General features: G+C 46.0%; 1 protein-coding gene across 1 annotated transcript; it reads left to right on the top strand.

Annotated features, from left to right (window-relative positions):
* Positions 1 to 74,698: 74,698 nt before the first annotated feature.
* On the top strand, positions 74,699 to 212,937 carry GOT2 (glutamic-oxaloacetic transaminase 2). Its single transcript, XM_085638202.1, has 10 exons — positions 74,699 to 74,913; positions 132,762 to 132,918; positions 134,096 to 134,224; positions 138,700 to 138,759; positions 162,969 to 163,130; positions 163,303 to 163,407; positions 183,998 to 184,148; positions 193,610 to 193,775; positions 195,019 to 195,169; positions 211,783 to 212,937. The coding sequence occupies exons 1-10, from the start codon at positions 74,843 to 74,845 to the stop codon at positions 211,903 to 211,905; spliced, it is 1,275 nt and encodes a 424-aa protein (XP_085494328.1). The 5' UTR covers positions 74,699 to 74,842; the 3' UTR covers positions 211,906 to 212,937.
* The last annotated feature ends 75,421 nt before the right edge of the window (positions 212,938 to 288,358 follow it).

The raw sequence follows: 288,358 nt of genomic DNA, 5'->3' as shown, positions 1-288,358 counted from the left end.
AGCCCTGATGGGGTCCCTTTGGACCTCTTTAGGGGCCAGTTGGAACTTTGGGCCACACTGGTTACAAATGTTCTCCATGCAGCTAGCCACTCCTGTAAATTACCAGCTTGGTCACAATCAATCATTGTCCCCATTTTTAGAAAGGGGGACCAAGAGGATGTGAGCTGTTACCACCCGATCTCTCTCTTGGACTCGACAGTGAAGATCCTGGGTCACATTCTCCTATCATATATCGAGTCCTGGGCCGAGGCCACTAGAACACTCTCCGGAGTTCAGTAAGGTTTAGGGGGGGGTCAGGGCAGAGGACCAATGCCTTAACCTTTCACTCCTGCTGGACAAGTATACCATCGCTAAGCAGGGTTCCTTATTGTTGCTGTTTATGGACCTGTCCAGTGCCTTTGATTGTGTTTCGCACAGCAAACAATGGAATAATGGAACATCTTGGCATGACAGGTCCATAATTAACCCCATCAGAGATATATACCGGAATTTCAGTGCCTCAGCGAGGTTCGGCGTAGGAGGGGAATGCTCGGATCCCTTTTGTGTTCGTGAGGGTAAGGCAAGGCTACGGCCTTGCACCTTTCTTCGGCATTTTATACATCAACCACCTGGACAGGGATTTGGTTCAATCATGCAGAGACTTGCCCCAGATCAGACAGCATCCTATCTGGTATATGCAGATGACGCTGTTCTTATGAGGCGCACCCCCTCCAGCATTGAATCACCTAATTCTCAGCCTTCATGTAAGGGCTGGATCTCATAGTCAAAATCAGCAAGACCTTTGTTATGTCCTGCAGCCCTAAACGTGCAGCAAAAAAACAAGAGTTTTGCTTTACATTCTAAACATATCCAAACCGTGAAAGATTTCACCTATTTGGGTCTGGTTTTTAATAACTCTGGGTCTTGGAACCAGCAGCTGGAAACCAGAAATAGTGAATTTACACTGGGTATTAATGTACAATTTCTTTTTGCCACTACTTTAGGAAGGAGACCAGTTCATCATATGTTAGCAATCTATCTGGCAAAATGCCTTAGTGTGCCTACCTATGGGTCTGTGGCTTTGGCAAAGTTACTGGGCTTCAAAGAACTGAAAATAGATTTGCTCATCACCTGTACTCCCTTCCCAATGCTCTGTCACGTTTATTTGTTTTAATGAGCTGGGTGTATCATGTTGGAGGATAAAAAGAGAGATCATTTAGGCTGCTTGGCATTGGACCTGGGAGATGAGGGACCTGATTCTAGCTCTGTTAAGTCAAGAGAAGTTCAAAAATCCTTCATCCCCCTTCTCCCTCAGCAAAAGGTCATTAAGGAACTTGTGCTATGCAAAGTTCGGGGCAGTAAGGTGGGATAAAGTCGGAAACATGCCATCTGTTATATCCTATATCTCACTGGCCCCATCGGAGGGTAGGCAGCCATACTTGCTACTCAGTGCAGAGTAACACCAGAACTTCCTCTTGTCAAAATTCAGACTTAACTTGTTCCATTGGCTTGATGCCTTCCCTCACTGTAATAATTGGTATCATAATCTTGTTCACTGCTCTTGCGACTCAATTTCACCACAAAGCACCTTACACCTTACATTCGTCTGCAGATTTTATTCTAAATTAAGACCATTGACTACTAAAGCTCTCCTCAATAAGTTCTCTTTAAGACATTGCAGGCAGGCACTTCTTTTCCTCCAACATTTTGCTTCGGATTAAATCATAATGGCTATCTATACTTACCTTAGACTAGTAACAAAGATTAGGAGGTCCCATGGGATTAGCGGGGAAGTTACCCCAGGGTCACTTGTCGATCCACGATGTGATGAAGCTGCAGCTATGTGTTAGCACACTCCGTGGATTTTCCTCTCATTTTGTAACGTTTATAACATCTTGTCTCTGGGATGTTTTTTTTACACCGGGAGGGTTGGATCTTGACTATGTGCTTTATAAAAGTGATTTACCCCCCCAGATTTGTGTTTTGACAAAAGATTACAGCTTTTTAAGATGTATTTATTTACCTCTTTGCACCTAAGTCATTTTAACCCTTGACACCCCTCTTCCATCACAGATGTAGCATCCCCCCCAGCCTGGGCATCCGCAAGTGATTACTCCACATATGGAGCTTACTATTGCATGTATTTATTTGTCTGCATGTAACTGCAAACTCAGCATTCTAAACCAGACTTCATTGCATTCGGTTCTAACACTTATGTTACATTTCTATGGAGTCCATTCGGAGCTAAAAGGATTCCATCATTTCTAACTTGCAAGATACTATATCTCCCCCTCTGTTAAATAATAAATTACTTTTTTTTTTTACAAAATATATATAGACAGCCATATATACAATCAAATCTCTTCAGTCAATCTTTTTGATGCTTTAATTGTTGCCTGATGTTGTTCTGGCAAACTGGGAAGTGTCATCACCAATGTCCAGGATCTGCGTCAACGTTGTAGAGGCAAAAGCAGTTACTGATTTTTCAGTCCCAGTCTCTCCTTCAACAGTTAGATTAGGTAAGTCCCTAAGTCCCCAACATGAGAAGAGTCTCTAGTAATCAAATTTTGAGGGTGCTGTGCTGTCAACTTGTATTCCATAGTAGATACCACTTGAAAAGGTTCTGCATCAAAGGGAGCATCAGATTTTCTTCTCCGCAATTGTCGTGCGACAACTGGATCTTCTTTCTTAAAGACAATTGTTTTTTGCATGTTGTGTTTTGTCAGCATACGCTTTTGTCTTTTGTTTGTCATCCAAGTTCTTCTCATGAGTTGCTGTCTTATCTTTCCTTCTCTGATTGGTCCATTGAGATAACTTGGTGTTCATTGCTCTGACGAACATCAGTGTTGTAGGACTTTCACCTGTGGACGAATGGGATGTTGAATGTTAAGCTCTCAAGGTAGAATTCAACACAGTTTTCAAATCAAGCTTCTCAAGAGTAGCACTCTGCACTGCTTTCTTTAGCGTACTCATAAAATGCCAAACAAGTCTGTTAGCCTGCGGCCACTAAGGTGTGTTGTTCTGATGCTTCATATTCAAAGACTCCAAGAAATCTTTAAACTCTTGACTGTTGATAGGCGGGCTATTGTCAGACTCCGCTATGGCTGGAACACTCCTTGTTGCAAAGATGCCATCTAATTTTACAATGACTCATTCTTGACTAGTAGATGAAAGATCTTCAATTAATGGAAATCGTGAGTTTCATCGATAATCACCAGCAGGTGATGTACATCGTTCTGACATTTCAAGGTGTGGTGCGTACTTTTTTTTAGAAAGGCAGTTGCATAGACACGCCCAGTAACCCTGGAACAGTCGAGCGGTTAGCGCTCTAACAACACTCCACACAGGGCTATTTAGGCAGCGAGGAGGCCTGGCCATTTGCGGTAAGGGGAGGACAGTGGCAGTGTCTCCCGACCCCGCATGGTGTCAGGTAACGTTTCTCAGAGCGGAGCACTTTGAGCAGCTAGTATATGAAGTGTGTCATTGTGGATTAGAATCAAAGATTTTAAAGTCACCTGCGGCGTAATTTTTAATTTGCCTATTCAATTACAACCATCCTCATTGTGTGTTGTATTATATTATAATTGACTGCCTATCTGTTACACATTTACTGATAGCGCTTTGACGATCGTACCTGTACTGTAAGGGGCTTTGGGGGCCAGATTCTGTCTCGGCTCGGTGTTCCAGCCTACCCGCCCTGGTCCGACTCGGTATCCAATACCGTTGAGCGGAGGGCGGGTAGATAAGAGCAAGACACGCCCAGTAACCCCGGAACAGTCGAGCGGTTAGCGCTCTAACACTCCACACAGGGCTATTTAGGCAGCGAGGAGGCCTGGCCATTTGCGGTAAGGGGTGGACAGTGGCAGTGTCTCCCGACCCCGCTTGGTGTCAGGTAACGTTTCTCAGAGCGGAGCACTTTGAGTAGCTAGTATATGAAGTGTGTCATTGTGGATTAGAATCAAAGATTTTAAAGTCACCTGCGGCGTAATTTTTAATTTGCCTATTCAATTACAACCATCCTCATTGTGTGTTGTATTATATTATAATTGACTGCCTATCTGTTACACATTTACTGATAGCGCTTTGACGATCGTACCTGTACTGTAAGGGGCTTTGGGGGCCAGATTCTGTCTCGGCTCGGTTTTCCAGCCTACCCGCCCTGGTCCGACTCGGTATCCAATACCGTTGAGCGGAGGGCGGGTAGACAAGAGCAAGACACGCCCAGTAACCCCGGAACAGTTGAGCGGTTAGCGCTCTAACAACACTCCACACAGGGCTATTTAGGCAGCGAGGAGGCCTGGCCATTTGCGGTAAGGGGAGGACAGTGGCAGTGTCTCCCGACCCCGCTTGGTGTCAGGTAACGTTTCTCAGAGCGGAGCACTTTGAGTAGCTAGTATATGAAGTGTGTCATTGTGGATTAGAATCAAAGATTTTAAAGTCACCTGCGGCGTAATTTTTAATTTGCCTATTCAATTACAACCATCCTCATTGTGTGTTGTATTATATTATAATTGACTGCCTATCTGTTACACATTTACTGATAGCGCTTTGACGATCGTACCTGTACTGTAAGGGGCTTTGGGGGCCAGATTCTGTCTCGGCTCGGTGTTCCAGCCTACCCGCCCTGGTCTGACTCGGTATCCAATACTGTTGAGCGGAGGGCGGGTAGACAAGAGCAAGACACGCCCAGTAACCCCAGAACAGTCGAGCGGTTAGAGCTCTAACAACACTCCACACAGGGCTATTTAGCCCCTCGTCGGCCAAAGCGCACAGCGGTTGCGCGCAGAGGGGCGCCATTGACGGCGCCGAAGACAAGCCAAAGACCTGCCCGTCTGCGCCCGTCCGCGACAGGACGGGGCCAGGGGCTATGGGGGTAGTTACAACCGACACGAAAGGACCCCCACGTATGCGGTTCACCTACAATTCTCAGGTATTGTGGGGATGTAATCCGAAACCGTTAAAGGGCTGCAGGGGAGGTGAATACCCTGAGGTAGAAGGGCCTTTTTCTTGCCTATATTGTCATACTCAGTGCACTATATATACCCGGGATACGAACAGCATTGATTGCCCTATACTAATCAATCCCGCTACCAGTACAGTTCCCGGAAATAATCATACCCTATCAGGGAGGAAGAATATCTTGTGTAATATTAGGTCACTATCTAAACACAGTGCAGAAGTTTGGGACCTAATTTCTTCTAAACAACCCGATCTGTGTTACCTCACGGAAACGTGGTTAAAACCACATTCCACTCCTGCTATAACCTTGGGAGTCCCAAGTGACTACAAAATAGTTAGATTGGATCGCCCTACTAAATTGGGTGGTGGGATCGCTATTGTGTATAAACAAGAAATCAGCATATCGATATTAGAAGAAATAAGTACCCCAGAAATTGAATTATTAATTTTTAAAATAACGCTGTCCCCCAAAGAAAATCAAAAAGGCGCCCTAGTATACCGACCTCCTGGACCATGTAATAACTTTTCTAGTTTGCTGATGGAGCTACTTGCCCCACATGTCAACAATGATCGCGAGTTTATCTTAGTAGGAGATTTTAATGTACACAGCGATAAGCCGGACTGTAGTGAGGCTCAATCTTTACTACTTGACCTGGCCTCACTAGGCCTTATAAAACGTAACTCTGGGCCTACACATCAGGCAGGTCATACCCTTGACTTGATCCTTTCCAATTTTTCGTTGGTCTCCTGTCCTCCTGCAAGACAGGTTAATTGGACAGATCATTATATTGTTGAATTTTTCACTCCTTACCCTAAGTGCACTTCCTCACGTCCCATTTTATTACCGAGTATACGCAGACAGTGGCACAAAATGACCGACACCATTTTTAAAAACAATTTTTATTTTTCCCCTTTCTCTTCTCTAGAAAATATTGATACGGCTATCAAAAACTTTGAAAAAGCCACCAAGGAAGCTATAGACAAGATTGTCCCTCTCAAACAATTTAAACCTAGACCGGCCAAGAAACAAGAAATTTGGTTTTCTGATCATCTAAGGACACTAAAATTAAATGCCAGGAAATTAGAAAAGAGGTGGAGAACTTCTCATTTGGTAGAGGATAAGAATAAATATTGGGACTCACTATCCACATATCATAAAGCCATTCGCATTGCCCGTAAAACTCACATCGCAGCACAAATCACAGCTGCAGGGAACTCTCCAAGGGTCCTTTATCAAGTTTTACAAACTTTCATTAAACCGGTAGCATGTGAATCCTCCGAATTAGCCTCTCAACAGCTATGTGATGATATTTCATGCTTCTTTACCAACAAAATAGACACAATCTATGATAAAATAGTTTGCGCCAATAGAAGTTCGTCCACAGATACGGTATTCCTGAAGATCGATTCTGAATCCAAGCAGAACAAATATATGCTACACTCTTTTCCACCTATCTCCTTACAAGAAACATCTTCACTAATATCACAGATTAAAAGTGGCAGTCCAGATGATATCATCCCAGCTAGGATTATCCTGACTGAACAGCTCTGCCCCACGATCGAAAGGTTGGTGAATCTCTCTCTTAGCTCAGGTACTGTCCCAAGAGAGTGGAAACGAGCTCTTGTTAGACCTATTAGGAAAAATACTACCATCCCATTGAGGAAATATGAATTTTGTGATCAGTTATGTCCCCTATCGTAGACCCCAACGGCTCCATGTGCATGCTATAAGTACATGTATGTTCCCTCCTGCTCCAGTTTTGAAGACGCAAATATATGTGTGTCCACCGTCAACATGTCCTCTTTCAGATCAGCCATGAATGGGTCAGATATTCCATTCCTAAGTATGAAAGGCCACCGACTTTATATGGTTCACTTTCCCCATTTTACAGATTCAGGCGAGTAGGCCCGAATTCTGTCATCAAGCCTTTTCCTGCCTTCTGCCTCTGAAAGCTCCAGTCTGAGCCCGCATCTGTGACCATGAACTTTGTCTTACTCCCTGCGCGGCTAACGGTGCCTGATCCAGCCTGTCGCATGCCAAAAACTGTATTTCACCTTCGAGATTATCTCCTTCGCTCCTCATCCGATGCATTCCTGTCTAGTAGTTTAGGTAAACATTCTTCCAGCTCCCGTGCAAAGGGCCAGGCCTCGCTGCCCTCATGCAAATAACTCATAGCCCCGTTACCATGGAATATTCCTACCCCCTCGCATCTAGTGTAGACACTTAGACGCTTGTACACGCACTAACAGTCAGTATAGTCAGTATAGAATAAGATTCTATCCTAAGAGACCTTTCCTTTTGGATAACACAGTTCTTTAAACATAGGATATTAGATATGATTTGGAATTAGGTTGACATAACCCCAGACTTCTGTCTCCACATGTAGAGCTAAATGTCAAGTCCCCTTCACCCTCTAGTTGCACGTCAATCACACGTCATGCGGCTGCGTGCGCATCCTTGCCAAGCATTTCTGCTGACATTGCAGGATTCTTTTATGGATCCACCCACTTGTAACATCATGTTTAAATGACGTATTTTAGTTACACCCATGTTTGGTTACGTATGTACAGTTTATCTGAGTTATCAGCTATCACGCCTCTTGCATCTGTTTCACTGTAATGCATTTTTCTATAAAACCGCTTAACTGTCAATAATATATGTTCCTTCCTTCCTGAACTTTCGTGGTGATGGAATAGAAGGCCCACAATTCGAATTGTCTCCCTTTTTATAAGAATAAAGCCTTTTAAAAAAACCTCTAATACCACGGATTCTGCCTCTTATATTTACTGAGTTATTCTTGATAGATTTTACCGCATAAAAAATAGTACCGGTAACGAAATATTTACCACATAAATTGGCGCCCGAATAGGGACACTTTCTCATCTCACGCGCCGGCGGTGCGTTGCAGGCCCGGTCTCCTGCCACAGCTGAACGGACAACAAAAACGCGTATCTACAGGATCTCCTGTGTCTCCTTCCGGCCAAGCGGGGGCGACTGAGGCTGCGATCAACACCCAGACGAGGCGGTGAGAAGTGCGAAGTATCCCGACCAGAGCCTAGCTGAGAGAGCAAGATCCGAGGTATACAGAGACCCGCCAGGTTCCGAAGTTCCGAGTCCAGTCGAGTCGAATCCAGTCCGGTCCAGTTTCAAGTTCCGTTCCGAGGCCTTCCGTTCCGAGCTACCCGGTGAGTACCATTACCGGGGAGGCATTTAACGTGCACATAGTCTGTGCCGGTCAAGACGGGTTTGGGTACACAAATCCGGTCTGCACTGTTCTAGCAGTGTATCTGTACTGTTTAGCAGTATATATAGTAATATAGTATGTCTTGCATATAAATAAGTATTATCCAGTGTCAGTATAATGTCAGTAACCAGTTTTCTATTAGTTATCATTGTTCATAAAAACTGTTAAACGTTAAATGTTTTAAATACGTTTTATATATTGTGGTGTGAATGACTGTTCATTATTGTGTTTTTTTGTATAAAGTGTGTTCTAGTAATAAGATCTAAAAATGCCGCTCTTTTCGAAACTAAGACAAATCAAAACTAGAAAAAGTGTACTCGAAGAAGCTGTTCCCATCCCACCGAGGGACACTCCAGGGTACTTCATGTATCATAAGCATGGCCTAGATGCCGTATTATTTCTTGATTTATGGGTAGATTACACCAAAGAATTACCAGAGAGTCAGAGATGGCCCGCAGCGGGGACCTGGGATGCAGATTGCATCATGAGAGTAGAAGAAGAATTATGGAAAAAGAAAGCCAGACAGTCACAGAAAGATGCCATTGAATTATGGCGTAAAGAATCATATAGACGTACAGAAAAAGCACACCGACAGGAAGAGAAAGGTAAGGAGAATACAAATAAAGTCCGAGAAAATCTATTACTTGAGGAAGGTACTCGAGTAAAATCAGAACAAGTAGATAGACAAAGAAACGCTCTTATGAATGGTATGTATCCACTTCTGGCCGAAGGGTTACCTAAGGCTACTCCGGAAATACCAAAAGACTTGCCAACCCCATTGTTTCCGATAAAAGCACATCCCAAGGGACATCCCAGAACCGCAGAAGATGTTTTCCTCTCCCGCTATTTAGATGACGCAGCTCCCGAGTATGCTAATACCGCACCACATAGACCGCTTGCCGGTGATGCTCATCACCAAGATCTTTCGTCTGTACCTCCGCAACAACACGCTTCGACACACATTCCGACAAGCACATCTGTTTCTACAGCTTTTCCCACAACGACGGTTGCTGTCTCACCCTCAACAAATCCTTTCACGTCCAGCACCCCAGACGGTGCTACAGGAGGTACGACAGACATTTTTTCTACACCACCCAGAGGAAATAAATTTTCCCTTAGAGATTTAGCCCTCCAACGTACGCCCAAACTAGCCACTCCTGACATGCTTAAGGAACTTCTAGTAGATTGTAGATATGACCCTGTGCCCGGTAAACGGGACGAAATGCTGCTGTCATCATTACGTATCCGACGAGCTGCAATATATTTAACGAAGTTACCAGGAATGAATACACATTTAGAAAATATATATCACTTTGTCCAGTCAGGGCGAGGCCCTGAAAGTATTAGCAGAGCCATGGAGTACCAGAAAGCGGAGGTACAGGGACAACTGTTACGTTTTCTCATAAACTGTGTAATTAGAAATCAAGACCGGCCTGGGGTAAATCCGGAAGAAATGCAAACACTTGTCACTTGGGGTCGGAATATATCAGAAGGAAGACATGATAAACAGTTATGTATAGTAGCTATGTACCGAAAGATCCGCAAAGAGGTAGAACGAATACACGAAGAAAGATTAGAGGTAGACGCCGCTGATCTAAACAGAGAGGAGGAGGAGCAAGAATCAGAGCAAGTAGACACGATAGCTTATGTAGGTAAAGGAAGACCCCATAATAATAATAGAGGTTTTAACGACCCAATACGTCCAATACGTCCAGAATATAATAGACATTTTCCAAACATTATGCTAAATACAAAATCCCCTGAACACCTATTCCAAGCCGCTGATAAATTACTCCGAGATCGAAGGGGGTACCACGTGCTCGATTCCATGGACGAACAAGAATTAGTCAGGTCAGCAGTACAATGGGCTGACAGTCCCGGCGAATACAATGATGATGTACTTGCACACACGTTTCTGAATCTAGACCCATATGAACAGCGTTTGGCTAGTATATACATGATTCAACACCTCCTTATATTATATAAAAGCCAACACTCCGATCCAGGACCCTTACCTGACATATTGACAGAACTACTCACGAACATATGGAGAGGGTCAGGTACTGATTTGATTAAGGAAATACTAGAATCCCGAAACCAATATTTAAATTTCGTATGCCCAGAATACGTCTCAGTTCCCATAATGGGAAGAAAAATGTATCACATAGATAGACAGAACCCGTTACGCGAAGTGCACCCGATCAGAGGTGCTGACGATAATTTCACACGTGTGTTTGTGTACACGCCTATAACTAAACTGGAATTATTAGAAATGAAGAAAGTAGTACCCAGTCATGATAAAGATCCAGCAGGTTTCCACCGTGAGATAAAAGACATGTTACTCATGGGAGAGTATACCTACCCCGACATTATGAAAATATTAAAAGTCCTATTACCCGCAGGAGTTTATGAAAAACTCAAAGAAAAAGAATGGGAGGTAGGAGACCAAAAGATAGATTGGACAGCATTAGAAAACGAAGAAAAGGCCCGAGCTGCAGGAGCAGGGCTTGGGGATAAGACTACAGCACTAGCAGGATTACTAATACAGGTATTGCCACGTTTATTAACTATGAAAAAGGAAGACTGGGGTGCAATCTCAGCCTGTAAACAAAAACCAGATGAAGACACTAGTGATTTCTATTCCCGATTTGAAAAATGTTTCAGTATAAATAGTGGTATAAAAGCCAGTAGTGAGTCATATCCACATCTGTTTGTGACAAAATTAGTTGAAAATTCTCTGCTACAAGTCAAGAATAGAGTATTGAAATTCGAAAGTACCTGGCAAGGTAATACCCCATCACAGATGCTACAGATGTTACAATATCATCACAATAGAATTAGAGAAGAACAAGAACACGAACAAAGACGTATGAAAGATACGAAAATGAAAATGCTTGTTGCACAGTCAGTTCCAGCCGATAGTCATCAAAAGGGTGATTCCGCAGGCCCTGCGAAAGGGACATGCAACTATTGTAAACAACCAGGTCATTATATACACGATTGTCCAGTCCTGAAACATAATATTGCTACAGGTAGAACACATGAGAGACCACGTCCACCTAGACAGGATCAGAATCAACAACAGACGCCTCAGCAGGCACAACCTAGGTTAGCTCCGCAACAATTAGCTCCGCAACAGGCAGCTCCACAACAAATTGTAGTACCACCACAAGCGCAGCCTACTGCTGCAACTCAAGCAACAACACAACAAATGTATCAGTATGCACAAACAGATTATCCCGATTATCAGCGATACTCATGAGATAGCCTAGAGAGGGAAGTTGGCTTACCCCTTATTGAGGTTCCTGTAGACCAAGAGGGACCTTATGTATATAGTGAACTATTAGGGGAAGACAGAAAGTTTTTACTTGATACAGGGGCAAGCAGAACAACTATAAGACGTAGTGAAGTTCCAGGGGCACCCCTCTCAGGCTCACAGAATATTTCCCTTGGATTCTCAGGAAAACCTATAATTAATGACGTAACACAACCTCTTCCACTTACGATTGGTCCATTGACACGTACTACAGATTTCTTGCTTACTAAATCATGTCCAGAAAACTTGTTAGGCATAAAAACATTGAAAGCTCTAGGAGCTATAATATGTTGTTCTCCGGAAGGAGTACGACTATTTTTACGTGACTTTAAAGGTCACTACGTGTCCAGAGACATGGATCACCGACTGCAGAATTTACCTACACATTTATGGGCACAAGGCCCCACTGATGTTGGTTGCATGAACATTACACCATATCGAGTTACACTGAAATCAGGAATAGTACTACCACGAATACGATAATACAAGTTACCACCAGATGCTGTAGTGGCTTTACTGCAAATCATTGACGAGCTCATTGCACAAGGAGTGGTTGTCGAAACAGACTCCAATGTATGTAATTCTCCGATAATCAGGAGCCAAGATGGCGACCGGGACGGCAGCGTAGACTCCCGGCTCCGTGAACCTCCGCATCCCGCACGGATATCCTGCCTGAGATCCTCAACCTGTGCTACGTGGTCGTGTTTCTGAAGGAGGGGGGCTCCCGACTGTCTGACTCCGAAGTTGCTAGCTGCGGTATCGCCGGAGAAAATCGCATCTGAACTTTGCGGCCGACGCGGCCCTGGAGCCGGGACATCGAGTGGACGCCGTGGCCGGGTGGCAGTGCGACAACAGCGGCCAGTGGTGACTGGGTGGAGTCGGTCACCGGAGCGGTGCCGGACTCGGCCTACATTTCGACATGGTCACTTCTACTGTCCAGCGTAGCGGACCGAGTGCATGACCGGGGGTGCAAATTTTGGATCCTCCGGTGGCTGCCCCTGCCTTGCTGGTGAGCTGCCCGGCCGCCGTCCGTATCCTGCCCCGATCGCGGCGGGCCGCCCCCGGATTTCTGCGGGGGCTGGTCCGTGGTGGGGACGACGGTTGCCCGTGACCAAGGATAGTTTTTTGCTTGCCCCCGGAACCCGGCCACCCGCGACGTGGACACCGCGACGTTTGTCTCGGCCCCGGTGAGGGTCGGGCATACTTGGCGGCCATCTTTGGGCGATGAAGCCTACCATCCTGTCCGCTGGGTCGCGGCGGGCCTGTGAGCGTACGACTTCTGGGAGTATGGCGGCAAGAGCGCAGAGAGCTGAGCTGGGGTACGGCGACCTCCTCGAGGCTCTTGGTACTCTTCACTCCTCCTTTGTTCATGGTTTCGTGATCCTAGGGAATAGGCTCGATGGTGTTGCGTCGGAGTTGGGGCAGTGGCGGCCCGCCTGTTCACACGAACGCAGAGACTACCCACACTGCGCGCAGGAGGATGCTGTGGCGGCCGCCCCTGAGGTTAGTGCACGACTAGACGCCCCGGCCAGTATGCTACAGTGTGTTCGACCTTCTGAGGGCCTGATCTCTCCCGGAGGCGATGGACCTGTGTGTGCTGTGGTGGCCTCGTCCCGTACATGCCCTCCTACGACTCAGGGACAACTCCAGCAACTAATGTCTGCTTTGGCTGCTTCTGCCTCCCTGAACCCTGCATGCAGTACAGATCCTAGGGCAGCCCTGGGAAGCCAGTTTCTTCACGCGGCGGACTGTGTTCCTCAGAGACTTCCACCCCACCTGTGTGTGTCGCTTCTCTGTCGTTGTTGGACATTTCTCTGCCTGGGAACATTGGGTGTGATGCTGGGTCGAGGGGTTGGCGTGGGCAGAATTCCGAAGAGTGGTCAGGGATGAGGCTGCCCCCGCTGGGGTGGTCGCCTAGTGGACGGGCGGGCTTAGGGGTGGCGTGCTCTCCTGACGTGGCTACTGGCACAATAGGTGCATAATGCTCCCCATCGTGGTTTGAGAAGATTGTCTTGGTGCTGTTCCTTGTTCACTTTAGGGGAACCTTACCGTGCGGGAGGGAGAACGCCGGGGGTCTGTTATGAAGGCCCTCCTCCAAGTTTATAAATGCTTTCTCTACCCCCCCGCCCGGTGGGGGTCTTTTCCTACCTCTTTTTCCCTACTCTTCTATATTTCGGGTCTGGTTCCAGGGCGACAGGCACACTGCTGGGGGGGGGGGCCGTACTCATTTGCAGAGGTGCAGGGTGGGGGGTTGGGGGAGGGGATTCTGTATTCTTTCATCTCCTTTTCCATGGCCTCCTTTTTCTTCTCTGACTCTTTTTGTTTTTTCTTTTTCCGGGATCAGCGTGATACACTCCCTGTTGTTATGCCTCGTTGCCGTTCCATGCGTTCACAACTTCCGAGGTGTTCTTGGGGAGTTTTGGCGGGGGCCTGCGGGCGCAACTGTATATTATGTTCTTGCCCATCCTGATGTTCTTGTGTTTGCGCCATCGACCTAACAGATTGCTGTAAATCGCTAACATTCATTACTCTGCAGATCCGTGATTGTTGTTTTAAAATTGCTTGTCACCTGATCCTACTGCCTTGTCTCATTATAAAATGAAAACCTTTTCTCCTGGTGCCCTACTTACGCTGTTCACAGTAATAGTAGTACGATTTTGCTCCCCGAAGTGCTGCCTGTGTTTGTACTTGTCGTTATTGCCCTGATTGCTTAGCGGCCGGCCCTGGGGGGTTGTAGGCCCATACTTGTTCTTATTGAACTGTTCAATAAAGGTTTTCAAAAAAAAAAAAAAAAAAAAAAAAAAAAAAAAAAAAAAAATTCTCCGATAATTCCGATTCTTAAAAGAACAGATCCAAAAGCTCCACCAGTATATCGATTAGTTATTGATCTGCGCGAATTAAATAAATGTATTGTGCCACAATTCCCCGTGGTCCCAGATATCTCTTCATTACTCACAGCTATTGACTCAGAAGCAACGTTCTTCACTGTAATTGATCTCAAGAATGCTTTCTTTAGTGTCCCAATTGATCCGGAAAGTCAATATTTATTCGGATTTAGTTTAAATGGACGAAGTTTTAAATTCACACGCGCACCTCAAGGATTTACAGAAAGCCCCAGCATCTATAGCCAAGCACTGAAACGAGAACTTGACAGTATTCATATGCCAGTTAACACTGCCTTGCTTCAATATGTCGATGATCTGCTGATCACCGCCCGAAGCGAACCTGAATGTGAAAAAGCGTCACTGACGGTTTTAAAATTTTTGGCTGACAAGGGGCACAAGGTGTCCCCCTCTAAGCTGCAATTCTGTGTCCAGCGAGTTGTTTACCTTGGGCACTCGCTGTCCAAGGAGGGAAGGCAGCTTACATCCGACCGCATCCAGTTAATCGCTAACATGCCACCACCCAAGACACAAAAGGAGGTACGGGCTTTTATAGGCCTCACTTCATACTGTAGGCAGTGGATCCCTCAATATGCATTTCTAGCAAAACCACTCATCCAGTTGACAACACAGGAGGCAGCCACATCGACTGTCCTCCCTTGGACTCCAGAACATACACACGCCTTTGAAAGCTTAAAGAAAGCTTTATGCCAAGCACCAGTCCTAGCAACACCATGTTACAGTAAACAGTTTACACTCTTCGTTACAGAACGCGAAGGTACTGCTTTGTCAGTACTCACTCAGGAACAAGCAGGATCACATAAACCATGTGCTTATTTCTCTAGTACATTAGATCCAGTAGCTCAGGCACTTCCAGCGTGCCTGAAATCAGTGGCAGCAACAGCTTTAGCAACCAGACAAAGCGATGCCATAGTGTTAGGACATCAATTAACAGTACAAGTACCACACGCAGTAGAGGTTCTCTTGAACCGCACACAAACACAACACTTGACTATAGCGAGACTCACTGGTTACGAATTAACACTGTTTCAGCCACATATAGAAATCAGACGTTGTAATACGTTAAATCCTGCCACACTGTTACCAGTGGGCGGAACAGATCCATTGGCACATGATTGTGTCGAAGTCATTACTATCACGACGAAACCCAGACAAGACTTGACAGATATCCCTTTGACAGATCCAGACTTGACATTGTATGTAGATGGGTCATGTATGAGAACAAGTACAGGAGAGTTAGTGGCCGCTTACGCAGTCACAACAGACACTGAAGTCATTGAAACAAATTGTATTAACACTTTGTCAGCTCAAGCAGCAGAGCTCACCGCTCTGACACAAGCCTGTATTCAAGCCAAAAATAAAAAAGTCAACATATACACAGATTCACGTTATGCCTTTGGAGTTGTCCATGACTTCGGCGTACTGTGGCGAGAGAGAGGTTATTTAACTTCTCACGGTGCCCACATTCAACACGGACCCCTCATTCAAGCCCTATTAGACGCGATTCATCTACCTACTGCAATATCGATTATGAAATGCAAAGCCCACACAAAAGTTACCGATATCATTTCTCAGGGTAATGACCTAGCTGACAGAACAGCTAAACAGACTGCTCAGAATCAGACTCACACAACTGACATGACAAAGACAATAGTTCCGACACCAACCCATTGCATGACAGTTAAGGATCCCGCCCTTGATGTAATTGATATACAGACACACGCTACACCAGAAGAAATAAAGAAATGGACTGAATTAGGAGGGATCCAAACAGATCAGGGATGGATGACAAAGGAAAAATCTATATGGTTTCTTCCCGACTCAATGGTCCAAGTCATCATTAACACTATACATAGTCCAGCGCACCTAGGAGAAAAAGCTATGCTAGACAGCATTCAACACATTTGGTTCAACAAACATTTACGAGCCGCAGCTAAACAAAAAGTTCGTACCTGTATGATATGTTGTCAGTTTAATCCAGGTAAAAGCATCCCCGTAGAACAGGGTGGATTCCAAACTCCCGATCATGCTTTTGAAGTCCTCCAGATGGATTATATCCAGATGGAACGATGTCGAGGATTCAAATATGTTCTCGTAGTTGTCTGTGCTCTTTCCCGTTGGACAGAAGCATACCCGGTTTCAGATTACACTGCCCAGACTACTGCCAAACAGTTAGTTCGAGAATTCTTCCCACGGTACGGTTTACCATGTGTTGTCTATTCAGATAACGGCCAGCCGTTCTCATCCGAACTAATGAAACACGTTTCCCTTCTATTAGGGTATCAATGGAAATTTCACTGTGTCCGACATCCCGAGGCAGCAGGTCTCGTAGAACGCCATAATCAAACTTTGAAAATTAGATTGTCCAAAATATGTAGAGAAAAAGGAGTCGATTGGATAGTAGCCTTACCAGTTGCGCTCTTTTACATGAGAATGGTAGCACATTCTCGAACAGGGCTATCCCCGTATGAGGTGATCTTCGGTAGACCACCAAATATGTGGGGGACGCCTATACCTCGTAAAATCACTGACGTTGACTGTAATATGCTGACAGATTACCTGGCTTCCTTGATGTCTGCACTACAATCTTGTCGTTCACAGGTATCCGCAGCTTTTCCCGACAATACTGAGGTGAAGCCCCATGACGTGGTTCCTGGGGACTTGGTGCTGGTCAGGAACTTTGACCGGAAGACCCAACTGGATCCTAGGTGGAAGTCACCGAAGTTAGTTTTACTTACCACCAGGACAGCCGTGAAAATCGAGGGAAGAAAAGGATGGTTGCACTCAAGTCATATCAAGAAATTTTATGGACTACCATCCAATATAGAGACTAAACCCTGTATTTCCTCAAAGACAGACTCAAAGCTCCCCTTGGTTGAGCAATCGAACTCAGAAATCTATAAACTAAAATTGAGGTCTAATAAGTCAGACAATTTGATTGTTTAAGTCCTCTCCAAGGTGAATCGGTTGAATTTGTCTCTGACATGTATCCTCTAGACCGAACTAGAGAGAGAAATCAGCGAAAGCAGCTGAAAAAGCATGCGTATTGTAAATCACTTCGTAGTCACTGTACAGTAACATTATTAATTTTGTTTTTTCTAAGTCTTTTGATCATCATTGTCAGCATCCTATTGCACATGTATTACCCTATTCCTAAACATGCTTATAATATAACTGCAGAACATTCTTTTAGTGAATTACCTCCACATGAATTGTCTTATAGATTTGCGCTGCGCAACAACACATTCATTAGTATGTTACATCATTCCCATCAAACCAGCAATGCCACAAATTGTTGGATATGTGGCCGACTCCCTCCCTATCAGAACTATAAGGGAGTCTTGCCCCTCTTTCCCTATCCGTTCACACACAATGGCTCCTGTGGAGCATGGTTTAGTTTGATTAATTCCCTGGATTCAAATTCCGCAGTTTATCAAGACAACTGGGTATGGGGAAACCTGAACCTAGCTTTACTTAAAGTCTGCTACCGTAACAAGGAGGGACTTCCCAAAAGAACAGGAACTGATCTAGAAAATGAAGTATATGGATTAGGTAATTTTACACTTAACCTCATGATCCTGAACGTTGAATCTGAAGCTACACCAATCTTGCCCGCCATGTCAGTATTCCCAGTAAAAGGGGAATTATGTATAAGAAAGAATGGTTCCATACATATGGGCCATAGTAAATGCACCACTGTAATAAAATTCAGTGATCAAGGCAAGTCTACATTTAGAGCTTCCCATCATTCCTACTTCATATGTGGCCAGACCGCATATATATGTCTACCTTTAGATTGGGATGGTACCTGTTACATAGCATTCCTTCTGCCACCTGTTTTCCTAGCTCCTCCTGATTATCACAGAAATACCCATTTAGTACACAATAGACGGCAGAGAGATCTCCCAATTGTCGATTACACTGAAACAGCATGGGAGAAATACACAGATTTCAATAAAGGTTTCTTTCCCTATATAGGTACAGTCACTAATAGTAAGCTGATACGTAGATTAACCAGAACCCTTGAAGCAGTAGTGAACGAAACTATTTCCGCCTTAGGCAATTTAACAGAAGAGCAGTCTGCTATGCGGATTGTTGTGCTTCAAAACCGTCTTGTCCTTGACGTCATCCTGGCCGATAGGGGCGGAGCTTGTAGGATCATCGGATCAAGTTGTTGCATTTTCATACCAGAAAATTCACCGTCAGTATATAAAGCCATAACTCGCCTTCATAAGATTGTAAGCCAGATACACCAGAGTCCAGGCACCTGGACTTGGTCCGGTTGGTTCTGGGGCGTGTTGTCAGCCTGGGGATGGAGAATCCTATCCTTCCTAGGTATTGGCTTTCTCATACTATTCAGTTGCTGCTTATGTCTACAATGTGGGCCAGCGATTTGTGGTCTGTGTGCCACCTCGTGTATCCCACATCCAAGTTTTCGTTCGAGATCCCGGAAGAAGAAAGAAGAACAAATGATGCTATATGAACAGATCGATGGATTGATGAAGATCGATATCTCCTAAGGGTCCGAAGGGGACAAGGAGGGAATGAGGAAATATGAATTTTGTGATCAGTTATGTCCCCTATCGTAGACCCCAACGGCTCCATGTGCATGCTATAAGTACATGTATGTTCCCTCCTGCTCCAGTTTTGAAGACGCAAATATATGTGTGTCCACCGTCAACATGTCCTCTTTCAGATCAGCCATGAATGGGTCAGATATTCCATTCCTAAGTATGAAAGGCCACCGACTTTATATGGTTCACTTTCCCCATTTTACAGATTCAGGCGAGTAGGCCCGAATTCTGTCATCAAGCCTTTTCCTGCCTTCTGCCTCTGAAAGCTCCAGTCTGAGCCCGCATCTGTGACCATGAACTTTGTCTTACTCCCTGCGCGGCTAACGGTGCCTGATCCAGCCTGTCGCATGCCAAAAACTGTATTTCACCTTCGAGATTATCTCCTTCGCTCCTCATCCGATGCATTCCTGTCTAGTAGTTTAGGTAAACATTCTTCCAGCTCCCGTGCAAAGGACCAGGCCTCACTGCCCTCATGCAAATAACTCATAGCCCCGTTACCATGGAATATTCCTACCCCCTCGCATCTAGTGTAGACACTTAGACGCTTGTACACGCACTAACAGTCAGTATAGTCAGTATAGAATAAGATTCTATCCTAAGAGACCTTTCCTTTTGGATAACACAGTTCTTTAAACATAGGATATTAGATATGATTTGGAATTAGGTTGACATAACCCCAGACTTCTGTCTCCACATGTAGAGCTAAATGTCAAGTCCCCTTCACCCTCTAGTTGCACGTCAATCACACGTCATGCGGCTGCGTGCGCATCCTTGCCAAGCATTTCTGCTGACATTGCAGGATTCTTTTATGGATCCACCCACTTGTAACATCATGTTTAAATGACGTATTTTAGTTACACCCATGTTTAGTTACGTATGTACAGTTTATCTGAGTTATCAGCTATCACGCCTCTTGCATCTGTTTCACTGTAATGCATTTTTCTATAAAACCGCTTAACTGTCAATAATATATGTTCCTTCCTTCCTGAACTTTCGTGGTGATGGAATAGAAGGCCCACAATTCGAATTGTCTCCCTTTTTATAAGAATAAAGCCTTTTAAAAAAACCTCTAATACCACGGATTCTGCCTCTTATATTTACTGAGTTATTCTTGATAGATTTTACCGCATAAAAAATAGTACCGGTAACGAAATATTTACCACACCATGGTCCGAACTAGCCAATCTTAGGCCCATATCCCTATTACCATTTCTAGGGAAACTGATTGAAAAGCATGTGAATCGCCATCTGTCCAATTACATAGAACTTGCTGGTGGCCTGGACTACTCTCAGTCAGGGTTCAGGCCGAAACACAGCACTGAGTCCACCCTTCTGTCTGTCACAGATGATCTTCATATGTACCAGGACAAGGGCTTCTCAGTGATCCTGGTCCTTTTAGATCTATCAGCAGCGTTCGACACCGTGTCACATACCATTCTTATTGACCGGTTGTCGAACGCTGGCATCAAGGATAAAGCCATTGGCTGGCTAAAGAGCTTTTTATCCGATCGTTCCCAGAGAGTCATCATGGACACGTATCGCTCAGCGGAGGTTGAGATCTCAAAAGGGGTGCCACAGGGCTCTTGCTTAAGCCCAACACTTTTTAACATCTATGTGGCACCCCTGGCAAGAGTGATGCGTAGCTACGGTTTCATCCCAGTATCATATGCTGACGACACTCAGCTCCTCTTCCCTTTTAAGACTCTCTCCGCTGAAGAAAAAGGCTCTTTCTCTGCAGGCATGAAGGCGGTGGCACATTGGATGTCCTCCAATTATCTTCAGTGTAATGTCAGCAAAACTGAAGTAATGCTATTTGGAGAAGCCAAAATATCATGGACCCCTGATTGGTGGCCACCCGATCTGGGAGAAGTTCCTGAACCCAAACAGGTCGTGAAGAATTTAGGGATCCGCCTAGATCAGGATCTATTGTTTGGACAGCATGTCAACTATATTTCAGGAATATGTTTTCATACTATTGGCCTGTTACGCAAAGTTTTTCCTTTACTACCTGACTCCTTTAGGAGAACTCTGGTTCAAACTTTGGTTTTAAGCCGCATTGACTACTGTAATGGCCTGTTGCTTTCTGCCAACAAAGGCGTGCTGGCTAAGCTCCAGGTCATTCAGAATACGGCGGCTCGTCTTGTCCTTAACGCTCCGCCGAGAACTGCTTCCAAACCTCTTCTGGAGCAATTACACTGGCTTTCAATCCGCCAGAGATCAAAATTCAAGATATGCTGCTTGATTCATAAATGTCTCAATGGACAAGGGCCAATCTACCTTCAAAATAAATTTGTTCCCTATGTTCCAATTCGTCCGCTCAGGTCCAGCAATAGTCTTCTTTTGGTGATTCCCCGTGCAAAAAAATCTAGACATGGGAGTACAACACTATCAATCACGGGTCCTACACTGTGGAAGATACTTCCCCTCTCTCTGAGACAGTGTAAAGAACACTTCACTTTCAGGAAACTCCTGAAAACTGTACTGTTTAAAAATAAGATCTAGCTCCTTTTTATTCCTCTGTTTTACCGGCTCCTTAAAGCGCAGAGATACTCCATCCGGAGTTGATTCCAGCACTATACAAACCTGCAAATAAATAAAATAGATGACAGGCCTATAATTCCTTTACAGCCCTGCCATCAAGATAAGGAAACCAGGCTTGCTCTCAGAGAACTCGTTTTGTGGCAACGATTCCACAATGTCCTTCATGGGCCACATCAATTATTTTCTGTCGCAATTTGCGACCCTCATTATATAACTCCTTCCTGAGTTATAGACAATTCATGCTTGATATTTTTGTATTTTTAACATTCACCATCACTGGTGAGTGGTCGAGGATGTTGGTTCCATGACTGATGTGTAATTATATCCTTCAACTTTAATATGTCACAATCTGGGCTACCAAAATGACAGCTGGTGTGTTTGATTATACAGTCAAGTTGGCATCGTCCTCAGCCATTTTGGATTAAGTACTGAGTCCTTGTACAGGTACTCTGGAAAAGTAGTCAGCAGGGTTCTGATCCTTCCCTGGATGATGCACATTGGTATAATTATACTCTTGTAACCGTAGTCCCCATCATACAATGCATTTTGGCCTTTGAATTTCCAAAAACAATCAGTAAAGATTGTTGATCAGTTTACAAAGTAAAAGGTTTTCCTTACAGGAACACATGGAAATGTTCATAAGCCCATACCATGGCTAGGCTTTCTTTTTCGGATTGTGAATAAGCATGTTCTGTTTGGGACAAACTTCTACTTGCATATGCCACAATATGCCTTCAAGCATTTGTGTGTCCGCTGTACTGTGCAAGGATAGTGCCTAACCCGACTGGACAAGCATCAACAACAACCTCTGTATGAAGCTTCGGACTGAAATATGCCATTTCACTAGCATTCTCAATGACTCGTTTGATTTTTTTAAAAACTTTTTCCCACATTCATGTGACCAATGAAATGAAACATTTGTATTTGTCAAGTCTCTCAATGGAGCACATAAAGTGGCAAAGTCTTGTATGTATCTGGAACAGTAACTGCCATGCCAAGAAATTAATGTTACATAGAAACATCTTGAGGGGGATCAGCATTTGACAGTGTTTGTACTTTAGCAGGATCTGGTGTTATACATCCATCAGAAAAGATATGGCCAAAGAATTTTAGCTTTGTTTTATAGAACTCACACTTGTCTGCATTAAAAATCAAACCTGCTTCGGCAAATAAACAACTTACTTGTGTAAGAGCTATATCAAGTTATTTTTGTGTAGCTCCGAAAATCAATTTGTCATCGCTGTAATTGAACGCATTCATGACCGGCTGTATGATATGTCGAATGATATCTTGAAACAGTTCTGCAGGGGATGAAACACCAAATTGTGCCTTAACAGACTAACTCACATGTGTAGAAAAGGTTGTAATGTACCTGCATTCTTCTTTGAGTTCCAACTGATGATAACCTTTATTTAAATAAAGGCGAGAAAAGATCTTTGCACCATTCAGTTGCATTATCTTGTCAGCAAACTGTGAACCTGGATGTTGTTCTCCTTCAATTGCCTTGTTTGCCTGACGCATGTCAATGCATATGTGTACAGCTCCTTTACTGTCCTTTTTAGGCACTACTGCTATGGGAGAAACCTATGGCGTTGGACCAGTAGAACGCTCAAAAATATCATGCTTAAGTAACAATTCAAGTTCTTTCTCAAGAGCTTTTTGCAAATGAAAAGCAATTTGTCTATGTCTTAGAATAAGCAACAGGACAGACAACCTCATTAATTTGCAACTTTACTTTCATAGTCTCAAGCTTTCCCAAACCATGAAATAATGAAGAGAACTGACTCACTGTGTCGTGGTGAGCATTCATGTTGTAATTCATGGAAATCAGTCCCATATCAGCTGCTGTGCTGAACCTGAGTTGACAGACACTCGACACTGATGTTCTTCGCATCTTGATGCACTTACTTTTTCCTTCGCTTTGTGAACCTTTGCAAATGGTTCTCCTTCCCTCTGCCTTTACATATCTGTCCAAGAGGGGAATATTTACCTTCATGTGGAAAAAAAAATTCACATCTAAAACACAACTTTTTTTTACTTGTAGACATCACTTTGTGTCTTTCGGTCTTGTTTTGGCTTGTTTTTCACACTCATGATGGATTCATTCTGGGCACCTCCGGTCTTCATGTCAGCACCTTGTCTATCAGCACACTCTTCAGCTCTGGCAGCCATTAACACTTGCTCCAGACTAAGAATTTCTCTCAGCATTCGTCTTCTAAAGGAATCTGACAAGCATCTGTCAATAACTTTCATACACATAGCTTTATCATTAAATCTATTGAACTTACAATGTCTGATGAGTGTGTCGAGTCTCTCCACAAATTCATCAATGGTTTCACCAACTTTCTGGCGTTCTTGGTTGAAGATGTATAGTTGGTAATCAACATTTTGCATTGGATTAAACTTGATATTCAACACTTTTTTAATCTGACGATATGTGACTACATTAGTTTGCAACATTTTCTTTATGGCTTCTTTTACACCATCACCAACCAGATTTTTGAGATACTTGATAATCTTTTTGCTATCAGTATCTTCAAGTGCATCAATGAAATCATCAAATGTCTCTGTCCAAGCAGTCCATCTGTCCGCAATATTCAGCTTTTTGGAGGGATCAAATTGTGGTAGTGGTTTCAGGAAAGGGGCCATTTATAGATGTGGCAGACGTTGAGAGTGGAGCTCTCTCAGTCAAGGTCTGCTGTCCACTAGGACCTGCTTCATTCATACCATCTCTAAGGCCCTGTGCTGTTCTGGCCTGTAGGTCATCTTTGATGACTTTAGAAAAACGGCCTCTGTCTTTGCCTCCAGCAGAAATGCAACGTTTCACGATTCCAAAATATCTGCGACTGTTCCGATTGTCGCCCAATGCTATGTTCCTGTACTGACCGCCTTCAAGGACCTTCAGTCGGCCTGACAAGACTCACCAACAATGTAAACACAACTTCTGTGCTCTGCCTGGGTTGCGGCATCCGACGCTGAGGTTGTACTGGCTCACTTTACTCAGGTTCTGGTATGTAAATAACTGTTTTATCCTTTGACAGCTCTTTGCACGCTGTTTGTCTTTGCCACTTTCTAATTGTAACCAGTGCTTAAATTGCAAGAGGCGGGTCTCTCGTCAGGATGCCACTGCAGCTTGTACCACATATTCCCCCTGCCATGCTGCAATGGAAGTAACAACACATATACTACATTTTACACTACTACAAGTGTGATAGTGCGAACTATTTCAGCCCCCAAAGCTATAGAATGGCTTGGGCGGCAGGTAATATTCATTTTTAATATATATTGAGTTAATAAGTAATTGTTGTTGTGGTCATCTCTAAATTAGCCAGACAGCGACTGCCACAGGCCCCAGTGCTGACAATTAAGTGCTGGTGCGGAGCACCGGAAACCACTGGCTCAAATTAAGCACTGATTGTAAGGTTATCTTGCAATTTGTGATTGTCAATAGCTGCTCTTTGAAAACCTGGTTGTATCTGCTGTTAGCGTTAACGCCCCAGATTATGTAGGATTGTGTTGTGCGTATTAGCCTAGTACCTCCAGTTAGGGTCTGACCTGCAGGTTCTCGGTCACCGATATTTAGGTATCTTTGCAATGCTTTCATTGTATTCAATCAATCAGTCAATAAAATCTATATTCTATATCTTTAAAAACAGACCATAAAAGCACAATTTCATTAAGCGACCCATAGGCAATACAAATAATGTTATAAAAACATATAAAATCATTTGAAATCTTAGTGAGCTTTAAGTGTCTCTTAAACCAAAGTCACTTATTGTAAAAACATTGGAATCATGATTACAGTGATTTAAATCAGCAAGCCCCGCACCTTTCTCTTCCTCAAACACGCCCACAGAAAAGTTGCTACAGAAAAGCAAACAAAGGGGTCAGAAAGGGCCTTTGAGAAATACAGTGCGACCCTACATTGAGTGAAATTATGGCACCTTAAAATTGGTAGAATAAAAGCTTCTCTTTCAGTTTGATAGAATTTGCAGAACAGTACTAGATGTAAGTCCGACTGGGGCGAATGGTTGTCACAATGACATGAGATCAGGTCTGAGTATTTAACTTTCCTCTCTGGGAACCCTAACATCAAAGGAATAAGGTTCAGATGGAAACGCAATAGGATAACTCTATGCTGTGTAATGGTGGTGCAGGAGAGATATGAGTATCCTTCCCCTTGAAATGAGATCATATGCAAGGGACGCTTTTTGTCGCCGATTCTTTTTTCTGCGGGCAAGGTTAGCCCTCTACATATATAACTCAGTTATTTTATGTTTAGAGACCCTCCTACAAGAGGCAGGATCCCGAAAAAATTCTCTCAGACCAATTGCGCTCAGTTCTGCCTCTACATATCTGAGCCAACTAATATTGTGGTATTGTTCCAACTTCAGACAGTCTTGAGAGAGGGTTGATTTTGTATCATAGCGTGCCCCAGGCCTGTTCTGTCCACACCTGAGGTATGAGACCCTTGTCCTTGCCCTGCCAGCCTAATTTGTAGGCCATATTAAATTGACCAGAAGGTCCTGTGTTACTATATAACAAATACCCTGGGACATCCTTACCACTCAGCCAGCATAAAACACCTGTGTAGGCCCTTCTGTTCAATATGTAGGCCTTTTTGTTAAATTGACCATAGTTCTGCCATTTTCCTGTATAACAGGCTGAAGGCAAGTCTGATCCAAATCATATCTAGCTCCTCTTTCTGTGAGGCCTCCTGCTCCAAACTAAGAGCCCCCACCCTACTCGTGTGCTAAGTTCACTATCTCAAAGTTCAACATCCCCCTGTTCTTTCAACATACGGCAGACTGCATCCTGGGCTGGTACATACTTTTAGGGAAGTTGCCATCGCAGATGTGTCAAGCCGAGGCAGAATCCCTTTACAATCTGCTTGCCCATCCAATTTACAGCAAGCGCCTTGCCTGAGATATGAACTTTCACCTAGCTCACGTACCACAGTTACTGGAAAAGGCGTCACCATGTACGGTAAAATATTAGAACCTTACCGTAATCACGAGGTAGACGTGGCATGAGATGACGATACCATAGGCACTTCTGACCGCCATAAAGAGTATAAGAAGGGAGACCACAGAGACATCTTTGGACTACCCCACCAGTCTGTTAGTAGATGGCAGGCGGGTGTGGGTATTTCCCAAGAGCTCTTGTTTTTTGTTTTTAAGGTACAATTTAACTTGCCAATATATTTGCTGTATATGCTATGTATGCTATTTTGCCCCTAAATTGGTGTTTTCTTATTGAGCATTCCATACTTATATTACATTTGCAAAGTTGCTTTCTTTTAGGTTTTAGGTAGGTACGTGAGTATTCTCAGTATTTTAGATCAAGTGTGTTTTGCATTCTGAGAACATTTTCCTTGATTTAACTTACGTTTTTCATAATGCATTTATAAATGTGTCTTTGAGGTTTAGTCTTTCTCTCTCTCAGACAGTACAATTGTTGTAATACAGAAAGCCATCCTATCCATGTGACTATCTGGATTCTGGATTTTGTATTTTTATGCCTTTGTCTTGCAGTTTTTTAAGTTGTACCTTCTTATTTAAACTGCTAAAACTCTCAGTATCAGTTTCCTTGGCTCACATGTCTGTTTCCTTCATTTTTAGAGCAAGCGTTCCCAGACACCACGGCTCAAATTAAGGTGCCCCTTTTGTCCCTAACTCACTCCCCCGATCACTCCGTGAAGGCTCCAAGAGCTCTGTGCTCATCCCCCTGCCCTCTTGACCCTTAAATAAAGCTCCCGCCAACATTCTGGCACCGTGATTCGGATTGGCAGTACCAGCAAACAGCTGAGACAGCCGGGTCCGAGAGGACGCAGACTAAACACTCGGGACTCCTTTCTGACTGAACCTCAGAGACAGACACTCGGGTAAGTCTATGAGTGGTACCTTTTGGTAACAGTTTTTGAGAGGAGCGCTTGTGAGACCTCTGCGTTCCTTCTCCCTTTCAGTTTTTCTTCCCTGTCTGTCTGGTCTCGCTAAAGGACATTTTTAAGCTGAGGAAGCTTGTGTGCGAAATGGAATTCTGAGCCAGAGAGTAAAGTTAGGAAGTTAGGTGATTTATGTGTTTTTCTTGCTATAAATAGACATACGTTTTTATTGTGCCTCTCGTAGAGCTAAAGGAAAGACTGCGTGTGGCGTCTTTCAGTGGTGCTAATTTTTTTTATTATTGTTATAACGTGTTACTGTGCCTCTCCACATATAGCAAGGAGGGGGCCTCTGTCCAAGGAGGTCACAGGGACCACCTGACAGACAGGGAAGGGTTGCATTTACAATCTTTCAGTGATTATTTATGGGTTTTTTTCAGTGCTTCTCTGAATATTCAGAGGGAACCCCTAATTCAGTACCAATAGGGAAGAGGTTGATTATTCCGGCTTGCGTAGCTAACGGGCTTAGGGATATCTCCTGTTTAGAGTGGATTACAAGTGGTTTCCCCGGGATGATTTATTAGATATTATGTTTTCGCTAGCTTAAGCATTGTTTTTTTTTAGGGCTTACATTATGTTTTTTTTTTTACTATTATGGAGATATATTTTGTGTAACGGAGATAGAGTTTAGGCAAGGAGTTTGCATGATGCAAATCTCAGCTTTTTGCGGGCTCAGGAGCGGTTCCGAGTCCCGGATAAGATGTGCCACTCTACGTCTTGTGACTGGCACATGAGTATTTATGATAAGCAGTTATCAGACTTCCTCGGCTTTTGCGAGGGACTGTCAGTATATAATTATATTTTCAAAGACAGTCAACATGAGTATTGTGTGATTATGGTTTGTGAACAGAACACCTTCCAATGTGTTTTTCTGTTCTCTTCCTGTGTTAAAATGAAATGTAAAGACGTTTATTTTTTGCTTTGTTATTTTAAGACGTCCTTCTGTACGCATTTAGGCCAGCAGAGGAGAATGCGCAAATAGCGCTGTGGGTTTATATATATAGATAAACGTGTACATAATATGCTTCACATTTTGTATAATTGAAGTGCGAATATTTTAGGGTCAAATGTCTTTTTTTATGGACTTTTTTTAGCATGCATTGTGGTTGTCTTTTTAAGCATCTGTGCCTGGCGCACTGACCTTTCATGTATTTAGTAAGACCAATAATAACTAGGATTGTTTTTTATATCAAAGTTGTTGCCTTTTTTGTATAGGTAGTATTATATAGTTACCCCTTGCCCCCCCCCAGCCCCTGTCTGACCCATGTGGCGCAGCACCACATTTAATTAGCACAGGTCACTTTCAGATAACTGACCACATAGTGCACAACAATATATCTCGAATTGTTTAACTATTTCCTCACATTTATATTTTGAAGCATGTACTTGGTGACAGGAGGTTGTGTCTGGTGTCTCTCACTTTGTGCAACAAATACATGTTTATGCCATGTTTATGGGACTACGTCTGGCAGCTCACATTTGTTTTGAGTTTTGATTACTTATTTGGTGTAAAATGTATTGTTTGAACGTTTAATTCTGCAAGGAATGGGAGGCATCTTATCGCATTGAGTTTAACAGTATCTTTTTTTTTTCAACTGCGTGCTTCCAAAAGGGGAGCTACTATTCTTCATCACATTGCATTGCGGTTTCCTATCTTAGGCCTGGCAGTAGCCAACGCCTTTCGACTTCTCTATCCATATTGTAATGGGTGTCCTCTGTTCTTCTCCTTTTTCAGCTACATGCGGTGTACTTTAATAGATATAATGTCTGTCACCTTCTCTCGATTTGCAATTTAGCGTCTCTCCCTCTCTTACCTGGCTTATAGGCCTTTCTCCCTGAAGTGACGCAAATCCTGTTCAATAGATGCTCAATTTCATTATGATTCATGGTCAAGAATCCTGTGACCTTTGAGAACATTTTTGTAGCGTGGGTGGCACTTCTATTTTCATAAATATTTCCCAGAAGTGACCACAATGCGTCATGTCCTGTAGGTCATAGGCACTTGATAATGTTCTCCTTTTGTGGTCAATAGTTCATCATTAAAAGAGTATAAAAATCTGCTCCTTAATCCATTCGAAGGACTACCCCGCTGCAGTGACCCCTTGGGTCACGACGCCTGTGTGGTCTCCTTCAGCCCTCTATCTAAGCATCTTTGGCTAAAGCTCTAATTTCTTGTTGTAATTTGAAATGGTCTTTTTCTCTCTCCTCTGCATTGCCCTTATTCTAAATCATTATTGCAAAGCACTAATGGTTGTCCCTCCTAACTTAACGTGTGCATTCCTAGCATTGCAGTAAAGTGTATGAGCATTTTGAAAGTATTTCCATTGACTTAAAATATATTTGCATTTAGGAGGAGCCTAGCGCGCAACCAAGATGGCCGCGTAGGCACAGGGCTCCCGAGGGCCTCCACAACTTCCCACGTCTATCCTGAATTTATCCTGATTCTATCGACGGGCTTCTACGGGCGAACCTACGTGGAGGTGATACCTGTTGTCTAAATCTGAATCGGACATCGGGAACCGGAATAGCATCGATTCCAAGTTGGCGGCCTACTCCGGACCCTGCCCCGGACTCGAGTTGGCATGGTGCCCGGGCAGAAAGTGAACAACAACGGCATGCGTGACTTGGACCGGTGCGCATCCCCTACTTTCACTTTCGGTTTCGGGTCTCCTCGCTGAAACTGAGGGGCCCTGGATTGCCAGCACAGATTTATAGTGGGACGATTGAGTACCCTGCCTGCTCTTGGACACTAGCCTGGACTACCTTTCGGGACCACCGAGGCTCCCTAGACTGGCTCTCTGGGGATTGCTCATCGTGTTGGTGGCCGACTCTCTTGGCGATCATCTGACAATGGCGGCTAGATTGGACGGAGATAAGCAAAAATCCAAGACGACTAGGCGGGGAGCTCATACTCAAGCTAACAGCATGGATCGCTATACCCAGTCGAGAGGTTCCCCTGTTGGCCCCCATAAGTCACCGGAAAGACGCAAGGATGGCCCAGGATCGTCGACGGAGTTAACATTGCAGGACGTCATGGGTGCCATCGATGAGATGAAAGTGGCGGTCGGCCAGCAATTCGACACATTGGCCCATAAATTGGACGCGGTTTTGATCGACGTCAAACTAGTCAGAGTGGACCTTTCACAAACAAATGAAAAGGTCAAATCCTTGGGCCTGACGACGTCGAGTCTGGTAACAGACGTTTCCGACCTGCAAGCGGAGGTCCGTAATCTGCGGGCTTCCACTGCTTTGTCTGTCTGTCGGCTGGAGGATTTTGAAAGTAGGGCTCAGCGGAATAATGTGCGCATAATCGGGGTACCGGAGAAATCGGAGGTCCCTGCGGCTGACCTCTTCGTGGAAGACCTTGTGATCAACCATCTCGCACCCAAAGGCTTGAGTAAATTCTTTGCGGTTGAGCGGGCCCATAGAGTTCCGGGTGGTAAGCCCAAACCGGGCGCTCCCCCACGGCCCATCATCGCCAGAATTTTTCATTTCAGGGACAGGGATGCTATACTGCAGGCCTCGAGGGTGAGTGGGCCGACGAAGTTCGAGAACACTTATATCAGTTTCTACCCGGACTTCACACAATTGGTCCAAAAGCAGCGACAGGAGTTCATGGGTGTCAAACGACGGCTGAGAGACATGGACCTGAAACATGCGATGCTCTTTCTGGCCAGGTTGCGTGTTGAGTTTGAGGATCGGACGCACTTCTTTGATCGGCCGGAGGAGGTTGGAGATTGGCTTGATACCCTGCCTCAGCAGCGACGTCGAGAGGGACAGCCCGAAGGGAATGGAGCGGGCTTGGATGGATAGGAATAGACTTTTGGTTCCCGGTGACTGACACTTCCATATTTTGATTTGGTGTTTCTATTCACTGCCCGGGGGTTGTGGGGTGCTCAGTGAGGCTCTTTCCTCCTCTGGGGTCTCTTTTTGTAGCGTAGTTACTGTTAGGGCGACAGGCACACTGCAAGTTGGGGGGGCTACATGGGCTCACGCAGGGGTGCAGGGTGGGGGGAGTTGTAACGGGAAGGTTGGGGGGGAGGGGGGGAGTTGGGGAATGTTTGAATGTTCTACAAGGCAACTTCACGCCATACGATTGGTGGTCGGGATCGTGTTCTCTGGGGGGGGGGGGGTTGTGCGCTGGGATGGGATGGGGGGTAGGGGATTGAGAGTACTCTCATGGAATGTGAATGGCTTGGGGGATAGGATTAAACGCGGAGTAGTGCTGCAGTTTTTGAAACGGCTGTCACCAGATATTGTCTTTCTGCAGGAAACACATCTAATTGGGAATTCTTGCCATGCTATGAATAGGAGGGGGTATCGTCTTGTTGCGCACTCTGGTTTCACTTCTGGCTCACGCGGGGCGGGCATCCTGATCAGAGCCTCTCTCCCGTTGGAGGTGGACGATGTGATCCATGATGATAGGGGGCGGTATGCTGCACTTGTAGGCCGATGGGAGGGCAGAACCATCTCGCTTGTTTCTGTTTATGTCCCACCAGGATTACAGACCGTCACTTTCGCTGATTTGGGGCGAATGGTCCTGGGACTCCCGGGGGGGGGTTCTGGTGGTGGGGGGCGATTTTAACTCTGTCGTATCTGGCGGGGCGGATCGTCACCCTCCCAGGGATCTCCCGGGGGCACAGGCCTGGCTGAGTGAATTTATAGATACCCTCGGACTAATAGACTGCTGGAGACTAATGCACCCAGGGCAGGCGCAATACACTTTTCACTCAGGAGCCCATGGGAGTTTGTCGAGACTTGATTATGTCCTTATGCCGGCGGCCCAAGCTGGGATGATTAGAGAAGTAAGACATCTGGCCCGGGGTATTTCCGATCACTCCCCACTACTGTTGCACATTGAGGTCACCCACGGGGCTGAGGGGCGGGTGGCACCGATAAACCCCTGGTACCTGCATGATCCTAAAATCCGGGCGGACCTGGTCAAGTCTATTGACCGCTATTTCACTGAAAACGTAGGGTCAGTGTCCTCTGCTGTCTCGTTATGGGAAGCCTTCAAAACAGTGCTCCGTGGGCAGGCTCTTTCTCTCATTTCCCACTCCAAGAAAAGCAAGACTGAAGAGGTGGTTCGCCTTGAAAACGACATAGCCAAGTTGGAGGGGGACCTGGAACTGGGTGTTACGAAAGATGCGTTGCATGTTCTCAGTCTTAAGCAGCTCGACTATAGAGCGTTGGTTACTGACGCAGCCAAAGTGATGAGTAGAGAGCAACAGGGGCGCTTATATGATGTGGGGGACAAGGCTGGTAAATTGATTGCATGGTTGGACAAGAAGGAGAGAGCGAGTCGAGTGGTGCCGGTTATTGAGAGAGCGGATGGCGTGCGTGTGACTGACCCTGTGGAAATTGTTGAATGTTTCGCGACTTATTTCCGTGACGTCTATTCTCCAGTCTCGAATGGTCTTGAAGATGACTCTCATCTGTTGCTGAGAGATATAGTGTTGCCGTCTTTGTCAGAGGTGGATAGGGCACTGATGGATGCGACGTTGTCGCCTGACGAGATTGCTTTGGCTATTCGCTCGCTCGCTTCTGGCAAGGCCATGGGTCCCAATGGCCTTCCCATTGAACTGTATAAATTGCGCCCGGACAAGATGGCGCCCTATCTCCGCGACATGTTTCTTAAGGAACGTGACGTGGGCTCCCTCCCCTATGATCAGCGTCTCGCTACCATAGCTGTGATTCGCAAGGAGGGGAAGCCGCGGGATCGGTGTATTTCTTACAGGCCCATCTCCTTATTAAATGCTGAGCCTAAAATTCTTGCTAAGGTTTTAGCTAACCGTCTGGTTGGGGTCGTTGGCGACTTGATCCATCCGGATCAGTCCGGTTTCATACCTCACCGTAATGCGGCCCTGAACCTGAGGCGTCTTCATGGAGTGCTCGCCAGAGCGGAGTATATACGTGAACCGGCCGTTGTGGCGTCCTTGGATGCCACTATGGCGTTCGATACCCTAGAATGGCCATATATTTGGGCGGCGCTTGCGAAATTTGGTTTTGGCCCCGGGTTTATCGGTTGGGTGAGGTTGCTGTATGAGGAACCGTTGGCCCAGGTAGTTGTGAATGGCAGAGTGTCGGCGCCCTTCGGGTCGGGAAGAGGCACGCGGCAGGGTTGCCCGCTGTCACCTCTCCTTTTTGCGCTTGCCTTGGAACCTCTGGCTGCCTGGTTACGATGGGAGCCCTCATTGCGCGGCATTAGGTGGACGCCTGAATTTGAGGACCGCATTTCTCTGTATGCGGACGACATTCTCCTGTACCTCACATCTCCCCGGCCGTCTTTGATAGTACTGGTTGATGTTCTGAACTCATTTGGTCGCAACTCCGGCTTGGTCATTAACTGGGCCAAGTCATGCGTCTATGTTCTCTCTGGGGACGCTCCTCTCCTTCCGCGTGGCTGCCCTATTCAGATTGCGCTGTCAGGGTTCAAATACCTGGGAGTGTTCATAACTTTGGACCCTGTAGCCCGTTATGAACGGAACCTACTCCCCCCACTCCAACGACTGAGGGCTGACGTCTCGAGGTGGCGACAGCTTCCGCTTTCGCCGCTCGGACGCGCGGCGTTGTTTAAAATGATGTCGCTGCCACGATTCCTGTATGCACTGCAAAATACACTCGACGTCATACCGGCCTGCTATTTCCGTGAGGTTGAGAGTTTGCAGAGGCGGTTGTTTTGGGATGGGCGATCCCGAATCGCTCTCACAAAATTGACACTCCCTTGGTATGATGGAGGTATCGCACTCCCCAATATCAAGCGATATTATTGGGCGTCCCAATTGGCGGCGGTGAACCATGGGATGTACGGGCCGGCCCTGAACCCGGCGTTCGAGATGGATAAAATGCTATTGCCTGGGGGGGACTATAATAGAGCACTCAATTCGAAGTCGCCTGGTGTGCAGTTGACAGGCCCAACAAAGATAGCGGTACGTGTGTGGCATGCTGCTAATGCTGCGATGGGTTGGAAGGACCGCCTGACTCGAGCGACTCCACTGTATGCTTCGGATAGGCTGGGCTGTTTGTGGAAAACCAAAGGGTTTGAGAAATGGGATATGATTGGCATATGTAAGGTGAGTGACCTTTGGGTGAAAGGGGAGTTTAAAACGTTTGAAATGCTGAAGGCGGAATATAAGCTAAACGACAGGGAGTATTTCCGATATGCCCAGGTCCGTCATGCGTTGCGCTCGGTTTTCCCTGATGCCACCGCTATCCCGGAAAATTCCCCGCTGGAGGATAGGGTGCTCGATGGCTACGTGCCTGACAGCACAATCTCCTTGATCTATAAAAAGCTTATCAACGATCGGGCGGATCTGTTGACCCGCTTGAGGGAGATCTGGGTGGCTGACGGTTTGGAATTAGATGACGAGGACTGGGTCTCGGCAATAGCCTCCCCGCGGGAGGTGGCAATTTCGGCCCGCCTTCGGTTCGTACAACTAAAGATACTCCATAGAGTGTATGTCACTGGTCCCCACCTGATGCGCATGGGTTTCTCCGTGGATGGGATGTGTAAGCGTGGCTGTGGTTCGCTGGGTACTTTCCTTCACATTATATGGGAATGCCCTGAGGTGGCGCTCTTTTGGCGTCGGGTGCATGCGGTAATGGAGGAGGTCACCCACGTTGCACTGCTTCCAGAGGCTAGGAGATGCCTGCTGAATGTGTGGGAGCCAATCGATTATAATGTGGCACAGACGCGGTGGGCGACTTTGGGAAATATGGTGGCCAAATGTAACATTGCCCAGTTATGGGGTTCCCAGAGGCCGCCCACGGTCTCGGTGTGGAAGGAGAATATGGATTGGTGCATGTTTAGAGAAAAGACGGTGTTTGTAGCGAGAGGCAAGCCGCGGAAATGGACGGGGGTGTGGGGTCCGTGGAACGCTTATCGCGGAGACATCTGTGCCCCTCCACTGGCTGTTGTGCTAGATGCCTCTTCGTCCCCTAGCCGAGCATTCCTCGTCTGTTAAGTCACGAGTGTGTTACAGTTTGCTTTTTCCTCTGCTCCCGTGCCCCCCTCCCTTCTCTGCCGCTGATCATTGGTTCCCTACCCCGGGGAGCGCGTCCTGCTATTTACAATGTCTATTGCCTTGTTTGTGTGTAATGTTTCTTATTTTAAATTGGAAACCGAAACCGTATTTCATATTGTCATTCAATTGTTGCTTCTGCCTTCATTGGGTGAGATGATGGACTGACGAGCTCCCCGGATTGACCAATCTGTATAACAGTGAATGATACGTTTCATGCTACTTAGCGGCCGGCCCACAGGGTTGTAGGCCCATGTTTGTAACTCACTGAAGTCCAATAAAGGTTTCTTTCAAAAAAATAAAATATATATATATATATATATATATATATATATATATATATATATATATATATATATATATATATATATATATATATATATATATATATATATATATATATATATATATATATATATATATATATATATATATATATATATATATATATATATATATTTGCATTACATGAGTTTGTTCTTTACTCCAGAAATGTGTCTTTAAATGCCAAGACTTTGTTAAGACTTCCAGGCTATATGTTGAATTTTTTTTAATAAAAAGGGGTTCTTCTTTCATATAAATCAGACAGCTATTTTTCCCTATCGTTTACACGTCTATTTTGTCATACTTTTGAAGAAGCACCCCCTCAAATTAAGCTGCCTTGGTGCAGTGTCCAGGACCATGAAATTTCCCCCTTTCATTGCAATTACATGTATTTTGAAATTGTAAATCCTTGTACGATTAATTTTCTCATTTAAGGGTTTGCCTTCTAGACACTTGAGCGTCATAAACATCTATTCTTGTGTTACTATTTTTTGGCGGATTACAATTGTAGTTTTGAATAGTCTTTCTGGAGCTAACAAACTGATGAATATATTCTCTGTTGTGTTAATGATTTGATGATTAAAAGTGGCACTTCAACGTAAGACCTTTGTTTTCAGAAGGGATATAATTACCATTAATATCTTATTTTGCTTATGGGCCCTCCTCATCTCTTTCTCTCACAGTGGTACCACAGGAGATGTTATATATGGGTGTACGTCTCTTGTGCACTGCGGTGAGAAGTGAGAAGCAGGAACATCTGGGTATGTGCCAAGCACACCCACTTTAACTGAGACAGGTTCAACTAGAGACCACGCTACTGGTGCGCGGTGCTTCCAGTGAAAACTGTGTCTAGCTTCCAAGTAGCTGCCTTCACGACTCTTAATTACGTCTTTTTGTGCACGGTTTTAAATGGGCTCCCCTTTTTAACTCATTACACACTAAATTAAGTACATTCTGTTCCTTGACAGTGACACCTCATGCTTCTCATCTCACCTTTCTGGCGTGCTTGCACACATAGTAAAGGATCCTCCCACTTGAATATTCAGTAAAGTGGTAAGAAGAGGTGGAGGGAGGCTTTTTGCATGCATTTCTTGCCACAACACAGAGCAACTTTTAGCGTTTTCTGGTTGCTATTACACCATAGACTTGGCCCAGCGTCAAATGATAGACCAGCCACACAAAAGAAAGAGTGACATAATAAGGTGAGGTCAAGGAGTGCCGTCCCTTACCGACCAGAGGACAATGATAGAAGATGTAATACCAGGTAAAATGGAGCTGTTCATTTTGATATTTTAGGATCATGGCCCACAATATTAAAAAGACTAAAAGTGCCATCAATATAAGTAATATAATTTCCTGGCAGAAAAGGAGATACTTTCAGTTTCAAATGCATATTAATATCTCTCTATTTGGATGGCCTATTGTGATTCACACTGAAGATTACACCAGATGCTGTAGTACTGAGCAACCAAGTACAGAATAATGTACTCCTACCTGCGTACAAATTCAGCAGCAACTGAAGCAGGCACAAGCAGTAGCCCTAATGCTAGGGTAGATCCAGTAAGTGCTGCCACAGAGAGCACACAGTTGGGGTTAGTCAATAGGGAAAATGTTGAAATTGTAACTCATGACCAAGAAAGTTAGTGACACTAGACTTAGAGCAACGTAAATGTCAGAGCAGATGGTGAACATTAGACAGAAGATTGGAATAAGCAAGTTAAGACTGGAGACTGTTCCCTTCCAATTTCTTGTGCACCGAAGTGCACAAAAGAGGGGAGATAAAATGATGGAGTAGAATGCACGCTAGATATACCCATGGTTTGACTTCATAGGCACACGTCAAATGCTGCTAGGTCTCCTCAGCCTTTCATCTTTCCAAGTTGGATAAAATGAGTACCATTGAGTTAGGGGAACAGTAAAGATTTGCTATTTTTGTGCCACAATACCATTCTGAGTAAAAGTGTGCTTTACAAAAAAAAACCATATTATTTTTTAAAAAGCTATATTTTACGTACAATTAAAGACAACACGTGTCTGGATATTACATGGTGTTGAAGGGTTAACAGATTTTTGAGCCTGCCGTTAGAAGTAGCATTTCTGGCCAACCACAGATCCTGGGTGTTGAGCCAGGCAGGAAATGGGCTTCCTGTGGTTGGCAGCGAACATAGAATTTAGCAGAAAGAAAATGTATGTGTAGAAATATATTTGTGTCTGTGGAAGTGAAGAGGAATAGTTGCCTAGAATCACACAATTTGGTAACAGGGGAAGCCGAGATTGAATACAGTGTATCAGGCTTCACGTGGTGCAGTTCAGAGAAGGAATATGTATGTGTTTATGTGCAGATGGGTCAGAGGAAGTAAGGAATACGTTTTCGGATATGCACAGCTGTGTGCAGCCTTCAAAATATGAAACAACCAGAGATTCGTAGGAATAAGATTACCACAGGTAGCCACCACATGCCCCAGTGCTAGGAAAATACAAAAGAATAAATAATACGTACAGATATAAAGTAGATATTAATGTTAAAGGACGGTATGCATGGAGCTCAGTATTGCAGTATGGCCAGAATAATAGATGCGATTTTAAAGAGGCCTTCTAAAATTAGAGTTGCAGACTTTCGAGGTGGTTGCATATATTTTGCATTTCGACCACTACAAGTTTTTATCTCTCTTAAAAGTTTCTATCTTCTCTTTGGGTTCTTCTTTCGCTTTCTTAGTTAATGAATGATTAGAGGTTATTATTATTAGATTCTTCCCTGCGTCTCCAAGAAGTGTATTGGATTTCCTGTCTTCGTGATGTTTGCTTACATAGGCTCAATGTTATTTTTTCATCACCCTGTGTCTGGTTAGAAATAAAATACAAATAGGAAAATGTATCATACCACAGGCTCAGGCCTACCACATTTTCCCATACGTTTGGATGACAGCTAGACCATGTGTCCATTATGATATAAAAGCAGCAACAACTTTCAGCAATGCCTGAACGTAGTGTTGAAAGGTAATAAGTTGAGAGAAAGCAAAAATAGTTTATTGCCCATGGATCACTCTGTTTTCACTCACAAATATTACAATGTTCTGACAACAGCTTAACGCCACATATACTTCTCCCTGATCAATTAATATATGTATAGGTCACATCAACTAGACATCACAGTGGCATTGAAATTATGCAAGAAGGTATATATTTGTATAAATTAACAGCCGCTGCAAAGTTTCTTTCTACTCAGGTATTTAGGCAGAAGGGGAAGGGCCCCATCATCCCTGAGTCCAAAGAAGAAGAGGACAGGTGATCAGCCACAACAGGAACACCGCCATCTTCACAAGCAGATGTTCTTCAGAGTTGGAGAGAATATTGGAGTAATAAATTACAGTGTAAGGTGGAATGTGCTAAAATGCATTCTAAATGCAGTGCATTCGCCAGGGACACAAAGGATAGGAGTAATAAGAAAAGTAGTAATGTTGTGTTTATATTATGTTTAGGTATTGATCATTGGTAATGAGTATATGCCAATACAGAAGGATAGTGTGCATTGAATAACTGTGCTTCGTATTTTAATGTTTCAAGGATACAATGTGTACAGATTTAGTATGTGTTTTAATATATAGGTGCAATATTTCAGGGTGTTTGAAAATAGGTTTCAAGGTGTTTGGATTGGCACAAAGAGGTGTGAAATTTAATGAATTATACTTGTCCTGTAACAAAATACACTTGTCCCTTTTGTGCCATGTAATGCAGCAACAAATTATGGCAACAATGTCATTATATAGGGAGCTCTGAAGTAACCTCTCTGATTATGTTAGGACTCCTTCCATAGTAGGCTTTGAATACTAACAATTCACTTATGTTGCCATGTTTCAGCAGATCTACATACTGGGGCTGAAGGTAATGATAAGCAACAGTTCCGGCTCACAAAAAAAGGTGGCTGAAGGAAAAGTGAACTTGCAATAGCTCAGATTTTTGCTGGAGCAATATAGTACACCTGCATATTTGCTCATGCTTAAATACAGTTCACAAATATCTTCTAGGAGTACTATTTCTTGGCCTACTTCTGTAGTCTTGTGAATTTACAACAGTTGTATATCTGCACTTAATACAAGGACATGGGTGCACTTTACTTCATGATTTGGCCCCTAATTAGGTCTGGCGTTAACAATGACCTTTTATGTTTTGTAAAATGTTGTCTCTCCCTCCCTCTCTTGGCTAGCTTCACTGTGAGTGACTTCATTCTGTTCTTTCACAAAGAGCATATCCACACACAATTGTTTTATCCAGTGCCAGGAACTACTGTGCAAGGTGTGATTTTTGAGACCACAACAATCTCTGCTTTTGCCAATGTTTGTTATAATGGGGAGGGCCCAGCAGCTCCCACACCAATGAGGTTTCACAAAAATATTGCCAAAACAAGTTGTGCATTGACAAAGCCAAGGCTGACCAACAATGTCATTGGCTTTACCAATGCTTGTTTATTTTTATGTTGCAAAGAAAGGGTACCTACCTTATTCCAGTAGTTTAGCGAAATGTTTTGCTTTTTTTTTGTTTGTGTGGACATTTTTATTTTGAAGGCAAAGAATTATCAGTCTTGCTTTCAAGCTTCTGCAAATATTTGCATCTAATTGGAGAGCATTCTGAGAGCAGTATACCTAGCCTCACATTGCTGAATATTGAGAAAGTGTGTACACATTTTCATACTCCAACCACTGTCAGTAGTGCAGTCTGAACTTACAACCTTTACTTCGAGCGCTCACCCTGATAATGAAGCCTTTGCATCAATGAACAATAGATGCAGGTTTGAACAGCATTAGCACATGGACACAGATATTGTCTTTTTTGCAGACTGTGCCTTTCCCTGATCCATAGTGTGGTACTGTAAACTGACAGCCAAGGGGTTTGTGCTGTAGGGGTTGGGCCTACTTGTCCCAAGGACGAAATATGCATGAAGGCTTGTTGCCCTTGACCTCAAACGGATAAGTCCTGGGAGTGGGGCTATGGGAATTCCACATCCCTGGGCACAGTTTGACAACTACGAGTGTTTTGATTACTAAAGGTGTTACTGTGACAGAGATTTTCATCTGTGTTTGCTGTTGGGTCAAGCTATAGTACAATGTTTTAATTCCTCTTTTGCTTTTGAAGATAATGAATTTCGTTTTAAAGTCTTGTACAGGGATGCCAATATAATCTTTGGGTTCTTTTCTTCATTTGGAGTTCCCTCCTTACCTCAGCTGGACAACACATGCAGTGTGCACCATTATTAGCTAAACTATTGCAAGGCCTGTTGCTTCCAGTTTCAATTGTAGAATGTGCTGCACACGCCTCTCCCAAGGACTGTGTATCAATTGGTAAAGAATTTATTGATGCAGATGTACAAAAAAAAAAGAATAGCATTAACTGATTGTGAGTACACAATGGTTCAAATTGCTTCTACTATACATGATATCATGATATAAAGATAAAGGATGAGGATATGTACTATGACACTAGGTATATTATTGAAGGGGCTGGGTGGAAGAAAAGGAAGAACGGAACAGGGGAGGATGTATGCAAACAGAAAAGGGATATGCATAGGCCCAAATGGAAAGAAATGTTTACCAACGATAATGCTTGCCCCCATGGCCCATCTTTTTTCATGGTTCAACGCTTGTACGACGTGATAGGAAGATCAGACTGCTTTCCTAAAGCTATATTTCCACTGCCTCTAGCCACTTCATTTCCCCACATGAAATGGACTTCATCAACATACCCCCTACTAAAACTACAAGTACGTGTTGGTTATTGTGTGCGCGATCAGCAAATGGACTAAGGCATGCCAATTCAAGAACAGCAATGCACAAACTATTGCCAAATGCTTCCTGAAAGAGTTCATACCGCACTTTTGACAATCTATGCTTTTGGGTTCTGAAAATGGACCGGCGTTCATCTCACATGTGATTGAGGGGTTGTGCAAGGGGCAAGGAGCCACACAGAAACTACATGTGTTCCACGGAAACTACCAAGTGGGAATGGTATCCCAAGCACATCCTGAAGGGTTGCACATGCTACACAGAAGAGAAAGGGCGAGTGTACCTTTTCCTCACTTTGTTTTCTTCATATCGAATGTGCCTAAGTAATAGAAGTGCTTGCAAACCTCTCAAATTACTCGAAGACAGGCACCAACGGTTACTTTTTCTGTTTAAAGGGATCATCTCTGAGGCTCTACATTATTATTCAGCAGACTTTTTTGAACATAGGACAGACGCAGCAGAAGATAAGACATTCTTCCAACTAGTCACACTAGCTACACGTACCAACGTTTGGAACAATGCCTCAAGACTTGCTCAAGACTTTCAGAAAAATTAGAGAAAATGATCATGGGTGCTACTAGCAGCATTGACCCCCATTGCTGCTATTATAATGACTTTTGTGCCACATTGAATAAACTGCCATTGATAAAGACGGGACAGGGGGACAGTTGACAGAGCAGGAAAGCGGCATGTGTTACAAATGTCATACCTGTTTGTCCTAATGTACAATATGCTCTTCAGTAAACACACTGAGTATGTAGCAGTTGCACCTCCTGAGAAATGCATAATTACCAAAGGGAGAACAAGGATAGAACAGGGAATGTGAATAACTTAGCACTTATAGAAGTTGTAGAAATAACAATAGGACCACACTAAATGCAGCCTGCTACCATTACCAAATACCTCAAAGACCTGAAAGGTATGCTGTAAGGATTTTGTTCAAAAACTGAACAAAAGGAGGGAATGAGAGAGGGTCGATTTTATATCATAGCGTGCCCCAGGCCTGTTCTGCCCACACCTGAGGTATGAGACCCTTGTCCTTGCCCTGCCAGCCTAATTTGTAGGCCGTATTAACCCCTTCAGCGCGGCGGGAATTCCCCCGCGGTGCTGAAGGGTTCGAGCGCGGGCGGGGCCATGACGGAACGGTTCCGTCATGAGCACAGCGCAACCGATGCTCATGACGGAACCGTTCCGTCATGGGCATGGAAGGGGTTAAATTGACCAGAGGGTCCTGTGTTACTATATAACAAATACCCTGGGACATCCTTACCACTCAGCCAGCATAAAACCCCTGTGTAGGCCCTTCTGTTCAATATGTAGGCCTCTTTGTTAAATTGACCATAGTTCTGCCATTTTCCTGTATAACAGGCTGAAGGCAAGTCTTATCCAAATCATATCTAGCTCCTCTTTCTGTGAGGCCTCCTGCTCCAAACTAAGAGCCCCCACCCTACTCGTGTGCTAAGTTCACTATCTCAAAGTTCAACATCCCCCTGTTCTTTTGACATATGGCAGACTGCATCCTGGGCTGGTACATACTTTTAGGGAAGTTGCCACCGCAGATGTGTCAAGCCGAGGCAGAATCCCTTTACAATCTGCTTGCCCATCCAATTTACAGCAAGCGCCTTGCCTGAGATATGAACTTTCACCTAGCTCACGTACCACAGTTACTGGAAAAGGCGTCACCATGTACGGTAAAATATTAGAACATTACCGTAGTCACAAGGTAGATGTGGCATGAGATGACGATACCATAAGCACTTCTGACCGCCTTAAAGAGTATAAGAAGGGAGACCACAGAGACATCTTTGGACTACCCCACCCGTCTGTTAGTAGATGGCAGGCGGGTGTGGGTATTTCCCAAGAGCTCTTGTTTTTTGTTTTTAAGGTACAATTTAACTTGCCAATATATTTGCTGTATATGCTATGTATGCTATTTTGCCCCTAAATTGGTGTTTTCTTATTGAGCATTCCATACTTATATTACATTTGCAAAGTTGCTTTCTTTTAGGTTTTAGGTAGGTACGTGAGTATTCTCAGTATTTCAGATCAAGTGTGTTTTGCATTCTGAGAACATTTTCCTTGATTTAACTTACGTTTTTCATAATGCATTTATAAATGTGTCTTTGAGGTTTAGGGCCATATGTAGATAATTCCTATTTACCGATTCCTAAATACCGAATTTTACCGATTCGGTATTTATGAATCGGTAAATAGAATGTAGGTAAACATTCGGTAATTTTTACCGATTCGTTAATATTCGTTATTACCGATTCGGTATTTACCGAATCGGTAATAAGGAATACCTTCCCATTCATTCCAATGGGCCTGGAGGCCCATAGGTATGAATGGGAAGCCATTCACTATTACCGATTCGGTAAATACCGAATTGGTAATAGGGGGAGCATATTCAAGGGTGGCAGGGTGTCACATTGACACCCAGTTGCACCCCTGAATCGTGCATGTGTGCACATGTGGCGCACATACATGCCCTAAGGGCATGTATGTCTGCCACATGGCACCTTGAAAAAAGCAAATTATTGCTTTTTTAAAGGTATTCGGTATTTACCACCAACTTGTAGTTGGTGGTAAATAACGAATCCTGAATGCAAAAATGCACTCACTTGAGTGCCTCCTACATACCTTTTAAGGATTCTGTATTTTTCCGATTCCTTAAAATAAGGAATCGGTAAATTACAGAATCCTTAAAACCTGCCTCCTCCATTAGAAAGGGCTAAATACCTGTAGGTAACTGGAAAATTACTGATTTTCGGCCGTTACCGACCGGTATTTACCTACCTACATATGGCCCTTAGTCTTTTTCTCTCTCAGACAGTACAATTGTTTTAGGTTTAAATCTATTTTATTATTCGTAATCCAAACCAGGTATCACCGACAACAGCAGTAACTTCCACCTACAACCCTGCGGGCCGGCACGTTACTGTCCAAAATAACCATTCTGTTTCAGAGCCCAGTGACTCGCGTTATGAGGACTTCACTATACACAGCATGCCGCCTACAACCCCGCAGGGCCGGCCGCGATTAGGCTAAACGGGACCCAAGAGACCCCAACCCCTCCCCGGACGCGCGCTGTAAGACTGTCCTCCAACGCGAACCCCATGCGTGCCCCTCCTAAGATATAGGCTGTCATAAGAAACCACTGGGAGGTCACCGCCCCTCACTGCTCCGAACCCCTTCACGCATCGTCGTCTCCACTCCTTGTCCTGTCTAGGAGGGTCCCCTGCTGCTCCGATACCCCATAAGGAACCAAATGTTAAACCCCCAACATCCCCCTCCAACCCACCCATCCCGCCATCCCCAACTCCCCATACTCCCTCCCCTCTAGTCCCCCCCCTCCCCTACTTCCTCACCATCCAGCGCGCGCCTCCAGTGGGACCCTCTCGGTCCCTAAGTCTTGGCACTCACAGTTCTCAGCAGGCCCCTCAAGAGACCTCTTCCTCCCGCGCGGTAAGCCGCAGGAGTCTCAGATAGCGCGGGCAAGTCAGTTCTCTGAATTCCGTGATTAGCAGGGACCGAAACGGCTGCCAAAGGTCGTTGAACTGCTCCGCGTCGCCCGCCACCGCCAGCGACATTTTCTCCATCCCCAGCACATGCCACAGTCTATGCAACCAGCCCGTGACTGTGGGGACCGTGGGTGAACGCCAATGAACTAGTATCGTCTGGACTGCCGACCCCAGAGCAATGGCAATCTGTCTGCCTCTGCGGGATTTTAAGGGATATGTTAGCCCATTGGGGAGGCCTAATAGAGTGTACGCCGGGAAGCGTGGTATTTCGGTGTCAAAGTGTGAGTCCACATTATCGATCACCTCCTTCCAGAGGCAGCCAGCAGGGGGCACTCCCACAATGCGTGCGTCAGTGTACCTATCTGCCCGCAACCCCGCCAGCAGTTCGCCCCCTGACTGTGGTCCATTTCGTGTATGCGCTCTGGAGTGTAGTACCAGTACGTAGAGACCTTAGTGAAGGTCTCCGTGAGACCGGCATGGTAGGCCGAGTGTCTGGCCCTGTACGCGACCTGCTCCCATTCGACGTGACTCAAGGACCTTCCCAGCTCTCGTTCCCAACGTTCCCTGCCCGGGTTATATAAGTGTGAAGCGTGAAGCGGGTGTCTGGAAGTACAATTGTTTTAATACAGAAATGCCATCATATCCATGTGACTATCTGGATTCTGTATTTTGTATTTGTATGCCTTTGTCTTGCAGTTTTTGAAGTTGGACCTTCTTAATTAAACTGCTAAAACTTACAGTATCAGTTTCCATGGCTCACATGTCTGTTTCCTTCATTTTTAGAGCAAGCGTTCCCAGACACCCCGGCTCAAATTAAGGTGCCCCTTTTGTCCCTAACTCACTCCCCCGATCACTCTGTGAAGGCTCCAAGAGCTCTGTGCTCAGCCCCTGCCCTCTTGACCCTTAAATAAAGCTCCCTCCAACAGTCTCCAATTATACATTGTGTTAGGTTGACAGTGGCCCTGCGCCAAATGGAGAGCCATAACAAAATTGGCGCCAAGCTAATGGAGTCTACCAAATAAGGTACCCCTAATTAGAGATGTAAAATATACTTGGAGAATGAATGTGATGTCGACACCCGAGCTTTAAAGAAGCTATCTTCCATTATTTGGAGTTGGTCAATTTCTTTACAGCAGCTGGACTTGCGCTTTGACTCTACATGTGTTAAGTGTTGTTTCCATACTTCGACTGCAACACATGAGGGCACGCATGAGCAGTTTGCTTGGACCACAGCAAACTCTCAGGGAGAGCACTGTTGATCTTCCGGTTACTTATCCCCTAACTTGTCGCCAGTTTTAGCGTCTTCCCCAGCCTGGGTGCCCGCCAATGACTGCACCACATACGGAACTTACTAATACAAGTCTTTATTTGTCTGTGTGTAACTGCAAACTCAACATTCTAAACCAGCCTTCATTGCATTTCGCTCTTTACATCACAGTTCTACAGAGTCCATCCGGAGCCAAGGGATTCCATCGTTTCTAACTCGTAAGACACTACAACAGAGTCGAAGCTTCTGGTATTTGTTACATGGTTCTGTTGTGTGAGATTACAGATTTGGGCCACGATGTTGTGGCCTGCATATGGTGCTGTTAATGCGGGCCATAATCCTGGTCAAGCTCTGTACTTACACCTCGTTGAGTTAACATCCATGGTGAGCTGGCTTTGTGGCGTTCCTCTCAGCACTATTTGGATATTTGATAGTAATAACTAGGTCGGCAGGAGAGCAAAGTAGATCCTTAGTTGAATTGTTTGCCCTCCTTTCCATCCTCTGAATTTGAATTCAAATATGTAACATTGTTATCTGGACACCATGGAGTGGGGAATGTCAAGACCTGATAGTGCTCTTTTATTAACTGTTTTATAATTCATTGTAATGACATTCTTGGAAACAAATTGTATTTTAATGTATTGCCTTTTATTGTATGTTTATGGTCTATGTATCCCGAACAAATTAAGTTTATTCTAATTCTGACTACTTGTTTATTTTTTCATAACACCTCCCCAATATCAACCCTACATACAAAACACCAAAAGCCATAGCTTTAAACCACTTACTAACCACTCATGCAATTCCATTTCATCCTGCAGACCTTTTCCCACAACATATCTCTCTTCGTCACTCCACTGATACAGGATAGCCACGTGTAACAAGCTTATGTGCTTATCACGTATATTGTAAAAAAAGAAATGTTTAAAAAATCTTTTGCTTGAAGCACAAAATTTTAACTGTGTCAAATAAATAGTGTCTATGTCACAAAGAAGAGAATGTACTGGAACTAAAGTGTCAACACAAAAAAGTATGACATAACAGACATAGGCAGCTTCAGAGATTACAACTTGACTTTTCCAGTTGTCCCATGTTTGGTGTGAATTATTGACACAGTCATGTATCCTTCAATTACATTTTGGTACTTGTAGTTTTGATTTTGATTTTACTTGTTTTTATTGGCAGTTTTATAGTCATACATTTTGACATACACAGTAATTAAAAGGCACTTATTTGGCAAGTGGTACAGTTATGTAAATGATAAATGAATGACATAGTTGTTACGTAAATCATACAATGCTCACTTAAGAGGTCATCACGGGAAACGATCATATTTTGCATTATCAGTTTAGTTACATGAAGGACTGGCTAGTGTACCAGTAAGGCAGCTTAAGTATCTTTGGATGCCTCCCCAGTCTCTGGTATGTTTTGATCTGACACTCTCAGCCAAGTGACAAACGGACCCCAAATGTCCCTAGGTCAAGACGCAATGGGCATTAATTCCCAAAATGCAGTAAGTTGCTCTTGACAAAATGTGACATCGTGGATCCAGTCATTAAGCAGGGGATTTTTTGATCTGCCACACCTCATGGTGACCCTGCGTTTTCCTAATAGTAACAGCATAGCTAGTAATCTGCGGACCCCACCGGAGCATCCTTGACATACACCAATTGGCTCTATGTGCATCATGAGTATTTCACTTATTTTTAAAAAAAATCTCTTTTGAGTATGCCGCAGTCTGGGGGCAATCCCAGGCCAAGTGCCAAAAAAGTTGCCTGGCCTGTGTGACATCTCCAGCATTCCGCGTTGGGCCTGACGCCCATACAAAACAATTGTAGAGGCTTTCTGTAATATTGATTTATGAATTTAAAATGGATAGCCTGAGTTTGTAGTACGGGGACTGCTGCCCAAGTTGCGCACAACAAAATTGCCATTCCTCTTCCGTGATCTGTGGGTTCAACTCAGCGTTCTACTGCTCTCTGTGTTTTGGTATGGTCACTGGACAATGTTTGCATGGACGAGTAGCGTCTGGTAATTAATTTATGTGCTGAGGGAGCGGTGAGTATGTGCTCTAGGGCCTGTAGGGCCGCAGGGGAATACAAAATGTTCAAGCTATCGCGACAAGAATTTTAGATTCTATTAAGGACACGGAGGCGAGGATTATGCAGCCTCAATTTCTTTACTGACTCAACAGCAGCCAATTAAAAGTAAATTACACAAGTAAAAAACATCATTACCCATGAGGCTTTGAACCACGCCTCCTCAAACAGCCAATGGCAACATGTCAAAGTATACAAAATAGAGAAGCACCATCCTGGCTTCCTCTTTCTTTGCGAAACCAGTCCATAAAGTCTGAACGAAAAACACAGTTAAACTCTCAACGGAGAGATAAACAGTTCCTTCCTATTCTCAACGGAGAATATAACCAAAAGACTTATGATCAACATCCATCTTCTCAATGAGGTGATCCATCTCCAGCTGGAGTAGCACTTCAGTTCTTATTAGAATTGTTTCCTGAAAATAGAAACAAAGTTTGAAAATAGGGAACCCACAAACTTGACTCTTTTAGGGTGGGCATTTAATAATGTTATGAACATAACAATAATACAACTTAACAGTTGATACTAACTGTCCCAACGGGTGGGATGATCCTCGCCTCCGTGTCCTTAATAGAATCTAAAATTCTTGTTGTGATAGCTGGAAAATTTTGTATTCTATGTCAGGACCGGAGGCTTCTGATTATGCAGGTTCAAAGCTAATCAATAACAACAGAAGAAACATGAGAAATAGGCTTGTAATAAAACACCTTAAACATTGAATCAGTAGACCAGTCAGCCGCTTTCAGGATATCCTATAAACGAGATCCCAACATGTACTCCTTAGAGGCCATAGCTCCTCTAGCAGAGTGAGCACCATATACCGAGATATCAATGCCAGCTTCTGACATCACCCATCTGACCCACCTAGCCAAGGTGGCAGCTGAGACTGGTCTGAAAGGTTTTTGAATCGCTAATAGCAGCTGACCCAACGGATCAGACCTGTGTGCAAGAGTGCGTTCCTCATAACATTTCAAACATTGCAAAACACACAATTTATTTATGAGGAAAAGCAGGCTACTACACCGAACGTGACATTGTTTTTGTCCGTCCCGTGATGATGAAAGAGACACCCTGTGGAGAAAGCATTCTGCCTGCCAGGTCCGGGGTACATACATCAGACACTCTGCGACAGGAGATTAAACATAACAACATGGTGAGTTTGGCAGATAACTGTTTCAAGGAAAGGTCTTTATTATCTGGCCAGGACTCCAGTAAGGAGAAAACCTTAGAAACATCCCATAAAGTTGAATATCTGGGACGAGGGGGATTAGCCACCCTGACGTAACTTACATACCAGGGGATGCATCCCCACCGGTTTACCATCAATAGAATCATGACCTGCCGAAATTGCGGACCTGAAGTTGTTAACCGACCTGTAAGCAAAGGCCCGATTCCGCACACTCAGACAGAAAGTTCAAAATCTCTGTTACATCTGATCCCACAGGATCCACCTGCCGTTGAAGGCATCAACCCACCCATCACTTCCAGGAAGCTGAATATCGTTTCCGGGTGGATGGAGCCCAAGCTTGTTGTATAAAGCCGGCAGCTGCCTGTGAAAGTTCTTCAATGCTCTCATGTCTCATGAGAGCGTCCACACCATGAAAGGTAGTTGATTGCGCAGGACCAGCGGATGGCAAGCTCCCACTGGGTCCTGAAGAAGCGTCGGGAATATCGGAAACTGAAAAGGAAGATGCGCAGACAACTCCAATAGTGTGGGAAACCAAGATTGAGTCTTCCACAACGGTGTCACCTTCACTATTGAGGCCGCCTGCCGACGGACCAGGGCCGCCACTCTCGGGATCAAGGCAAAAGGAGGAAACGCATAATTCCTCTTCAGTCCCCAATGGTGAAGGAACGCGTCCGTTCCCATCGCCATCGGGTCCGGTCTCCAGCTGAAGAACAGCGGGAGATGGGCATTGAGGCGGGAGGCAAAGAGGTCTAACTTGCATGGTCCTCGCATACTCATGATCTTCGCAAACAACGTGGGGTGAAGCCTCCAGTCACTGTAATCCCTGAGGAACCTGGAGTTCCAATCAGCCACTTGGTTGAGTTTGCCCTGTAAATACTCTGCTATGACATTGATCTTGTGATCTAGGCAGAAATGACAGAACTCCTTCACTATGTTGACCAACATACGACACCTCGTCCCCCCCAGGCGACTGATATATCTCACCGCCGACACATTGTCCATCCGGAGGAGGATGCAACAATTGTTCTTCAGAGGAGATATTGACCTTATCGCAAATGGGCCTGCTAGTAACTTGAAACAGTTGATGTGCAACCTTAACTCGTCGGCAGACCAGCGTCTGCCTGTGGCAAAGTCTCCACACCGAGCGCCCTAACCCCAGCGGCTGGTGTCAGACTCGACAATGACGTCCGGGGAAGCGCCAAAAATCGCCCTTCCATTCCAGGCCGTCATGTGTTCCAGCCACCAAAGAAGCTCTTCTCGAGCGTCTGGAGAGAGAAGAATGAGATGGTCGTAGTGAAACTTCTTCTGAATGTAATAAATCTTGAGGCGCTGAAGGGCCCGATAATGTAGCGGGCCTGGGAAGATGGCCTGAATGGAAGAGGCTAGAAGGCCCGCTATTCTCGCCAATACTCTCAATGAAATCATTTGTTTGGACAGGGTGGTTTTGATTTCCCTTTTGATAGACCTGATCTTGGTCAGTGGGAGGAGTAGTTGCGCAGAGGCTGAATTTATCCGGAAACCCAGGAATTCTATCTGTTGGCTCGGAATTATCATTGACTTTTTGAAGTTTATGACAAAGCCCAAATCCTGTAAGAGGGACATCGTCCACTCCAAGTGAGTGAGGAGAAGGTTCCGCTCTTGAGCCAGAATGAGCATATCCTCGAGGTAGACAATCATGCGCACTCCCATTTCCCGAAGGCGGGAAACTACCGGTTTCAAGAGCTTGGTGAAAACCCACGGGGCTAACGACAGGCCAAAGGGGAGTATGCGATAGCGGTACCATTGCCTTTTCCATTGGAACTGAAGGAACTTCTGATTAGGGGCAAATTGGGACCATGAGGTAGGCATCTTTCAGGTCCAGACGGACCATCCAGTCCTTCTCCAACAGGAGATCTCTCAGAAGATGGATGCCCTCTATCTTGAAATGTCTGTAGACTACGAAAGGATTGAAATCTCTGAGATTTAGTACTAGTCTCTGACCTCCTCCTTTCTTTTGCACCAAGAAGACATTGCTGCAAAATCCTCCGGGGAATAGCCTGCTTGGCCAAAAGCTCTTGAAGCTCGGAGTCTATCAAAATCTGTTCTTGAAGTGAAAAAAGGAGAGGTCGAGGAGGAGTCATTTGACACGGGGAATCCATAAGTTCTATCTGATAACCCTGAACAGCCTGAAGGACCCAAACATCTGTGGTTAGGTGTGTCCAATTTACAACAAAATGCAACAATCTGCCCCCTAGGGGAATCGTCGGACACACAGGACTTACCGGAAGACTGGGAGTCAAAGTTTTTGTAGCCTCGGTTAACACCTCTGTTGAAACGGCCCCTGTAGCCTCGAGACCTGGAGGGGTAGAAGCCAGTCTGCTCTGGCTCCTGGGTGTAACCCCTGCGTCTGGGAGCAAAACCTCTCTGAGGACTGGGGTTGGTGTAGCGGCCGGTCAAGCGTCCTCTGCCACGCCCGGACCTACCAGAGACCTGATAAAACACTCTCTTCAACGAGGACTGTGACTTATCCACTGAGGCGAAGCTGCTCACGAATTTGGCAATGACCTCTACAAATTTCTCACCAAAAAGTTGACCTTCAGCTAGCGGGCCCGGTTCAGACGAGGCCAACCCCACCAATTGCGGGTCAATTCTAAGTAGGACAGATTTGTGCCGTTCGGAGGCCAAGGCGCAGTTAGCGTTACCAAGCATTCAGATCCTTTGGGCCCACCCCGCCAGGACCTCGGGTGAATAGCGGCCCCCGTCTCTTGTGCCTGTAGGGCTAGCTCAAGAATCTTGGCCAGAGGGCCTGCAAGGTCTAACACTTTATCTTAACACGCCCGAAGGGCGCGGTCGATCCCTTTCTTCGGATCCTTTTTGTATTTTTTCAAGAAGGTGGTCATAGAAGAGTCTATGTCTGAGGTAACCGCCACCTAATGCGCTAGATCTGGACGGGTGCATTCGGATTTTAAGCGAGCCCTCACATCCTTATCGAAACTTTAACGTAAATGTGTTTGCATGTAATCTGAAACTGCAGGGGGAGGGACCCAGTCAGCGGAGCGCGGGTGGACAATGTCGGAGGGGTCGAACATAAAAGGAGAGGATTGGATGGGGGAAGATGAGTGTTTGCGCTTCTTAGCGCATTTATGAGGCCTGGACTCTTGGGATGAGTCTGTGTTGGTGCCTGTATCTGTAGTGGTATCAGGGATATGAATGGGGGAAGAAGTGGGAGGGGGAGGGCTTGGGCGCCATCCTGAGCCTGCTCTTTGGATTTGTAGAGTTTCGAGTAAGTGTGTACATGTGGTCAGGGAAGACCAGGAGGTTCTGGTGTGGGAAGGGGCGCTGGGACAGATGAGAGCCCCGAGGGAGAGAGGTTAGGAGGAACAAGAAGTTCTAGCTTCTGGGCAATTGGTAACAAGGCGGAGGAGAGCGCCTTATCAAGCTTGGCATCCAACCTTTTGTCAATAATTTCCTCCATTGATTCCTCATAGTAATAAGCGTCATCTCCCTGGTCCTCACACGCAGCTACCTCCTCTTGGTAGAACTCACAGTCTGCCATGACTCAGGTGAATATAGCCAATATTCAATCAAAAGGTCCCCAGAGGGAAGCACAATTATCAACCCACACTAAAGAGTTAGGGTGTCTGATGGGAGCAATGCTGGGGCAAAGGAGCCAATGAAGAATAAAGGGAAAAAACTATCATGCAAAGACTCAGGACTAATGGAGGGAGTGAAAATCCCCACCTGCCTGTGCAGAGCAGGAGTGTCCAAAACTTAATTGCAAGTGGACTTGGGAACTAAGGGGTTAATGTCCACAACAAGCGTAACAAAAGCGCTGCCTTAACTGAGGGGGAAAATGGCCCGTTTCTGGCTCCAGAGCCTGCTGCGTATGTCCCCGATTCAGCCTGGGGCAGGGCGTCAGTCTGGCAATGATAAAGGGAGTTGCACGCGCACACCGACACGTGCGAGCTCCCGAGACGCACGCTGGTAGCCCGAGCGGGCTCCGGCGTGTGTCTCACTCCCTGCGGGGGGGGGAGGAAAGCCAAGCCCCTCCGAACGTGCTGGGCAAACGGAGAAGCCCGCAGCACTTCAATGGAAAATGGGGGACAATACCTAAAGCGCAACACGCGCTCAGTTTATGACAACCAGAAGCAAGATAAGAGCACACCTGGAGCGGAGCGTTCGAGCACAGGACTTGCGAAGCAATTACCGCACTGTACAAAGTAAGTGGAGCATAACGCATAAATTAAAGCATAACAAAACATGTATAAGCCCAATAACCATCAATAAAGTTATCAATAGTGACACTAGCAATCAAGCACGATGGCAAAGTATATAAAATAGAGAGACACTAATCTTGACTGCGGAGCAGCAAAGAAAGAGGGAGCCAGGATCAAAAATTTGCTAGCATTCGCACCAAGAATTTTCAATTCTATTAAGGACACGGAGGCGAGGATTATGCTATCTCTCTCTTTACTGTAGAACACAGCAGCCAATAAAAACATTCAATTTAGTTGTAGCAAAACTACATTGTCCATGATGCTTTGCATCAGTCACGCCTCCTTAGCCCTCCATAAGAGCCCTGCGCATCGTCCCATCATCCTCTTTCTTTGCTCGAACTGCAAAGTCCATTAAGTCAACCAAGAACATCAAAACGTCCTCCAACATGGAAGTTAACACGGACCCAAGATCCTTCAAGAAACTCCAACTTGAAGAAACTTCTTATTCAGACTTCTTGTCTGCGCCTAGAAAAAAGATACAAACAACCCGTAATGTCTGTGTATCATAAAGACAACAATATCTCATAATCAACGGGTGGGTAGCATGAACAATGATATTGTAACATAGCCGGGTGGGATAATCCTCGCCTCTGTGTCCTTAATATAATTGAAAAATCTTGGTACGAATGCTAGCAAATTTTTGATTCTATTACAGGACCGGATGCTTCGGATTATGCTAGTTTAACGCTTTATTAAAAACAACAGATGTTATATCTCCCACCGGCTTGTAATAAAACTGTTTGAAAGTTGATTCAGATGACCAATCAGCACAATGCATAATATCCTGAATGTTAGAACCTAACATATAAGATTTTGATACCATGGCCCCACGTACTGAATGTGCACCAAACATTTCAATGTCAATACCAGCTTCTTTCATAACATAGCGTAGCCATCTGGCAATTGTTGCAGCCGACACCGGCTTAAAAGGTTTCTGTACCGCAATTAACAGTTGAGTAGAACCCTCGGGTCTCAATAAACGAGTACAATCTTCATATGTTTTTAAACACTGCACAACACATAATTTGTCATTACTGGAAAAGGCATTATATTCAATGTGTCTGGATAGAGTTTTTGTAGGACCTGTGATCGTAAAAGAAACTCCCTCCGGAGTAAATACTCTACCTGTAATGTCCAAAGCGCGCACGTCTGACGAACGTCTGCATGCCGAAAGACATAGAAGCATTGCCAATTTGGCAAATAACTGCTTCCGGGATAGAAGATGATTCGCCGGCCAGTTGTTAAATAAAGAAATTACTCGTGAAACATCCCATAGGCCCGAGTATTCCGGTTTCGGAGGATTTGCTATGCTTATGCCCTTAAGGAGTTTACATATCATCGGGTGCATACCCACAGGTTTCCCGTCGACTTGGGTATGGCCTGCCGAAATGGCAGATCTAAAGTTATTCACTGACCGGTAAGCCAAGCCCCCGGCTGCTTTGTCAGAAAGAAAATTTACAATATGGGGTAGGCCCACCCCCACGGGATCCAAATGCCGTTCCAGGCACCAACCCATCTAGACTTTCCATGCGGAAGAGTATCATTTCCTGGTGGACGGAGCCCAAGCTTGCTTGATGAAAGTTGAAGCCGTCTCCGAAAATCCCGGCATTTCCCACTGTTGCCGGAAAGCCTCCATGCCATCAGGGACAATCTCCCCTCTAAGAGTAAGGGATGTTGTTCCCCTTGAGGTCCCAGCAGTAGGGACGTCGACCACGGAAGCATCCTGGGAAGGTCGCAGCTCATCTCTAATAGAACCGGAAACCAGGGTTGGGACTTCCACAGGGGTGTCACAAGAATCACTTCCGCCTGTTGCTTGTAAATGTGTGATGTGACTCTGGGTATTAAGAGGAACGGGGGAAACGCATAATTCAAATTCCCCGACCAGTCCTGAAGGAATGCGTTGGTCGCCTGTGCTGCTGGAGCCGGCCTCCAACTGTAAAAGCGAGGGAGTTGCTGGTTCAGCCTGGATGCAAACAAATCCATCTGGCATTTCCCCCATAGAGTCTGTAACCACTAGAACACATTCGGGGTCAGCTGCCACTCGCTCTACTCCTTGAGATATCTCGAGTTCCAATCCGCTACAATGTTGATTTGGCCCGGAATGTACTCCCCTATGACCGTGATCTGCCGGTTCAGGCAGTAGTGTCAAAAATCCTTGGCAATCTCTACTAGAAGGGACGACCTCGTTCCCCCTAGTTTGTTGATGTATCTCACCGCTGAGATGTTGTCCATCCTCAGAAGGATGCAACAAGATCTCTGCTTGGGAGATAGAGTCCGAATCGCGAAGGAACCCGCTAAGAGTTCCAGACAGTTTATCTGTAATGAAAGTTCTTGGGGTGACCATCTTCCTCCTGTGAAGATATCTCCGCAACGCGCTCCCCAACCCCAACGGCTGGCGTCTGATTCGATGATTACCTCGGGTTGCGAGCCGAATATCGCTTTGCCGTTCCACGCTTCCACATGGCCCAGCCACCACTGCATCTCTTCCTGTACTTCTTGGGATAGTGGAACCAAGTCCGTGTACGTTTAAACCCTTCTGCAGATGTTGGATTTTTTTTTTTTGTTTTTTTTTTTTAATTTTATTGTGCAGAGAAAAAAGGTACAAGCACGGGCCTACAACCTCCTGGGCCGGCCGCTAGTATTCAGAAATGATCAAGCAGTTCAAAAAACAATGACTAGCCCACAGGGGCTCCGCTAAATTACAGGAGATCAGACTGCACATAAGTGACGTCAGGATACACCCTTTTTTACATAAATATCAACAAAAGTAAAGAAAAACAAAAAGCAAGGCGAAAAACATTGAAAGGGCGTCGAACCACAGCAGAGGAACTCCACACCCGACCACCCTAGGGTGGTCAATAAAAAGGGGGTCTGAGAGGGAGGGGGGGGCCACGGGAAAACCAAATCTATACTCAGATGAACAAATTAAGCAAGGAACCCTCAAGGATCAGGGGGACAAGGCAACCTCAGACGTATCCACCAGGGGGGGAGAACAGATAGTCCCTCGATACACATTCCACTGACCCCAGATTCTACCCCACGCCCCCGGTTTACCACGAGCCACATACACCGTCTTCTCCCTGAACATGCACCAGTCCATGTTCTCCTTCCATACGGACACGGTGGGAGGCCGTTGGGAACCCCAAAGCTGCGCAATATCCCTCTTTGCGATCATGTTCCCAAGGGCCGCCCACCGAGCCTGGGCCGCATTATAGTCATTGGGCTCCCACACATTCAGAACACATCGGCGCACCTCCGGCAGCAGAGCGACCCCAGTGACTCGTTTCATAACATCATGCACCTGGCGCCAATATTCCGCCACCTCGCGGCACTCCCAGAGGATGTGGAGAAAGGTGGCACTGAGCCCGCAGCCACGCTTACAGAGCCCGTCGTCAGAAAACCCCATCGAGACCAAACAGGGACCCGTCACATAGACACGATGGAGAATCTTAAGGTGGACCAGACGGAGACGGGCCGGGATGGCAACCTCCTTAGGGGATGACAGCGCAGACTGCCAGTCCTCGTCGTCCAACTCAACCCCATCTCCCGTCCATGCCTCCCGAAGACGCACCAAGAGATCAGCCCGATTATTTATTAGTTTTTTATAAATCAGGGAGATAGTACTGTCGGGGACGTGTCCGTCGAATATACGGTCCTCGAGAGGCGAAGAAACAGGGACCGTGGTCCCCTCCCCGAAGACCGAGAGCAGGGCGTGCTGAACCTGGGCATAGCGGAAGAACTCCCTTTCACTAAGCTCGTACTCGCTCTGAAGCGCCGCGAAGGATTTAACCGTGCCTTTAACCCATAGGTCCCCCACTCTGCTAATGCCGATCGTATCCCAGTGCTCAAAGCCTTTCGTTGTCCAGAGGCTTCCCAAGCGCTCTGAGGCGAATAAAGGAGTAGCACACGTTAAACGCTCACTCCAGCCCACAGCTACATTCGCCGCCTTCCACACACGTACCGCAATCCTAGTAGGGCCCGTGAGGGTCCTTCCGGCAGATCGAGAGTAAAGCGCTCTGTTATAGTTACCGCCGGGAAGCAGGAATTTATCCATCTCATATGCCGGGTCCGAACCAGGAGCGTACGTAGCATGGTTAATGGCAGACAGCTGGGAGGCCCAATAGTACCTTCTAATGTCAGGAAGCGCGATGCCCCCGTCATACCAGGGAAGAGTCAGCTTTGCCAAAGCGATACGCGCACGACCGTCCCAAACCAGTCTCCTCTGCAAACTTTCCACTTCCCTAAAGTAGGCCGCCGGAATGATATCGAAGGAGTTCTGGAGTGCGTAAAGAAATCTGGGAAGGGACATCATTTTAAACAGTGCTGCGCGACCAAGTGGAGACAAGGGCAACTTACACCACCGAGCCGTATCCACCCTCAAACGCCGGAGGGGAGACAGGAGATTCTGCTCGTAGCGGACCGCCGGATCCAACGAAACGTACACCCCCAAGTATTTAAAGCCGGATTGAGATGTTTGGATCGGAAGCCGAGGCGGCAAGAGAGGAAGGCCACCGGAGATAGGATACACGCAAGATTTGGACCAGTTAATTATCAAACCCGAATTTCTCCCGAAGGAAGTAAGGACATCAAAAAGCACATTGAGCGACTTCCGCGGCGAGGTACAAAAGAATATCATCCGCGTACAACGAGACCCGATCCTCGAAGCCCGGGGCCCACCGGATCTCTCTGATCGAGGGCTCCCAGCGGAGCCAGGCAGCGAGCGGTTCCAAGGCGAGAGCAAAGAGCAGAGGGGACAACGGGCACCCCTGCCTAGTACCCCTCCCGAGAGCGAAGGGCCGAGAAACCCGCCCATTGACAACAACCTGAGCCATTGGACCAGCATAGAGGAGCTTCACCCAACTAATAAATCCCTCCCCAAAGCCAAACTTCGCCAAGACGGCCCAAAGGAATGGCCACTCGATGGTATCAAAGGCCATCGTGGCGTCTAAGGAAACCAATATGGCCGGTTCAGAGAAGTACTCCGCCCTAGCGAGGACACCATGTAGACGCCGCAAGTTGAGAGCGGTATTACGATGAGGGATAAAGCCGCATTGATCCGGATGTATCAAATCACATATAACTCTCAGCAAGCGATTAGCGAGGACCTTGGCAAGGATTTTCGGTTCGGCATTTAGTAGGGAAATAGGCCTATAGGAGGCACAGCGGTCTCGTGGCTTACCGTCCTTGGGAATCACAACTATAGTAGCCAGACGCTGGTCGTCGGGAAGGGAACCCCGCTCGAGCGACTCCAGAAACATACGACGGAGGAAGGGCGCGATTTTATCCGGGCGTAGTTTATACAGTTCAATCGGCAGTCTGTTGGGGCCCATAGCCTTGCCCGAGCGAAGGGAACGAATCGCGGTAGCAATCTCATCGACAGACAGGGAGGCGTCCATCTGCTCACGGTCCTCGACGGATAGGCCGGGCAAGGCAAAATCCCGCAGCAAGAGACGAGAGTCATCCTCATCTCTATCAGACACCGGGGAGTACACCGCCCGGAGGTGGTCAGCAAAACACTCCACAATCTCACCAGGGTCAGTCACACACACTCCATCCGAAACCCGAAGCTCCGGGACCACACGATTCACTCTCTCCTTCTTATCCAACCAAGCAATCAGTTTACCCGCCTTGTCCCCGGCATCATACAACCTACCCTGCTGCTCCCTATACATGGTCTTGGCAGCGTCAGTAACAAGAGACTTATATTCAAACTGCTTCAAGCTGAGGGCATGAAGCCCATCCTGAGTGACACCCGTCTCCAAAGCTGCCTCCAGCCCCGATATTTCAGTCTCCAGCTTCACCACCGCCTCATTCTTAACCCTCTTAGCCTCCACTATCTGGGATAGGGCATGCCCGCGGAGCACTGCTTTGAAGGCTTCCCACAGGGACACCGAGGACAACACCGACCCCTCATTCTCGAGAAAATACTGATCAATCGACTTAACAAGGCTATCACGAATCTTGGGGTCTCGATAGTACCAAGGGTTAATAGGGGCGATCCGCCCAGCGGACCGCGTCCCGGTGTCGAAAAGCAACCACAGTGGGGAATGATCAGAGATACCCCGGGCCAGGTGCTTAACCTCTCGAATCCGGGCAGTCTGGGCCGCGGGCATAAGAAAATAATCCAATCTGGAGAGACTCCCATGGGCCCCAGAGTGAAATGTGTACTGACACTGTGTCGGATGCATTAACCTCCAACAATCCACCAGACCGAAGGTATCCAAGAGTCCGCCGAGCCACGCCTGGGCAGCAGGGAGGGCCCTGGGCGGGTGGCGATCCAGATCACCCGAAACAACCGAATTAAAATCCCCACCCATAAGCAAAAGACTGTCAGGAAGCTCAAGCAGCATACGACCCAAGTCTGAGAAAGTGGAGTTCTGGAGGCCCGGGGGAACATAAACCGAAACCAAGGAAAGGGACTGTCCCTCCCACCTCCCAGTCAGAGCCACATAGCGCCCTCTATCGTCTAATGAATGAATGAATGAAACGGAACTTGTAACGCGCAGACTTAGCCCAATGGGCGTCAAGGCGCCTAGCATAAAAGCTGACTGGAAGAACACATGAGAGCTTATTGGTATGCCTTTATAAAAAACCAAGTTTTTAACGCTTTCCTAAATAAGGCCAAAGAGGGAAGCGCTTTAATCTCTAGAGGAAGGCCATTCCAGAGTAGAGGCGCAACGGTGGAGAAGGCTCTGCTCCCCCATCTGGATTTTTTAGAGCGGGGGACCACAAGCTTGTTAGCGTCTGCAGAACGCAAAGTCCGGCCAGGAACATATCGAATAAGCAGAGACCCCAATGCATTTGAGGGGCCAGCCTGCAGGGCTCTGTATGTGAGACAGAGGAGCTTGAAGGAGATTCTGAATCTGATAGGGAGCCAATGCAGGTTCCTCCTGGCCGTCGTCGCAGAAGAGTCCCTGGGGAGTGCTAGGACAAATCTAGCGGCAGCGTTCTGTACTACCTGCAGGCGTTGTATCAAATAATTATTAGACTCCGCATATAGTGCATTGCAGTAATCTAATCTCGTGCCCACGAGGGCCGTGACTGTCTGTTTTCGTGCCTGCGGGGACAGGTAATGAATAATGCGTTTTAGGACTTTAATGATTCCCCAGCAAGTAGCCACGGTTCTGTTGGTCTGGCTATTCATGGCAAGTGAGGTGTCAAAAATGACCCCGAGATTCCTAGCCGTGGAGGAAGGAATAGGACAAGTTCCTAAGGAAGGAGGCCACCATTCATTGGACCATATGTTTTGCTCTTTGCCGAACACAAGGACCTCCGTTTTGTCGGCATTGAGTTTTAAGGAGTTGAGCACCATCCACTCAGCCACCATCTGCATGCAGGCCCTAAAGTTCGCTGCAGAGACACTCAGAGAATGGTTAAGGGACACCATAATCTGAGTGTCATCTGCATAGGATACCACCTCCATCCCCTGCGATCTTACTAATCTTGCAAGGGGGGCCACATACAGATTAAATAGGGTAGGGCTCAAGGCCGAACCCTGTGGCACTCCACATTGCAAAGATTTAGCAGGGGAGAGGTAATCCCCCAGCAGAACTCTTTGCTCTCTCTGGTGCAAAAAGGAGTCCAGAAGGCTGAGGGCCTGTCCTGCAACCCCTGCCTCCCTCAGCCGAGATGTAAGGGTGGAGGGAGACAGGGTGTCAAATGCTGCAGTCAGATCCAGCAGAACAAGGATCGTAGACTGACCCAGATCGACTTTACGCCGGATGTTATCCACTACCATAGTCAGGGCAGATTCCGTACTATGAAGCTTCCTGAAACCATGCTGCGAACTATCTAAGAACCCAGAGGAATCAAGGAAGGTGGAAAGGTGAGAATTTAAATGGGCTTCAAGCATCTTTGCAGGGGCAGGCAAGAGGGAGATGGGCCTAAAGTTCTTCATCACTCCCGGATCCAAGGAGGGTTTTTTTAAGAGGGGTTTCACTATGGCCTTTTTCCAGACCATTGGAAAGCAGCCCTGAGTCAAGGCCGCGTTCATAACTGCCAGTAATGGAGGCAGAAGTGATTCCCGGCAGTCCTTAAGAACTTTCAACGGACAAGGATCGGCCGGGGAGGCTGACTTAGTCCGATCCAACAGTAAGTTAAGATCCGAGAGAGAGAGAGGCGGAAAATCGGAAAGAGAGATGAGTGGATCTCTCCCCCAAGATTCCGAGGCCTTAATGTTATTCAGAGAATGCTCATTGAGCAACTTCTTCTGAGTGTCAAGGGCCAAGTGGATATCCGAGATTTTATCATAGAAGAAGTCTGAGAGACTGTTACAAAGCTCTTGCGAAGGCACTACAGGATCAGGGGTCTGAAGCGAGCACAAAGAGCCCACAATCTTAAAAAGCTCCTTAGATGAGGGAAGCGTAGTTGTCAACTTGGAAAAGTATTCCTGCTTCTCCTTGATAACTCGAGATTTGTATTCGCGCAATGTCCGTTTGTGATCCTCTCTGTCAGAGGGAGCCCATGACTTACGCCATTTCCGCTCCTTAGTCCTGCAAGATTGTCTTAGGAGTCTAAGAGGCTCCGTAAACCAGGGTGCAGAGGGTTTCCGCCGCGCGACATAGCGTAGGGAGGCGGGAGCTAACGTATCAACCGCAATGGTAATAGAGTTGACAAGCTCCTGAGCGGCCCCATCCGCATCTCTTGAAGCGGAAATGCCACAGTCTTTTAGGAAAGGGACGAGGGCATGAGTATTGATATTCCTATAACCTCTTTTCAAAGTTTTGTTGCGAGGCGCGGCAGCGAGGGGATCCTTGGTGGCGAATGAAAGACCCAGGGGTACCGCAAAGTGGTCCGACCAGACCAAGGGGAGGGGGTAGCCAACAGAGAGTCTAGGATCATTGGTAAACACCCCGTCCAGGGTGTGGCCAGCCCTGTGCGTCGGATGTTTTACACGCTGAGTAAACTCACAAGCTTCCAACGCATCAATGAGCTGCGCAGAGTCCCTAGAAACCACATCGTCCAGATGGAAATTGAAATCCCCCAGAATGGAAAAATGAGGTTTGTCAAAATATGGTTCCAGGATATGGAACAACTCAGAGCAGAAGCTGGTTCTGGGGCCCGGTGGTCTATAGACCAGGATACCGGTGAAGGACTCTGTCGGGGAGCAAGTTATGCAAAAGTATAAGGCCTCAAAGGCGTCAGCAGGGTCAGACAGTGTTTTAGTGGAGCACAGGAGTGGGGCCCTACAGATAATTGCCAAGCCCCCCCCTCTCCGTACCAGTCTATCAAGTCTATAGAGGGTATAACCCTCTGGTATTGCCAGCACCAGATCATGGCCCGACGAGGCAGATGCCCAAGTTTCAGTTACAAATACCCAGTCGGGCTGTCTATCCCTTACAAATTCATGGAAGGCTATGTTATTTTTTATGAGCGACCGAGCATTAATCAAAAATCCAGTTCTTGGGGGCAAGGCAATCGGAGGTGACGGGAATTTAGTACGTACCTTACCTCCAGAAACCAAGGGACAGAGCACAACCTGACTGGTGATCTCTAGCGGAAGTGAAGATCGTAGGAGAATGCCCACCCCTCTAGAGCCAGTGGTGAAACCGGAATGGGCCACGAGTCGGTATCCCCCCCTGTTCATGGCATGACAAACATTACCAACCAGATGCGTCTCCTGTAAGAATACCACATCAGGAGTCAAACGACGCAAATATTGCAGCACAACACCCCGTTTGATACGATCCCCCAATCCGTTGACGTTCCAAGACATCAATCTCAACCCGTCCCCCCCCATCCCCTCCAGTAGATCAAGGGTCCCCCAGCATATAGCGCGACACCTAAAACTGAAACAGAGCCAATACCTCGCCTTGAAAACAAAAAACACAAATCCAAACAACCCCTCCCATCCACCAACCCCCCCCCGAATTCAACTCCCCCCACCCTGCACCCCTGCGGTCCAAAAAACCACCCCAACTTGCAGTGTGCCTGTCGCCCTACAAACCCCATTCTACGAAAAGACCCCGGAGGAGGAAAGGGACCCGTCCCTGCCCGCCCCCAACACAGATCATAATTAAACAAAATGTACAAAAGAAGTAGAACCCAGCCGAACAAAACAAAATGTCAAAGTCAAGGACCAAAAGTCACTCCGAAAGAGGCCCGCCACCCTCGGTACCACCAGAAGGCCCAGGCCGGTCACCCCGGTCCGGCAGAGAATCCAGCCAGTCACTCACAGTCGCAGGACAGTCAAAAAAGGTAGTCCGGTCTTCGTATTCCACTCGGAGCCTAGCAGGAAAAAGCATAGAGTACTTAAGACCCAGGTCCCGGAGACGGCGCTTCACCCCCTGGAAGCCCATCCGCTGTTTCTGGACAAGTTGGGTGAAGTCCGGGAAAAAGTTAACGGATGAGTTCTCATATCGGACCGGGCCATGTACCCGTGAGGCCTGCAGAATCGCATCTCGGTCTCTGTAGTGAAAAAGTTTTGCAACAATAGGCCTCGGGGGAGCTCCCGGTCGCGGCCGACCGCCTGGGACTCGATGGGCCCGCTCCACGGCAAAGAACTTACTCAGGCCAGCGGGGGCAAGCTGTTTGAGGATGAGATCCACAACCATAAGATCAACCGGGCGATTGTCGGAGGTCTCTGGAACACCTATGACGCGGATGTTATTGCGTCGAGCCCGTCCCTCGAAGTCCTCCAGCCGCCGGGCCATCAGGTCGTTGGCCGACTTGAGGTCGCCAAGAGCAGTCTGCAGGTCCGACACATCCGTACCAAGGGTGGACGTCCGCAAATCCAGCGATTGAACCCTCTCATTGGTCTTAGAGAGATCCGCCCGAATTAGCGTAACATCAATGGCCACCGTGTCGATTTTACGGGCCAAGGCCTCGTACTGCTTAGCGATGGTCTCCTTGATGCCGCTAATGGCGCCCATGATGTCCTGCAATGACAAATCCGGAGGGACGGACGGAACACCACCAGCGTCATCCGGGAGAACACTGGCCGTCCCAGGGGACCCTTTACCCTGAGTGTAGCGGTCCATGTTGTTAGTCTGGACCGGTCCCCCGCGTAGGGATGTCTTGGTCTTACGCCTCTCGGGATCCCCCCTGCCTCCCATGTTAAACCACGCTCGCCGAAGGGGACCACCGAGCAAGCGTCGAAGGGGCACAGGCGAAGCAGACACGAGCCGTACCAGAGACCGCAATGTGGCGGTGCGAGAGGATCAAAGTCAATGGGCACACTGGTATCAGGCGGAGGCAAAGGCACCAAGCGAAGGCCGAGTGAAAACCCAGCCGCACAAAGCAACTCCACTGTCCAGCTACTCAGAGATCCAAAAGTGAAACCGAAAGTGATGGGACGGCCGCTGGCACAGCCCCGATGCCGTTGTTGTTCAACTATGCCCCGGCTCCACAGTTCACCTTCGCACCGGGCACAGCCATCAGTTGGGCCTCAAAAGTTCAAACCACCATAGATCAGGTCTCCCAGGTCCGATTTGGTTTCTGAAAAGAGTTTAGGGTTCAGCCAACGTTCATCTTCCAGAATCCGTCAACCAAGTCAGGATAAAGTCAGGATAAGTTCCGAGGAGCAGCGAGGGTCCGGGGAGCCCTGTGCTCACGCGACCATCTTGGATGCGTGCTAGGCTCCTCCTCCCAGATGTTGGATTTTTAATCTCTGCAAAGCTCGATAGTGCAGTGGCCCTGGGAAAATCGCCTGAATGGATGATGCTAGTAGTCCTACTATCCTGGCTATGACTCGGAGAGACACCGTCTGCTTGTTGAGAAGAGCAGTAATCTCTTTCTTGAGGCCTTTGAGCTTTGTTTTGGAGAGACTCAATTGTGCCTTCTGGGAGTCTATCACAAACCCCAGAAACTCCGTCATCTGTGCCGGGACTAGAGCCGACTTGACGTGTTTGATCACAAACCCGAGATTCTGCAATAAAGACATTGTCATGTGCAGATGCTGAAACACCAGTGTCGGGCTCTGCGCCATGATCAGAATGTCGTCGAGATAAATAATCATGCGCACACCCTGCTCTCGCAGGTGGGCCACCACTGGCTTCATCACCTTGGTGAAACACCAAGGAGCTGAGGAAAGCCCGAAAGGAAGGACCGAATACTCGAACCACCGACCTTTCCATTGAAATTGAAGGAAACGGCGGTACGGAGGGAAAATGGGAAAAATGGAGAGCTTTGGGAAACGCGACTTGACATGGGGAATCGTAAAATTCCAACTGAAATCCCTGAACTGTTTGAAGCACCCATGCATCCTGCGTTAAGCTTTGCCAATTCTGAACGCAGAATTGCCTCTGACCCCCCAATGGAAGTAGAGAAACTTCTAACAGGCTCTCCTGAGGAATTCTGCACTTGGAACCCAGCTCTGTTTCCTCCTCCTTGGAAGCGTTGCTTGTTGAAGCGTCGGCGAGTGGGATAGAAGGTGCCTCCTCTAGTCGAGTCCCAATCACCTCTACCTCGACCATAGTCACCTCTGGGGGGACCCTGGGAATATCCACGACCTGACCAGCGTCCCCTGCCTCGTCCGGCACTGTTAAAAAGGCCTTGTTGAAACACACGCTTGATCCCTGATTGCGCCTTATCCAGGGAGGTGAATGTCCCCACGTACTTTGATACATCTTTAACAAAACGGTCACCGAATAGGTTACCTTCCGCCAGGGGACCGGGTTCCGCTGCAGCGATATCTGCCAGGTTAGCATCCATGCGCAAAAGTAGAGATTTACGCCTTTCGGTCGAAATGGAGCAGTTTGCATTTCCTAAGAGACAAATTGCTCTTTGAGTCCAACCGGCTAAGATATCCGGGTCAACTGGTGTTGCAGCTTCCTTTGCCACCAGGGCCATTTCCAGAATTTTCGCTAGCGGACCCACCACGTCAAGAATTTTATCTTGACAGCCGCGCCATGCGCGGTCAATCCCCTTCTTGGGGTCCTTAGCAAACTTTTTTCAAAAGGTGAGGAGACTGACGTCTATTTCTGGGGTCTCCGCTACCTTGTCTGGGACATCCGGTCGTGGACATTCGGACTTGAGTCGGTTCCGGACTTCTTTATCAAAACCTTTTCGAAGGTTCTCATGGATATATTCAGTGACCTCCGGCGCCGGGGACCAGTCCGCAGATCTGGGGTGCACAATATCGCTAGGATTGAAGGTGAAGGGTGTATTAGGGACGCTCTCCGGTTCGACCGAAGACACCTTCTTCGCTTTCATTTTAGGAGGAAATTCCTCGTCCGAGGTGGAAGTATCGGTATCGGTGCTAGTGGTATCGGTATCGGGATATACTTTCTGTTTACTCTTTGCTTTGCCCCCAGTCGAATATTCATGTTCTCCTGTCGGCGCAGGAGGTAGTTCGTTAAAGGCGCTGGCATGCGGCCACTGTTTTTTAGGTCTCGCCTGACCCAGGGCATGCGCTGGTCTGGCGAGACTTATTGAGAGGGCTCCAAAAAAGTGCTACCAGGCCAGCCTAGAGCTACAGTGCATGTACGCGGGCGCGCGCACCGCGTTTTACCGCAATTACTTTCACTTTCGGCCGCTTTGATGTTTGATCGTGATCGGATCGCGATCACTTTCACTTTCGCGGCCGCATGGCCGCTTGCATAGCCAATAGGTCTCGCTTTTGGGACCTTATAAGTATTTAGTTACACAAATGTTGCATGGCTAAACACTTATAAGGTCCCAAAGGCGAGACCTATTGGCTATGCCAATGCTTGTTCTTTTCTGTTGGTGGTGGAGCGCCCTTTGATTTACCCTTAGTAAACCCATGCCTTTTGGCAAAGCTTTCAAGCTGCTTAGTGATAGGCTTAAGCGCAGCAGTTAAAGCTAGCTGCACAGTGCTGGGTACTATGCTCTCAATGGCCTTATTGACCGAGGATTGGACGGACGCGTCCAGAGCCTCCACAATATTGTCCTCCAGGACAGTCTCCTGCTGTCCCTCATAATAAATCTCCTCATGGTCATCTTCATATCTCACCCAGTCATCCATTTCTGTTCTCAGGCTGTGGTGAGGTATACAGATATATAAGCACTTCAATCTGTTATATAGAATCTATAGTGAGGAGTAAGGGAGGGGGGCAGCGCACTTTGCACACTGTTATAAAAGATGACCAGTATAAATTGTACCAGGCCCCCTCAGCAAAGCTGTACTCAACAATTATGCAGCCCACCAGGGCGTAGGAGCCAGAAAAAACTTATTAGGAGCGTGTGCCACTCCCCAAGGACAGTATTGTTGCAGCCTAACCAGGCGTTCTGTCCACCACCGATCATTCACCGTAATAACGGTGATAATCCTCGAAGGAGAACGAGCGCGGAGTGTGTAGCCCAAAAGGAGCCCAATGGGTTCGCTTGTGCAACACACGCCCGCCGTGAACCACCCGGCTCCTGCGTGACGCTCGGGCGACGAGGGAAGCCCAGAACACTCCAGCGCTCAATGCGCGGCCGGGATACCGGTCATAGCGACCGCGAAGCGGTCCGGTACACTCACGCGTTTCAACAATCGAAAACGGAGGGGTTTCCAGACGCACTGGTATCAAAGGGACAAAGTCCCATCGACTCGCGCTCAACTTTGTGCAAGTAAGCAAGCTGTTCACAACGTAATATCAGTAAGAAAGTTGTTCACAATGTAATATCTTGAATAAACGAGCATTAATCACCTCATGTAAAATAACAACATGGCCTAGCAAACCAATACATAATTCAATTCAATCAATGATATGTAGATCAGAGCAATAGATGGGGCACTTATCTCATGCTGTGAGCAGCAAAGAAAGAGGATGATGGGACTATGCTCAGGGCTCTTATGGAGGGCTAAGGAGGCGTGACTGATGCAAAGCATCATGGACAATGTAGTTTTGTTACAACTAAATTGAATGTTTTCATTGGCTGCTGTGTTTTACAGTAAAGCGAGAGATAGCACAATCCGAAGCCTCTGGTCCTGAAATAGAATGGTGTTTCTCTTCTATTTTGTATAGTTTGACATGTTGCCATTGGCTGTTTGAGGAGGCGTGGTTCAAAGCCTCATGGGTAATGATGTTTTTACTTGTGTAGTTTACTTTTAATTGGCTGCTGTTGAGTCAGTAAAGTAATTGAGACTGCATAATCAGAAGACTCCGGTCCTGACATAGAATCAAAAATTAGCTAGCATTCGCGCCAAGAATTTTCAATTCTATTAAGGACACGGAGGCGAGGATTATGCTTCTCTTTCTTATATTTGCTACTCACAGCAGCCAATGAACAACGTTTTGTATGCAGACAAAAACTACATTTCCCATGATGCTCGCCCATACATCACATCCTGTATAGCCCCATAAGAGCCACAGTGTCCCGTTTCTCCTCCTCTTTCTTTGCTCGAACTTAATAATCAATAACAACATTAATACTTTAGTCCAAAATCGGAATAGGAGTCCAATAATCATCCTCCAACGTGGCAGAACCATATCCAAACTGGAATTGCACGTCCTCTACACCAGAAGTACACCTGCTCCGTCTTCTTTTCCCAGAACCTGAAAGGAATGAGACAGGGAAAACCCGTAACTTCTGCTTACACAGAATATCAAATACATGCGGGTGGGTAATTATTACCAATATCGTAATAAACCGGGTGGGATAATCCTCGCCTCCGTGTCCTTAATAGAATTGAAAATTCTTGGCGCGAATGCTAGCTAATTTTTGATTCTATTACAGGACCGGAGGCTTCGGATTATGCTAGTTTAACGCTTGTCCAACTCAACTACATTCATAACACCCACCGGTTGAATAATAAACAGTTTAAACAGTACAGTCATAACACCCACCAGTTGGATAATAAACAGGTTAAATATAGAGTGAGAACTCAATCAGTATATCTTGAAATATCCTGTACTATAGGAATCCGCCAAACACTATTGAAAGATAAGGTCCCACAAACAGACTGTCTCAAACATTTGGGTATGGATATCGTATCCCGGCATAACTGCCATCCACCACCGGCTATAATAGCCGTGGACATATGTAGAGGGTCTATAATGTAATCCACAGTTATAGCACAACAATTGTATCACAGCCTCAGGAGTAACACCAAGTAAACTCCCTTGTAGACCTTGAGGCCTGGAAAACACACGTAAATTGCATCAGTTGGAAACATAATGTGAACAGGGTAACACCAAGTAAACTCCCTTGTAGACCTTGAGGCCTGGAAAACACACGTAAATTGCATCAGTTGGAAACATAATGTGAACAGGCCTTGACCAGATGTAAATCTGACATTAAGTATAATGAAACTTCTCGGAGTAGATACTGTACCTGTAACATCGTGGGCCTGTCCCGACAGTGGAACACCGAAAGGTAGAAGGTCTCGTAACACAGCCAGACGATAGGCTATTCTCTGCCGACATATTTTGTCGGCCGCGGTTCCAAAGAAGAAAACGAGAAAATCTCCCACAGAGGATTATTCTGATTTGGGTTTTAATGTTACTCTATCTAAAATGACCTACATAAATGGCTACTGCAAAGCGAACGTCGCGCAAAAACCGAATAACCGTACCTGTTGAAATATACACACAGTAGGAAACTCAGCCCTCACGGAGATAACACGACGGTACCGACCAACAACGCGATCCGCTGACGCCTAAAATATTGTGGTTGCGCGGGAGCGCCCAGGGAAGCTAAATGAGCACCGACAGCGTGTCCGAAAAGTGTAGATCGTAACAAAAAAACAATGTGTTTAAAATATATATATACCACCTAGGGAAACAGAATGTACAGGCCTGACATGTTTCGAGCCCGGACCCCGTGCCATCAAAAGGCGCCTGACTAACCTTTGAGCTAGTTCCTTGGTATACATAAGGACCACTGCCCCCAATTCACCCTGCGCGCCACGTGCAGGAAATGGAATGCTGTAAGGGGTCACGGAGACTGCAGAGTCGGACACCGCCGACTCGAGGAGTACTGAAAAAACAAAATGGAGACTTCCCTACCAGAGTTATAAAGATCGCTTCCGCTAAGCAATGCAAATTTTTGCGTCACATTCCCTGAAATGTGGGTGGAATGGAGGAAGAACATAGTTCAGTCCCACCGACCACCGTGAGACACGGCATACACCTGTACCCCCTGGATTTTATCGCCATCCGAACGTCCGTGCTGAATCCTTCCTGCCACTAACGGTCTGCGGAACGAGAACCCAGAGAGGCTACAACCACTGAATATCCTTCGGGTGAAGCTGCCCCCTACCGCTATCAGGAGATACCCGAATTACCAGTCGGCCACTGCGCCCTGTCGCTACGGATTCTATTCCGTAATGACTCAAATCTAATACCTCCGGCAGAATGCCACAAGTCCGTGACCAAGTCCCCTAGGAACATAACCTCGTACCCTTTGTCCGGCCGAGGACTCTCACACCCGAGATATTATATGGTGTGGGAAGTGCATGTCAACAGACCTATGTGGAAGAGGGACTCGAAAAACTGGAGGGCAGAAAACAGTTTGACAGACCGTACTAAACGCCTTACTACTGCGGCAACCGCCCGAAATGGAACCCTCTGCATGGGAACGTCAGACTGGGTTCCATTGAAGCTCCCAAGTAGGAGCTGTAAAAACAAATCTGACCTATGAGTAAGGAGATAACCCTGGAAAAAATCCAAGCCAAGCGCCACAAGTGCATCGAAGGGAATGGCCGAAAAAGCCAACACAAAATGTAACCCCGAGGGCAAATTGGAATCCGACGAGGAAAGCTGACCTCGGGAGGATGAGAGGCTAAATTCTATGTCTGTGCTAGGATCAACCCACATATATATATATATATATATACATACCCACCTATATGTATGCACACCCCTACACCTATAAACCGGAATGGGACGCCCTGTTCCCGTGAGGGAGCCATCACCGAAATAGAAAGCTGGGGAGATTGTACAAGTCCTCCTCAAGTCCATCATTGGAGCAGCCGCCAAGGACGGCAAGGAAAAAACTGACGACCACGAATGCTCTCCCGAAAGCCATATAGTAGAAAAACTTGTGTGGAACATGGTGGGAAACCCATTGCTAAAAAACAGAGTCTCTAAACGGTTCACAAGGACCAGCCCCGCGACCGACCCACCGAAGTCCAAAGCGCGTGACCAAAGGCCAACCTGTCTACATATCCTAGAGGCGACCCGTAACAAAAGCTGTCCCAGATGGGTTCCGTCGCCAGGGTCAGCCCCCTCAGGACATCAAGATGTCCATCGCCGCCTGCGTCCGACCCTGACTCGGAGGTTGTCCTGGCAACCTGGCAGCTCCGAGAAACCCTCTCTGAAATTCCTCGTACAACTAGCAAGAAAAGAGGGACTCTTCCACCGTGATCAGTCTATCCGGCCGCAGTTCTCGAGCTATAACTATTGCGCCCCTGATCTAAGTCCCGTCGAGCGCCCGCGCGTGCCCTAATATTGTCATGTCGAATGATATAGAAACAAACCTGCCCAAGGAAAAAATGACTCAAGAATGCTGGGCGTCAATCAAGCTTTGCGTGCCCGAGTTAGGGGCTGGTACATCCGGGCCCGGTCGACGTACTCAAGGGCGTGTAGAGCCTGAGCGTCAACATAATTATTTCGGGAGCCGTGCGCGCTCCGTTCGACTAGATCACATCCTCCTTAAATTTTCCACCCATGCTTGTCATGGGGTGTCCGTATTCAACCAGAAGTGCCAAGCACAGCGTAATGGAGGAGTAGAGGGGGAGCCAACCCTGTGCACACAAGTGAAAAATAATAATGTATCGGCTCCTCAGCAAAGCTGTAGTCAGATTATTCCAGCCCCATGGGCGTCCGAGTCATAGCAAATTCTCAGGAGCGTGTGCGCACTCCAAGGGCCAACCGATTGTTACAGCCTGGAAGGCGTACAAGAAGCCTGCCCATGTAGGGCCCGAGGCTCCGTGAACCTGTGAAGGAAAACCAGGGACGCATGCGACGTGCGTAAATCAAATTGCCGAAATGCAGCCCCATTGGGTTACGCACACCGGAGCGTTATGACTCCATAACCGCACTCGGCTACTAGGAAAGCCTTGGCGGAAAAAGCGCGAAATCGCGCAACAAACAGAGCAACCCTATGGAAATGACAGGGTAAAGTTAAAGCAGAAAAACCATAAACATTGAAACCTAACCGTTGAGTAATAATCTAGACCCAATCACTGTCCCACAGTGACTCATTTTGAATGCTGCAACCACAGCGCTGTATCTCAGCTCTTGAGGGAGCGTTATAATTCTGTCGTCAGCCGAACCAAGTCCTTCCCATGAGGATCAACAGAGGCCCAATCAGTCAAATCGCAGGCATTATCAGTGCGCCATCTCCACTCCAGCGGGAGCGCCTGGATCTGAATCGGGGCGGGCCGAGCAGTATCAAGACTGAGCATGCATCAGCAAAAACGACGCCCAAATTGTAAAAAAGGAATTCCATGAATAATGTAAAATAAATCTAGTCCTGCGCAAAGTACAACCCAGAAACCTTGGGTGCGAACCCCGAACCTCTGGGGTTGGAGGCAAGAGCCTTGCCCCTAGGCTACATGGACCTGCTGTAAGCCTGAAGCGCGAGGGGAACCTGAACTGAAGCCGTCCAAAGCAGCGCGGCACTTACAAGTCAGCGGGAACACCCTTAAGCCCGATCAGACCGGCCACCTTGAGATTTCCCGCTCCTGGCGTGGAACGCGCAAAACCCGCTTCGATATCGGAAATGGCGGCGCGAAATGACCGAATAAACGGGAACGGAACCCGTAACAGTGCCAGACTCAAACCTGAATATAGGCACAGTAACTCCGCCATGCACGTGAACAGCGCGGTACTCGGCGGCCAGCAGGGAGTGAACCGAAGGCCGCAGCGCAAGTATTCAAGCTCCGCTCCAAGCGGGAGCGCAGCACCCCAAGCGGGGACGTAACGGGGCCTGCAATCCATCAGGGATCGGTAACAAATAACAATAGTGCCCGCGAGCGCTAACTCGAGCATTAAACAGAAGACAAATTGCCCCCAGTACAGACACCGGGTTGTTAAAAAACATATATTCCATCTAGCGCGACATAAGCGCAAATATATAACTGCAATATCAGCAACGACAAGGCAACAGTCAAAATTACATCATGTAGAACTGCAATATCATCACCGACAAGTCAACAGTGAAAATTACATCGTAACGTTCTGAGCACTTAACTGTCTGCGTGAGCAGCAAAGAAAGAGGAGGAGAAACGGGACACTGTGGCTCTTATGGGGCTATACAGGATGTGATGTATGGGCGAGCATCATTGGAAATGTAGTTTTTGTCTGCATACAAAACGTTGTTCATTGGCTGCTGTGAGTAGCAAATATAAGAAAGAGAAGCATAATCCGAAGCCTCCGGTCCTGTAATAGAATCCGGAAATGTGCTTTGTATCTGGCGGCAGGCAGCCCGTATACGGTGGTATAACAGTGTGTCAGAAAATTGGGAGGTGGCGTGTCTGTCGGGGCTGGCGGCCCAATAAGTAGTTTTGATGTTTCCTTATGCTTATAGACACAAAACTATTGCCCCGAAATGTAAAAAAAATGCAGGACTAGAAATTTTAATATTGCAGCAATTTGTCTCTATCTGTAAAGTGCCACTCAAAGTATCACACTTGAGAAATGCAAACGTCACACAAAGACACTGTCTTGTCCAATTATAGAATCTTGCACATTTACATAAAGTAAAGTTGATACGTGCACCAGATATATCTTTTTGCACATCATCTTTTCTAGGGTACGTACAGTGTTTACTTCCTTTAGCCAGCAGAGAGCGCCCAACGCACACGATACTTCGATGTAATTAGTCTTGAAGGCGTGCTCTACAGATGGCGCTGTAGATACAACAGTCTATACGTTCCTGGTCTAGTCTCTATGCCCATCGCTGACCCTGTCTTTTTGCGACCACGCCTCCGCATGTGACACTCTTGCTGTTCGACACGTCTCTCTGCTCCGTCTATAACCTCTGTGAGCTCCTTGGAACCGGCGTCTCTCTTCTCTCCGCTTAGCACCAACTACAGCATCATGGCAGCAGTACTGCGAGCGTGCAGCCGGGGGTTGGGGCACAGCCAGTTATGCGTCCCTATGCGGGCAAGGTGAGTCCAGAGGCCCTAGAGTCCTCGAGGACAGTGGCACAGTAACGGTTCCTTGGGCTTATGACGGTGGGCAGTTGGGTGATAGTGGGTGTGGGTAGAGAACTTGAACGAGGAGAATAAAAAGGTGAGAGGGTTAGAGTTACATTGGCAAGGAGTCCAGTCAATAGTCGTTGTTGGCTGAAGGATGTATGAGGCCTCAGAGGGATTAAAGTGGCTGCAGGGAGTGAGTATACGGGTGCACGGTTTAGCTGTGCCTTGCGTGGGAGCAGTGCTAATGAATCAGGAGGGTGGAAGCGTTCGTTTTATTTTCCATTCAGTTTGATTTGAGTTCATCTGTATCCCAACCAAATGCACCAGCTTCTCGCCAGTTCCAAGTGCTTTAGTCTACCCTCTCCTGCAACAAAAAGGCACTGCCATAGGGCATTTATAATTTTCGGTGATGGCTCTAGAAAAGGATGGGTAAGGACCCTGGAAGGGTTGCTCAGAGCAAGCAGCTAGCTTTTATTAACTTTAAGTCAATACATTTGTACTTCAAAGTTGGGGTCGATCGTCTTACTGCACGGACCCTCGCAGCTGTCAGACAGGAGACGTCCTTGGTCTGTCCTCGACCAGTCCCTGTTTCACACTGACATTGGTGTGAGCAGTTGATGAGCGTGCATAGTACGTTATGCGGGGCTCAGTTTGCGTGTGCAGTCTTTTCAAGATGCACCCCTGCGCCGCCTACTAAAACCAGGCATGTTTATAGCCAGTTCTATACCTGGGCGTCTAGCCTCACTGGAACAGCACATCTCGTGACACCCGGCTCCGAAATAACTCTTCGTTATTATCTTACCTATCAGCACGCTCTATCGTCTTGCTGCTGAAACCATTGTCACTTCAAAGACTGACCGTACGATCCAGAGTTAGGATCATCATGGTCGTGCCTCGGTAGTCGTCCTGGAACAAAAAGATTTAGGCATCCGAGAAATGCAGCACAGGATTCCCTTGGCTCGCCTTTCTCATTCAGCGTCTTAATTTTTTTATACCTTGGTTCACATGTAGTCATACATTGTGTTTTATTGGACGTAATCTACTTTTTGAATTGCGCCCCCCCCGTGTTTATCTTAATTTCATAATGTTGCAAACGCCTTGTACTAGAGCAAGGGAGTAGCCAGGAAATGAAAATTCCCTCCCACTTGAAACATACCTCTAATAAGACCATGTGAAACGAGCAAATATAACCCCCAGTTAAAAGACCAGCTTACACCCTCCTCACGCTCCTACCATCTATTCATCCACTCCCACATCTGTCCATTCTTCACCCTTCTAAACTATCCAACCATTGCCCCATTCATCTAGCCAACCATTCACCCAGCAATATGTTCAAGTATCCATCCGTCTTTTGAACATCCACTCTTCCCCATCTGTCCATTCTTCTGTCCTTCCATCAATTCGCACGTTTACCAGCCAATCCTTTCTCTTCCATCCCACCTTTAATCCTTCAAACTATAAAACCTCTAGCACATCCATCCAGTCATTCTTTCACGCTTTCATCCTTTCACCTTGCTTCTGTACATCCTTCTACTTTCCTTCCTACCGGTCACCTTTCCATTCTCCCAGTTCTTTTTACCCTTTCTATCTACCTTTTTTTTCTATAATGCATACTTTTTTCATATCTTTCTCTCTCATGATCATTGTTTCCAAATGTCGTCCCCTTTTGGCATTGTTTCCTCTAACCCTTTTTTTCTTTATGGGTTTCCTTTCCTGTGCATGCCAGCTGAGTCCCCAACTGTCTCTCATAGTATCTCCTAGTAGTGTGATTTATAACATTTTTGTCTAGAGACATCAGAGGCCTATAAACAGCTAATTAATGTTTATGTGGACCTAGGCCACCAGCTTACCAGGCTTAGTTGCAGCCCCCGCGTAAGCTGCTAAAGCAGGGATTCAATTAATTTTATTATGATTTGGAATTCCGAAGAATTCCACATAAAAATACATCTTAAGAACATTACATTCCATAAAAAAATTACCAGTACTAAATTCATCATTTCATATAATAGCACAAATAGACATATCAATAGCAGCCATTCTATTAATTTTTGAGTGCCAAGAGGAATGAACCATAAAAAATCATATTACCATGGATGAATACTTGTGGACTTGTACAAAATTTATAATCTAATACTATCATAAAACTTTCAGAATGAAAACCTTATTATAAAATGCGAGAACTTGACAATTCGCTGTATAGTACTAGATAACAAGCAGAGTAACCATGTGGTGAAAAACAATAATTTGTCTATTCACTAAACAGTACAAGGTAATCAGCAGTATAAATAGCAGTGTAAGAGTATTTAAATACTATAAAGGGCCATTTTCGACATGAAACACATGCTAAGCAGCAAAACAAGGGTTTACTAAAGTGCAAACGATCATACAGGACACGTAACTAGCAGCAAAAAAGTTTGTAAAAGTGCACGTGCTCAGTTACGTACATAATAAATCAAAACATGCAATTTCTCAGAACATACATATTAAATCGATCAATACTGCTCTAATATATATTTTAAAATTTTTGTAAAAAAATTAACACAAGTTCAGATGGGGGTGAGAGCAGACAGTTCTGGGCCTCTTCTGCTGTGGCGTTATTATACTTTAAAAACAATTCCTTAGGTATCTGCGATGTATTTAATGTAATGCGGGACAGATGAATAGGACATGATTTAAGTCTTGTATACAGGTATTACATAAATGACAATATCTTTCCTGCCTAGGAATACCCTCCCAAGCTCCTGTTATAATTCTTGGAGGAAGTAAATTCAGTCTAAGCAGCAGAATCACCCTACATACTCAATGTTTAAGATTCCATGAAACATAAGGTTGTTTTTTTTGCCAATACTACTCCCCCACAATACAGTCATTATTACTATTCTCTGTGCACATTTTAATATCTTTCACGAGAGACCCCATAGATTGTTTTCTTCTGATTTTCAGAGCCCTTTTACAGAGGACCGCCGCCCCATCCTTATCTAAGCCGAACATTGTTAAAGCCTTTAGATAATCCCTAAAAAGAGCACTCCTTTCTTTCATATTTGCAAACATTTCCCTATACAGTGCTACCCATAGCGGGTTCTCTCCATCTCAAGCATGCAGCCATCGATAACACATAGGTGGAGAGTAAACCAAATTCAAGCCTAAGTGCTGCAATAGGTGCAGCACGGTTCAAATTACAAATTTGGCGCCAGATTTGCCCTTCCCCTTTCTCACATTTGTCCCACTCTTGTGCATCTATTGTTTCGCTTGCATAGATCAGTGTAGGTGGAATCTTTATCTTATAAACTGATATATGTGAAAAGTGTCTTTTCCCGCAGTGTGTGTCCAAGCAGTTAATTGCAAAGGCTTGTGAAATTGCTTTGCCTTTGCAATGATCTATATGATTGCTTGCTGAACACCTGTTTGTGAATATTTTTCCTAGATATGGATAGAATTTTACTATTTCCAGTTTCTCTTTTCCCAAAAACTAAGTCAAGTTTTTTGACCTTACATCCTTGATAACTAAAAATCATGACTTTGCTTGTTAAAAATATTTATTTTTAAATAGTACTCTTCTGTTTATCTGATCAACTCAGCAAGTAGTCTTTGTAGTCCAATTGGGGTTAAATCCGTTATTATGGCGTCATCTGCATATAGCAGACAGCTCAGCTCTAAATTTTCTTAATTTCAGGAAATCCCCTTTACTGAGCCCCACTCTTCTTGGCAAATTATTAATATAAATAGAAAAAAGTAGAGGGGCCAAAAGGCACCCCTGCTTTAACCCATTATTAGTTACTATTTTTCTCGAGAGGCCTTGTGTTCCCCCCCTAATAAAACCTGAGTCCAAGTGGAGGAGTGTAGAGCAATAACTAATCATAAAAGATTCCCTGGTATCCCCATGGTGACCAATTTCCTCCACAGCTTTCCCCGATCTACCCTGTCGAATGCTGTGGAGAAATCTATAAAAGCCACATATAACGGCGTTCCCTGACTTACTGGATATTTTTCTGTTAAGGTTTGCAAGGCAGTGATATTATCCAAAGTGCCACTATTTTTACGAAATCCTGTTTGTTCTAAGGGAATGAAGTTATTTCCAAATGCCCAATCTTGCAGATGAGTAAGGATGCTCTTAGCAAATAATTTCCCAGTTGCATCCAGGAGAGAGATCTGTCTAAAACTGGCAGGTACATTTTTTGTACCCTTTTTATACAGCGGAACAATTATACTTCCCTTCCAGGATTGTGGGATGTCACCATGGGTATAACAATGGACAAACAGCGGATGCAGAAATTTCGCCCCCACTCTTCACCATCCTGTTTTATGGCAATTGGTATGTCGTCTGGGCCCATTGCACTGGAATATCTTGCCCATTTAATGTAACCCTCAATCTCTATGCCTGATGGTGCACCATAATCGCTCCCCACTGTCGGGGCAGTGCTAACCTCTAGATTCTGCACAACTGCAGGATTTGAGGCATAAAGCTGGGAAATGTACATTGACCATTCTGCTTCTGGGATTAAAATAGGTTTTGACTTCTCTCTCCCATCACAAAATTTTGCAATCAGTGCCCAATACTTCATAGTATCTCCAGACAGGGCAACCTCTCGAAGTCTAATTCTCTTTGCCTTTGTATTGTGGGCAGCCTAGATTGAAGTGTTAATTTCCTGATTCAATTTTTTAATTTCCCTCGTTATAATTACTAATGGTGCAAAACTGATGGCTTGATTCTTTCAGACCTGTGAACAGGGGTTTCTTGGGAGCAGGCAAAGGCAGTATTTTCAAGGACCCTTTTAAAATTTGGGAGCGCATTATTTGACCAGCAAGTGCGCCCGTTGTTACGATTGTATAACACCTTTTCATCTCTCTGATTCCAGAGTTCAGGCTTCTCAATTTCTATATCTACATTAACGGCTAAAATACTGTTATCACTCATATTTGTGGACAATGCCTTAAATTTTGTGCATACATTAAATAGTTGGTAAGATACTGCCATGTAATCCATTAAGGAGTGACCATTGATTACATGGCACCACTGTACTCAAGGCTTTTTGTGCGACTGTTTTTATGCAAATAAAGATATTTTGAGCCTCTACAACCAGGCAGGTTTCTTTAAAATTGTACAACGCTGTGGTGTTAATCCTGTAAAATCCGTTTAATGTACTGTTTTTGGAGTCACACTGCTACAAAGCCACAGACATAACAAAGCTTAGACTTAATGTGGATTAGATTCTGATGCTCTCATGGGGTTTATTCTTCAGTGTCAGGTCAGGTCAGGGTTTGAGGATCACAGACATACCAGTTAGAAGGTCAGTGTTGACTTATCTTCAGGAGGAGTATTTATTTATAGAATTGGGATATGAAGGCAGAATATTACACTGCAGCAGAGGGATGCGATTGGCTCAAATACATTGTGTAGCTTTTCAGTATTGTCTGTTAATACATAACCAGACTGGACTCTGATACCTCCATATTACAACAAGCTTGACCTCTGCTAACAGTCTTTCTGCTGTGAGAGTATTACATATTTTGTTACAAAAGGCTTTAAATCACCCTATGCAGCTTGGCTTATAAAGGTACTCCCTGCCTCTTTTACGCTTAACCTGTGCAAAGGTTCTCTTTCCTCAAGCTTACACAAGGGCATTTAATTATTCTGGCATTAAGGAGTTAGAGCTGTCATGTTTAGGATTAATACAATTGTAATAATAAATCCTCTTTCATGGTAAAGTTGAATTTATCACTACAATTTAAAAAAAAATGCCACTTTGTCAATCCGGGTGGGACAGGTATGCCCAGACGTGGGTCCTGTGCTCTCCATGCCACTGGAGTCAAGCTATCCTGGCTGATGAGGGTGGAAACCCTGAAACTGACCCTAGGGTGTTTGGTTCCATTCCAGGGAGGACCTGGCCTGGCAGTTCAGGCTGGACTGTTCCCATTGGGCACAGGGTCCAGACTGATTTGCAAATGGCTGGGTTCAAACTGTAATGGCATGGTGAGCAAAATACACCATGGATTTAGGCCCATATCTCTGTACTGGGGTGAATGTATGACATTGTTCTGCATTCTGTCCATCAATTGTTCTTTTTGCAAGTTTAGAAAGTTGACATATTTCTGCTCTTAGCCCTGTGTGCCTGCCTGCAATATAAGTCTAGGCTGGGTGACAGCTGGACCTTGTGCATTCCCTCTAGACAGCCACACGCAATGGAAGCTTAGGTGTCACTTGATGGGCCTTAATGGGCTTTAACTGGCATAATTGGGGGGGGGGGAGCTGCTGAGAACTGGCTCACACCTGAATAGGCTGTGTTCTGTCCATACACAAAGGGCTGCATAACCCCGTAGTGAGTCTGGTGCCAGAGCCTGAAGGGCAAGATGTCACTCTTACTTCAGAGGCACCACTAAGTATAAGTACTGGACCTTTGACACAGCCAACTCAGTACACTTCTGGACAACTAGATACTCTGCCAGGACAGATGACTGCTGTGCAGCTTAAGAACCACCACTCTGCTGGACTGCTGCTCTGAAATAACTACTTTTCTGCTGGTGTTGACCTGCCTGCTGCCCTCCTTGCCTGGGTCAGAAGGACTGGACCTACAGCACTAGAACCCAGAGTAACTCCAAGGGCTTGTTTGCTTGCCTCCTGTTGGAAGTCTCAGGGACAGAAAATACTTCCATCCTCTACACAACCAGCACCTGAGCTCTACCATCTGTGAGTCTTGCCCTGCCCAGTGGTGCCAGTCCTGTCCTGGACCCCTGGAAATGGGCCTAAAGTGCTGCATCTGCCTGAACTCGTGCATCAATGGCATTGTGCCGATTGGAACCGGTGCATCTCCCTTGATGCATCTTCGAGGATCCAGTACTTCGCTTGCCGACAGCACGGCGCAGCATCTTCTGATAAAAGCTAGATGACCCAGCATCGCCCCTTTGCCACTTGCATCTCGGATAAGTCAACAACACAATTGGGTACTTTGTGGCAGACTAAGGCTGTTCCCTGTATCTGACCCACTCTCCATCGCGGTCGGCTTGAACATTTGACTTTGACCCGTTCAACCGTGACCAGATAGTCCTGGTTGGTGCTTTATCCTTTAATCACTATATCTCAAGATACTGATTAACCCCTTTGCTGCTAGGCCTCCACCCCAATGCTAAGCTCTTTTATTTTTATTTTTGGCTATTTGGGGTAGTGCGCGCTCAGGCCTCCATAACTTTTTGTCCACATAAGCGATCTATTTTTTTCCCAACACCCTGGGGTGCCTAAAGGTATCCAGGGTTTGTGGATTCCCCTGGAGAGAACTGAGAAATAAGCCAAAATATGACTAGGTTTATTGATTTTATTTGTTTTTGGGGGTGGGGGGGGAGGAATGCTGCAGAAGAGACTTCTTTTTTTTTTTTTTTTTTTTTTCCCACTGCAAATTGAATCAAGAAGGGTTTGTGGTGCTAAAATCGCCAGCTTCCGGGAATAGGCAGACTTGAATCGTGGATTTTTTTTTTTTTTTTTTTTTTTTTTTTTTTTTTACTACCATTTTGGAATTTAACTGGGAAATGGCTACTTTTTCATATTTTGTGTGCGTTTTCAACTTCCTTCCACTTTGTGGTGGAAACTTATGTGAAACCCAAGGTGGATCTCGGAAAGCTATACATTTATGAAAACACATAAATCTGAATTCAGGAAGGGGTCATTTGTGTTGATCCGTCAAGGTTTTCCTATAAAAAGTAACAGTTGAAATAAAAAAAAAAAGAAAAATTGACTTACGTTTTCATCTGTAACTTCTTACTATGGCAGATTTTCGAAAGCAATATACAGTTACATCCACTCGACCCTTCTGTTTGCGGGATGTATAGGGCTTGTAGCTTCTCCAAGAAACCAAGGTACCCAGTGCCAACAACCAAACTGCACCATACAATGTTTTTTTTAATTGTGTACCAACTATACAGCATTTTTTTTATGGTAAATTACAATGAATGTGTAGGAAAGTGGCTCTATATATACTGTTCCCAAATAGGTACAGTGTGTATAGAGTCCACAGAGATTTGGCGAGGCTAAAGTTAGATACAACCTTACTCTCAAAAGTGGTAGCTTGGTCGAGCAGTAAGGCAGTATCAGAGGACAGTGTAAAGCATTTGTTGTGCACACTCAGTCAGCAAATGGTCTCACACACTCAAGAACTGAACTCTAGGCCAATGGTTTGTATATAAAAATATATGGTTGTTTTATTTTAGAACCAACAATAGGTATCAAAATATACTTTCTCAGAATGAGATGCTTTAGTTATATACTTTGCAAAAGACAATTGACTTGGAATGCAATAGTTAGTTTGTTGCAATAGGCAACACAATTTCAAACACAATAATACATTGAGCTCAATGGGAATTTTAAGTTGTATGCAATTGATTACTCTCAGGATTACTTTTCTAACTCCAGGACTGGATCCTAGATTCAGTCCTGGGACAGTTCTTAGAAACAAGTGAGTAAATACGTTTTAGTTACTTTTGTGCTTTTTAAGCAATATTTTGCTATTTTAAAAGTTGATAAACTTTTTCTGATAAAATTACCAATGTTATCCTATGGAAGGAAATTCACTTGGCAGGTAAGTGGGGGTTATGGTAACTTTTTCTAGGTCAGTGTTGGATCTTGGATCCAGCATTAGTGTATCACCTGTAAGCTGTTGAGAAACTGCGTTTAAGTTATACAGGCAACTTTTAAGGAATATTTATAAGTTTGCAAAACCGACAGAAGAAATTTCACAGAAACTGTCAATGGTTTCCTATGGGAGAAAATTGAGTTGGTGGTAAGTACGGTTGGGAGTACTTTTCAGGGTCAGTGCTGGGCACCAAGATCCAGCACTGGGATCTCTCCTAATAGCAGGTGAGTATTTCCGTATTTCGTTACTTGGTTGATTTTGAGGTGAATATTTTAAAGTTTAGAAACTCCACACTCAGAAGAAATTTCAGAAGAAGCCAGTCTGTTAACTCACTTTTCTTCCATAGGGTATCAGCTTTTGGGTAAGTACTCGACTGGTAGAGTTAAGGTTCTGGGCACAGACTCGGGGGTGGGGGGGGGGGGTCTCCTAGGGTCGGGTAAGTACAGTTGTTACACCCTCAGCAGCACAGGGGCAGCCGGGTGCAGAGGGAGTTGGGCCCAATGTTATCCTATGGGAGGCAGGGGGGCCTTGGTTGGTGGCTGCTGACTAGCAGGCCACGCGGCTGTGGGAGCTGGGCTCCTGGTTACTTGCTCAGGGCAAATGGGGAAGTAGGTAGGAGTAGAAGTTGCACTGCCAGGGCCACTCGGGCGGCTGGGTGCAGGGTGCTTTTGAGCCTTCGGGCGCTCAATGGATTTTAATGGGAAAGCTCAAGGACGAACAAAGGCTGCAAGCTCTGGGACTAAGGAGTCGGGCACAGCAGGGCTCCGGGTGCAGGGGTGCCTTTTGGTGTCGGGAAATCTTACCCTCTGTTGATCACGGTAGGGGGGATCCCTGGTGCTGAGGCTGCAGGCATCATCCGGAGCGTCGAGGTGGGTCCTTGGGTGCCGGATTCGGGGTCACAGTCGCCGGGGGGGACGTCGTCGGGGTCTTTGTCCGCTACAGCACAGGCCATGCTTGGCGGGTGTAGAGTGTGCAGGGTTCGCGGTTCCGGGCTGGTGCCAGGGGTTAGATACTTGCTTTGAGCAGAGCCACTTCTCAAAGGGAGTCCCAGGTGCTCAGTCACAAGGTAGCCGGGTCCTCTGGGGTTTGTGAGGTTGCTGGCCATAGGAGGTGCAGGGATTTAGCAGGAGCAGGTTCGAGAGTAGACAGGCTGGTCGGGCTGGGGCCAAAGCAGTTGGTGTCTTCCTCTTCCGAGCAGCTGCACAGCAGGTCTTCTTTCTTCTTGATCTTTTTTGTTGTTTTAGAATCTGAGGAAGGAAGGTTCAGGATGCCCCTAAATACTAAATTTAGGGGCGTTACAGGTAGGTAAAGGGCAGGGACAACTGGGTCCCTGTCCTGGGGTGGGTACACCCCCTATCCTGCCACTCCTGTGGGAGGGGGGCAGTGGCCTAGTCCTGATTGGGTAGGGCTCAGCATCTTCAAGATGGCGAAGGCCCGGAGATGTGCTTCACCTCGCCTCCTCCACCTGAGGGGTGGGGTTGGCAGGGCTGGCACATCCCCTGTCCTCACTTAGAGTTTCCGGCCAGTCTTCCCGCCAGAGTGGGGGTCAGAACCGGTGAGGGGCCAGTTGCTGGGTACAGCAAGTGGCCTGGAGAAGCTCACAAAGGCAGCATGCCTTTGAAGCTTCCCCCTGCCCATCCTGGGGGAGGAGACCTAGCACCTCGCCCAGGATGTGCATTATTGCAGGCCCAGGAGAGCAGGGGCTCTCCACCCAGGGGTCCAGCAACATGTCTGCTGTGTGGCAGCCTAGGCAGCCTCTCAGACAAGACGTGGATTGTAGGTTAGGTTTCAGGGGGCATCTCTAAGATGCCCTCTGTAGTGCATTGTACATTAAATCCCACACTGGCATCAGTGTGGGTTTAATGTGCTGAGAAGTTTGATACCAAACTTCTCAGTCTTCAGTATTGCCATTATGGTGCTGTGGAGCTCGTGTTTGACGAGCTCTCAGCACCATGTACTCTTAAATGGCAGCACTGCACTTACTGCCCAGGAATGGACCTGGGTACTGTAGGGGCACAGGGCTCATGCTCCTGTGCCCACACTATTGGCATAGGGCACCCAGCTAGAGGGGTGGCTGATGTATGCCAGGGCAGTGTAGGTTGTGGGCATGGCACACAGGAATGTGTGCCATGTCGACTTTGCCCTTGCAGGCTCAGTGTCTGGGTACAAGACAAAACAGTGTGTTTGTGTCAGGGTACAGGGCCTCTAAGGGTGGCACCATGAGTGCTGCAGCCCTTAGAGGCCTTCCCTGGTCACAAGGCCCTGGGTAACTAGGGTACCATTTACCAGGGGCTGACATGTGGCCAGGGTTTGCCAACTTGGGTTTTAGGGAAGGAACATAGGCCCTGGGCACCTGATTGACTGAGTGTGCCCTGGACTCCTGCCAAGGTACATTCAGCAAAAAGTGTGGGCATACCATGCCAGAAAGATGGCACTTTCTCACAGAATGGAAAAAGGGTATGAAGGAAAACTCAATGTATTTCTGAAATGTACACCAGATACTGAGTGTAGGGGCGTTGGTTGTTTGAACATATCTAAATTTATGGGTACCCATAGTGCCATGTGTTTCAGAGGGCATTTTGTAAAATGTTTTCTGTTACACTTTGCTTACGTTTGAAAGGTACAAACCTAGATATTCAATTGGTACTAACAAATGTACTATTCTGTATTCCCAAATGCCTCCTGATAAAAATGGTACCCCACTTGTGTGGCTGGGCCATGTGCCTGCGACACAATACATCTCAAAACGTGACTTGGGAGACATTATAATTAAACCAGCCTATTGCATTTTTTATTTTATTTTTTTTACGGTGGCTAGCTGTGGATTTTGGGCCCCAGCCTGGGAAACTTACCAGACCCGGTAAGTGCAGGGTGGGGTGACTTGCGTTGCTCTAGCCAGGTTTTTTTTTTTAAATTTGTTTTTTTTTACCCAGAATCTCCTGCAAAGCCTAAATTTTGCGCACAAAAACACATTTCCTTCATTTCTGTGTGGCTGAGTCCAGGAATCTGCAAGTTGCCACAAATTTCCTACCATCCAGCATTCTACCAGACCTACCCAATAAAAATGCTAACTCCCTTGTGCGGGTGGGCCAAGTGCCCGCGACAGGGAAGGGTCCAAAACGTATAGTGGTGATTAATAAAACTATGGTTGGTGTACAAATTAGTTGTGGGGTCGGCAACCTTGTAGGGAAACCTACCAAACCAGAGACCTGGGGGAGTCGAGGTAGGTGTGACTTGCTTGGATCACTTGACATTTTCTTACCCAGACTACCCTACAAAAGTAAAGTATTTAATACAATTAAAACATTTTCTTGTATTTCTGTGACTTAACCCCTTCGCTGCTAGGCCTTTTCCCCTCCTGTGCTAAGCCTTTTTTGGGCTATTTGGGGTAGTGCGCGCTTAGGCCTCTGTAACTTTTTGACCACATTAGGTATCCACGCCAAATTTGCGTCCTTTTCTTCCAACATCTTGGGGATTCTAAAGGTACCCAGGGTTTGTGGATTCTCCTAGAGGGTTCCCAGAAATTAGTCAAAATACAGCAATTTTTTTTTTTTTTGTGAAAAATGGGGAAAACGGGCTGCAAATGAAAGCTTCTGGGTTTTTCTCTGCAAATGGTATCAAAAAAGGGTTTGTGGGGCTGAAATCACCATTTCTCCAGCTTTTAGGGAATGACAGAATTTTGTTAGAAAACCAACATTTTTTACACAGTTTTGGCATTTTTCTGGGACATACCCTATTTTTGCTATTTTTTGTGCTTTCAACCTCCTTCCAGTTAACGGTAGAAATGGGTACAAAAACAATAATGGATCCTGGAAAGCTATACATTTTTGAAAAGTAGACAAAATTCTGAATTCAGCAAGGGGTCATTTGTGTAGATCCATCAAGGTTTCTTTATAGAAATTTACAGGTAAATATAGGAAAAATTAAAAATTTGTTGAAAAAAGCAGCCTTTTGAGTCAACGTTTTCACCTGTAACTTCTTCGAATTATGACATCTCTTTGAAAGCAATGTACCGTTACATCCGGTAGACCCTCCTGGTTGTGGGGACATATAGGACTTGTAGGTTCACCAAGAGCCCAATGAACCCAGAGTAGAAAACTGAGCAGCATTTTGTAATGTTTTTTTTTTTTGGTCCGGGTATATAGCAATTATTGTGGGAAAATGTATACATGGAAAAATCGGTATGAAAGTCACCTATGTATTTCTGAAATAGGAACAAATTACAGAGTTTAGAAACAGTGCATATTTGCACATTTTCGAAATTGGGAATACTCATATTTGCATGACAATTATTGGTCATTTTTCAAAATGACTTTTTTTTTTTTACACAATGTCTTTCATTTGGAAGGGAGAAATGCATCAAAAATCAATAGGTAATAACAGTTGCTTTACAAATTTGAACTACCCTAAGTCTCCCGATAGAAATGGTACCTCACTTGTGTGGGTAGGCATAGTGCCCACGACAGGAAGTGGCTCAAAACCTAAGGTGAACGCACCACATTTTCACACTGAAAATTTACACTTTATTTGCGAAGAGTCTAGCTGTAGTTTTTGAACCCTAGCCCTGCCGGCACCTAGGGAAACCTAGCAAACCTATACATTTTTGAAAACTAGACACCCAGGGGAATCCAGGATGGGGTGACTTGACTGCCTCCCACCATGGTCTGTTACCCAGAATCCCTTGCAAACGTAAAAAATTGACAAAAAAAACACATTTTCCCCACATTTCTGTGATGCAAAGTTCTGGAATCTGCGTGGATCCACAAATTTCCACCCACCCCGCGTTCCCCAAAGTCCTACGAGAAAAATGGTACCTCACTTGTGCGGGTCGGCCTAGTGCCCGCGACAGGAAACGGCGCAAAACGCAACGTGGTTTTGCAGCGAAAAATGACCCTTTTTTTGGCAAAGTGACTAGCTGTAGATTTTGAACCCTAGCCCTGCCGGCACCTAGGGAAACCTAGCAAACCTATACATTTTTGAAAAGTAGACACCCAGGGGAATCCAGGATGGGGTGACTTGACTGCCTCCCACCATGGTCTGTTACCCAGAATCCCTTGCAAACGTAAAAAATTGACAAAACACATTTTCCCCACATTTCTGTGATGGAAAGTTCTGGAATCTGCGTGGATCCACAAATTTCCACCCACCCCGCGTTCCCCAAAGTCCTACGAGAAAAATGGTACCTCACTTGTGCGGGTCGGCCTAGTGCCCGCGACAGGAAACGGCGCAAAACGCAACGTGGTTTTGCAGCGAAAAATGACCCTTTTTTTTGGCAAAGTGACTAGCTGTAGATTTTGAACCCTAGCCCTGCCGGCACCTAGGGAAACCTACCAAACCCATGCATTTCTGAAAACTAGACACCCGGCGGCTTCCAGGGAGGTATGGCTTGCGTGGATCCCCCAACGTTTCCTTACCCAGAATCCCCTGCAAACCTCAGTTTTTGCTCAAAAAATCACTTTTTTCACACATTTTGGGGTGGGAAAGTAGTGGCATCACCGGGCTCACACAAATTTACCACCACCCAGCCTTCCCCCAGGTCTCCCGGTAAAAATGGTGCCTCACTTGTGTGGGAGGCCCAAGTACCCGCGGCAGGCAAGGGCCCAAAACGTAGTGAGGTGACATCAAAATGGCCTATCGCAAAACCACCTGGTTTTGCAAGGGGGGTCACTTTGGTTTTTGGCCCGGTGCTCGGCGGCCATCTAGGGAAACCTACCAAACACACGCATTTCTGAAAACTAGACACCCGGCGGCTTCCAGGGAGGTATGGCTTGCGTGGATCCCCCAACGTTTCCTTACCCAGAATCCCCTGCAAACCTCAGTTTTTGCTCAAAAAATCACTTTTTTCACACATTTTGGGGTGGGAAAGTAGTGGCATCACTAGGCTCACACAAATTTACCACCACCCAGCGTTCCCCCAGGTCTCCCGGTAAAAATGGTGCCTCACTTGTGTGGGAGGCCCAAGTACCCGCGGCAGGCAAGGGCCCAAAACGTAGTGAGGCGACATCAAAATGGCCTATCCCAAATGTCGCCTCACTACGTTTGTTGTCCTTGCCTGCCGCGGGTACTTGGGCCTCCCACACAAGTGAGGCACCATTTTTACCGGGAGACCTGGGGGAACGCTGGGTGGTGGTAAATTTGTGTGAGCCCGGTGATGCCACTACTTTCCCACCCCAAAATGTGTGGGAAAAGTGATTGTTTGAGCAAAAATTGAGGTTTGCAGGGGATTCTGGGTAAGGAAACGTTGGGGGATCCACGCAAGCCATACCTCCCTGGAAGCCGCCGGGTGTCTAGTTTTCAGAAATGCGTGGGTTTGGTAGGTTTCCCTAGATGGCCGCCGCGCACTGGGCCAAAAACCAAAGTGACCCCCTTGCAAAACCAGGTGGTTTGGCGATAGGCCATTTTGATGTCGCCTCACTACGTTTGTTGTCCTTGCCTGCCGCGGGTACTTGGGCCTCCCACACAAGTGAGGCACCATTTTTACCGGGAGACCTGGGGGAACGCTGGGTGGTGGTAAATTTGTGTGAGCCCGGTGATGCCACTACTTTCCCACCCCAAAATGTGTGGGAAAAGTGATTTTTTTGAGCAAAAATTGAGGTTTGCAGGGGATTCTGGGTAAGGAAACGTTGGGGGATCCATGCAAGCCATACCTCCCTGGAAGCCGCCGGGTGTCTAGTTTTCAGAAATGCGTGGGTTTGGTAGGTTTCCCTAGATGGCCGCCGCGCACCGGGCCAAAAACCAAAGTAACCCCCCTTGCAAAACCAGATTAACTATTGTTACTACAGCGTGAGAATTTAGGAATAATACTGCAAAGAAAATGTGGCAGACAGTTTGAGGTTTACAGGACAATGGGGATAAAAAATATTTTTCAATTCATTAGAGAGACATCACCATGAACTCCCAAGGGTTTTCGACAATATCTACAGTTGGTGGGTTATTCTTACATGGAAAGTGTACCTTGGCAGAGAAACTAAAGACAAAGATTCCTGCACAACCAGCTATTCCTCAAACACACACACATACTGGTTGGATTTGGCACGAGGGCGAGTCATGGTTCAGTGTATTAAATTTTATTAACAAGAGATTTCACAAAAATGAAATGCACTGTCAATAATTAAATTCACAAAAAACCAAACCAATGGTTCGCAGCTCGTGAGCTGTAAAGCCACGTCAAGGCACCAACCACTTTACAGGCCATTCACACACCTTTCATACGTGATACAAACCAGACCATTCGCACCACCAGGTACAAAAGCAACACAGTACAAAAATCACCAAAAAGGGACAAGGTACACCCTGCTTCAGAAAGACAAATATTACTGCACAGCCATCTAACCCGCAAGCACACACACATACTGGTTGGATTTGGCACGAGGGTGAGTGATGGTTCAGTAGATAAAATTGTATTAGCAAGTGATTTCACAAAACATGAAATGCACTGGTGTTAGACCTGGCATCATTGGCATGAGTCTCTCCTCCATTTTTTTTTTTTCTGTTTGCCTCCTCTGTTTACGATGTTTTTGCTGGATTATTGCTTTGGGCACTGTGCCACTGCTGATCAGTGCCACAGTGCAAGTGCTCCCTATGTTAAATTGTTACATTGATTGGCGTTACCATGATTGGCTTGGTTGACTTGCTGTTCAGACCCTAGTCTAGTGCACTGCGTGTGCCAAGGGCGTGTAAGTTAACTGCTGCTGGTGGGCTTGCAGCACTGGTTGTGCCGCCCACAGAAGCAGCGTGTAAAATGTGTCTCGTGCCTGCCACCGCAGCGCCTGCGTGCAGTCCCTGACTGCCATGTCGACTTGGTAAGGAAACCTACTTGCCAGTCTCTAAACCTTCACTTTGCCACATTTCAGACACCTCTATGGTAGGCCCTAGGGCAGGGTGCATTGTTGGTAAAAGGTAGGTCATGCCCTGATGTGTGTGGCATGACCTAATAGTGAATTACAGCCATTTTCGTTTTTCACTATTGAAGGGCTACCTGCCTCCCATAGGCCAGACTGGGCAGACGGATTATTAACTCCATTATAATCTATCTGACTCAGGGAGCATGGTAGCAAGTCGAGTTTAGTATCCCTGAACTCAGAATTTAATAACACACCCTTTAGGATGGATGGTTTTTAAATTCTATGTTTGAAAATAGCACTTTTAGAAAGTGGCTATTTTCTTGTCCAACTATCTACCGGTCTCTGCTGGTTTGGTGTGTGTGTCAGGGGCTGGGTGGCTCCAGAGGTCTGAGTGAGTCAGTGTGGGGTGAATGGGGCGTTTACACATAGAGTGAGGGAAGAGTAGCCTGCCCTGCCTGACACAATACTGGCTCTGCCTCCTGCTGGGCGACTGATAGCCCTGCTCCTGCCAGTGACAATACTGGCTCCGCCTCCTGCTGGGCGGCTGAGGACTCTGCCCTGCTCAGTGAATGGGCCAGGTGCCTCTGCCTGGCAACACCCACAACAAACCTGAGATGGTGGGAATCTCCCTGTTTGGACAAAGGGAACAAAGGAGAAATGGGGTATAAGAGCAGGACCCCTGAACCAAGAACTCTGATCACTCCTGACAAGGAAACCTGTACCAAGGACAAGAAGCCTGCCGATCTAAGGACTTGCCTCCCCTTTCTGCCAGAGTGCTGTTTTGCTGTGGAGGAACCTGAAAGCTGCTTCTTTATTTTTGCCAAGGAACAAGGAGAGAGGAACTTGGTGTGTACTCTCTGAACACTTGCTAGGAAATCTCCAAGGACTGGAAGAGTGCCAGTCTCCTGTTGAAGTCACAGGGCCAAAGGACTTCACCATCTACTGAATTGCTGGAAAGTGTTGTTTCCAGTACACAAGGGAAAATCTGCAGTCTCGACGCCAGCAGCAACGCCAGTGAGCAGTGGGTATCGGCCCCGGCTCCAAGTGACCCCGTCTCGACGCCGGTATCAACGCCAGTGAGGAGTGAGTATCGGCTCCACCTCCAAGCGACCCCGTCCCGACGCTGCTGCTGATCGCATCGACTCGACGCCCTTCTCGACGCCGTGAGCGCTGCTCCGGCCCGACCTCCCTCGACACCGCTGCGGATTGACCCGACTCCGAGGCACGATCGACGCCGACCTCGACGCCGACATCTCGACGCCGTGGATCCTCGTTTTCGTCGTTTCTCAAGGTACTGTACTTGTGGGGTCTGTTGCGACTCCAGGCTCGACGTAGCGCTCCTCGCGGTCGACGCCGAACCTTGGGAATCTTGTAGACTCTACGTCGTGTGACTCCTGTGGGGGTTACATTGTTGCCAAAGAACTGTGCTCAGAAGAATACTTTGCTAAAGAACTATTTGCCAAGAAGAAACCTTACTTGAACTATTATTTTTCCTTCCAAAGAGTATTTATTAAGACTGTGGTATATTTTTGTCGTTATTTGGTCTTGTGCTAAGCCTTATATAAAAATACTATTTTTATAATAACTTCTGTGTTGTGTCCATCTGTAGTGTATTCACTTTATTACTGTATGTGGTCATAAATGCTTAACACACTGCCTCTGAGATAAGCCTGTCTGCTCTGCCAAGCTACCAAGGGGGTAGCAGGGGTTATCTGAGTGTGTAATCCCCTTTCCCTGACTAGAGTTGGTAGGTCCCTATTTGTCAGAAGTGTATACCTCTGCCAACTAGAGACCGCCGGTTCTAACAACTGGTAATAATTGAAAGGGCGAGAAACTGAACCATTGACTCACAGCTCGTGAGCTGTAAAGCCACGACAAGGCACCAACCTCTTTACAGGCCATTCATACACCTTTCATACGTGTGAGACATACAAAACCATTCACACCGCCAGCCGCGGGCCCATCACATAACAAAACTCACACCAGCACACAGCGCCATTCAAGGGCCCATCACTTTCACACGCCCACAATCCAGACACAGCAACTACACAGGCTGAAGGATTGCGTGGAGTGGCACTCAGCTAGCAGTGTGTGTAGTGACCAGCAGAAAGTCACTACTCGCACACAGCCAGCCAAGCGCCAGTCCAGGCACACCGCCAGCCAAGCGCCAGTCCAGGCACACCGCCAGCCAAGCGCCAGTCCAGGCACACCGCCATCCAATCGCCAGTCCAGGCACACCGGCAGCCAATCGCCAATCCACCTACACCGCCAGCCAAGCTCCAGTCCACGGACACCACCAGCCAAGCACCAGTCCGCACACACCACCAGTCCACGCACACCGCCAGCCAAGCACCATTCCACGCACACCGCCAGCCAAGCACCATTCCACGCACACCGCCAGCCAAGCACCATTCCACGCACACCGCCAACCAAGCACCAGTCCACGCACACCGCCAGCCAAGCACCATTCCACGCACACCGCCAGCCAAGCACCATTCCACGCACACCGCCAGCCACGCACCAGTCCACGCACACCGCCAGTCCATGCACACCGCCAGTCCACGCACACCGTCAGCCAAGCACCATTCCACGCACACACCAACCAAGTGCCAGTCCACACACACCAACAGCCAAGCGCAAGCCTACACACACCGCCATCACATTTTGGATTTTTTTAGAAAAAAATAAAAACGCAAACAAATTGCAAATAGATACAAATTTTCTAACAGAAAATCAGCAACTAAATACATTGCACTAACACCAACCTTGAAACAGAATCATATTTTCCAAAGAATACAGACCAGGCAGTTCACTTTACCACTCATGAATGTTCCCAGAAATTTTTACGCGTGTGGTACGCTCTGAAACAAGCAGAGAGACACAGTGCAGGATGAGGGGGACAATCGGGGCAGTACATACGACTCTCCTTCCGCAAACCTCTTCGCCAACAGACTCTACATCTCCTACTGGGAAAATCTTTTGCGGGTGTGGGAGGAATGTGATCTGGAAAGTGGCGTTCTTTCAATCTAGCAACATCCTCCACCAGTCCAACTCTAGGAACACTTGCCTGTTCCACTACAACAAGGCTGCCTATTACAGACACCTGAAACTTAGCAAAAGTCATCTTTGACTCAGGGCAAGAATCCTGGAACACAACAAAAGCATTAAACATTGCCAAGTGGAAAAGATGGATAGCCAACTTCTTGTACCAAATGTAAGCCTTACGAAGAGCAGTGTAAGGTTCCAACCTCTGATCTACGCTGTCAACACCACCCATGTGCCTATTATAGTCTAAAATGCACACAGGTTTGCGCGCTTCAGCGACCTGACCCCAAACAGTCACAGGTGCAGTGCTTTCATCATGGATGGAAGTCAGCATGTAGACATCTCTCCTGTCTGTAAACTTCACAGCAAGAAGCTCCTGGCAACGCAACGCACTGCACTGTCCCCGCACAAGCTTTTGACAAACAAGTTCTTTCGGAAAACCTTTACGGTTACAGCGGATTGTGCCACAAGCAAAAGTGTCCACTTTGGCCAATTCCCTGAACAACCGCACACCAGTGTAGAAGTTATCTACATATAAATGGTGGCCTTTGTTAAAAAAATCCTCTACCAAGTTCCCAAACAATTTTCTCAGTCACTCCAAAAGTGGACGGACAACCAGGGAGGTTAAACCTAGATTCCTTACCGGTGTACACCCTGAAATTAGAGACCTATCCAGTCCTACTGTCACACAGCATATACAGCTTTATTCCATAGCGTGCCCTCTTACTAGGAATGTATTGCCTAAAAACCAAGCGGCCCTTGAATAACACCAAAGACTCATCCACTGCAATTTCTCTACCAGGGGCATAAATCTCAGAAAATCGATCAACAAAGTGATCAAGGACAGGCCTAATCTTAAAGACGGTCACAATCAGGGTGATCTCGTGGCAACGCTAAACCATTATCAACAAAGTGCATCATCCGAAGCAGAAGCAAATACCTGTCACGAGTCATGACTGCCGGAAAAATAGACGTTGCCATCAAGGGACTGCTAGACCAATATGAAGCCAATGATGGCTTCCTTAGCAAGCCCATCAAAAAAGTTAAACCCAAGAACTTCTTCATCTCTTCAACATTTGTGGGAGTCCACCAGGTAGCTCTAGAGTGTGGCTTAAGACTGGCACTGTTGTCCCTCAAAAACTGTTCGGCATACAAATTAGTCTGCTCAACAATCTCTGCCAAAAACACATCGTCCATAAACAACTGAAAAAAATCTACAGGCAAAAAGTTCTCAGTATTCACTCTAGACCCTGGAACACCAGTAAACTCTGGAAATTCCGGCTGCACCATGCCAGGGGCAACCCAGAGGTCATCACTTTCAACGGGAAGACTTGCAGCCCCAGCCTGCAGCCCAGATGCCTCTTGCCGCACTACACCAACGGGAAGTCTTGCAGCCCCAGGCTGCAGCCCAGATGCCTCTTGCTGCACTATCGGCACATCAGTCTCCTCCTCTAACACAGGCACTTCATCCGCACTAAGAGTATCTTCATCATCCGATGACTCCATACGGAGAGACAACTCACTGCCAGAATCGTCCTCTGCCTCCTCTCCCTCAGATGCAGAGTCAGTCTCTGAACCAATATCAGAGGAAGACTCAAACAGCAAACCAACAACCTGCTGAGCAGTCATCCTGCGGCTAGCCATTATACTTACTAAGATGGAAGACTGCACAAACAAGTCAACAACAACCAACAATGTGCAAACAAAGTAAGTAAAGAAATGTGTACCTTTATCACAAAGATCAATGTACTCAAAAACTATACAATCCAATTACAAGAGACAGCTGCACTCACCAGAAACCAACTCTGCAGTGACACAGCAAAAACCAACGATATCAAACTAGAAAGAAGAAAAAAAAACAAATTACTCACAAGACAACAAAATACACATCGAGCACCAATGCAAAAAGTTTTTGACACTCAAAAACCAAACATACTGCTATTATTACACCATTTGCAAAACAGGCAGAGAAATCAAACACATTTACATTGTACAAAAATAAGTCTCTTACCAAACTACACAAACAGCAGAACCACCAGTCACAACACTGCAACGTGAAATGAAGAAAAGCCTTCACCTAGAACAAAAAAGTAAACAAAAAAAAAACATTACAATTGGAATTCACAAAAAATATAACAATAAACATTATAACATGCTATGTCACTACCCAAATGGTCAATCGGGTTGTGTGCCACAAAACAAATTACACCCTGGAAGCGAGGGATCACTTCTATTTTTATTTGAACTAATTCCCTGGTGTCTAGTGGCCTTTTCTGCCCCCCCTGGGAGCAGAAACGGCGAAAAAATAAAACCGATCTGCCCCCAGAGGGGGCAGAAAAATCTACAAAATAATTAGGGGCCCAAGGAAGCGACCCTTGCCCAAGGGGTCGCTTCCTACATAAATAATGATATCCCTGGTGTCTAGTGGGCTTTTCTGCCCCCCCTGGGAGCAGAAACGGCGAAAAAAAACCACCGATCTGCCCCCAGAGGGGGCAGAAAAGTCTTATAATAATATATGGCCCCCAGGAAGCGACCCTTACCCAAGGGGTCGCTTCCAAAATAAAATAAAACACATCCCTGGTGTCTAGTGGGGCATCCCTGCTCCACGATCGCGACGCTGTGCGCGATCGTGGAGCAGGAATGCCCTGTATTGAGACATCAGGGGAGAGGAAATACTCTTTCCTCTCCCCCGATGCCTCAATACGCTCTGAAAGGACCCCGCCGCCCCACCGGAACACACAAGACTCACCTACTCGCTGTGGACGCCTGGAAGCAAATGGCTTCCAGGCGTCCGAGCACTTCCTGATGACGCCGGCGTGCGCTGTGCGCGCTGACGTCACCAGGAAGCGTGGGGTGGCTCTGGGGTGGCAGCGGAAACTCTTCCGCTGCCATCCCCGTCTGTGGGGGCACGATCGATGCCCCAGGGGGGGAGCGCCAGCGCTTCCCCCAGGGGCTGTCCTCATGACTGAGCGGTTCCGTCATGAGCACAGCCCAACTGATGCTCATGACGGAACCGCTCCGTCATGAGCATCGAAGGGGTTAAACTACAAGAATGTGCAGGGATCCACAACATTTCTACTACCCTGCGTTCCCCCTCTTGTCTAGATATAAACGCTACCCCACATGTGTTCCTGGGCCTAGTGCTTTAGTCAGGAATGGATCACAGAGTTCACAGCATTGCACTGTGAATATCATGATTTAAATAGTTATGAAAGTATCCCTGTATGAGCACGGCACATGTTTATCAGCTGACACAGAGGCTATTATTTCATTTGATATAGGTGGTAACACTTCTGAAACCTATTGACGTAAGTGTTTTCACATCCGTTTTTCAAATCGGCAGTATGACGCACAGCGATGTCCCGGCATGTGCATGATACAGCAGGATTTTCACATTCTCAGTTAAAAAGAGAGGAGTGAGGACAATAGTTATCATGTGAGGAATGCTGGGAAGTTACATTGCAATGTCTCGCGTTGTAATATTGTTTGCATATGAGCACCAGAGCCAAAGGGGACTGCACAATAATGAGCTACACTTAATAGGTTCACTCAATTTTGTATTATCATTTTCTACAGAATTGCTTTATTTATAATTTTTTGTGGGGCCAACTGATAGCGGTGCTAGCTTATACATATTTGTTCAGGTTTACATGTAGAGACACCTGACGAAGTCCTTTCATCATGTATGATAGTCAGCATGTTGACCTCTCTCCTGTCTGAGCATTTCACAGCTAGAAGTTCATCACTATGCAAGACACTGCACTGTCCCTCTGAATGTGTGTTTTTTTTTTTTTTTTTTTTTTTTTTTTTTAACAAAACGGCTCTTTAGGGTAACCTTTACGGTTAGAGCACATTGTGCCACATGCAACAGTGTCCACTTTGAACAATTCCTTGAATTGCAATCCAATGTCTAAGTTATCTACTTACAAATGGTGCCCTTTGTTAAAAAAAAAAAAGTCAGCTACCAAGTTCCCACACAATTTTCTCACTGACTCCGAAAGTGGACAGACAACCAGGGGGATTAGTGGTAGAATCCCTACCAGTATACGCTCTGAAATTATAGACCTATCTTGTAATACTCAGACAGCATACACATCTTAATTCCATAACATTCCCAATTGCTAAGAATGTACTGCCTAAAAACCAATCGGCCCTTCAACAGGACCAGAGACTCATCCACAGCTAATTTTTTTCCCTGGAACATAGATCTCTGAAAAGTGAGCTAAAAAAGTATCAAGGACGGGCTGAATCTTGAAGAGATGGTCCCTATCAAGTTAATCCCATGGCAATGCTGCTGCATTATTAACAAAATGCAGCATTTGAAGCAGAAACCTATCGCGACTCGTGGTTGCAGGAAATATAGCAATTGCCATTAAGGGGCTAGTAGAGCAATATATGAAGCAAGCAACAACATCCTTCTCAATCCCATCAAAAAATTTAACCCCCAGAACTGCTTTAACTCAACCAGATTTCTGGGAGTCAACCAGGTAGCTCTAGTGGGGCTTAAGTCTGGCACTATTGTCCCTCAAATTCTGTTCAGCATACAAATTAGTACGGTCAACAATCTCCTCCAAAAGTTCATTGTCCATAAACAACTGAAAGTCATTTATATGCAAATGTTTTCAGTATTAATTCTACAATCTGTGACGCCACTAAAGGCAGGCAACGCCGGCTGCACCATGTTTGGGGCAACCCAGAGATCAGCATTTCCAATGGAAGCCTTTCAGCTCCAGGCTGCAATCCAGAGGCCTCTTGCTGCACTATTGGCATGACGGTGTCCTCCTCTAAAAGAGCTACTTCTCCACAACGAGAGTGGCTTCATCAAATGATTCCTTTCGGTCCGAAAATTCACTACCAGAATCTTGGACTTCCTCCTCTGCCTCTGATGCAGTCAGTCTCAGAACCATTGTCTAAGGAAGATTCAAAGTTAACAACCTGCTCAGAGGTAATTCTGCGGCTAGTCATAATTTTTACTAATATACTTAACACAGCAAATAAGTAAACAGTAACCAACACTATGTAAAGTAAGTAATAAACAAAGTGTGGCTTTATTAAACAGAAAGTGAAACTACTACCATATAGTTATCTGGAAGGAAAAGTCCATTCATACGCAGCACATAAAGACCTATATACTCAAACTATACCACTCGCCTGCTAGAGACCGCAAAACTGAGGATCAACTGCACCTACTCTTCAGACACAGCAAGCACCAAAGAAGTTCCACTGGAAAGGAAGAAAATAAATTGCACATCACAAAGCAGCAAAGAGTGTGCACAAATCAATACTTTACTAAGAGACAATCACTCAATAAAAGCTAAAGAATCAAACAATAGTATAGCAGTACAAAACAAAATGGTATAAACAGGCCAAGGACACACAATAGATGACAAGATTACATAATTAGTTGCGTACTAACCACAACTCCAACCCCCCTTCCCACCCCCCCCCCCCCCCCCCCCCCCCATGCTCTCAGAAGTAGATTGGCCGAACTAGCCCCTTGGAGGGGGCCGAAACACAATGGACCTTGCCCAAGAGGTCGCACCCCACAACTTAAATCCCAGGTCTCTAGTGAGTTTCTTCCCCCAGATCAGCTGGGAAAAAGAGTCGAACTAGCCCCCAGGGAGGCCCGCAACACATCTCATTTGCCCACAGGAGAGTGACCTTTGCCTAAGGGGTTGCTCCCCCCCGCCCCCCAAAAACAGAAACCTGTCCCTAGTGGTCCAGTGGATGGGATTACTGCTCCACGATAGTGGCCCCACCTGCGATCGTGGAGAAGAAAGCCCTCACCCGTCCCCCCCTCCCCCCCTTCCCCCCCCCCCCCCCCCCCCCCCCCCCACCCGTGAAACACTTGCTGTTCTCCCGATGTCCCCGAAGTAAATGGCTTCCAGCTCATCCCTTGCCTACCCTGATGTCAGCTTGTGGCTTAGGCGCTGATGTCATAAGATCACCAGGGAGCGGAGGTGGGTTGCAGCAAAAACTCTTCCGCTGCCATTCCTGGTGGGGGCACATAGGGGGAGGTGACCCACAGGGAGAGCACTAGCACCCCCCTCCTCCCACCCATAGGACGGCTCCAAGCTGTCCTTGCACACAAGGGGTAAAAAATTCATAACGCCGGTCCTACTTATTAGATTTTTCTTGTTTTGGTCCTGTTTGGATCATTAAATTATGCTCTGTTTCTGACCATGTTTCTTTTTGTGTGGTGTTTTCACTGTTTTACTGTTTGAAGTGTTGCACAAAGGTTTTACACGTTGCTTCTTAAGCCTGACTGTTCTGTGGCAAGCTACCACAGGGATTAGCACAGGTTAATTTAGGTTGTTTATGTGACTTACCCTGACGAGGATTGTGGTTCCTTCTTGGAGGGTGCATACCTCTGCCAACCAGAAACCCAATTTTGAACGCGGATGAAGTACATATTCAGAGTATTCTTACAAGAACTCAAGTGGGTCATACTCTGGAAGGAGCGAGAGAAAAGATGATACAGCGGTTTGAGAGAATCTCCCTACCCTAACTAAATAAATAAATATATATATATATATATATATATATATATATATATATATATATATATATATATATATATATATATATATATAATCATATTAAAAGGTATCCTACCATCTTGTCATTCTCTGACCTCTACAGTAGGGTCAGAAAATGTTCATGATGCATCCCCACAGCCAATCAATCGGGGTTTGTAAAGCACAGCTACTCACTCTTGAGGGTCTGAGTGCTGTGGTGGGGGTGCACAGTGGATCAGACTCTTGCGCTCCTTCCTGAGTTGCCTCAGCTGGGGTGATTTTCTTGGGTGGATGGGCAGGGTGTTCCATGTCTTGGAGGTTAGTTAGGAGAAGGACAGTCCTCCGGTTCTTCTATTGAGGATTTGTGGGACGGTAGCCAGGGTTAGCTGGGCAGAGCAGAAGTGTCTGATGGGCATGTGGAATGTGAGGCCATGATTCAGGTTTGCGGGTCCAGCCTTGTGATGGGCCTTGTATGTGTGGGTGAGTATTTTGAGTTTATTCTTCTGTCAACTGGGAGCGTAGATTGCTTTGCCATAGTCTGCTGTTGATTAGGGCTTGGGTGTCTGTCTTCCTGGATTTGGTGGGGATCCATCTGAAGGTCTTTCGGTGCAAGTGTAGTGTGTTGAAGCAGGCCGAGGATACAGTGTTTATCTGGCGGTCCATTGTGAGCGAGGTGTCAGTACGATGCCGAGGTTTCTTGCATGGTTCATGGGGGTAGGGGGACTTCCTAGAGCTGAGGGCCACCAGGAGTCATTGCAAGCGGAGGGGTAGGCCTCCAGGATGAGGACTTCGGTCTTGTCCGAGTTGAGCTTCAGGCAGCTGTCCTTCATCCAGGTGGCAACGGCTTTCATTCCTTCGTGGAAGTTGTTCCTGGCACCAGTGGCTTTTTGGTGAGGGCGAGGATCAGCTGGGTGTCGTCTGCTTCGGAGACTATGTTGAGCCCGTGGTGCCTGACGATGGGTGATATAGACATTGAAAGGGGGGGGTGGGGCAGAGGGAGGAGCCCTGGGGTACTTCGCAGCTCATCTGTAGGGTTACAGAGGTAGGTAGGGAGTCTAACCCATTGTGTTCTGCCAATAAGGAAGTAACCGATCCAGTTGAGGGCCTTGTTTCGCATACCAGTGTCATGGAGTATTGCGGCTAGGGTGCGGTGGGAGACTGTGTTGAAGGCCGCTGAGAGGGCCAGTAGGACGAGGGCTGTGGCTTCATCCTAGTCGAGGAGGGAGTGATTGTCGTCGTCGGTGGCGGCGAGGAGGGCGGTCTTGGTGCTATGATTGCTTCGGAATCCGGATTTGGAGATGTCCAGGACATGGTTGGTTTTGATGAAGTCGGCGAGCTGGGCGTTGATGCATTTTTTTGATGGATGGGAGCAGGGGGATGGGCCTACGGCTTTTGCGGTCCGTCGGGTCTGCGTAGGGTTTCTTCACGAGGGGCTTGATCTTGGTGTGTTTCTTGTTGTTGGAAAAGGTGGCGGTCTCGAGGGAGCAGTTGATGGTTCGGCATAGCTCAGGTGCCATGGCGCAGGCGGGTCTGTGACCGGTGCGGGCTGGGGTCTGAAGCTGCTCCGGAGTGGATGCTTTTCATGGTCTTTATGGTGTCGTCTGTGGTGAGTGGGGACCAGCCATGCTGAGTTGTTCGGGAGGGGCGGTGTTGGTTGTGGTGGTTGATGGTGCTGGGGGGGGGGCGTGCTGGGTGTCGAAGTGAGTGACTCAAAACAACAATCTTAGTGCCTTTTGTTAGTGACCCTCACCCACTTTAGTAGAGGCATGCCCCATCATTGGTTTGCATCCCAGTCTTTAACAGCCTGGATGGGCTCAACCATATTCCAGGTAGTCTTTTTAGAGATTGTCTATCGAAATTTCTGATAAAAATACCTTAAACGCAGAGGTATCCCTTTAATAAGAGTGTGTCAGGTACGGGTAGAAACGGTATCTAGGGTGATGGAGGGGGATTAGTGACCCTACACCCTAACCCGGGTTGACATGTTGCAGCTTCAGTTGGTAAGTGGTCCAAGGGGTCTGCAGGATTTTATCAGGACTCGATAAAGTACCCTCGGTGGAAATGAGGGGGATGTAGAAAGAGCTATTTGCCTTTTCAACTATTGTCTGTGCCCGATCAAGTCTGGTCGGACGCAAAGACATTACACACATAAAACATACAGGGTGCTGCTAGCCTTAAAGTTGAGTCAGTTTCTCTGTATTCCTATGGGAGAAAAAAATTCTGATATTGATGATCCATGGGATATGTACCGATGAGGATATACCAGCATAACATCCTTCCTGTTGTCTTTGTGTGCCTATTTTAACACCATACATGCCACCAAACCATTGCATTGAGATGTGCAGATACATCATTTAGGATGAGACGAACAAACTGATGCATCTTTATGATACTTTGAGCATCTGCGAGATATTAAAAATACATACATTTAAAAACACATAAGTTGGTGGTCACTCGCTGTGGTTCACTCCATGCATTCACTTCAATACAAAACGTGAATAAGTGAAACATAAGGTAGTCTGTCCATGTCATCTTACCCAATTTGGGACAGTCTATTGTGTCATAGCAAAGTTGGGGGCATGCCCCTGTAATCACACACTACACATTGCGGTTTTCGAACGTCAGAAAAAAAAACTAAAGTTAGTTGCCCTTAAAATGATGAATAGGGCTAAGCCCTTTGCCGTAGGTAGGTTACTTATGTTCACAAAGGTGCCATGCTGCTTTTCGATATGCGCGGTGTGGTGGTGCATGATGGAAATGGTAGTTTCTATATTAAAAATCTCCATATGACGGACGCTGGTGTTATCAGTTAGTTAATAGGCTGTTTCAGGCAAATACTTTTTAAGGGCCAATATATAACATTAATTCAAGATGTTGTGAGTGGATAATCGTTGCCCGGGTTCACCAAGGTATCATGGTTATTAATTGACACTGGGGATGAAATCCTGTATTTTTATCAAAGAAACCTTTTTTGTAGGTATGAAAGGCATCTTCAGTTTTCGTTCAAACATCCAGGTATTGAGCTCGTTCCTGAATTGCTGAAGCTATGGGCGGCCGTGAGGTGCAGGAAAAGGTTGTTCCATGTGCTGGCTGCCGGGTACATGGCAGATTCCCGGCTGGGTCATCATGAGGGGAAACCTTTGCAAGTAACAGGAGTCTTTGTTCCAGTAGGCCTTATACTAGAGTAAACCGTTTTGATCTTTGACTTCCCTAGGCGACCGAAGTGTGCTTTTAGGGCTGGTTTCATGTTATCTGGTTTCCCGAAGATTAAGACTTAAAGGCTCGCTTAAGAGTCTGGCAGTCAACGGACTGCCAGACTCACGGGTTCGCGCCTGTGGAGGTCTTCCGACCACCCTATTACAATTAGGGGATGTTGAACCGCTGTTGCCCCACTGCAGCTGCCAGGGAAACTCTGTACGCTGGTGGTGGTGCAGTGGTGTAGAGGCAGTAGTATGCTTGGCAGGACTGTCGTGGTCCCACCAAGCATATTACAGGTTTCCTCTCCGCCACAGTTTTGGTACCTCCTCCATGAAAACTGTGGTGGAGAGGAAACAAAGGAGATTCTACAGGGTCCCCTTATGCCTCTGGACCACAGGGGGCACAACATGTGCGCCCTCCTGTGTGCATGCACCCCAGTTTCTGCACGGCATGGGCTTAACAGTCCATGACCATATAGTTTGCCTGCTTTGATTCGAGATGGGAGTCTGAGGTTTTATGTCAAACAAGGCAACTAAGTTCCTAACTTTAAGTGGCATTTGAAGCTGGGTGAAAAGGGCAGATTTTGACTAGCTGTTATATTTGAGATTTTTCTGAAAACTTACTTCATTGTGATTTTTACGTTTCTTCACCTATTCCACCAGGCAAATTAAATCCCTAGAGATGCCTGTTAAGAGAAAGGGATTCTGGTGTATGACCCACACATAAAGTATGTTAGTTTTGGCGAGGTTAAAAGGATTGTCTGGAGTCAGACTTCAAAATTGTAGGAAGCTGGCTCTGTATATACTATACCAAAATCAAGTATAGTGTGCACACAGTCCAGTGGAACCCAAGAGGTAAAAGTAGATAGCACCATACTCCCTATTTTTGGTAGTGTGGGCGAGCAGTAAGGCTTTATCAGAGGGTAGTGTTAAGCATTTGTTGTACACACTCAATCAGCAAATGATGTCACATACTCAAAGCTCAGACCAATTTTGTTTGTATAAAAATATTACGTTTTTTTATTTCTAGAACGAAGCCTGGCACAAATAAGTGAAACAAATGCTTTGCCAAAGTTTATCCAATGTTTTACAATTTAATGCAGGTTCAAATGCAATTGATTGAAATGCAGGTAAGTTAAAATCTCAATTACTTTTCAGATTACTTTTTACGTTACTTTTTCTACTCAGTGTGCTTTTCCTAGATATTACACTGGGACATTTCTTAGAGAAAAGGTAAGTATAATCAGTTTTGCACAGTTGTAGATTTTCAGGTTTTCATACAAATCAACTCCACACTTAAAACACTTTTCAAGAGAAAACAGTCGGTGTATTCCTATGGTTATCGGTTAACGTGTAAGTACTCTCTTTGGGGTTGGAATTTCTTGGGTTAGAACAAGGGTTTTCCCAGGGTCAAGGATGCACTCTCAAAACACACTCAGCGGAACTAGGACGGCCGGGTGCAGGGTACTGAGGACCAATGTTATCCAATGGGGGATTGGGAGCCTCCGGTTGGTGGCTGTTCACGAGCAGGCCACAAGGTTGTGGGAGCAAAGCTCCGGGTGTTCGGCTCAGGGCAAAAGGTGATCGGTTTAGCACACAAAGTGCACCCACAGCGGTGGCCGGGTGCAGGGTCCTGTTTTGGCGTTAGGTGCCCTGTTTTCAGTACGGATGCTCCTTGTGTTCTTTCCTCCAGGGTGGTTGGATGCAGGGGTGTCTTTTGAGGTCAGATATCACCTTACCAGGCCACTCGCGGTTGGGAGGGGGGGTGTCTCTGTGCAGATGCTGCAGGCAATGTCTGGGAGTCCTGCAGCGGTCAACCCACTGTGGACTCGGACTCTGGAGCGCTGGGGGACCTCGCTGGGACCAATGGGCCACTCTAACTTGGGCCGTAGGCGACGGGTGCAGTGTTTCCAGGCATCTGGTTTTTGTCCTCAGCAGGCTTCAAGTCTTGCTTTGGAAATTCTTTTGAACAGAGCAGCTGTTCACAGGAGATCTGGTCTTTGTTGAAGCCAGTCAGTCCTCCCAGGGGTTATGGAGGTCGCTGGCTGCAGGACAAGGCAACTTTGGTGCCGGATGTCTGAAAAACTGCAGATGGGCCGGTGTTCTTCTCTGCAGTCTTCTCTGCTGGGCGTCTTCTTTTGTCATCCTTCGTAGGTTCGGGAATCTGTCTTACTGGTTCAGGGCTGCCCCCTAAATAATATATTTAGGGGGCATTTTTGGGGTCTGAGATGCCCTCTGAGTGCATTTTTCATTAAATCCATCAGTGTGGGTTTAATGTGCTGAGAAGTTTTGATCCCAAACTTCCAAATTCAGTAAAGCCATTATGGTGCTGTGGAGTTCGTAATGACCAACTCCCAGCACCATTGGGGTTGAACCTTTTGCATTGGTGATCTTGAAGGCTGTGAACAATGAGATTTTCACTTTGAGACTTGAGATTTACCTACACGCAGAATTAACTGACAAACCTTGGAGCACTTTCAGCAGTTTTGGTGTGTAATATATATTTTAAATTGGGTAATGTATGAACAGTCTGTGGTTGCTCCATTCGCTTGGCAGACGTGTCCATGCTTGGCCGCATGCTTTCCAGTTCATCCAGCAATGGTGATTACTGCTGGGTAAGGAATGCTCTCGTCCAAATGAGGGTGAGCTTTAGCCTCTCTCCTGATTCTGTTCTTTTGAAAGTTTAAGTGACCGACATTGGGAGACCCAGTAACTGAGCTCCCACTTTTCTTTTTCTTTTCAGCTATGGATTACAACAGTGTACATTTTGCAAGCACTACGGTTAGGTGGTTAGTCTTAAACATTCTTTTAGGGTACCATACTCTCTGAGATGGATACCTACCTACCTACTGGCAGTCGCCATTATGTAGTTATAGTTAGGACCTATTATCCATAGGAAATTCGTAACATTCTTTTCCCAATAACTTTGGTGCGGGATGACAATTTTCAAAACGGGTGGGGCGCTCCGGTCAGCTCCTATCCTGAAAGTTTGGGGGGTATTCGTCAAGTGGGGGCCAAGAAAAAAGGGGGGTCCTAAAACGTGTTTTCTGTTATTTCCCATAGGACATTTTGGAACAGGCTTCAGCCCGAACTGCTGAACGGAATTACACCAAATTTTGCAAAAAGGTAGCCCTTGGCTCAAAGACTTTTTTTATTTTAAATGGTGTAAATCCGTTCAGTAGTTCCTGAGAAGAGAAAATCAAAAAATAGAGGTCAAAAAATCAATTTCCCATAGGAAAGTTTAGACAGTTATAGCAAAAACTGCTGAACGGAATTACACCTAATTTAGCAAAAAGGTACTGCTTGGCTCAGAAATCCTTTTAAAAAATGGTGTAAATCCGTTCAGTAGTTTTTGAGAAATTAAGAAATAAAGATAGTGATATCTATGGCAGCGGTGGATCCGTGCACCCTCCCGATCACAAGCTTGATTCTAATTGGCTGTCAATACTCCAAACCAGGAAGTGTTGGCAGCCATCTTGTTCCTCGGTAGAACCGAGGCACAAGAAAAGAGAAACAAAGTGGGCAGGGTAGAAACACCCTGACCCCCTAGGCCTGCTCAGGGGCTCCCACAAGGACCCTCGGGGCCCAAATAAGCATTTAAAAAAAAAATGGGCGAGATTCGCGCACTCAGCACGAATTTCAGCCGAAATTTTTAAAAAAACGAAGCGCGGGCTCCCGCACTTTAATTAAAGCCCCCGGGTGGGCCAGGTCCCGAAATGCGAAAAAATGTGGGAGGCCCAATTAACAACTTATCCTCTACAATCGACAAGCAGATCCAAAAATACAAGAAACGTGGATATCTAAAGGCCATATTACAAGAATCCAAAACAAAGGTATTAGCAATGAGCAGAGATTCCTTACTTGGCAAGAAAGAAAAATCTGATAAACTCACAGTATGTGTGTTGAAATATTCAGTACAAACCACCCAGATCACTAAAATCATGAGAAAACATTGGTCTCTCATAACACAGGAACCTGATCTTCAACCATTGGTTGCGAATCAAATAATATTTGCCTACAAGAGATCTAAGAATGTGAAAGAACTACTAAAAAGACAGAGGACACTGAGTGACAATACAACGTATAAGGGAATGAGAAGATGCGAAAATTGCATGCACTGCAATAATGTGATGACTGGTCAGTGTTTTACGCATCCAATGACAGGAAAAAATATTCCTTTACTGCACTCAAGTACTTGTGATACCAAAGGGGTAATTTATGGAAAAAGTGTCCTTGTGGAAAGCTATACATAGGACAAACAGAGCGCAAAATAAAAATAAGAATAACTGAACACAAAAGAAATATCAGACAAAAAAATCAAGTCTACAGTGGCCACTCATTGGATGGAAGCAGGACATAATATTTTACAATTGCGATTTACCATATTGGAAGTAATCAAACCACACCCTTCTATGGATGCTCACAAACCGAGATTAAAAGCAGAATACTTTTGGATTCGTAAAATGGACAGTATGCAACCGTTGGGACTAAATGACAGAATAGAATTATCCTGCTTTCTTTGAATAGAAATTGAGGAAAACGACATTGAACTCCTGTTTCTAACATTCACGTATATTTTTACCCCAACCCAAAATGGCCGAACAAAATACTCCAATTGCAAGTTATATTCATGTGTTTGTACCTAAAGCTTTTTCATTTATGTACTAGTTCTTGTGCCTTTTAGTTTAAGAACGAACCACGTTATTATTTATGATATAGGAACACAAATATACAGTTTAAATCATGTATTTCACGTTATGAACGTTTTAGTTTTCAAAATGTGCGTTAGCGCTTAGAGAATTAACTACGGTAATACAAGGGTTCATGACAGCCTAGAAATGCGGATTGTTCAAACTCTTTAGAAGGTATATACATCGTGATGCCCGATATTTTGACTTTGGTTCAAACGCGATCACATCGTGGATATACAATCAGGAAGCTGTTATATAGAAAGATAATATCCAGGCTAGTAAGCAGGATTTCCATTGGAGGAACACTGAGGCGTGTTCTACGTTTCACACAAATGTAAGTGTTGAGTATGAAACGCTATGCTTAATTATAGTCGTCTTCTTAACCCCTTCGATGCGCATGACGGAGCGGTTCCGTCATGCGCATCGGTTGCGCTGTGCGTATGACGGAACCGCTCCGTCATGGCCCCGCCCGCGCAATAGAACCTTCAGCACAGCGCGGTAATCCGCGCCGCGCTGAAGGTGTTAATGAATTTACAGTTATAAATAGTTATGGGCATTCTGCTTTGAACACGCCAATATGTTTTAGCACATAAACAGAGTTAATGAGTCAGATAGCGTCTGTGAAACATCCCGCACAAGATTGTTTGTTTATTCATTAGCGCGAGGACCTTCGATGCCTTATTTTAAGAATGTTTTTTTTTTTCCCCTGTTTATTTAAAGCTCACAAAAGACCGTGCGAGTTTGGATTGTTTGTTAGCTCAATCTAGGGCGTTTATTTTTGATAATTTGATAGGGTAACCTTTGGGTGACAACAAGATTAGTTAGTACCTGATTTAACAACAGAAAGTGTCATATTACAACAGCAATATATGTATGAAGAACATTACGTGTAAACCTTTTAGAGTTTTATGTTTGATAATGTGGCTGATGGGCTCAAAATATTTTTGTTTTTCCATTAGAGACCCCTGAAGAAGGGTCACCCCATGACCCGAAATGCATTGGGTGGTTGTGAAATGTAATTTAAAGATGTCTCAGCAAAGAATGAATTTGCTAATAAAATGAACGTCTAAAGAATTGAATAAAGTTCAATGGATTGAAATTAACTTTGTAAGAATCAGTTTTGAATTAAATGGAACTTGAATAAGACCTAGATAGGTCTCAGTATACTTGTGCGCACCTCCATTTGGAAGTGGAACCCCCATTTTCTCCAAAGTCAACCTGAAATGCGCCATATTGGTGCTTCTATTTAAAACAAATATTCATTAAAACAGAAGATGCACTACATTGCGCAGCGATTGGGTACAAGTAAGCATGTGGGCTGATAACCATACATTCTTTAAACCAAGCATAATCGCAATTATTTCGACAACTGCAACCGTGAAAATCCTTCAAACTAAATTGATTTTGGATTGTTTTCAATCTGTGCTATTTCGTGTTTTATGCCCTGCAGTTCATATTGTTCGAAGAGAACTCCCAACATGCCTTATTCTACTTTCCACAAAACCCGGACTGGATTTCATACACGTCCTTCAGCTGCATCCAAGGGCATCTTTATAATGGCTTTAAAATCCAAAGACACGCATTTTTCAAGTTCAAATTATTTCACTCTAAGCATAGTTGCCCACCTTTTTAGTTCATAAACTCCTTACTGGTGCATGCGTCTTCGAGGGTAGTCTGCTTTTTACTCTGAGACGCTTTGCTGATTACAAACAATTGTTCACATTGCTTAGGGAAAGATTTATGGCGGCAACTTCTTAAAGTTTCAAATCCATATGTCCAATATAACCAGCCTCGATAAGCAGCAGCACGGACCCACGAGACTTGTATACATATATATACATATATATATATATATATATCTCCAAGAGAAGACCAAGCAGAGTCCAGCAAGTGCACAGGTTCCAGTGTAGATCTGGCATTTCGGCATTGTAAGATGAGAATTGTCGATTCTAATCTTACAATGCCGAAATGCCAGACTCGTTGGACTGTCCGCAGTAAAAGGGTGTTAACTCCTCATGTGCGGCATCTATATTTGAGGACAACCTTGATGAACCAATGTTAAGCGGCTAGTCCGGCCGCAAAGGCGCCCCGCTGCCGGAGCATGGCGGCTCCACAGTGCTCGTAATCATGGGCGTTTGACGGAATGAGGAGCCCATTATTGCATGAAGACAAGGGTGCATGGCCAGTTATTCCAAATCAGGATTCACCCACTCCCACTGGGGTAAGGGACTAAAGGTATTGTACAGCAGCACCCACTTGGGCTTTAATATTTAATGGAACAACAAGTACCAGTAGGGAAAAATTTTGTCGACACCCTTTGGGGTGGGACTTGCAGTATTTAACTGATGGACCATATCATGGCTTTCTTTTACTGCTGAGCCTGTGATCAAGGACGCACGGATGTCTGAAACGCGTCTGGCATTTCGGCATTGGAAGATGAGAATCGTGGTGGTATGCTGCCTCTGCTGCTGCCCGCAACAAAAGGGTGTTAACTCCTCATGTGCGCCGTCTTTGAGGGCAACATTGATGAACCGATATATATACACACACCCCACACAATGTATTAACATTGTAGACTGTACTAGGGAACTTTCTACTATTGATTTGTAAGCTAAAACTGCCCAAAAAAACTTGCAGGAATGGTGTTTTTGTTGTTTTTCCCCTTCTCTCCCTAATGTGACATAGTTCAAGCACTGAGGCCAAGTGCCACGTTTTACAAAATATTTGGGTTGTTTAAATATACATGACAGCTGTTAACGTGCTTAGGAAGAAGAAAATGAGTACATCTGACCTGGGCTGAAGGAAAAGCCGAGTAAGTTTTACACAGTATGTAGAATCTGTGCCCTGTGTACTCCAGCAGGTATGGAAACAATGCTCATGAAAGGTATGAAGCAGAGATGGCTGGTGTTGAACCTGTGGAAAGTGATGCAAGTCTCTGTTCAGTAAACCCTCTCGTTGCCATTTGATGCCTGTGAATCCAGATCGCAGGCATTCATTCCTTAGCGAAGCAGAAAACGTGTCATCGCATGGATTATAGTGTCTTGGAACCCTGCCTTCTCCAGCTGTCTGACTGCAAGCCCGGTTGTGTCCAATCAAGGTCTTGCATTCAGAGGGTAGTGATTGTTGGCAGGAAACCGTGATGACCGTTAAGCTCAGATGCCCAACACAGGGACGCCCGCCCCCGTAGCCTTTGACTTATTGGGGAACCCAGGGTCCTCAGGCCGTTCTCAACGACCGACGCAGTTGGTAACTGAAGAATCAGGACCGCCCACAGGCCAAGTCTCCATTTCCGCGGAAGCATTGTGCATCCACAAAGTAAAAAGCAGCTTTTGGAAATAGGATTTTAAATGGATTTTGATTAGTGTGCTGTACAAATATGACTAGGTACTTACATCAACAGTCGGGCACGGAACTTGATATAGATGTAGATAAATATATTTTTTTTTTTACCAACAGGGACGTGCTGTCATATTGTGAATCGCTGCCTGTGTGCACAACACTCGAGCGATGTGCAGATTATAAGAAGTGTTATGGAGGCTATGCTTTGAACTTTGGCTGGTGGCTAGGCACACAATGCAATACTGTTGTGCAGAGCTGCTTTCCTTTAAGACAAATCGGCTCCTAGGATGACTGACCATGTCAGAGAAACAGTGATTAGTGTTAAAGTTGAGAATAACTGATTGGTGCACGCTTGACACTTAAAATTGTTTGTAGTAGGGCTGACAAAACCAGGTACTTTTCCACAGCAGTCCGTTTATACAGTCTATTGTGTGTGCAGCAATCCACGTGTTGTGCAAAGGTACAAAGAGCAACACACCTCTTGCATGCATCCATGTTGGAGTGTGTAATGGTGGTGCTAGCCAAGTTCCAGTCCCAGCTGTTGTCCTTGACATTAAATGACCCCTTTGCTTGTCCATGCGGAGCGATGATGTTTCTGAACTGGCACAGATCGCTTGTCCCTTGGCAGCCTTCATATACAAGCCCTTTGCTTGCAGGAGACCTGGTCTTGATGTCCTCTTTGAACTGCAGTGACCTAACATGAGGTTGTGAGCCATGTACGTCACCCCAGCAAATTGAAGGTGTCTGATGTGATCAGCCCAATCCCTGTTTGTGGAAAAATCCGCCTCTTAACTTGTCCGTAAAGTTAATGGAGAGATTGTGAAAATAAACAGTAAAGCAAAATTCGATTTGCTGGGCTTGCACAAATACTCCCATTTTTTCCCCACTTGTTAAGTTATTAAATCCCAACTCGGTTTAGAAGTGATAACCCCTCTGTTTGGGTACAGGTTGTATCCTGGCGAAGCTGGATGTGAGCAGAGGACAGACTTGCTTGGAAGTTTAGGGCTCCGATTGCTTTTAATCAGTCCATAGAAGACTGCCGTCTGACTGCCTGGTCTTTTTCGAGGCATACCTTGGATTAGCAGTAGGTATTTCACATGTTATGCCATCTCCGAGGAGCATGATGCTTTTAGAAAGCAGCATTGAGGGGTTCAGAGAACTAGTGGCAGTCCCAGCCTCTACCACAGTAGGATTACAGGTGCAGGAGATGGCAAGGCATTTCCGCTAACTAGTCTATTGTGGATTTTCTGAGAACAATGTTGCTGGAAATTTCCCTGTTGATTTTTTGGGAGTTCAGCAGTGACTAATGTGAGGCAATAACCCATTTTCTAGGTGTTGCAATAAAGTGGATCTTGTGCTGACGACAATTGGCTTACGGATGTGTCTAGCGAGTTGAACTCCCTGTTGCAAATCCAGGTGCTTGATTCTTTGTGGTGGTTAGATTAGATATGTGTTTATATTTACCAGCTGAGTGAGCTGTACTAATGTGTGCCTCCTTTCTTCTTTCAGAGAATCCTTAATACCCTGCTCCTTTCTGCCCTTGGAAAGTAATGTTTGTGACTCGTGGCGAACGTATAATTCAAAGGGGCCAAATCCATCCTTGCTTCTAGACTTGGTATACCTGAAATCCACCTATCGACTAGGACATTGTAGCCCTAGCTGGAGCCCTAGACCTGGTGCTGTCACCTAATTACAATCCTACACCCATTGGCAAGATTAATTTCAGAAACCAGAAATTGAGCCACGTTACCCAAAATGAACACAGAGTGCTGCAGATAACCCTTCTGCAGCACCATAAAAGCCTTTCTCTGGCAAATCTTGCTCTTTTGTGTAATGTGTGGATTACAGGGCAAAAAACAAAAGCAACTCAGTCTGGTCTTCATCTGTATCTCAGCAGAAATATCTACTTTGCTGTAGCTTGCAGGCAAGCTGGGAGGAATGAGGAGCAACACGTATTTGAGGGTTGAAGCAACACCTGCAGGAGATCCAGAAAACACGTCCTGTGATGGGGTGCTGAATGTAAAAAGTAGTTTCTTAAAAGTGAGGAGTGGAAGGATGCAAGTAAGCCAATCAAAAGGATCATAAAGAGGATTTGGTCCAGGGAAGGAGAATACACCAGAGGAAGGTGCGCCATAAAATAAGAAGCAAGCAAATGAGACTGACATCTCACCTACTTCTCAATTCAGTGCCCTGCTGCTGCAGCCCTTTTTATTATTATTATTTTTTTGTAACTCACTTCTGCAGACGTTTAAATTATTTTCTAAAGTGAAAAAATAGTAGCCGTGTCATATTCACATGCATGCGTCATGACTCGTGTATGTGTACTGGCCATCACAATGGACTGCTGTAGCATCATGGCATGCTTTTTTCCCGATGCTAAACATCACTGGCAAAAAGCATTAGTAAAGCCAATAGGTCTTAACTTGGAGAGAAAGAAACATATGTATCAAAAAACAGGTGTAAGAGTGTAATTGTGTGTGGACACCCCTTAACTATAATCCATTAAAGAACTAATAGATCAAAAAAGACAACCAGAAAACGTCACTATTATATGGTCTGGTTGACAAACCGCCTATTCAAAACAGTTGGGTGTAGTACGGTTGAATTAGTTGCGTGTTCCTTAATGCAGCGATGGTGTACATTTAAAAGAAACAGGGGGGAACAATTTAATAAAAGGACAGTAGTAATCACCCCATGGAAGCAGCACCAAGAGGGTGATTGTCAGTCTTAACCGACCACCTATGTTTCTCATCATTGGTTTTCATATGGGTAGAAAGAAGGTTTTTCACATCCGGTCATTAAATAACCTTTAGTGTATCTGCTCTTTTCTTCCGTTCTTACTCCCGATTCCGCCTATACAGTGCTGGGTGATGTGGCCATCTTATTTTTATGACCCTTTACTGTACTCATCCCTCTACTAAGTGAGGTGCATTATATGTCCCACTACTCTCTTATATAGCTACCATTCCCACTACCAAATGTCGAAGCAGGCACCAACACTGGATTGTTGGAACACCAAAATGTATTGTACAAAGAGGCTCTAACACGTTTCGGCAGACGCCACCGCCTTGTTCACAACAAATATATATATATATATAATCTACTGGTGGTCGCCAGTAGATAGTTCTAGTTAGGACCACGTTTCCATAGGAAAAGCATTTTTTGATTTGCTTATAACGTTGGCATCGTTTGACGAGTGTTTATGAACTTTTCCCAAAAAGATCTCTTTTCAGATCAGCTCCTATGTTGAAAGTTTGGGGGGATTCGTCAAGGGGGGGGGGGGCTGAGAAAAAAGGGGGGGGTGTCCCAAAACGTGTGTTCTCTATGCAATTTCCATAGGAAACTTTAGACGAGGCCACAGGTCAAACTGCTGAACGGAATTATGCCAAATTTGGCAGAGAGAAAGGTCTTGGTCCAGAAAGCACGCTTTTGTTTAAATGGTGTAAATCCGTTCAGTAGTTTTAGAGAAGTTTCAAAATTTACAGATATCGATATTTGAGAATTCTGACATCTGATTGGCTGAGGCGTTACAAGCACGAGCGTGTGGCTCATTGGCTGCGAACTGTTGAAACTAGGAAGTGTTGGCAGACATTTTGTGACTGAGTGGAAAGGCGTAGGGGGGAAAAAAGAGAATAATTGTATAAGAGGGTATAGTAGGAACACTGTAGTCTTAGTTTAAGCAGTCTGTACGATGCAGAGGCAGGGAGTTTGAATGTTGCGTAGGCCGTGGAAATCACGTCGGCAGAACGGTGCGCGGTATTGCCGCAAAGTTGCGTAGGGTCTAGAAATCCCGTCTGGAAAACAATGCACTGTATTGCGGCAAGCAGTGTGTAGGGTGTACACACAGGTAGTGTGAAAGTGCGGTATTGCGGCAATCTTCAGTTTGCTGTGGAAATCATATTGGGAAAATAGCAATGCGCCGTATTGCAGCCTTCCTTTAATATAATGCGCAGTAATGTTTACTTATAATGCGGTATTCACTTTTATCACAGACAGTGTCACTTTCTTATAGACCACATTTAATATGTGGGAGGGCGTGTTCTGTTCCTGTGCGCGGAACAAAATGAACGTTTAATTGGCTAAGGTGTTGCAACAACGAGCTCAATGTCCATTGGCTGCGAACCATTAAAAGTAGAAGTGTTGCCAGCCATTTCCTCCCCGTCCGCGGCGTGGCAGGGACATCTGATTGGCTGACGTGTTCAAAGCAGGACCTTCCCAAGCTTAATGTTCATTGGCTGTGAAGCATTGAAAATAGAAGTGTTGGCAGCGATTTCCCTCCCCCTCTGCGAAACACCATGGACATTTTATTGGTTTAAGTGTTCCGAGTACAAGTTTGCTCACTATTGGCTGGGAACGGTTCACTGTTGTGAACCATTTTGTGATGCACTTCAATGGAGTACGGGAAAACAAAATAATAGCGGGGAGGGTAGGAACACTATTAACTCTGTACAGTGGTCACAAGGTGGTGGACAGGGATTGTGAAGGTAAAAAAAAAGTGTGTGTATGTATGTGTATATATATATATATTATAATATATTTTAAGGGCCATTTTTATAATTGGCGTGAGGTGTACAAATCACGGCGGGAAAAATAAGTGTGTTGCGGTCTTCTTTTTATTAAGTTTGCGGGTGGGATACTTCCCAGGAGCACTATTTACTTATAATGTGGTGTTTACTTTTCTAACTGGGAGCTGTGGTTGCGCAGCAAAAATTACAGTCTAGGTTTGAAACTGTTTTTATTAAGCAATTACAAATCTACTTCAGCAACTGAAGCTGTATATATCAAAGGGGTGTCAAACGCAATTCATAAAATATCCCTTAAGCGTGGCCACACCCTCCCCTTTTTTTTCTGCTATAGTTTGTAAAAGTGTTGCCCCATATTGATAATTTAAGAGGTTATGAGTTACTTTTAGATAAAGTAGTTCTTCAAGAAACACTCCTGCACTACATAATCTCAGGTCACAATAACAAGTAACAGTTAAACACAAATGACTTTGTTACATAGAAATGTACGCTTTATCATTTTGTACAATTTCTATTCTGTAGAATTCAAGAAAGTTCTGTCGTAGTGCTTAGAGGTCGCTCACTGCTCCACTAACAAATCACATACTCTTTTAAGAATATATAGGATAGTAGTATAATAATATACACTACTGGTGCTATATATTCTATAGGGAGAAGGTGAATAGGAACCGCAGCAGACAAAAATAGAAATAGCAAAAAAAATTCAGAAATGTAGGGTTTATCAAAGGTATTCACTAAGAAAGGATCTATGCTAACAATTTTTTTTTTTTTTTTAACTGCAATTTCGAATAATATTCTCACTGTAAAAATATCTGATCAAATAAGTTATAAAGGTCAGTAAGCTGTATTTCAGATGGTCTACTCCTGGCGGCGACAAATCTTCAATTCCTGTTGTGTGAAACTATCACACTCTAGTACAATATACAGAGTGTCACTGATGCCACACAAAAAGGAAAACAAAGTCCTCAATACAAAACAAGATCAATAACTAAATACTTGGCAGCGATGAATGTTTGGAGCTTCTTTTCTCTGGGACTTCGAAATCTCTCATCTTCGCGCCAACTGGTCATAAACTCCTCCGAGATCACAATGACTGTTAATATTATAATATACATATTCACAGTATATGATCCCAAGGGGGGAAACCGAGTAAGAACGAGAAGGTGCTGACGTTACATTGAAGTCTTTAGTCTTCGCGCCGACGGGTCATAAACTCCTGAGATCATAATGGGTGGTTATTATAATATACATAATCACACTATATGATCCCAAGGGGGAAACAGACTAAGAACCAGAAGCGTTGCATATAAATCTTTAGTCTTTGCGCCGACGGGTCACCAACACTTCTGAGGTCAAGTAGAGTGTCAATATTGTAATATACAAAGTCGCACTATATGAGCTCAAAGGAGCCAGAACAGGAACAATGTTTGCTGTATTCTGTCGGTTTCTGAAAACAAGCTGCTGACGTTACATATGAATGACAAAAACAACCAATAACACTTTTTTTCTATATGCAAGTGTTTAAATATTGACAAATAGCTACGTATTATAAATATCTACTATGCTGTAATCAAACAACTTATAACTCCGTAATAGGTTTTGTTGTCGCCAAAGAAGAATCCGCTGCTAGAAAACTGAGCCTGCATTACAGAATGGACACGCGTAAATAACTCGCAAAAATGAAAGTAATCGAACAACTGGGGTGTTTTATATACATTTTGGTTCTTGAGTAATTTATGGAAGGAAGATGCGGCGCCGCCCATTTAGATGTCACGTTTTACAGTTGACACGTGCTCACGTTTTCACTGTTTAACTTGTGCACGTGTTGGGAAAAGTTACAAAATGTGAAGCGGTTAAGATTTCAATCCTCACAAGTATAAGCTCCTTAATATGTACATACGTTGGAGAGCTTAAAAACTGTTACTCAGCAAACTGTTTCCTTTCTCGTGACTTAAAACATATAATAATTGCCGTAATTCTAAATAGAAGAAATAAAAAACAATCGGTCAGAACTGAAGAAAAAAATACGTGCTAATGTTTCTCATCACTATGGTTTAAATTTTAAAAAAAAGTTGCATTTGTAAAGCGTACAGCTACCCCTGGAGAGGTGTCCCGGCGCTCGGGGCATCTGGAAGATTAAGCAAGGTGTTGCCCACAATGACATAGTGGTGGGCAAACCTGCCGCTGGAGCCGGAAATTGAACTGTGAACGTTGTTGTTCAAAGTCAGGTATCATAGCTGCTGTGTCACACTTTTTCCACACTTATGTTAATTAGTGCTAATTCAGTTTTAAACATTGCTAAATTATAACTTGTAACACACTACTGGTACAGTTAGTTTTTCACTACAAAAAGTGTGCAAGTCTTTTTAAATTTTACTTAAAAACAATATAGGTTTCAGGGACATTGTAGTTAGAAATTAGCATTTATAAAACCTTTTGAAATTCACTGAAAAACCATAGGTTTTACGGACGTTATAGTTAGCTGGACATTTCACTCGTACAAAACCATAGATATTCCACCGTTCTAGTTAGTTCAGCTAACTATAACTCACGCCCCCGCAATGCACTGCTCATGATGTCACATATTACATCATTCATGGCATGGTCAGTGAAATCACTGATGACCTCTCAAATGACATCACTGATGACCTCATCCACGTGAAAATGTGATGCACCTCCTCAGTCTAATATAACCTTTGATGCACCCACTGTAAAATACAGACTACCATTTTCGAAACCATCGAGCCACCAATACCAGTTACTACATACGCACTCACTGATTCCTAGATCTACACACATCCACTCATTCACCCATACAATTATTTATACATGCAGTCACTCATCAATACAACACTATCATATGCACTCATACACCTTTTCAGACACGCACACACCGCTACTCATCCATGGAGTTACTCATACACCTAGTCAGTCATGCAAAGAATCAATCACACTCCCATTTACTCACCTATACAGTTATACACACACCACCTCACTAATTCATACAGATACTAACGCATACTTAGTCTTTTATATCATCACTGATACAAGTACACACTCGTCCATACAGCCACTCTCACATATAGTTATTTATATACACCATCACTCACATATACTGCCTTTTACATATGTAGTTACTCACACATGTACCACTGAGACATACATTCACTCGGCAACACACACACACACACACACTCACCCACACAGCTGTTTCCACATGCACTCTTGAACCCATACACCCAGTGAATCAACCACTCACATCTATGCACAGTCACACGCCTCCAACCCACATACACACACACACACTCCGTCTCCTATACAAATACTCAGGCAAACAATCAACCCATATAGACACTTGTGTAGCTACTGACCAACCCATATAGCAGCTTACACAACAGACTGATACAGACATTCACACAGTTTAGTCACTAACCCATGCATTCAGTATGACACGTTTAATCACTCACTTATACAATCGGTCACACACCTGCTAAATCCTCCATCCAGACACTTATAGACACACTCATTCTTCAATACACCTAGGAATATATATAAAACCTATTTAAAACTTGCAGAAACAGTCGCTGGATGATGTTGTCAGTGATGTCACTGACCATGCCATGAATGATGTAATATGTAACGTCATGAGCAGTGCATTGTGGGGGTGCGAGCTATAGTTAGCTTATATATCTAGAACAGTGGAATTTCTATGGTTTTGTACGAGTGAAATGTCCAGCTAACTAGAGCGTCCCTGAAACCTATGGTTTTTTCAGTGGAATTTTTTTTATATATAATATTATTCTATGGCTAACTACCCCTTAAAATCGTGACATTTACTGGTTGTCTGTTCTACCCAAAACTATTGCCACTGCTTGCACCGGTTTATGCTCTGCCTCTACATAATGCCCATTAGTTCTTTTTCTTTGTTTTCCCCTTTTGGCACCTCCCTCATATTCCCTACCACAGTACCTCTAACATATCTTGGATTTAAACAAGAAGCAGCTTGTTTTTTCTCCACTGGACTGTGTAGAAGAGGCCTTGTTTCATATGTTTGGGGTTTGAAACTCACACTAGTGAATAGTTATGTACTACATAGAACGTAAATAAAATGAATAAATAAAAAAATTGACCTTGTAAGTTCTATGCTTAAAATCGATTGGGAAATTAGCTTAGCTCTTACCTATTATGCCTGATCTAGTCTGGTGGGCTGACTTCGAACATGGTCTGTGGAGGCTAAACCATGTGTGTGCATCCCTAGTATGAAGAGCTTGAGGTGAAATTTCACACATGCTTTGGACTCCTTGGTTCATAACTATCCCAGTGGTACAGGTTTATAAACACTTAAAACTAGTTTGGCATATAAACCTTGTTAGACGTGGCGTGTTTCCCCTGAGTTTTTACTTTCTGACCTCCCGGTTTTGATTGTTTTTGCTGGTGTAATGATTATGCGCACTTTCCTCCCTGCTGTCCAGTGGTAAAGTGCAAGTGCAGTAAAATGTGTTATGGATTGGTGTTTCCATGATTGGCCTATTTGATTTATGGGTCAGTCCCTAGTAAAGTGCACTGCGAGTGCCAGGGCCTATAAATCAAATGCTGTTTGTGGGCTGCAGCACTGGATTGTGCCACCCACGCAAACCGCTCGTAAAGTGTAACTCTGGCCTGCCATTGCAGAGCCTGTGCGCAGCCTGGGGCTGCCATGTTGACTTGGAAAGTGCACACCCTTGCCAGTCCCCAAACCTTCCTGTTTCTACATATTAGTCACCCCTAAGGTAGGCCCATGGTACCCCTGTGGGCAGGGTGCATTGTATGTGAAAGGTAGGACATGCCCTGGTGTGTGTGGCATGTCCTGATAGTGAATTACAGCCTACTTCGTTTTTCACTATTGCAAGGCTACCTGTTCCCCATAGGCCAGAATGGTCAGTTTGATTATAACATCCTATAATCCTAATTGACCCAGGGAACATGGTAGAAATTCAAGTTTAGTATGCCTGAGCTCAGAATGATAAAATACATCTTTTAGTGAAGTTAATTTTAACTTTCTGTGTTTGAAAATACTACTTTTAGAAAGTATATATTTTCTTGCCTAACCATCCATCCTGCCTCTGCTAGGTTGTGTATTGTCTGTCTAGTTTGTGAGTGACCGGGGTTGGGGGAGACTCCAGGAGACTGGGTGAGTCAGCACAGGGCTGAATAAACCTATCTGCATGTAGATGGGTGGGAGGAGTAGCACCTGGGCCTGAATAGGGCTGTGTCTGCCTTCCACAATGCTGGCTGCACCTCTTTTGGTGGGTCTGAGGACCCTGGCCCACACTGACAACGGAAGAAGGTGCACACTGGCAGAATGCACCCAGAACTGGCTTGAACTAGGTACAGGATCCCCTGCCTGCAGAGGACAAAGGATTTGCTAGTATAAATATTGGGGCCCAGACCCCAAGATTTCAGTACTCTTTTGGATCAAGAAGATTGCCAAGAAGAAGAGCTGGAGAAGCTGTGAGGAGGAACTACCACTTTGCTGTGTTGGCCTGCAGTGGCTGCTTCGGTCTTGGGCAGTGAAAGGACTAGACTGAACCTTCTGCAATCTACTTTTGTGAGTTTCTCCAAGGGCTTGAGGTAGAAGTTGCCCCCTGTTAACGAAGTCTCAGGAACAGCAAAGACTTCAAGCTCTACGCCGTCTAAGATGCCGCAGAGGGCCCCGCTGCGACGCCGCACCATGACCCTGGTCTCACCTACGCCGCCACTGAGCCGCTGCTCTCACCACGATCCGTGGGCACCGCATCACCTCGCTTCACGACGCCTTGGTATCCCCAACGACGCCGCTCCACACCAGAATCGACTCCGCTGTTTGCACCGTGGTTCGAGGGCACCGCTCGTAAAGTTACACGACGCACCGCCCTCCTCCCGCCCCGCAGCCTTGGCCTACCAACACCGGTGCCATCGACTCCAGTCCGCCAGCCGACTACAGCACTCCAGCAACGACGCCGCTGCTTGCACCGTGATCTGCCAGCACCATGACTAGCACCGCCTTCATCTCACACCGCGACCCTGGTCTCACCGACGACACAGCCGCTGCTCGTACTGTGACCTGAGGACACCACACTACTGCACTTCACACCGCAGCACCCGACGCCTGCCGACGCCAGCGCTCCTGACTTCAACAAAGAGGAGTTCAATCTGCAACGCGTGTGACTTGGAGGGCCCTGACGACTCCTGCACCGACCTCTGGAACGGACGCCTGTGGACGCCGTGTTTTCAGAAGCTCAACGAGAGGTCATCGACAACCTGCATTTCTGAAAGGTACTGTTTGCGGGTCTTCCCGACGCCGTAGCTGGCCCGCGAGACCGCGGTCAGCCAGGACTGTTTGGATTTGTTTGCTCACGACGCCGTGATAGTTCCGGTCGGAGCTATAGACATCGAGGAAATGTTTTACAAGGTTATTTTGATAACTGAACATTTTTAAGTACTGTATTGTGGATTTTTATCGTTTTGGTCTTGTCTTAAGTATATAAAAATATTGGATAATTTTCTAAACTGGTGTCTGTTTGTAGTGCTTACACTGTATTACTGTTATATGCAAATGCTTTAAACACTGCCTCTAAGATAAGCCTCACTGCTCGTGCCAAGCTACCAAGAGGATGAGCAGGGGTTATTTTAGGAGTTGAACTCCCTTACCCTGACTAGGAAGAAGGCTCCCTATTTGGACAAAGGTGCAAGCACTTGCCAACTAGAGACCCCCATTTCTAACAAACATTAATATGACTGAAAGATAAAGAGTTCTACAGAGTGTTGGAAGTTTTGAGCAGCTGGCTGCTTAATACCTTGGTGTAGAAGAAGGGAACAGAACCGCCACAGCATATGGCTGGGATGCTCCCTGAGACTAGATGAACTTGGTTTTGAATAAAGTGCGAGAGAGAATTGGTGAGCGAACAACCCAAGAGCTGATTCTCCCAGGAATGCTTGAGAGCACCCTCTAGCTGTAGAAATGGAAGCTCCTCTTTTCAGTGAAGGACAGTCCTACTTGAATGCTCGGAGCTTAAGAGGGTAGACCCCGCCCCCCCCCCCCCCCAGCTAAGCATTCCAGTGGCAAGTTCATTTTGGAAGGAAGAGAGAAGGCTATGTGAGTGATTTTGTCCATCGGTGCAAGAACTCCAATTATCTTTTAGTTGGGATGAAAAGGTGCTGTCAATAACCAGGGCCAAGTGACTTGGCCATCAGGCCCTCCAAAAGGAAGGTTGCACAAGTGAGACTGTTTCCCAATGAAGCACCATTGCGGGGACCTATCAAAAAAACTATTTCCCTACAAACCCAGGAGCATCTTAATGGGACCAACAACCACAGTCTCACTTGCAGCCTGCATTTGTAGAAGACCCCTTCACTCTTATTAGTAGAAGTCCTTAGCAGTTTTGGTTGGGCAAGGGGTTTTCAGACTTTTCGCAGGGTTTAGCAGTTCACTCGCTGAATTACCCATGTAGGGCAAAATGAGACCATGAAGTTCAGGGGTGCCCTAATGCATTCACACGGAGTCGTGGTTTATTAAATCAGACAGTCTAATACATTTTGTCATAAATTTACATATAGGTTTTTGCAAAGTGCTGTGTGCAGCTTGTCGCTCGATTCTAAGCACTTGGGCGAGAGAGAAATGGAGACAGTATCCAGGACTGTCACGCTTCTAGAAATGTAGATTTCCCCTTTCAGCTTGCACTTGACAGATCCTATGCAGGCAGATTGTTTGGGCTGTGGTATCGAACTGAACCTTCCTTCCTTCCTTATCTTGTCTCGTCCACTGCTACACCCTCCACCTGTGGGAAGGCATTACAATATTGATTACTTTGATTATATTAGTCTGTACATCGTGCGTGCCCTAATTGGTCATGCCTAAAACACTGTCTTTTTAGTTGTGTATATGTAATGTCTTGCAAGCAGTCCGATTTGAGTCCGCTTTACTGGCCACCCTTGAGGTGTATGATTTGAGAAGGTGTTAGTTCCGGGTTGTGTAGGACAAGCCAGTCAAGGTGACTTTCTTCCGAAGGGCAAAAGATTCCCATGTTAACCAGCTGTCGTAGCACCCAAGCTACTGAGCCCTATATCGTTTTTAAATCTCACCTACAGAGCTTTTAACTACTTTGTCCACGGCCTATTGTGTATTGTGCTAGTACAGTACTTTCATCCCATTGCTCGCTTGCTTATTCATTGTCTTTCCTTACTCCGCTTGTTAGTTTCTCCTCTGGTGCCTAGCTTCTTTACCATCCTTTTGATTGCATGACTTGTATCGTCCCAGCAAATATATTCAAAGAACTACTCCCTTTTTTTTTTTTTCTTTCTTTCTTTCAACATTGCGTCGGAGTGCATGTGTGTTGTTGCGCTGACCCTTGTGGTGTGTTTCACCTCTCAAATGCCCTGATCATCTTGCTTCTTCCTGCTAGTCCACTGCATCCCCCGCACAACCCTAAAAATCAGGACCCATCTCTCCTCCCAACCCCCCCCCCCCTGCCCCCCAATTCTGGGTTATTTACTTGGTGTAGCTGCCTGCAGTGTAACATAGAGGCAGGATAATTAATAATCTGCGCACACTCAATAATGAAAGTGAAATACCACCCAATTACAAAAACCAGATCAAAATAAATGTTCTTAGTAGTACCTGAAAGTATGTGAGGAAAATATTGAACGAACATAAAATAAATGAATTGCTGAACATCGAAAAACAATCAACATGGAAACGCCTTTTATCAGTCCGAATTATTTGGGGGAAAAAAGTATTTTGTGGAATAAAGATGTCCAGATTCATAATCGGTATGTTTTTACAAAGTACAACTTTATATCCCATGATTAGAACCACTCTTTACCATTGATTCACTAATTTTTATTGCTACATGATCCGCATAGAAGTAAATAACAAGCATTGGAAAAGCAATAGGTCTTGCATTTGATGGAGTTGGAGCTGCCGGCATTATAATTGCCAACTTCTTTTACCTATGCCGAGTTGTAAGAGTGCACTACCACAGGCTGTCTCTGGGTGTCCCTTGGGACCTCCTTTGGCCACATATGGTACTGCACCATGCAACTTTACTAGGCAAAGGATATGGCATATAAGTGAGAGCTGCTGACTGGTGAGCTGGGGATCCCGGTTCAAGTCTGCTGTCAGGCTCCACATCCTGTGATAATGGGCTAGAAGGTTAAGGGATATGAAGCAGTGTTGTGGAAGGGATGTGGGGGAGGCAGGGTCATAAAGCGATGGCAAGGGGCAAGCAAATGATGCAACAAAAGTTCCACTGCACAAGTAAACGTAACAGTTAACGAGCAAAGGGGCCAACTAAAAAGAGTTGGACAAGATAAAAAAAAGGGTAGTTCTGCAGTACCTAGAACGATATTCCCCTGAGGTGGTCCTGCTGCAGGAGACCCATATCCAGGGAACGCAGTATAGAGAACTAAACAGGCAGGGTTACAAGATGCACTCCTCCTTTCCCTTTACAATACTTAAGACCGTACACAATGACGGGCCGATTTGTAGCCGTTGCGGGTAGTTGCTGAAATGAATGCATCATATACTGCCACTAAACACAGTGCAGGTACAGTACATGACAGCTGTTTCTTTCTGAAATGATGGCGCAGTACACATCACAGTTAACCCAATGGGATGGTCATACAATATATATCAGTTATTTCTGAACTCCAGGCCCAATTCCATGAATCCTTCTGTATGGAATTCAGCTACCACCGGTGGCAGCCCCGTCTCTGACACTCAGATAATCGGTGGCATTTAACTGCCTGTACTGCAGATAATTTTGTCTCTGAAATGCACTCGGCTCAATCTGTGGTGCTTTCCTCCCCCCCCCCCCCCCCCCCCCCCAACCCTATGCAATGCAGGCGCAGTATGCGGAACTTCGCTCTGTAAGGCAGGCACATTCTATTGCAAATTCTCTCCATTATGCAAAATGGCACGATTCATGGCAGTCATCCCCATGGAATACAGGCGCAGTCTACTGCAATTCACACTAAAGTCAGAAACAATCTAAGCTCTCGCCGACCAACATTCATGCACAGTTCACTGTGGTAGGGCATACTTCGGTTCAAGCACAAATTGTTTCTAATCTCTGCGGTATTGGCCAAGTGGAACATTAGGTATGAAGTTTAATACAAACACCAGCAATGTTTTATACATTCGTTTCTTCCCAAATCTTACCTACGATCTGATTTGACGGGGAGTGCGAGCCCCGGAGATGACCATGCAAGCCTTATTTCAAGATTTATTTGACCTCCAGTAAACCCCGGTGGTGTTTGAGGTTGCACGCCACTATTCAGTCCCTTTTAAAGAGTGCCCAGCGAGAGCTCCGCGTTTAACAATAAACACGAAAGGCGTGAACTGACCCACACAGTCCCGAACGTGCCAGTGGCCCCGAGAGAGCGACGCGAGGTCAAGCCTAGACCAGAGCGCGTGGGCAGCAGCCCCTTCACACCAGTACAATAAACCAGACCGTGGTGGTGGCTGCCGACCCCGCCCCGCCCAAACACCACGCAGACCCATCCCCCACATAGTAAAAAAAACACAACCCTATGGAACGCATCGCCTTGAACAGTTGGCAAGGTTGGTAAAGAGTCCTTGTTTGAAATCTACTGAAAGGGGCTAACATGCTTACTCTGTGCAGCTGTGAAGACGACAAACTGCGTATCGCATGAAACAGCGAAACAAAGCGCCCCAAAACTGCCTAAGACACGTGGGTGAAGCCCGCTCACCAGTACTCGGCAGGAGTAAAGCAAAAGGCGACCACGCAGAACTAAGCGATCCAAAGCAACCCATAGCAAGGAGAACATTTCACCAGCAAGCCACGTGCGGGTGAAACAGAGCAGCCTGGGCGCACAAACACCGAGGTACACTGGGAGGCAAGGTACAGGATCGCACTGAAGCGCCTCTGGTACACAGCACGCAAGGGAAAGCAAACATGCAGTGCGTGAACCTGCACAGGAGGTTACGAGCAACTAACCTAAGTGTACACGGCATGGTGACAGGCAGTGTAGTGGGGCTCTCATGGCGTGACAGCAACTCACCCAGGCGCCCCCAGCATATTAAGATGCAGTAAGGGTCGTGATGGGGTGAGAAAGGTCAATAGAGTGAAGTGCGTACAGCAAGAGTAAGAACAGTGATCGTTACATGAAGAGGTACAGCAATGCACGCAAGTGGGTGCAGCTGATAAACAAGGAGTAAGGCTCATTAAAAAAGTGAGGTACAGCAGTGCACTCAAGTGCACAGCGCTAGTATACAAGGAGTGAGGAACAGTGAAGGGTGAGGTACCGTTCAACAGTGCACTCAAGTTCTCGCACACAGGGAATGAGCATCACGTACAGATATGTACAGAAACCATACGTACAGGGGACACTTTGGTATATGCTAGAATCGCACAGGGAGAGAAAGGATCGCGATCACATACATTGGCTTACAGCACAGTGTTCACGAAAGAACAGGACACAGAGAAGCGCCGTGTGATGTATTGTGACAGGTGGATGGTGTTGTACACAACCACCCGGAGGGGGTGGCTTCAGCAGAAGGCGCGCAGAGCCAGGCGGCTAGCAGCATGCCCGGGGAGGCTGGTGGCATGCGGAATACCAGGAGCCTCGACGACTATTCCTCCTTCCACCCCCACCACTCTGCAAACCTTCCCTTTTCCGAGCAAGGGCAGCAGTAAGTTACTGCACTGCCGGGGGGGGGGGGGGGGGGGCTGGGGGGGGGGGGGCAATAACAAAAACACACACAACCGTATTACTTAATGCTACGTATGAACAAGAATGGCAGAGAACAGCATGCGGGTTTGGGGGGTGGTCAGAGGGCACACGAGGCGATGACTGAGCAGCAAGGGAGGATGGTGAGATGATGGCACGCTAGACGGTTTTCGCTACGTGGGTGCACTTAGTAAGAGATGGTGCCAAGCGGTGTCAAAACCGAAACGGAGCCGGTCTGGTGGCAGTGTAGAAGGGGTGATGACTTGAGCTAAGGGAGAAGCAGTGCAGGAGGTGCCGACGGGTACAAGACTGGCAGAGGCAGGCAATGGCACATTGGTCAGGGGTAGACAAGTACAAGGGGATGGCTTTGGAGACGTGATCTGACAAAAAGGCTGACTGATGGCTGGTGGCTCTGGAATTGTTTGTAAATGCAGTCGATGGCATATTGGGAAGGGTGGATAGGTTCAAGATGACGGCTTTGGAAAGCTGATGTCACGAAGTGCTGGCACACTAAAAAAAGGTAGCAGGTGGTGGCTGTGGAGCTATGTGGTTGGAGATGTCACAGAAGAGTATGACGTGACGACAGACTGGATGTCAGGTGATGGCACAGGTGTATGCAATGGCGTTTAGTTACTGGCAGTAGACGGTACCACCGGGGAGGGGAGCCCCAGCAACGGATGGGGGAGCCCATGCTCCACACACTGCTACAGTGCTGCTGTCAACGGTCCCGGGCTCAAGGCCCGTAGAGCTGCCGCGGCCCCCCCACTCCTCAGAACCTCTGGGGCCCTGCTTCTCCCCCTCACTCAGCCCTCGTGCCTGCACGGCTCCAGCCCTGCCGCCGCCCGTGGTGCTCGGGGCACGAGTACAGGCAGCGCAGCAACTTAATTACGCAGTGACAAATGCTCAGGGCGAGGACCCGCCAAACATATCTATCCCGGGGGCGTGGGCCGCCGGCCCTGACACGAGGTGGAGGCAAACTTGTGCCAGAACCTGCGGCAACCTCAGTCCAGGGATGGGTGCATCAACCTGCAGCCGAGTCCTCTAAGCTGCCACCTCCAGGGGAGGGCAGCGGGCATCCTCCCGGGCAGCAGCCCTCGGCGCTCCCCCAGGCCCCAGCAGAGACCCTGCCTGACCGGAGGGGCAGCACTCGCCCCAGGGACAGCACCCCGGAACCTGCGGCCAGCACAGCCCGTGCTCCAGCAATCGCCCCTATCCTGCAGGAGCCTCTCACCTACCCCTGAGCGTGCTGAGGTGGCGGGCACTGCCTCCTCCGAGCACTCTGTGCCATCCTCACCCCTGGCAGATGTCCCAGGCATAGGCGGCAGCGCGGAGCCCGCGCCCGATCAAGGGAAAGCTGGGAGTGACCAAGCCTCGGAGGCGCTGCGCAGAGGGAGCCTCTCCTACCTTCGGCCACAGATCCGGGCACACGGGGTCCCTCAGCTCGGGCACAGCGCCGATTCCAGGTGTCCCGCAGGCGCCATCTTCCGGGTGTTTTTTTTTTCAGCTCCCAGTCAATTTGCATTAACCAGCACAGTCGGCTTTCACTTTCGTCCGTAGTGAAAGCTTTCTTGTCTTTATGGGGCCATGTGTTTGAAACACATGACCCCACAAAGATAAGAAAGCGTTCACGACGCACGGAAGTCAGACGAGCCCGTCCCAATGGGACGGCTCAAAGCAGAGCAAAGACGTCACCGACACCTCTTTTCCAATGGCTGGCCACCGTTTAGCATAAACTGTGACGCCAGCCAATGGAAAAGAGGGGCGGGTTTTAATGCCCCTTACAGAAAATACCACATCTCATTAAATCTCGCCAGCGAGACTGCGCATGCGCGCAGCCTACACCAGGCGAGAGCTGAAAATGTGCTTACTGGCCAAATAGTGGGAAATATCAGCACAGCGCTCCAAGTTCCTCCAAATAGCAGGTTTTATGGGATTTAAATAACATTTGCAGATTAACACATCAATACTCAAATCCACGCACACAGGGAATTTCCAAATACTCTGCAATTACAATACAGTCTCAGTATAGCCCGTGTACCAGAGTAGTTTACCCAGAATCGCAACTAACCAATGAGGAACGCATCATTCGTCTAGCCTTGCCCACAAAAGGGAACGAATAAGTGTTGTGAAAAAATCCGAGATTGCGGTTTTGCACTTTTTTTTTTTTTTTGCACTGTCAACTTTTGACAGCATCTCACATACACACCTGTTTGTGTGATTGAAGGGATATTTGCAGCCAATTGCTCCCTTAAGTGATATTTCAGGACTCTTTTATAAAATATTGGCATGTGTGCTTGATGTTGGTGACAGCCCTTCTTGAACACTGGGATGAGCAAAGCACCCTTTCGAACAACTGGAATCATCCCAACTATATCGGGGTTTATCACAAATATGGCTGCCCACTGCATTTGAGCCTTCAGAGGGTTGTATACCTAAATATCTGGACCCAAGGCATTAAATAACCTTCAGGTCATTAATGTCCCCAAATGATTGTACAGAACTACTGACTCATTACACAACCCAGGTGCACAGTGTGCTTGGCTATCTAGTGTCTAACCTTCTACACAGCCTCCCTGGACACATTCATGTGCGCAGAAGGTCACCAAATCCACCAGTTGGCCAAGTCCTGCAGACCGAAAAGCACTGTACTTGCACCTCTTCAACCTGCATCTTAGAACCATTCACAAAGTTAGCTTAAGCATACATCACCATTATGTGCACAACACTGCATTAAAACTATTTGCCTGGCTTTAGATCCTGTTGGGAAAACAATCTGTATGGTCTGGGCTGTTGACAACCAACAACCCAGCTCAACGAAAGCCACCCAAGTCCATTGGTGGATCCATCCACAGACCTAACGCATTTTTAGCAGGAGTAAACCATTTTTACTTTAACAATAATTATTTCAAACCATTAGTTAACAGATCTCTACTATTCGTACTCAGTCGAACACCTTTGATGGATTGGAAACTTAGAACTGTATTAAGAAAGCAGTGCAGTGTTGGCGCTAAGTGGCTCTGAACAAATGCCAATAACTTCACACATGAATATTAGTGGAGGGCTCATGAGATGTCGCTCCTCTAATTGTACTCCCCTAAGTCGTCCCTACAATGCAGAGAGCAAACATAGGTGCATGTGTCCTGTGTGTGAATTATCTTGTTAATAACCTGTCCTGCAGTAGCACAGTTCTGGAATTACTCATCATTGCTGGATACAATCTATCTTTTGTTAAGCAATTATTTTAATTAATAAGTGCTTACATAACCTGATTGGTTTTTTTTCTTTAGGATGGGGGTCAAAAGCATTAATTTTCAAACTGTCCTTTATTCATTAATATAATGTTTTCTTACTGTAGCCTCGGTGTCTAACTCCTCCAGCATCTAGAGACCTCCCTGTATGGTGAGCGCATGATGGTCATAATTCATTCCACTGATGTACCTATTTGTCCTAAGTGGTAGTCCTGTTTCTTGTGATGTCACCCACAGTGTCTGGCCAATGATGTGCATTATTTTGGGTGGTGATTTATCCTTTCAAAACAGTTTGAAGAAGTGTCCGGGGTACCCAGATAGCCTCACTGAATAAGCTCAGTGCTTAATGGAAAACTTCCAAATGCCAAGAATCATGAGTGCTCCTCCATACAGGGCAGCAGACTTCTGCTGCAGTGGCTTTTTTCACGTTTTCAATGTTGAGCCTGGGCATCGCATGCGCTGCTCTGCAAGCCATGCTGTATTTGAGTTTGGAATAGAAGCTCCGCCCAGATTTGTCATTGTCCTTCGTAAATGCTGGGTTCTGATTCGTTAATAGGCTTGTTAGTCTCTTATATTTATTCGTAACCTCCCACGATGACTGGCCCTTTTACTTCAGTTGTTACACGGTGAGTCTTTTTTTAGTCTGTAAGCACTATTTTCTTTAAGTAGTTTCTCCTACTGCAGGCACGACATGCTTTTCTGCAACATTCACACTTTGTAAGCAGCCTGGGACATTGGCGGGCGCTTCTTTGCATAGGTCTCGCATTTACGAGAGTTTGAGCTATTGGCATTGTACATGATAATGCCTTTTATTTGTGTTAATTATCAAAACACATAAATAAAAGGCATTGTCTGATACAATGCCAATAGCTTAAACTCTCGAAATGCGAGACCTATTGCATTGCAAATGCTTGATTTTCTTATGCAGTGATTGCTGTTTCCCTGAAACTGCAAAGGACTGTTTCATGAAGTACTATGCCTTTGCTGGGTAAGAATATAAAATGAGTTCCTAGTCATGATGCGGATTCCCCTGTGTGAAACTATTAGTCTGAAGATACTCATGCTCTTCCATTTTCTCTTCCTTAGCTCCTGTTGGGCACATGTCGAAATGGGCCCCCCTGATGCCATCCTGGGGGTGACTGAGGCCTTCAAGCGTGACACAAGCGCTAAGAAAATGAATCTCGGTGTAGGGGCATACCGGGATGACAATGGCAAGCCATTTGTACTGAGTAGTGTTCGTAAGGTAAGGCTGGCAAGTGGATGCAGTGTAGGTAATGGGCAGATATCTAAACTCTTGTCTTCCTGTGCACCATCAGACTGCTGAGTTTAGGAGGAGAGGCAGATCCTGCTAATTTTGCTGTGATTACAATTCTGTATTTGTTGATAATCTGGTTTCTGAATTGAAATAGTTCATACCAGCTTTTAATTTTCATTTTAAACTTTACAGGGTGTTGGGCTTTTCCAGGGCAGTCTACACCAACCACGTAGCATAAAGATTACTGCAAACGGTTTAGTTTTATTTTGCAACACATAATCTAGGGATCACTATGCTATTATGGTCCTCGGCTTCGAGGATTTAAAAAATAGATGAACGCTGTTTTCATTCTAGTCTTACCTGCATTCTAAAGCTCATCAGGCACATTTCTAACCCCACTAGTGTTTCCATTCCAACACTTTGTGTGTATTGTGCTGGTCAGTGATGACTTTTTCCTGCACCCTAATCTGTTTTGTTGCAGTGACAATTTACATTAAAAATGTCATTGGGTAAGTGGACAGGCCTGGGTTTCACCTTTCCCCCCTCTCAGAAAGCCAGCCTTTGGAGGTGACTGTCCAGACTGAGGGTGAGAGGCTGAAGTTTTTGAGTCTGGGTTCAACACAAGGAATGTTCTTCTGTGCTTTCAAAGTGCTCGTGGGGCTCTCCTATATGTGCTCATTCACTTTGAAGATTGGGAGGCAAAAGCGTCACTAGAACAAACTGCTCCCACTTTGAATTACCATTTTAATGTGATTTTAAGACCTAGGGGGCTTTTTCTGAGTTTGAGGGGAACAGGCCTATGATCCAGCTAGCCTGGGCTCCTTTTACCCAGCCCGGTATGATAACCCATTCTAGGACTTGACAAAATCAGCACTTATGTTTTTTTTTCAAGTGACTTGCACATGTGGACCTACTAAGTGAACAGAGATTGGTGGATATTTGATGGAAAATTTGCTTTTAATCACGAACTAGATTGATTGACCAAGAGCATGTGGGGCATGCCACTAAGTTCCATTCTGTCATGCTGCTCTCCATGTGCAGCACCTTGGATTATTTTAATGTCTGCTTCTAACTGCCTTGAATTCAGGGCAGCTGAAGTCAATGTGCTGTTAAACTGTCACTCGTTGGAAATATGGTAACCGGGTCTGTTTGTTACTTCTTGCAGGCAGAGGCTATGATGACCGCAAAGAAACTAGACAAGGAATATTTACCCATTGTCGGACTGGCAGAGTTCAACAAGGCATCTGTAGAGTTGGCACTAGGAGACGGCAGTGAGGTGGTCAACAGTGGCCGGGTATGGAAACTGAATACTGAATCACCTCATTTTATTTCCTCAGAATTGAATTAGTGAGACTTACTGTGTATGCTCTGTTAATAATCTGTACATCATAAAATGATGGCACACTTACTTGATTATAGTGAACATATATAATTTCGCTGTAAACTCAGTATATATTTCACAGAAGTATTGTGGAAAACCGTCCATGTTATGGTTTAGTTCACGTGGGCTCTCTTTCAAGGCTCCACTAATAGCACAAACATACATTCCTGATGCTGTTTCAAAAGTACATTGTTTTGTTGGAAGCTGGTCCCTTGAATGTTACCCTTCTGGGAGTGTGCAGTGAGGCAATGTGGAGTGAGCATCTTGCTCTTGGTAGCAACACAAGATGATGGACGGAGTCCTGAAACTTTTCCAACATTCACCCCAGTCACAGATCCGGGTATAATCCATTGTTCTTTTGCTCACCATGCCACACCAGTTTGGACCCAGCCATATGCTAGTCAGTCTTGACCCTGCTCCCCTTGGGAACAGTCCAGGCTGAACTGCAAAGCCAGGCCAATGTTCAACGTGCCGTCCATCATCTTTTTGTGTTGCATCTTGCTTCCATTACTGTGACTTTACTTAATCTCTTGATACAAAATGTGAATAGTATGTTTTTAGCCTATTCCATTTTCCATGATGAACGCTCTCTTTAACAGTGTGTTAGTTCATATGCGAGCCTTGCCCCTAGAGCTTTGTCATCCCCTCCTCTTCCAGCTGCATGTGTCATTCCCACTCCAGTACTTGCCTCTACTAACGAATGAAGTATGCCCTTCCGACTAGGAGTTGTGGTAGTAAAGCAAGTGTTTCAGTTTAAATGCCTGTCCCTTAGACGTGAAAATGACCCCTGCCCTAACACACAGAGGTTAATAGCCTGTAGAGCCACTACTCCAATGTCTGCTACAGTAGCATCAGCAAGCTCTGGTTAATGGACGAGAAAAACAACACAAGAGCTGGCCCTCAGGCACGTTCCTCTATTTGTGTCTTTTTACAATGTTGGGGAATATGCATGCATGTATCTCACTTTCACAGATTAGGCTGATGTGATTAGGTTTCAGTTATGAATGGTTTAATTTATCCCTGAGGGGCTGGATCGCATCCTACACACCTTTGAGCAGCTCTCAGGCCTCCGAGTGAACGCGGCCAAATCCTGTCTGTACGCCTTTGGGGGCGACGTCCAGGACCCCGGCTACTGCCTTGGAGGAGTGCGGGTTCTGTGGCAACCGGACACCTTTCGCTATCTGGGTGTCCAGATCTATCGCCGCCCGGCGGACCTAGTGGAGGGTAACCTAGGACGCGCTGTGACCGCGATCCGAACCCAGATGGCGTTTTGGAGCACGCTTACCCTTTCGGTGACTGGCCGAATAGCGCTCGTTAAAATGGTGGTACTGCCCCGTCTGCTGTACTATTTTGCCAACTTGCCGGTGTACCTGCCGGTGTCCTTCTTCGCGCCCCTCACGCGCTCCCTCCGCGACTTCATATGGGGAACGGCGCGCCACAGAGTTGCGCTGCCGAAATTGTGCCTTCCCGTGGGTGGGGGCGGGCTCGGGATGCCCTGCCTGGAGCATTACTATCTGGCCGCACAGCTGCAGTGGGTGGGTGGGTGGCTCGCTGGCTGGCTGACAGGTGTCGAGAGGATACGGCGACAGCGGAGAATCCGCCGCTGTCATTGACTGAGCTCCTCAAGATTTTCCATCCGACAACGGGAGCGCTGAAGCCTGAACCGTTGCTGTTAGTGGTGGCCTGTAAAAGCTACCGAAGAAGCCTCCGGCTGACGAGGGCCACGCTCCCATACGCCCCGGCCATCCCACTGGAGGGTTCCCCTTGTGGGCGAGACACGTTGGGAGCTGCGGAGTTACGGGATTGGCACGCGGTTGATATTCACACCATGGAGGACCTATACCATGAAGGGGGCCTCTTGCCGTTTGCGACCCTTGCAGAAGAGACGGGGCTGGCGTAGGGCCAGTTTCTCCGTCACTGGGCCCTGATAGAGACTCTGGGTCACTGGGGGGACCTGCAGGTGGAACCGGAGCAGCATTTAGTGCTGCAGTATCTCCATGTCATGGGCCGAGGAGGACACCTGATCAAGTGGTTCGCTGGGGCCTTGCGGATTCATGCGGCGCCGAGTCTGGGGACACTGCGCGAGAAGTGGGAGGGGGACCTTGCCCGCCCTATGATGGACAGGGAATGGGAGGGAGCGCTGAGGGGGCCGAGGAGGGTGCCCCGAAATATGAGATTCCGTCAAATACAGTTTTTTGTCCTACACAGGGCCTACCTCACACCGGGTGCCATTAATAAGTATTTTTGCAGAACGGATGCGTGCTGCCCCCGTTGTGCGATGCCTGGCGCCGACCTGATCCACATGCTGTGGGGCTGCCCCACATTGCAGATATACTGGCAGGCGATACATGGGGAACTCCGCAGGTGTACGGGCCGGGAGATTCCATCTGAGTGGCCCACATACCTGCTGCATCTCTTTCCTTGACCGCCACCGGCTAAGGTGGCCTGTCGTTTCCTTGATCTGGGTATAATAGTGGCTAAGCGGCTCATCACCAAGCGCTGGAAGGCAGATACCGCACCGCATGTGCGAGCGTGGCGTAGCTCTTTTATGGTGTGGGCAAAGGCAGAAGAGGTGGCGCTTCGGCGGGAAGAGACACTGGGCCTTAGGACGACGCCCGTCGCCGCCCAGTGGGGGGAAATGAGGCAGACCCTGTCACAATCGGAGGAGGTGGCCCCGGGGGAGGGCACTGCTGCGCTGTAGGAGCCGCGTTAGGCGATGGGGCACTGTTCACCTGGTAGAGACTCCGCGCTGGTGGGTGCGACTGGCTGGCTGGCGAAGATAGTGCAAGCTGCAGATTGGATATCAGCGCCTGATCCCTTTTGAGTGGTGGGGGCCAGGGAGGGTGGAGCCTGACGGGAGAGGGGTCAGCGGAGCGGGGGCCGACTAGACTAGAAGACGCAAGCTGCTGTTGTACATTGTTTTAGTTGTTAGATTGTTGGAAGGACAGCTGCCCAGCTACAGAATGGGAAGTATAGCACTGTTTGTATAACTATTCGGGGAAGCACTGAGAATAGCACACAATTGGCATCGACGCTGGTGAGCGGATGCTCTCCACTAGGGCTGGGGCCATAACGAAACGAATGGAGATGGATTTACTTATCACCCAATAGGTTATACTTTGGGACACATCCGGTTACAGTACACCTAACGTAACGCACCATGTTTGTATCAGTTATACATTGACGCCTGACTTCAAGATTTATGTAACAATGCTATTTGATGAAGTATGATGTATTGTGTGGTTTTACCTGCAACGAAAATTCTAATAAACAGATTCCTAAATAAATGAATGGTTTAATTTAAAGCAGACCGTCTTATTGTTTGGTTAATTGCTTTTTTTGTGGGACTTTGATAAGTGATTTGACTTTATCTTGAATTCGGCTAGTCAAGTTTTTACAAATTTAAAGCTTAATAGCTTTCTACATTTGATTCAGAAACGTTCTGCACACCGAATCATGTCCAGGGGATTAAAATTGATAAATGTACCACCTATTGCAAACCTAATTCATTACTTGTCTACTTTGAAGCGATATTCAGTGCTGCATCTTGGAAACGTAAAGCCTTTTTCAACTTTTTTGAAAAACCATTTTTTTGTGAGCTACTACATGAATGCCACTTATAGCTGAAGGTGGGAGCAAAATGTGCCTAGCTATTAAAGATCAATGTAAAATATGCCCTGAATGTGTCAGAGGAGGGGATAAGTGAGCGGTGTGTTGGAATCTCTCCCCCCCCCCCCCCCTTCCCCAAGACAATTTTCAATTCGCATGACGAAGGAAGTAGGCTCCCTAAGTGGCAACAGCCTCAAGTCCCACCTGAAATCTTTCAAACAAAGACAAGTCTCATTCCTTTTCTGTACAAAAGATTTTGCATGATAATATGCGAAAAGTGTTGTTCTTGATGCTTTATCTAATGTGCTGCAAGCGATAGTGCAGTTCATTGTATATCTACAACAGAAGTTGACTGTTGAACCAAGACCTCAAAGAAAAAAATGAAGGATGGGTTTTTTTCTGGCTGAAGGCTTCACAGCGTCTCTGATAGCAACCAAGACCACTTGCTGATAATTGTTATCTGTATAAACATCTTACCTAAACAAAATTTGCTTTTCAGTTTACCTTGAACAGTTGCCCCAATCCAAGTCCCTGAAACTCGCCTAACCTTAAAGGATGTGATCTTTATGGCAACAATTCTACAGTTGATGTCACTTAAGTTATCGTGTCTGTGAAACCTTGCAGCACTGAGACCTCGTTGATATTTTACTTTGACCCCTGCCGTCATTACAAGTTATGTTATTTTTGAGGTGTGCATATCCTGACTAGCAGGCCTACCTGTGTCTTGAAGTAAACTTTGTGCTACAGTTTCTAATGAATTTGTATTTATCCCTTCACAGTACATGACTGTGCAGAGCATCTCTGGCACAGGGTCGTTGCGCATCGGAGCAAGTTTATTGGTGAGTGGCATTTGACTTTCTATGTGCAACTGGTTTCGAAGTATTGGAGGAGGGAGGCAACCATTGAGTTCTGTTTTGCTTTGATTTCTTTTTTTATGTTTCTATATATTTTTAGATGTACTTAAAATGTGTTGACTTCAGTGCACCACATCACAGTATACCAAACCATGCTACAAAGTTCTGTGACCGGAGAAACACTGGTGCAGAGAACTGGAGAGGCATGTAAAAAGAGCCTTTAGGACAGGGAGTCATTGGGACTGAGGGAGGTGCAGGGCTTTAGAGAGACCCTGGGACCGAGGAATGACAGGGCAGATGATGGTCAAGACATAGCTGGGGAAGCACAGAGTGGCAGGATACTAGTAATAAAACAATTTACTCCATACCAAAAGCATTCCCTGCTGATTTGCAATCTCTGCACAATAAATACTAACTGATGAAATTGCAAATAACGAATTGCTTACACAGAGGTTTGCTGCAGCCCTCTGGCTCTACAGATAACCCTTTTTTAGCTAAAAAAAAGTTACATGTGGAGAACACTGGTGGGAAATCGGATAAGAAACATGGCTCACAGTACTTGCACTTTAAATAAAACTCACTCCCCAATCGCTATACACGGCCAAACCTTCACCCCTTTATTTATCACTTACTCGTTCTGGTGATGGTCTAGGTAACCACCCCTCTCCTGGACTTCAGTGGCAAATGCCACCAATTGCAGACCTGAGTCTGCCATTTGTGAACCTGAAAGTGCCAAAATACGAATAAATTGAGCGATGTTATTTAACATTACTCATCCAAGAATATGCTCCACTTCCCTAAACGTGTGCAACATTCCATTGTACACTGCGGTATTAATCCCCCATAGCTAATGAACTCTGACTTTCCTTAATGGGTGTAGGATATGTTTTCTCATATAGAGCTGGAACAATACTTAACAATATAAAAAAGACCAAACCGAGTGCTTGCTAAAGGCTATTTATGAAGAATCAAATATATGTAGGTCATAACTCCCACTGATGTTCACTTGCATACAACTGAAAGGCTTATGTTATTAATTTAACAATGACGCACTACTTGGAGTGTATGTATTTGTGACAGCAGGGACAGGCTAGATAAGTTAATTCCTGGTAGGTGAAAGTGCCTCTCCAGATAGATGCTTTATGCCACCCCACCCTCTTAAAAACCTTTTCACACCTCTAGTCGACAGTCAGAACTCGTGATCTCAAAATCCTATCCTACACAGACTATACCGAGCTCATCCTCTCGCTCTCAGCAGACCCCACCACCACGAAGACCAATTTTAACAAGTGCATGAAGAATATCGCCGATTGGATGAAAGTCAGCTGTCTGAAACTAAACATTGACAAGACCGAAGTGCTGATCTTTGGCAACACTTCCCTCTGGAACGACAGCTGGTGGCCCGCTCAACTCTGATCCTACCACGCCCACGTCTTCATTGTCCTGGACAGAACTCTTACCATGTAACGACAGGTCAATGCGTTCTCCTCCGCTTTCTTCCACACTCTCCGCATTCTCTGAAGAATCTTCAAATGGCTCCACACCGGCACAAAACAATCCATCACTCAAACCCTAATCACCAGCCAACTGGACTACTGCAGCACACTGTATGCAGGAACCAACACTAAACTCATGAGAAGACTCCAGACAATACAGAACTCAGTAGCGAGACTCATTCTCAACCTGCCCAAACAAACCCACATCACCCCACACCTCGAACCTCCACTGGCTCCCCGTCCAGAAAAGATGCCAATTCAAGATATTGACGCACACCTTCAAAGTCCTCCACAGCCAAGGGCCAGCGTGCTTGAACCACTGCCTGAATTTCCACCAACCATCTAGGGACCTTTGCTCTGCTTCCCTCGCGCACACCGCACGTCCACTGAAGCCACAGCAGAGGCCGTTCCGTCTCTTACCTCGCCGCCAAGTCCTGGAATGCCCTCCTCCACCTCCGGACATCACAATCACTGGCGAAATTTAGGAAGAGACTTAAGACCAGGCATTTCGACTGAGCCCAGCAACTTAGCGCCTGGTTACCTTCTCGGGTGATTAGCAGACCCTTACAAATACTGATTGATATGCCGCAGAGACCATTGTGGGGATGGAGTCGCAAAGATGGTTGCTCTGTACTGTGTTTTATCCTCTGAATTGTACACCTTACCATCGCGGAAACTGCACTTGTGTGGATGGTGGTGCTGTTAAGACCTTTTTAACGCAAGGTATGGTGGTGGGGGGGTATGGGGTTGGTGTTTCCGTTGATACCATGTACTAGTAGCCTTTTCTTTATAACCAATGCAGTATATCTTATGACGTCTACTCAGTCCAGGGGTGAAATAAAATGGTCCATGATAGTGAACACCACATAGCTGCAAGAGAGAAACAAAACATTGTTTCTGTGTCTTAGGGGTAAACAAAATGGGACGTATCGGACTAGGAAAGTGAAGGTTTCTTTTTTTTTTTTTTATTTAAAAAAAAAAAAATGTATGGGACAATGAAGTGTCCTGCTACCCAGAAACTGAACAGGAAGCACTCCCACAGCATGAGGGGAATAGGTATGGAAGACCAGTCCGTACAGGGCTGCACAGCAGAGATGAGTTGTCTCAATGAGTACAGAAGATTCTCTGGGGTTGGATAAGGTACTTTGTTCACTGTCCTGATTTCACACCAAACAATGAGGATATTAAAACTAATTACAGGTGAGGTCTTGTGTTGAACTAGGGTACTTGTTTTCTGAAACAACGTATTTGTTGAGGTTCCATACTAAAATCCTGCTAGTCGGTTTGGTGTCTGTGGATCTCTGGATAAACTGTACAGTGCACTATTTAAAAGTTCTACATTTGCATTTCTCTCTGCATCAGAGGGTAGTCTTATGCTGAGTTTGTGTGCTCTGCAGACAAATGCATTTTTTTTTCTTGTTTGCTGTAAGAAAGCCAGATATAAATGTAGATTGCAGATCAGGACTTAATGATTTTGTGGGTAAACCTACATTAATTTCAAAATAAACTTGCCTAGCTAAAGAATGGCAGTCTTGAGCGTGCTGATAATTCAAAACCTAATAAATCTGTAATGCCCCTTTTATGTTAGAACCTGTATCGACTGTTGTTGAACGTGTGTAAAAGGAATTAATGTATCAGAGTTTTGGGTGGCCCCTGCGCTTGGGCTATGAGAACCACAAACATTAATCAGTCTTTTACCAAGCAGTTTATATCCAGTAACTTAAATTAGGATTGTCTCATTTGCTTAGGAAACCTAGTCTGATCCCTGTAAACTATTTTCCGTTTGTGTGTGCCCTATTCAGAGTACACGTCCTGGAGAAAATTTGCCACATCTCAGATCACTAACCAACTGGAATTTCATAAACTGCTAAGAAGCACAGCACATTGTCTGTTTTTAGGCCAGACAAGACAGTGACCACTTACTGGTTGGGCTTGGGTGTCTCTTGGAAGTGGTGAGTAAAGGTGAAGCAGCACTATTGGTGCTGCCAATCTCTACACACACTCAGTCTCGTTATTGTCAGCCTCCAATTTTGAAAATGTATTTTATTTCACCCGGATTTGACATCTTTACTGAACCCAAGTGATGAATAAGTTAATTTACCTTGAGTAGTGTCACTTGACACTTATTTATATTCTGTAGCCATGATACCTTTTAGGAACCACTTGTCAGTGACCGGATTCTGATCTCTTTCTGTGTATTTTCCATCTGCTGAATTTAATCATTCCAGGAAAACAAAATGCTTATTATTTTTCTTTCTTTCTTTATTTCGGCCGGTTAGGCCATAAAAGATACAACAATATAATATCAGCATAAACACACACTTAAATAAGAACATTAAAAATAAAAAATAAAAAATAAATAAAAAGAAATCGTAAAAATGCATTTATATGAAAATTCTAATCACGGGGAAGAATTACAGTTCATATCATTAATATTTAGTTTAATAATTTTCTCCTTATCTGCCACATGGCCATTATAAATTGAGCAACTGCGAAAACTATATGGGGGAGAGTACTTGTTTTCAGTATTCTGTAGGAGTACAGATGGCTCCTTGTACCCAGGTTTCTGCATAATGGCACTAGCCAGTATTTCCTGGGTCTATTGTAGGCTGGGCAGAAAAATAGTATGTGAACCTCGTCCTCCTCGTGGTTACTACACCCTGGACAGATTTTATTGTCTCTCTTTGTCCATTTGCAGGTGAAAGTTTTAATGGGCAAAGTGCCTAACCTCCATTGAATGAACAGTTTTCTAGTTAAGATGGGAAAAATAATATCCAGAAAACCTTCAAAGTGATAAGAATGTTTGAAATCCAAGAATCGATCGGTTAGAGTACCATTTTTGGATGCAGAGACCAGAGAGGCTAGACTTTTCTCCTTGTATATCTCCACCAGTCTTTTTCGTGAAACCCTTTGGCAGCCTTGTTCGGGAAGCTCCCGTAGCTCGGAGTCTCAACCGATAAAATTCTTTCTTTATAAAAGCCAGCCACGGGATTCTATCACACTGGTTCAAATTCATTACGTGAGTGAACTCTTGCCTGTAATGTGCGAGCTCGCCAGTGGACCAGAGCCTGTGCCAGAATCTTAGTGGCATAAATTCCAAATCCTCTCCTATAGAGGGAAGGCCCAAATCTAATCTCAGGGGGAACAGGGGTGTACCACGGGGAAGGGCCAAGAGACGTCTGAGGAAACTATTTTCTACAGTGACCAGTTCTGCCCTTGCTTTATACCCCCATAGCTCTCCACCATAACATGCGGCCGCTTTAGCTTGGGTTTTATACACTTCTACTGCCGGGCTAATGGGTTTTAAACTAGAAGTGTTTACAACCTTCAGGATTGCCCCAGACAATTGGGACAGCTTTAGCCGACATCTTGCTATTTGAGGTTCCCAAGATAGGTTCTCTTGCAAGGTTACCCCCAAATACTGAAGTTTTTACCCTCTCCAGTCTTACTGAGCTTAGTAATGGGTTAGGTCGGGTTTTGGGTGAGGGGTTAAATATCATGAACTTGGTCTTCTCTGTATTGATCTCTAGACCATATTGTCTACAGAAAAGACCAAATCCATCTAAGATCCGTTGAATCCCCATCGGGAATTTTGAGAGCAGGAGGGTATCGTCCGCAAACATAATGGCAGGTACCCTCCTGCCCGCCAAAGATGGAGCGTCCTTGTCCCCAATATTGTCGAGATGGGATATGACATTGTTAACCTAGAGACAAAACAGGGTTGGCGCCAAAACGCAACCCTGTCTTACCCCTCTAAGGACTGGGAACCTAGATGACAACGCTCCATCCCTCCCACACCTGACCTGAGCAAAGTTATTATCGTGAAGCCTAATTATGGTATTTAATAGATGGGTGGGAACACCCAGCTCCTTTAGGACCTCCCATAGTTTCTTGCGAGGGACTAGGTCAAAAGCTGACCTCAGGTCCACGAACACCATGTACAGCCTCCTGCCCTCAATCCTCACGGTTTTCCAATAGAGGAGAACGAGGCGGAAGATCTGATCCATGGTGGACGTGTTTTTCCTGAAGCCAGCCTGGAGGGGGCTAAGGATTTCCTTTTCCTCCACCCAGTCTAAAAGATGATCCAAAAGGAGGCGAGAAAATAGTTTTTGTGAAACATCTATGAGGCTGATCGGCCTGTAGTTGGCTGGGAGAAGAGGAGAGCCCTTTTTGAAAATAGGCACAATCTCCGCCCCCAGCCAAGTACAGGGGATCTCCATACCCCCCGCGATGGAATTAAAGAGAATGAGGAGGTAAGGACCCCAGATCTCTGGGTGATGACGAAAAAGGTCACCAGGCAATCTATCGAGACCCGGGGCCTTATCCGTCGCCAGACCCCTTATTGCACTGATCACCTCGCCAAGGGTAAATTCCAATCCAACTACAGGATTGGGTGGAGCAGCGGTGGTCACATTGTTGGCATATTCGGAGGTTTCTTGGTACAATTTACCAAAGTGGGCCTCCCAAACAGAGGCTGCAATATTTGGCTCCACCGCAGCTTTAGGTTCCCCTGTGCCAGTATTTACCAGGGACCAACATTTTTTCAAATCCCTAGCTTCTAATGCTAGGGAGAGATCCTGCCATCTATTCCAATCCCATTCCGATCTTGCTAATTCCATAACTTTCCTGTATTTCCTTCTGAGCTCAGTGACCGTTGGCCTATCAGAACCTACTTTTATTGTATTTATTAGTTCTGTCTTAATCTTTTTACAGGAGGAATTGTACCAAGTTGGAGTTTGGGTCTTTTTCTTCCGTAGCGGTGCCACAGCATAAAAAAACCTCACCTAAGGCTCCCACTAGGTCTACGTGAATTTGGGCTAGCTTCTCATTGGAATCTAAGAATCTAGGCTGATTTATTAGTGCATCCAGTTCTTTTAGCTTGGGGAGGGCAAGCTGATAAATTTTACTTGTACTGTCTTCGGAGTTTGCCAATTTCCCCCATTTAACCCTGCGTCTGTTAGAACTGAGAACCAAATTCCCTGGATCCTCACTGGGCTCGGTGGAAGGTGATCCAACGGCACATACAAGATGCACCATATCCAGTAGGAGTGCATTGTGATCACTGTCCGTTCTTACAATCACTCTAAAATCCTGGACCTTGGACCAAAGACTAATGTCTACGAAGATGTAATCCAGCCGCGATTCATGGTCCTTCCTGTTGAAGGTGCATGATCAAGGGATGTCGGAAGGGGTGCGACCATTACACGCCCTCATCGCAAAATTTAGTGTTAGGGACATGATTTATACTGCGAGAGGAGACCAGGATTTGGGGTGGGGGGATTGGCATGGCGGGACACCCCAAAAGTCATCTTCAGCAGTAAGTGCACCTTCCTTTAGACCACCCAAGGGTTCGAAATGACAATTAAAGTCACCGTCTATCACTATCTTGCAGTTATTTGGAAGTTGGCCCAAAAAAGACGAAAGATCGTCTAGTGTGGGTGATTCCATGGCCGCACTAACTGGGCGAGAGTACACGTTAATAATTGCCAGATTTAGAGCATTAGGCCACTTGAGTAGAACGCACTGTATGTCCTGCGAGAACGTAGGTACATTCTCCGCATTGCACCCAATGTGACAAGCTACCCAAACCGCCAGACCACCTGAAGGCCTCCCTTTACCAGACCAACTTGCTTTAATCTCAAAAACGGCGTATCCTACTCTGCGCAGCGGTTCCCTCGCCCAAGTCTCTTGAAAAAGACAGATGTCACTGTTGCCCACTAAGGAGTCCCATTCAATTGTGTGTAATTTATTGGCAATACCCACCACATTCCAAGAAAGAACCTTCAGGATTTCGACTGGAGGTTTGAATCCCAGTCCCCCAGTATTCTCAGTTACAATATTCAGTGTTGGAACTAAAGGCTCTTGCAGGGATACTTCCAAAGTGGGTTGGACAGTGGGAGTTGTATTGGGAGCGGGCGGGACTGGCGATGTTAAAATATGACCAGGTGGACTCTGGGGTAAGTTAATTACTTGCTCACGGAAACTAGTAGGAATTAAGTTCTCCCGCCGAGATGTATCAGATTCTCGGGTGATTATTTCTATAGCGCCTCGCACCGTCCCCTGTCCTACAGGTTTACTAGTGGTGCCTTGGGTATAGCGTGGGGATGCACCCTTATATGGTCAATCTACGTGGTCAAGACAGCTGCACCTGTTAGGGTGTATATAGTTGCCATGAGTAGTGGTAACATTACGAGTGGGCCTGTTTCTGGGCCCATCGACAGAAGATCCCACCTTTGTCCAGCCCTCGTCCCTCATCATAATCAAATCCCATGTATTGGGATAAAAGTATGACAAATGAACCAATTCAATAGATGTGGCTCCTGCGCTCCCAAACCAATTGCAAATTTAAGGCGCGACCTGCGGACTCTTAAAGCTTACGATTATACAGTCCCCCACTTTTCTTAACGGTGTGTCCAACCCATGGAACCCTTCTGACCATAAGGATTTCTCCTCTTAAATTGGGAGGTAGGGGCCTGTGAACATTTAATCTGCTAGTGACCTTATTACGTAGGGAGTCATAAGATTCCACCGCGTTACCGGGGAGCACAGGTACCCCCTTCAGAATCACAGTGTAGGCTGCCGCCTCTGAGGGCAAATTGACTATTTTTCGCCAGTTATAGGGGCTAGCTGACCGAAATGGGCAGTTGACTATGTCATTTATTGGTCTCTCCTGGCCTGATGGAGGGGCTGGGTCAAACAATTTCGTCCTCCTAGCAGTTGGTGACAAAGGCAGTTGCCTAGAGAGAGGAACAGAGACCGGTTGTAACGGGGGGGGGTTTGGTGGTATTTTCCATGGGGATGGCTGTTGGCAAGGTAGGAGCCGCAGTGATTAAATCAGAGATTTGAGTAGTCCCAACGATTGTCCCATGTGCTTCATGTGAAGACACTCTTGGACCTGCTGCTAGGTGTAAAATTCCCTTATGCAAGTCCTATAGACACATTTCCATTTTTGCTAAGCAGCCTTCCAGGGGGGTGAGCATTTCACTCAAAAGAATACGAATATCCAAGAGTGAAATCCCCCACCCCCGCTGGAACATTGTGGCCAAGGGGGGATTTAGCCGGGATCTGGGGGGGTGATGGCCCTGATTTTGGCCCTTTGTTGGCTGTACCTGGTTGGTTGCCCTCACCCTTAGGATTAGGTTTTAGAATCTTGGGTTTTCTCCCCCCTATAGTGTATGCCCTTTTTTTCCTTTTCGGGATAGCTCCCTCCCTCTCTCATTTTGTCGACTGCACTGGCTGGTGAACCCTGTCAGTAATTGTGTTTATAGTAGAAACACTTACTTCAGCAGTTGTTTGAGGTGGAGGGGCCTTAAATATTGGGAGGGGTAATATACTAAGCTCAGCGGTTGTAGAGATGTCACAATCAATGGTAGAAGTGGCAGAGCAGTTTACAGGCATGCCAGTTTTCCCCCCTGTAACTGGTGATAAACAATCGGGCGTTAGTTCTGGAGTAGTAGCATGAGCAAGGGGTCCCAAGGAGGATCTCCTGACCCAGTCAATTTCTTGCGAAATTCGCCTTTCTAAGGTGGTGATCTCCTCGATAAGAAGGGACCCCGCTTTGGCAAAATACGTGTCCAAGGTACCTGTTGTCTTCCCGGAGGCCAGTGAAGCTTTACTCCTAGTTTCTCTGGTAGTCCTCATAATCCCGAGGAAAAATTGCGGGATTGAAGTGTGGGGGCTTTAGCGTGGGGAATGGCCCAGGCCCTAGCTCGCCCGTTCTCAAACGGCTCGCTCTTTGCCCGGTCTTCGCCCCGCGCGTCCCGCTGGCGCGTGTGCGCGGGGTACGTAAGTAGTGGGATGGGCCGGAGGAGGAGTGGGCGGGAAGAGGCCCCAGCTGCAGCGATGGTGTTGGCGCTGTGCAGGCTGGTCCTCGCAGTCCCACCAGCAGGCAGTTAGTACACCAAAGGCTCCCCACAGTCCAGACGAGCACCAGAAGCACCAGGGTCCAGGAAGGTTTGTGAAACGGCGAGCGGCTCCCGCAAAGCGGGGGCCGCGAGTCTTTTGATGCACAAGTAAGAGGAGCGGGCGGGAAGAGGCCCCAGCTGCGGCGATGGTGTTGGCGCTGTGCAGGCTGGTTCCTCGCAGTCCCACCAGCAGGCAGTTAGTACACCAAAGGCTCCCCACAGTCCAGACGAGCACCAGAAGCACCAGGGTCCAGGAAGGTTTGTGAAACGGCGAGCGGCATATAGCAGTAATTCATGCTTTTACTCAGTCAATACGTATCTGAACATTGCTACTAATAACTTAGTTTTGTATTTATTACATGTATGACAGCCTCTCCCTAACCGGACTTCTAAAGATTGGTAGGGTTTGGGAACAGTGAATCATATACTCTCCATATGAGGCTCCATGTCCATTGTGATAGCCACTGCTAGCTTTGGCTTCTGAGAAACCACTTTACTTGCAGAGACTCGGAAAGCAGAACGCATAGCAGGTTGAAAAATTACAGGCCCCAGAAGGCAGAATGTTGCTGGCTAAAAAGGCCTGTCCTAGCTGAAGGTCACGTAGGCCATGGGAAAATGTGGCAGCAGCACAGTCGCATGTAAGGATTATCCCTGGACGAAGGGCAGACTACAAGTAAAGTTAGTTACATGCCAGCGTTAACTTTGGCAGACAAGAGTGAGGAATGGTCTGTCTCATGCGAGGATCGCTTCAATAAGTAAATCAGGCTGAGTAACAGTCACATGTCAGGCTTAAAATTTGGACGACTGGTGGGCTAAGGCACTGTACCCCTTTCATCTGTAAGTGATTGAAGGGGACAGTTGGTCACGTTCCAATTACCCTCCTACATTTGATCCCATCCCAGCACTATTGCTTCAGATGACCTTTAAATATAAAAAAAATTAAAAGGGTATTTTTAGTGTTGTCCCCGAGTCATCACTTGCTGTTTACTGGTTGCTAAGCTCAATGATGTTGTTTTTGATCAACATCTGGGTGGGTGGGGGGGGGGGGTAATAATCCCAGTCTTGGCTCCATTGAATGAATGGCTTGGCAGATATGTGAACTCTGAGCGTTTGCTGTTTTTGTTATTGTATTATTTGCTGATTTTCTGTTAAATGTATCTACAAAAATGGGGTTTTTAAAATTTTTCCCTACCCGTTATCACTTTTTCAAAGTGTTAATAGGTTGGGAAAATTATTTAGAAGTTTCTATATAATTAAAAAAATTAAAATATTAAAATATGGAGTATTGCAGTACTCTAAAATAAATGTTTCGAAAATATGCTGTAGTACACTATTTTACCAATATAGTGTACTACGGTGTGTATTCCATTTTTAACGTATTTTATTCTTTACAAAACATTAGAGTACTGCGGTAATACCTACACAATTAAATAAAAAATGTAAACAATACGGTTCTCAAGTTCTGTTAAATATGTATAAAAATATAAATAAATGTTCGTGGCATGTGTGGCTGTAGATACACATGCTTTACATACACTTGCCATCTAGTGTTTGGTCTGGATGTGTGCTAGCTGTTTTTCTTCAAAGAAGTCTTTTAAGTCACCAGGTAGAGTGACTCCTCTTGGTGTTAATGGGCATAGGTATGGATATGGAATCGAGGGAAGACCAGTCCGTACAGGGCTGCACAGCAGAGATGAGTTTTCTTAATGAGGACAGAAGATTCACTGGGGTTGGATGAGGTACTTTGTTCACTGTCCTGATTGCCTACAAGGCAGCTACATAGTCTACATCACACACTTACTGAACATTACTGTGTGGATGCTCTAGCACACCAACAAGCTAATGTAGGTCAGGCAGTGCTACGTACATTTTTCCAAACTGCAACACCCACAGATTTGCCACCACTTCTCAGGAGGACTGCTTTACAGTCTATGCAAAGTATGTGTAATAACAGCCACGCATGCCTCGAACAGAATATTTTACTTACCCCAGAAGTATCTGTTCGTGCCATGTATAGTGATGTAAATTCACATGCGCCCACCCTCTTTTCTGGGCACTTGTGGCAGTTGCAGTTTCTTTTCTCTTGTTATGTACATGGTCATCTCTTTACTTATCACTAACCTTCACACTCTATTTTCACCTGCCATTTGGGAAAACAGTCTGAACAATGGAGTTCCTTCCCATGCGCATTATTGCCAAAAGGATGAGTCACTCTACCGCGTGACTCGAAAGACTTCTTTGAAGAAAACAACTTGCACACATCCGGACCCAATGGATGTATATCAGAGCCATGCAGGCACTTTTTCCTCCTGCTTTTTAAATCTCGGTCGGAACCCTGAACGCGTCTTTACAACACGTTCCATTACCCAGCAAGTCATTAAGACTTTCCTCAAGGAAAGCATTGGAGTTGGAACAGTAACATTTTACTATTCCAACTCCAGTCTGAGCAACAGTGCAAAGTTTCGGACTTGGAGTACAACAATGTTTCCCTTAAGGTAAGTCATTGTAACGACTTGGGTGTAAATAAACTTGTTCATGGTTCGAACCACGTAAAGGCACAGCCTGGTAAAGGCTGTTTCCCGGACCCAACACTAGATGGCAGGAGTATGCAAAGCATGTGAATCTACAGTACGGGTTAAGTAACATTTTCCTTTTTTTTTAATAATTATTACTCCTTTAATAAAGCAGTAATAGGTTGGGAACGATAATAAAACCTAATATTTACCTAATAACTAAGGCTCTAACCCAGAACGCAGCGAAAGTGTTCTGAAAATGACATGGCTCTCTTTTACATTTTGTAAAGACTGCCATTAGCAATCGGACATGTACTGTGGTATACAGGCTAACCTCCCCACAGTATACTCTGGCACAATATATAACTGTGTATTTTAACACTTAAAACTTTAACACTGCTTACAAATAGTACCAAAAATTACCATGTACACCGCAATCGATATTTCTGACACATCTATATCCGTTCACCCACATTCACGCTATGTTGGTTTTCCAGTGCCACATTCCACACTGTTCGGTACCATGCTATGCAACTATACTGTACACCACTCCACTGTAAGCCGCTGCACTGTATGCTATGCCTTTCCACTCCACGCTATGCCACTCCATTTCATTCCACTTGAGTCTACTCTACAACACTTTACCAAATTCCACTCCATGCCCACCGTACAACACTACTCCAGCTTGTCACTATACAACACTGTAGTCCACTGTATGCTACTCTACCACACTACTCGCAACTACACAACTCCTTCTGACACTCCACTACAATTTACTCTACTTTATAACTCGCTACTCCATTTTACTCAACTCCACTTTGTGGCAGTCCACTCAACAGCGCTATATGCCACTTGAGTCTACAATAACTATGCATTCCACCGTACCACACTACTGTACTCTGACACGCTCACTCTACAACACTGTACTTCACTCTAACAGATTCCCGCAGTGTACGATGCTCCATACCTCTCCAGTGTATGCTATGCTACTCCTCTCCACAGTACTACACGACACAACACTCCACTGTGATACTTTACTCCACTCTACTCTATACAAGTCCACTCTACTACATTGTGTGACACTGTATGCTCCTGTAGTCTACTGTACTTTTCTAAGGCACTACCCAACTCCCTCCATGCCGCGTTTCTCCACCCCACTTTACTCTGACATACTAGTCCACTGTACTCCACTCCCCTCTACCCTAATCCAATACTCTGGTCTACAACACTACTTGACACAGTAAACCACTCCCCTCTAACATACAATATGTGGCTCTATAGCTCTCCACAGTACTCCAGTCTATCCGCATGTGCGTCACTCTAGTTTACTCTATCACTGTACGACACTACACAACCCCCTCTATGCCACACAATCCCACTTTCCTATACCGTACTCTTGACACACTACTCCATTCTAGTCTACTCCAGTCCTTGACTCTACACCATTACACTGTATGATACTCAATGCCACTTAACTGTACGAGGCTTTATGCCACCCTACTCTACCACACTGTACCGCACTTTACTGTATGGAACTCCTCTGTAGATCATTCTGATCCACTCTGTGGAACTCCACTGTTGTCCACTTTCCAACTCTCTACGACATGCCAGTCCACTTCACTGCACTGCACAATACAGTACTCCACTGTGAGAATATACTCCACTTTGATACGCCAAGCCACTGTACTCTGACATACCACTCCATCTATCCCACTTTTCTCCACTCTATCCCCTGCTACTCCACTCAGCTGCACTCTATTTTTTTTTTTAAAGATTTTTATTGAGTTATTCACACAGTCCCGAGGACTAACATTACACACATTAGCATCATAAAAGGCAAAATACACATTAGGAGAAAACCACTCTGCTATGTTCCCACCTTGTATTCCTCTCCGACCGCCCTCTCTACCCCCCCCCCCCCCCCCCGTCAGTGTGCCCGCAGCAAGCCCCTCATCACCCGCTGCCAATCGGGCCCCATGGTCTGAGATATCCCAGCTCCGAACACCATGGTCTGAGATATCCCAGCTCCGAACAAACGGGAAAACCCTGTCAGTGGTCTCCTGAGAGAAGGGGCCCCGCATCGACCTCCCTCCGCGGCCCTGTTCCCACCCAGACTCCTCATCAGCTGTCCATGTAGAGTGCAGATACCAAGTCCTCCATGAGTGTACCTAAGTAGCCCCGTCCTGCATGGACTCCCCCGTAGCCCCCGCCGACCCTGTCCCAGGTTCCACTCTCCGGTCCATACCTACAGAATCCACGTCCTCCTCACTCCTCGTCTCCCAGGATCGCAGCTCTTCCACCAACACCCCCCACGTCCTCTCCACTTCCAGCGCCTTATCATTACACTCAGCTGCACTCTAGTCCACCGTAGGATACTTTACCCTACTCTACTCCATTTCACTCTACTACTCTATTCTCCATACACTCCACTGTACAATACGCTACTAAACACTGATACTAACAGTCTGTGAAACAGTACTCTACTGTACCAGACGTCAGTCAAATTTGACACTTTACTCACTCTAAGCTACACCACTCCATGCTACGAGATACAAATCCTCTTTAATATACTTTACACTACTTTATGGCACTCCAGAACACTTTACCTCCCTCTGCGCCACTGTATGACCATCCACTCTACTCTATGCAACTCCACTGTACTACATTGTATGACCATATACTCCACTCTATGCCCATCCACCCTGCGCCACTGTACTACACTATAGAACACGCCACTCTTCCACTGTACAATACTGTACCACAGTATGACACGCCACTTTACAACACTTCACTATACGAGTCTCTCCAACACTACTGTATGACACTCAATTCGACAACACTGAACTATGACACTGTACTCCACTCTATACCACCATTGTAGAACACTGTATTCCACTCTGTGCCACTGTACATCATTCAGCGTGACAACACTGTACTCCATGACTTCATTTGACGACACTCAACTGTACAACACCACTCCACGATACTTCACTCCACGATACTTCACTCCACTATACGACACATGCCACTCCACTGTGCAACACTTGAATCCGCTGTACGCTACACCACTCTATTCTACTGTACAACACTACACACTACTACACTACTGAATGATACTTGACACTACGATTTGAAACAGTTAATAAAAAAAACATTTACATTCAATGGAGGAAAAAACTAAGGTGAAAGCTAAGGTATAGTTAGGGAAACTTTTTATTTATTCTACCTATACAAATCCAGCTAAAACTATACAACCATTAGAAATTCCAAAGTTTTATAGTTAGAACTTAAATGTAGAATTTACGCACCACCTTCAATTTACTATGTTGTGCACCTGCGTGCAGTCTTGTTGCCTCTCGCCATACTACATTAACTATAACTCGCCACTCTGCCATGCTTTGTGTTCTCAGAAATCAATAGATCAAAATAAGCTTTATTCGATGTTCATAGAAGCATACAGCGACAAAAGTTTACACAGTCACGATTGTGAACAATTGAGCGATTGGGCTTTAAAAGCTGTCAGTAAAACCCTATTTCTGGATAGCCATATTTTTCCTAAAATGAATCGGACGATAAGCTTAAAATCCTGCAATAAATCGATGAAGTGAGTTGTAACGTAGAGCGACATTGTTGAACATTGCAATTGTTGAACCCATTGCAATCGTGTAAAATATGCTTTATAAAACGTGTCCGAGGGACCTTGTAAAAAGCACAAAAGAACATAATGTGCAAGGTGCATTAGCTAGATAAACCCTCACGGGGCCATTTAATCAGAACGTCTGACCAGTCGTTAATGTTGGGAAATGTGAATACACGGTAAAGATGTCCAATCTCAAACACATCAAAACGATTCTGTGATGACCATTCAGAACAGAATTAAGATATGGCTGCAAGCCATCTGTGACAAATATCATCTAGTTATCGAACACTGGGTTTCACCAATTCCCGAAGTAATCTTCATTCTTCGAGCAAAGACAGACCATATTTCTTTAATTCACTTCTAATAATGGAGTTAAGTAAGGCAGGGTTTTCAAAATGACCCAGTTCCAGACAAGTCAGTTAAACAGATTTGAACCAGGGGATTAAATGCACCTGGGACAGTCTAAAACAATCGTTAATAAACGTGTGATCTAAAACTGTCTTCATAGGTCCATCCCTTGTGCCATAGTAAAATTGACTGGATTCTAATCGGGTCAGATAAAAACGAAACCCCAAGTACAGAATTGCATACAAAAGAACAGCACTTGGGGACAGACAAAAGGTTGCTATAAAAAGCATTCTCTACCATCTGGTGCCAGTTAATGTTATAGCCCCACATTCTCGCCCCATATAGAGCTATTGACACACACACTTTGCGATATACATAGTTAACCTCTCCCTCACAGGTTTTTTTTGTCAAGCTTGAAGTCCAAGTTTACCAGATCTGAAGTAGATATATTGAAGTGCAATTTTCTGTTTAGGGCTGGATTCCATGAGACCTGTACCTCGACTAAAATGCCCGGATAAGAGAAGGTGGGAGTGAAGCTTAGCTTCACATTGCCAACCACAAAATCACGACACTTTATGGCTTTTCCTCCCACATTTCATCATAAAAAGTTTTGCCGAAATTAACATTCAAATCAAAAGCTAACGTGGTTGACACACGCAGGCGCGCTTTCAGGGTACAGTACACTCAAATACAAATAGGTGCCGAAAACTGTTTAATTACGCAAATGCGTTTCGGCTGCCCAGCAGCCTTTATCACATGTAATACAACCAACACTCGGGTGCCTTAAAAATGCATGGTGAAAAGGGAAGGACACAGGAGGATCAAAAACATGTCGGCCATGATGGAATGGTTCCGAAACCTGTCAGAATATAAATAAAATGCTGCAAAGTGGTGCATGTACAGTCATACAATACAACCGGTAAAATTTGTTGGAACTCAAGTTCTCTCTAACTCGATCTATCTCTCTATCTATCTCTATTTCTATATTTAGCAGGGTTGGCTCTCAATTGGGTGCCGTAGACCACCTTGGTACCATTTGTTTAAGTGGTTTACAAAGAACTATTGAATGAGCTATTTCCCGTAAATCTCAAATGAGGATCTGTGATTGAAAGGGCAGTTGTGTTACCAAGTTAAGAAAAACCCAGCAGCTGTGCTTTTAGTCTGGTTTTGTAAGAGGAATTTGAAAAACAGTGTAGTGACTTGAACTCTTGCTTTTAAATGGGGCGTGGCCAAGCCGCGGGCTGAGATGGCCGCGCGGTGTTGAAGCTCCGTGGCCGACTCAGCGCCAAACCTGTTTTTCCCGACCTCCTGATGCGGGCAGGGGCTGCCCGGACCCGGCGCTGACTCCCCTGCTCTCCTGCAGCGACCCGGAGTGGTGATCGAGCCCCGATTGCGCCCGGAGCGAGCGACCGAAGGACGCCGGTGCTGAGCGGACCCGATGCCCAAGATGGCGGCCTGACTCGGCGGCCGGGGAGGTTGGTGCGGCGGCGGCGGCCGACGGCGATGCGGGTGGCCGGGGGGTACTGGGGGGGGGGGGGATTTGAGAGCTGGGGCGCGGTCTGGTGTGGGCCCGCTTCGCCCCCTCCACCGCCGTTGGCCTGCAGCGGATCGGGCGTTGGGCCGTTGCTCGGCGCCGCGGCCGCTTCCTCCCTCGCTGGCCCCTCTCGGGTTCCCCGCGCTGTTGCGGACTGGGGGCCTGGGGGGGCGACGGCGCGGCGGACTGGCGGTGGGGGTGGGCCGGAGGGGGTCTGCGCGGACCTAGCGCCCGGGCCGCCTCTGCCCCCCTTCCCTGGGACCTGGCTCGGCCGCTCCTGGGGCTCGCGGCCTGCGCCGTCCGGGCCCCCTCTCCCCGGCCCTGGGTCGCCTGGCTGCGTCTGCTGTCGCCCTGATTGATCCGTGTCTCGGATCCCCGGAGAGGCGCCCCCTGGTCTTTGACGCGAGGAGGACGCCTTGTAGCGGTGCGGCCTGTGCTGGTGCCCGGGCCTGGTGGGCCACGTGATCGGGGCCTGCGGGGTCCGCTGCATCGCCCGCGCTGCGGGCCGAAGAGGTGGCGGAGTCGTATCTCCTTCTGAGTCATCGTCCCAGTGCCTCGAAGCCGCCTGTTGGCACCCCACCCGCGACTGGCAGTCTGTCCTGGTGGGGGCATGGGACGAAAGGACCCCAAACAGAAGACTTTGCCCTTTGAAAGGCTCCACGATCAGCCGGCGGACCAACGCCCAGACATGTCGGACCCGGCTGGAGGCCAGTCCGCTGGCCCGGCGGCTGCTGTTCCACCCCCAGAATGGCTTCAGGAGATGCGTGCTGGATTCAGGGCCCTCGATGGGCGCTTTGATGCACTGAACAAAACGTTAGAAACGATGGGGGCGAAGGTCCAGGCCCACGATAAGCGTTTGGGGGAAGCTGAGACTCGAATATCTGCGGTGGAAGATAGCGCAGCGCAGGACACTAAACGCTTAGACCGGCTGGAGCGCATACTAAAGGAAGTGGCAATCAAGAACGAGGACTTGGAATCGCGCAGTCGGCGCAATAACGTCCGAATCACTGGGGTTCCTGAATCCACGGCTGCCGGCAGGCTGGACGTCTTTGTTGAGCAACTATTGTCGGACATTTTTGGGAGAGACTCCTTCACACCAGGCTTTGTGGTTGAGAGGGCGCACCGCTCGCTTGGGCCGCGACCTAACCCGGGGCTCCCTCCTCGCCCTCTGATCGCCCGGATCATGAACTTCCGAGACCGGGATACGGCCCTGAGGCTGGCCAGGGAGAAGGGCGAGATCACCTGGCAGGGCTCGAGACTCTCGTTCTATCCTGATTTCACCGCCATGGTACAGGAGGCTAGGCGCAAATATGTTGGGGCGAAGGCTGCGCTCCGCAACTTGGGCCTTAAATATGGTATGCTGTATCCGGCCCGGCTGAGGGTTGACATCGATGGCCGACCGCGGATATTTGACAATCCTACTGCGGTGCAGGAGTTCTGCCGAACATATAAACCTCGCAGGGGCCCTTCGGGGGGCGATGAGGATGGACACACCCCACCGCACAGTGGTTCTGCGCTTAGCCAAGACCTGTTCTCCGGCTCTGGGCCTGGTTGAGTCGGTGCCCGCTACGCAGCTTTGACTTCTTTTTCTGTCTGTTTGCAATGGGAACGTTGAGACACTTTGCTATTCCCTGTTTTTTTTCTGGGGTGCTGGGTCGGCGGCGGGTCGTTGCCATTCCCCTTTGGTTGACACCGCCGGGAGCATTTTTGGCTTACAATGCCCATTTTTTGTTTAATTGTAAATCATTGGTATTGCTATTTGAAACTTCGCTTTTCTTCCACAGGTTGGGGTTTGCCTCACGTTTGCGTGATGTGGCTGGGTGGGGGGTGGGGGGATGGGGTGGGTAGTTTGGATATTCTTGACATGGCTGGTCAGATTGTAAATTGGCGGATACACGGAGACGCTTCTGCTTTCCTGCTCTCATTGTTAGTGATATGGCAGCAACGGTACACATAGGCTTACATGAAGCCCCCCTTGGTCTTTCACTCATGTCTTGGAACGTCAGAGGCCTGAACAATCAACGGAAATGTAAGCAGGTACTACACTATCTGAATCGACACAAGGTCGACATTGCCTTCCTGCAAGAAACGCATTTACACACATCTGTTCCCGCTCGCTTTGCAGCTTCCTGGGGCGCCCATAGATACTTCTCCAATTTTAGCAACTACGCCCGAGGCACCGCGGTGCTGATTCACAAGAGAGTCCCATTTCACTGCCAGCTGTTCCGGGGGGATCCTGAGGGTCGCTTCTGCATAGTACGAGGGGTGTTGATGGGTCATGCGATCGTCCTGGTGTGTGTGTATGCCCCTAACACTGATTCCCCGGAATTTTTTCATGCGCTGTCTGCCCAGCTTGCGACGCTTGAACCAGCGGGCCTCATTCTTGGCGGCGACTTTAACTTATTGCTAGATACTGCCTTGGATAGCACATCTGGGGCTGCTCCTTCCAAGCCCAGGGCGCGGCGCGCTCTTTTGGACCTCTGTCAACAGTTCTCCCTAGTAGATATTTGGCGCAGGCGCAACCCAAACACCACTGAATACACACATTTCTCGGGGCAACACAACACTTGGACCAGACTTGACTATTGGCTGCTGTCCCCGGGCCTGTCCCCATGGTTTAGTGGGCTCCTTACTCTCCCTAGAACGTACTCAGACCACTCCCCCGTCTTGCTCCGCTTGGATGTCCCGCGCCCCGAGGGTTTTGAGCGGCAGTGGCGATTCCCTGGGAGAGCACTGCTGGATGACTTATTTGTCCACGAGGTTTCCGAGGCGATAGAGGACTACTTCACGATTAATACAGGATCTGTAGACTCACAGGCTGCGCTCTGGGAGGGGTTTAAGGCCTACATCAGGGGGGTTTGCATAGCCAAGCACTCTGGGGTTTTGAAGGCGCTGCGCGCAACCATTAAGCAACTGGAGGCACAGCTAGAGTTGATTGACGCCGAGGCGCAGCGTGGGCGGGATGGGGACGTGACCGCTACGCGGCTTCGCCTCCTGACTGACTTCCGGGAGGCTGCGGACAGGGAGATTCTGTATCTTGGGAAGTACCAGACGGCGCGTAGATATGGTGAGGGAGATAGGCCGGGACGTACATTGGCTCAGGCTTTGAGGCCTCCGTATGGTAAGTCCTTGATAGTCGAGGTGAGGGGCGTAGATGGCTCGCTCCGCGCAACTCCCACAGCGATCAGAGACGAATTCCTGTCCTACTTCTCCGACCTGTACAAGACCAAGTTGGGGGAATCCCCGGCCTCCCGTGCTGCCTACTTGTCGGAAATCGCACTTGTATTCCTCGATAAGGGCATGCAGGAGTTCATGGCGGAGCCTATAACTGTTGCGGAGGTGCGCGGGGCGATTAAGGTGCTTCGCGGGTCCACAGCCCCCGGCCTCGATGGCTTCTCCGGGGATTTTTATAAGGCTTTCTCTGATCAGCTGGCGCCACAACTGATAGAGGTGTATGCGGAGGCTCTGGAGCGCGGCTCCCTTCCGGCTACCCTCAGCGAGGCGGTGATAGTCCTCCTTCCGAAGCCAAACAAGGACCCGACGTTGTGTAGTTCCTATCGGCCCCTCTCCCTTTTAAACTTTGACTACAAGATCCTGGCAAAGATAGTGGCCAACAGGCTCTCTCAATTGATGGAATTTATCATTTCGCCCGTCCAGTCGGGCTTTGTCCCGCGCCGCTCTACGTCTTTAAATCTGCGAACACTTTTCACGGTCCTACATAGAATTAACCCTGCCACTCCTGCGGCGGCGGTCCTCCTGGATACCGAGAAAGCCTTCGACACTCTAGAATGGCCTTTCTTTCTCTCCGTCATGCAACGTATGGGCATGCCGGAGAACTTCCTTGCCACTACGAGGCTTTTGTATAGCCGCCCCACGGCCCGACTGCGTATCAATGGCACACTGTCCTGTCCCTTCTCTTTAACGCGTGGCACGCGGCAGGGCTGTCCACTCTCACCACTGCTGTTCATTTTGGCCATGGACCCCTTGATCCGCCATTTCCAGGAGCGCCATCTCCACAGAGGTCTCCAGTTCCGGACGGGTCCCTTGCTCGCGTCCCTCTACGCAGATGACACCATACTGTATGTAAGAGAACCGCAGGTCAACCTAGCCCCCCTGATACGGGAGATCCTTCGTTTCGGCGCACACTCCGGGCTGGGCATCAACTGGCATAAGTCCGTAATCTTCCCATTGACCAGCAGCACCTCCCCATGGCAATGCGAGTACCCGTTGGAGTGGTGCTCTGACTCGGTTCGGTACCTGGGCGTACAGATCCATCTTAACACGGACGAACTTATCCGCCTCAACTATGGACGCGCATTGGACAGGCTGGAGACTCAGGTGGAGGGATGGTTGAGACTCCCACTGTCTATGTCGGCCAGAATTGCAATCGTAAAAATGATAGTTCTCCCTAGATTTTTATACCTCTTCAATAATATCCCCGTCCCCATCATCCGGGCCTTCTTCACCGCGCTGCGATCCCAGCTGATTAGGCTGGTGTGGGGCGGGAAGCACCCCCGGATCGGTTGGAGGACCCTCACGCTCCCTCCTGATAGGGGCGGCCTCGGGGTACCGGATCTGTACTTGTACTATCTGGTTGCGCAATGTGCGCATGCCTATGCCTGGTACCACCCTGACGCCCGTATTCCGTTCCTGCGTCCCGAGGCGGATTTCGTTCTCCCGGGCCGTTTAGCGGCTGTGTTACCAAAGGGGGTTCCCCGGGACCCAGTTGATATTCAAACGGTGTCCACCACAAGCTGGGCGTGGCACCGCCTTACTCGCTATCTAGCCCAGCCTCTCCTCTACTCCTCTTCTCTTCCACTTCCTAACCCCGGATTGCTGTCGGGCACGGGGGAGGCGCTGGTTCAGCGTACTTTGACAAAGTTTCACCTTACTAAGATTGGGGACCTCTACCCTGGGGGCCACATCTTTTCGGTCTCGGAGGAGGAGCGTTTTGGTGAGGCCACGTTCATGGACAAATTTGTCCTGCGTCGGCTTTATTGTGCGGCTCGTTCAGACATTGCGGGATTCCCTCTCGAGCCCGCATCCTTTGAGCCTCTAACTCTCCTCATTGACAAGGACTCGGGGGCCCATATGGTATCTAAGCTTTACAAGGCATGCGCGGCGCTGGTTCCATGTGAGGATGGCCGACTGCGAGCGGCCTGGGAGGCAGATTTAGGGAGGCCGATCACAGACGAACAATGGACCGCTTGTTGCAAAGTCACTAACACGATCTCGCTCAATAGTCGACACAAGCTCCTCCATTATAAATTTCTTCGCCGCTGCTACATGACCCCAGCTAGGCTCCATGCCATTGACCCTGCGCGCCCACACACATGTTGGAAATGTGCTGCACCACACGCTGACTTTGCACACCTGTCCTGGACGTGCCCCAGACTGCAATTATACTGGACACAGATACACGAGATCCTTGGCGCTATGTTGGAGCTCACGCTGGTTCCCACTCCGGAGGTTGCGTTATTGGGCTATACAGTGAACTTCCCCAAGAACGTCCGCAGGCTAGCCTCCCTGGGCCTACTACTCGCCAAGCGTGAGGTGGCAAAACATTGGGGCGGTAGAACGGCCCCCACGGCCGGGACATGGCTCACATCTATGGCTTATTGCAGCACAAACAGCGAGATTTACGCCAGTCTCCTCCCTGCAGTTGCGCGTCCCAAGGATATCTGGGGCCCCTACAAGACCTATATCGCTAACCTCCCGAGCTCTTCCCCACTGCGAACCAGTTCCGGAATAGTGCCCACGGGAGTGGGGTAGATCTGGTAGTCCTCCCTGTTGGGAACTGGGTGAATATGCGCTCTCGGGGCGGGCTGCACTGGGGGAGCTGAGCCGACAATGGGGGTACCAGCTGCACATGGTTGGGGAGTCCTGACTGCGTCATTTCCCTTTGGTGGACACGGGCGGATGAGACGAGTTGGCTCTGGAAGGGGGGTCTTTCTATGGTCTGCTGCCATGAAGTTGTACTGTTTGTATATGAGGGGGGAGTGTACTGCTGTATCTCCGCACTTGTTCCTAAAGATCTGCACAGCCGATATGCTTGCATTGTTATGTTTTCCAAAACTCAATAAAAAAAGTTTAAAAAAAAAAAAAAAAAAAACTCTTGCTTTTAAATTATGGTTCGTGTTGTGTGGTTTAATGGCTGGGAGGTGGTCTCCAAGCAGCCCCAGAGAATTCTCTTGGAATGTCTAACTTTATCCAACCCCACCTCCGCCCCCTCCCCCACCCCCCCCCCCCCCCCCCCCCCCCCCCTCCTCCCACGTAAGCAACCCCACATCACCCAACTGGCCCCATCCCTGCTCTATATAAATGAACACCTTGTATGTGGTCTTCTCAAGGCCCATATTTGGGGGCTATAAGTCCACAAAAAAGAACAATGAAATTGTTACGTTTTCTGCAAGGTTTGGCCAGTATTAATTTGTCAACCGTAAACTGACCCTTTAATATCTGTGCTTCGGGACATAGAGCTGACTTTGCACGTGTACAGGAAGACCGAGAGGACTGCTCCCAACTCCCTCCTGTAGTTACGACTCGGTCATCCTAGATGTGTCTCAGTTTAATGGGCTGGAACCTGTATCCACCAAATCTCAGCAAGTGTGTCAGCCTATCAAACTTCTAAGAACCACTGGTCAGTGGTTCTTAGAAGTTTGATAGGCCATTTTTCTGTGGGTAAGCACGTAGTAGAATGGTTATTTGGCCAATAGAACTCCAGATGATTTGATGTCTTTATTTTTTCTTTTACTTCAGGAAAGATTTTATAATCGAAGCCGTGATGTGTACCTGCCTAAGCCATCCTGGGGGAACCACACTCCTATTTTCCGTGATGCTGGTCTGCAGCTGAAGGCATACCGCTACTATGATCCCAAGACCTGTGGCTTTGATTTCACTGGGGCTCTTGATGACATTTCTGTGAGTGTATATTTGTCCACCTTTCTCTGCCCTCTGTATGTAAAGCTATGGTGTACTGGTGCACTATTCAATAAATGCACACCGTATCCATCTTGAAAGCCTGCTCATCTAGTAGTTGGAACTCCAGAACCTTTATACGTTGCTAATGCAATGTTTGTGTTGTCATTGGCAGAAAATTCCTGAACAAAGCATTATCCTCTTCCATGCTTGTGCTCACAACCCCACTGGCGTGGACCCCCGTCCAGAGCAATGGAAGGAGCTGGCAGCCTTGGTGAAGGTGAGTACTTCAGAATGATTTTGGTCCGGATGAAGATGGTTAGAATGACAAGTGACTGTGTAACTCGCTGCATGTTAGAGCTGCCGAAGTTTGTCAGTTCCCAAGTGTTTAATATATTGGGTTGAAGACCCATATACCCCTGTTTGATGTTAGAGCTCCCTTTTTTTCCAGTGAGTACATGTCTTGTGCAGTACTGGTCATCAATCACAGATTCAATATTGTGGCTCCACCAAAGCGGTGAAAAATTGCTACTTTATGGTATCAATATGCCCAGGCACTCTAGTTTCCAACTTTTAGCTCTGCTGCCACCCAGTCAGTCACATGGCTGGAATCTGCTTCTCAAAAGCCCTTCTTCCCACTAGATGTAAAGTTTGTTTCCATCGAGATGATTTATTGTTGAAAATATTGTACAGGGTGGAGATTTAGCTCTTTGCTCCTGCACATGACTGTAGCAATGTTTCTCAAGGAGTCTGCTCCCTTGCTACCTCTGAAATAAATCCAAGCTGACTGACAGGAATAGGCTTTAGTACTTTCAGCTTTGCCATTCAGTCATGAACCTCAACTAATGCATTTCCCCCCAATCGGAGAGTAAAGCTCTTAATGGTGCCTTTATCAAACCAATCACTGACCACTCTACAAATTCCCTCATGCCACAACCAAATGCTTGAGGTTTGCAGGCCATGTTAATACTCTGGGTTAAAGAGTAGAGGTGAGGTATGCACTGGGATTCCCTCCAGCAAAGTTAAATAATCCGAAGTATCCAAAATAATCACTGTCACAGAGCATGGGTATAAAATGTGTGGTCTGTCTGCTTTGGTTAAGAATTTTTTTTTCCCAAACTGGTATGCCTACCATTGTCTGGTCCATGTGAAACCCCTGCTTTCTGGATTCTCGGCTAGCCCACTCCTCCAGTATTCCTAAGTGGTTAACATAATAGTGCTATATATTAGTACAACCCAACCTAACCCCTTGAGTGTGGGCCATCAGTATCTCCATGTCCATTCTGAGCGTTTTCTCTCCAGACTTATTTAAGAAGGGGTGACTGAAAATGTACTAGAGCTCTATAGGGGGTAGCCATGTTAACTGCCGGAACAAGGTACACGGAGTAAATGTTCATCTTGACTATGTTTGACCTGCCCAGCCAGGATACACACAGCCTTCCACCACCCCATATCACACCGAATCTCCTCCCTAGTGTGGCCAATGTGCTCTGAAGATGGCATCCAGAGATCTTGTTGGGTCTCATCAGTGCTCGGAGACAAATTAAGGATCTCTGATTTACTGTGTGATTTATTTTAAAAACCAAGGCCACTTTACATCTTCAAGCTCAGTCCCCATGGCTCGCAAAGACTTTTCAGATACACCCCATAACAGAAGAAGATCTGAAAATAAACTGATTTTGTACAAAGGGTATTCCGACAGTATTTCTGTCTAGTTGCACCCTCACTGTGATTAACTCCATCACCGAAGTGTTTAGAGCATACCTGGGAGCTACACCAGTGTAAGGAAAAGGGAGTTGAGCAGCCACAATAAAGTAATATTCTGGATTTAGGATCTATATTAATAGCCCATTAACAAGACCACCAACCCAATCCCATTCTGAAAAACACTTAATAGAGAGCGGTCCTGCTAACCCATTCAAGCACTTTTTCTGCGTCTAATGCTAAAAGAATTATGGACCGCCATGAACCATTAACTTTTTCTACAAGATGTCTGGGCTTCCTAAGATAATTATGTGTTTTGTCTACCCGGGATAAAGCTAGATTGATGTGCTCCCATGTGCTAAAAGAACATATTTTAAATGTTAACCAGGTTTTCCATGTTAATCAATGCAAAGGGGCAGTAAGAGAAGCACTCTGAGTGGTCCTTACGTGGTCTAGGAATTGGGTTTGTCACTTCTGTCAAGGAGTGTATAACAGTCTTCTGCAGAGAACGTATTCAAACATTAAGTAGGTCATTTGAAATTAGAATGTCAGCACAAATGCACTTTACTTTCTGCAGTGTTCCTCTGTCGCCAAGTATGTTTGTAAACATATAATTTTGGGGCTACGTAATGTATATTTTATAATATTTTTAGTAAATTAAAATATAACTAGAGAATAAAGATGCCCGAATTATAGTCAGAATATTACAATGTCAGCACAATTGCACTTTACTATTTGCCGTTCACCTCGATTATAAAGTATATTGATAACATTTAATTTGAGGGTGTATGTGATATATATTTTAGCTGCTAAGAACAGTTACCACAAATATATTTTACTACCCAATGTCCTCTATTGCTGCCAAGTCCAGTGTTAATTTAAAAAAAAAAAAATAATTATTGGTCAATCCTTTCTTTTGTTCTTTGTGATTTTGATGTTATATTGTTTTACCCTTTTATTGTTTGTGGCTCTTATTGATTGTAATGATTTTAATGAATCAACAAATAATATTATTCAATAGTATTCAAACAGTTTACTAGTACTGGAGCAAGGTCCCTAAAAGTCGCATAAATGCTCATGTAATAGCCATTTGGGTATGGGACCTTAGTGGAACTCGTTCCTTAAATTGGCCTTAAGGAATTTGTCCTCAGTCCTTTAGGTTGTCCATTTCCTTGTGGAAGTTTCATGTTAGCTTGAGTAACGGGCTGTGTGTTTATGTAGGATCCAGTCTTTTCTAGGGATTCATAAAAGTTCTGGAAGGCCAATATTGTTTCTCACTATGAATGACCACCCCTTTAGTATTCCTTACCTCTTAAATGAATCTCTTTGAGTCATTTGCTATGTTTCTCAGCTTTGCCTCCACTTTTATAAAGCAATTGCCAAGTGTCGAAGGAGAGACTTCTCGGCCTTGTCCGTCAGTTAGACTTGAAGCTGGCTCTCGGTCCTGTTTGTAGAATGTAGTAGTTTTAGACTATTGTGTTAGGACTCTTAAGCATCAAGCTCACATTTTACTTTCTTAAAACTATGCTCACTGTATGAATGCCTTAAGTGCATCTCGGTTTGTGGCTTGTGATGTGGGGCCCCCTACTATTAATTTCCAAAAGAATATATTGCCTGCTTAATTTCAGTTGAATGCACTGTGTCCCTAAAGATTCATTCTGGCACCCCTTTACGCAGTTAGAGTTATTTACCGATTTGCCATTTGAAGCCTACTTAACATGATCCAAGAAGAGTTCTAGCCGCGTATTTCAAACGCTTCTCTCGGTGCCATCTGAGAAAGGAAAAGTGTAGAACTTAAACTCACGTTGCTCTCAGCGTGGTGCCCTCTGAACATCAACCAATCCCATTTCCCAAGCAACATAACGCAGATGCGTTCTCTGCACTTGGGACATAGCAAGACCACTACTGGATCTGTTCAGGTCGCCATTCCATACCATATTGAGGTCCCTTCTGGGAGGTACAAACCTATGTCGGTTCATGTTTCTAAACGACAACATTAAGGATTCCTGCGCAGCATTTGGAACGTATGTGTTGACCATTATACAGGTTCCACACCTTCCAAACCTCCATCCACCTCCCCAATCAATAATAAAACTGCAAGTAGGATCTCTGTTCTCTTGCATCAGCATGTGGCAAACTGTTAAATGCTACCCCCACTACCTTGAACGGGGTGATGTGTGGTTTTGTATATGGGAACCTTTGTGGTGTAAATGAAACTGATGCCTCCACAGCAGCTGTTTCCTTGGCGATTTCCATTCAGTCCTAGGGACCTGTGGTGATGCCAGAAGCTGGTGGGTTTGGGGGAATGCAGGCCTCTCTCTCTTAAGGAAGTAAAGTGCAGCATTATGCACAACCTTTCTTATTGCTCACAGCATCCCATGTTTTCTTTGTAGACTCCCTTCTGAGTATTTGGGAACACCCTCTTCCCTACTTCCTTCCCATCCTATAAGTAAATGAAACCACAACAATAAGCAACATATAAATATTAATGGAACTAAACTAAGCTAGGTCAGCTGATTACTCCTTTTTAGCCAGTCTATTAGGGGACGTATGCTGACACCAACAGGTTTGCTTTTCAATAGTGTTGTGTAGTTCCCATTAATTCATAATCCATAGTCTGTGTTGGACATCGGTAGGAAGCTGGTTTTCTGTTGCAGTAACCCCTCCTTCCCCCCCCCCCCCCCCCCCCCCCCATTTTTACCAGACTACTGAGTCACTTTGACTTGATGTGCCATGGCTTCCTGCCAATCAGGTTCCCAGGGTCTGTGTTCTTTCCCAAAACTGTGCCTTGTACCCCCAATTGGCACCTCTCTGGCCACATGTCAGTCCCTTGTAAAAGGTACAAAGGGCACTGTGGCCAGGGAAGGCCTATAAGTGCTGCAGTAGGTATTGTGCCACCCTTAGAGACCCTGTACCTTATCACACATGCACACACTGCCATTGCAGGCTGAGTGTTGTGCAGCAGAACAAAGTGAAGAGTCAACCTGGCATACATCCCTGTGTGCCATGCCTACAATCCACTGCCCTGGCATAGATCAGCCACCCCTCTAGCTGGGTGCTTGCACTGTACCAGTGGTGAGGGGAGGGTAAAGGTGCATGAGCCTGGTACCCCTACAGTGTCTAGACCAATTCTTAGACATTGTAAGTGTAGTAATGCCATTAAGAGTATATGGTGCTGGGAGTTTGTCATTAGGAACTCCACAGCACCGTAATTGTTTTACTGAAAACTATGTAGTTTGGGTTCAAACTTCTCAGCATATAAATCCCACACTGATGGCAGTGTGGGATTTAATGAAAAATGCACTCTGAGGCCATCTTAGAGATTCTCCCTGGAAAAACGACCAGCCTCTGGTGGGTTCCCTGACTGGTACACACCAGCCTGCCACCACTAAACATTTTTGTGGATCCCTGGGGTGGGAGCCTTCGCTGGGCAGAGGTGGTCACAACTCTCCCAGGCCAGGAAGAGTCATCTGTGGCAGGGGAGCTTCAAAGGCCTTGCTTCCCTTTGTAACTGGACCCCCAGCTTCTCCTGCCATCAGGAGCAGGCCCCCTTCCTGTCTCCCCTGCAATTTGTCGGGAAGACAGGCGGGAAAAATTAGCACAGCCCGAAAAGTGTGCCCACCTCTGCCAACCCCACCCCTCAGATGGGGTAGGCGAGGCGAAGCCCACTCTCCAGTGCCTGCCATCTTGTAGATGGTAGGCACTCAACAATCCGGATTAGGGATTGTGCCCACTCTCCCAAGTAGGGTGAGCACGCCAAGGGTGTAGTCACCCAAGGGTCAGTAGCCAGTTGGCTACTGACCTTGAGATCGCAAAAACGCCCCCAAAATACAGTATTTAGGGAGCAGCCCTGAACCAAGTAGGCAGATTCCCGCAACCTACGAAGAACGAAAGAAGACGCCCAGTAGAGGGGACTGCAGAGAAGAACTGACTTCGCCCCAGTCCTACCGGCCCTTCTGCAGTATCAATAGATCCTGCGCCAAAAGTCGCCTTGTCCTGCAGCCAGTGACCTCCATTACCCTTGGGAGAACGGACTACCTTCAACAAAGACCAGATCTGCTGTTAACAGCAGCTCTGTTAAAAAAAACTCCCAAGACAGACTGAGCCTGCTGAGGACAAAGAAACCAAACGCCTGGAACCACCACTGCACACGACGCCTTCGGCCCAAATCCAGGTGGCCCACCAGTCCCAGCAAGGTCCTCCAGCGCTCCAGAGTCCAAGTCCACCGTGGGGTGACCCCCTCCAGTACTCCCCAACATCGCCTACAGCCTCTGCACGGAGACACCCACCCTGTTTCCCCCGCCCCCCCGACTGTGCGTGGCCCAGTAAGGTGAATTCCGACCTCAGACACCCCTGCATCCAGTCGCCCTGCACCCTGGAGAAGATACCAGGAGGTGCACCTACGTCCCCAAGCCCTCCAACTTACCTTCCCAGCCGTTGGTTTCTCCTAGAAGTCTTCCTAGACCGAGCCTGCAGCCAAAATCCAAAACGGCAACTCTCTAAAAACAGGGCACCCAATGCCAAAACAGCACCCTGCACCCAACTGCCGTTGCGGGTGCACCTTGTGTGCTAACCTGGATCCCCTTTGCCCTGAGCCTAATACCAGGAGCTTTGCTCCCACAACCTTGTGGCCTGCTTGTGAGCAGGCACCAACTGCTCCCCCCTATCCCGCAATGGATAAGATTGGGCCTCAGCACTGTGCACCTCTCCGCTCTAGTGCCACTGAGGATGTTCTGAGTGTGCATCCTCGACCCTGGGGGAACCCTGGTTCTAACCCCAGAATATCAACTCCCACAAATAAGTACTTGCCTGCAGACCGTTAACTTCATTTCCTTCCACCGGATTGCATTGACTGCTTTTTCCTTAAATTCTTCCAAGTGTGGAGTTGGTTTGTATGAAACATTAAACTGCAAATGTACTAAAAGTGAATTACTTACCTTTTGTCTAGGAAATGTTTGTGTGGTATCTAGGCATATCACACTGATTAGAGAAAGTAACTTGAAAAGTAATCCAAAAAGTAACTTTCACAGTAATCTGTAAAGTAACTAAAAACTAATTTTGAACTGTTGACTTGACTGTAATTCAACCAACTGCATTTCAACCTGCATTCAACTGTAAATCATTGAATAAGATTTTGCAAGGTATTATTTCGCTTACTTGCACCAGGCTTGACTTAGTTCTAGAAATAACTAAATATTTTTGATACAAACAAATTGGTCTGAATTCAGTCTTTGAGTGTGTGACACCATTTGCTGATTGAGTGAGTACAACAAATGCCTAACACTACCCTCTGATGAAGCCTTACTGCTTGCTTACACTACGACAAATAGAGAGCAAGGTGCTATATACTTTTACCTCTGCCTACCTTTGGGGTTCCACTGGACTCTGTGCACACTATACCTCACTTTGGTACAGCATATACAGAGCCAGCTTCCTACAACAACGTAAACTTTGGGCGAGGTGCTTGGACTGATTCCGGTTACCCCTGCAGGATATGTTGGCCTAGAGACCAGCTAGCTCAGTGCCACCGTAAGCACCCCCTAAACAGGAAGCGAATGGTTTCTGGCAACCACTGAACATGACACCCCTGACCCTGCCAGGATTGTGGAAACAGATAAGAACCTTTCGCTCAGTCACTTGTACTTACTTGTAATCTGAGACCTATATACAGAATACACAGTGGGACGTTTTCATTATATTTATTAAACCAACGTGTTCGAGGCATGTGGGCTGCTGAATTCATATCTGTGCATAGATCGCCGCCTAGTGTTGGGTCCGGATGTTTGCACGTTGTTGTCCTGGAAGAGTCTTCGAAGTATCCTTGGATAGGTGACTCCTCCCCTGGACTACAGTGCGCATGGGCATCCTCTCCATCCTCAGATTGTTTTTTTCCGCCATTGGGTTCGGATGTGCTATCTTAGCTCAAGTTAGGAAAAACTTTTGTCGAGGCCACAAGGCCTTTAGTTCGCGTCGGTACTGTTTATCGATCGGGTTTCGATACTATCTGTTAGTTTACTGACTTTCAGCACCGACTTTGTTCGCATTTACCTGTCCATCGACTACTTCGACGATGGAATCGAGGACGCCATTCAAAAGGTGTCCGGTATGTAATGCGAAGTACCCACACATCGACGTCCATCCGGTGTGCAACAAATGCCTTTCGCCGGACCACGACGAATCGACATGCATGGCCTGTGCCCGATTCCGTTCCAAGAAGACTCTGCGGAATCGTCGAGCGGCGAGGCTCGAGGCGCAGCACGCGGCACCGGCCCCAGCTGACATCTTCGACGAAGCCGACGAAGTCGAAGAAGTAGAAGTCTTACCCTCCGGTCCCGTTTCCGACCACGACCCCGGATCGGACGAGGCCGACGAGTCACTCTTCCACAGAGGTGAAGACGACACCGAGGTAGGAGACGACGAGGAGGCCTTAGGGGCCGAAGAGAGTAGCGCCGATGATGAACAAGGCCTACCTGTTCAAACCGAAAACTCACCAGTGCCACAGACTATGGCTCCGGTCGAGGGATCGCCTTCGGGCCTTACCCGAGACCTATCACACAGTCCTTCGGCCCCGCCCTCGGGCCCGGCCTCGGACGTTCAGCGGCAGCCATTACCGCTTAAATCAGCTGGTTTCCCTTCCACGAAACCGAAAGCTGCTCAAGCTCCTACGAAACCGAAACTGAAAGTGGCGCAAGTCGGATCGAAGCCTTCAACACCTTCGACGCCAGCGCACCGTGTCGGCACCGACCGCACCAAGAGAGACTTCGGTGCCGAACTCGAAAGGGGCGACGTGGGAGTCGACAAACGGAAGAAGGTCATCGGCGCCGACAAACCTGCTCGGTTACCGGCTTCGACGCCGCCGACACCGAGGGCCGTACCGCCTGCTACGCCTCGCATCACTCCCTCGGCGACACCAAAACCTCACGTGTCGAAGACGTCAACGGTGGTCTCCGCACCTCGACTCGATGCACCACTGGCGCCGAAGATATCTACAGCCGCGACCCAGACCGGGGCCACGTCCTCTAAGGCGCCCCGAGTACGACCTGGTGCACAGCCAGGCTGCAAAACCACGGCTGCCCTCCAGGACCCGTCGGGTTCCGGTTCGATCGGGGCTCCAGCGGTTTCGTCGGTGCCGACCAACATTACCTTCGGCTTGCCTCCATCCACAATCCCGAAGGTGTTTCAACTCAGGACACGGGTCACCAAGACTACGGTTACACCTGTTGAGACGCCTCCGTCACACGTCATCGACGCCAACACTGGCAGGATGATTCTCCACGACCGAAGGATAACTTCGGAACCGCCATTGGAACCTTTCAGGATCCCGCTAAAGAGGAAGCTGCCGGTGGACTCAGAACCTCTCCTGTATGAACCTTTCCATTCACCCTACCAGGATCCACACCGGGCCTCCCCCACACGCTCCGACACGGATGCATTGGGGGACTACATGGATGAACAAGTCCCCTACCATGTGGACACGGACCCTGATGACCAGCAGGACCCTGACCAAACTTGGGGCGACCCTGCAGACCCCAGTGCACCTCTGGATGCACAGGACCCACAGCTATATGGGGCAAAAACATCACCCACAGAGGATACTGCAGCGTTCAACGCTCTGATTGAACGTGCGGCAAACAACCACGATGTGCAGCTTCACTCTGATATCATCGAAGATGACTTTCTAATGGACACCTTTGCATCCTCAGAAAGACATGTAAAAACTCTGCCAATGTTGAAGGGGGTCCTCAAGCCAGCCACTGACATTTTCAAGGAACCCACCAGGGCACGAGTGATAAACCCCAGGATCGACAAAAAATACAGATCAGCACCTGGGGATCCTACTTACATCAGAGGCCAATTACCACTCGACTCCATCGTTGTGGCGAATGCCCGCAAGAGGGCACACTCGCAGACAACGGGTGACGCTCCTCCCCCGGACAAAGAGTCCAAGGTGCTAGAGACCTCCGGCAAGCGAGTTGCCGCACAAGCTGCAAACATATGGCGCATAGCTAACACTCAAGCGCTCCTCGCTCGCTACGATAGAGCGCACTATGACACGCTGGAACAACTTCTTCAACACCTCCCTGACCCCTACAAAGAAGGTGCAGAAATCCTTATCAGAGAGGGACAGCTACTCACAAATGCTGCCATCAAATGTGCACTAGACGCTGCAGACACGGCTGCCAGAGCCATCAACACTAGCGTCATCCTACGACGTCACGCCTGGCTACGTATCTCAGGATTCAAGCCTGAGGTACAAAACAATATACTTAACCAGCCCGTCAACCCGACTATTTGTTCGGGCCTGAGGTTGACACCACCCTCGAAGATAAAAAAGGACACGGACACTGCAAAGTCCATGGGCGCCCTACAAACTCAGTCCTTTCGGAGCGGCTCCTTTCGTCGCCCCGGAAACAAGGGAGCAGGCAGAGGACAGGGGTCACAACAAACATATAACAAGGGCAATACGCAGACCACCTACGATAAGAACACCCGAGGTGGCTATCGTGGCTCCAGTACCAAGGGCAGAGGACGTGGCTACGGCAACACCAGGTCCTCCCCCAAGAACAAGCAGTGACGCCCTCTCCCTTCCTCCCGACCACATAACACCTGTCGGGGGAAGGCTACAACGGTTCCTGTCCATGTGGAACTCCATCACCACGGACAGGTGGGTCAAAGATATTATAAAATACGGTTACTGTCTGGAGTTGACCTCCACTCCACCCACAATACCACCAAGAAACCGTCCTATGTCCTCAGAGCACTTAACGCTCTTACAGCAAGAGGTAGAAAGTATGCTTCTAAAAGGCGCTATCGAGGTCGTACCCATCCACGAGCAGGGCACGGGGGTTTACTCCCTCTACTTCTTAATCCCAAAAAAGGACGGGTCGCTCAGGCCTATATTAGACCTGAGACCCCTGAACCAGTACATTCTTTCAGAGCACTTTCACATGCTCACTCTACAGCAAGTCCTTCCGCTTCTCAAGCAGGGAGACTTCCTAGCATCACTGGACCTCAAGGATGCGTATTTTCACATACCCATCCACCCCTCACACAAAAGGTACCTCAGGTTCACTGTTCAGGGGCAGCACTATCAGTTCAAAGTCCTTCCCTTCGGCGTGACAACAGCGCCCAGGGTTTTCACGAAGTGCCTAGCTACGGTGGCAGCACATTTACGGAGACAGCACATACACGTCTACCCCTACCTAGACGACTGGCTCGTTCAAGCGAGGTCAGCCCAGCAATGTGCAAGCCACGTGTCCCGTACCATTCACCTTCTTCACAGTCTGGGATTCTCACTAAATTACCCAAAGTCCCATCTCCAGCCCGCACACGTACAACAGTACCTAGGTGCGACTATAGACACTCTGGCGGCCACAGCTCAGCCAAATTTAGTGAGGATCAACAGCATACAACTGCTGATCTCCAAGTTCAAACCCAATCACTCACTTCCAGCGCGAGTGTTTATGCAGTTGATAGGCATGATGGCCTCCTGCATCTTCATAGTCCCGCACGCGAGGTTACATATGCGCCCACTTCAGGAGTGCCTAGCACGTCAGTGGAATCAGGCTCAAGGACAGTTGAAAGACCTAGTGTTGGTGAGCGGTCGGGCGTACAACTCTCTGCATTGGTGGAATCCACAAAACCTTTGCAAGGGCCGACCGTTCCAAGAGCCTGTCCCACAGATAGTACTGACAGCGGACGCGTCTCTCCAGGGATGGGGAGCTCATGTACTCCACTACACAGTGCAGGGACTATGGACGACACAACAGAAGAAGATGCACATCAACCTTCTGGAACTGATGGCAATCTTCCTGGCCATGAAGGCTTTCAAAGTACACCTGTGCAACAAGGTCGTGTTGATCCGGACGGACAACATGACCGCAATGTACTACATACAGAAGCAGGGAGGAACACACTCTCCACAGTTGTCTCATCTGGCTCAGAGCATGTGGAAGTGGGCCATTCAGAGGAACATGTTCCTCATGGCAGAACACCTCCCTGGCAAGGACAACCAGATGGCGGATCTGCTCAGCAGACACAGCCACCAGATGCACGAGTGGGAGTTACACCCATCGGTACTCAAACCGTACTTCCAGCAGTGGGGTCACCCAGAGATAGACCTATTCGCGACAAGCGAAAACGCAAAATGCCAAAGCTTCGCCGCCAGATTCCCACATCCGCAGTCGCAGGGCAATGCGATATGGATGAACTGGTCAGGCAGATTTGCGTACGCTTTTCCCCCAGCACCGTTGATACCGCTGGTGGCTCGCAAACTCCGACAACACTCCCTGACACTCGTCCTAGTTGCTCCCACGTGGGCACGCCAGCCGTAGTACACCACCTTCCTCGAACTTTCCGTGGTGCCGCATCAAAGGCTGCGGATCAAACCCGCGCATTTGACGCAGAACCATGGAGAGGTTCAGCACCCAGATCCGCAACAGCTGAACCTGGCGATCTGGCTCCTGAAGTCCTAGAGTTTGGCTATCTCAACCTGCCACCTGACTGTATGGACATCATCAAGGAGGCCAGGAGACCCACTACCAGAGCTTGCTATGCAGCCAAATGGAAACGGTTCGTCATTTATTGCGGTAATAATGACGTTAACCCGCTGGACGCATCCATCCAAAACATCATCTGTTACCTCTTACACCTATACCGATGCAATCTGGCGTACACCTCTATACGTGTCCATTTGACAGCAATCTCAGCCTATCTGCAAACCAGGCAGCACCTCTCTCTATTCAGAGTGCCTGCCATCAAAGCATTCTTGGAAGGGCTCAAACGAGTCATTCCACCTAGTCACCCACCGGCTCCAATGTGGAACCTCAACTTGGTCCTCACACGCCTGATGGGTCCACCTTTTGAACCTCTACACTCATGCGAGATTCAATTCCTTACCTGGAAAGTGGCCTTCCTTGTAGCGATCACTTCCCTACGAAGAGTTAGTGAACTCCAGGCACTAACCGTTCAAGAGCCATTTATACAGGTTCACGCCAACAGGGTCGTGCTACGTACCAACCCCAAATTCATGCCCAAAGTAATATCGCAGTTCCACATGAATCAAACTATTGAACTGCCCGTTTTCTTCCAAAACCCACAAACTGTTGCAGAAAGGGCACTACATACACTAGATGTACGGAGGGCCCTCATGTACTACATCGACAGGACTAAACCCTTCAGGAAGACAAAACAACTGTTCGTTGCCTTTGCCCCACAACACAAAGGTAACGCCATCTCCAAAGCAGGGATAGCCAGATGGATAGTTAAGTGTATTCAAATCTGTTATCAAAAGGCAAAACGCACATTAACTATTCCACCACGAGCCCACTCAACACGCAAGTTGGGGGCTTCCCTGGCATTCCTAGGAAATATTCCCCTGCATGATATATGCAGAGCAGCCACATGGTCCACTACACACACATTTACAAAACACTATTGCGTAGATGTGCAGTCAAAACAGCAGGCAGCTGTAGGACAGGCTGTTCTCAAAACACTTTTTCAGACCGCTGCAGCTGGCACGGGTAGCCGCCGCCAATAGAGGGCACTGCTATGTATTCTATGCACAGATATGAATTCAGCAGCCCACATGCCTCGAACTGAATATGCTACTTACCAGTATGCATCTGTTCTTGGCATGTAGGGCTGCTGACATTCATATCGCCCTCCCTCCTCCCCGGCGCCTGTCGCAGCTGCAGCTCTCAGAATTACTGCAAGCATGGTCATCACTTTCTGTATCTACTCCATCACTGCCACAATGGCGAAAAACAATCTGAGGATGGAGAGGATGCCCATGCGCACTGTAGTCCAGGGGAGGAGTCACCTATCAAGGATACTTCGAAGACTCTTCCAGGACAACAACGTGCAAACATCCGGACCCAACACTAGGCGGCGATCTATGCACAGATATGAATGTCAGCAGCCCTACATGCCAAGAACAGATGCATACTGGTAAGTAGCATATTCATTTTCTGGTATAGAATACATGTCCTGTGATAATCAGCAGACAGAAGCAGATGAAAGTAATTACAAGCACCAAAAGTGTAAATAGTAGATATAGTTCTACCATGGTGCTGAAACAGTGTATATATATGCAGGCATATAAACAAGGCAGTAATCTGGCGTACTCCTACTATGTAAACCCTACTCAAAGTGTACCTAGAGTATGTGTAGGTGTAGAGCCAAGAATCTTTGAGAGAATGAAGAGCCCTGTCTTGGTCACAAACTGGACACCCCTCGCAAGATTTCAGACCGCTGCGTGGTTAAGTCTCCGCATGCATGGGACGCTCGGTGTCAGCTGAAGTCTTTTCTGCCAATCTATCTGGATGCTCACTATTTATAATAGAAAGCAGCCTTGCGATGTGCGTTGTAGAGTAGCGATGTTATGGATATGTGGATAGCTCTTGTCACCCCGTGGATGAAGATGGAACTACATTTGTACATGATGTTTGAGGCATCGTGATAATGTTGTGCAAAGCTAGATGTGTAAACAAAGAAATAATCCGACATTTTTGTGTATACAAATATGTGCAAAAGTTCATGGCAGAAATGTTATTGTGAAAAAGGGGACAATGTAACAAATTGGAAGCTTTGCTACATGGGCCTAACCCAGGAACATATTAGAATGACTTTTTTATTTTTTAGTAGCATCTAATAATGTAGTAAATTGAGAATGGCAACTGGAAAACCTTCACCCTCCGGGAATCCACCACTCCTTCCAATTCATTAATAGGTGCTATGTTATGTTATAAGAAACTTGTAGAGCGCACAGTCACCGGGGGGTTTCATGGCGCTAAGGTTGTGAAGTGTTGACAGTGAGGGGGCTTAAGCATATGCTTGCGTGAACAACCAGGTTTTAAGAGCTTTCCTGAAGCGCAAAAGATTGTCACAGCTCCTGATTGATAGAGGAATGGTGTTCCAGAGTTTAGGGGCGAGGTAGGAGAACCTGCGGCCACCTTGTCGCTGGAGCTTAAAGCGGGGGGAGTGTAAGGAGGTGAAGGTGGGCAGAGCGCAGATTGCGACGCGGTGTGTTTGAAAATCATGTCGTTAATAAATTTAGGACTCCTGCAGTAACCTTCAAGTTTTTGTTAATGATAGCAGCGACCCCACCACCACACTTGCCTGAAAACCTATTGGCGTGCAAGATATAGTAATCAGCCGGGAGTGCTGCCAAGATGTCAGGGGCAGAATCCTCGGTTAGCCATGTTTCGGTGACCAGGAAAATGTCCGGTTTTTGAGATGACAGTAAGAGGAAAACATCGAGCTGGTGCTTAACCAGGGAACGGGTATTGAGATAGAATATGTGTAACGGCAGGGATTTGTTTATAGGAGGCTCAGAGGATGCGGGGGTAGGGAGAAGTGGAGTGGTCGGGATCGGAGGTTTTTTAAGGATGTTATTTTCCATTAGGAGCTTCTGGGTTGAGGGTTTGAGGGGGGCGTAGAAATCAGCTAGGAGCCGTAGGTCTGGGGGCGAATGAGATTTGATTTGCATAAGGCAGAGCCCCAGGGCCCGTCTGGGCGCAGACGGGCCCTGGGGCTCTGCCTTATGCAAATCAAATCTCATATTCGTCCCCCGACCTAAGGCTCCTAGCTGATTTCTACGCTCCCGCGCTGAGGTCTTCATTTGAAGCCTAAACCCTGCCTCTAACTCCGCCTCCTGCCGGCCGATAGGCTGAGGCCGCGGGGTGGAGAGGTGCAGGGGAGATGGAGCAGCAATCGGTGCAAAGGCGCGTTTTTTCCTTTTTAGTAATCACATAAAATACAATACAGTACGATTCTGAGCAAAGTTTTAAAAAATAAGGGTGAGCACATTAAAAAGCGCTGTCAGCCGAGGTCCGCGCGGCAACACTACAACAAGTATGTGAAGCATCTTCCGTGGGCGTTAATCTCCATGTCCCTGCCTGATGATAGCTAGGCACAGTTCTCGGAAGGAAAGGAAGATACCCTCTCTTCTTCCTATCAACCTTAACTTTCACAGACCCGGTGAGGTCATCTAAATTCCTCAGATCCACTTTCAGGCAAGTTTTTAGCACTTCCTCCCTCTAGCCGACTATTTTGCATTGAGTTTCATGTTTCATCCTGTGATGCATATCTGTTGTCTTGGTCTGTCAGTCCCAGAAGTTTGTCTTTTTGTTCCAAGATAGACCACCACCTCCCTCCTCTTGGGAGTTAAAAGCTCATCTGAGAGGTCCAATACAGCATCGGGTGCCCATAGCAAACCATGGGGGGAGAACAGGTTGGAATAAAGGCTGCAGCCTCGAGGCAAGACGAAGAAAACCCACTACTGCCCAGGTAAGTAGAGCTGCTAAGGGACGTGGGGGCACGGTCTGTCCAGCTCCCCAAGGACCAGGGGCTTCAGGTGCAGGGGTGTTCTTTGGTGTCTTGAATCAGCTTACCGGGCAGGTCGCGGTCAGGGAGACTTTGTGTTGAGGCTGCAGGCGTCAAGGGTGCAGTATGCCAGTCGTCAGCCCGCGATGGACTCTGGCTGAGAGGTGCTGGGAAACCTTTTCAGGACCAGTGGGCCTCTTGAACTCTGGCAATGTGCGTCTGGTGCAGAGGTGGGTCCAAAGGTGGTTCTCTGTTCCTCATGGCAGAGTTTTTTGTTTTTGGAGTTGGTTTCTTCTGGACCTGTTGTGAGAAGTTGGTCTGGTATATGCTGACCACAAATTATAGTGAGCACCTTGTACCAGTCCAAACAAGTTATTGATGATTAGGTTAAAGACTACCTTTATTGAAAGCTATCCTAGTGGTAGCTATAGAGAGCAGCCTTCAGGCGAAGTCTCGAAGGAATGTAAAGCAGCTTGTTTTACCTCCCGAATGACCAAATGAAAGGAGAACCACAAAAGAGATATATAAAATATAACTAAACACTCTCTACTAACCTCTTTGAGATTAGAGCACAAAGCACACAATATTAAATCACTAGAACAGTAAATAGTACAATACACAGTGGGCTACAGGGGGAGACCGAACCATATACTAAAAGTGGTATAACAACCACGACTTAACTAGACACAATGCGTAGAGCACGTAGAATCGCTGGGACCCCAAGGAACCACCCAAAGTAGTGACACGGGGGACCCACGGAGGACTGGTGCAGTGTTTGAACAGACGCGAGCTCCGTACAATCCTATGGGAAAGTCGCGTTTGGAATTTCAGAGCTTAAGGACACTTCGGAGAGGACTTTAAGCAAACCCCTTGGAACATAGAAGGTTCTAAGGCCAGCACCCTTGAGAGTACCGAGATACCAGTGTTACCTATCCCAGGTGAGCCGGGTGAATATAGGTCAAGTGGTGTCGGAAACCTTAGTCGTTTTCAATGGCATGATGCGGAAAAGTGTTGCTGCCGGGAAGATGAAGCGTCTGGGATCCAAGCCTGGATCTGAGGTGAGAAGACCCTGAAAGCAGACGGGACAGTGTCTGAGTCACTTAAGGGTGAACAGGGGCAAGATAGACAAATGCCCACTGATGTCGGGTTCTTCATGTGAGAAGATGCGATGCTGGACTCTGCAGCTGCGGGGACCAGGAGACATCGACGACTACCAAAGTCCAGAGGTGAGCTTTCCCACACCTACAAGCCTTGGCAACTGCAACCCACGCGGGCATAGTAAAGCCGCTTCGGTGAGGACCAGCAAGGTCCTGGGGACTCTCCAAGCAATGGAGAGTCGGGGCACTTCTGGAGCAACCAGGAAAGCCCAAGGAAAGTCAGTCACCTTCACAAGGACCCACAGGCCAACGGACCAGGGATCGCGAAGGGATCTCGAGCTGAATCACAAAATACCAGCCCACGGAACACTCATGAAGTGTAGGCCGGAAGTCTTCGGTGGAAATACTGCTCGGGGTCAGGACTACAGGTAGCCCAAAGCACAGCCTCAGATTGCCCAAAAGCATATGCTGCTGCAAAAGTACACTGTGCACAGGGGTTCGGGTTGCACTGTCCCCACGAGGGATATGTGTCTCAGGATTGCTGAGAGAACGGATCGACCTCCGGGACGCTCGGGAACCCACCTCCTGTGTTACAGAAATCTTAGGAGTCCTCGAGAGATGCAAACCGGTCAGATGCGTTAAAGGTGCCTGCCTTGCAGGGGAGTAACTCCTTTACTCCAAGGGAGATCCTTCAGTCATCCAGCATAGTGTAGATCGTTGAAGTGCTTGGTTTCTCTAGCAGAGTTTAGTCCAGGTAAAATCTAAAGTCCTGTAGTCAGGGGTTCCTACTTTATACCCAAAGAAGGGGTGGGACAGAGTCTGGGGACCCACCTGTCGGAGGGTCAGGACACAGGGGTGGCTACACCCATGTCCTTTGTCCAGTTTCGCGCCAGAGCAGGAGAAAATGGCTCCTGCAACTGGTTTGAACTGGGCTATGCACAGGGACACCAAATGTGCCCCCAGTGCAGACTTTCAAACACTCTCAGAATGCACACACCCAGCCCCAATACACTAAATCCTGTCTGGGAGGTGGTCACACCTCCCTGTCACAGGAAACCTATTGTCGAGCCTTCCCCTGCTCGAACTTGTCTCAGCAGCAAGAGGGCAGACTCGTGTCTGTGGCTGGCAGCATCCATTTTATGATGCCCAGGTCGAGAAAGCTGGTACCGGGTGTACTGGTGTTTCCCATAAGTCCCTCTAGAAGGGTGGAATCATACCTCCCCCGCCAGTTACTGGCGGAGAGGTATGATTCCAAGGTGTTTGACACCAAACACGACATGTTTCCAGCAGCGTTTTTAAAGTTGGCATTCACCGCGAGGTTATAATGCACTTAAATATATATGGTTGGCTGCATCACAAACCACCCCGTAGAATGGTCTCCGAAGGCTGCAGAGGGGCTCTGCTCATGCATGGGCACCCTCTCACATAAAACCCAGCACCCTGCCTTCAGGATTGATAAGGCCTGCCATAGGGGTGACTGATAGGTTTGTATGTGCAGTGATTTTAGAATAGATATAGTGAACCTATATCTAAGGGGTGCATGCACCACCTTACACAGGCTGCAGTAGCAGACCTGTGGTGTCAGTTTGAATGGTCTCTCAGGGGTGGCATAATGCATGCTGCCGCCCCTGAGACCTCTGGGGTATCTATGCCCTGGGTACATAGTATACCATATAGTAGGGACTGATAAGGGTACCCCAGAATCTAATCTGGAGTGTACCTAAAGTACATTCAATCAATTTAGAGGAGAAAGCAGCTAGACTGGGGCCCTGAATAGCAGGATCCCAGGCAGACTAAGTCAAAAACAGTGATACATCAGCAAAAAGTGGGGTAACCATAAGAAGCAGATCCTACACCGGTCTGCTGTTCACAGGAGATTTTCAGCCTTTGTTGAAGTTAGGCAGTCCTCCCAGGGCTCTGGAGGTCACTGGTCTGCAGGATGAGTTGCTTTTCTTCAGTAGGGTCTTCGAGGGCTGCAGACAGGCAGGTAGGGCTGGGGTTAAGTCAGTTGGTGTATTCAGTCTTTGCTGCTGCACGGCTCTTATTTGTATGCCACCCTCCTGTGTGAGGGGGGCTTAGCCCATGTCCTGAGTGGGTAAGTCCCATCTTCGAAATGGTAGGCACTGAAAAGTGTGCTTAACTTCGCTTCCAGCCCCTGAGTGGTGGCGTTGGCGAAGGTGGGCACACCTCCTATTCTAGTTTGATTTTCCCGCTGGTTCTTCTGCCAAAAGTGGGGTTTTGACCACTGAAGGCCATCTGAGCCGGGGTTGCATTACAAAGACGGCAGGCCTTTGAAGCTTCCCCTTCAAACACTGGCCCATCCTGGAGTAGGAGGTGGGACACCTGCCCAGGATGTGCATTGTTTGTTCCAAAAGAGCAGCACCCAGGGATCCAGAAACATGTCTGTGTGTGACAGGCTGCCTAAAGCCAGTCCGTGTCCACACCAGGGTTGGTAGGTTTTCAGGGGGCACCTCTGAGGTGCCCTCTCAGAACTTGTTACAATAAATCCCACCCTGGCATCGTGGGTTCATTGTGAGGCGTAGTTTGATACCAAACCCCTTGTGTTGAGTGAAGCCATCATGGTGCTGTGGAACTCGTTGGTGTGCCATGTCGACTGTCATTTTGTCTGCACCAGGCAATGCATGCTGCAGTGGCAGTCTGCATGACTTGGGTGAAGGGTTCCTAGGGGGACACTCTTCAGTCCGAATGCACTTGGTACCTTTACTAGGGACTTACAGGCAACCTGAAGGACCAGTTGGGGAATAGTATAGGGAAGAAGCACTGGCACAGGGGACCTGATTGGCTTGGACCGTGTGCACTACAATCAATACCGGGGTTTAGTGGGGGATAACCATGCCAAGAAGCACTTTCTCACAGAAATGTTATGTAAAATGCAAACTTGTGACTCCCCAGTTGATTTTGCAGCACAAAAATCTCCTTAATTGACCCATGATTAGTGCGTGTCCTTTACAAAGCACCAAAGCAAATCGGACATTTAACCAACTCATGCAAAACCTTTTTTGCTGCATAATGTACCTGTGTTAATGGAGTAGGGGGGTAGTCTTAATCCTCAAATAAGACCATCTGTACACTGAACCCAGTCTTCTTTTGCAGAAGACTCACAGCCAGATGGTTTATAAACCTGTTGCTCTTCCAGTGTTGTGCACAAACCGTTACAGCAGCGATATTGTGAGGTCGATATTGTGAGGTCAAAGGTTCTATGCTGAGAGTACTTTCCTCGTTGCCACTATTCAGTGCGGTACTGTAGTTAGTTTCAGGTACTGTATCCCTCAGAATGATCCGCCATTTTCATTGTGACTAGTTGGACTTGGTGGTTTTTTTCCCAGTTCTTTCCTTTGGGTGTTCACAAAATTCCACCCTAACGAGAAACGTTTCTTCAGGTGGGGCTGTTTCACAATCTAGTTGTCATGGAAGGGTGCATTGGCCTAAGATAAACAGTCACTTAACACTTTTTTTTTTTTTTTTTTTTTTTTGCTGCATCTTTTAATAGTATGCCTCCCACTTAGAATATCTGTGCAAAGCGCAAGTTAAAATCTACCATAGGATTTGCAACAATGATTCACTTTGGATTGGTTGGTGAATTGATAAGTAGCATGCTGATTTGAATTTTGTTCTTCAGGGCTAGGCTGCTAGGATAGATGAAGCTCTAGAGCTGTAAATGAAGAAAGGACAGTCTGTGGAGTTGGGCATTTGGATGTAAGTCTTGTGATTCCTCTCCCACAGAAACGCCAGCTCTTCCCTTTCTTCGACATGGCATATCAGGGCTTTGCCAGTGGTGACACAAATCGAGATGCATGGGCTGTGAGACACTTCATCGAGCAAGGAATCAATATGGTGCTGTCACAGTCTTATGCAAAGAACATGGGCTTGTATGGTGAGTAAGGATCTTCAGCCTTTGTGCTTTATGGTATCTGAATTAATTTTATTTTTTATTTGAGTTTTATATAGCATGAAAATGACCCTTGCGGGTATCCGAGCACTGTACATCAGGAAGCAAAAAGGTAAATGGGTAGGAATTTACAATTACGAGAGCAACAAAGTAAATATAAGAGTGCAAATTGGCATTCGTAGGGTCTGTATTCTAAGTGGTCATTTAAATAACGTGTGGGGTAGCATCATAGAAAAAGTAACAATGGGTATGTAGTAGGACCAGATAGACTTGTGAAAGGGAAGGCCATGGAGTTTAAAGTCTGGGGAAGATGCATCTTCATTGGGGAAGGAATCTGTTAATTAGTAGTTACTTTTCATTTTGTGTTTAAAGGAGCAGTTGAGTGGTAGCATCTGGTCTCTGGAGCAAGGAAGTTCAATATTTTGGGGGCAATTCCTGAGAAGTAATGCTTGTTGGTTTTCTTTGGGGGGTGGGGGGAGGGTGAGTTTGTAGGGCTTCAGTAGAAGGGAAGCATGTACTCTGTAAAGTTCTATTCTTGCCTGATGGGACTGGTTTGTTGGCAGGGTAAGCTGGAGAGTTGTGGTGAAGAGCTTTGGGTCAGGCAGGCAATTCTTGGATGGATCATTGCCTCATAGGGTAGCTGGTTCTGTGCTTTGGGGTCTGGGGAGATGTGATTGCTTTTTTTTTTTAGCCTGTTAGGAGTCGAGCTGCTGCTTTAAAGGTGTTCTTCGGAGGTGCCGGTTTTACTTTTGATAGTCCCACGAGGGTGGTGCAGCCATAATTTAGTTTGGAGGACACTAGCGCTTGAACTTCTGTCTTGAGATCTGCAGTCAGAATGAAATGTTTTAATTTCCTTAGTGCGTGCAGTAGGTAGTTGGCTTCCCTGGTGACAGTGCAGATATGATCCTGCATAGAAAGGGGAATTTGATGGTATGTGTGGCTGTAGATACATATGCTTTGCATACTCCTGTCATCTAGTCTTTGATCCGGAGTTGTGCAAGTTGTTTTTCTTCTAAGACGTCTTTCAAGTCACAATGTCGAGTGACTCCTTTCGGTGCATGGCCATCAACTCAGTCTGGTTCGGACGTGTATGCCTCCGCTGCGTGTTTTAACTCCGCTTTTAGTTTGATTCTCCTGTTCTTTTCTCTATCTACGACAGTGTTATCGTTTGTGCTTCTCCATCTACAACTCATTACAAAAACTCTGCCACTTCGACTCCGTTCGACGGAGGCCCCTTCGGGGCCTACTTTTCCCATTGTTACCAGTCGTTGCGAAAATGCTCCACTAATAGAATGCACAGCATTTCTGTTCTGCCCACGTTGCCACACAAAGTATCCTCACACAGATTAACACTCAGTGTGGAACTTGTTTGTCCCCCCCAATCACAACAAAGCAGTCAGTGCAAGTCATTCTGCTCCAAAAAGACCCTTCTGGATCGTAGAGCTTGTCGCATCGAGATGTCCTACAGAGCCACCGACTATACTCTAGACATATTCACAGAGGAGCATGCCTAGAAGCAGCCTCGGTCGACAAGGAGGGGGCCATCTCTGACGATGGCCGTTCCAGCTCCAAACTTGAGGGTGACTTTAAAATAGAGGTCATTACACCAGCTCAACAACCTGTGAGTACAGCTCCGCCTGCTCATGTCCACAGCCCAATCCTGCCCAAAAACATTCAGCACTTCTGGTCTCAGAATCCCAGGTCCCTGGGCCACCACTGCTGTCTAGCCATGGTCTGCATCGCAAAAAACGCTATGGACCCCCTGACTTCTGCTTCCTTGCAATGAGACCACCAGTAGGCATGAAGTTGAGCTTCAGTGTCGAGGCAACATCGTCCACCTCTGCACAGAGTGCTCAGTCCACCTCAAATCTGAAAGCTTCGGAGTCGAAGCCGACCTCCAGGCTAGGTCCTGAAACACAGTTGGAATCAATCCTGCATAAGTTACAGGAGAAATTGGGGGTCATGCCGGAAAAAAATTAATATCCAGGTTCATACTGGATGTATCCTGGCCACAGCTTCCTCTCCTCAACCACCTATAAGGAAGCTTACCTTTGTAGAGGCTTTGGACATGCCAGTCCCTCTTCTGAGGAAGCCTATCGACCAGGCTACCAGCCCTCCATCCCTTCCAACTCCCATACCAACAACGCCTTCGCCTCCACCTCCCCCACTTCCACTCTCTCCTGCACCACTATTTCCTACAGGGGAGCCACTAGATGACTCACCACAAGGGTCTCCACTGTCAGACATTCGTGTTTATGGAGAGCCACAGGGAGATGATCACTGGGACACTTGAGACACAGATCCCCTGCTCACACAGATCCAGATTTATCCCGTGTGCCCCTCTCATGAAGATGCTACCTGTTCTCCATGCCACTCAAAGTACCCTCGCACTGACCTACACCAAGACTAACTGCCTCTCACTGGAGCACAAGGAAGAACATAGTGAGGCTTGTTGGTCGTTTTGATCGAAAAAGACCCTTCGGGATCGTCTGGTTCGACAACGAGAAATGCAGCTCCGAAGCACTGAACAGACTCCAGATTTCTTCGGAGAAGAATCGGAACAGGAAGAAGTGACCGCTGTGTTAGAGGGGGGGCCGCCTTGGTCCCAGAATCTGATTCTGACTTAGAAATCAGATTGGAGTCTGAGGACGTTCCAGCGGGACAGGGTGCTGTGAGTACTAAAGCCCTCTTACCCCATAAACTCTTCAACTAAACCGAAGGCTTCAGCACTACATCTGCCTTCGGGCCTTGCTCGGCACAGACTATGTTTCCGACGCCCCGCCCTAGTGATAAAGCGTGGGTCACCAGCTCCGGTCACTCTTACACCTAATGCCCAACTGGGCCCAAACCACAATCCTACAATCGGCTAGTAAACCCCGCTGTTATCAATTTTGAGCGTTACCTATAACCCTTGTTTCCTTTACCCAGTCTTACCAATTTGTTAATTCCTCAATGAATCAGGTTGCAGAGTTAGATTAAAATAGGATGACATTTATCTCTTTTTACTCTAAATAGCCACAGACTCAAGAAGTTTTGATAATCTTTAGCTAAATAAATTTGTGAGTCAAAATTCAATTACAGTAATCACCATCAAGTCTAGAGGCAAAAATACTCAAAACAAATTCATAGCAATTTGAAATGATCAATGATGACGGTACCTGAAAGGGAGAAAAGGAAGAAAAGGGGAATAGGCATCAAAGTACAGAATTTCTAATTATATGTTCGAGGCATATGAGCTGCAGATTACACACTTTTGCATAGATCGCCATCTGGTGTTGGGCCCGGATGTTTGCAGTTTGTTTTTCCTCTTGGAAAGTCTTTGGAAGTCACGAGGTCGGTGACTCCTCCTTTGGATCGTATTGCGCATGGGCTTCAGCTCCATCCTCAGATTGTTTTTTTTCCGCCATAGGGGCTCGGATGTAATCTTTGCGCTCCGGTTCCGAACATTGCCAGTTCGACGATCGAAGCGGAATCCTCACTCGCATCGCGGTATTTAGATCGCGATCTCCTCAATCACCTTCTCATCGACAAATCTTCGGTTCCAGTCGACGGCGGCCTTCGGGCCAACCCAAGCTCCGGTCCCAGCTGATGGAAAGAACTCCATTCAAGAAGTGCCCTCGATGTGGGTCCAAATTCCCCCACACCGATCTTCATGAGGTGTGCAACCTCTGCCTCTCCCCTGAACACGAGGCTCGAGACTGTCCGGCCTGTAAGTCTTTCAGATCGAAAGAGACTATTCGGGACCGAAGAGCCAGACGAAACATGGCACACTCCTCGACCTCCGTTCCAGTCGACATCTTCGGAGACTACGTCGAAGATCCGGGACAGCAGCGCACCGAAGAGGACCTCGTCCGTGCTTCCGAAGCAGACGACTCAGATGTGGAGGACATCACCCCGGCGCAGAGGGTTGTGAGTAATATCCCCCCCCCACCCGCGCCGACACCCAAAAAGGCTTCGGTCACGCCTTCGCCTCCGGGCCTAGGCAAGACCAGAGACACTGCTTCACACACCCCACCTTCGGGCCCGGTGAAGAAGCCACATAAGCCTTCCGGTGCCGAGAAACACACTTAGGCACTGAAAAAGAAACCGGCCTCTACCTCGACACCGAGCTCCGCACCGAAGTCCTCAGTGTCGAAATCCAGCGCTTCCGTACCGACGCCATCTTCGGCACAGACCAAACCCCATAAGGCCCACGCCGAAGCCCACCTCTGCACCGACCAAGAAATCGGAGGTTCCCAAGCCCAGTGCTAAGCAAACCGGCACAGACAAGCCTAAAAAGTCATCGGCCCGAAGACTTCGGCGCCGACGGACCAAACAATGTCACAGGAACTGTTTACACCGGATCCCTTACAAAAAACTCTTACCAAGGATCCAAAAACTGGACATTTGGCACTCTTCCAAAAAGAGACATTTGGACAAACCGGCTCCGCCTCCACCTCCTAAGAGGAAGGACTCTGCTACCTCCCCTTTCAGAATACCTTCCCCCCACCTCCTCCACCCTCTCCACCTCCGCCCCCTCCGCCTTCTCCACCCCCACCTCATCGCTCTCCGACCCCGTCTCCAGACAATGATGATCAGGGGGACCCATATCACGATCCAGGGGATGTGCCCCAAGACCCCACCCCTACAGGATCCCCAGACCCATGGGACAACTACAATAACCCAGATATTCCAGACGTCCCACAAGATGACCTTTACCCTTCCAGGCCATCTCCACCGGAAGACTCATTAGGTTTCCACCACCTACTTCAGAGGGCGGCACATTATCATGGGGTAGAGTTACACACTGACCCAGTGGAGGAGGATTTCCTCCTCGACACATTTGATACCGCACATAGGTCTACCTCCATACTACCTATGCTCAAGGGGGTGGTAAAACATGCGCCAAAGGTTTTTAAGGACCCAGTCAGGGCCAGGGTCATTAACTCACGCATAGAGAAAGTACAAAGCCGCCCCCACAGATCCTGCCTATATCAAAGGGCCAGCACCACTAGATTCCCTAGTGGTTTCCACTGCACGAAAGAGGTCAAATTCCCAGGCGTCAGGCGAAGCACCACCACCTGACAGAGTCAAAGCTCCTGGACGCGTCAGGAAAGCGCACTGCGTGGAGGAGTATGGCTCAATGGTTAGAGCGGCAGACCCTGATGCAGAGTTCTGGCCAGGGACCAGGGTTCGATTCCCGCCTCGGCGGGGCTCGGGCTCAATTTCCTCAGACCTGTCTATTCTCGCCTCGGTGCCTATTCTAATCACAGGCCCCACGCTGCAACTCTGGGCAATAGCTTGCTTAGCCTCCACACCGGCCCCAACAGCGCTAAGGATGCCTGGCTTCACCGTGGGGGTGCCCAGGAGTGGACACTTCACAGGGAAAGCCAGGAGGGGTTCCACAGCGGTATGAGTATCAGTGCCAGGAAACCGATAGGCGACACCGCAAGGTGGCAGTCTGGTGACAGTGCGCTCTATAAGTACCATGACATTTACATTTACTGCATCGGGCAGCCAATATATGGCGTATCGCCAACACCCAAGCGCTATTGGCCAGATACGATAGGGGCACATTATGATGAATTAGAAACCATAATGCACCACCTCCCAGATAGATACAAAAATAGGGCCAATGAATTAATTCAAGAGGGTAAGACAATAACTAACACCTCCATACGCTGTGCCTTCGATGCAGCAGACACAGCCTCCAGGGCCATTAATACTAGCGTCCTCGTCCGTCGCCATGCTTGGCTGAGAATATCGGGTTTCAAACCAGAGGTACAGGCCTCCATCCTAAATCATCCCTTTGACCAAGAACACCTATTCGGCCCAAAGGTAGATGAGGCCCTCGAAAAAATGAAGGACACTGATACGGCGAAATCCATGGGAGCCCTGCAGTCACACCCTCCTAGGCGCGCCTTTCGCCGCTCTTCCTTTCGGAGTACGTCTAGAGGCTACTCCTCAGCGCGTCCACTTCCTACAAATCCCCCACTCAGTCCACCTTAACAAGGGGCTATCAAGGAGGCGGCTATAGGGGCAATAACAAAGGCAGAGGCAAAACAAATACCGCCCGCTCTGCCACACCGCCTACCCAATGACTTTCCCCCCGCTCCCTCCAGACCATCCCACTCCGGTCGGGGGCAGACTACAAAATTCCCTTCAGGTCTGGGAGACCATCACCTCAGACAAATGGGTGACCCAAATTATTCGGTCAGGATACTGCCTGGAATTAACATTCCACCCAGGCAACACCCAATGTCACAAGAAAATTCCACATTACTAAAACAGGAGGTAATCTCCCTCCTACAAAAACAGGCAATGGAACAAGTTCCCGCCAGTCAGCAAAATTTAGGGGTCTACTCCCTATATTTTCTAATACCAAAAAGGGACGAGACTCTACGACCTATTCTAGATCTCCCGCCCCTAAACACATACATACATTCAGACCATTTTCACATGGTAACGCTTCAGCAGGTGCTTCCGCTCCTCTCCCAGAACGACTTCCTCACCACACTGGACTTGAAAGACGCATACTTCCACATTCCGGTACACCATGCTCACAGAAAGTACCTCAGATTTGTAGTGGACGGGCAACACTACCAGTTCAAGGTGCTTCCATTCGGAGTCGCAACAGCACCAAGGGAATTCACCAAGTGCCTAGCGGTAGTGGCGGCACACCTCAGAAGACAGCACATTCCCGTCTTCCCATATTTACAACCCACTCAGACTACATTAGACCTACTCCACAAATTGGGTTTCGTGGTCAATGCTTAGTCTCATCCTCAGTCTTCACAAATGCAGGCCTATCTGAGAGCGACTCTAAACACTTGCACAGCTCTAGCATCTCCCAATGCAGTCAGAATTTGAAATCTTAATACTCTGCTACTACAGTTTCAGACCAATCAATACTTAAGTCTGGACTTTCATGCAACTGTTACGAATGATGGCATCCTGCATTGCAATAGTGCCTCATGCAAGGTTACACATGCGTCCTCTACAGGAGTGTTTAGCACTTCAGTGGAATCAGTCTCTGGGTCAATTACATATCTAGTGTTGATAGACAGCCACCCCCATTGCTCTCTGCAATGGTGGAACACACAACTTTCTCTGCAACTGTCACGCCTCTCTCAGACCATTTGGCGTTGGGTAATTCATCAGTTAATCTTCTGCAGGGCACCTCCCAGGAGTGAACAATAGAATTGCCGATTTTCAGAAATGGGGATTCCCACAAACAGACCTCTTTGCCACAGCAGATAACTCAAAATGCCCAAACTTCGCCTCCAGGTTCCCACACCCTCTATCCAAAGGCATTGCCCTATAAATACATTGGTCCGGGATATTTGCCTACGCTTTTCTGCCTCTCCTTCAATTTCTGGTTCGGAGGCTCAGGCAAACAACCCGCAAACTGATTCTAGTGGCTCCCACTTGGACCCGTCAACCGTGGTTCACCACACTCTTGGAACGATCAGTGGTTCCACATCAAAAGCTGCATGTCGATTCCAGCCTTCTCACGCAGAACCATGAAAAAGTCAGCCACCAAACCCCAAGGAGCTCAATGTTACAATTTGACCCCTGAAGTCCTCGAATGTGGTTATCTAACTAATCTTGCCACAAGAGTGTATGACTGTTATATATGGTACCAATAGCAATATTGGTCTACTAGATGCCTCTATTCAAAATACCATTGGTTACCTTTTGCATCTACAGCATGCTGGTCTAGCCTACACTTCCATTCGATTGCATCTTACAGCAGTAGCTGCATATTTGCAAAACTGGCAACATCTATGTTTGTTCAAAGTTCCAGTAATTAAAGCTTTTATGGAGTGTCTTAAGAGTATTAGAACCCAGGGTAACTCCTGCACCTGTTTGGAATCTAAACATTGTGCTTACATGGCTCATAGGTTCACCTTTTGAACCATTATACAACTGTCCGCTACAGTGTCTTTCATGGAAAGTTGCCTTCCTCATTGCGATCACTTAATTAAGGAGAGTTAGTGAGCTACAAGCATTAACCTTAGAAGAACCATTCTTTCAACTTCATAGAGAGTAGTTCTCACTCCAACGCAAAATTCTTTCCCAAAGTGGTTTCTGCTTTTCATATCAACCAGTCCGTTGAGTTACCTGTGTACTTTCCTCAACCTGATTGGGTGGTAGAAAGGGCTCTTCATACTCTTGATGTCAGAAGAGCATTATTGTATTATATTGAAAGAACAAAGGATTTTCGTAAGACAAAACAACTGCTGGTTACATATGCTACACCTCACAAAGGCAATCCTATCTCTAAATCTGGTATTGCAAGATGATTGTTAAATTCATTCAAACCTCCTACGCAAAAGCTAAACCAACTTTGTCTATACCTCCTAGAGCACATTCCACTCGTAAAATAGGTGTATCTATGGCCCTTTTAGGTAACCTCTCTATAGCTGACATTTGTAAAGCAGCAACATGGTCCACACCATACACACTTACCAAATGCTACTGTGTGGATGTGTTAGCACGTCAACAAGGCAATGTAGGGCGAGCAGTGCTAAACACTTACTCAAACCGCTGCAAAATCTACTGGTTAGCCTCCGCTTTAGGAGAATACTACTATATAGTCTATGCGAAGCATGTGTATCTACAGCACACATGCCTCAAACGGATTAGGTTACCCTGTAAGCATCTGTTCTTGGCATGTAGAGCTGTAGATTCACATGCGCCCTCCCTCCTCCCCGGACACCTGTGGTTGTTGCAGCTCTTATTATTCACACTATATACACATGGACATCTCTGTACTACACTACGCTCACTTACTCCATTCTCAATGTCTTGTGGTAAAACAATCTAATAATGGAGTTGATGCCCACGCTCACTGTCACCGAATGGAGGAGTCCCTTTACCTGGTGACTTCGAAGACCAACAACTTGCAAACATCTGGACCCAACACTAAATGACAGGAGTATGCAAAGCATATGAATCTACAGCTCTACATGCGAAGAACAGATGCTTACTGGGTATGTAGCATAAATCCTTGCCAGTTATCTTAGGTGTGATTTATGAGAGGTAATGAGGCTCTTGAAGTAGACAGATTTGGCTTTGTCTTGAACTGTTTATGCTTCTACGACTTGCAAATTGTCAGTGGTCTTATTCTTGGTCCAAATTAAATTTTTGGGGAAGCATTTTTGCATACTTGCAGAGCTTTCCAGAAAATTGTCCGTAGAGCAGGGCAGCATGGCTTCACCAAGCCATGTCAAGGGCATTTGTCCCTGCAGTAGGTATAAAAGGGTATATGCCCAAGGGCATGAAGTGAAAAATGTATTCTCGCATCCTGGTCGCTACCAAGTGTTTTCATTATTGTGCAACGTGTTGCTTCGGGTATGGACTTGTTCTTCAGCCATAAGTGCACAGTTTGGAAGTTAAGTGTTGCTTTCCCTAGTTAGCACATAGTGACTTATTGTAATTCCTAATGCTTTTGTATTCATCAGGAGAGCGTGTGGGTGCTTTCACTGCCATCTGCCAGGATGCGGACGAGGCTAAACGGGTGGAGTCCCAAGTGAAGATTCTGATTCGGCCCATGTATTCTAATCCCCCCATTAACGGAGCAAGAATCGCAGCAACCATCCTGACCAATGCAGAGCTACGCAAGGAATGGTGAGCAGGCTTGCAGCTTATGTCCAAACTTCTCGTGCTATGTTCATGCAGTCTGCAAACAAAGGGGCACTAAGACATGTTTAAGGTTTGCACAATTAAATGCACCTGCCTAAACCACCACAGATAATTGTGACAGCATCATTAGTCTTAGTTTTTGCTGCTGTCACATTGTACATGTGACATAAAAAGATTTGTGCTGTCAAGTTCCACCCTCTGTTGAGCCTCCTCAAATCTAGCCCATCACAAAATTTCCCCAACTTTTTAATGCTCCCATGTTATTCATTTAGATACACAAAAAGGTGATGTGAGGAATGCTTGAATTCAACTCAGCTACTGGGTTGCTTGCGTTCCTGTTCAGAGGATGTTGGGCAGTTCGGGTTGGAAGGCTCCTCGGATAGCAGGATCAAGCCTGATTTGTGCACAGACTTTAAAATGGCATGGTGGATGATAAATAGTGGAGTTGGGCCTGAGAGATTGCCAGTGGCTGAGACTTTTAGCGATCATTACTCATCAGTCCAACATGAGTTTGCTCTGTGCAACGCACTGAGATGGGTATACCCACATGTGGGTTCATTGTGTCGCACAAGATCAGCATTTCCATTTTATTAACATTCGCCCTGTGAGAGGAGAATTTGAATTGATCTACTGTTTCACTGAACAATTTTGTTTGCTTACAAACCCCCCTTCCCAATTAGTGAAAAGCAATATTTGCACTGTTTAGAGCATTCATGTGGCGAGTGTGTAATGGGACGGAATGCTCCAGAAAAGCTGGTCTGATAATTGGTAAATACAGCAAAACCTGCTTTTGTTTACCTTTTGAATTAAAAGCTTAAAGCAGGGAATTCCAATGGAGAATATTCAAAGGGTATTTTAGAGCCGTTTAAGGTACTTTTACACCAGGGGTAAAGCAATTGCAGATACAGTTGTCATGTTAACATTAATAAAGGGGTAATTTTTAATCCGTTCTTGTCAAGTACACCCGCCTGGTACTTAGAGCATCTTATCATGACCAAGTTACCATTATTTATATTTTTTAAAAGGTGAAAAACCAGTGGGTGTGCTTTTTCGTATTCTGTTTTACACAAGAGGGTGAACTATGTGCCTGGCAGTAGTTTTCTACTGTCAAATTTTATGGATCATAGTAAATTTCAAGTTTTCTGGGCTCTGCAAAACAGCCATAAGGTTCTGAAAGTACCTAACCTGCTTATTTGGTCATTGCTCTTATTCTTTATGCCCGTCTCAGGCTGGAGGAAGTAAAGGGGATGGCTAACCGCATCATCAGTATGAGGGAGCAGCTGGTTTCCAATCTGAAGAAGGAGGGCTCTATCCACAACTGGCAGCACATCACCGATCAGATTGGCATGTTTTGCTTCACAGGCTTGAAGCCAGAGCAGGTGAGTGCATGTTGACTGTTTACTTTTTGCAGGCATATTACAGATACAAAGCTCCTAGCTTAATTAAAAAAATTAAATTGGCACCGCAATTCCATGCTACTGGATGGTCCAAAGTAGCAAAACTGACGCCTAACTGGTTAAATCTAAGGAGTAGGTTAAAATATTATTTATACTTGCAGTTGCATCGCAAAGGTCGTATACATCTTTTGCCAAGAGTAACCCAGTTGGTGATGTCTTCGGCAACACATTTGCAACTGTGTACATCAGGCATACCACGGCGGGAAGTAAATTTGTCAATGTAATTGTGTGATCAGATTTGGAATTTGAATAACAGACCTGAGTAACAGATGTTCTGCTTGTGTGCGATATAGTCCCATCCAGGAGATAATAAATCAAATTTCAGGTTTCTATTGATAACTATGGTAATGGGTTTCTTCCGAGTATTCATAGCTGTAAACTCGGATTGAATAGTTGCCCTACAACTAAAATCTAGAATTGTGTTTGCAGAACAGTTTACAAGACTGTGTAGCCGGTTTCCATTGAAAGTATACATTTCACTAAGTTTGCTTCTGCTGCCTTTGCTTGGTTGACACGTTGTTACTGCAGTTTCCATATAGCACTTACTACCTCTGTATGGTGCTCTGGAGCACTTGCCTATGCAGTTAGTACACTACACCATGCAGTATGTGGTTGGAAGTGTGTTGTCTTTGTTTTGATCCTACATGGGTAGTGTTAACATGTCTGTGATGACAACCGAGGTGCGATTATTGTGTACTGGGACATGGGGCTCAGCAGTGTGATTGCTAAGGAAATATGGGAGAGAAGTGTCCAGTTTATGGTTTTCAGTAACCTGGCAGCTTTGAGCAGGTCTGCAGGTCCATTTACGGTGTTTATTAGGAGCATAGTCCACTTAGCTATTTACTGCAGTGGGATGTCCATGTTGAGATAATTTGTTAAAAGATACAGTGCAGGGATCTGCTGATGGTGAGCTTTAATATCTTTCTATATCTGGTTGTCATGTACGGTATCGAAGTGATCACAGTATGTTTGTTTTTTATTTGCAGTGAGGGACTAGATTATATCCCTCTGATTGGCCAGCAGTATGTGACAGATCTTTTCAGCTAATTCATATCTGTTTACGTGGTGATGGCTGGTTTAAAGCATGCAGAGTACTGGGCGATGGGCAAAACCTAAAGCAGATCTGTTTTATGTGAGTCTGTAAAAGATGACTTATTATGCAGCCTGTATAAACTTTATTAACTGCTGAGTGTTAAGATATTGGTGTGGGCCAGCAGGGTTATGTATTGTATTGTGATTGCATTTATGTAACACTTATTGCGCTTGATGAGGCATTGAAGCACTTTATGCCAGGCAGCATACTGCTCCGGAATTACTGGTGTGTGTTTATCATTGGTTATTGAGATTAGTCTTGTACTCTCAAACCATTCTGTCCATCAAATCTAGTTTCTGTGTGGTAGATTAAATTAATAGGAGTTGGGTGTCTTCTTAAAGGGAGGGGGGGGGGCGGTGTACACATTCCGGCTAATGGTTAGAAAATCTTCAGAAGGATACGGATATGGCTAAGGGGCTGTCCAAACCATTAGTCAAGGGAGTTCTTAGCAGGTAGCAATACTGTGCAGGTTCTAATACTACCTACCCAGATGCGGGCTCTCGCCAAAAGCAACAACTGCAGCCTTATCAGCCTTATACCTTGAGTTTACACAAGAAGGGGTTTAGGGGTAACAACAACAAAGGAAGAGCCAAAGGAGGTTCCTGTAAGGGAGCCTCTGCCACTACAAAATATTGACTCCTTACAACTCCCACCTACGTTTGTTGGGTGGAGAATCGGCGATTTCCTGGCAGAATGGTAAGAGATCAGATAAATGGGTACTAGCCATAGTTCAACAAGGTTACTGTCTACAGTTTCACTTATACCCCAACCTCCGAACATACGATCTCACACCTCAGTGAGAACCACAAACGTTTAGAGGAAGAAGTACAAACCTTTCTACAAAAAGGTGTCATCAAACCAGTCCCCTCACAACACCAAAGGAAATGGGTTTGTTTTCCCAATGTACTTCCTTAACCCCCAAAAAGGCTGGGTCTCAAACCAATTCACAAACCAGACCCTTTCGCTGTTAGTGTTGAAACACTTATACATGGTAACCCTTCAGGATATCATACTTATGCTGCAGCAGAGACTTCATGGCAGCATTGGCCCTGAAGGAGACCTATTTTCACTTCACGTCCTCCTAGCCCACCGACTCAACCTGTGGTTCGTGGAAAGTGGCCAGCATTACCAGTTCAGTCTTGCTATTCCATGTAACATTCGCTCCAAGGGTCTCTTCCAATTGCTTAGCTGTGGTCGCAGCACATTTAAGACGACTATGACGGGGCCTTCATATTTTCCCCTATTTGTACGATTGACTGATCAGGAACTCAAGCAAACAATAGTGCCTTGCCCATACGCAAACCGTTATCCGTATTGCACATCTTAGGCTTAACCATCAACATCACAAAGTCCCATTTCATCTCTCTGCATATTCAAACTATTCTAGGGTCATGTCTCAATTGGGTAACAGGCAAAGCCTACCCCAGTCAACAAAGTCATGGCTTTCCATTAGCTTGGCCCTCTTTTCCAGCCAAATTGTCTTTCTTTTAGCACACTTATGCAACTCCTTGGCATGATGGCCTCCTGTATCACCATAGTTCTCCATGCCCGACTGCATATGCGCCCACTTCAACAGGGCCTTGTAGCACAATGGTCCCAAGCAGAGGGTAAGGATGGAGGATATATTGTTGGTAAATGCCAGTGTTTATTGCTCTCTGCAGTGGTGAAACGGCAACAATATTTAGCAGGGCAGGCCTTTTAAAGCCTCTCTATCGCAGGTCACCATTACCATAGACTTGGCACAAGTTATGCACATCTCCATCTCACAGCAGTGCAAGCTTTGTGGACTCCACAACTGCAGGGCTACCACATCAATTATCTTGAGCTCCTAGCAATTCAGCTAGCCCTCAAAGCCTTCCTCTCTCTCTCATACAAGGCGAGGTAATGCTAGTCTGAACGAACAACATGACTGGGATGTACTACCTACAAAAGCAAGGTGACATTCACTCTTTCAGCCTTGCAGGTCTAGTTCAAACAGTCTGGATTTGGGCCCTTCATCACCACATCCATTTGATAGCGGAGTACCTTTTGGGAGTGAACATTGATCTTCTCAGCAAGAGGTTCACGAATGGGAACTTTGTCTCCAAGTAATAAACTACTGAAAACGCTGGGGAACTCCACAGATAGACCTGTTGGCCCACCCAGAGAAAGCAAAATGCCAATTTCACCTCCAGGGTTTAACTGCCACAGTCCATGGGCAATGCACTATGAATTAGGCTTGAGCGGAGTTCGCAAAGTGACCAAAAAACTCTGTCGTGCTACGCGGAATTCCACAAGCGGCAGAGTGCGTTGGGTCATGCCGTTTGTGCTGATTTTTAGTGCCGGGTGTTTGTCCCACACTGGAAAATCAGTGTGAACAGCACCAGGCACAGCGCAAGAGGTCGCTGTTTCTTTCTACTGCTTGAGCAAATGTTCTACTTGAGCAACACTAACGGATGGCTTCTCAATGTGAGCGGTCGCAACTGTCCACGTTGAGAAATCTTGCTGAGAGGTGGTTTAGTGTTGGATTTACGTTGCTCACACTCCCCAACTTAACGCTGGTGAGCGAGGAAAATCTCTGCAAGCGGAGTTCACTGCCCAAGTCCACTATAGATTAACTGGTCCGGGATGTTTGCTTACACATTTTCCACCTCTCCCTCCACAAGCAGTGCAGGAGATGCAGCAATTGTCCGAGACACTTATCCTTGTAGCTTTCACTGTTCTTAAGGACCATCAGTCCCGTTCCCCCCCCCCCCCCCCCGAGAAACTCCCCAACAGTGTCTCTTCTCACCAGAAATCAGCGACAGATCAGCCATTAGGACCCAAACCGGTCCACTAGCAATCTGGCTCCTGAGATCCTAGAGTTCACTTACCTGTCACACCACAGGAGTGAAAAGACCAAGTAAGCGTGCAGACCAATTACTCAAGCTTGCTGTGCAGTAAAATGGAAGAGGTTTGTCTGCTACTGTACCCAAAAGCATGTTAACAGGGGCATAGCTTCGTGGGGGGTGTTACACCCCCCAATAAATGTTTTGTTCGAGGCATGTGAGCTGTAGATCACATGCTTTGCATACCCCTGCCATCTAGTGTTGTGCCCAGATGTTTGCAAGTTGTTTTTGTTCAAAGAAGTCTTTCCAGTCACAAAGTAGGGGACTCCTCCTTTTGGTGATAGTGCGCATGGGCATCGACTCCATTGTTAGATTGTTTTTTTTCCGCCATCCGGTTCAGACTGGTATTGTTGCGCTTCGCTTTGGAATCAATCCTCGAGTTCCCCCTTGGTGTGTACGCCTCTCTACCTCGACTCCTGCCTCCTAATCCTACTTGACCTATGACCTATTGTTCTCCAACACGCTTCCCTCTCCGCAGGTCGAACAAAAACTCAACTTAGACATTTCGGTCCGAAGATCTGTGGGCGGCCTTTCGGCCTACCCGCGTCTGTTCGGTTCCTCGTCGATGGAACGGACCCCATTTAAATTCTGTTCTCTGTGCCACGCAAAATATCCACGCAGACTAATCAGCTATGTAATTTTTGCTTGTCCTCCGAGCACAAGGAGCAAGTCTGCGATGCGTGTCCATCCTTCAGATCAAAGCAAACTCTCCATGATCGTCTGGCTCGACGTCGAGAGATGCAGCGGTTGGATGTCACACCGGTTCTCTTCGGTGAAGACTCTGCTCAAGAAGAAGTATCCGCAGCAGAAGAGCTGGCTTCGGCTGCGTCCAACTCCGGTTCAGAATTGCAGATCGACTTTGAAGACCATAATGTGCCGCAGGGACAAGGGGACGTGAGTACTGAAGACACATTCTCCCCCACCTCCCACCGTCCCTAAAATATTTAAGGCTTTGGCACCGCCTATGCTTAAGGCCAAGGTCGGCACCAAGAAGAGGTTTCTCACACTCCGCCTTCTGGCTCTGCACCGAAACACTGTAAAAAGCCTTCCGGCTCGGGACCTAGGCGGCCAAAACCTACTTCCGAGCCAAAACCTTCGAGCTCCAAATCCAAGATTGGTTCTGAACCGAAAACTTCAGTTTGAAACCTTTGACAGCAAAACCCTCGGAGTCTAAACCTTAAGAGCCAAAAGGACTTTCCATTTCGGCTCCAAAAACTTTGATGCCGATAAGCAAAGACTGCCTGCAACACAACCGGATCCAAATAAAGACACTGTACCTATTAAATTGGATCCCAGACAGAAAAAACTGCATATACACATTCCTGTCAACGTTCACAACAATCATCAACAAGGTTGTGGTTACTATCTATTGTGGCAAAACACTACATTAGACCAATGTGTCTTGGACATTATCAAACGAGGATATTGCCTAGAATTACTTCAACAACCAACAAATATTCCACCAAAAAGACAGGTATTCAATCCACAACATCTACACCTGCTCAAAGTAGTAGTAAAGGCATTTCTGCAAAAAATGTCCCGTTCAAATATCAAAACAAAGGAGTTTACTTTCTAATACCAAAGACCAACAAAACGCTGGAGAAATGTGTCCTACTTTAACTTAATCAAGCAATTGAAGAATTTAACCTCCAAGACACCTTCCAGTCAGGATTAAGAAAAGGTTGTAGCACTGAAGCTGCTATGCTCAATATAACAGAAGACCTACACAATGCCTTAGATGAAGAAGACTCCTGCCTCCTAATCCTACTTGACCTATGAGCAGCATTTGATACAGTACTTCACCCAGCCTTACTGGTGACACTCCAGAACTGCACTGGTATCAATGGCACTGTCCTGAGATGGTTCAAGTCCTATCTTCAACAATGCTCCCAGCAAATAAAAATTAAAAATTTCTCAACCTGCACCAGTAGCCCAAAGAAGTACCTCAAGGTTCCATCCTCTCACCAGCCCTATTTAATCTCTTCATGGAACCCCTCCACTATCCTGAACCATGCTGGTATCAAATATCGCCTATATGCCGACGACGCACAACTCTACTACAGAATAAAATCACCCAGTGACGTCCAACATCTTAATGCCAAACTAATCGATTCAAATGTGGCTTAATATCAACCACCTTAAGCTGAACTCTGTCAAGACGGAAATCCTGTTCCTCTCCCCAAGGAGCAATCACCTACCCATCCAAGAATGGCTCAAAAATCTGAATGCACTAAACAGCCCTATCTCACTGTCCAACTATGCTAAATCTCTGGGTATCAACCTGGACGCAAACCTGTCAATGAAAGAACACATCAAAAAAACTGCCAAAAGTGCGCCTTACACACTAAAACATCTAAAAAAGAAAAAAAAAATCAAACTGTTTATCCCACCTGAGGATCTTAAGACAGTAGTAAAATCTCTAGTCCTCTCAAAACTTGACTACGGCAATGCCACCCTGACAGGAAGTCCCAAAAGCCACTTTCAGCCCCCAACTACAATCCTCAATGTGGCTGCCAATCTCATCACAGGAACCAAACTGTTTGACCACATCTCTCCTGCACTCAAAACACTCACTTTGCGCCCCATCGAAGGAAGGTGCATCAACAAGAAGGCATTTATCGCCCACAAAGCCCTACATACTAAAACCCCCAAGTACCAGAAACAAAATTATCATGAGTATGAAAAAGCCAGGCTCTGAGAAGAACCAACTGCTCCTTCTCATCCCCCTAACCAGGACCTGGGCTGCAATTCTGGCTTTTCTTGCCTCAAACAGGACCTCAAATCTGTTACTCAACAACTACTTTAACAAGGTCACATTGATGACCTATGCCTCCCAAAGGCCCAACTCTCTTGGACAATTCCTGTTGGAAGTCCCCTGACAATTTGACTCTGCGGACTCACTGTCATCTTCCCCGTTTTTCCTATACTTTTTTTTTTCTGTATGACCGCCGGTGATTCCCACTTGAGTCTTGTCATGTACTTGTTGTAATCCTATTCCCTAAACATATAAAGCGCTCTGTTACCTCTTGGTCTAGCCAGCGCTATATAAAACAAAACAAAAAAATAAAACCAGGACAAACCCTAAGACCCATTCTGGATCTACAGCCATTTAAAACGCTACATACGGTCATATTTTTACATGGTCACACTACAAGATATAAGACCACTACTTCAAAAAGGCAACTTCATGACCGCATTATACCTGAAGAACACTTATTTCAACATTCCAATTCTTACTGCACACAGTTTTTTAAAAAATTTGTGTTAAGTTGACATCCTTATCAATTCAAAGTCTACCCTTCAAAATAACAACTGCCCCAAGGGTATTCACAAAAAGTCTAGGAGTAGTAACAGCAAAACTAAGCAGAGAAAACAAATGTTTTTCCTAATCTCGACCATTGGCTGAACAGGAGTTCGGACAAATCCAAATGTCTAACATGACACCTATAAGAAAATCATTTACTGCTTCAATTCGGTTTCTCAATCAATGTGACAAAATCACATCTCCAACCGTCTCAAATTCAACCTTATCTGGTGTCAATTCTCAGTACCATTATGGGAACAGCTTTCCCCAAAGGGTTCTCAATCTCCAGAACCAACTGGATCTTTTTCAGCCACATCACCTACCAAACTGTTCCAAAAGCAAATTGAGTTTCTCATTGCACTTAGCGTGTTACACACCTTACCAACAATAAGGTTGGGATCCAAATGAAGTATCTAGATGCCCAGACACTTGAACTTAGTATTTTTCCATGATCTCAGGGAGCAGAGAGGGGGTCAGTGGCACTATGATGCAAGAGGAACAGGCATAGTTTACCGCAGTTGATTCTAAGGCCAGAAATGTGTCTGAATCTATTTAACATGAACATGACCTCCTGCAGCTGTGATTATGGATTGCGGTCACATGACTGATTGGCGCATAGGTAAATATGTTGAGTACTTGATATTTACAGACCACTGTCAATGCAATATAATCAGCACAAATAAAGGAAAAAGGCAGCAACCCTGCCTCCTTTTTGTTCCATTGAGCAGAATAAACATAACCAGTTTTGAACCTGGCGCCTAGTGTGAGAGCCTGATCCAAATCAATATTTGTGGACCAAACAAACATCCTTTTTAATAATGTAAATAAACAAGACCATCCTAGTGGGTCGGTTGCTTTCTTAATATCCAAAGTGGACACCCCCAGTAGATCGTTTTTTGGCAGTACAAGACATAATATATAAAGGCCTCATATTAGAAGTATTGCTGCCAAGAACAAACTAGTTTTGGCCTTGGTGTACTAGAGAAGTCCAAACTTGCATCGTGCAAAGTTTAATGTGGAGAGAACAGAAGAGTGGCGGTCAATTTGTTTCCTTCAGTATCACAAATTATCCCATTCTGAAGTAGGAGAGTTCCAACTGGATTATAGCAAGCATTGTGCTCTGTTATCTCAAGGTGTGAAGACCACACTGGAACAAAGAGGTTGTACACTGCACCAGAACCACGGTTCATGGGAAGGTGCTTTTTGCTGAGCCTACTCTATACTTGAATTGTTGCTTGGAAAGTCACTGAAATGGATGCCTATGCAGAATGGAGCTCAATCTCTTCACCTCAGTGATCAGAGTTTGGACCATGTAAGAAGGTGCAGATGCTGCAGTGCATGCCTAAAGCGATGTTATATTATTGTATTTCTACACTGCTGTGTAGATTTTGAGTATTGAAGATTACTACTCTGAATGGGAATAATTCAAGCAAGCGAATCTATTAAACATCCCTAAGTTGGAAAACAAATAAGTACCCTTTTTCCTTCTGTTTGCTATTGATTTATGTGAAGAATATATCGTCCTTATTCTAAGTCCGTCTGCATGATGCGACTTGACCTGCAACAACTAAACCTTTAAATTAGAGATGTATGAGATGCAAGTCAAACTTCAACTTTTTAAACAAATCAAAGTGTGCGCTTTTCCTCCAGAAAGCCCAGAAACTTTCCATTTCATTAATCCTGCTACTGATGCTCACGTGCGATACGGTTCCGTTTTGTAGGAACTATCAAATGACCTACTGAAGAGCTTTCACATGTCTGTTAGAACTGGTATTTAAGCCAGAAAGATTCTCGGGAGAGGGACTGAAAATTGCTATTTTTTAATTCTTAACTTTCAGAGCACATTCTCGATCATGAGTGGTATAGAAATCAAATGTAAACTTTACCTATATTATACACGTGTTCTGCTCTTGCAAATTCACCTATTGTGTGATTTGCTATTTTATGCTTGGGTCACACGCGTTGTTTTTTTTTTTTATTCATAACTTGACCTTATGGGGGGGAAAAAAGTTTTCAATGTGAATTTCCTTTTTACTTGTACATTCATAGCCGGCAGCTAAAACCATGGAGTGTTTAGAAACACACGTTGCTTAGAAGCCATCATTTCTAGGAAGTCCATTATCCAGCTCTTGTTCGGAGTTCAGGTGAAAAAGATATTGTGCAACTAGACCATCTTTGCTTCGGATTGCAAGTATTACATTAAAATGTAATGTAAATATTCATAAGCAAAAGAGGAAAGTATTAGGAGTTGGTGCCGGTAACAAAAGAGGAAGTCTAGGTGTACGCCATATTTAGAGGGGAGATTTAGCTAATTGAGAACTGGAGTCTTATGTGAATGTTCTTAATTGAAAGATAGCAAAGATGAAGCGTGGTTCACTCATGGTAGTTTAGGTGATTGGAGGAATGAGTTCAGTCTGCTCCTTACATTTTTTACTATATATTTCCTGTTAATAAATATATTTTGAGTGTTGTATACGCTTTGGACAAATTTGAGCCAAGCCCATAAGTGTGTACAGATAGTTGTTTAACATTCTTCCATTCTGAGAGAATGGATTTTACGGTGACAGTTCTCATGAGGTCTAATGGGGAGAGATCATTCAGGCACAGCCGTGAAGACCGAGAAAGAGAAGACCTCTAGAAATGTTTAAAGGAAAGTCCGGTGTCCTATCAGTGTTTAGGGTCTTTGTAACATAATATTTCACCTCATTCCAGAAAGATTACATGTGATTGCTTTCATTTAGCATATGTGTGAGAAAGTGCCATCTTACTTGCATGGTATGCCCCCACTTTTTGATGAATTGCTGAATGTACTTTGGCAGGAGTCCAGGGCATACTTAGTCAATCAGGTGCCCAGGGCCTATGTTCCTTCCCTAAAACACAAAACACAAATTGGCAAACCCTGGCCACATGTCAGCCCATGGTAAGTGGTACCCTAGGGTACCCAGGGCCTTGTGACCAGGAAAGGCCTCTAAGGGATGCAGCACTCATTGTGCCACCCTTAGAGGCCCTGTACCCTTACACACACACACTGCCCTTGCAGGCTGGGTGTCTGGGTACAAGACAAAACAAAGAGTTGACATGGCACACATCCCTGTGTGCCATGCCCACCACCTACACTGCCATGGCATACATCAGCCACCACTCTAGCTGGGTGCCCTATGCAAGTGGTGTGGGAGCAGGAGCCCTGTGCCCCTACAGTACCCAGGTCCATTCCTGGGCACTGTGTGCAGTGCTGCCATTGGTGCTGAGAGCTCTTCAAACACGTTCTCCACAGCACCATAATGGCAACACTGAAGACTGAAGTTTGGTTTCAAACTTCTCAGCACATTAAACCCACACTGATGCCAGTGTGGGATTTAATGTACCAAGCACCCCAGAGGGCATCTTGGAGATGCCCCCTAAAACCTAACCTTCAATCGAAGTCTGTTCTGAGGCTGCCTAGGCTGCCACAGAGCAGACATGTTGCTGGACCCCTGGGTAGGAGAGCCCCCTGCTCTCCTGGGCCTGCAAGAATGCACATCCTGGGCGAGGTGCTTAATCTCCTCCCGCAGGATGGGCAGGGGGAAGCTTCAAAGGCATGCCGCCTCTGTGAGCTTCCCCAGGCCACTGCAACCCCCCACTCTGGCAGGAAGCTTGGCCAAAAACCCCAAATACGGACAGGGGATGTGCCAGCCTGCCAACCCCACCCCTCAGGTGGGGGAGGCTAGGTGAAGCACATCTCTGGTCTCTCGCCATCTTGAAGATGGGAAGCCCTGCCCAATCGGGATTAGGCTACTGCCCCACTCCCACAGGAGAGAGGCAGGATAGGGGGTGTACCCACCCCAGGACAGGGACCCATTGGTCCCTGCCCTTCACCTCCTGTAATGCCCCTAAATCTAGTATTTAGGGGCACCCTGAACCTTCCTTCCCCAGATTACAAAATCAGAAGAAGAGCAAGAAGAAAGAAGACCTGCCCTGCAGCTGCTAAGAAGAGGAAGACCTCAATTGCTTGGGCCCCAGCACTACCGGCCTGTCGACCCTCGAACCTGCTCCTGCTCCAACCCGGCATCTCTTGTGGCCAGCAACCTCACAAACCCCGGAGGACCTGGCTACCTTTTCACTCTAAGCCCACTGGGACACCCATGAGTAGAGGCTCTACTCAAAATCTACTTCTAATCCCTGGCAGCAGACCGGAACCGCGAACCCAGCACACTCTGCACCAGCCAAGCCTGGCCTGTGCCTGAGTGAACAAAGACCATGAGTACGACCCCACGGTGACTGTGACCCAGAGTCCGGCACCCAAGGACCTCCCTCGACACGCCTGCAGCCTCAGAACCAGGTGCCCCCCCCAACCGCGATCAACCGAGGGTAAGATTTCCAGACACTAAAAGGCACCCCTGCACCCGGCGCCTTGCGGCCCCCTGTGCCCAATCCCAGGGTACCTACCTATCCTCCAACTACCCAACTTACCTTTCGAAGTGGCGGTGGCACCTGAAGAATCTTCATCCCGAGCTTGCAGTCTTTTTCTAAACCGGAGATTTCCCATTGAAATCAATTGAGCGCCCGAAGGCTCAAAAGCACCCTGCACCCAGCCGCCCGAGTGGCACTGGCAGTGCAACCTCTACACCTATCTACTTCCCCACTTACCCTGAGTAAGTGACCAGGAGCCCAGCTCCCACAGCCGCGTGGCCTGCTAGTCAGCAGCCACCAACCAAGTCCCCCCTACCTCTCATAGGATAACATTGGGCCTAGCTCTCTCTGCACCCAGCGGCCCTTTTGCCGCTGAGGGTGAACCAACTAACTACCTGACCCTGGGAGTCCCCGGAGTCTATGCCCAGAACCTTAACTCTGCCAGTCGAGTACTTACCTTTAAACCGATAACTCCATGTTCTCCATAGGGTAACATGGACTGGCTTTTCCTGAAATTTCTTCTGTGTGGACTTTTTAAAACTTAAAATATTCACCAAAAATCAGCCGAGTAACGAACGAAAATACTCACCTGCTCTTAGGTGAGCTCCCAGTGCTGGATCTTGGTGCCCAGCACTGACTCTGAAAAATACTTACAACTTTACTTACCAGTAACCCAATTTTCTTGCATAGGAAATCATTGACTGTTTTTCTGTGAAATTTCTTCTAAGTGTCAATTTCTGCAATCTTTAAATATTCTTTAAAAATCGTAAAATATCTGAAAACGTAATTACTTACCTGTTTTGGATAAAGGTCCCAGTACTGAGTCTAGGCACCCAGTACTGGATTGCAAAAGTAACGAGAACACACTATACCTGCAACTTGAATTTTCTGCCATAGGGAATCATTGACTGTTTTCTATAAAATATTTTCTAAGTGTCAACTTTTAAAGTAGCAAAATATTGTCTAAAATCATCACAGTAATTAAGTCGACTTTTATCACTTGATTCCAAGTACTGACCCAGGACTGAATCTAGGATCCAGTCCTGGAATTCCAAAAGTAATCCAAAAAGTAACCTACTGCAAATAACTTGAAACTTCCATTGAACTCCATGCATTGTGTTTAAAATTGTGTTGCCTATTGCAATAACTTGTAATTATTTACAGAAGTCAATTGCATATTGCAAAAATAATTACCTACAGCATCTCATTCTGAGAAAGTATATTTTAATACCTATTGTTGGTTCTAAAATAAAATGAGCATATATTTTTTTATATATAGACCATTGGCCTAGAGTTCAGTTATTGAGTGTGTGAAACCATTTGCTGACTGAGTGTGCAACAAATGCTTTACACTGTCCTCTGATACTGCCTTACTGCTCGACCAAGCTACCACTTTAGAGAGTAAGGTTATATCTAACTTTAGCCTCTGCCAAACCTCTGGGGACTGTGGACACTGTACCTATTTGGGAACAGTATATACAGAGCCACTTTCTCACAATATGTCTGTGGCTTCAACAGATCTGCAACTCCAACAATTATCATTGTCTATAATACCGTATAGTTTCTAATAAGTCCAGAATGCATTATGGACTGACCAGAATACATTGAGTTAATGTGGGAGGAATGTTAGAATCTGTGAGAACATATTTTCACCCCAAATACACTACGGTAGTTCATTATGGAATCCGGAGTGAAGAGGTCTTCACGTTTTCCTCAAAGCTTGTTTGTAACTTGCACTGTTTAAGTAGCTAATAGTTTGGAAACCTTTGATGCACAGTGTCTATCTTGTACTAGTTTCTTTGGTAGATTGAGTACGTGTGGTTTGTGAAGTGATCCAAGTTGAGTCATTTGTATAAATCATTGTTTTCTAGATTGTGTTTAGCTTGGATAAGTGACAATGGTAATAGGAAAAACAATTGTACCAAGATATTTATACAGCACAAGTCCTTTTGCAGTCCAGTGTGCTCAAAATAGTGTTTTCTTTTGGTTATGCCATAGTTAGGATAGCGTTGGAAATTTCATTTTGAAGCATGAATTGAGCTTAGAAAACTCCATGGCTATCTTTAAATAGCATTATTTCATTTTTATTTGTCTTAGTGTGCCTCACTGTTATGGCTGATATCAGACTTAATAGGTAGAGCAAAACCTGCTCGATCTGTAGCAATGGATGTGGCCTATTCAGGATTGCTGGTTTAGTTGCTGCATCTTGGTTAAAGCAATTCTTTGATTTTTTTGAGCTAGGCATGAAATCAGAAATGAATGCAAAACGTTTTTTTCTCCCCAAATCATCAGGTACATGAATTGGAGACTTTCGGGGAAATTACCAAGCAGTGATATAACAGTTTTGGTCCTGCCCCAGGATAAATTTGAGGAGATTAGTCAAGATGGTGTTTGAACTGATCATAGTGTAGGTTTTCTTTGCATTTTATTGAATTGTTAAGGTTGGGCTCAAACCAGATGTATTGGCTACAAGAGAGCATTGGTGCAGGTTATATACGGGTAGGACTTCTGTTTTATTTTTGTTTGGGGAATATCCAGATGCCTTGGTCTATTCTCTCTAGTATAACAGAATTTATTTTCTGCTTGCTGAGTGAAATTAAGAATGTCATCTGCATAAGCTGCTGTCTTGTAGATCCCTACTTTGAAGGAGACACCAAATATGTTGTGATTTTTCTCTAATAGAGAATAGAAGTGGTTCTGAATTTAGCAAGAACAGTAAAGGGGTTAAGGGCATCCCACTTTTGTCCCTTATCAGAGAGAGCATTGATGTCGATTCGGCATAGGGATTTTCCCATAAAACAAAGGAGATACAGTTGTAATCTTCACCCAACTAAAAGCGATTAAGCATTGCATGCAGAAAAACCCAGGAAACTTTATTGAAGACTTTTTACACCTCCAGCGCCATAGCGATCAGAGTATTCATCAGTTTGGCTTTCTCTTGAATACGACTAAAAAGCCTAGCGTTCTCCAAGATAACCTTATCTTCATAAAACCATTTGAATCCTGTAAAGTAGTGTGTCTAAGACTGGTTCCAACTTATTAGCTATAATTTTTGCATAGTTTTTACAGTCTACATTAATGAAGGAGATTGGTTTGCCATTTTTTGGGATCTAGTAGAGGTCCTTGCCTTTCTTTGGGTTCACCAGAATGTTTGCTTCCGTAGCCTAACCTGACGCAATCAATGAGTTTGCGTGCTGGTCAAATAGGGGCTTAAGGGGATTAAGGGTTGCCTGTTTCGAAGTTTGATAAAAGAAGGAAGGAAAGCCCTCTGGACCGTGAACTTTCCCTACTCTCAAAAGTTGATGGCTTGAGTATCACAATTTTCTAATAGTTTAATAAGAGTGCCTCTCTTGTCTGGATGGATGGATGGTAGGTATTGATAAATCTAAGATATTCCAGACAGATACAGGTTTATTACACAAGTAGAGGTGAAATTATTTTTCAAATACAGTTTCAATTTCATTTCCACCATATGAGTGGTACCTGAGCCATCCATGATCACAGGGATTTTGATTTTGGGGCCCATTACATTTCAAATGGTAATTAAGCGGTTTACCTGCTTTATTAAGCCCGCCAAACTTGAGCACTTTGTGACAATCAAATGAGCCATTGAGCTCCACATCCTATTGTATTTTAAGATGTTGAGTGCACGAAGGACCTCTTCTCCTTCTCGTGTATCAAATTAGTCTTCAGTTTAGCAATTTCTTTCTTTATTCTAATATTGGGTTTTAAAATGCATGTCAACAAGAGTTGGTTATTCGAAAACTCCAGATATTTCTTTTTCAATAATTTGAATCAAATGAGGATCTTGTCTGAGATCTGATTTCCCACAATTTGCTTGTTGTGTTAAAGGTATATGGTATTGAAATGCCTGCATACCAGAGATTAGTATATGTGGAAGCAAAGGTGCTCAAATCGATGGACCTCATCCACCAGAATGTTATCCGTCCAGGAGAACGCATAGTGCGAGCTGGAATACCCAAATAGATAACCACATAAAAGGACAGTGCTTCGAAGAACGAATTCAAGATCACTGCTAGTCAATCATTTCTGATTCCTCGAGGTTCAAAATAAAAGAATACAAAGTGTCTGCGTCATCCAAGAGAAGCATTTAGCCTTTGTGTATTATCTTCAACCGTGCTAGACCAGGGAACGATGTCCTGTATGTTTTCCAATTCGTTAGAAAAGCCTTTCATAGTTGCCTTGTGCCTTACGATTAATGTGGAGTATTGGCAAATATGAATCCATTCCAAATAACAATAGTCATCTGCCCTATTACTTGAATTGATACCAGAAGCAATGTTAAGACATGTATACTATAAATGCAGAATTATGTACTCCTCTTAACATACAAGGAGAAATCTTAACATCTTTAGCAGGAATCCAGGTTCCTGATGCTAGTGAGATTTGTGCATCTTTACCTTTAAAACACAATTAAAAACTCTTGAAATTTAATTGGGCTTAAAATTATTTTAAATAGCAAATGTTGCAGACTGGTTATTAATGATGTAAATTCAAAAAGGTCTTCATAAGGAATTCGTCTAGCTCAATCTTGGGCTGGTGAATTAGGCAATGCCTTCCTGGAAATCCACGCTCTGGTTTTCTTACAGCATGCTGCCTAACATGCGCAGAACATTCATAATACATGCCCCTAGGACACTTCGTGACATGGTTGTGTCCTAGGGGCATGTATTATGAATGTTCTGCGCATGTTAGGCAGCATGCTGTAAGATGGGACTACTGAATTTAGAGACGCTCTGATAGTATGAGATGGTCTAACTACCTGCGACTGCGCAGGATTCCATGTAAACACAATTGTGTTCTCACTACCATTCTCTTGCTGTTTTGATGAAAATATTTAATTGCCGTTTTTTTTTTTTAGGTTGAACGTCTGAACAAGGAATTTTCCATCTATCTGACCAAGGATGGCCGCATTTCTGTTGCTGGTATTACCTCTGCCAATGTGGGATATCTCGCCCATGCCATCCATCAAGTCTCCAAATAATAAGGAACATGAATATCCAAAGCGGGCAAGGCATCAAGGAACGTCTCCATGTTTGCCCTCGCAGCTTTCTTGATGGTGTTTAAATGTCGAGAGAAACGAAAAAAAAGCACTTATTTTTCAACCACAGCACTTTCTGCTATACCGACTGAAATGTTTATTGCTCAGTTAGACAAGGACTTTTCTGGGGACCTGTTGGGTTCTATGGAAGATGCCAGCATTTCCCCTCGTATACGGAGTCTCTTCACTAGGTTTACGGACTGGCTAGGTCATTGTGAATCAATGTTTGGAGAACTGCTCTGAGCCTCCCCTCTGTGTTCTAACTTTCTCTTTCAATTCTGTGTACATTTGAGGTTGTTTGGAGTCCCAGTAATGGAACATTTTTTTGGGATGGTACCATTTAACAGGAGGGTTAGGGCTCGCCTGCTCAACGGGATGTTTGTATTCTGGTGAATATAGCAGACGCATGTATCGGAGATTAGTGCCTATTCTGAGAAACTGAGCTGCAGTTATTTGCAAGCTTTTGGCATCTTCAATACACATTTTTATTTTCCAACATTGTCATTGTCTCCGTTCCTCGCCTTTCTGTTAATCGAAGGTGGGGTATTTTGCAGGGGCCGATCAGCAGTCTACCCCACCCCTCTCACTCTCCTGCACTTAATGCAGCTGTTTCTGAATTGGGAGAAAAACAGTTTAACATTTTGAGGCCTGCACCACTTGTGACCTAATTTATGAGGATTTTTTGGGGTGTGTTAGTGCCTCGCTGGTGTGCTCAGAATTTGGAGTAGTAATCCAATCACAGCAATATATTTGGATTGTAGTTGAGCCTACCTAGTCCAGTCACCACCTATATTATGTGCAATATACTCCTGTCTCCCTGCTGGATAAGAGTGCTTGGTGTGTAGAGTTAAGTATTTGGGGCTGTGGTTCGTAAATTTGCGTGCTGTTAGTGCGGTGTGAGAAGAGACCGCTCAAATCATGTAGGCCATTTTATTCCATCTGTTCCTGCTCAAATAAAAGTTTACTGAATTATCAGTGTTTGAGTACTACATTTAATTGTTAACATTTACCTTTGTTGCTGAAGTGCCCTCCGTTTGGCGAAAAACCCCACCGAGTTGCCATTCGACCTGTCTTTACGGTTTTTGTCAAATACTGTGAAATGTCCGCTTTCAAAATCACCAATTATTAGTCACTGTTTGGAGTTTTCTCACCAAGAACCTGTTTTTTCATCTTGCACCTTTTTTAATCCTTGGCTGAGGAATTGAGTCCGTCAGGTGTTCACTGGTGTTTAATAAGTAGTTCTAGATGTTGTGGAAACTAATGGCTGCCAGCAGCTGTCCGCAGCCATGCGGAAGGATGTGAGACTGCATTAATAAAGTTCAGTCACACCACGTTTGCCACATTCATTCAGGTCTTTTTTTATTGTCTAGTACTCGTAGCATCAAGAAATCTGGCATTGGCAAAGTCAATAGCTCCAAGCAATGTGAGAGCTACTGGCGTCGTCGCTGTGAAATGTCTTTTAACCATGTTGTTTAGCAGCACATCTGCCATTCAACATTGCTGAAAGGCACGGAAAAAAGCGCTATGAAGCTGGTAGTGCTGGTTATGTCTTAGAGCTTTTTTGTGTGGCTGGAGGGACAAGAGGAGGAACACCACAGGGGGTGAAGAGACCGTGCATGTCCTGTGAAGCTGAGACCTAAAAGTGTCCTTGTGTAATGTAACCGTTACACTCCAATACCGTCTGGTTACGTTTGTGCTACAGAAAACTGCACCAAAAATGTGTATCTCCTCACTGTGCCTCCTGGTCATGGCCTCAGACCATGCATGAGGGGCCAAGAGCAGAAGGGACACGGACAGGGGAAAAACCAAACACGAACAAGGGCGTGGGGAGGTGGTGTTGGTTGGTAAAGAAGAAACGGGCAAGGGGTGTGAGGGGAAAGAAGCAGCAAGGATGGTGGTGGGTGTAAGGAAAAAAAAGCAACACAAATGGTCTGTGGGTGGGAGGGGAAAGTAGCAGCTCAAAACACAAGCACTCATATGGAGTGCTTAAACACCAATAAAGCAGCTCTGAAAACAGGAGCTGTGGGTGGACACAAATACTTGGTCCCTGCTGTAGTGGAACGCCAAACACATCAAGCATTTGCAATGCACTAGGTTTCGCGTTTGCGAGAGTTTAAGCTCTTGGCATTGAAAAGGACAATGCCTTTTATCTGTTTTGATAATTAACACTAACTCATAAATTAAAGTTGTCATTTACAATGCCAATAGCTTAAACTCATGTAAATACGAGACCTATTTTACTTAAAAGATGTGGCCACCATTGTCCCGGGCTGCGTGGAAAGTAAAAGCGTGCATGGCACGCTGAATGTTGCAGGAAAGCTTGTCGTGGATGCTTCACTCGTCCCGCTGCCTGACCCGAATCCGAGGATTGCCTCCTCCACCTGAATCCACCTTTCTTCCCGTATTCACGGACTCGCGCTCACCGAGCCAGCTCCATTCCGGCATTTGAGCACTCCGAACAATCGTAGACCAGATTTATCCGACCTTGGACCAGACCCCAGGAATTTCAGACCCCGCTGCGACAGAATCACAGCCCTTTGGCTAATCACGCCGCATCCACACTTGCTTTTTGCATGTTTCACGCTTCGCCCAGACCGAATGACTTCACCCAGCGACTGGGCCACCACCATTGATTGTGCTCTCCCTTGGCTGGACTCTTGGTCACCCTACCTATATTTCTTAAACTTTTCAGCACTATTGTTCAAACCATTGACCATTGTTTTGATGATGACCTAAAATCCGGTCGAAAGGCCGTTTACGAACCCAGCACTGAACTTTGGCACTGTTGTGATCAGTTAATTTATCCTAAAACTTGAAATACCGATTGTGTACAATTTTATTGTATCTTTGACCACTTTGTTAGTTGTCCCTATTTTGTCCACCGTTCATGCTGTTTTCTCCTCACTCGTGTCACTGTGCCGTCACTTATCACCAGCATGCACAGTGCTCACTCGTGTGTTATGGTCACATTACATTTAACTGTGCTGTAGTGCTGCTATAACTACAAATAATAATTGTTTCACTTTACCATTTCTGTTGTGGTCTCCTTCCTTTCTCTTACCCCTGTCCCTTGTGATCCACACTTTTATCTTTAATTGCCCTTGCTAAATGATTTCCAGTTGAGACATTGTTTTGTTACAAACCTTACCCTGTCTCACCTGGGTCAATGGGTCCACTCCTGTATTTGTTTCCGTGGCTGCATTAAAAGCTCATTAAAGAAAATAGACTAAATAAGGCATACCATGTACCAACTGAAGGAAAAGGGCCAGTCCTCATGGGAGGTTACAAATGAAGACAAGGCGGTACTAAGGAGGGACTAACAAGCCTATTAATAAATCAGAAGGCAGCATTTACAAAGGACAATGGCAAGCCAATAAAAATATAGGCAGAGTGGGCTGTGCTTCAAGTCCATACTCTAGTAAAGCATGCCTCACAGAGCAATGCATGCCCTGCCCAGGCTCGAGCTAAAAAGATGAATGAGGCATGCATGCTATGACAAACGGCAGTGAATTATGAGAGCGACCTGGAAGCTAACCAATGGTGAGCCTATGGACAGGCTGTAGCCCCCTAACTGTAAACAAAATGTCTCTAGGAGACCGCACATGCGCAGTCTAGCCGAAACCTAAAACACATAGCTCCATCTCGCATGTTTCCTTGTCTGCGTACTGCACGCTGTCTCGTGCTCCTCTGACCCTTAAATACCCTAAACTCTCTGACTCTTGTTGAGGCAAAAACAATAATGGGCACTCGTAAGTGCAGGCTTTTTCCCATTCCCAAGGGCCCCACACTGCAGTGCTCCTCAAGACTTTTGTGCTAACATGACATAGACCTGCATTCCTTGTCTTATTAATTGCCCTCCCCCAATACATGCACCACTATACGAGCAGCAAAAGTGACACACGGCTTGTATTTTACCTCACTTCCCAAAAATGCTTAAAACCCAATCGCTTTTCTGTGGACAGCTGCTGTGCCCGGTGCCGGTCCCGCCCGCCCACTGAATGAGTCCTGGGTGAGCAAGTAGACGCTTCAGCTGTGTGTGGATTTGGGTCTGTTATTTCTTCCGGAAGGGAGGGCGGAATTGGATTTGGACCCGGTATCCCAGAGTACATGCGTTATTCTCCATTTTGGGGGAATCAATTTGTAAATTGATTTGGATCCGGTATCCCAGAGTACATGCGTTATTCTCCATTTTGGGGGAAACCATTTGTAATCCCTGGATTTATGTGCAGGGAGATGTGGCCAGTGGGTTTCTGCGCTAGTTTTCCACGTTTTGTCAGTACTTTAACTGCGAAGTCCTCCATGCTCTTGAGATCTGTATGTTCCTTATCCATGCATAGTCTTAGATTAAGTCCTTGAAGACACATGAAATATCGCAAGTCTAGATCTTCGCTGATCATGCAATCGAAGCTGTAGTGTGGGGATTTGAAGCACAGAAACTATGAACGGTCCTTAAATAAAATGTCTAGTAATGCATAAATTGTATTCAGTTATAATCCCCTCCACGCTCTATATACATCTAACTCGGCGATATATGCAGTTTACTTGGCTATCAAGAGGCTGCCATCGATATTGTCAAAGACGTTCCACACCAGCATCTCGCAGCCTTATAGATCGAACACCGCACTTTAAATTTGCTAAATAGTTATGAAAGCTTTGGGCCCCATTTTCTGTGACGCAGATTTACACGGGCAGCCTCAAATTGCAATCACACTAATCAATTAGACCACAGATGATCCTTTACATATTTTCCAGTCATCCTCCCATCAACTCATGCCACAGTCAATACGTGGATCACATCACCCTACGTTACAGGAGGTTTGAACCCTGGTCTGTGATGCAAACTGTGGAATGGGTCACACTCTGGACAACCAGCTGTCCGGTGAACATATACTAGTAGGCCACAGGCTTAACAAATGCAGCAACCCAACTCGAGAACTGAAACACTGGGTGCTTACTCTTTCTCTGCTCTGAAGTTTTGTGTACATCTTTTTTTTTTTTTTATGCAGTGATGGTCAGCTGCTGCTTTTTCAATATTTTCTTGTCTTGTAAACAAAATTGGACATTGGGTTCGTGTCATGTCAGTCATAAAATACACAGGCGCCAACATTGCTGTACAAATGTGTTTTTATTCGGGACTTGAACAGTGCATCCCTTTGATAGGGCTTCTTGTACTACATTCCATAGCTGGGGTTAGTTTTGGCTCCTTATTCATTGGATGCATTGTCTCTGCTACATGTCGCTCTGACCCTGGGACACAGTTTACACATGGAGGAATCAAAAGAAGTGGTATGTCCCTGCAGGCCCTTCTTATACATGCCTTCAAGTCTGGACTGGGTCCTTACCCCTTGTGCTATGGTTGTTGAGGCTTGGGTGGTTTGAATGTGGCCATTCCCTAAAACTATAGGGCCAATGTGCTTCTGTCATAAATTGCTGCATTTCTCTTGTACTTCCACCTCCTCGAAAGGTGACTGCCCTCTTGGTGAACGTTATCCTGGGACAGAAAATAGTCCAGTTTGGTTTTGAAAATGTCTTTGGATCCTCACCAGTTGAAGACCCCTGGAACAGAAGAGTTGGCTTGAGCCAGATCACCGCTTCATCTGGTTGGTTCTACTACTCTCCATTTTGTTGTTCTGTTTTATTAAAGATTTTTCATTTTGTATACATGAATACAAAGCAATACAACAACATTGATGGCAACGTACAGAGCAAGTAAGTAGTCATAAAGTCCAAAGAATTAACAACAAACATAACGGCATGATCACTACAATAAGCACAAACATCAATAATAGTTTACACCATATCCCGTCAGCCATAGTATCTGCTCCCTCCATCAGAAAAACTGTACGATCATGTCATGGTGTATTAGAACTGCAACTATGCACCATACAACAAATTACATAATCACATTTCGTATGGCTACACTCTGCCATATCACATGAATCTGAGCGTAAAATCAAAAAAAGTATGAAAACACCACACATGGAAAGAACTATCGGGGAAGGGAAGCGGGAGCCTCGGTAAGGGAAGGAGGGAAAACCAAAGTCCCCGGCGACAGAAAATTAAATCTCATCAGCTACCATATGGGTGCACAGTAAAACTGCTGGGAGAAATGATCATCAAGTAGAGGGGAAAGAGGTAAAAGTCCACATATCAATATACCGTGCAGGATAGGGGCCTGCTCAGGTCAACCTCGCTAATCACCAGGAAGGGAAACATCCGATGGAACATCCCCTCCAACAACCCCTGTAGCGCGCACAGCACTCCATTCAGTGGAGATGGAAAATTTACGCAAACCCAGCGCATGCTCCCTTATCAAGGAGACTGCTTCAGCCTTCACCCAATTCAGCATGGAGAGGAACCATGCTTTCGTCAGAGGAGAGTCCTCCGACTTCCACCTACTGGTAATCAATCTCTAGGCGTCAAAGTCAAGGAACCTGGTGGATGCTTTGTGTTTTTTTTTTCCTAGAGTACACACCAGTGATGCACGTCTCCCATGTCTTCGGTACCTCCCTACCAGTACAGGCGGCTAACGCTTCCAGTACCCACTCCCAATAAGTTTGCAGAGCGGAACAGGACCAGAGCATGTGTAAAATATCTGCATTCACCGTCTTACAGTGCGGACTGCACTTATCCTGTCTATGAAAGTATCGATTGAGTTTATCCGGGGAAAGATAAGCCCTGTGAACAACATAAGATTGAATTAATCTAAAGTGGGTGTCTCTGGGAGGACCATTCTTTCTCTGAGTAGGGTCTCCCTCGATCTGCCTCCCACTTACCACGTAATAACGTTAAATCAGCTAAAGTATGTTCCCTAATCGGTTCTGCAAACCATTTTACCAAGTGGTGGCCTGTGCCCATAACATGAACGTATTGCATTAGGAGATGCGTCGGGGTTCCTGCGATATATCTCCCCACCAGTGTCTCATCGCAGCTGTCCAGGAAGCATGACTCAAATTGACCCCGGGGGCACACCATCTTCGTTCATGATATCAAGAAACTGCCGCAACTTTCCTTTTCCATATAAATCTCCTAGGGTGGTAACACCAGCTTCTACCCAAGGAGCGAGGTCCGCACTTCGAACCAGTCTTTGCGCAATCGGCATACCTAATATTGGCACACCAGGTGCGTATGGTATGACTCATCTGATAAGACGCAGTGCCCTGAAGAAACACTTCAATGCTATCTATCAGTAAAGGGAGAGGTTCATTCAATTTATTGCAGGGATGGAATAGACAGAGGATCCTATCTGTAGAAAACGGAGGGTCACGCCCTGACTAGTTCAATAAATGCAATTCCTCCACCCATTTCGCCACCCGTAGGATTTGAGACACCAGGTAATAATGTTCCAAGTTGGGCAGAGCCAGCCCCCCTCTTGAGAGAGGGAGGTACAACTTTGACAATGCCACCCAGCACCGCAAATTGTTCCAAATAAATTCACGAATGATCCTTTCCAAGGATCCAAAAAGGACATGGGTAGGTAAAGCGGTTACATAGCAAAATAGTAAAGGAGGTGTAGCAGCATAACCATTTTGATTAACTCCACCCTACCCATGACTGAAAGGTTCAGCGATTTCCAAAATTCAATTTGAGACTTAAGCGCTGTAACCGCCCTCGTAATATTACCATCCATAAGATCTTGTGTGTTATGATAATACGTACGCCCAGATATCTAAATGCCACCGGTTGCCACTGCACAACCATCCAGCCCTGGTTCCCCCATAGTAGGATTTAAAGGGTATAAACAAGATTTACCCCAATGCACCCTAAGCCCAGATAACTAAGCAAAATGTTTCAACGTAGCGAGGATGACTTGCGGAATCGTCAGGATGTCCTGCACATACAACAAGATGTCATCAGCATAAATTGAAATGGCATGTATGCCATCTGCTAGGCGTATCCCCCAGTCCGGTGCCGAGGCACGTAAAGCCATCACCAGTGGCTCAATCACCAAAGCAAAAATCAAGGGAGAAAGGGGACATCCCTGGCGAGTCCCCCGTTATATCAAAATAGGCTCAGAGAAAAGGGATCCCAACCATAGCTGAACCGTAGGAGCCCCATACAACAGCCTAATAAGACTTAAAATGTAGAGTCCAAATCCATATTGATGGAGCACGGCAAGCAAGAAGGGCCATTCAACCGTGTTGAAGGCCTTCTTCAAGTCCAGCACGACACACCTGGCCGTTGGCCAGTCTGTGGTAGCACAGCTCATCACCCTGAACAGTCGCCGTATGTTAAGCGATGTGCTGCAAACCCATTCTGGTCTTGGTGGACCAGTTGCGGAACAAGCGTGACACTCTATTAGCTAGGATGCCTGCCACTATCTTATAGTTCTAATTTAGGAGCGCCAAGGTACAATATGCCCCCACAGAAGTAGGATCCCTACCCAGTTTGGGATGTGTAATCAACGTAGCCACCATCATCGAGGCAGGGAGGGCCAGAGATTCAAGCACCTCCGTGTATACTTTGAGCAGTTGGGGGCTCAGGGGGTCTGCATATGTTTTATAAAATTTGTGAGGAAGACCATTGGGACCTGGGACCTTTCCGAAGGTAAAGCCTACCTCGTACCTCATCAAGCATTAGCTGGGCATCTAAATCCGTTCGCTGTTCTGATGATAGGACCGGAAACAGGAGTCCCCCTAGGAATTGTTGAATTGCTTCTTCCGAGGCCTGTGGACCAGCTTTATACAATGTCGTGAAGTGTGTTGACAGCTCACTATGAATTTCAAGCTGTGTAAACTGGAGTTCTCCACCTGAAGAACGAAGATTCATAATAGGTCTACCCAACAAGCAAGAAGGGGCCAGAGCGATCTGCTTTGGCATGTACTGACGCTGAGTGCGCTGCGAAGTTAAGGCAACGCTGTCTTTCAAGAACCTCTGCGTGTTTCTTCCACGCTTCTGCTGGTTCGACCAGACTCCCAGCATCTACCACAGCCTAAGATTCGAACAGCAACAAGCGCCTTTCCACCGTAAGCAGATCTGAAGCTACCTGTTGTCGCAACCCACAGCCTAGTCCCAGGCACTTCCCTCTCAGGGTGACTTTCATAGCCGCCCACTCCAATAGCGCAGAGGAGGCAGTCCCTGCATAAAGTTCAAAGTAGTCCCCTATGGTCTCACCAATCCTCTCCGGAAATACTGGGTCGTCTAGCATGGCCGGTTGTAATCTCCATGTAGGGCCAACACCACACAGTGGGGATTGTGGTGGGAGTGCATGCGCCCCCAGTATTCCGATTTTGAAACATAGGGAAGGAGGCAGGGGGACCCAAAGAACCTATCCAGTCTAACGTGTAAGTTGTGGGTAGACGAGAAAGGAATATACCCTCTCCCCCGGGTGATGGTGCAGCCAAACGTCAACCAGACACCAACCCTGCGCCCAGCCATTCAATGCAGCAGAATTGGTCATGGCAGCCGTGGACCCAAGGGGAGGAAAGGTCCCTACATCTAAGACGCTGTTAAAATCCCTGCCTAACGACCACAGGATCTCGCACCACCTCCCCAAAACAAGTCATAGCTAATCAAGAAATTGACCCGGTCCACATTCGATGCATACGCATTTCCCAGCAGTACAGGACGTCCATCCAATTTACCCTTCAACACATATCTACTGTCCTTATCAGTGAAAGCCTCATCCTCAGCGATGGGTGTCCCAGGGCGTATCCAGATAAGGGTCCCTCTAGCAAACTGGGAGTAATCTGTGGCATACATTTTACCTCTCCACCTGCGCTGTAAGTGGGTAATCTCTAATGCATTCAAGTGTCTCTTGCAGTAGCGCTATATGCACATTGTGATGCTTTATATAGGAATATACTGCATATCTGCAGGAAGGCGCGCGGAGACCCCGGACATTCCAGGTAAGTATCACGTGACCCATGGCAGTGCCAAGAAAAGCGTACAACAATGGACACTGAACCCACTGTCCCAAAATTCACTGTGTGACAATCTGACATATACGTCATTTTCATTATCTCCCCCACCGAACGCCTACAGTAAAAGGGAGATGGGAAATACCAAGTAGAGAAGGAACAAACCACATAACATAGCAGACAGCAATCTAGCTACCTGCCCTACAGACCCCGACAGGTTAGGGAAGTCCCTACCCAAAAACAACTGATAAGCATTGCCAAAGCGCAAACCCAAGAAAATTTAGGAATGTCAACACCCCCAGGAACCATTGGACCAACCCCACCTTGTTTTATGCACACAGCTAGATCTCGGGAACATCGGGTGCCCCCCACATTAAGGCACACAACAATACCCAAAAACAACAGTTGATGGACAGATTGCAGAACAATGTCATACATTCACCCCAGTACAGAGATCTGGGCCTAAATCCATCGTTTTTTTGCTCACCATGCCGTTCTAGTTTGAACCCAGCACATGCAATTCAGTCTTGACCCTGTGCCTCATGGGAACAGTCCAGCCTGAACTGCCAAGCCAGGTCCTCCCTGGACTGGAAACTAGCATCCCAGGACCAGTATCGGGGTTTCACCCCTCTTCAGCCAGGATAGCTTGATTCCAGTGGCATGGAGAGCACAGGACCCACGTCTTGGCATACCCTTCCCACACGGGGTGACAAATGCAAAAACAACAGTTGATGGACAGAATGCAGAACAATGTCATACATTCTGAACTGGGGTGGTGGAGTGAGCTAAAGAATGATGGATTAAAACCAGATCAATTGATTGGGGGTGAGTGTTTGATTTGCTCAAACGCTCTGTCCATCATCCCCTTTGGTATTGCTTTACTCGCCCTAAGTTGACAGGGTATGCCCAGACGTGGGCCCCTTGCTCACTTTGCCACTGGATTCAAGATAGCCTGGCTGAGGAGGGTTATGAACCCGAAACCGGTCCCAGGATGCTTGTTTCCGGTCCACGGAAGACCTGGCTTGGCAGTTCGGGCTGGACTGTTCCCATGAGGTACAGGGTCAGACTGATTTGCATTGATTTGATTTGCATGTCTGAACTGGGGTGGTGGAGTAGGCTAAAGAATGATGATGGATTAAACCCAGATCAGTTGACTGGGGGTGAGTGTTTAATTTGCTCAATCACTCCGTCCATCATCCCCTTTGGTATCACACAACAATACCCAACAACGTATATTCAGAACAACCAGTTTCATACAATACCATCTGCCGTTTGAGGTGTAACGTCTGGCATTCTCATGGACACCTTATCTTAAGAGTACCCTACTGAGGAGCCCCCAACCCCCAAAGAATGATGGGAAGTGTCCACTCTATCTTCTTGTGGTACTGCTTCGGCCATCTTCACTGCGATGCAGACCACTTCCTGCTGCTCCCTACGGATTTGTTCTGGGCCCGGCACCATTGCTGAGCCCCTGAATATCTGTCTCGACTGCAGTCTCTGAACTCCTTTACCACCAACTTCCCCAGTCCATGCCGTAGCAGCTGTGCCTGCGGGACTAACCAGAGTACTGCCCCGTCGTTCCCAGCCAGTCCCAAACATCCTGAGGTGTGTCAAATAACCTAGTCTTTTCGTCCGAAACACAGTCTGGCCAGGAACACCAGCGAATAGGAGAGATTGAGCTGCCGGAGCTGAATTTTCACAGGAAAGAAAGATTCCCGCTGGCATTGAATTTTCATAGCATAGTCTGGAAAGAACAACACCTTTGCATTTTCGTATGGATTATCGTCCAATTTCCTGGTCTCTCAGAGGATCACATCCCGATCTCTGAAATGCAGGAGCTTGAAAATAAGTGGACGTGCTCCGTCATCGGGGGCCGGTTTTCTACCGAGAACACTGTGCCCGCTAGATAGTGAAGAATGGAGAAAATTCGGTCGTTGGCAGGATGGTTTTAATCCAGGTTTCCAGGAAGGTGACCGCGTCGTGGCCCTCTGTGCCTTACGGCATTCCAATTAACCGAACATTGTTCCGCCGTGAGCAACCCTCAGCATCTTCAATGCTATCCTCAATGTACCGGAGCCGGACTTTGTGGGCGTTCTACTGCTTATCTTAGTAGCAGGCTTCAGTTCAGCAATTTCCTGCTCTATGGCAACAACCCGATCCTTCAGGTTCCAGTGGTCTGCATGTAGCAAATTGAGGTCCAGGGCCACTTTGTCCAGTTTGGCTTACATGGAAGCACTAGTGCGCTCAATGGCCTGCAGTATGGCATCCAGGCGATCATCAGGGGCTGGCTGCTCGCTCGTCAGTTACGGTGAGTCTGCATCACTGGTCCCTGCCCCATGTGAGGAGGCCCTCCTAGTACATCCAATTGTCTCAAGTCCACCACACCACCAGGATGTCTCACCGGTTTACTCCGCAGTGACACTTGATGGAGCAGGTAAAACAAAATTTTGTATACCTCCTCTATTTTGCATGAAATTAATTACGTAATCATTCTAAAATTAACTCGTACTAATTGGTTTGAAGTGAAATATCATTAACCAACATTTACACCTTGATAAACACAAGATACACGTGGGACTAAAATGCTAATTGCATGGCAGAACAACTAATTAATTAACTATGGTATGTAAACTAACTTTAGATTGTGGTGAAATAGAAAATTGCATGATTTTTAGGTCTCGGCTAGCGAAGGCTGCGCTTGCGCAGTCTCGCTCGCGAGAGATACTGACTTGGAGAAGAGGGGCTTGAACCCGCCCCTCTTCTCCCCTGTTCTCCATTGGCTGGCCTCTTGAATGCTGGCCAGCCATTGGAGAAGAGGTCCGTCACTCCGAACAGGCCCCGTCCTTTTCGGATTCGGGGGCGTGTTTTTTCCAACTTTTCTAATTATCTCCTCCAGCCAATGGCAAGAGAAGAGTAAAGAAAAACACGCCCCCGAATTCGAAACCGCCGCTGCCTTTCTCCGAGGCATTTCTGCTTCGCCTCGGAGAAAGGCGGTGGTGTCTCCGTAAACATTCGCAGCCTATTTTCTGGTGCGGTAGGCTGGCCCATGGAGACGTGTATTACACTTATAGCCAGGTGAGTTCACTGCCAATGACGTCTGGGTGAGGTATCCATGGATCTCCACACTGGCCCCCAATCAGGTGATTAGCACAGCGCTCTCAGCCCTTCTAAAGACGAATCAGCCCTGCGAGAAACCACCGGGCCTCTCCCCACGTCTCCACAGGGATCCCGTTAGTGATGGACACACAGGGCCCGAGGGAGAAGCAGACGCACAGCCAGGCCGACCGCCGCGCCAATGCCGCTCACAGAACCCAATGAGACTGCCCGCACGCACACCACCCCCCACGGCACTAAAGGGACTGGAAGGCCCTCTCCCCGACTCAGTCCCCCTGCGGAGTGGTAACTGTTAGACCGTCCGCCGACAGCGATCAGCTCTCCTTCCATTTTGTCGTGGTCGACAGTAGACCTTAGCCCCAAGACCGCCGGAACAGTGAGGCGTAGTAACGGGTCTCCCGGCACTCCTCTGCGTGTATCTCCCACCTGATGTCTGGCTGCTGCTGGCAGGTATCCGGATGAGCCTTCAATCCTTGCCAAATCTCACCGCTTTGCACAGGGCGCCCTAGCGGGAGTATAGGAAGCAGGCCTGCCCTTCCGACGGATCCCTCACAGCTCCGCATGGGGGAAGCTCCACTTTTGCCGGTCCTCCAGCAAAAGCTTTGGTGAGCGTGGTCAAGTGATTGCCAGTGTTTTCGTCGTGCATTTTACACATTTTAATTTGCCAATATAAGTGTGCTATAGAGGCACGTGATCGTGTATTGAACGGTGTTATAAAGCGAAGCAAACCCCTTTGCAGTACAGTCCGAGCACTTCAAAATTTACATAGGATCGTATGAGGCTAAGTAAAAGGGGACATGCTGTATTTTGCCTTCAACATCCCTTGGAGGAAATAAAGATAGTACTAGTACAAATAAATACCCAATTCATTTAGGGCTACTGTGATGTTTACACATTTTCCCTCTCAACTGCCAAACCGAAACTATGCTTTATTATACTGACGCCACGTAGGCCAACAAACCAGACAAGCGACTGCTTGCACTCTATGGTAAAGTGTATGCAGTGTGTGACTCCGCATGCAGGCTCTCGAACTGCCCCAGTGCTAGTTGAATGGTGACCAGGCATTTGGGGGTTTAACTTTCCTGGCACAACTGGTGCGAAGGAGGGTGATTTGTAAGAAACGTAACACACATTCTACGTCCAGCTGCGCACTGTGCTTATCCCTCAAGCTGTGCCTTCTCCACCCCAATGACAAGACTAAAGACCGTATAATAAAACGCACGTTCACAATACTCCCAGCCTCACAATACTTTAGCTCGCGCATTCAGTCCCTCCTCACACCCCTACCGAAAGTATGCATTAACTGTGGGCTCAAGCTGCACACCAGAAGGGTACGTCCACTCTTCCTTCTGCTGCGTGCCGGGAGCCCCTTCCCAAGCAGTACGTTCACTATCTGCACAGCACCAACCATGCGGATTGTAACTCCCCTTCTTATTGGCTTGTACCCACTTTTCCAAGAGTTGCACGCATCACCACCAGCCCTTTCGTGCCCGTACATTTAACCTGTCCCCACAGCAACACACTCTGCCGGAAACACTTCATGAGCCCTATATTGACCGGTACTAAGCACCCCTCCTGCCAACTTCGCCCTCTTCAAGGGGGGGGCCTGCATTCACACTATTAATGCATTGGTACCCGTTCCCAGATGATTCGAGGCGCACACTACTCGCGCAACACTCGCAGCCTGATTTGAAGTGTGCCTATGGGGGGTGGGAAGGGCAGCCCAGCAGCTATGCAGCAGACGACAACGGCATCGGAACACCGATCGGCGGCCCCCGCTCACCTCCTATCTCAGCTGCACCACTCCACCACAGCAACTCCAGCAGGACCTCGGGACGCGACTCTCAGAGCTCATAGGCTCCACACCCAATACTAAAGCTCAAATGTCCTGGATTCAAATGCTCATTCCTGAAATCAGCCTCTATTCTGAGTACCAGGGAAATGCCTTTTCCACTCTCTGGAGCTGAGCAGGCCTGAAAAGAAAATCTAACTCTTTCCTTCGATTCACAAACCTCCTCTGCTCACTTCCCCCACAGGAACACTTCTCTCCACAGCCTCATCCGCATTAATTGTTACATCAGCAACAATAAATAATTGTATTTTTTCTTTCCATAAACACGAATAAACCAGCTCTCTAAATGAAGAGAAATGTTTTCTATTTTCTTCCACCAGCTCGCGCTAGCTGTAATCCCCCCCTCAAACTCAGATGGAACAGGAAAACCAGGTTTTGGGGACATGCATTTTCTCAGCCTGCTCCTATAATTGCATTTTCTTCATCTGAAATGAAACGTGATTTCTATTGGGAAAAGAGATATGGCAAATTAAAAGGAGGAAAAAAAAAAGGCACCAGTGGAAACGATGAGCGTGGGTAAAGATACTCAAAAGGACCGGGTTCCATTTCTGAATCTGCCCAGGATGGTGGATGAATGATACTTCCACCCGTACCCAGGGCATCATCTGTGCTCGTGGTAGTGGGCACCGGCGCCCATTTTTGGGGACCGGAATTTATCTTTCATCAATACCCTTTGGCCCAGAGTAAAGCAGAACAAGCATTTACAATGCAACGGTCTCGGCATTGTTAACTCCTTCAGTGCCCATGACGAGATGGTCTCGTCATGGAGCGCGGATGCGCTGTGCCCATGACGAGACTATCTCGTCATGAACCCCGCCCGCTAATGAAAGGGCCGGCACAGGGCGGGGAAAGGGCGGGGCACTGAAGGGGTTAAAGTTAGAGCTATTGGCATTGCTTATCACATTATTTTTGTTTTTAAAACATGTAGAGAAACAGCATTGTTATTTACAATGTCAATAGCTTAATCAGTGTGGGTGGCTCTGTGTGGGCGGCTCTGTGTGGGTGGGCGGCTCTGTGTGGGTGGGTGGCTCTGTGTGGGTGGGTGGCTGTGTGGGTGGCTGTGTGTGTGGGTGGCTCTGTGTGTGTGGGTGGCTCTGTGTGTGTGGGTGGCTCTGTGTGTGTGGGTGGCTGTGTGTGTGTGGGTGGCTCTTTGTGTGTGAGTGGCTCTGTGTGTGGGTGCTAATGCAATAGGTCTCGCATTTGAGAATGATTAAGCTATTGACATTGTAAATAACAATGCAGTTTCTTCTAATGTTGTTTTAAAAACAAAAACATAAACAAAAATGTCATGAGCAATGCCAATAGCTCTAACTTTACCAATGCTGAGACCATTGCATTGTAAATGCTTGTTGTTTCTTTTGTGATGGTCTGTGCTTTCAGTACTGCAGAATGGTGAGTATTATTGCTTTAAATGTTGCTACCAGCTAGGTGAATACTAATATACATTGGGATTAGAGTGGGAATAAACATTAGAATCTTCAATTCTCTATTATAATTATTATGTTTGTTTTTGCTTAAGTTGGCATTCGGGCCTACTAGGCCGCAGTACTTAAAATGAAGGTCCTGTGAAGCCGCCGTCATGTGAGCGCGATGACTTCTGCGCAGAATCGGATGGCTCTGGAGATCTCCGGGTGACCTCAGCTCTGCGACACTGTGTTCTTGTCAACGATATGAGCGTGGAGGGTTGCCAAATTATGGACGGTGTGAACCACCAAGGGGACCATGGAGGACCTGTGTAAGGATGCTTGCTCGTTATCCGAACGTTACTTTCAGAACTTTCGCATGTGAACCAAATGAATAATGTAAAATTCGCGCTTTTCTATGCCAAGTATCATGAAGAACCAGTTTACCCTGGGAACCTTTGAAAGAATTTCAAATTGACCCCGGACTGTCCAATCAGAACATTTCTCTACCCCTAAATTGTTGTATGTTGATCTGAAGTAAGAGGGAAAAGGGTATAAAATACCCTCATCCGCCAAAGGGTGGTTCATTGGGCTGATCTTTCATGGCGTTGTCTACGTTGAGCTGATGAAGATTTCCATGGTTTACCTTCGGTTTCTTTGATTTTCGGGAAGTTATTTAATCAGATGGTTTGATCATTGCTGAGGGTCGGACAGTTATCCCGGAGATTGTAGCAGAGAATTCGGATAATTCTCTGTTTGATCAGAGGGTCGCCAACGTTTGAGACTTAGTAACTATTAAATGCATTTTCTAAATCTACGCTTATTTACCAAAGGTTCGATTCCCCTTGAAATAAAACTGAATTTGTGATGACCTGAAGTGCCTAAATGCTAATGTAGAGAAAATTATTATTAGATAAACAAATTTGAATTAACAATAAATGAGTTTGTGATTCTTTATTTGAGTACAGAAAATAAGTAGATTTTCCTAGGCTTTAATTGTGTTTTAGCTGGTTCTAATTCACCATCAACCTGTCCAAGTAATTGGTCCATCGACCAAGTAGTGGAGTGCCTTGATGTTAAGGTCAGGATTCTATAGGTGCACATGTATATGATATAAAAGAAATTTAATCCTGATAGGTAATAAGGTACCCACATGTCCAGCGCTTTTTCTCCTATGTACGGATTCGGATGAGACGAGTGCATATTGGTGTTATGGGCTCCACCAATGAATGAGTGTATGAATGAGTTGTTGTGATTACGAATCTGTGACATAGGGCGAACATGTAAATTTGCCCCATACGCGGGATCAGTTTTCTTGGTAGCAGATTGATGGTTTTATTGCATTGGTTTGGTGATTATTGATTTATGTTTAACACTTTATGGTGAGTTTGTGTTCCGTTTTATGTTGTCAAAGGTTTTAAAGACTTCCGGGAAGTAGGAAGTTGGTTGCCCTGTATGCAGGCAGAGGTAATGTGTGGCAAGTGAAGTCGCACAGTGCATTGTCTGATTTCAAAGTGGTAAAATTGTCGTGTGTTATCTTTAGGGACACTTTCCGTATGAATGTGTGTGAGTGAAATAGCAATAGGTTTTCTTGTGAAACTCTGGCCTTAATTCTCAGGAGCATTGTAGTCTCCATATCTGTTTTATCCCCAGAGAAACGGGTTAGCCTTTTGCTTGTTAGAAGGGTAAGGTAGAGGGAAGTGCTACTTTATCAGCGTTTTGGAAAATTCTGTGGTAGGGTAGAGGTAAGCGCTGCCTACTGGAAAGACAGAATTCCTGTGTAAATGAACAAAACTATCTCTTTTGGTTTAGCGAAACAGGTAATGGAGATGTTTGTTGTTACTAACATATTTTGAGTAAAGAAAACGTAAGAAAAGTTTGCTGATAACATTTTGTAAAGGAGGGGTCAGCAAGAGCCGGAGTAGCGAGAAAGGCTGACGTCAAAGACCGCGCTGGAATTGGTCAGCTGTAGAAAGACGAAGCTTTCATTGATTGGTGCGTTAGTGTGAGATGTGCTGGGAGTGGAGAATTACTGGTGTGACGTAGATGGCCAGGATTGGTGCGTTAGTGTGAGTCGCGCTGGGAGTGGAGGGCTTCAGGAGTGACGTAGACGCCCCGGATTGGTGCGTTAGTGTCGTGTCGCGCTGGGATTGGACAGAATACGGAGAAGCCGTGAAGGAAGGGATTTGCAAAGCTTAGTTGATTAAGAACTTTTGAAAATTAAAAATGATGTACTACGATCCACCTGAGAGAGAGAAAATCATGGTTTGGGAAAATTAAAATCCTATTTAAGAAAGATAAGCCGATTGTGACTAGGGAAGGACAGATACTTCCTCCACCGAAATCACCTGCATCTTTTATGGTAGCGAAATTGGTTATCATACATGTATCTGGTTGGAGAATTGGGCAAGGTATACCAAAGAGGATGGAGTACTGGCATTTCCAGAAAATGGTTTGTTTAGTTTGGCAGTATTACGAAATTTAAGAGATAGGCTGATGAGGTTAGAACCGAAACCCAGACCTACCCAATTCGAGGCTTTGACTGAATGGGAAGAAGAGATGTATGAAAGGGAAAGGCATCGGAGTGGAAGAAGGTATAATTACATGTTTGGTAGACATTGTGGGCAGGAAAGTCATGATGACAGAATTAGAAGATGGCGGAATGCAAATATGACTGATGGTATGTTTTCTCTGAGGAATGCTGAAGACGAGTGGCAGGAAAGGTACAGAAAAGAGAAATAACCCAGAGTCAGAAGATTACAGATATGGAGTGAGTGAATCCGAAGATGAAGTGCTGGAGCACATGTTTTATACAAATCCACCTCCTTACCAACCGAATTCCACGCTACTGACGCAGAGTGCACCGGCAAAGGAAACCGTAATGAATAACATTTTTGAGCAAACTCCACCTAATTTGGGGAAAATTAATCCATTTAAAGATTCTGAAATGCCACAACCCGCTAGAACGAAAAATGAAAACTCAGCAGAGTTAGCTAGGACTGCACTGGAATTAACTGAGAAAATTAGAGAATTAACTAAGTATATGGAAGCAGTGACCGTACCTGTAGCTATAGGGCCGGTGATACCGGTCTTCGATAAACAAAAAGATAGTTAACATTGTTTAACAGTTCCTTATAATTGTGGTAGGCAAAAGGAGACAGGAAGGAGTGGTTCCGGAGGAAATGAATGGAAGAATATGGCAGGAACATCAGGTTTCAGTGCTCCTAAAAATATAACTGTAAATCAAAGTCCAGCGAGTAAGACACTTATGACGACAGAATCAGCAACTGAAATCCCAGAGAGAATAACAGATAAAATAAGAACCGAGACAACCCCTGTAGGACCCGCATCGGAAGAATTAAGTGATTGGTTAAGAAGTTTACAGAGAAAAGATACAGAACCACAACCTTTAGATATAGCAAAATTAAAGGTAACATTAGAAGAATTAATCTTAGGAACCATTTCAACTGAAAAATTAAAAGCATATCAGGATGAGGAGCTAATGTTCCTCTGCAAAAGTAGAACTTGGAGAGCGAGGACTTTGCATGAAAAATTAGAAGAGACAGCGGGTGAAATGGGAATTGATTTGGAGAAAATAAGGTCGTTGCAAAAGCCATATAGGGTAGGTTTTTCCGAAAAGGATACTGAGAACTTGAATACGACAGGAAGATTGACTCAAATTAAAGAACTGATTACCTTGCTGAGGAAATGGGGTGATGTAGATTGATGGAAGAGTAGATGGTTCCGAAAAAGAGAGGAAACTACAGGTAAGGCTTTCTCAGCATTCCCGGTGAGCGAAAAAGAGCCAGTGGAAACTATGTCCCATGAGAGAAATCCCAGGAGGGGGATATGTGCATGTTCCATGGACTAGACAAGATATTTTGTCATTTACCAATGATTTCCCCAGGTTAAGGGAAAAACCCGTTGAATGGTACCGGCAGGTAGAAAGGTTTGTCAAACTGTCAAAGGTGTTGTGGATAGATCTGAATGGTCTGTTTGATATAATTGTACTGCAGATTTATGGGCAGAATGTAAAATTACAATAGATTGGTCAACGCAAGAGTATCCGAGGGATCCAAAGACTGGAGCCCCTGATCCGGAAGTAATGAAAAAATATGATTAGCTAATTACCTTTTTGAAACATAAAGTACCCCCGAAAGAAACTAACTGGGTAAAAATTGACGGAACTCACCAAGAGGCAAAAGAATCTGTACATGCGTATTATGAGAGGTTATTATTGGCTTTTAAGCAATATAGTGGAGATGAGAAATTAAGCAAAAAGGATTTGAGTCCTTTTGTGTACAGATTTGTTTACGGTTTAAAGCCTGAGGTTAGTGAAATGATCAAACAACATACAGTAGATTGGCAGAATAAAAAGATAGAAGAAGTGTTACGACATGCAAAATATTTTAGTGATGAAATTGAAGCCAAACAACGTAAACTGAAAAAAAAGGCAATGTGGGCACAGGTTAAGGTAGCTGAGCGACAAGAAGCCCAGTTGATCGAGCAAGCTAATGGTATGGGCCAAGCAAAACCAAAAACCTAATATTGGAAAGGAAAAGGACAGACCATCTTAGAGGAAGCTAAGAAGAAGTGGCCATGTCATAATTGCGGAAAATTAGGGCATTGGAAATCAGAGTGTAAATTGCCACAGAGAGCTAATGGTGATAATTCATCATTAAATTCACAGGTGCAGAATGAGGTGAGTTGCCAACCGCCGCGACAGCAGCAGGTTGTTACCCAACAGTGTCAGGTGCCAAAGCCACCTTTTCCACAGCACGTAAATCCTCAGAGATACAGTAATGAGACAGGATTCTACATCGAAGAACAGGTAACAAAGCTACCGTGCGCTAGTGCTGTTTCGTAGTATTGGCTGCAACGCGATAAGAGTGAGTCAGAAGAGAGTTATTGACGGTGCCTAGGAGAGGAAGAGGAGTGCGTACTTGGCTCAACTCTAGAGGTAGACCAGGCAGGACCCTTTGTGGATGGGTAAGTGAATGAAGCAAACATTACTTTCCTAGTGGATACTGGTGCTACTCGTTCAACTGTTAGATCAGCTGAAGTGAAAAATCTTCCCCTCTCGGGTGAAACAATCCAAGTAATTGGGGTCTCAAATAGACAGATAAAAGCTTATCTTACTGATCCTGCAAAGGTTAAAATAGGGAAAGTTACGGACATGCATTGATTTGTCTTGTGACACTAGTCCTGTATATCTGTTGGGAAGAGATTTGTTGTGCAAAATGAATTGCACTATCTTTTGTACCCCTGATGGTTTAGCTTTTGAGACTCCTGATAAAGACTTACTGTATAGAATGACTGGCAAACTTGGAACTGGAAATCACTGAGGCATTTGTTGTATTTGATCCGTAAGGATTGCCTCGAGTTGAAGAAAACAGTGAAACCCGAAGTATGGGATTTCACAGGAGAGGATGTTGGATTAATGAAAAAAGTAGATCCTGTGAAAATAATTGTAAAAGGAGTAAATTACCCGAATATTCCTCAGTATAAACTAACACCAGAGATAATTGCAGGAGTAACACCTGTAATAGACAGAAGGATCGAAAAAGGAATTATGAGAGAGATAATGAGTAGTTCATGTAACTCTCCGATCATGGGTTTGAAAAAACGAATGGAACTTTTTGGATACTTCAGGATTTGAGAAAAGTGAATAACATTGTTGCTCCTTGCTGTCCCATTGTACCGAACCCTTCGGTAATTCTATATCTGATTCCCCATAATGCAGAATGGTACACAGTCATTGACTTGTGTCATGCTTTCTTTTCTATCCCATTGCATCCTGATAGCCAACACATTTTTGTGTTCAGGTTCGGTGAGCGTATTTTGGCGTGGTGCCATATCCCTCAAGGGTATACAGAAAGTCCATCAATATTTAATCGGATTCTAAAGAAGTCATTGGAAGATTTAAAAATGCCTGAAAGTTCAGTGCTTGTACAATACATCGATGGCCTATTGATGGCATCGAAGACGCGAGAGGCATGTGTGGTGGACACAGTTGCACTGTTAAATCATTTGGCCGATGGAGGACTCAAAGTATCCCCATCAAAATTACAGTTTTGTCAGACAGAAGTACAATACTTAGGTCATAAGATTGAAAAATGCAAGAGAAGGGTGACAGTGGACAGGATTAAAATAATAAAAGGAATGAGAGCACCAATGACGCAAAGAGAAGTCAGAATGTTTCTTGGGATGGTAGGATATTGTCGCCAGTGGATCAGCAACTTCTCGCTGATTTCAAAACATCTGGTATGTCTAACAAAAAGTGATGTAAAAGATCCCTTTGAGCTGAATAAAGAAGAGATGAAAGCTTTTAGACGATTGAGAGACAGCTTGTGTGAAGCACCAGCTCATGGAATGCCTGATTACGAAAAAGAATTCGAGCTCTATTGCAGTGAGAGAGATGAATGTGCACTTTCCGTGTTGGTACAAATACTTGGAAGATTGAGACGACCGATTGCCTCTTTTTCAGCTGTGTTAGATCCCATAGCTGTAGCTTTGCCTGGTTGTTTGAAAGCTGTGGCAGCCACGTGTAAAAGCTTGGAACAAAGTGAAGGAATTGTGATGGGATATCCTGTGAGAGTGTTTGTGCCCCATGATGTGGCAATCCTTTTGACAAGGAGTAAAACCCAGTTCATGACGCGTAGTCGTCTAACCAAATATGAAAAGGTAATTTTGGGTGCTACAAATGTGAGTCTTGTAAGATGCACTAATGTGAACCCATCGACATTATTACCTGATGCTATGAATGCGGAAGTGAAGGATGATGTTGATCATGATTGTTTGTTTGGAAGTGCTTGGTTTTTGCACCAAACCGTGTCCGGACATAAAAGATGTTCCTCTGAAAGAGTGTGACTATGTGATGTTTGTGGATGGGTCATGCCTACGAACTGGGGAAGGGATTTGAGTGCTGCCTATGCTATGTGTACTGTAGCGACGGTGTTGGAAGCCTCTTGTTTGAGAGGGGTGCGATCTGCTCAAGTTGCTCAATTGTTTGCACTGGTCAGAGCATGCAAGTTGGGAAAGAATCTACGAGTCACTGTGGTTACTGACGGTCAGTATGGGTTTGGAGTGGTGCATGACTTTGGGCAGATCTGGTCCCAGAGAGGTTTCTTGACATCGAGTGGAACTCCAATCAGAAATGCAGAAATGGTTGGAAAATTACTTGAGGCGATACAGCTGCCTAAACAGATTGTGGTTATTAAATGCGCAGCCCATATGAAGGGAACTGACTATGTGTCAGCCGGCAATGAGTTTGCCAATAACCTAGCACAGTTTTGTGCGCGAAACCAAACTTCCTTCACCTGTAATAGGGAGAAGGAAATGGAGTCATGTCCCTTGCTTTTTACTAACACTGTGAATTCATGGGATGAAGTGAGACAGTTACAGGAAGAGGCAGGGGAAGAGGAAAAGAAACCGTGGATAAAATCAGGATGTGCACCACGAGAGGCAGACAGAGTTTGGGTTTACCGCAATGGAAGACCAGTAATGCCTGATAGCATGATCTCTACCATGGCACGGATGTACCATGGGCAGGCTCACATAGGTAGGGATGCCATGATTAGACTTTTTAAACAGACCTGGTATAATGCAAAGTTTCATCTTATTGCTGAGAGCCTTTGTCAGAGATGCCTTATATGCCAGCAATATAATCTAGGAAGGAAAACTGTGGTGAGCTTGGGAACATAGGACGGGAGGGAGGTCCTTTCACTCTAATGCAGCTTGATTTTATTGAAATGCCCTCATGTAACAGGCTAAGATATGTACTGGTGATTGTCTGTCTGTTTTCACGTTGGGTTGAGGCTTACCCAACCAGAAGGAATGATGGAGTTACTGTAGCAAAACTCCTATTGAGAGAGTTCGTTCTTAGGTTTGGTTTCCCAGTAACGATTGAATCAGATAGAGGAACACATTTCCAGAATGAAATTATAAAATTGATTTGTGAAGCATTGAATGTACAACAAACTGCATTGTGCCTACCGACCAGAGGCTTCTGGAGTGGTGGAGCAGATAAATGGCACCATAAAGAACCGATTGGGAAAAATGTGTTTGGCCACAGGTTTAAAATGGCCATTTGTCTTACCTCTTGTCCTCATGAAAATTAGGTCAATTCCTGATAGGAACACTAGTCTGAGTCCCCATGAAATTATCATGGGCAGGGCAATGAGACATGTTTTCAATCCTATCAACAAACTACTGCCTATATCTGATGACTTTGTCTTGGATTATTGCAAAGGATTGGCTGATATGGAACATTCTGTGTTTCATCGGGTTGAACCAGATGCGACCACTCTCGAAAAGAAGCCAGCTCATGACTTAAGTCCTGGAGCTTGGGTACACATCAGAGTACACAGAAGGAGAAATTGTCTGGTTCCATGCTGGGGAAAACCGCGTCAAGTGATTCTGACAACAACGACTGCTGTGAAGTGTGCAAAGGTAAAGAACTGGATTCATGCCAGTCACACTCTCCGAGTTCCATGTCCGGAAGATCAATCTGAAGAGGAACAACAAGGTGCATCAGATACCAGCTCTGAATCTGAATCGGAAGAAACGAGAACAAGACAAAACCCATGAGCAGACGAAGCGGGTTTAGGTCAAATTGTTGGGCAAGAAAATATACCACTAAGAAGACGACTTGAAATTTCTGAAACCAGTTCTGAATCAGAGACCGAATCAGTGGGAATATAAGAAAGAATAAATGAGAATTATGGAGAAACTGAACAAGTAATCTTTGGCAAGGAAATCCAGAGTACAAGCACAAGAGAAATTCCGCCCCAAATCACAGAGATAAAAGGTGAGGAATTAGATACGGAGAGTGAGGGTGAGGTAATTGCGGAAGACCCCCGAGGAGGTGCAGGGACACAACCCATCCAGGTAGAAAAAGGGACAGTTAGTCAGCAGGAAGATTGCGTGGAAGAAACAAGAGGAGGGATAGACACAGACAGGGAACCTGAGGTCCTGATGATAAAATCCAAAGAAAGTAAAATCCAGACCGATACAGAATCTGAAGAGAGTGAAGAAGAAAGTAAAGGGGGAAGAACTTTAAGGAAAAGAGCTTGGAAAACAGAGCGAGAAGAGAAAGGAACAACATTTTAAAAGGCTGTCTAAAGAAGAAATTTGGCCCAACAAACTCAAAAGATTGAGATACCGATTAACCAGAGTAAAATCTTCTAATGATGAACAAGTGAATTAAGTGTCTAGTCAAGAAAAACAAGAAGACATTGATCGGAAACACTTGCAAGGAGCAAAGAGGATAAAGAAACTGAACCAGAAGTACAAGTCACCGGAATGGACATATGTGGCACTTCCTGATATACAAGAGGAAGTGGATATCCAAGAAAGTCTAGGAGTGACTGTGCAGAAAGTAGTTGAAGAAGAAGAAGCTTCGGAAATCCTGAGAGTTATCTTGTCTGACACCAGAGAAGAAACGGATAATCAAGGAAGTTCTGAACAAAGATCAAGAACCTAAAGGCAAAGACGATTCATGCATGGATTGAAAGGACAAAGGAAATCACAAGGAATTAAAACTCGTGACCAGAAAGGAACCAAGTAGGCAATCAGAGCCTTAGGTTTAGACAAAGGAAAATTGTGGAAGAAAAGAGGCTAAGTCAAAAGACACTGATCATTACCGAAATGGCAAACGGAGAAAGTAGAAAACCCACATGTGGGTCTTTCCGAAGATGGTGTAAAATGTGTTTTTGTTGTACAGGATTACTAATGCTTGTCTGGATCATATTAGCAATAACAATTTAATTTAGAGTAACATTTGAAGATATAGAACAACACACCGAAAACCGAACTAATAAGGAAAAGATTGATGAAAGTCATGTTACGAAACTGGTAGATAGAACAGAACTTCATAAAGAGAAGTCCATAAATGATTTTTCTAATAATGTTTCTTCAAAGTTGTTGTATGAATGTGTAAAGACCATGGAGGTTAGAGACTGTTACGTTTGTATGCAGTTGCCTGCATCAGTATCAGAAGGTGTCACTTATCACCTTCCCTTGACATATGGGATAACTTGTAGTGTTTTAGCTAGTTTGTTTTATAAAACAGGAAAATTAGAATACTATTACACTGATGTAGATTTTCTCACAGATTCCTGTAGTTCCTGAACTAAACAAGGTGATTCCTGGTTGAACATTAGGTGAATTTTTCCTGGAAACTAGAGAATTAACGTTAGAAGAAGTGTTTAAGAATAACCTTACTTGTAGTTTGAGAAAAGAAGAGAAAACTTTCCTGAATATGGTAGAAGAGAGGATAGTTAAGATGCAAAGGAAGGCGTCTGGGCAAAAGATGGAAACAACATTTTGGGATGATGGAAAGGAAAATCATTTAAAGGGAGAAACAAAACAAATCCAGCAATGGCTTTAGATTGGCCCCAGAAAGGGAAATTGTGCATCAGGAGAGACAATACTGTATATGATAATTATTTTGTAGGTGCAAGTGAATGCCATGACTTATATAAAATCATGGGAGTATGGGGATTTAAAGGAGGAAATGATCCGGTATTCCCTGGAATGTATTACATCTGTGGGAACAGAGCTTATTATAGGTTACCGGACCACTGGTATGGGACATGTTACCTAGGACTGGTCTTTACAAAAATATTTAATGTGGGAAGGTGAGAGGACGGTTTGCACGAAATAGGTAGACCACTGACACGTTGAAGGAGGGAAAGTTGGTCAGAAATTATAGGTGATATTTTTGGAGCACTGATGCCAGCAGTTGGAATATCTCTGAATGCGCATAAAATTAGAAAATTGTCTACAGTTGTGGATGGTTTATCATCCAGTACAGCTGGAGGGTTCTTAATGGTTAATACTGAAATGGTTGCCATGAAGCTATGATTATGCAAAATCGACTTGCCCTTGACATTATATTGGCCAAAGAGGGAGGAGTCTGTGGAATGCTGAAAGTACAACATTGTTGTACTTACATTCCTGACGAAAGTCAGAATCTAAAGAAGTACATTAAGAATATAACTGATTTTCATGAAGAAATTGTTCCACTGGAGGTTTAAAGTGTTTGGGAAAAACTTGGTAAGAGTTTTTCTATTAAGAATTTATTAATAAAAGGAGGTAGTTCCTTTGTGGGAAAGATACTGATACCTGTGACCTTTGTGATTATATTAGTGTTAATATTGAGATTAGGATGTGTGTGCGTAAAAAGAAGAAAATTACAAAATAAGATAAAAAGAGAAATTAAGAAAAGAGAAGGAAATACGAGAAATAGAAGATATAGAATTAGAAGAGTTGCAAGAAAATATGTACAAGAAAACAAAAGAGATTGATATGGGAAACACTACGATGTAACCTAACAAAGGCAAGGGGACTGAGTAAAACCATTTCCGTAGAAAAATTTAGAAAATTTAGTGGTAATGTTAAAAATCACCAAAGGGGGGATTGATGGAGCAGGTAAAACAAAATTTTGTATACCTCCTCTATTTTGCATGAAATTAATTCCGTAATCATTCTAAAATTAACTCGTACTAATTGGTTTGAAGTGAAATATTATTAACCAACATTTACACCTTGATAAACACAAGATACACGTGGGACTAAAATGCTAATTGCATGGCAGAACAACTAATTAATTAACTATGGTACGTAAACTAACTTTAGATTGTGGTGAAATAGAAAATTGCATGATTTATGTTGCTTTTGTGATGGTCTGTGCTTTCAGTACTGCAGAATGGTGAGTATTATTGCTTTAAATGTTGCTACCAGCTAGGTGAATACTAATTTACATTGGGTTTAGAGTGGGAATAAACCTTAGAATCTTCAATTCTCTATTTTAATTAATATGTTTGTTTTTGCTCAAGTTGGCATTCGGGCATACTAGGCCGCAGTACTTAAAATGGAGGTCCTGTGAAGCCGCCGTCATGTGAGCGCAATGACTTCTGCGCAGAATCGGATGGCTCTGGAGATGTCCGGGTGACCTCAGCTCTGCGACACCGTGTTCTTGTCAAGGATATGAACGTGGAGGATTGCCAAATGATGGACGGTGTGAACCACCATGGGGACAATGTAGGACCTGTATAAGGATGCTTGCTTGTTATCCGAACGTTACTTTCGGAACTTTCGCCTGTGAACGAAATGAATAATGTTAATAACCAGTTCACCCTGGGAACCTTTGAAAGAATTGCAAATTGACCCTGGACTGTCCAATCAGAAGATTTCTCTACCCCTAAATTGTTGCATGTTGATCTGAAGTAAGAGGGAAAAGGGTATAAAATACCCTCATCCGCCAAAGGGGGGTGGTTCATTGGGCTGATCTTTCATGACGTTGGGTCTACGTTGAGCTGATGAAGATTTCCATGGTTTACCTTGGGTTTCTTTGATTTTCGGGAAGTTATTTAATCAGATGGTTTGATCATTGCTGAGGGTCGGACAGTTATCCCGGAGATTGTAGCAGAGAATATGGATAATTCTCTGTTTGATCAGAGGGTCGCCAATGTTTGAGACTTGGTAACTATTAAATGCATTTTCTAAATCTATGCTTATTTACCAAAGGTTCGATTCCCCTTGAAATAAAACAGAATTTATGTGATGACCTGAAGTGCCTAAATGCTAATGTAGAGAACATTATTATTAGATAAACAAATTTGAATTAACAATAAATGAGTTTGTGATTCTTTAACTCAGTACAGAAAATAAGTAGATTTTCCTAGGCTTTAATTGTGTTTTAGCTGGTTCTAATTCACCATCAACCAGTCCAACGAATTGGTCCATCGACCAAGTAGTAGAGTGCCTTGATGTTAAGGTCAGGATTCTATAGGTGCACATGTATATTATGTAAAGAAATTTAATCCTGATGGGTAATAAGTTACCCACATGTCCAGCGCTTTTTCTCCTGTGTACGGATTCGAATGAGACGAGTGCATGTTGGTGTTATGGGCCCCAACAATGAATGAGTGTATGAATGCGTTGTTGTGATTACGAATCTGTGACATAGGGAGAACATGTAAATTTGCCCCACGCGCTGGATCACACACAACCCCACACCAATCCACGCTTTCAGGGACTATAGACGGCAATCACTCGTCAGTCCCTTGCCGGTCGTTCCTCCTGAGTGCTGCCAGTGGTTTACTGTCCGCTTACCCTGACAATATCAGGCCAAGGGGCTGCACACCGCCTTGCCAAGCAGCAGTATGTTGCCGCTGTCCCTTTTTGCTGAGTGTTTCTGTTGGAGTGCATCGCACCTGAGTCACTACCAACAGCGCACCCATAAGCCAGGCCACCGCCTCTAAACTTGGTTCAGGCAACACCACGATCCGGGGTGTCGCACATCCATTCACCCATCTCGCATCAGCTGTCCGATTGCAGGCCACAGATTCAGTGAGACTAAAGATCAGGGCACTCCTTTTTAGGTCTCGGCCTGGCGAAAGCAGCGCATGCGCTGCTCTGCCATGCAGAGGCCTTTTGGAATCAATATGATTCCAGCGTGTACGCGGGGAGACAAACGAGACAGAAGATGTGCACGTGGGGATTGGATGCTTTACTGGCGGCGTGATACACTGGGGACTTTTTATTTCACCGCCAGTAAAGGCAGTCCCCGCGTGCACATCTTCTGTCCGTCCCATGACTGGCCGCGTTGATATTTTTCTACTCTTTGTCTCCACCTTTCGTTGCTCTATCTATTTTGTATTATCTTTTACTGAAAACCTTATAGTAAAGTGTTTTAATTAACTTTTTTCATACTATAGGGTACGCTATTTCGTGTTTTTTAAAGCCCCTTTCACATAAAACAAATGTACAGAGTAAACTGTGACCGCTTAAAAAATGCTATTTCATAATTTCAAAGTATCTTGTTTAAATGAAATTTCCTGTGATGACTGCAATGCACCTATGTGGAGACTAGATGGCAGACATAGCACATAAATGAGTCGTATCAACTCAGCCTTCATCAAACGAATATAGGATGTCAATTCTTCTAACGAGTTGTCTTGAGACTCACATGTCTTATAAGTGTAACGACCTTTTTTTTATGCGCCTTCCACTACTATTCACAAACCACATTCTCCATTGCAGTAGCCACTAAATTTGCTCAGACAAGCAGAGCACAAACCAGATTATGTGTGAAAATTGTGTTTCAGGAAGTATGACTTGTTTTAATGTGGCCCTATTAAAAGTTTTGCTTCCATCACAATTAAGAATCGCAAAAAGATTTGCCTTGTTTGTGCTTTCGGAACCATTGATGGATTCAAACATGTGTACAGTTCATTTGCATTTTATTTTGTGTAACAAAAATGACATCTACTGTACCCGTGCAAGGTTGCCACATAGCTCACTTTACAAATCATCTTGCTATGCAGTTAGATTAAGTAAACACCATTCTCCATTGTAAAACAATAAACGGAAGTTATTGCCTCACGTTTGGCCTCTGAATTTTAAAGGCATCTTTATTGCGCCTTCACCTTCAGAATTCCAGCATGGTTGATTTGGGGTTTGCTGCAGCACCCCCAGCATTACGACTTCCAGCGTCTACGTCTTGTAGTATTGAAGATACATATGCGGCCTATTGGGTTCCGGGTAAAATAGCATTTCAAGACTAAAGCAATGGCCATAGAAAGTAAGACGCAGATTTAAAATGGCTGCTCGATATTAAAGGCAAGGGTTGAAGCCATTAGATACCAGGGAGGAAAAACACACTGGGAGTCACAGGCATGCTGACCTTACTTATCTGTAGATGAGTGGCTAACTCACACCACTTGGAGAATGCGTGATGATGATGATAACTTCATTTGTGCACGTAAACAGCAACAACACTATGCATGTAGATGTAAAATAACTAATAGGAGAGAAAAATGGGCGATATTAATATAATAAGTTGTACGAGAGCTAAACGCACCATGGCAGGTGTCAAGTTAATTTGCCAATTAATTTGAAAATGAATTTTTCCTACGATCAGATTTTGGACTATCAGATCTAAAAGGGTTCTCTGTCTTTTATGACAGCAGGAAAGGATTTTATCTCTTCGATCAAAAGTAATTCTTCCAAACTAAGAAACTCTAATTTGTCTGCCTTTCCACTGGAAAATAATCACTATGTTTCTGGGAGGCTGTCAGTCAATAGCACCGCCATGTTGATAAGGCTACACAGTGACAGTAGCCTGACAGATTTCTGTTCGTGTTTTTAATTTGCAGCGATCGTTAAGTTTTACAGTGGTTGTATAGTTAATGAAACGAGCATTGGTAAAGCCAATAGCTTGGCTTTAATGTTGCAAGCTGCAAACACAGGCATGCACAAGTGCACATTTGTGTATTTCTGTGTTTGTGGGCGTTAGCATAGAAAGGAAACCAAACACTACCTTTCACACATTAGAAAAGTCAATAGGTCTGGCTTTGTCAAGGTGGCCGGCAGTTGACTCTTTTAAAAAATATATTTTTAGGTCTCGGCCTGACGTAAGCAGTCCTTACAAATTTTTCTAGACTACTGCTCAAAATAAAGGAGAGCTTTTCTAGCTTTATAACAGTTTCACCGATTTGCTCTCTGCCCCTTACTTGAAGGAGTGATTACACGTCTATCTTAGCCGTCCAAAGCAATGTCTGTTCTTACTTGTCTAAGTGCCTACCAATTTAATACAGAACATGCATTGAGAAATGTCAGTAATTTATAACGTACTGCATAATGCTGAATCTCATGGAGCGGGGTGATAAGAGGAGGTCCCCACTCTATTCTTGACAATGGTCCCGCCTTTTCACTCTCCCGTTTCTCATCAGACAAACATACTGCTTCCGCCTACTGTAGCGCCATTGCCTGTCAAGGTGAGAGGTGACGCCATGATACGGTTGAGCCCTTAACCAGCATTAGATGTTCATTTAAGCAAGAGCACTTTGCATGCTGGATTTATAAACTCATGTCTGCAATGAAAACAAAAACAGAACTGCGAGTCCCAGAATGCAAAGCGCTGTTGGCTCAAAAATGGCATGGAGGTGGAAGACGTCATACAGGATATTCAGCCGCTTTCCAGGCATGTGCACATAAGACCCTCACACCCTAAATACCAACGAGATCCTAACTAGAATTATTTAGCATTCATTTTTAGGTCACAAAAAAAATAAACATCCGGCGCTATTACCCACAACTTACCGCCACCTGTAGTCAAGAAATCACACACGTCTGTGGACTGCTCTCTTTCAAGTGAGGCTCTCACGGAGGGTTCCCTGTTTGAACAAGCATTAAAAATGCAATAGGTCTCGCCTTCTATTAAGTTAAAGCCATTTGCTTTGCTATACAATACCATTAGCACAGCAAATGACTAACTTAATCAAAGGCGAGACCTATTGCATTTTCAATGCTTGTATGTAATGTAGTGCAGTCTTACCAAGCCTCCCCTCCGTTTATCGCACGGGTGGACAATAGTTTTAAACCACCGGCTCTGGGGGACTGGCGTGTAGGATATCCTCAGTTATTCTATTGTCCGGGTGCCTGTGATCATCTCTATACTTTAACCTACGGTGAGCAGGAAGCCAAGCACATTACCTTCAGTGCACAACCGAAGTGCGAATTACCCACAATTGCGTCCGGAATAGGCTCCTCGGTGTTCCCCAGGTCCGGGAACCATCCACCAGATACATTGTCCCGCTCTGTTGTCCTGCAGGGGTCTCTCATATGCAAATGAGCGAAGTTTGTGGCCACATCCAGCCGTCCCGTACAGACAATCACAATCACGGCTTGTCTGACATTTTATGACGAGCCGCTCAGTCTACCACAGTCCCCATGCGGAATGGCCAGTCCACCCGGAGTCTGACATGCAGCGGGACCAGCACTTCCTCACGTTGCCCTGTAGGTTCCTTCAGTGAGGACCCGACATGTACCGTTGTCCGTGTTCAGAATGGCAGGTCCGAACAGGAGCTTTGCATCCGGCCGTTTGAGGCCGTAGAATCAGCGCTGCGTGCCCGCACCTCACGGCGATCCAGATATCTCGCCCACCGGACCTTGCAGCGACGTCCACGGTCCTCTGGGGGTGTCACTAGAGTTTCTCTCGTTATTTTTGCCCACATGTGTAAGAAAGTGCCATCTTTCTTGCATGGTATGCCCCCACTTTTTGCTGAATGTACTTTGACTGAGTGTGCCCTGGACTCCTGCCAATCAGGTGCCCAGGGCCTATGTTCCTTACATAAAACCTCAAATTGGCAAACCCTGGCCACATGTCAGCCCCTGGTAAATGGTACCCTAGGTACCCAGGGCCTTGTGACCAGGGAAGGCCTCTAAGGGCTGCAGCACTTATTGTGCCACCCTTGGAGGCCCTGTACCCTAACACAACCACACTGCCCTTGCAGGCTGAGTGTCTGGGTACAAGACAAAACAAAGAGTCGACATGGCACACATCCCTGTGTGCCATGCCCACAACCTACACTGCCCTGGCATACATCAGCCACCCCTCTAGCTGGGTGCCCTATGCCAGTGGTGTGGGCACAGGAGCATGAGCCCTGTGCCCCTAAAGTACCCATGAGCCCTGTGCCCCTACAGTACCCAGGTCCATTCCTGGGCACTGTAAGTGCAGTGCTGCCATTTAAGAGTATATGGTGCTGAGAGCTCGTCAAACACTAACTCCACCGCACCATGATGGCAACACTGAAGACTGAGAAGTTGGGTATCAAACTTCTCAGCACATAAACCCGCACTGATGCCAGTGTGGGATTTAATGTACAAAGCACTACAGAGGGCATCTTGGAGATGCCCCCTGAAACCTAACCTACAATCCATGTCTTGTCTGGGAGGCTGCCACACAGCAGACATGTTGCTGGACTCTTGGGTGGAGAGCCCCCGCTCTCCTGGGCCTGCATCCTGGGCGTGGTGCTAGGTTTCCTCCCCCAGTATGGGCAGGGGGAAGCTTCAAAGGCATGCCGCCTTTGTGAGCTTCTCCAGGCCACTTGCTGTACCCAGCAACTGGCCCCCACCGGTTCTGACCCCCACTCGGGCGGGAAGACTGGCCGGAAACCCCAAGTAAGGACAGGGGATGTGCCAGCCTGCCAACCCCACCCCTCAGGTGGGGGAGGCGAGGTGAAGCACCTCTTTGGGTGCTCGCCATCTTGAAGATGGGAAGCCCTGCCCAATCAGGACTAGGCTACTGCCCCCCCTCCCACAGGAGAGGGACAGGATAGGTGCTGTACCCACCCCAGTGCAGGGACCCATTGGTCCCTGCCCTTTACCTACCTGTAACGCTCCTAAATATAGTATTTAAGGGCACCCTGAACCTTCTTTAGATTCCAGATTCCGAAAAAGCAAAGAAGAGCAAGAAGACCTGCCGTGCACCTGCTAAGAATAGGAAAACACCAACTGCTTTGGCCCCAGCCCTACCGGCCTGTCGACCCTCGACGTGCTCCTGCAAAATCCTGGCACCTCTTGTGGCCAGCACCCTCACAAACCCCGGAGGACCTGGCTACCTTGTGACTCTGAGCATCTGGGCTCCCATGAGCAGTGGCTCTGCTCAAAGCAAGTTTCCACCCCTGGCATCAGCCCGGAACCGCGAACCCTGCACATGCTGCACCATCCAAGCCTGGCCTGTGCCGGAGTGGACAAAGACCCCGAGGACGTCCCCCCGGCGACTGGGACCCTAAATCCGGCACCCAAGGACCCACCTTGACGCTCATGACGACGTCTGCAGCCTCAGAACCAGGGACCCCCCCAACCGCGATCAACAGAGGGTAAGATTTCCCGACATCAAAAGGCACCCCTGCACCCGGCGCCCTACAGCCCCCTGTGCCTGACGTCCGGGTACCTACCTATCCTCCAACTACCCAACTTAGCTCTCGAAGTGGTGGTGGCACCCGAAGAATCTTCGCCCCCGAGCTTGCAGCCTTTGTTCGTCCTTGAGCTTTCCCATTGAAATCAATTGAGCGCCCGAAGGCTCAAACGCACCCTGCACCCAGCCGCGTGGCCCTGGCAGTGCAACTTCTACTCCTACCTACTTCCCCATTTGCCCTGAGCAAGTGACCAAGAGCCCAGCTCCCACAGCCGCGTGGCCTGCTAGTCAGCAGCCACCAACCAAGGCCCCCTGCCTCCCATTGGATAACATTGGGCCTAACTCACTCTGCACCCGGCCGCCCCAATGCCGCTGAGGGTGTAACAACTGTACCAACCTGACCCTGGCAGACCCCTGAGTCTGTGCCCAGAACCTTAACTCTGCCAGTCAAGTACTTACCCAAAAGCCGATAACTCACTTTTCTTCCATACGGTAACATTGACTGGTTTCTTCTGACATTTCTTCTAAGTGTGGAGTTTCTAAAACTTAAAATATTCACCTAAAATCAACCGAGTAACGAAAACGGAAATACTCACCCGCTATTAGGAGAGTTCCCAGTGCTGGATCTTGGTGCCCAGCACTGACCCTGAAAAGTACTCACAACCGTACGTACCACTAACCCAATTTTCTCCCATAGGAAATCATTGACTGTTTTTCTGTGAAATTTCTTCTAAGTGTCAATTTCTGCAAACTTTAAATATTCTTTAAAAATCATATAATTTCTGAAAACGTAATTACTTACCTGTTTTAGATAGAGGTCCCAGTACTGAGCCTAGGAGCCCAGCCCTGGATTACAAAAGTAACGAGAACATACTTTACCCGCAACTTGAATTTTCTTCCATAGGGAACTATTGACTGTTTTTCTATGAAATTTCTTCCAAGTGTCGATTGTATAAATTTTCCTTAAAAATCACCTGTACAACTTAAACGCAGTTTCTCAACTGCTTACAGGTGGTACCCTAGTGCTGGATCCAGGATCCAAACACTGACCTAGAAAAAGTACCCATAACCCCACTTACCTGCTAAGTGAATTTCCTTCCATAGGATAACATTGGTAATTTGATCAGAAAAAGTTTGTGTCAACTTTTAAAATAGCAAAATATTGCTTAAAAATCACAACTGTAACTTAACCGAATTTACTCACTTGTTTCCAGGAACTGTCCCAGGACTGAATCTAGGATCCAGTCCTGGAGTTAGAAAAGTAATCCTGAAAGTAATTAATTGCATATAACTTAAATTTCCCATTGAGCTCAATGTATTATTGTGTTTGAAATTGTGTTGCCTATTGCAACAACCTGTAACTATTACTTACACAAGTCAATTGCATATTGCAAAAGTATTTAACTAAAGCATCTCATTCTGATAAAGTATATTTTGATACCTATTGTTGGTTATAAAATAAAACAACCATATATTTTTTATATAAACCATTGGTATAGAGTTCAGTTCTTGAGTGTGTGAGACCATTTGCTGGCTGAGTGTGTACAACAAATGCTTTACACTGTCCTCTGATACTGCCTTACTGCTTGACCAAGCTACCACTTTAGAGAGTAAGGTTATATCTAACTTTAGCCTCTGACAATCCTCTGGGGACTGTGGACTCTATACACACTGTACCTATTTGGGAACAGTATATATAGAGCCACTTTCCTACAATACATTAAAAGAGACTCTTTTCTATTATTAGGCATATGACCAGGATGACAAACAGTGGTTTGGTCAATCTGTGTTTCTCAAAACAAAAATAACTTGGACTTCATTAATTGCAATGTACTCCTTGTCATTAACGCCGTTAGAATTCCAAGCCATGTTTGACACACAAACTATTTTTATGTCCCGCCCCATGTGGAAAAAAAATTCATAAAAATAAATACACAGGCAGCTTTTTGTCATACATTAATATATATTGGTCTGTTCAGTTGTCATTCAAATGTTGCTTCTGCCCACTGAAGATTAAAGCATGGGACATTGGATCGGACCAGTTTGGCAAATGGTTCCTGTCACTGTGAGTGCTGCTATTCTGGTCGATGGACCAATTAGTTGGACTGGTTGATGGTGATTTAGAACCAGCTAAAACACATTTAAAGCTTCGGAACTCCTCAATTAATCAATACTTTATTAAAGAATCACAGACTCATAGTTTGTTAATTAATGCTTGGTTTATCTAATTAATTCATTTTCATTGGCATAACCAGAATTTTAAATCAAATCAGAATTTTCAGTGAATCATTTTTAGCACAATTTACATACAATTATATTTACCTAAATTTTTGACACCGGTGACCATTTCCCGAAAACCCGTCAGCCCTGCATAAATCAGTAATCCCTTCTGGTCAAATGGTCCAGTCAAACACAGGTTAAGACCCAAATAAGTCCAGGAAAGTTCTTTTCGCCCAGCACGATGCAGCCAAAAAGGTAGTCGAGGGACCAGGCAATCGCGCTATTAAATCGAACTCCACACCAACAGTCACCAATGGCGAACACAATACCGACTTTTTCCCTACTAAATACCCCCCTCTTTTATATCCTTTCCCCCTACTTCTAGGTCAAATATGTAACCATTTTTAAAGACAGCAGTAAGCTGATTGGCTAAATCCCCCTGACTTTTCAAAAAGTGGTGACTTTCCCAAACGTTTTTGTTTCCCATGGGACAGGGTATGACATGTCTCAAAATTGTAAGTTTTCCTCGGGTTCTCAAGCGAATGTTCCGAAGTATCAACATGTAGTCCTCCGGGTACAGGTCGCCATTGTTTTTTCAATCATTCACACTAGCTGAGTCCTGGCAATCCTCCACGTTGACAGGGAACACGTAGTCTTATGGTTGGAGGTCGCCTGGAGATCTTCAGAGCCATCCGAGTCTGCGCAGTAGGCATCACGCTCAAATGATGGTGGCCACTTCCGAACTCCATTTTGAATACTGCGGCCTAGTAGGCCCGAATGCCAACTTAAGCAAAGATAAACATAAAAGTAATTAATATACGGAAATGAAGATTCTAATGTTTAAACCCACACTAATCCCAATATATATTAGTATTTTCCTAGCTCATAGCAACATTTAAAGCAATAATACCATTCCGCAATACCAGGAGCACAAACCATCATAAAGCAACATAAATCATCCAATTTTCTATTTCAACACATTCTATAATTAGGTTGCGTATCACAGTTAATCATTAGATTTAGTAGCCATGCAATTTGCATGTTAGTCCCACATGTATCTTGTGTTTATCAAGGTGTAAAGTTGATTAATCCCAACACTCCAAACAATTAATACAGGTTAGTATTTAGAATGATTACGTAATTAATATTTTCATACAAAATAGAGAAGGTATACAAAATTTCGTTTTACCTGCTCCACCAAAACCAACCCCCAAATAGGGTAAGTCGGAGACCCTTTCAATGCTCCTGCCTCTAATCAGAAAAGAACCTTCTTTTTTTTTGATCTTCAGCCACAAACCATATAATTGGTTTTGGCAATATTCATGTCCAGATCTAAACCATCCATAAACGCAATAAAACTTCTGATTGGAGTGCTCAGACCATTAGGGGTACGAAACATTAGCACAACATAGTCTGCTTAGAGTAAGGCCGGTATGTGTGTAGCCTGAACCGTGGGCAAGTCCTTCCCTGCACTTGATAAGCATGTAGTTTTAAATCACTTTTTTCCAGTTTTGCACTGCGTTTTTTGCACTTAACCTCAATCACAATTGGATTTTAGGATCCCAGAGAGTGTAGCAGCTTCTACATCAAAAACATCTCTGAGCTCCTCCCTCACAGTGAGGGAGTTGTAGCCCTCAGTGGAACTAGGATTTCCACTGAGAGGAGGTACCTAAAGGATGAAGCATGTCACCTATGGTGAGTGAGGGTATTCATCCTTAAAGGGATCTCTCCCCTATGGAGAATTGATATCTAAATGAAATCTGTTACAATAACCACACATCATTATTATTGACCCGAGGATTTAGTGTTATATATTAAGCATGTATTCAAGCCATTTATATATATCAAGAATAAAATTGGGGGCCAGTACACAGTCCTCACAGACTCCTTGTGTTAACTCAAAGGAGTCTGTGCATTGGCCTCCAGGGCTGGATCTAACAGAGGCATTAACCCTGCAATGTAATGCGCAAAGAAAAATCACCAGGTCCTCATCGAGCCCATGTTCAGATAGAATATCCCAGAGTTTAGAGCGATTTACTCAAAAGCGCTGCTTAGATCTATAAACCAAATTAACAGCAAACCTCCTTTAGCTAAGGTATTATTAACATTTAATTGAAGAGTAAGACATTGCTTAAGCCTACCCTGAAGCCATATTGTACAGGCAAATTACTTGATTAGCAGTCAACCACTCCTCGATCTTACTGAGGGCAACTCGCACAATTACCTTCACCTTCGAATCCAAGAGTGAAATTAGTCTAACATCGTGAATCGTCCCTCAAACCTTTTTTGTACACTGGTACGATCATTGCAATACTCCATGAATGAGGAAAGCTGCAGGAGTTTTGTTATCAAACTCATTTGTGATTACAGGGGCCCGGAGCTCCACATTATCTTTACAAAGATCCTTCAGGACCCCATCCGGGACCGGTGCCTTCCTAGATGGACTTTCATTGATTGCTTTTTCCACTTCAGTTACATTTAATTTTATAGAGCGGGGAAAGCGGGAGGAGTGATCCACTGAGTCCTCCGCAGTCATAACACATAGATGTTTTGTAAGTGAGCAACCCAATTCTCAGCACTGATATTGGACCACAGACCTGTGGTCAGGGTTTCAGTGGGCTCAGGACTATTAATACTTTTCCGAAAAGCATCTGATTGCTACCGTCAGACTATCCAAAGTATCTAGCTTTATGGCGTGCTTACTAATCCTAATGGATGTTCTTTAGGCAGCACGGCATGCCACAACTTTGGCCTTGTCCCTGGGGACGTCAGATAATGCATCTCTGAGGTTCTTATTTATTTATAGGTTTTATATAGCACAAGCTAGACCCAAAGGTATCAGAGCGCTTTACATATCATTCCGGGTCATTACATGGAAGAACATAAAAAAACAGAATGATCAACAAAATAAAGGTAATTATCAAAATTAACGTCAAGGGAATAGATTATGCAGTCAAGAACGTTACAGGACATTAAAAACAGAATTAAGGCGAAGGACAAAGAGGAAGCTGCATAACATCAGAATCATACGCCTGCCTATAAGGTCTGGAAGGATTGTGTGACTTAATTTGGAGCAAAGCTTAGTTAGAATGAGTATTAAAAGTATTTGTTGCGTAGAAGGAGTTTAAGGTTCTGTTTGAAGCATGGAAAGGATGGGTTACAGCGGAGTTCACTGGGGAGTGTATTCCAGATCCTAGGAGTATTACCAGAGAATAAGCAAGTCTGTTTGGATTTCCTTTTCAGTTGGGAGGGATGAGAAGTGAGTTGGAGCGTCTCAGCACCCTGGCTCTTCCTGCTTTGGAGAGTTTGGTATCAATGTAGTTTGGGTTGTGGGTATGCAGGGCTTTGTAGGTGAATCCTGACTGGAAGGTGTTAAGGAGATGGAATTGCTCAATATGGTGGTTGAGTTGTAGAAGGACTCATTTCTTCATTGTTTTGGCTAGGAACGGGAGGTTAGTGATAGGCTGGAGGTTATTGAAGTCAATGGGGTCAGCCCCTGTTTTTTTCAGTATGGGTGAGATTTGGCAAAGTTGGAGGGAGGTAGGAACCAGACCTGAGGAGAAAGATGAGTTGATGATTTTACTCCAGAATGGGGCGATGATATGGTTGAGGTTTTGTACCAATGTGGATGGGAGGGGATCATGTGAGTGCGAAGTGGAGTTCAAGTTTGCAATTATATTGTAGACTTCACTCTCTGATATGGGTTTGAAGTCAGACCAATACGCATAATTTTTTAATTGATGGAGATCAGAGTTGACAATAGTTTTTCTTGGGTCCATTTGTTTAATAGTAAAGACTCGGGTGGGAGCAACCATTGGGGAAAGTGAGTCAGCGGGCTGGGTTGGTATGAAAGATGGGTTTTTGACTAGATTAATTGATTGCTCAATTTTTGCTACTTTGTCAGTAAAGTTGGCAATTTCTTCAAAACATTCGGAAGTAAGTGTTATTTTGTGAGTGGAGGTAAGGGTAGTTTGTCGTTTGATCATGTTGAAGAGCTCCTGGGTTCTATTCTTGGCTCAGTCAAGTTAGATACGAAAAAAGGAGGCTTTTCTATAAGGATGTGTTTCTTATAAGAAAGCTGTGCAGATCTTAAGAGTGCGAGGTGTGTTGTAGAGGGGTACTGTCTCCAGATTATTTCTGATAGTCTTAGCTGTCTCCTTTCATTGTTGAGGACGGTGTTGAACCAGGATTTTGATTGTAATTTTCTAGATTGTTTTAGTTTGAGCGGTGCCATTTGGTCCAGGACATCACTCATCACTGTATTGTAGTGGGTGGTGAGGTCCTCAGCGGTGGGATTGAGCGGTTGATGCTGTAGTTGGGTCCAGTCCCTGCTTCCAATTCAGTTCTAGGGATTTGTTTGATACACCTAGCCCAATGCATAGGTTTGATGGAAGGGGCTGTGAGATCTAGGGTGGGATCTTGATCTTAAACAGTATGAGGTGGTGGTCGGACCAATCGATAGGTGTGATGGATTGAAGTGAGATCAGCTCCTTTTTGCTGATTATAACATCAAGGGTGGCGCCTTTGCAATGTGTTGGTTCATTGCAGAATTGTTTGAGGTCATTACTTTCGAGAAGGTTCGTAAGGGAGCGGACCGAGGTGTCTTCCAGGTTGTTCCATTGAGTATTGAAGTCGCCCAAAAAAACGTTGTTCGAGTCATTAATGGAGAACTGAGTTAAAAGATAGGTGAATTCCTCAGAGAAGAGGGAGCGATCGCCAGGAGGGTGGAGATGTTGTGAAGTTTGATGGGAAAGGTGCCTTTAGCTGCAAGTTGGGGTCTGAAGTATTCAAAAGTAGAGTATTTTTCAGTTGTTAAGGAAGTGAGAGGGATATCTTCTTTGTGGATGATTGCCAGCCCACCACCTAGTCTCTGTGGTCTGTCTTGTCTTAAAATGGTGCAGCCAGGAGGAATGAGAAGGTCAAGCATGGGAGTCGAGTGTTCATTTAGCCAGGTTTCGGTGAGGAATGCAATATCTATTTCACTATCCAAAATGGCTTCGGCGATATCAGTGGTGGGTTTTACTGCTGATCGGCAGTTTAGGAGCATGCAAGTTAGCTGGTAAGGACTATTGTTTGTGGTATGGAGTGTCTGAATAGTTGTGTATTGTGCAGGTGGTCTGGGTGAGGTGAGGTTTCGAGGTATTCTATTAGAGCCCACGATAACTGGCAAAAAAATGGTAGGTGGTATAATGGTAGGAAAACTGGTGCCACAAGGGTGATGTCACAAAATATCAATATATAGGACTGTTTTAATTCAACGGTGATGTAGGGTGGAGAGAACCATCGGCCTCCCCAAAACATGTGGCCTAGGCTACGAATGAACGAAATTGCAATCCCCAGCACATGTTTTCTATTTCAAAGACATGGCAGCAGTAACATGCGAAAGTACACGCAATTACAAAAAACACAGTAATGAGGTTCTTTCTTTCTTTCTTTTAGTCTTTTATTCTTTTACTCTTGTCCTCTTTTTTCTTTTTTCTTTGTACAAGTTCTTAGCCAGCCAACACGTGTTTCGTCGCCACATTGTGGGAATAGAGACCCGCAACTTTTTCAAGGCTAAGTAAAAACACAAAACAAATTACCAATGTCAAACAGTCCAGACAACTGGCATATCAAATAATCCCTCAAATGCCTCACCGTGCCTGATGCTAATTACAGAATTAGAAGCATCAGACAGTTCAACGCACCGTGTAAAAATTCCATGCCTTATTATACAGTAGTTCCACATATGGTGAAAACAGAAGGTCTTATGCTCCGGTAGTAAAAGGAGGTACATTGGCACTACTAATGTGGTTTAAAATGTGCGTGCATATAGCTGCTATGTGAAACCTCAATCACCATTTCTCAGTACTTCGTGGGCGAGTAACGAATATGATAATAACATGAATAACTCATGCATGAGAAAAAATCACCCGTGTTATTGACCTTATACGCACAACAATCACTTCCACAAACCTCAATAATCCCTAGTCCTGATCTTTCTATACAGGACGAAAAGAAGCACAAGTAGTGATTATAAAGGCTACCAACAAAAGTGACCACATACAAATCTAGGATCATCTCAGTTAACATCCCGCACTCTTCCACCTACTTCAATTGTGGTGATAATACCAACCCACAGGGTATGTAGGCGAAGATATTCGTATGGTACGCTAATCTTTTTCAATATTCATCCAATTCCATAACCGACTTTCCTGGTCTGTCTGCAAAAAGGGAACAGTTTGTATCCCTCAGACCCATTCATAATTCCAACTTAAAGGTTTGAAGTCCCCTATGAGTGACGCTCTAACATTCTACCACTCGCTATATCATTCCCACAAACAGCAACATGCTGTATACCCGTGAAAAAGACAAAACTTGACCTGTGAGATCTCCCGACTACATCCAGGCAAGAGATACTCCTCCCATTTATATCTCTGTCTCTCAATATACTCGACAGAGCAAAGTCCCCCTGGTAATGCACTTCCTTATCTCCCTTTTTATTCACTACCGTCGAACGAGCAGAAGATAGCCATAACTATCCCACTTGTCATAATTTGACATGCACCTGCCACGTATCATTGCCACTGATTTCTTCTTACCATGTGAGCTGTCGCAACGGCTGTATCAACGTTCGAGTTCTCGTGCCTCGAGTACAAAACCCTTTCGGCAACTCTTCCGAGTTTAAGTAATCATCGCGAGATTCCCGCGGGTGTGAACACAAATAACAGACATCAATACTACAGCGTTCCATGGGCGCCATATTTGTCTGCCTATTACTCAAGATCGAGGTTGTCTTCCAATTCCATTAGTCTCATAATATTCATTACGTGACCTCCCATACGAGACCACTTCTTCATATCGGAGTCTCCCATTCATTCCCACAATAACTTCATATCACGGCCTATGATTACAAATCATACCAATTTTATACACTGAAGTCAATTAGTCGACGGACGTGTCCCTAATCCTGACCACAATTATCCATCAAGCATTAACCGTGTCAAATTAACTCACCGTGCAGTGACTGTCTCAATGGTGCCAGTCAAGCTCTATATAGTTCAGTCAGTGATTCTTAAATTCAAATTGGTTTACTGAGTACGAGATGGAATGATATCTGTTGCAAAATCCAAATTAGATAGCAATGCGTGCACCATAAAGGGTCCCAGGTTTCGGTGGACGAACCTCTACGTCCGTGACTAGAGAATGTCATGTTACACTCCTCTATTTTCAAAATCCCTCAGAATCTCATACAGAAAATTCGAAGATCATTACAGTACTTAGGAGTACTCCGTAACCTCAATATCCAAGAAGTTTCACATCTAAGCAAAGTCAATTCCCTATTGCCACCCCTTGGATGTCTCGGGGTCTGATCAATCCCATAGTACATGAAGTCTTTGTTCTTATTTTGGGAGGTGCACTGTGCAATGTGAGCTGCAATCGAGTACCTGTTATCACCCTGCTTGACAGCTCTCATGTTTTACCCAATTTGCAACTGGCTCCTGGTCGTCGTCGATGTCTCCTGGTCCTCGTGGCTGCAGTCAAGCATCCCTTCTTCGCACCTGAAGCACCCGACATCGGTAGGCATTCGTCTCCCGAGCTCCTGGTCAATCTGAAGTGATCCAGACTCTGAACCCTCTGCTTTCAGGTTCCTTCCAGAATCCAGGCTTGGATTCCACCGGACCCTTTTCACCTTCACGGCAGCAACACTTCTTTGAAGCCTTCCATAGAGAACGACAACGGTTTCTGACGCCACTTCAGCCCTATGCACCCGGCTCCTCTGGGATAGGTAACTCTGGTACTTCAGTATCCACGGGTGGGGTGGCTCTCCAACCTCTTATGTTCTGAAGGATTTCCTCGAAGTCCTCCTAGAAGGGTCCTTAAACTATAAAATTGCAACCGCGACTTCCCCATAGAATGTACGGAGCCTGTGGTCGTGTTAGCACACTGCACCCATCCTCCATGGGGTCTCTATCTACTCACCTTGGGTGGTTCCTTGGGGTCCCAATGATTCTACGTGCTCCAGACCTTGTCTTGACCCGAGTCGTGGTTGTTATAAAACTATTTTAGTATATGGTTTGGTCTCCTCCTGGAGCCCACTGTGTATTGCGCTACTTACAACTGTTCTATTGATCTTGTATTGTGTGCTTTGTGTTCTATCCTCGGGTAGAGGATACTAGAGAGTGTTATATCAATAAATACATATTTTTATATCACTACTGTGTGGTTCTCCTTTCATTTAATTAATTCAGGAGGTGATATTCTGGTAAAACAAGTTGCTTTACATTCCTTCAAGATTAAGCCTAAAGGCTGCTCTCCACAGATACCACTAGGATAGCTTTCTAAAGGTTATCTTTGACCTCATACATCATAAGGTTCGTTTGGACTGGTGCAAGGTGCCCACTTTAATTAGTGGACAGCATATACCAGGCCAACTTCTCACAATGAGAGCAGACATCAGCAGAACTGGACGGGGGATGCCGCATAACCAGGAAAAATACCTTAATGCTTTTGTTGGGACTGAGATCGACTCAATGGTGTTTCCCATTGAAGGTGAAACAAAAATGTAATCAATAAAAGATCCTTGCCCCCCTCCCTCCAAAGGTAGAGTTGGAAAACTCAGCATTTCCGCTTAGCTCAACCCCATTATACAGCCTTAATTCAAGTAAAAATGTCAACAGCGTGCCACTCTTCCAATCCATGTTTCCCGAAGCACAAATCTCCCATGGCGCTTGAAAAGTGCATGTGCTCTCTTCTTTAAACATGGTATGATTGGTTTACACCTGTTTGACATAGTTAATTCACTTGCAAGTCCCTTGTACAGTGGTATCCCATATACCCAGGACCTGTAAATTAAATGCTACTAGTGGGCCTGCAGCACTGCTTGTGCTACCCACTGACGTTGCCTTTCAAACCTCTCAGGCCTGCCACTGCACGGCCTGTGTGAGCAATTTACTGCCACATTAACTTGGCATTTAAAACCACTTGCCAAACCTTTAACTCCCCTATTACTACATATAGGTCACCCCCAAAGTAGGCACTAGGAAGCCCTATGGGCAGGGTGCTGTGTAAGGAGAGAGGATGTGGCCTTATGGCTAGAGCGTTCGACCTCTGAGCTGGGGATCTTTATTGTGTGACATGTCCTGGTAATGACAAACAGCCTATTTTGTTTCTCACTACTTCTGGGCCTGGTTGACTGCTACACTTTGTGCATACTTTCCAGACAGCCACAACACAGGAAGGGTTGAGTGTGTCAAGAGAAGTGTCTGCATACACATCGTCTTCCTGGGCTTGGAGAGAGGGGGGTGAGGTACACTTACATCTATATAGGCTGTGTCTTTTCCTCACACAAAGGGCTCGTTTACCCCCTACGGAAGTCTGGAGCCAGTGCTGAGGTTGAAAGTGGGGGGCGTATAATTGAAAGATTTTCTTTGAACTTGCCTGTTGGAAAAAAAAGAAATTTTGGATTAAGAGGCTCTTACCCCATGATTTCAGAGCACTTTTGGAACTGGGACTGAACCTCTGTCATAAGTACTGCTGCACTGCACAAAGGTCTCTTCTGGGCTGCTCTTCCGCTGCAGCCCTGCTACTTGCTGGGTGGCCTAAAGTATTCACTGGTTTGCTTTTTTGCTTGTTGGTCTGCTGCTCACTGATTGTTTTACAAAGATACTTTGGCGCTGCCTGGTGAGATCCCCATCAGGGTTCTATTTTAGGACTGGAGGCTCCGATTATTGCTTCTCTTTCTTTACTGTTCAGTTCACAGCAGCCAATGAATTAATTTCAACATTGAAATAAAACTACATTTCCCATGATGATTCACAACCAATCATGTCCCATTAGACTCTATAAGAGCCACCATCTCCTTCCCAAGAGCCTCGTTCTTTGCTGCTTACGGCGGAAATAAGTGCTATATATTTTCATTCTACTGTTCAAACTGTATTTATGCTAATTTGTTGCCAGCTGCTTCCTACGTGCGTTCCTGCTTTAGGAAACCAGCTGCCAATGTGTATAACACATACTGAATTAACATTTTGCTTGATCGCTTTGCGTTGCTTACTTTGGTTACTTTGTTCCTCGGGGGGAAAAGAAGCGCTTTAGTAGCGCATGATTCGTGTGCCGCCTGTAACTGGTGAAGATTTGATATACACTGAAGTAAGCGGTGTCACACAGGATTTCTCCGCGGTCTCCCGCGTGACTTTGTCGGAGCCTCCCCTCATAAGGCCCGATATTAGAGAAAAAGAACCTTTACGCTGTCAAACGTGCGTAGCCCAATTGGGCTATATTTGGGTGGTTTATGGGCTACGCACGTCTTGCGCTTCCCCAACGGCCACCGGAGCTCAAAAAAAGCCCAGCCATTTGGTCGGAGAGTAGTTTTCTCACCTACGCCTAACCAGCTGCAATAATAGCCAGCCCTGGGAGAGAGTGCACGCTCCAGGAAATCTAATTACACGGTTTCTTGACACCCTGTTGCTAGGGCTGTAAGAATTAGAGACCACAGCACTGCTGAGGAGCTAAGTTCATTCCTAAGAATATTTTGAGTGCACGTGGGTTGGCTCCCCCTTGACTCCTCTACTAAATAGACTTTAGATATATATATTTTCTTACCTAATTAATACTTTTCAATACAAAAATGGATGATTGGGTCAGATTTGTGGATGAAGGGGATGAACCCTACTACGAAGAACTCTGTATTGGAGGATAACATTGTTGACGCTCTGGACAGTTCGGTCCAGCATTCCGTCAACAGGGCCATTGAGAATAATGTACCCAATACTGTACAACAGGCGTTGGCAGCAGCACTAAAACCCATTACTAAACAGTTAGAGAGCTTTGCTAAACGTCACGAGTTTCAGAGCCCTCATGCCCTTGAACCCCAAATTGTTTCCACTGGCTACAATAAAGACAAGGACAAAACAGTAGCGTGGCCTCATGCAGATGCCCTAGCTAATTTACCCCAAGGCACCCACGGATGAGCATGGTTATTCTACTCCAGCTTCCACAGGTGGGGGAAAGGCGAAGCGTAAGCAAAAAGTGTACATCGACACTGACACTGAATCTATCAAGTTAGACGATGGCGATTCACATAAAAAGAAGGAAGTCAAGACAACCATCATTCTAGTGCCCGACACGGCGCCCCATAATCCATCCACTCCATTTACATTTAACCCTGCAGACATTATACACCCATGCTAATCAGATTGGGCTCCTGTGCCAGAGGTAGCGGATTATCTGCATGAGAACCTTAGGGAAGGATTTGATAAAGAGATACTTAACCTACTGTGATCGGAGTTCCCCAGACCAGACATTCCAGATACAGTGGCAGAAACACCAGACATTGATGCCGGCATGTTAAACTTCCTAAAAAAAATTGCAAAGGATCCTAAAAAAGGTATCGACCGTGCCTGGTGGGCTGCCAGGATAAACTATTAGATGTGGCAGGTCCACAAGCCAAGATCCTGGAACTGGCCCTAGCTGCCAACGAATCTAACAGTCCAGTGGACCCAGCCATCCTAGCTGACTGGACGCAACGAGTAATATGCCTTCTGGGGAATGCGAATTGTGCCATTTCCACGGAACGTCGCAAATCTCTACTCGTGAGAATGGACTCTAATTTAACAGAACTGGCTTCAGCTGACCCAAGTCCCATTAGCTGAGGGTAATCTTATCGGAGATAAATTCGTCAAAGACGTCTCAAAATATGTAGGTCCATTTACGTCTTCAGACAAAGCTCAATCTAGCATCAAGAGGGTCTTTCAGGCAGGCCTTTTTGGCCGGGCGAGGCAGGGGATGCTCGCCAGGCTGTACCTATTACCAAGGTCCCCCAGAGGTGATTACGGACGTGGTATAGGTGATTGGGACTCTACCAGAGGCAGCACCTTCTATCAAACAAGACAAAGATTCAACAAAAGCCTGCTTTAATAAAGGTGGAAATAGAGCAGGATTCCACTCCCAGAATTCCAAAGGTAAGACTTATCAATATGTCAGAGTTACCCAATTCTTCCTGCACAATTGGGGGTCCCTGTCACAGGATGCATGGATATTGCAGACGATACAGGGGTTCCATCTGGAGTTTTACCAGACTCCTCAGCAGGATTCTTATCCAAGGCAACTCAATTTTTCCCAACAAGAATGTGTTTTTATAGATTCAGAATTAGAAGAATTGCTGAAGAAACGCGTGGTTGCCTACTGCGACAACGGCCCTCGCGGATTTTGCAGCAACGTCTTCTTAGTTCAGAAGAAGGGTGGTGGACACAGATTGGTATTAAATCTAAGAGACTTCAATCACTTCATGGTGTACAAGCACTTCAAGATGGAGGGCATCCATCTTCTAGCAGATCTTCTCAAGAAAAGGGATTGGATGGTCCGTTTAGACCTAAAGGATGCATATCTGACAATCCCTACCTTTCCTCCCCTTCGGCGTTTCCTGCAGTTTCGATGGAGCAACCGGTGGTTGGAAAATTTGGCCCTTCCTTTCTGGCTTTCCTCGGCTCCATGGTGTTTTGCCAAAGTGATGAAGCCGGAGATAGCCCATCTGCGAGAACAAAGCATTTGCATGTTAGTGTACCTAGATGAAATACTTATCATGGCCCAGACATAAGACTTAGCCAACCTGCACTTACAAATTACCGTGTCACTCTTGCAGAAACTGGGATTTTTCATCAGCTAAGTCTTCCCAGAATAAAATTACGAGATCTCAAGAAAGAACTGACATCAGTGTTAGCCAAACAGGAAGGTATCCCTCAGGACAATTGCCAGAATAGGGCCACTGCACTATTGGGCTCGTCAGAGATTAAAAATTCAACTCCTTCAGAAGGGTTTGTCTTACACAGATCTGGTCCCGCTGACACAGGAAGTCAGGGAGGAAATAAGTGGTGGTTGGGTCACGTAGAAGCGTTGAACAGCAGAGCTATCTTCGGCTCCCAGCCAGAAGTCATAATAGAGTCAGATGCCAGCCGATGGGGCTGGGGAGCACGTTGAGGAGATGTCTCCACCGGAGGAAGTTTCTCACTCCAGGAACTATCTCTACACATCAACTGTCTGGAGCTGTTGGCAGGGTCGTTTGCAATACGGATACTTTACCCCAAACAAGTCTCTTTTTGCATCCTCCTCAGGAGGGGCAATATCTAAGCAGTGAGGTATATCAACAAGTTGGGAGGTACGAGGTCGTCCCTTCTGGTGGAGATAGCCAAGGATTTTTGGCACTATTGCCTGAATCATCAGATATCGGTGGTAGCGGAGTACATCCCGGGCCAATCCAATACAGTCGGAGATTGGAACAAGGTTGTCCCTTCTGGTGGAGATAGCCAAGGATTTTTGGCACTATTGCCTGGATCATCAGATATCGGTGGTAGCGGAGTACATCCCGGGCCAATCCAATACAGTCGTAGATTGGAATTCCAGATATCTGAAAGATTACATCGACTGGCAACTCCATCCTCGCCTGTTCCAATAGCTACAGGCAGGGTGGGGTCCTTGCAAAATAGATCTCTTTGCCTCCAGATTGAATCGACAACTGCAAGCGCTCTTCAATAGGAGGCCGGACCCATTACCGAGAGCAACGGATGCATTCTCCCAAGACTGGTCAGTGAATCTGAATTATGCATTCCCTCCACTCTGTGGGATTCGGGCCAGTATATAAAGTTAGCATAACGTATCTAGGGTTGTATCCCCCTCTATGTACATAGAACTGCTTCATAAAATGGCTTATTCTTTATAGTATTCTGCATGATAGAAAGGGCCGAAAAGCCACAGTTCAGCCATATTGGATCACAACTAACTATGCCTAGGTCACGTGGCTCTCTGTGAACACCATCTGTATGATTTAGCTCGTACCAGCCTAAAGACAGGGTGAATTGTATTTACGGCCGAGGCCCAAGGTCACATCTGCAGTAGGGATTACTAAGCTAAATTCCTCTGTGCCCGAGACGAAAGGGAGTCACCCGGCCGACCTTCTTTGAACAAGATAGTAACCTTATATGGGCAGATGGTATGAGCTCATTTAGGAGCTCTAGGACTAACTGGTACTTTTCCACTTGCAATGCTTTGTATGCTGAACCTGTAATGTATATAAGTGTTGTTCTGTCAAGGAGCCAGCAGTCTTCTTCGGCACACCTGATGGGTGAGGTTCGACGAGGCTCCTCTATGTAGAGTTCCGTTGTGGCCAATAAACGCTTGAACCTTCTACGTTGCCAACTGCTTATTATTGACTTGAGATTGCGGGCCACTGGTAAGTGTGGCCCTTGGGATTACTATTTGGATTACTTTAGTTGGCGACCACGAAGGGACCCCGTGATAGGGTCTTCTCCCTCCCCGTAAACGGGTGAGAGGATCGGGGGCGTCTTGGCCGGGTGAGCGGAGGGGAATCTACGTCCGCTCCGCGCTTCTGATCGGGGTGCCCTCTGCTGCTAGTGACCCTTCACCGGGGTCCTACGGGCTTGACCCAGGAGCTGACCGTATTGGTGGTAAGAAGTTGGCAGCAGAGAACGAACATTCGTACCTGGGTGCACCCGGTGAGTAATTTGTTTGTTTGAAACATGGGCTGTTGAGCAGTGCATTTGTTTGAAGCACGCGCTGTTGAGCGGTGCATTTGGAACAGTTAACTGTATTTGATTTGAGGGGTCGTGAGTACCCTAGGAGAGTTACGGAGGTCTTGCAGGGTGGTCCGGTAGGGACTGACCGAAGAGACTCCGCGGATCCTTTGTGACGTTTTTGAGATACCGATCAGAAGCCTAGTTGTCACTTGTGAGTGATGCACGGCCGGATCGCACTCGGAAGAACCTGTGGCTATAACTGGGTAGCCATGAGACATATCTGAGGTACGGCTAGGTCTACATCAGAACAGTCTCAGTGGTGAACCAGGGAGGTCATGGGATGGTCCGTAGTCCAGTCCGTGGTTACCCCTGTCTGATCATCTCCTGCCAGTCTGTTGAACGACGGCCTGTTGTGATTTTGTTGATCCTTTTGAATAATTCTCCACGAACGGAAGTCGACGGGCTCCGTTCGTTTGTTTGGATGCATCGAATCTGGATAGGTTGAGACTGCAGAGAGTAATGTCGACATACATGTTATCTGTGGCATAGAATCTGTTATATGTTATTTGTGTCTGTCTACTAACCAACATGTTGTGTTTCAGCAAATTGAATTGTTTTGGTTGTTGTTGTCGGACCAGCGACTCTCGGTTGGCCGAGAGTCAGCCTGCCCCACCGGAGGGCAGCCCTAGCCATTTCATGTATGTGAAGCACGGAATTGCCCCCATATTGTTCAACACCCTGTGGCATAAGTATACTAAAGGTAATGAAGAGTTGCAGTGGCCGAAGACTGGTTCATTTGACGAAAAGAAAGTCGCCTTCCTGCAAGAGCAACTATTCTCCAGGCGCAGCAGGCAATCTATGTTTGATGCCTTAAACGCCTGGCAGAAAGAGGCCAAGCAGAGGCGGATGAGGGGGGAGAAGCTGGCGAGGGCCAAGGCGGGACAGACCGTGACTCAGAAAGCTGTCGCCTATGACAGAGAAAGGGTAGAGAAAGGAATTGATTGTATGAATCGGAGTTTAGATTGAAAGTTGATAAAAGTTATGTGGCCCGACCCAATGCAGAGGATGAAATAGAAGACCTGCTGGACATGCGACCACCACCCCCGTATGTCCCGCAACGGTTGTACCCGGAGGTAACAGCTGCTACTGTAGCGGCTGGAGCGAAGACCGTTGACCCCATGCCAGCGCCAGTTGCCTCTACAGCAACTTCAGTTGCATCGGCGCCTCAGCCCCCCTCCCTAGGGCCTCTCATTGATCATTCCCAGCTGTCCTCCTCTGTCTCGGAAATTATGGCCTTATTGCCCCATTTGCGGTCAGCCTCGACAGCTGAAGCTCCACAGCTGTCACCGGGGGCCATGTATTCCCCTTCCGCCCTGACCTCCTCCTCCGCGAGTGCAACTCCTTTCACAGCTGTTTCAACTCCAGTACATCCGACCGGTTCATTAGATGGCAGGAAGTTGTTCACTCGATCAGCCTTAGGAGCCGAGGAGAAGGAGGTCATTGCAGTCCAGGCATCCCAGTGGATGCGGCAACCTATCTATACCCTGACTGACATATGGAACACCATGCGAGATTATGAACCAGTGATGCAGCAGCACGCGCTGGCCCATATGGCCCAACGCCTTATTTCATTATGGGAACAAGCCTATAAAGGGGAAAAGGCCCTGACCATACTATATGATATCCACACTCAGGCCCATAGATCTCAGCTAAGTCCGGAAGCGGTGTACAGGAATGTGAACACTCTGGTCAGTTATAGATTGCGCCTGCAAGCGGCTAGTCCTGCCGGGGTACAGCAGTTCCCAATGCGTGAGGTACACCCTATTTATCACCCCGAGGTAACCGAGATAATAGACGCACAAGGGGCAGTTACCCGACCAAGAGTAGATGCCCGTTTCCAGGAACAGTGGGTATATACTCCCTGGAAACGTAGTGAGGTGCTTTCATTGAAAACTAAGCTGCCTGACCCCAGAAAGAATCCTACCGTATACTATAAAGAACTTACAGAAGCCGCCTCCTCGGCGGTGATGACACTGGCTGACATCGAGCTATTCTTTGCTCTATTGGTACCGGTGGACATATGGCGGCAGGTGCATGACCAGGATCATGTGGCCGAGTTTGGGGGAACATGGGAACAATTAAGAGACTGGGATAGGGATCGTAAGCCAGGAGATAAACCTAGAGCTGAGATATTGACTTTGCCGGAGAAAATAATAACCTATAGGCATTCCCTGATCCCTCCTAGGAAGGTGGATTGGGACAAATTGACTGCATGCAAGCAGAAGAAGGATGAGAATGTGTCCGACTTCTTCACAAGGTTCGAATGAGTTTTTATTGATTTTAGCGGGCAAGATCTGTCTAAGGAGGGTGGCATACGCCTGTTCGTTAATAGGTCTGTAACTAACCTGTTGCCCGAAATTTCAGCCCGACTTCAGGCCGCGGAGAGTACCTGGACTACAACAACCCCCTCGACTATTCTAAGTATGGCTCAATACTATGAACATCGGGAGAACGAGAGTAAGGAAAAGACGGAAAAGAGATCGAAGGACTTGAAAACTAGGGTCTTGTTACAGCAAGTTGAGAGGGGACGCGGTAGGGGTCGAGGAGCGCAGAACTTCGCCCCGCGAGGGGCGGGGCCCGGACAGGGTGTAGGACGAACAGATTTAGGAATAAATCAGTGTGCATTCTGTAAGCAGGAAGGTCACTGGCGAGCTCAGTGCCCGTTGTTGCAGGCACAGACCGGCGCTCCGAGGGGTCAAGGGAGAGGCCGTGCCAGTGGTCGTCGAGGTGGATATACGAGACAGGAAGGAGTTGGGCATGGTGAGGATAGTCAGAATTGTTTCGACCATGGTCAAGGAAAGCAGTATTATAATGAAGGGTGTGTAAGTAACGACTCGGCAGGCTATTCTGAGGCATAGGGGAGCCGAGGACAGAGTGGGGGACGCGTGTCAATTTCGATCGATCAAAACGGACCTTATGTACATGCTCGTCTAATGGATGCATCGGGTAAGTTTTTAGTTGACACGGGGGCTATGAATAGTTCTGTTTCACACGCCCTTGTCCCTGGGGCTGCTCTGTCTGGCCAGAATAACGTGTCTGTAGGTTTCTCCGGAACTCCAGTGGTAAGCCCCATCTCCCAACCTCTTTCTCTTAACTTGGGGCCGATTTCAATTGACTCACCTTTCCTTCTGACTTCACAATGCGGTGAGAATCTTTTGGGAATGGATTTACTGAAGAGGCTGCATGCCCGCATCTATTGCTCTCTGGATGGTGTTTACCTGACTATTAGGAAACCTTTCCCACCCTCCGCACAATGTTTCTCTAAAACTGACCCTCTCCCCCCTGAACTTGCAAAGATTCCACAGAGTCTCTGGGCTACTGGAGATACTGATGTCGGGTTGTTGAGCATACCACCCATTTTGATCACCCTGAAACAAAATGCTCGATTACCCAGGGTCCCGCAGTATAAGATTGCCCCCGCACGAGAGCGGGCGTTACTGTCCATTGTTCACGACTTGATCCGCACAGGGGTGGTGGAAGAGACGGCTTCTAACACGTGTAACAGCCCTATTCTTCCTATTCTTAAACGGGCCCCGATAGATCAGAGTCCTGATTATGCTGATACTTATCGTTTTGTGATTGATCTGCGTGAAATCAATAAGATTGTCGTACCCCAATACCCCGTAGTGCATGACATCGCTACCATCTTGACAATGATTCCCCCGAATGGCGACGACTGCGTTGTTACAGCACTTGGCGGACCATGCTAATAAGGTTTTGTTGTCCAAATTTCAATATTGTCGACCGGAGGTAACCTATCTCGGTCATCTCCTGTCGAAGGAGGGACGACGGCTAACCCCTGATCGTATTCTAACCATATCTAACATGCCTGTTCCTTGCATGCAACGTGATGTCCGCGCTTTGCTTGGCATAACTTCTTACTGTCGCCAATGGATCCCTAAGTATTCCTTACTGACTAAACCTTTCCTGCATCTAACGACTAAAGATGTGCATGAACCTTTACCCTGGACAGCTGAATGTCAGAATGCTTTTGTTTCTATGAAATCTGCTCTTTGCTCTGCCCCTGTGCTTGGCACCCCTGATTACCGGAAGCCTTTTGTGCTCTACGTGCATGAGGTGGACGGTTGCTCGCTTTCAGTGTTAACACAAGGATTTGGTGGTAAGCAAAGACCTTGTGCGTACTTCTCGGCGGTATTGGACAATGTCGCCAGAGCACTTCCCAGTTGTCTGAGAGCCACGGCGGCGGTCGCAGTGGCGATCCGACAATCGGAAGGGCTCGTCCTGAATACGGACCTGACAGTGATGGTGCCTCACGCTGTGGACGTATTGTTGAACAGGACGCAGACCCAGCACTTAACTAGTGCGCGTCTTACGGGGTACGAATTGACCCTGTTTGCACCACAAATCACCATCAAAAGATGTGTCACCTTGAACCCTGCTACATTACTACCCCTCCCTCCGGAGAATCACAGTCAAGATACACATGATTGCATATTTCGGACAGAAGAAGAAACGAAGGGGCGGATAGATTTGACAGATATTCCCTTATCTGACCCTCAAGGGGAATTGTATGTCGATGGCTCATGTTTTCGGTTACCCAATGGCACTACGACCGCTGCTTATGCGATCACCACGTTGCAAACAATAGTTGAGACGGCCAAGGTACCTTATCGATCAGCCCAGGCTGCTGAGTTAGTCGCACTACTGAGGGCTTGTGAGTTGGGTGAAGGGTTGAGGATAAATGTCTACACCGATAGCCAGTATGCTTTCGGCGTAGCACATAGCTTTGGGAGATTGTGGGCGGAAAGAGGTTTCCTTACATCCCATGGTCAGAAGATACAGAATGGTCAGTTGGTTTTGAGGTTGTTAGCCGCCCTGACCCTGCCCCAAGCCATAGCTGTTGTCAAATGCAGCGCTCATAAAGCAGTAGTTGATGATGTAGGTAGGGGTAACTCCTTTGCGGACAGCATCGCTAAAGAGACTGCCCAATCCAATACCACTTCTATGTTCGTGATGAGTTCACATAAAGGGATGACAGAAGCAGAGGTGTTCAGTAACACTATAGACAGCGTAAGAGAATTGCAATTAGAAGCAACCCCTGAAGAACTAAAATACTGGCAAGAGCAGATAGGAAAACTGGATGGCAACGGATGCTGGATTGATCTATCAGAAAGATGTAGGTGGCTGCTGCCGAATGCATTTGTGAATGCGGTCGTGTCCATGGCACACGGTCCTGCACATGTGGGGATTCAAGGTATTTGCGCAATACTGGATCCTGTGTGGTATAATACCAACATCCACAAGACTGCGAAGCACCTAGTTCAGAATTGTATGATTTGTCTACAGCATAACCCAGGGGGTAGCATCCCTGTTTTGACTGGTAGCTTTGCGCCACCCACTCTACCTTTTGAGGTACTACAAATGGACTTCATTCAGTTTGAACGGGTTAAAAATCTTAAGTATGTTTTGGTGGTGGTTTGTACATTTAGCAAGGGGGTGGAGGCGTACCCTACCAAGGAAAACACTGCCCTAGCCACTGCGAAGGCCCTAGTCAAAGAGTTCTTTCCTCGCTATGGGGTGCCCCGGGTGATTTGGAGTGACAATGGGAAACATTTCAATGCTGACCTTGTTGAGCACGTTTGCAAGGGTCTGGCAATACAGCAGAAGTTTCATGCGGCTCGCCACCCCCAATCAGCAGGATTGGTGGAAAAATATAATGGGATCTTGAAATTGAAATTGGCTAAGCTACAGGACACCACAGGTCTAAAATGGCCTGATCTCTTACCTTTGGCTTTACTATCTGTAAGGACCACTCCCCACTCCCGTAGTGAAATATCGCCATATGAAGTGATATTTGGTAGGCCCGCTAATGTATGGGGTGTGCCGCGACCAAAATCCCTTAGAGACATCGAGTACCCTATGTTGGCAGACTACCTTTATGCACTAACTAAAGATCTTCGTTCCATTCACCAACAGATAACAGCAGTGCTGCAGCCTCTGCCGGAGGGACCCGGACACGGCGTGGAGCCTGGACAGTGGGTCCTGGTTCGGAACTACCAACGGAAATCGAGTCTAGACCCACGCTGGATCAAGCCTTTCCAGGTGCTTCTGGCCACAAGGACGGCTGTGAAGGTTGAAGGAAAGCGGCATTGGATCCATGTGTCTCATCTGAAAAAGGTCCCGCTTTCCTTGCCGGATGACCAACGGGACCAAAGTGAGGTGTTAAGACTCGAAAGCGACGAATCGACCGAAGTGTCACCTTCCCCGGAAGCCCAAGGAGAAACGGATGGGCGAGCGGAGGGTGTTGTAAGTTCGGCGACATCTGTAAAAGGTAATCAGGCATCTGGGGTTGTAACCGGTGACAGGGAAAGTCACACACTCAATCCTTTACCTGACCCCACTGTGCCTGTTCTTTTCATTAATCCTGAAACACCGAGTCATTTTCGCTATAACCTGCGGCCCCGGCCAAAAGCAAAGATCCCAGGCTCAGGCTAGAGAATGAAAGTAAGAGAGCTGAGTAGCCTCTGGGAATAAGTAAAAACACTGGACTGAACCCGTTGAGAGCCTGGAACTCTGTGATATTGCTCTGTTCAGAAAGAAGATAGAGACATTGGTTGATTGGTGGGGGCCCAGGTGGAGTTTTCCTTTCTACAAGAGTTGTGCCAAGTATAACTCCAACGCAAGAGGTTTTTGTGTTCATTTTTCCTTTTTGTGATTACATGGAACAATAGGAGTCTGCTTGTGAGGCTCTATAATGGACACAGGAAAGAAGCATCCTCCGGCAGGTTGGACTGCTTATAGATTTTCTGTTTCCCCGAGCTTAGGTTTGGACTTTTAGTGAGAATGTACCCTTTTGCTCGTTTTGTCCCTGAATGTGTAAATGTGTATGTGCTTATATAGCGCCGAATCACCCCTGGGGGTATCTCCGCACTGTACTCATACCGCTGTAGGAACCCTTCCTGGCTATCCGTGTGAAGTGTCCACTCCTGGGCACCCCCATGGTGAAGCCAGGCATCCCAGCGCTGTTGGGGCCGTTGTGGAGACTAAGCAAGCTATTGCCCAGAGTTGCAGCGTGGGACCCATGATTAGAATAGGCACTGATGCGAGAATATCAGGTCCGCGGAATTTATAGCCCGAGACCCTGCCGCGTCGGGAATCGAACCCTGGTCCCGGACCAGTGCTCTGCATCGAGGTCTGCCACTCTAACCATTGAGCCACACTTCTCCTGAAGAGGAGCGCCCCATAGTACACCGCCCTTTGCATCCACATTTGCCAATGTTTTCCACTTGGAGCTTGCGTGCCAAGATTGTTTTTATTGTCATAATAGTTGTTTCGCTAATGTTATGCTTAGGAGTGTTCATTTATCTAGAGTTCCGCTATCCTGTGCATGCCTTGGTAGATACCACCCCCGTCCCCGAGGAGCACCATTTTCAGACTTTTGCCCCGCATAAAGAAAGACACCGCCAGACCTATGTAAATAATGCTTTCATTGAAATGTTGCATCAAACCCACAGTTCAACGAATACCACGAACTGCTGGGTATGTGGGCTCCTCCCCTCAGTAATGCACAAACATGACCTGTTCATTTCAATGCCGTTGTCATATTTAGGCAGTTGTGAAGCATGGTTTAGATTATTGTCGATGATGTATGAACATTATGCAGTTGATGGACACCGATTTTCAGAAAGAGATTATGATCTGATTCTGGCCTATATAGAAAGACATCAGGGATTCACCCCAAATGCCGAGGGTACGGACGGTACCCTGGATCCTACCGCTTGTATGAATGTGTATATGGAACATGAAAATGACACCTGGTTAAGGGATGAAGTATCGGATTTTGTGTCCTTCAACTTTACCGAGTATTTTAGATATTTCCAGGAGCGAAATGTGTCAAATGAGAGAATCATCCCGGTCCCCGTGTTGAATAGTTCATCCTCCTTTTGCATAACTGGTACTGGCCATTTATTGGTTGGTTATAGTTAATGTAACTATACCTATAGATTACAAACCCTTAGCAGCCCACCTATACTCACTCCCCCGAATGTATATTTTGTGTGTGGAGAAAATGCTTACACTTGGCTTCCAAAGGATGGTGGGGTAAATGCTACTTATCCTTCTTATACCCTCCTGTTTATATAGCGCCTTCTGATTATCACAGATCCCACTCGCTGAATCGACGAAGTTTAGACTCAGTAAAAACTAATGGAGATGCCACTGACCAGACTGATACCCCTGCCCAACATTTTGTCGATATAATAAAGGGAGTTCTGCCTATGTGGGGACCCATTCTGACCAGTAAAGAAATTAGAAGACTGTCCAGGGTAGTAGAGGGAGTAGGGAATACCACTGCTGGGATACTGACAAATATCACGGTCGAGCTTCAAGCGACCAGACTCGTGACGCTCCAGAACCGTCTTGTTCTGAACGTTATCCTAGCTGATCGCGGAGGAGCATGTAGAGTGATTGCCAGTTCCTGCTGTGTATATATACCTGACTCCGCCCCCTCAGTCCATCTGGCCATACAGAAGTTACATCGATTGGCATCTGAGATTCATACGGAGACCGGAACCTGGTCTATTTCAGACTGGTTCTGGGATCTCCTTACCACTTGGGGTTGGAAAATCTTCATGGTTCTTCTAGGAATAGGAGGTTTCCTTTTCACTTGTTGTATCTGCATTCAATTTGGGCCCGCTTGTTGCTCTTATTGTGCCACCCAAGTTCGCCTTGCCTTACCTACTCCTAAAGCAAACCCTGGTAAGGTAAATGCTCAATTAGTTCAGAAGGAGATAAACGATATAATGCAAATAGACGAGGGAATTTTCGAAGAATAGTTCCATGGATAGCTACATTATGCTAAAAAGGGCCGTTCTGTGGGATTCGGGCCAGTATTTAAAGTTAGCATAACGTATCTAGGGTTGTATCCCCCTCTATGTACATAGAACTGCTTCATAAGATGGCTTATTCTTTATAGTATTCTGCATGATAGAAAGGGCCAAAAAGCCACAGTTCAGCCATATTGGATCACGACTAACTATGCCTAGGTCACGTGGCTCTCTGTGAACACCATCTGTATGATTTAGCTCGTACCAGCCTAAAGACAGGGTGAATTGTATTTACGGCCGAGGCCCAAGGTCACATCTGCAGTAGGGAGTACTAAGCTAAATTCCTCTGTGCCCGAGACGAAAGGGAGTCACCCGGCCGACCTTCTTTGAACAAGATAGTAACCTTATATGGGCAGATGGTATGAGCTCATTTAGGAGCTCTAGGACTAACTGGTACTTTTCCACTTGCAATGCTTTGTATGCTGAACCTGTAATGTATATAAGTGTTGTTCTGTCAAGGAGCCAGCAGTCTTCTTCGGCACACCTGATGGGTGAGGTTCGACGAGGCTCCTCTATGTAGAGTTCCGTTGTGGCCAATAAACGCTTGAACCTTCTACGTTGCCAACTGCTTATTATTGACTTGAGATTGCGGGCCACTGGTAAGTGTGGCCCTTGGGATTACTATTTGGATTACTTCAACTCATTCTAATTCCCAGAGTGACAACTCAGATAGCCCGTCAACAGGCGGAGGTGATTTTGGCGACACCTCTATAGAAGTCGCAACCCTGGTTCCCAATACTGTTGGAGAAGAGCTGCAACTTTCCCAGGATGCTCCCTTGGTCTCAGACGATGCTCCAGGGCCCTCACGGAGACTACATCTAGTGATAATATTTGAGCAGATGTCCCTGATGGCATGGAGGCTCTCCAGCAACAATGGGAAATGCCAGGCATTTCGGACAAAGCTTCCAAATTCCTTCAGCAGGCCTGGGCCCCTTCCACGAGAAAAAGATATTCATCAGCTTGGAAATGCTGGGTACGTTGATGCTTGGAACGGCACATGGAGCCTGTGGGGGCGGAGTTATCCCATGTTGTGAATTTTCTATCAGACAAAGCTTCAGAGGGTTTGTCTTATCTATCTGTAAATAATTTATGATCAGCAATTTCAGCAGGTCATAACCAGGTGGACGGAAAAGCGGTAGGTATGCACCCAGTGGTGTATAAGTTGCTTAAAGGAATCAGAGTGGTCAATCCTCCAAAACCAAAGAATTCATTATTATGGGACATCTCTTTGGTCCTAGCCCTCTTTGACAGATGGCCGGATAATGCATTTTTATCCAGGAAACAATTGTATTTTAAGCTGGCTATGCTTTTGTGTTTATCTGCCTGCAGACGTTCTTCGGATATGAGAGTTCTGGATCTTACAGGTAGAGTATTCACTCTAGAAGGTGTGTCCTTTACCATTGCTAGCAGGACAAAAACTTTTTCTCGTAGAATAGAGTATAATGCTTTTCCCAACAATGTTAAGTTATGTGTAGTTCAATGCTTAAAAGCTTACGAAGAATGCACAAGGCCCTTGCGACCAGGGGGCTCGACAATATTATTAATTGCATTGCAAAAACCATTTAAACCACTATCGGCGGCTACAATAGCCAATGGTTAAAATCAGTCATGAAGGAAGCAGGTATTGATACCCAGATTTTTGGTGCTCATTCTGTACGTGGGGCTATAGCATCCAAAACTTTTATGCTAGGTTCAGCCATTCAAGACATTATGAAATCTGCTGATTGGTTATCAGAATCTACATTTAAGTAATTTTATTGTAAACCGATGGGCGATATAACTACTGTGGTATTTGATATTCGTAAAACGAACAATAATCGGAGCCCCCGGTTCTGTAATAGAATAAAAAATTTGCTAGCATTCGTGCCAAGAATTTTCAATTCTATTAAGGACATGGAGGTGAGGATTATCCCACTCGGTTGTATTTCAATTGTACTTGTAATAAAATGACCCACCCGTATGTAGTATGCATTTAGTTCACTGAGATTACGGGTTTTCTTCTTTTGTTCTAATCCAGGTTCAGAGTGATTTTTAGGTCTCGGCCTGACGTAAGCAGCGCATGCGCTGCCCTAGTCATACGAGGGCTTCTTGGAATCGATACGATTCCAGAAGTCGTGTCTCAGCTCCGCCCCTAATTTCTATTGGCGTGCGTCATTTACCATCATAGCTTATGCTAAACGGAGATTTCTAATTGTAAATGAGGCTATCTAGTCCCTCCTGGTTGCTGCCTTGTCTCCTTTTGGCCCCGCCCACCAGGATTGGATCGTTTACTGGCGGCGTGTTACTATCTACTTTAATTACAGGGTGAGGACTTTTTTTGTCATTCCGGCTGGAGCGAGGCGCACACTGTACTAGCTTTAGGTACACGAAATTGCCACATGTCTCTGCGAAATATTCATGGACCTGCGCCGCCCCCGCACACACAATGAAAGGTCCATAGAATAAACGAAATTAATAAACTTTACAAAGAAGAACAGATGCACCCACCATATCACAGTGTAATCCGGACCACAAGCCCTGCATCTCCTGGAAACATACTCCATTGCTTCCAGTCATGTCCAGAATTGACATCAGACACTTTGAATTCAACCTATAATAAACGTAGTTCGTAGGATCTCCAATAAAGGTGTGCTGCCAAAGGTGGTTGTAGCAAATGCTTGTCTAGGTGTGCTGCCGATAAACAATCCGCCATATCCCGGGGTCTGGGATTGGGCCAATCACGGACCCCTCATTTCCCCGAGTTCCCCCACGCTGCAGTTCCTACTGTGAGAACCCCCCAGGCTGGGATCAGAGCTCCTCGCCTGCTCCTTGTTCTAGGGAGGAGGGGGCTGATCTGGCAGGAAGCCGAGGGATTAACCACTGATTGGAGGCAGGTAGGGGGGGAACCAATTAATATTTTCACACCAAATTCCGCGCTCCATGTGTCCCCTCCCGACCTCCGAGGATGTCAGGTGACAGCAAACTGTGAAATGAAAGTAACGCCCACCCCAGATGCCTGTTGTGTCTAGAAACTGTTTGATGAAACACTGGCACTTTTATTTGGAAAAATTATGCGTCCCGGCTGCTTGAAAGGGGAGGTGTGTGTGCTCAAAATCTAGCACCGAGAGGAGCAGCTTAGTGACGGGCAAGAACAAGAGTAAACCTGATTGTTCTGGAGCGCTTGGGGTGGCCTGGGCTTCCTCAGTGTATTTGGGGTGGACACAGAGCAGCAACAGTTCTGAGAACAGAGTTCGTGCTGAACGCTAGTTTGTAGGGATGGAGGAAAAGGTTCGAAGAAAGGGTACAGCGACCGTGAGTCCACACGGTACGACGTTAAACGCAAAACTTCAAGTACCAAAATTCAACATGCTGAGTGACAAAACCAAGACTGCTTTACGACATCACACATGAGGCGGGGTCTTTGGGCATCTAAGCTCATGTTGATCCAGGTGGGAATTCGTTTTACATTGCCAAATATATCCAAAATGTAGTGCAGGTCCCTATTTTTCAAGACTGCGCCAGGGTGCATCTTTGTGTGGCCAAGATTTGATCATGCAAACAGGAGTGCGCCTAACAGGCATTACTTCCAGGTGTGAAATCCGCACCTGCGGCACTCTTCGGCCTCATTCTTCTTAAAAATTTACATGGTTCCCAAAAGCCGCGGGTCATGGACCGCCTGTCCGTCCTGTTCTTTCCGATCGCTGGCGCTCTGGATTCTGGGACATGTATGCTTGTTTTTCCTACATTGGGGACTCTATGTTCCTGCGTGTAGGCTGCTATTTGCTGAAAGAAACTAAGCAGAACTGTCTGCAAAAACAATACTGGATCAAGTGGCCGCACATTCTGCTGGGGCGTGAGGGCTCAGTGAAAGCTTGTTAAACACAAAGTTAAGGTTAATCCTTTTGGGTGTGAGTGAAAGTGCACACCTTTTATTCTGGACATGACCCAGCTTTTAAAAAGGCGTCAATACACGTATTGTTTCCCTCTTTGAGAAGCCACAATTTGAGCGCCACCCCAATCGATCAATTGCGTTTGTAATCATTAATAAGCTAAAATAAAGAAAATACTTTTAGAAAGCTAAATATAAATTCCACGTAATTACACTACCAGCTAGCTAAACAAGCATTGAAAATGCAATAGGTCTCGCCTTTTATTAAGTTAAAGCTATTTGCTTTGCTAATGGTATTATATAGAAAAGCAAATGGCTTTAACTTGATGAAAGGCGAGACCTATTGAATTTTTAATGCTTGTTGCTTCTGCTTGAAGATATTTGACATCGTCCCAGTTCTTGGTTGAGAAGTTCTTACATGTGGGACCATGGACAACATTGGTTTTTAGGTCGAGGACTATCCGGTCTGCCGAAGGCAGAACCGGAAGTCGGAGATTTAATGTTTCTGAGAGTGGCTCCTTAGCCCGCCTCTCTTTTTGCCTCTCCTCCATTGGCTGGCTTCCTAAACGGAGGCCAGCCATTGGAGGAGAGAGCCGTCCCTCCAAATAGGCTCCGTCTTTTTCAGATTCGGGGGCGTGTTCTTGCTGTTCTTTCCACTTTTTAGCCACGCCCTTTCTCAGGCGTGTTTTTCTCTCCTCCAGCCAATGGCAAGAGGAGAGAAAAAGAAACACGCCCCCAAATCTGAAAACGCCACTGCGTTTCTCCGAGGCATTTCTGCTTTGCCTCGGAGAAAGGCAGTGGTGTGCTTGTTCTAAGGCTCTCTGGAAGCGAACAACAGTTTAATTAAGCGCTGACGTCGTTGCGGCGTACTTTCCCCTGCAGCATTTTATCACATTAGAATTGATCAGAATTGTTGCCTTGGGCTGACTTGAGCAGCCATACATCTGGAGCACCATTTGTGCAAGCTGCCGAGCAGCTCTCCGCGTGCACTGTGCCGCACCCTCTCCTCCTCCGATCTCTGCCCACCTCTCTCTGTCTCGCTCGCTCTCACCCCTCTCTCGTTCTGCTTCCTTCATAAACACTCCCTTTTTTCCCTCTACTGCCTCCGAATTTCACCTCACTCTTTCTCACTGGCCCGCTCCCTTCCCACTCCGTTTGCCTTTAATTTTTTTTTACTCTGCCTCAGCCTTTCTCTCAATCTTACACCCCCTTGACCCGTCTCTTTCGTCCCTCCATGCCTGTCTGTACCCTCCCCCCATCAGTGACTATCTCACCTTTTGACTTTATCGGATCCCCTCTCTCCAAAGTCTCCCTTCTGTTTACCTCTCTTTTCCTCACTTTTTTCTCATCTCTCTCTTTATCTTTCTCGCTCTCTCTCTATTACACCCATCCCCCTTCTCGTCCTCATGCTGTTTTCCTATACCCTAGGCCTCGGTTACTCTCGCTTTCTTGCCGCCTCCCTCTATCAATTCACACCCCCTCTCTCTCATCCTCTCCCCTCTCCCTGCATCTGTCTCCTCCTCCCCCCTTCTCGTGTCCTCTCGCCACCCTCCGGTCTCCCCTCTAGATTGAATTACCACACCGAGGACTCGTTTAATCTGCGTTTATACTTATGTTTACACAAGCCACGGACGGCCTCTTTGATGCGGTGCACGAAAACGTGGGACACACGTCAGCCCAGGCATGCGCCCCGTGTGTCGCTGGTAACACGAGAGGCTCGTGCAAGAACGGACTTGGAACATCACAGCGGGTAATATGTACAAGAATGTCTCGGCGCATATGATATTCCTGGGGGCGAGGGCGCCGTGCCAGGGCTCAGGGCAGACGCAGGAACCGCATAGCTTTTCATATACATGCTCCCAGGTGGGAAGGTAACGTGGGGCCATGTTTTAGATTCACACTGCGTTCGCAAACGAGCTTCTAGCGTAGGAAAATGCTCATTACAAAAAAAATACATAACAGTTTGGTAAATTCCACATTTATGGAATGAATGTATCCCACAATTTACAGCGCAACCTACCCCTTTTTTTCTGACGACTAGTGCCACACTTCGTCGAGGCGGTGTGAAGAAAGATAGTTAAAATATTTAAGTAATATTTGCAGACAGGAGAGCGGAAAGTAAGTGGAAAATTAGCAAAACCTGTTTCAAAGATAACATTTTTAAAAACCGGTTGCGGAAACTTGCACTGAACATAAACCTCCACTCTGAATGCACATTATGCAGGCGATATTTATGTGTCTTGTATTGATTGGTATAATGGACATGACATCAGATGCCCTCTGATGACAGTACATTGCCCACATTACAGCTGAAATCGCAAGGAAAGGCATTGTTTCAAAGGAAAAAATATTGAAACTCGTAAAACAAATCAATAGCTGAAACTCACTACTGAATTGCATAAATGTTGTTTTAAGTGCCAACCATTGTGTAATCTCCTTATGCCAGGGATCCAGCTTTCATTTGCCTGGTACAGCCTTATAAAGCGTGATTCTGCAACCATTTGTCAGTGTCTCACGTATATATATGTCCCTGGGTAGACTCAAATTACGAGTTTCAGTCTCATATAGCCCAATGTAGCCTATTATACCAAGGCACACCTTCACAAACCCAAATACAGCCCTATATGCTCAGGTACAGATGTCCTAGGCCAGATTCCACAGTGCAGGGCCAGGCATAGACTTGATTCATGGTCCAGGCTCAAATACCCGGATCCAGCCCCATATGTTAGTACCGTTACTCGCATACCCAAGTCTGGGCTCATAGTCAAGTAGGAGAATTTTAAAAGTAATCAGGACTCTATATTTTTCCCATTTACATATATTGAAAGAGAGGCAATTTCAGGCGTGAGACCACCCAAATGAAGATATTTTTGGCTTCAAAGATGATGATCGGGACTCTCCAACCTCAGTACCTCACAACATCACTCCCTGTTTCTATCTCACTATGTCAGAAAATACCTCTCACTCACTAACTCACTCTTTCACTACCTCACTCTCTATCTACCTCACTCTCTCTCACTACATAACTCTCTATACATCACTACTCCCCTCTATCTATATCACTACCTCACTATCTCACTACTTCTCTCTCTAAAAAGATCACTACCTCACTCTCTCACTACCTCACTCTCTAGATCACAACTTCACTCTCTCTCTAACTCACTACATCACTCACTCTCTACCTCACTCTATCTCACTAACTCACTTTCACTCTCTCTTTCACTACCTCTCTCTCTATCTCACTACATCACATCACTCTATGCTTATATATCACTACCTCACAACATCCCTCTCCCTCACTACCTCACTCTTTCACTAACTGACTCTCTCTATCTCACTACCTCACTCTCTATCTACCTCACTCTCTCTCACTACCTCACTCTCTATTTCAATACCTCACTCTCTCTATCTCACTACCTCACTCTCTCTCTGCTAATGCAATAGGTATCACATATGCAAAAAAAAAAGCTAATGCCAATAGAAATGACAATGCCATTTATTTAGGGATACAAAAATAATAAAAAATAATGAGCAATACCAATAACTCTACCTATAATATTGCCGAGACCGTTGCATTGTAAATGCTTGTTGGTTGATGATTTTACGCACTTGGGACTAAAAGACTATAGAACAAAGAAAGGGGCTCTTGGGAAGGAGATGGTGGCTCTTATAGGGTCTGATGAAACATGATTTGTTGTGAAGCATCATGGGAAATGTAGTTTTATTTTAATGTTGAAGCGTTTTCATTGGCTGCTGTGAATTTAACAGTAAAGAAAGAGAAGCAATAATCCTCTCCTCCATGTCCTTAATCGAATTGAAAATTCTTGGCGAGAACGCTAGGAAACTTTTTACTGTTCGACTAGTTGTGTGCTGGCCTCCCTACCTTCCTTGTGACCCCCGCACCCCCTCCCCCCTTGTTGTCCCAGAACGTCAAGTGGGTGCTGCTTGTTGTGCCCCTGTTTTTTACAAGTATAGCGCACGGTGAGCACTTTATCTCTTTAATTGTGTCCTGCTCGAATTGCGCGCTTTCCTTTCAGTCCCCGCCCACACCCCTCTCCGAGACGCGGGCCTCCTCTTTTGTTCTCCCTCGCGAGTTCATACTTCAGTTCAGTTCCCGCGTTGCTCTGCCAGGGGCGGGGAGTGGGACAGCCAAAACGGAGGGTTTAGGTGTGCTAATACTGAGCATGCTCCAAGTTAGCCATTGAGCTCGCGCCCACCGGCGCTTCTGCTTGAGCCTCCCACTAAGAGGCGCGCGCAGCCCGTCCCCGCCGCCGTAACACACTACGTCGAAGCGCACCTCCGCGCAAGGGAAAGTTTTAGTAAGGTGTGCAAAGAATACAACTGCTTTATCGTTTTGGACCGCGGCCGTGAACCCTCTATTAACTCCTTTTGGACCCGACCGGTCCCCACGGCCCACCTCGCCGTTTGGGAGACATAAGGCGGCATTGTATTTTCTGCGGTAAACTAGGAGAGATCACGGGAGGTCTCCAACGCCCGCAGTCCGACCGTTATTCCTCACGGGAGGTCTCCAACGCCCGCAGTTCGACCGTTATTCCGCAACTGCAGCAGCTGCCGTGAGCGCTCGCGGCGGGCATCTGCACGTGGCGAACTTGAACATCTGGGATTTTCAGTGTGTGAAACCCATATCTCTATAGGCCATACCTTGGGGCACTTGAGGCACTAGGTCTTGTGGCTATTTGACGGGTGAGTTCTCCACGGAGACCCCCGCGCCACCATTTCGGGAAACAGTAACTACTATAGTCCATGGAGGAGGTGTCCAGAGCCTTCTGGGCTCTACATGGCGTATTGGACACTGCAAAGGGCGTAATAGAAGCGCAAGAACGCTGTGGCCTGTTTTCTCACGGTGATAGGCATAATGACTCACGTGTTCTTACTCCCTAAAATGCTGCATTGCATGCCCGATACTATGACGCATATCGTTTTGTTTCTTGTTTATTCAGGGTAATGAGTGCCATTACCGGACCTGGATGATATGCACTGTACTAATGATACATGGTGATTCATATATTTTTTGCTATAACTTAACTGTTACACTATAACATCTGGGCATATAATTGTAAGGACGAGGCGTCAGGAGGTTAAACTAAAGTAAGTTTATTGCTCAGATAACTACACACTCAACCGGAGGCTAAGTGCAACCAGTACATAATGACGTTAATGACAACTGTCACTTAGAATGTCCGGCTGTCAACATTCCAGCCGGGAGGTGCCACGCGCAAGAGGGAGGGGCATGCGCGCGGGGAAACGTAAGCAGGGTGACATATTTACTGTGTAACAACATAACACATCTCCTCAAGGAAAGGAATATTTCCTGAAAAGGAATATAAAGAAACAGCATGGATACGAGTGAGTAACACAACTATTCACAAACAAAATCTTTGTATTTGCTGGGTTTAATCACGACGCGACCACATCTACTTGTGGTTGCATCTTCTTCTGCATTGTCCGTCTCCAACACTGGTTCCAGATTGGTTTCAGGTGTTTCATTAGGATCCATTTGACCTCCAGGTGTACAGGCAACTGGAACGCATCTAACTCCGCTTGGTTCTACAGCTTCCAGTTCACTCTCCAATTCCATATCACTACCCTGACTCACAGAAGCCCCAGATTCACTTGTGGTCGCTTCACAGTTCGCACCTATGGTCTCGATTACTCCACTTCCCTGTACATCAGTACTGTTTTGTCCCTTGTGTTGCTGTTGCATGTGATCACCATCTTCCTCTGAATCAGTAAAATCCAGTTCAACACGACCCAGCACGTCTAATTCTTTACTTTTTGCTTCCTTTTCCATGTGTATTTTACTCCGTGTTCCGTTAGGAGTCTTATCTTCCCTTTTACAAACAGACATTGCTGAGGCATGCCATACTTTCCCATCACTAAGTCGTGCAGAATTGCAAAATACTTCTTCCACTTCTAACGGGTTAGAGAACCTGTTTTGTCCTTTGCTTACGTTGACACTTCTCCTTACTCTCACTATGTCCCCAACTTCCAGGTTGATTTCTTTGCAGTTGTGTTTGATGTCATATCGTCCTTTACTCTGTTCCTTAGACTCTTGTATCTTCTTTCTTACATTTTCTACAGACCATTCAGATTTTCTTGCGCTTTTTAGCCAACCAATATTGTCTTTAGAAATGGGAGTTCTTCCTCTCAGCATCTCAAATGGGCTTACCATGGTCTTTTCTCCTGGTGTTATCCTGTAGCTCCATACCATTTTACCCAATTCCTTTCTCCAGCATTTTTTGTTATTGTTAGCCAACTGGATGATGCCTTTTATCACCCTGTTAAACCTCTCTACGGCTCCGTTGCCCGCTGGATGGTAGATGCTTGTAGTTTTATGTTTAATCCCTTTTCCATTTACATATTTTTTGAAAACGTCAGACATGAACTGACTACCATTGTCACTGACAATAATTTTTGGTATGCCTTCCCTACTAAATATTTTGTCCAAAAATTTGACAATATCGGTTGTATCCACTTTCCTGCAGACCTTAATTTCCGGCCATTTAGAGAAATGATCAATTAAGACCAATACATACATCTGTTCTTCCTGCCATCTCACTGGACCCATTACATCTATTCCAACTCTTTCCCAAGCCATGTTGGGGCATTCTAACGGTTGTAGTGTCGGCCTTAAGACATTTTGGGTTTTATCTGAATTCTCACAAGGTACACAATTCCTCACAGCTCTTTCAATTTGTATGTCGCACCCTGGCCACCAATACCAGCTCTTTATTCTCTGTTTTGTTTTATTTATGCCAAGATGTCCCTCATGGCATAAATCAATAAGCCTTCCTCTTAAAGCTGTGGGAGGTATCACTTTGCCTTGTCTTAATACCAATTCGTTTTCCATCGATAACTCATTCCTTAATTCCCAATAGGCTCGCATTTCTTTCGTCATGTTACTCTTCTTTGGCCATCCAACCACAATGTGTCTTTTTACCTCTTCTAATATTCCATCTTTTTCATATTCTTCTTTCCAGGTTTCTTTGGTTATACTTGGGAATTCCTCACTCACATTGGCAACACATAGTTCTTCCTCCTTCTCTGTTATTCCCACATTGTGCAAGGGTAATCGACTTAGAAAATCCGCAACGACGTTCTTTGATCCTGGCAAGTACTGCACTTCATAATTAACTGTGAGCACTTTTGTCAAGGGTTTGTGGTCACTCCTTAAAATTATTCTTTTCCCCCATATGTATTGTCTGTAATGGTCCAGTCCCCATGCACACGCCAGGGCTTCACGCTCTATTACGGAATACTTCTCTTCTGTTTGTGTTAAAGATCGGGATGCGAAGGCGATAGTGACTTCTTTACCCTCCGATTCCACTTGGGTTAATACTGCTCCAATGCCCTTTCCGCTTGCATCTGTGGTGACTACACATTGTAAATCGTTATCAAAACCCTGAAGGGGTGGTGCGTCACAAATCTCTTTTTTTAGGTTTTTGAAACTGTTTTCACAGTCTTGCGACCACTCAAATTTGATTTTGTTTTTTAGAAGAGTTCTGATACAGTGTGTTTTCATCGAGAAATTTTTAACAAACTTTGAATAATATTCCACCAGACCTAGGAACGCTCTAAGTTCCTCTTTATTCTGTGGCACAGGGGCATCCTTGATGGCTTTGATCAATTCTTTCTTGGGTTTCACTCCATCCTTGGTGATTTCGTGTCCTAAGTATGTGACGGAGTCTTTGCTAAACTTACACTTTCTATATTCTGCTGTTAATCCACCTTTCTCTATGATTTTCAGAACTTGTTCCAACCGTTTGTCGTGTTCTTTTTTGTCTTTTCCCATTATGAGGATATCGTCCTGAAAAATGAGTATGTTCTTTATTCCTTTGAATATCTCGTGCATCAGTCTTTGAAACAGTGCAGCTGCGGATGCTAGCCCAAAGGGTACTCTTTTAAATCTGAAGCACCCAAAAGGCGTTACAAATGTTGTGAGGTGTCTGCTCTCGGGATGTAGAGACACCTGGTGGTATGCTGCAGCTAAGTCAATGGTTGAAAATACAGTCATGCCCTTGGTAAGGGACAACATCTCGTTTATTTTCGGTAAAGGGTACTGATCGATTAGAATGTTCTTGTTTAGGTCGCGCAAATCAATGCATAATCTTTTTGTCGGCCCTTCTTGCGACCACCAGAGGTGCGACCCACTCTGACGATTCAGTAGTCTCAATTATTTCAGCATCTAACAGCTTGTTTATTTCAGTTTCTACTTCTTCTCTTAGAGACAACGGTATCTGTCTTACTTTATGTAGACATGGTTCTGCGCCTTCCTTCAGCCTTATTACATGTTGGAACCCTTTTAGTTTCCCTATTTTTCCGTTAAATATATTTGGAAACTTGTTTACTAAATCAACGTTCTCCTGTAGTGTTATCAGAACAGGTTCAGCACTATTTGGATTGAGAGTTATACCAAGTTTACCTTGGTCTCTCCACCCAAGTACTGAAGGTCCATTAATCGCTACATATAATTTGCTGTTGGTTTCCCTTTCCTTGAATGCAAACTTTAGCTCCTTAAACCCCATAAGTTCTATGGGTTCACCAGTGAATGTCTTAAGGCAGATATCTGGTTCCTTTAATTGTTTTCCAACCTTGCTTTTAAACTTCTCTTTCCATACTTCACGGTTTATTATTGTACATGGTGACCCGGAATCCGCTACAATATTAATACTCACGCCACCTATTTCCACCAAGCAGGTTGGTTTTTTTTTCTTGTACTTCTCCTCCTCCTCTGTAGTTGTTTACTCATTAATCTCCAGTACACATAAATTGTACACAGACTCGTCAGAGGATTCTTGCTCGGACTCTTCTTCTTCTATGTCTTCTACGAATTTCACCTTCTCTTTGCCCTTCCTTTTGCATGATTTCTGGAAATGGCCAATGATTCCACATTGGGTACATTTATTGTTCCTTGCTGGACATTTCCAATCATTTGCCAGATGTTTTCCGCTACCACAACGGTAACACTTCAACTGTTCAAACTGACCGGCATTTCCTTTGTATTTGGGCATGTCCTTCATCTTATTCTTTGAATATGTTTTACTACTACTTATCTTTGCCACAACACTAGTTTCTTCCAATTTACTTTTCCCTTCATTAATCACTTCCTTGGCACATCTACCAGTTAATTCTGCTTTCTTTACAATTTCAATTACTTGGAGAAGTGGTTTTTCTCCCTTTGCCCACAGAGCGTCTTGTATATTCGAATTCGCAGCACACATGACAATTTGGTCTCTTATTAAATCGTCATGCATATTTTCAAATTTGCATGAAAGTGCCAAGTTCTTAAGTGCCGACACATAGTCATCAATGCTTTCATCTTTCCCTTGTTTCCTTCTATAGAACTTGTATCTGTGTACTGCAACACATACTGTAGGCTTATAGTAACCATCTAAATCCTCCATAGCCTCATCGTACACTTTTCTATCACCATCTGTTCTAGTTTTTTTTGTAATATTGTTATATACCGTCAATCCTCCTGCACCCAAACAATGTAACAAATTTTTTTTCTTTTCTTCCTGTTTAAGTGGTTCATCCTCCTTGTCAAATGTTGAAATATAATTGCAAAAATACTCTTTCCAATTCTCCCATTTTACACTCGGTACACCTGTACCCTTTAGAAATGCTTCTGGTGGCTGTAGATTGTATACATTGCCAGATGCCATACTAGACTTGTTTTCTTTTTTTTTTTTTCCCAAATTCAATTCCTTCAATAAAATTGAGTTAACTTTATTACTCCACAAAGCAACTCTCACCTGTGTGTGTTATACACTTCCGCTAGAGTTCCGTCAAAAAAAACTTGGTTTTTCCTACTCTCCAGCTGATCGTAATTGTTATTTTCGTCACTTGCAGCTCCAAAACCTGTTAATAGCGTTTCACTTCCTGGTTAAAATGGCGGCACGCCGGTTTCCTGTGCGTGAATACACCTTGAACTAGACCACAGACTGGATACTCACTTCCGGTTGCTTCTACGTCACGACGTTCTATCTTGAACGCCCCAGGTCTGAGGTGAATTTCTTCCTCGTTGCCTCACGACCTCTTGCACCTCCGGAATGATTTAGAAGATCGCTTTGGTGAGTTTTTAAAATGGCAAATCTTTTAATTTAGTCACTACTCACACGAATTTGCTCCTTCGTTGTTTTTTCTTTCCGTGGTGCGTAGCAAGTGATTCAGTCACTTTAGTACACTAAATCTCAGATGCGCACTTCAATTGGATTCCTTTTAATCGATAATGTTGTTAGTAATCCCACTTGGTAGTTCCTTCAGTAAATATTTTTCCTTTAAAAGGCGTAGAATTTTACCTTGGTATTTTCTTTCCGTAAATATTGCTGCTTAATAGTAGTCCACCATCAAATTTCCTTTTTTTTTTTTCCGTTTGGTGCCGCATTTCACAATTTTCCTTCGCACCGCTTCCGTTGCACATCCAACCGGTTAACTTCTTCCTTTACTTCATTTTCACGATCCCTTACTTGTGGGTTCTTCTGTGTGTCGTTCACCATCACTCGTCGCCAAATTGTAAGGACGAGGCGTCAGGAGGTTAAACTAAAGTAAGTTTATTGCTCAGATAACGACATACTCAACCGGAGGCTAAGTGCAACCAGTACATAATGACGTTAATGCCAACTGTCACAACTGTCACTTAGAATGTCCGGCTGTCAACATTCCAGCCGGGAGGTGCCACGCGCAGGAGGGAGGGGCGCGCGGGGAAACGTAAGCAGGGTGACATATTTACTGTGTAACAACATAACAATAATGCATGTTCCGATTCTTGTTTGGTCAGTATAACGAGTTCTACCTCTGTATTAGCCTCATTTGCGCAGTATTTTCATGGCTACATTGTATGTACAATACATGGTTTAATGTTATAGAACCCTGTTTGGAGTAATTATTGTGTTACTGGTGTGTGCGTTGCGCAAACTGTATACACATTGCCTCTGGGGATAAGCCTGACTGCTGTGTGCCATGCTACCGGAGTGAGCACAGGTTATCATCAATCTTTATTTCGATCAATTAAGATCATAAAAGACCATTTACAAAAGAAGGCACTTTCCCTCCATTAAAAAATATAAATCATAATATAGTATATGCATCTTAAAATGCGGGCATGTTAAAAATGCAAACATTAAGACGCTTCAATTTGATAAAATACCTTAAAATGCATATTGATATAAAAGGCATAAAATGACTCCTTAATACAACCAGCATTTCTTAACAAGACAAATAGACTTTGAACCCATGACCATAAGTGACACTAGAGATAAAGAAATACCATCCAATATTGGGATGCAACCACTTTCCTGTATAATACCAGAGTCTGTATCATTACATATTTTCTCTTTTTTTTTCCAAACTATGGTTTGGATACTTGGGTGGTCATACCAACTTTTGCTGTATTTCTTTCCCCGATCGACCACGTCCTATTAAAAAAAATTGGCAACAGCCTTTACACATTGTGCACCAGAGTCAGCAGAATTCTCAGGGCGACAGCACTGCTTCTAACGCCCATATTCTTACATAGTTGGCGCAACCATTTTTTCTGTGGAGCCTGGTATGCCGGACAAACAAATAAAATATGCTGATAAGTTTCGTCATGTTCTAAGTGCAGCTTACACATACTGTTGTTTTCACTATGCCCTTTGCATGTGAATACATTTACAGGTAATGTACCTACCTGAAACTGGAAGTATAGACGCCTGTCCCTAGTTTTGGTGATGACATCCCAGTAGTGCTCATATTGTGGGCAGGGCTTACATTTTAGAAATTTGCCCGTCAGAGATGTTGGCTCCGAGGTAATTATATTATTTGCCACCATAGACCAGTAGAGTCTTTTTCTCTCTTTTTTGGGGGGAAATTGTTGGCTCTCTGGCTCATTCCACAAGTGTCGCAGTCCGATACTAACCAATGTAGTTTTTATATTTTGCAGCCACTTGATC

The sequence above is a fragment of the Triturus cristatus genome, chromosome 12 (genome assembly GCF_964204655.1).
Source record: "Triturus cristatus chromosome 12, aTriCri1.1, whole genome shotgun sequence".
Lineage (NCBI taxonomy): Eukaryota > Metazoa > Chordata > Amphibia > Caudata > Salamandridae > Triturus > Triturus cristatus.
The sequence above is the reverse complement of the archived record's forward strand: the minus strand, read 5'-3'. Positions and strand labels throughout refer to the sequence as shown.

Coding starts and splice junctions, on each gene's coding strand:
- GOT2 (XM_085638202.1), top strand. CDS start 74,843: ATGGCAGCAGTACTGCGAGCGTGCAGCCGGGGGTTGGGGCACAGCCAG. Junction 74,914..132,761: donor TGCGTCCCTATGCGGGCAAG/GTGAGTCCAGAG, acceptor TCTCTTCCTTAG/CTCCTGTTGGGCACATGTCG. Junction 134,225..138,699: donor AGGTGGTCAACAGTGGCCGG/GTATGGAAACTG, acceptor ATCCCTTCACAG/TACATGACTGTGCAGAGCAT.